The sequence below is a fragment of the Hyperoodon ampullatus genome (assembly GCF_949752795.1).
Source record: "Hyperoodon ampullatus genome assembly, chromosome: 13".
Classification (NCBI taxonomy): Eukaryota; Metazoa; Chordata; class Mammalia; order Artiodactyla; family Ziphiidae; genus Hyperoodon; species Hyperoodon ampullatus.
In genome coordinates this window covers 16,194,002-16,452,518 of record NC_136926.1, presented here as the reverse complement: position 1 = coordinate 16,452,518, position 258,517 = coordinate 16,194,002, and the positions used below count along the sequence as shown (strand labels likewise).

Genomic DNA, 258,517 nt, shown 5'->3' with positions numbered 1-258,517 from the left:
GACACATAGGATGTAGCCTTCAAGGGCAACACAGAGCTTTGGTGCCTTCTCCCTGTGGAGTCAGGGTGAGTCACACTCTGGGTACACAATAGGTTCACCAACCAGGAAGCTCCCACCAGCCTAAGTGCCCACAGGTTTCGTCACCAAAGGCACGATAAATGAAATCACTGGTCACATGACTGAACTCAGTCTCCAGACCTCTACCCTCCCTGGAGGTGGAAAAGGCCAATCCTCTAATCACGTGACTGGTCTTTCTGGTGACCAGCCCACTATTCTGAAGCTATCTAGGGGCTCAATTTGAGTCACCTCATTAGCATAACATAGACACTTCTGTTGCTCAGGAAATTCCAAGGTTTTTCTGTGCCAGGAACCAGGGACAAAAATCAGAGACATTATATTCTTTATTATACCACAGCAGTATCACACTCATTGTCATTACCATTGTGCCTGTCTCCCCGGTAAGCTTCTGGGAAGGCAGGGAGCTTGACCTTTGTTTGCCACATATGGTGCCCTCTTTAAATTTGCTGAGCAAATCAATGAGGCTGGTGCTGATGTAGTTCTGGACTTCAGGTATTGGTTATGCTGTATTCAAAAACAGCACCTTGTAGCCAAATTGTCTATCAACAGGGAACTAGTTGAATAAATCACAGCACATCATACAATGGAATCACTACTAAAAAAGTACAAAGATGCTCTAGATAGATGTGCTAATAATGAATAGATCTCTAAGGCAGAATGTGTAGTACTACAAAAAAAAAGTCAAGGTGTAGAACAATATAGAATGGTATGTTCTCTTTCACATACAATGAAAAGTGTTTAAATCCTAACTGTACAGCCTAGTGACCATTTACTAATTAATACATCCGTGTTTACCACTTTGCAGATCAAATTATAGAACATTTCCAGGACTTGGAAATCTTTCTCAGATTTCCTTGCAGACCATACTCTCCAAATGGGAACCATTATTCTAACTTCTCTCACCTTAGATTAACTTTGCCTGATTTTGAACTTTATATCTTTGGAATCAGAGAATATAGTGCCTGTTTAAACTAAGCATTCTATCCTGTTATAAATAAATAATGCTTTGTGACCTGCTTCTCCTGCTTACCACTATATCATGAATGTCTTGCATTTATAATCTGCAAAAAGATGATGACTTTAAATTGTTGCATTGTAAATAATATGTTCTCTGCTATATTTAACTATCCTTTTTTTTTTTTTTTTAATTCATGAGGGAGGAGTTCAGAGAATCCATACAGGCAGCAAGTGGAGAAACTAGAACCCAGGCCTGAGTGTCAGGCACTCACTTTTCCACTGCAAAAAGCAAAGTGCTCATATATGGGCAGAGTCTTGCAGATGTCTCGCACAAGGGCATTATAACAGCAACAAGAATGACTAATAAGTATTAATGGCTCATGACAAGAGAACAAATGCCATTAGTTATCTTAATATATAAGGCATATTAGTAATGTGTGTACAGAATTATTCATGCAAATATGATTAGCCTGTGTCAGGAGCAGTTGCTGGGCGCAGACCTGGGCTCACAGCTCCGGTCTCTGCCCCTCCTTCCAGATGTGCGTGGGTTGGGACTTCCAGGGACGCGCCCCCGTGGAGCTCTGAGGAGCCAATCGGAGCGTGGAAGGCGGGGCTCTGGGAGCGACAACGGTGCTATCCAATGGGCAGAGAGTCTGGGCCGCCTCTGGCCAATGGGCGCGCTCCTCCAAGACGGTCGGAAGTGGTGAGGCGGCTCCGGGGGCTGTTGTTCAGCGCGGGGGACGACTGAAGAGGCACAGTGTCTTGGCTGGCTGGTCGGTTCGGCGTCCTTCCTCTCGTCCCAGGTGAGAGAAGCGGTGGCCAGCGCCTGGGGAGCCTCCTGCGGCCTCCAGTTCGGGAGGAGGCCGGCATCCCGAGGGCGGGGTGTGTGGGCGAGGGGCTTCTGGGCCCGGGGGTCGCGGGGGTTTCTCGTAAGGAGAAAGATGCCCGCGCCGCGGCGTCTCCTCTGGCCAGTGAGGGAGGCCGTACTTTCTTCTCTGGAAACCGTAGCCTCGACAGCCCCTGGCGGCACCGCCCCTTCCAGGCCTTGGCCGCTGGGGCTGGGAGGCGGCCGTCGTTCCGAGCGCCGCCGTGAGCACCGCGCCCCGGGCGGGGCTGGGCCCGAGCCCCGAGCTGCCAGCCTCAGGGGTCGCGGATGGCCTCGTGCGGACTTTAGGCCGACGGGCCCGTGTTCGAGTCACCACTCGGAACAACTGGAAGTCTCCCTGGACTTCCTCTTTCGCGGTCTCTGAAATGGGGATGATGGCTTTCACCTCGTAGGGTTGTGGTCTGGATTAAAAGATTGTCCATGTAAAGCGTTTAGCAGTCAGTGAACACACAGTAAATGGCAACTATTATTTGTGAAGCTGGTGCTCTCTCCACTCCCCATCTCGGACGCCCCCTGGGAGGGGGCAGTTGGAAACCGCCTCCTCCTGGGTGTGGACCCTGCGGTGGTGTCTCCACCCCCTTGGGCACAGGAAATCCCGGGGGTGCTGGCTTACCCCTAAGAGGAGCGCCTTCTAAGGTTTGAAGGAAACTTATTCTACCAAAGTGCTTCCATGCATTCGCTCATTTACTCCTCCCAGTGACTCTTTAAAATATTGTCAGTTGTCTGCGCGAGGAATCTGAGGCTCAGGGAGGTTAAATCACACATCTGCTGAGTGGCAGAACCAGAATTGGCCTCAGTGGGGCCGACTCCGAGCCCTGCGCGTCACCCCAACTCCCTTGCTGCTAGAAAACCGGGCACTTCCCTCGTCTGAGGCTCTTACCTTGCCTTAGTGGGCTGGAATAATCTAAAGTAAATACAGGTATTAAAGTTGCAAGGGCTTTGCTTTCTGTATTGATATCTTGTTGAGAAAGAAGGAAAAATTTTCAGTGGTGAAACCTGGCAGACACGATCTCAACTAAATGATAAAAGTTAGCATCATCCGTAATAATAAGACTGTTAACATCATGTGCTTTCTGATATAATGCACTGAGATGAGCACAACATCACTTCTATGGTATTTCTGTCCAAAATGTATTAATCATGAGAAAACATCAGATGAACCCAGACTGACGTATATTCTACAGAATAACTAGCCAGCTCATTTAATAAAGTTATGCAAGATGAAAGACTGAAGGAATTCCCTGGTGGTCCAGTGGTTAGGGCTCCATGCTTCCACTACAGAGGGCACAGGTTCGATCCCTAGTCAGGGAACTAAGATACTGCATGCCTCGAGACCAAAAAAAAAAAAAAAAGAAAGAAAGAAAGACTGAAGAAATCTCCCAGATCAAAGAATATTAAGGAGAAATAACAGCTAAATGCAATATGTGACTCTGGATTGCATCCTGAACCAGAGAAAGGGCATTAGGGGCATGATTTGTGAAATTAACTAATTGTAGGTTAGTTATTAGTATTGTATTAGTGTTAGTTTCCTGCACTTGGTCATTTTACTATGGTTATTTATGAAGTACTCGGTGAGAGGTATGTGGGAAGTCTTTGTGCTGTTTTTGCAAGTCAAATTATCTTAAAATGAAAATTAAAAAATCAAAAGGTAAAACCCTAGTGTGTTGGGTATTAAATGAAATGCACTGGTTTTGGTGACATTTTCTGTGCACTGTTTTTTTTTTGTTTGCTTTTGTGTTTTGCATGTCATTCTTAAAGCAGAAATGAAATTGAAAGATCATACTTCTTCCTTTGTTGTTTTCAGGAACAGCTAAAGATGGCTGAATTTCTGGATGGTCAGGACACTCGACTGTGTGACAACTGGTAAGGAATCTAAGAAATGTTCTTGGAATGAGGACAGTTCTTTAAAGAGTTGGTTTATTTACTGGCAGGTTAAAATTGGAGCCATATAATATGTTGTGCAAATATGTGGGACTAAAGCTTTTTAAACAATTTTGGATAAAATTGCCTGTTCTAGAAATTCAACAACATGGTTGGTTTAGGTAGCATAGAGTAGTGACTAGACTGATGGGATGAAGCTGGGATTCAGTGCTCTGGTTCCTACCATTAATTAGTTAATGACTTGGCAAGTCACTTGACTGCTTTGAAACCTCACTTTTCTGACCTATAGGTAAGGGAATTTATTTTTTGTCTTCCTGGAAAAATATTGTACTTTTTAACTTTTTTTTGCTTTTTTAAAAAAATTTTTTATCTATTTGGCTACACTGGGTCTTAGTTGTGGCATGCAGGATCTTTAGTTGTGGCACGTGAGCTCTTAGTTCCGGCACGTGGGATCCAGTTCCCTGACCGGGGATCGAACTCGGGCCCCCCCACATTGGGAGTGCAGAGTCTTAGCCACTGGATCACCAGGAAAGTCCCTGCTTTTTAAAAGATGCTAAAAATATAATGAAATGTTCGGACTAGAGCAGTGTTTTTTAAAGTGTGTTGCAAGGATTTCCCTGAATGGCTACAGTGGCTGTCTTGAGGTTGATTGGGAGCAAGGTTTAGTGTGAACTTGGCTCTATATGTACAACCAGAGCAGCTCAACTTTTTTTTTTTTTTTTTTTTTTTTTTTGGCGGTACGCGGGCCTCTCACTGTTGTGGCCTCTCCCGTTGCGGAGCACAGGCTCCAGACGTGCAGGCTCAGCGGCCATGGCTCACAGGCCCAGCTGCTCTGCGGCATGTGGGATCTTCCCAGACTGGGGCACGAACCTGTATCCCCTGCATCGGCAGGCAGACTCTCAACCACTACGCCACCAGGGAAGCCCTTTTTTATATATATATATATATATATAAATTTATTTATTTATTCTTGGCTGCGTTGGGTCTTCGTTGCTGCGCACTGGCTTTCTCTAGTTGTGGTGAGCAGGTGCTACTCTTTGTTGCAGTGCGCCAGCTTCTCATTGCAGTGGCTTCTCTTGTTGCGGAGCATGGACTCTAGGTGCCGCAGGCTTCAGTAGTTGTGGCACATGGGCTTAGTAGTTGTGTCTCAGGCTCCAGAGCGCAGGCTCAGTAATTGTGGCACACAGACTTAGTTGCGCCACGACATGTGGGATCTTCCCGGACCAGGGCTCGAACCCGTGTCCCCTGCATTGGCAGGCAGATTCTTAATCACTGCGCCACCAGGGAAGCCCCAGCTCAACTGTTTTTATAAAGGATTTTGCTGAAGGAATGTTCCACTGCTTTAAAAAAAAAAAAAAGAAAGTCTAGTCAAAGTCTTCCAACAGTCCAATTTAATCATTATCATTTCATGATTTCAAAACTGTTAGTGGAAAGACTGAATGCAGACTTGAATGTCAAGCTTTCTTATTTTGTTGTTTTTAACCGACAAGAGTGACAAGAAAGAGCAACTCTTTCTTGCTGAAATGAAACTTAAGAGTTCAGCTAGTAATCAGCTGATTCCTGGTTGGGGTTTCTCAAGAACCTGGTATTTCAATGATATACAAGTTCCCTTACTGAAAGCAAAAGAAAAAAGCAAAGCAGAACTATCTGTGCTAGTTTAACTTACCAAACTGTGTTAGAAGGTGAGAGATGTATTTTTTTTGAAAGTCACTCACAGACCTCATTTTTTTTTTAATAAATTTATTTTTAAATTTTATTTATTTATTTATTTGGCTGCATTGGTTCTTTGTTGCTGTGTGCAGGCTTTCTCTAGCTGCGGCAAGCAGGGGCTACTCTTTGTTGCAGTGCACCATCTTCTCATTGCAGTGGCTTCTCTTGTTGTGGAACACGGGCTCTAGGCACACGGGCTTCAGTAGTTGCAACACACGGACTCAGTAGTTGTGGCACATGGGCTTAGTTGTTCCGCGGCATGTGGGATCTTCCTGGACTAGGGCTCGAACCCGTGTCCCCTGCATTGGCGGGCAGATTCTTAACCACTGCGCCACCAGGGAAGTCCAGAGATTTTTTTTTCTGTTTTGAATGGTTATTAATTATTGGTTCAATTTCATTAATAGATACAGGCCTATTCAGATTATCTATTTCTTTTTTTTTAATTAAAAGTTTATTTTATTTTTACAATTTTTAAAGTTACTTTCCATTTACAGTTAATACAAAATATTGCCTATATTCCCTGTGTTGTACAATACATCCTTGAGCCCATCTTACAATACTTTGTACCTCCTGCTCCCCGTCCCCTATATTGTTCCTCCCCACCCCCCACTCATAACCACTAGTTTCCTCAGTGTGTCTGTGAGTCTGCTGCTTTTTTGTTATATACACTAGTTGGTCATATTTTGTTAGATTCCACATATAAATGATATCATACATTTGCAACTATTTTCTCCCATTCAGTGGGTTGTCTTTTTTTAAAATCATTTCTTTATTTTTTTCCCCATGTTCATAGTTATCTGTTTTATACATGTTGGTGTATACATGTCAATCCCAATTCATCCTCCACCCCCACCCCACTTTGCCCTCTTGGTGTCCATGCATTTGTTCTCAGAGATGTTGATAAGGAAAATAGTTTGACCCAGATTGTTGAAAGGTTGAGCCAGATGAAAATTTTTCTTTTTTTTACTGCCTTTTTCTTGCTGCTCAGCTTCTTGGCAGCATTAGGATATAATCAAAACAACTGCTGGTCACAATATTCTTTCCCTGCATGGAATTAAGATTTTATTTCTGTGAGGGTGTCTTGCCTTATAGGGTATTTTTTTCTACTGTGCTACTATCACTTTTGCCATTTTAAAACTATTGTAGCTCTGTTTAGGCTTTATGTGTACTGTTCCTGATGCAAAGTGTAATAATCAATGATACAGATATTCACAGGGAAACGTGATTTTATAAGAAAACAGACAAATTGGCTTTAACATCAGTTAAGATATTCTTATTTTATCAGTCCACTCCAATTTGAAGGAATCTCAAACCTAGGACAGTATATAAATAACTATGCTAAGGGAGTTTAAAAAAAAAGCGGGGTAGGGAGTGGGTAAGTTAATGGAAAGTTAATGAAAACAAGGTTATTAAAGCCAAGGCAATTTATTTAAAGAAAAAAAGCAGATTAACATGGAAAGCTGACTAAGCCAGCACAAACCTCCCGTCTGAGTAGCCCTGTTTAAATTCCAGGTTTTAAAATTTTGTCCCTAGAGCCATATTCCTGTTGTTCCTTAAGAAAAGTTAAGGTACTCATCAAAATATGAGCTGCGATTAAACCTGCTGGGCCAGTAAAAAGAATAGTTTGTTGTGACTGAAGATGTTTTTTGCATGTTATCTCTTTTCTTACTGTATTGTCCGATTGATGGGAGAGTTTGCATCTAGGGAACAGAAACTTCAGTGTTAGAAGGCTTTGACTTTTTATTTTTGCATGGCTCCATGTGTTTAGCATTTGGAAGGCTACCGGGGATTTTTCTGAAAACCTTGGCTTGCCTTTCATTCATTTCTATCTAAAATGAAATTTCATCTCTAACTTGGCTAGTCCTTTCTTGGGGCTTTTAGCAGTTTTATCTAGAATGGAATTGTGTTCTCATTTATCTCACTTAGAATGTCTTGATTTTATCTGTAGGTGGGTAGCAAGTATATTGGTATTTTGTCTGGTTAGTACATTTGGCGGAACTACCTTGGCAGTTAAATTTAAAAAGAAAGCAAAACCATCAGGCAACTGTTTCATGTAATTGTTGCAAATAGCTTTTATCTTTTTCTTTCAAGGTTTCCCAAGAGGTGAAAATGTGTAATAGTAAATGCTCTGTGACCTTACCTAACAGCTGCTTTTGATTCTTGCTTCTTTATGTTATGGTCCTTAATATTTTTTAATTCTAAAATTTTAGTGGCATTATGTATGTAGAATGCTCTATGTGAAAATAGCCCTGTAAAATAAAAACTATAGACATTTATTTTCTTGACTTCAAAAGAAAATTATTGTCAAAATTATGAAAAAAGAATGTAGAATCTCAGCACTGTAAGCAGTAGTTACTGGCTTTAATTTTTTGTGGCATTTGTGCACATAGGATTTGCAATCAGGATACAACTTTGCTTCTTGCACTTTGTTGGTGTACCATATTTAACTAGCTGTTCCCTTAGAGTTTAGATATTTTTAATGGTTTTCAGTTTTTTACCATTTTATGACACTAATGATAATATTCATAATCCCAAGAGTGGAATTACTGGGTCTTTAACATGTAATTACAGGGTCTTTAAATACTCTTTAAGCATATAATTTTATGGTCCTAGAGATGCATTTGTAGACAGTTTATTTAAAATTTTTTTAAATTATTACTATTTTTAAGTTAATTGATTAATTTATTTATTTTCAGCTGCGTTGGGTCTTTTTTGCTGCACGCGGGCTTTCCCTAGTTGCCGGGAGTAGGGGCTACTCTTTGTTGCAGTGCGTGGGTGGCTTCAGTAGTTGTGGCTCACAGGCTTCGTTGCTCCACGGCATGTGGGATCTTCCCGAACCAGGGCTTGAACCCATGTCCCCTGCATTGGCAGGCAGATTCTTAACCACTGCGCCACCAGGGAAGTCCTGTAGACTGTTGAAAAGCAGTGGTTTTATACTACCACTAGCAATGTTTTAGAGTACTAGTTTCATAACATCTTTAATAGTGCGACTAATTTTAATATTTATTAGTTTAATAGAGTTAGATGATAACTTTGATTTATAGCTCCTTCCACTATATATTTTAATATTCCACAGTTTTGAAAAACTTAGGCTGGGTTAATTTAAAACCAGTGGTTTCCTTAGAAAGCTGGGAGTTTTGGAGAAATAGGAGAAGTTAAATGTATTGAAACATTGGTCATTTCCCTCTTTATCCATTTGAGTTTTCTTCCCGTCTCTCACACTTGATTGTTATTCTGTATCACCTTCCAGTTTTGGTATGAGAGATGCCTTGATAGTTCTACCTTTGGATAAAAATGAATTTGCATTTTTTGGTGTCTTGGTCTTTGAGATTGGGAGTATGACTATCGCTGGAGGCACATCATTCATCCTACTTTGAAATGTTTCTTAGACTATGAAGATAAAAACTATAAAAGAAATAATCTATCTACAACTTAACGTGGGAGAAGGTTTCTGTAGTATTCAGCTTCAGAGGCAAAATGGGTTATTAAAGATTTGTTGTGTAACTATCTGTATTTATCCTGTTCAGTATTTTATTTTCTGAAAATTTATTCTAGGTGACATACTTACAGGCACATTCTTTTAATGCATCCTTTAGTTAGACTGTGAAATTGGAGCTTTCTAATGGTCATAACCAAAAATGAGTGAAAGGAAGGCCTTTGAATATTATGTGCCTCTACTTTGAGTGTATATGTACTCTGGGAGAGGGGTTCAGGATTTCACTTTTGTACATTTCTGCAGTGAAGTTTATACCAACCCAGCCACAGAGCTTGGTCCCAATTAGCGTCCAGCCTGCTTTGAAAGGCACGTTGGACATAAAGGAGGCAAGTTCCCCTTCCCCCACTGACGATCCCAAAGCTGGCATCTGCTCCTTTTGGTTTGATTTTTAGTGGAATAAAATCTACTGAGATTAAAGCTACCTGAGACTGAGAGTGAAAATAAATGGTAGGCTGTTTTTTAAATAATCCTGGAGTGGATCATTGTGCTTTGGGGCATGGATGGTTTTGGAAAAGCCTAGCTCAGCTAGCTCTTCCTGGCATCTGACTTCATGCTGTTAGTTGTGATAAGCTCTGACATCTAGAAAGTGAGGCTGAGCTTTTAGAGATAGTGCATAGCACTGACAACTCAGAGTGTTGCACAGAAGACTCAAAACCTTCAGGAGTTAATTCTTGAAAAGCAGGGGTAGTAACAGCCGTAAGAGCTTATACACTAGATACTCACTGAAGAGAGATAATGGAGACTAAAGATTGGACAGGACAGATTTCCGTGTGATACCTCTAGGCGTAGATGTCAGTAATTCTTGCCTTTTTCTTTGATCTATTTCTATAGCAAAAAAGAAATTCCTGTGTTTAACTTTACCATCCATGAGATCCACTGTCAAAGGAACATTGGTATGTGTCCTATCTGCAAGGAACCATTTCCCAAATCTGACATGGAGACTCACATGGCTACAGAACACTGTCAGGTGAACCACCAAGTACTTAGATGTTAATAAATGGATTATACTTGCTATTGTGTAATAGCAAGCGAGCATGTTGTCACAAATAACTTGCTGATTCTTGCTTCTTATCCTAGGTGACCTGCAAATGTAACAAGAAGTTGGAGAAGAGGCAGTTAAAGAAGCATGAGGTTAGTTGCCCTGCACTATGAAGGCAGTGAATTACCATGGGGCCAATTCTATTGAGATTACAGAGCCACATGCAGAGCAGAAAGCCAGTGTTGTTGAGTCTTTGTTCTCCACCAGCTCCATGCACACTGCCTCTCAAAGCCTATTTGAGACTTTGTTTGCTGCCAGATTTGACTGCTTAGCTGCTGTGCTTTATGCTCAAGCCTCAGAGCCTTTTTCCCTTTGGAACCGAGTCATTTCTCCTGGGGTTTGTTTATTGGCAGGCTCACTTGAGTGCTAAACCAAGCCTGGGATTGCCGGTGTGGTACGACCTCTAGCACACAGCCTGCCTTACATCTTGTAATTCCATTTTGACTTCTTGATCACTTGGATGACATGCTGTTTATACCCCAATAAATTCTCAGAGAGCATTTGATGAGAGAATATCATTTGGTCCCTAGTTGAGATAAAATTGGCTGTAGTTGAATGAGTATGTTTGTGTGTGTATATATATACATGTATATACATATATATATATATTTATTTATTATTGTTTTTTTGAATGAGCATATTCACCAGTTAAAAATCCCAACAACTATCTAGTTGGTGGTCATGCAAGAGTGTGTGTATGTATGTAAAAATTCATCAAGGTATGCACTTATGATTTGTGCATTTCATTCTATGTATCTAAAAAAACTATTAATTTATTAATTTATAATTTTAAAAGGTGATTCATATTCAATGTAGAAAACTTGGAAAATATAAAAAGAAAGAAAGAACTACTCATGACCCCACAGCTCAGAGATAAACATCTCATAAATAATTTAGCACTCTTACCGTCATTATTTTTTCTAAGCATTTGACTTAACGTTTTACTAGGCCTCACCAGCAAAAGGGGGGTTATGATTGAGGTCATATTAACAATAATAATAAGTATTTCTTTGGCTCTTAACATCTACTTGCTGCATAAAACAACTCCAATCAATTGTCCCCCTCTTCTCCTTTTTCTCCCAGCTATTTCTGGGAGTCATATGGTGATAACACCAATCATTATAAAGGTACAAGTACAAAGTATTTCCTAACATTCCTGCAAGTCAGGCTGTGACAATTGTAGACCACAGATTAAAGACTTAAAAATAAATTCTCCTTAAAAAAAAAAAAGTTGACACTTTATTTGCTGTTCTTGTGAGTTACTAGCAATTTTTAGGGTTGTTAACAAAGTACTTTATATTATGTGGTGTGTGCCAGCAATTATTTGCTCTTTTGCTTTTGAGTAACTTAAATCAGCGGCATTTATCTGATAAAACTTTTCTTTAAAAAAACATCTTTCTGGGCTTCCCTGGTGATGCAGTGGTTGAGAGTCCGCCTGCCGATGCAGGGGACACGGGTTCGTGCCCCGGTCCGGGAAGATCCCACATGCCACGGAGCGGCTGGGCCCGTGAGCCATGGCCACTGAGCCTGCGCGTCCGGAGCCTGTGCTCCGCAACGGGAGAGGCCACAACAGTGAGAGGCCTGCGTACCGCAGAACAAACAAACAAACAAAAAACCATCTTTCTGAATTGATATTATAGCTACATGGTATATAATTTTAAAGCCACAAAAGCTTATATATAAAAATTATCTCTCTTCCACCCCTATTCCTAAGCACTCTTTGTCAGTTTCTTATGTTTTCTGTAAGAGATATTCCATGCATATACAAACAATGTGAAAAATGTTTGAAGTATCATTTAGAATAAAACTTGGGTTTAATTTGTATGAAAAGAAATTTTGCTCTTTGACACAGTGGTTGTAAAGTGTCTAAACTTTAGAAGTGATGTATGAAAGTTCTGAGTTTAAGTTCCCAAGTTTTGGAACGTCCATATCATAGTAACATATTCTTTCATATCTTTTTAAAGAAATATTAATTATTTAGTGCTTTAGTGACAATTTCAAATTAAGTATAAAAGTTTTGTCCTTCATCTGCTGAATACATTCACATTCTTGGGGTCATCTTCATTGGTGATTCTTGACTTATTTGGTCAATTTAAAGCCAGTGCTGGGCTCCCCTGGTGGCGCAGTGGTTAAGAATTAGCCTGTCAATGCAGGAGACATGGGTTCGGGCCCTGTTCCGGGAAGATCCCACATGTCGTGGAGCAACTAAGCCTGTGCGCCACAGCTACTGAGCCTGCGCTCTAGAGCCCGTGAGCCACAACTACTGAGCCCACGTGCTGTAACTACTGAAGCCTGAGTGCCTAGAGCCCATGCTCCGCAACAAGGGAAGCCACCACAATGAGAGGCCTGCGCACTGCAACAGGGAGTGGCCCCTGGTCGTCGCAGCTAGAGAAAGCCCACGCACAGCAACAAAAACCCAACGCAGCCAAAAATTTAAAAAAAAAAAAAAAAGCCAGTGCTATATACAAATGTGCAGATTTGAAAAATCAATGTCTTTCTAAAGGACAATCCCTTTTCCTCATTGCCAGGTACTTAAATCAGAGTAGTAAGGGGAAATTGGTCTGGGGGAGCTTTGACAAGCATATATGAATTGCTGTGCTTTTGCTGTTTGCTCCTGGGCTTCACTGGCTGATTTTGGGTTACTTTGTAATGTGTGCACAAAATGATGGTAGGGTGGCTGAGTGAGTAGATTCCTTATAAGACTTTCTTTTCCTTTGTAGAACTTGGTGACAGGACAAAGAGGGAAGTGGTGACTCATAAATACATAGAAAAGCCATGGCAGGCAAAGCTAGGGTTGGAAGAGAATATTTTTGTAAATACTTTTTTACTTTCCTTGCCCTATACTTTATAAAACATGGCCTGGGGCTTCCCTGGTGGCTCAGTGGTTGAGAGTCTGCCTGCCGATGCAGGGGACACGGGTTCGTGCCCCGGTCCAGGAAGATCCCACATGCCTCAGAGCGGCTAGGCCTGTGAGCCATGGCCGCTGGGCCTGCGCGTCCGGAGCCTGTGCTCCACAACGGGAGAGGCCACAACAGTGAGAGGCCTGCATACCGCAAAAACAAAACAAAACAAAACAAAGAAACATGGCATGTCTTAGATTCACATATTAACTGCCTCATTATTCTGTTTTGCAGGAGACTGAGTGTCCTCTACGACTTGCCCTTTGCCAGCACTGTGATTTGGAACTTTCTGTTCTCAAACTGAAAGACCATGAAGATTACTGTGGTGCCCGGACAGAGTTATGTGGCAACTGTGGGCGCAATGTCCTGGTGAAAGATCTGAAGACTCACCCTGAAGTTTGTGGGAGAGATGTGGAGGAAAAGAGAGATGAGGTTGCCATGCCGCCTAATGCATATGTTGATTCTTGGGGTCAAGATGGTATCTGGATTGCATCCCAACTCAGACAAATTGGGGCTCTGGACCCACCCATGAGGCTCCCTCGAAGGCCCCTGAGAGCCTTTGAATCAGAACTTTTCCAAAGTAGAACCACCAACCAAAGGAGCATGACAGCCCAGTTTCCAATTCAGAATAATCTATGTGAGTTGTGTTTGGGATTAGAAAACTGGAATGGTATCAGATCTTAGGGCAAGTGGGAACAGGGCTTTGGAGCCAAATAGATCTTAATTATAGAAACCTGATTGTAGCTGGGTAACATAAGGAAGAATACTTAACTTTCCTATAGATTGGAATAACAGAACCTCTTTGCTATTGGATTTTTGTTGGATGACAGTTAGGGTTGATGGATGACAATGCTGTTAATAGCTGACATTTACTGAGTATACCCTATGTGCTTAAAGGCATTTACAAAGTGCTTTAGATGTATTAACTCATTTAGTTCTCACAACAGTTTTATGAGGATGGGTGGGTGGTAGAGCTGGGATTTGAATTCAGGCAATCTGACCCCATGCTTTAAGCCATCCTGCTATAATGCAGAAAATACATATAAAATGCCTAGCACAGTGCCTATCTCATAGTTATAGCTCATTAATATTGTTTATTAATAAAAGTTAGAATAATAATGGAGGCTTTTATCATGGCAGACTTAACATTTGGAGTCCCATGAGCACTGAAGGACTGGGCCTCTTTTGTTCCTGCACAGATTCCTATAAACCTTGAATATTTGCTAGGCATGGACTTGAACTAAGGGATGGCACCATCTTTAACGTCTCTTGAATACTGGCTTCTTTTTTTTCTTCCCCAGTGGAAGAACAAGAAAGGCAGGAAAGGAATAGAAGCCGACAGACCCTCAAAGAGGGTGGTGAAGACAGTGCAAACTTGGATTTCATGTTGGCCCTAAGTCTGCAAAATGAAGGCCAGGCCCCCAGCTTGGCAGAGCAGGACTTCTGGAGGGTCATATGTGAGGCAGACCAGTCCTATGAAGGTCCCGGTGCTCTGAATGACATAAGGGGTATGTTTGTTTACTCTACACTAGCCTCTGTCTCTGCAGTTTTTTAAAGTCTTACACTAAACAATTTATATAAAATTGAAAGTTTTTCATGAGATAGAATTTTTTTTTAATTTTGTTCATTTGCTTTTCCCAACTCTTTTTTATTTATTTATTTATTCATTCATTCATTTATTTATTTATTTATTTATTTATTTATTCATTCATTCTTGCATGCATGCATGCATGCTGCACCAGGTCGTAGTTGTGGCACATGGGATCTTTAGTTGCGGCATGTGGGATCTAGTTCCTTGACCAGGGATTGAACCCAGGCCCCTGCATTGGGAGCACAGAGTCTTAACCACTGGACCACCAGGGAAGTCCCTGTCATATCTTTAAACATGTTAAAAATACTTGTTTTTCTTTTGTGTCTGAAAATATACCTAAAGTCTATTTTTTGCTATTTGCTGTTTCTACTGACTCTCAACGGTGGCCTGCTGCTTCCCTCTGTGTGCGTGCATGCGTGCGTGCGTGTGTTTTAACATTAAGTTTTCTGGTTTGTTCCTCTGAGGGTATTTATATATGCTTCTAGCAGGCTCCTGGGGATACTACTGACTGGAATAATTTTAAATTGAAGTTTTGGCCTGGCTTCTTAAAACCATAAATGTGAGTTTATGTAAAAACATAAATGTAGATTCTCTACTCAAACCCATGTAAAGGCCAAACTCTGGTTACTGTTCCTTAGTAGAGATTTTTCTCTCTTCTATGTAGAGCCAAAACCTAGTTAGGCAAGTTTCCTTACCTCCTCGCATCGTTCACCGTCCCTTGTTCAACAGTCTGACTGAGGCTGTTGTGTTTTGGGATGCCTGGGGTTAAAATTACTCTTATTTATTGGGGTTGGCCAAAAAGTTCTTTTGGGTTTTTGTAACATCTTACGGAAAAACCTGAACGACCTTTTTGGCCAACGCAATATTTTCTCATTTAAGTTATTTTTATTCAGCATCTTTTGTTTATATTTTGTACTGGGAGGGTTTTTCTTCTCAGGATATTTGTCTTCCAGTAATATCCAAGCCTCAGTTTCTTCATCTGTAAAATGAGGGTCATGTGGATCTACTTCATAACATGTTCCCTGAGGATTGAAATAATGCACAGAAGGTTTTTAGATTAGTGACTAGGGTTATGACACATTTAAATTTCTTCCTTAATTGGAGTAGTGGGTAAACTACTTTACTGCTTCTCAGGAAATGGTGACAAGTAAATCTCTTTCTGTAGTGCAAGTTTTTTGCTTAGGGTTTGTCTCTTAAATAGTTTCCCTTCAAGGATTTTCAGCCCCACAAATTGCTATGTCTAAGAAATTGCAAAGGAAATCAGACTTTCCTATCAAACCCCCCAGGGGGGATAAAAGGTAGAATCAAGTTTGTTTTTGTTCAAGTCTGACTGTGTGGCCTGATACCTAGGTGCAGCTGATGAGACCATGTTGCCTTGTGAATTTTGTGAGGAGCTCTACCCAGAGGAACTGCTGATTGACCATCAGGTGTGTTGTGAATTACCTGAGGGCTTTAAGCTTTAGGGAGGAATGTGTGCAGGCCCTATTGGTGTTGCAGGCCACACGAGATCTTGAGCAAACTATTTTAATACAACTCCTGTGATAGGAGTAGCAACTGTGTTTTTAACCCTGGGGTGACTGACATGTGGGCATGAGAACTCAGCCTCATTCCCTCTTGGGCAAAGTAACATTTATACCAGCAGGCCCAGTTGCTGACTGCATTCTGTGGTGTTAGTGTACATCTCTACTGACCATCTTGTAATCTGGTCTCATCTCATGGTACATTTGATTTATTGGAGCCATACTGAAGTCCTTGCAGTTCCCAGGAGGGTCAGGGATCTGTTTTCACTTTACTTTTCTGCCAGCTACCCCGCTTCCTTAACACACCCCTCACTCATAGACTCAGTTCAGACATGACTTTCAGGAAACCATCCTGTGGAACGCTCCGAAGCCTAGGCCAGAGGTCCCACCTGCGTGCTCCCCACAAGTCCTGTGCCCACAGCTCTATTAGCCTGTTACCCGCACCCTGTGGTGTCGTCTTGCTGATCCCCTGTTGGTCTGCACCACTCTGCCGAGTTCCTTGAGAACAGGTTCTGGGTTTCCTTAGTTTCTGGAATCTCTTAACGCCTGGTATATGAAAGGTGTCAGGTATTTTGAATGATTGAAGGTTCTTGCGCTATTTAGGAATGATTAGAGAGTAGCCTTTGTGTTTGACGAGTGGCTCCACTGATGCAGGGAGCCACTTTTCCCCTCAACACTTACTCTCTGATTTGGTTTGGCCTAGTCTCGCACTTCCATAGCTGTTAAGTAGTCCCTGTGCTCTGGGTGGAACATGCATTCCCCCTGTAAGTGGAACAATACAGCATCTGAATACATCTAGTATTTGGTTTGGGAGTAGCATAAGAAAATTAATAGGGATAACAAAGAGTATTAGGGCCTCTCTTACTGTATGACTGTGGGAAGAATCTTGAATCTTTTCAAATTAATTTAAAAAGAATAAACACAGTAAAAAAAAATTAAAACAGTACAGAAAAGTTTAAAATAAAAGCAAAGTGAGTGTTCCATCTGTGTTCCTCTGGCCCTTTTTAGTTCCTCTCCCCAATATTAAGCATTATTAAAATTTTGTGACTTCTGGAAAATATTCTCAGAATTTAGTTTGTTCCTTAACCTCTGCTTTTTTTTTTTTTTTCTTAACCTATGTTTTTTGAGACAGACAAGTTGTAACCCTTCATGTGCCTTACCTCCGATCAGTGTGGGCAATGCTTCTCCCAAAGGGGTGGAGGACCCTGATGTCATCTTCCAGAAGTTGATGCAGCAGGCTGCAAGTAACCAGTTAGACTCTTTGATGGGCCTGAGCAGTTCACCTGTGGAGGACAGCATCATCATCCCATGTGAATTCTGTGGGGTCCAGCTGGAAGAGGAGGTGCTGTTCCATCACCAGGTAAGAACACTTGGAGGACCTGTCCACTTCTTCCATCCTGTTGATCCTCTGAGTGAACCTGAGGCTTTTAGAGCCAAGAATGCCTCTTTGGCCTTTAAGTTGTGTGCATACCTGATCTGGCTACTGGCCATGTCCTGTTTTGTGAGCTGTCTGAGGTATAAAGTACCTCAGGCCTTTGGACTTTCTCTGCCTTCTGGCAGTGGAAACCATCCCATCACTAGCTGTGGCCCAAGGAGCCAGGACTCCATTTAAGCAGGCATGGAGGACTTGCCAGAGGGTTTAGAAGAGCATCTCCCTGAGGTCATCGCCAGTTTCTACTTTTGACCACGTGGGCTCTTCCTGTTGGGGTGGCACTTGCGTCTTGCATTCCAGGAGGCTGGGATCTAATTCTAGCTTTGCCATATGGTTGGCCTAAGATAGGTCCCATTCCCTCGGGGACATCTGTAAATGAAGGAGTTAAACTAGATAATCTGAAGTCCTTTTTCAGCTTTTGCAGCCTAGGATGCCAGCATCTTAGTGGAAGATACGTTTTGTGCCCCATCTTGTTTGTTATGGGAGCTAACACTGAAGGTAGTTCAGGGGCATTTCTGTAATCAATGCCATATAGCTAGCTGTTGCTAGAACACCACACATTGCATTTCTGTAATAAAGACTTTTGCCTTTGGATCAAGTAGTAGATAAGTCACTGCTTGTTGTCTCCTTGGGAGACTACAAAATAAGCAGTGGTGCAAATTCTCTGTGGTCAAAATGTAGACATGCTTTTCTGGGCTCCTAAGACCAGCCCTTCTTTCATCCCTGCACAAATCGGAAAGTGCTTCTGTCAGTGCTAGTTGGAATGATTGCTCTGTTCCAGGTGTGCTTCCTCTTAGTCCCAGGCCCTTCCTCTCAGTGGTTGTCAAAGTCATCCTGTCCCATTGATACCCGCCCTCTCTGCCAGCCTCCCCATAAGGTGTGTTCACCCAACCTGCTGTTCCTTCCTCTCCTCCCACTGCTCCCTCTCCGAGGAATGACTCAGTCCAGAGGTACTAATTATGGTTTTTCTTGTTAGGACCAGTGTGACCAACGCCCAGCTACAGCAAACAACCACATGTCGGAGGGGATTCCTAGTCAGGATCTCCAGCCTCAACAGACCTCACCAGAGCTGCCCAAGAGGCGTGTCAGACACCAGGGTATTAGCCAGGGCTGAGCCAAGGCTGCAGGTCTGCTGCTGCCTTGGGCCTGCTTCCCACTTCTCATCTGCTACTCTAAAATGGGTTTTACCTTCATCCCAAATTAGCAAGCACAGTACGAGCTCACTGGGGACTCCCTTGGGGCTAGCTGTGGTCCTGTGTTAGACTCAGGTGTCTCGGGTATGTAGCTTTATAGGGTAATGGCTTTGGGGACAGCCATGAGGTATGCATATCAGTCAGTGCTTATTCAGCCGCTGGTCCCTGTCGGTACACTTAGTGGATGATTGGAAGATAATTTTCAGCCTTACTGTGGCTGCCGTGGGCCCCTGCTTCTAGTTGAAATATGCTCAACTAGAGTAGGGTAATCAAACTTATTATCAGTATTCTTATTATGTAATAGTCTCACAACTAGGCAAGTAAAACTGCTTTTGAAACCCAGTTGCCATTAGAAGCCTAAAGCCAATTAGAAATGATTCTTCAGAGTTTGCTTGTGCACCACTGTTGACTAGTTAGTGAGGACTTAGGCGGTAAGTGTACAGTGTGGATTAATGTTCCCAACCCTGTCCCGGAGACATGGGTTTCAGCATCCTTTAGGGGCGAGGCAGTCATCTTTTACCCAGCATCTTTTGTTCCTGCCCCGAATCCAGCACTAATAGCAAGAGCAGCCTTTTCCCTAAAGCTGGTGCTCTTTTCTCTTCTCAGGAGACCTGTCTTCTGGTTACATGGATGATATCAAGCAGGAAATGGCCAAAGGGCCCACCTATCCTCTCCCTGCCAGCAGACCCACTAACAATATGACGGCTACTTCTAACCGCCTGTCAACATCCACATCAGGCCCCAGACCTGGGTGCCAGCCCAGCCCTCCTCGCGCCCTGAAGCTCAACAACTTAGACAGTCAGGGCATCCAGGGGCGCAATCGAAACAGCCATAATGGGGCCCTGGCTCCTGGGCACGTTCCAGTGGTTCACTCCGCTCGAAGTCTCTACCCAGAAAACCTTGTGCCCTCTTTCCCCCGTGGGCCTTCAGGGAGATACGGAGCAAGGTGAGAATCAGTAGCCTGGGAGTGGAGCTTGTGGGTGGCTCAGGAGAACGTGGAAGTGTGGACTTCGCTTGTATCGTGGCCTGATTCAAAATGTTCTTTTGCTCTGTGTGGTTTTTTATTCATTAGTTTTATCGGCTACTGGAGAGCTGCTTTTGTCTGGTTCCAGCGGTTCTGTTCTGAGTTTTCTTAGTTTTGCTCGGGGCATCTCGGGAACTAGTTTCCAATCCTTCTCTTTCAGTGGCAGGAGTGACGGTGGCAGGAACCCCCGGGTCACCCCCACGACGGCCAGCTACCGCAGCAGAACTGCAAAGGTGAGCGGGATCCAGCCCAGAATGCTCACTGAGGACTCAGAAGTGGGTGGGCTGGTATGGTTCTTGAAGTCAGAAGCAGCTGGGCATCAGGCCGGTTGTGGCTGAGGACGGTTCTTTTGCTTTTGATGAGGAGGTTTCCATAGAAGCCTGACATTTCTGGCGCTCTTCAGGAGGAGTGCTGCTTTCTTACTTTCTACGTAAATTTCGTTTGTGTTCTATTGTTCAACAGGCAAAACCCCCCAAGCAGCAGGGAGCTGGGGATGCAGAGGAGGAAGAGGAGGAGGAGTAACAGTGTCTGCAGGGAACTTGCGCATCGGTTCCATCTTTCCTGCACAACTTGCCGTGGTGCAGCCCCGCCCCTTGGGCTCTGTGGGTAGGGGCCATCTGACAGATTTAACTTTTTCTAGGCTATGGCCATTTTGTGTCTTTTGAGATTGTGCTGTGGGAGTTTGGGGGTTTGAGGGAGGGTCAGCAGGGAGGCTGTTGAGAATGTTTCAGCTTAGCTGCTGCCTTTTGGCAGCATAAGTTATGGCCTCTCGGCCCACCAGGGCTTCATCTTTTGACATACTGTCACCACTGCTTCATGGTGCTGTGTGGTCTTGGTGGAAAGAGGGAGGGTTCTGGAAACCTGGTCCCCACCAGTGAGGTGACGCTCTTCCTGTGGTGGCCTAAATTGGGGAACTTTTGGATATCCTCTCCTGTGTACTGCCCATCCTCACTCTAGAATTTGGGCCTCTGGTGTGCGTGGAGGAGCTTTGGTAAAGTGTTCAGGCCAGTTGCAATATGTGTTAGGAACGAGGTTTGGAGCTGAGTTGAGCCACAGGTGAGCGGACTATGTACAGGCTTTGTTTTAATCTGCTTCTTTGGCATTTGGCATCACTGCCTTCTGTTTCTGATGGGGAGCATGGCTCCTTTGCCTTCACTGCCTTCTGATGGGAAAGGCCGGGGGTTCCCTGTCCCCTCCAGGGCCATGCTGGGCTCTGTGCTAATCAGGAGTGAGGCCTAAGCTCATGGCTTGCTCTGAAAACCAAGTATCAGAGCCACCTCCCCCTCTTTTTATTTTACTGTTATTATTATAATTATTAACATCCTTGTGATAGAAATAAAGTTTGTACTTGGAGTTCAGCTGAGTCTTGTGGTTCCTTCTCCTGCGTGGTCTTTGGAGACTTTAGGGAGACCAGAGTGGACTGGAATCAGCTCTGAAGAATGGGGAAGGTGAGCAGGGCTAGGTTTTCTCTGTGCTTCTTGGAACCCCAGCAGATTCAGCATCATCCTTCTCAGAGTGCCAGACATTCAAGGTATAGTTTTCTCTTTTACTGGAGTTGGAGGAAACTGACAGGTGGCTGTAGCTCTGGGGATGATTTGGGGTGGGCTGGGGGCCGCCTCCAACTGAAGAGAGGAAGGCAGATTCCTCAGAAGCCTCAGTCCTGAGAGTTGTTGAACCTTAGCAGCATTATTCATTACCCCTCAGCACCTCATACTTTGCCCTGGACCATCTAGTACCTTAGGTCATTTTGAGCTCATTTGTATTTCTCTCAACAACCTAGTGGGGGTGGGAAAAGGTAGGAAGAATTGCCCCAATTTCATATGTGGAAAGGAGTGACTTGCATAGGCTATGCAGCTAATTCATGACAGCTGGGACTTGAATCCGGGTCTGAATTATACTGAGATAAAGAAAAAGGGGGACTTCTCTGGTGGTCCAGGGATTAAGACCCCATGCTTCCACTGCAGGGGGTGTAGGTTCAAAAAAGGGGACGGAACCCAGGCTCATGGCAGTGAAATCGCCAAGTCCCAACCACTGGACCGCCAGGGAATTCCCTATTTATTTCCTCTTCAGTGAATTTTGATGGCTTGTGTCTTTCAAGGAATTTGTCCATTTCAATAAATTGTTTAACTTATTAACATAAGGTATTCATAATATTCCCTTATTATTTTAGAAATATCTGTAAAGTTTGTAGTGATGTCACCTCTTTAATTTCATTTGTTGATAATTTGTGTCTTTTCTCTTTCCCTAATGTGTTTGGCTAGAGCAGGGATCGCCAAACTTTTCTTGGATAAAAGCCAAATAGTAAATATTTAAGGTTTTGCAGGCTATACTGTGTGTATTTCAACTACAGTAAGCCCCCTACATACCAACCTTCAAGTTGCGAACTTTCAAAGATGCGAACGTGAGTTTGCATGTCCAGTCATGTAAGTTAGTTCACGTGTCTGGTGTACATTGTCACGTGCATGCATCCTCTACAAGTGGCTGTGTTTCTGTGTACTGTACAGTACTGTATAGAGTACAGTAGTACAGTATCTTTATTTCAAGCCCAGGATGTCTAGAAGCAAGCGTAAAAGCAGCGGTGATGTAGCTGGTACTGCTAAGAAGCGCCAGGAATTGGAGGCCCAGAGAAAGGACGAAGAGAGACAAGAGGAAGAAGAAGTAAATGAAGAACCGAAGAGATTCACGACGCAGGAAATGGCAAGGGAATTTTCTTTATCTGAGGAAGCACTGTTAGTTTTTGAGGCACAGGAACCGAATGTAGAACGGTACACAAAGGTTACAGCAGCCATTCAAAATGCAATCCAGTGCTACCATGTCACCTATGACGAGAAAAAAAGGAGCTAGACATCACTGGATCGTTTTCTCAGGAGGGTAGATAGAATTGAATCCAGCAAGGAACCGGAACCTGTGCCATCAACGTCAGGCATGAGTGAAATAGCAGCTTGCCCTACGTCTCCTATTGCTGGCAATCCTTCAGCTCTACCATCTCCCACCTCCTTTCCCTCCTCCAGTCAGTAACTTTTCTTGCCTGTTCCCTCGATGCCGGCCTCTGTATGCCAGCTGTTGCACTGTACTACTGTACTTTTCAAGGCACTGTACTGTAAGATTAAAAATGTTTTCTTTATTTCTTGTGGTTTTTTTAATGTATTATTTGAAAAGTATTATAAAGTATTACAGTACAGTACTATATAGCCGATTGTGTTAGTTGGGTACCTAGGCTAACTTTTGTTGCACTTATGAACTCACTTTCGGAATGGAACTCGTTCATTTGTACAGGACTTACTGTACTCAACAACGCTGTTATAGAGTGAACACAGCCATGGACAATACACAAATGAATGGGTGAATAAAACTTTATTTACAAAAACAGGTAGCTGGATTATGGGCCATAGCAGGGCAACTACTGGGTTAGAGATTTATCAATTACATTGATCTCAAAAAATCAACTTTGTTTTTCTGCTTCCATTTCATTGATTTCCTATTCTGATTTTTATCACTTCCTTTCTTTTGCTTACTTTGGCTTAATTTTGTCTTTACCTAGTTTCTTAAGGTCAAAGTTGAGGTTACTGATTTGAGATCTGACTTCTTTTTTAATATAACTGTTAAGTGCTTTACCTGCATCTCACAAACTTTTTTTTTTTTTTTTTTTTTTGCGGTACGCAGGCCTCTCACTGTTGTGGCCTCTCCCGTTGTGGAGCACAGGCTCCGGACGCGCAGGCTCAGCGGCCATGGCTCACGGGCCTAGCCGCTCCGCGGCACGTGGGATCTTCCCGGACCGGGGCACGAACCTGTGTCCCTTGCATCCGCAGGCGGACTCTCAACCACTGCGCCACCAGGGAAGCCCCTCACAAGCTTTTGATGTGTCTTTTCATTTCATTCAGTTTAAAGAACTTTGATTTCTTCTTTGACTTATGGGCTATTTATTAGTGTGTAATCTAGTTTCCAAATACTTGGATATTTTCCAGATTTGTTATTGTTTTTTATTTAATTTCACTGTGGTCAGAGAACATACTCTGTATGACTTGAATCTTTTAAAATTTATCGAGACTTCTTGTGTCCGTAGAATATTCTCCAGGCTATAACTGTTCTGTAAGTACTTGAAAAGAATGTGCATTCTGTTTTGGTTGGATGAATGTTATATAAATGGCAGGTGGGTCAACATTGGTTGATAGTGTTTTTCAAGCCTTTATATCCTTACTGATTTTCTGTTTACTTGTTCTATATATTATTGAGCAGGAAATCTCTTATTATAATTGAGGATTGTCTGTTTTTCCTTATAATTCTATAATTTCTGTTCCATTATTTTCAAGTCCTGTTATTACATGTATAAATACTTAATGATAGTTGTGCCTTTGGTTTAATTGGCCCCTTTATTATTATGAAATGACCTTCTGTATTCTACGTAATATTTGCTGTGAAGTACACTTTGATATTAATATAGCAATCTTAATAATATTAACAGTCCTCAGCTTTCTTAGTGTTAGCACAGTACATCTTTTCCATCCTTTTATTTTTATTCCTATTTGTATCTATATATTTAAAGTGGGTTTCTCAAAGATGGCATATAGTTGGGGTTTTTTGTTGTTTTTTGTCTTGGTTTTGGGTCCATTCAGACAATCTGTCTTTTAATCGAGGTGTATAGGCCATTTACATTTAGTGTGATTATTGATATGATTGGGTTTAAATATATAATTTTCTCTCTTTTTTTTCTTTTTCTGCTTTCTTTTGGCTACTTTTTATAATTCCACTGTACCTCTTTTGTTGACTTATTAGTTATTACTGTTTATTGTATTATTTAAGTAGTTGTTTTAGGGTTTATGGTATACACTTTTTATGGCCATGCCGCATGGCATGTGGGAGTCTCTGTTCCCCAACCAGGGATCAAACCTGTGCCCCCTACAGTGGAGGCCCGGAGTCTTAACCACTGGACCACCAGGGAAGTCCCATAGGGTTTATAATATACAGTTTTAACTTTTCACAGTCTACCTTCAAGTGATATTATGCCATTTCATGTTTGATATTACAACAGCATATTTCATTTCTCTCCTCCCAGGCTTTGAGCTATTGTCATAGTTATTTCTGCCTTTGTTACAAATCCCCAATATACTGTTGTTTTCTTTATAAACAGTCAATTATCTTTTAAAGAGATTTAAATAGGAAAAGTATCTTTGGGAGTTCACTGGCAGTCCAGTGGTTAGGACTCAGTGCTTTCACTGCCATGGCCCCAGGTTCAATCCCTGGTTGGGGAACTAAGATCCTGCAAGCCGTGCAGTGTGGCCAAAATAAATAAATAAATAATAATTTAAACAGAAGGTTATTCCCATATAGATTTTTGGTTTGCAGTTACCATGAGGTTTTGATATAGCAGTCTATATATATACAAGATTGTTTTAAGTTGCTGGTTTTTTAATTTGAAATGCGTTTCCAATATCCTGCATTTGTAATCTCCTCTCGATTGCTGGTTTTGAAATCATATTTGTGTGTGGATGATTTTCTACCTTTACTGTATGTTTGCCTTTACCAGTGAGCTTTCCCATTCGTGATTTTCTATCTTCTAGTTTTGTCCTTTTCTTTTCTGTCTAGATAAGCTCTTTTAGCATTTGTTATAAAGCTGGTTTGGTGGTGCTAAATTCTCTTAGCTTTTGCTTGTCTGTAAAGCTTTTGATTTCTCCATTGAATCTGAATGAGAACCTTGCTGGGTAGAGTATTCTTGGTTGCAGGTTTTTCCCTTTCATCACTTTAAATATATCATGCCACTGCCTTCTGGCCTGCAGAGTTTTTGCTGAGAAATCAGCTGATAACCTTATGGGGATTCCCTTGTATGTTATTTGTTGCTTTTCTTAAAAATTTATTTATTTATTTTTGACTGTGTTGGGTCTTTGTTGCTGTGCATGGGCTTTCTTTAGTTGTGGAGAGCGGGGGCTACCCTTGGTTGCGGTGCATGGGCTTCTCATTGTGGTGGCTTCTCTTGCTGCAGAGCATGGGCTCTAGGCGTGTGGGCTTCAGTAGTTGCAGCACGCAGGCTCAGTAGTTGTGGCGCACGGGCTTAGTTGCTCCGTGTCATGTGGGATCTTCCCGGACCAGGGCTCGAACCTGTGTCCCCTGCATTGGCAGGCGGATTCTCAACCACTGTGCCACCAGGGAAGCCCATCTCTTGTTGCCTTTAAAATTTCTCTTTGTCTTTAATTTCTTAAAAAACTTATTGGAGTATAGTTGATTTGCAATGTAGTGTTAATTTCAAGTGTACAGCATAGTGATTCAGTTATACATATACATATATTCTTTTTTGATTCTTTTCCCATATAGGTTATTATAGAATATTGAGTAGAGTTTCCTGTGCTATACAGTAGGTCCTCGTTTGTTATTTTACATATAGCAGTGTGTGTGTGTTAATCCGAAGCTCCTAATTTATCCCTGACCCCTCCACGTTTCCCCTTCGGTAACCATAAATTTGTTTTTGAAATCTGTCAGTCTGTTTCTGTTTTGTAAATAAGGTCATTTATATCATTTAAAAAGCATTAACTTCCACATATGAGTTCTTTGTCTTTAATTTTTGTTAACTTGATTACTACATGTATTGTTGTGTTCCTCTTTGGGTTTATCCTGTATGGGACTCTGCACTTCCTAGACTTGAGTGTTTCCTTTCCCATGTTAGGGAAGTTTTCAGCTATTATCTCTTCAAATATTTTCTTAGGCCCTTTCTCTCTTCTCCTTCTGGGAGAAGAGAGAGATGTGAATGTTGGTGCATTTAATGTTATACCCGAGGTCTCTTGGACTGTCCTCATTCTTTTCATTCTTTTTTCTTTAGTCTGTTCCACAGCAGTGATTTCCACCAATCTGTCTTCCAGCTCACTTATTCATTCTTCTGCCTCATTATTCTGCTACTGATTCCTTCTAGTGTATTTTACATTTAAATTATTATATTGTTCATCTCTCTTTATTTGTTTTTTAAATCTTCTAGCTCTTTGTTAAACACTTCATGTATTTCTCGGTCTGTGCCTGCATTCTTTTTCCAAGATCTTGGATCATCTTTACTGTCACTACTCTGAATTATTTTTCAGGAAGATTGCCTATCTCCACTTCACTTAGTTTTTCTTCTGGAATTTTATCTTTTTCCTTCATCTGGAAAATATTTCTCTGCAGTCTCATTTTGTCTAACTTTCTGTGTTTGTAGCCTCTGTTCCTCAGGCAACAAGATTGTAGTTCCTCTCGCTTTTGGTGTCTGCCCCCTGGTGGGTGAGGTTGGTCCAGGCTTGTGCAGGCTTCCTGGTGGGAGGGACTGGTGCCTGCCCACTGGTGGGTGGAGCTGGGTCTTGTCCCTCTGGTGGGCAGGGCTGTATCAAGGGTTGCGTTTAGAGATGGCTGTGGGATCAGGACGACTTCAGACAGCCTGTCTGCTGATGGGTGGGGCTGTGTTCCCGCCCTGTTGCTTGTTTGGCCTGAAGTGTCCCAGCACTGGAGCCTGCAGGCTGTTGGGTGGGGCCAGGTCTCAGTGCCAAAATGGTGACCTCTGGGAGAGGTCATGCCGATGAATATTGGCTGGGGCCTCCACCACAGTTGTCCTTGCCCCCACAGTGAGCCACAGCCGACCTCTGCCTCCCCAGGAGACCCTCCAAGATCCACAGGTAGGTCTGGCTTAGACTCCTGTGGAGTCACTGCTTTGCCCTGGGTTCCAGTGCACATGAAACCTTGTGTGCACCTTTCAAGAGTGGAGTTTCTGTTTCTCCCAGTCCTGTGGAGCTCCTCCACTCAAGCCCACCTGGCCTTCAAAGACAAATGCTCTGGGGGCTCCTCCTCCCGATGCCAGACCCTCAGGTTGGGGAGCCTGACATGGGGCTCAGAACTCTCACTCCTGTGGGAGAACCTCTGTGATGTAATTATTTTTCAGTTTGTGGGTCACCCACCTGATGGGTATGAGATTTGATTATATCGTGAAAGTGCCTCTCCTACCATCTCGTTGTGGCTTCTTGTCTTTGGATGTAGAATATATTTTTTGGTAGGTTTGAGTCTTTTTTTGTCGATGGCTATTCAGCAGTTAGTTGTGATTTTTGTTTTTAAGTGAGAGGAGGTGAGCTCAAGTCCTACTCCGCCATCATGCCTCCTCCTCACTTTATCACTGATTTTAAGCAACTTGGTTATAATGTGCTTTTGTACAATTCTGTGGCATTAAGTACATTCACATTGTTCTGCAACCATCACTACTACCTATTTCTTTGCTTCTTTAAGTTCATTAAACATCTTGCATCTTTGAGTTTATAGTTTTCAACCAAATTCAGAAAAATTTCAGCCATTATTTCTTCAGATATTTTTTTGTTTCTCCATTTTCCCTGTCTTTGGGAAATTAAATTTACACATATATTAGGCCACATGAAGTTGCCCCATAGCTTATTTATTGGAACTCTTTTCACTTTTTTGGATTCTTTTGTCTGTGTTCAGATGGATAGTTTCTATATGTCTCCAAGTTCACTAAATCTTCTGTAGTCTGATAGTTGTTAATTCATCCAGGGTAGTTTTCATTTGGGACATTGTAATTTTTCTCTCTGGAAGTTAAATTTGGGTTTTTATATTTCTCAGGTCACTACTTAATATGTAGTTATAATAACTGTTTTAATTCCCCTGGTCACTAATTTATCATTTGTGTACTTTCTGGGTCTTCTTGTGTTGATTTTTTGCATGTTTGGTGGTTTTGATTGGATGCCAGATATTCTGAATTCTACCTATTTTGGTGCTGGGTATTTTTGTATTCCTATAAATATTGAGCTTTGTTTCTCATACTTAGTTACTTGGAAACAGTTTGATCCTTCTAGATCAAACTTTTAAGCTTTATTAAGTGGGACCTGAGCAGTGAGTAGTCTAGGGCTAATTTTGCTCCACTACTGAAGCAAAACTGATGCCCCATAAACTGTGATGTTTTCCACACTGGCTCTTGGGGAAAGGAACTATTTCCTGTTCTCTGACAGCTCTAAGCCTTTTGGCTGGTTCTTTCCCCAGCCTCTGGCAGTTTCCTTACATGCATGGGATTATCAGTACTCAGTGAACACTTGAGTGGGATTCTCAGCAGATCTATAGAGCTCTCTCTCTGTATAACTCTTTCCTTTTTGATACCCTGCCCTGTAAACTAGCTGCTTTGGTCTCCTTGGATGCCTTGGCTTCTCATCTCAGAGAGACTGTTGGGTTCCACCCTCAGTTTCTCCTCCCTTTGCTGCTGACAACTCTGCCCCAACTGTAAGCAGAGGCAGTGGTAGGGCCCCCACCACATTTGTTTCTCTTCTCTCAGGTCTGTCTTTCATGCCTGTTGTCTGATGGTACATTTGTCAGGTTTTTTGTTTTTTTTAGAAGGGAGGGTAAGGTTTGGTTTCTGTTTATCTGTGTTAGCTAGAATTAGAAGTGTCTTGAAAGCATTACTTTCTAGATTGTTATAAAATCTGATGCCATTCCGATTTGCATGTAACTGGTTTCTTCCCTTGAAGCTTTTTAGGGTGTCTATCTGGTGTTTTGAAATTTCCCCATGTTGTATGTTGGTATAGATTCTTTGGAAACTCATGTCCTCTTGAGTTTTTCAGAATTTTCTTGTGTTATTATTTTGGTAATTTCTCTCCTGTGTTCTTTGCAGATTTCCAATTATAGTTGGATGTCGGCCCTCTTAGACCATTTTTTATTTTCCTTCATATTCTCTTTTGGGTTTTTTTGCCCTACTTTATGGGAGATTTCCTCAATTTTATCCTTTCATCATTTCTGATATTAATTTCCAAAGCTTTTGTTTTTTATCTTCTCTCACAGCCTTTTTCTCTCCTTACTTAATGGACACAATATTTACACTTTGTGCCTTAGTTGTTTCTTGGATATCTTGTTCTACTCTCTGTACTATTTCCTGGGAGTTGTTTATTTTTGTTTTGGTTTTTTTTTTTTTTTTTTTTTTTTTTTTTTTTTTTTTTGTGGTACGCGGGCCTCTCACTGTTGTGGCCTCTCCCGTTGCGGAGCACAGGCTCCGGACGCACAGGCTCAGCAGCCATGGCTCACGGGCCCAGCCGCTCCGCGGCATATGGGATCCTCCCAGACCGGGGCACGAACCCGTATCCCCTGCATCGGCAGGCAGACTCTCAGCCACTGCGCCACCAGGGAGGCCCTGTTTTGGTATTTTTATGTTGTATTTTCCACAAACCTCTGATGTTTCTGGGCTAGCTATCTATATATACTTCAGTGTGAGGCACTTGAAGGTGATGAGCTCTCTTCACTGTTCACTTTCACTGAACAGTAGGCTGGCATTTTCACTGGAGAGCCCAGGCTGGCAGGATCTGTAGGTTTTTCCTCTGGGTTAGTTCAGGGCAGGGTCTTCCAGCCTGCTGTAGGAGCCTGGGGTGGGGTGGGGGCAGGGGCTGGAGCCCTGAGCATCTCAGGTAGTTTCTCCAGAATATAACTTCCAGCCTTCTGCAGGGTGGTGGGGACTTGAATTTCTGCTTCATACATGCATTTCCAGTCCTTGTTTTTCTCTGGCACATGAGGCCTCCAATTCCTTCCCTTTACAATGTGTTGTGGTTCTGTGTGTATGTGGCGGGGGTGGGGGGGTATGTGTGGGATGGACACGAGACAGCGAGAAGGGGGCAGGGCACTGATTGTGGATGGTGGTTCTCAGCTAAGCCTTTACTGCTTCCCTGCACTTCCTTTTGCACAAAGTAGTTCTAAATCCACTGCCTGTGCCCAAAGGAGGACACGTGGTCTAAGAGAGGCCCAGACTCTTCCAGTGCAACAGTCCACTTGAGGAGAATCCTCACACTGGCACAAGAGTACAGCCCAGCTCCAGGACCAGGAGTGGGCAGAACCTGCAGGGTTAGGTTTACCTTTGACCTTGGATTTCCATCCCTTTAATCAGACTTTCTGTATGAAAACCACAGACTATAAGGAGTTGAGTGGGGGGCAAGGGGTAGTTTATAAGCGTAATGGAGTAAGAACCACATCAAGTGTAAAGAGATCATAATAATTAGAAATACTTTTAATTCCTAGCTTCTTGGCGACCCTCAAGTATCAGAGCCATCCAAGCGTGTTGGCCTTCGAATCTTCTCAGCAAGAGTGGATGATCACACAACTCTTAAGGTAAATCAAAATTAGATGAAGGTTATTTATTGGTGTGACTTTTCCTGTCATGAGCTTCTTTTACACAGCAATGGTGTAAATAGCATCAAATTGAACGAAAAGTTTGTTAGATGCAACCATAAATAATTATAATAAATATACATCAAGTAACTTTACAGCACACATTTTTTTAGGGCCAAGGTTTGGATCTGTCTGGACCTCAATGTGCTCTCTGGGAGAAGCAGTCGTGTTAGCAGCAGGTATCTTACTCACAGCTGTCATCTAGTCAAGTGATGGGCCAACAGAAGCTTCCCAAACCCCTCTTGGGGAGGTAGCTGACAATTCTGAGTCCATTCAAGGGATGGAAGGATAGGGGCGGGGGGGACGACCAAGATTTAAAAATACAGGGAGGAAAAACCACTTCTAGTAAATCCAAAGGCTCTTTCATTATGCAGAAATGAAATAAGAGGATCCTTGTTGTCAGGACTACATCCTGGCGTGACCCCCCCCAGTCAAGGGGGCTGTGGCCCCCAGGAGGCAACGGCCGGACCGTATTCCTTCCAATTAGGGAAACTGCTTGCAGGCACCTCCAGACATGACTGATCGCATCAAATGTAACTGATGCAACTGGAACAATTCATCCAGGTTTATCCTTTCCTTAGTTCAGGGAATCTTTTCTATAATGGTCCTTAATGCATTTCCTAAGAATAACAGGGAGGAGGTGGATGCTAATGCCTCTAACTCTAAAATCCACACACCTTTCCAACAGGCCAGGGCCACAGCAGAGAAAGGAGGAGCAAATCCTCTCTCTCACCAGCATTCACACTCCAAAGCCTTCTAGACAGCACTCACTCAGAACTTCCAATATTCACAATATTATACAATAAATACAGTGATGTGATTCTGTGAGAACTGGCAAGGCCCAAAATGACAGTGTCCAGCAAGATGGCATATGCTGCTCTCGAACAAAGTACCAGTGGACAAAGACCTACTCAGGGCACAAATGCACTGGGGCAGCAGGTGGGCTGCAGCAGCTCAGCCCTGGCACACACTCACATGGGGTGGGGTGGGGCGGGGGTGCCGGGTGGGCCCGGCCAGAGGGGCAGAAGGACCCTGGCGTCTCCATCTGGACTTGAAGGTCTTAGTCACTGCGGTCGGCCCTGAACTGAGCTGAGCACCTCAGACAGCTCCTTTTAACATGGGGTGTAGCCTTTCCTCTGCCCCTCACATCACAAAGACCGTAGTGAGGAAGGGACGTTGCTGAGTACAAAAGGGGGGTAGGCTTCAATCATGTGCTTTCCTGTTCTGAGCCTCGGAAAAAGGCCCCCAACTTGAGCACTGTCCCTCTAGCTCCAGGGGTCCTCTCAACTCCTGAGCTGGGACGCACCTGGCCTGGCTCTGCATACTAAGGTCAGGGAGGAACCCTTTGGTCTTCTAATCCTGGGCAGCACTCAGTGGGAAACTGTCGGACCGGGGCCCAGAAGAGTCGGACAGCAGAGAGGGCTGTCTGGGTGGGAAGGGACGGGGGAACCACTGTGGGCTTTTCTTCAGGAAAACCCAGACCATCGACAAGGGTCTAAAGCCGGAAGATTAACACGTAAAGCTCCCTGTGTGTGTCTCCCGTGTTTGGGTAACTGGCCCAACCATTTCAAGATGGAAGGAGGCCTGCAGGAGCCACGTCCAGGAGAAACTCCAGCTCAAGGCGGAGGGGCAGGGCTGGCCACACACTTGTCTGTGAAGACGCTCTGCAGAAAGAACAGGATGCTCTGTGTGCCAAGGGCATCTCACTACCAGCTTCCTGCTGGGTGGTTCTATGATGTGGAACCAACTGGGGCCTCACAGCCTCAGAACCTGGTGGCCACGAAGGAACATGTCCAGGAAGATCAAATGAGACAGGAGCTGTCTGGGAACTAAACTATCCTACAAACATACCACAAATAGGTAGCAAAAGAACCAACCCATCACGAAACGTACAAATACATAAGGTTAAGTCTTCCAGGAGGTCCTGGAATGTGGACAAAGGTTCGGAAAAGCAAAATGTTGCCAACTCCTCACGCAGGGCCCCGGAGGGATGTGCTCGCGGTGGCAGGCTTCCTAAGCCAGCAGAGCGGTGCCTTGGTGACAGCCTAACTCGGGCTCCCTCCCCTCAGCCACTCAGGGGGTCTTCGCGATAGTGAATGGCACAACGAAGCTTCTCCAGCATGATTTCCAGAGAGGAGTACTGGGGGAGCTTGATCATGAACATGCAGGTCTCCACGCGGATGTAGCGAGAGTCTGGGGAACCTAGAGGAGAGACATCGGGCCAGCGTTAGAGCGCAGGACTGGATCCCAGGGAGGCCTGGCTGGACCCCCTGCCTCCAGGTCTGCCTCTCTGAGCCGCTCCAAGTCAACCCCAAGGGGGGATGAGGGCCTGGGAGGCTGGATTCTGGAGGAGGAAAGGGCAGATACACAGCTGCTGTACAGCACAGGTACCAAATGGCTGACCCGTGACAGAATCTGACCGCAGGCAGGTTTGTCTGGCCGGCAAAGAGTTTTGATTTTTTAAATTTATTTTGCTGCATTTAAAAGTTGGAAGATTAAAACACTTATGGATTTTAAGCTTTTAAAAATTTCAGAAGACACGTCAGCGTCGGGCCTATACTGCCACTTGGCGAAGGTCAGGTTTGGGAAGCACGTGGCCCCAAGCCCGCCGCACCACCCCCTGGCCTCTCTCTTGTTTACATTTGGGCCTTGGTGTTCGGGGTCCCTGTCCATTGTTCTTCCCCCCTCATGCAGGGCCTAGCAGCCCCAGCTCCAAGTGGGGCCCGTGTGTCCCTACTTGGAACGTGACCAGGGGAGGCCAGTACCTGCTGTGCCATCCGGGGGGGCGATCTTCATGGGGTATGGGGGCACATGGGCTGTGTCGGGGCCCCCGTCTTTGCAGGGGCAGGTGAACGGGATGCGCTCTTGGTTGCAGGCAAACTTGATGAACTTGCACAGCTCCTCCTGGGCAAACATCTCCAGTGCCCCCCAGAAGAACTCGATGTGCTGGTCCGTCTCCATCAGGCCCACCTGGTACATGGTGTGGGCCTGGGGAAGAAAGGCCGCAGACGTGAGCAGGCCTGGGTCTCTAACCCAGTGCCCCCGCGACAAGGCTGGGCCCAATCCCAGGGCAGGGTGCAGCAGGGAATCGATGGCTGTAGGACACAGGGAGGTAACAATGATAAGGACCGCAAAGGCAGTCCTAACAGAGTCTGTGTGACTGTGGCCTACGCACTAGGCCCGGCAGCAGGGGCTCTCCATACATTACCCCACTGACCCCACCGGGCAGGTCTTGTCACTGTTCCCCATTAGAGGTGAAGTCACTTGGGCAAGGTCTCCCAGCTGGCACGGGCAAAAGTGGGCCAGGCTGAACAGTGGAGGGGGCTTCACCTCAGGCTGGTGGCTTAATTCATGGGCTCGGGAGGCAGGTGATCTGCCACTTCCTGGCTGGGTGACCTTGGGTAAGTGACCTGTCTTAGCTTCAGTTTACACAGCAATGAGACGGGGGTGAGCACAGCTCCTCTCACACGTGAGGAGGACAGAGTGCTGGGGCCCAGGAAGTACTAAGACATGACAGGCCATTGCCAACATGCCTGTTAGCCCAGCCGGCCCAGCCACCGACCTTCAGGAACTCGAGGTTGATGTAAGGGAGGCCGCACGTCCGCAGCTCCATCTCCAGCGGGCTGAGCGTGGTGAGCAGCTGCAGGGGGATGATGGCGCCCAGGCCCGCGCGCACGGCTGTCACACACTCGACGTTCTGAAGCTCCCGCAGCCGCAGGCTCCGGATGGCTGCTGCGTAGATGTCCTTGTTCTCCCACCTGCGGGGGTCGTGGGTGAGGGGCGACGCTCAGGAGGCTGCTCCGGGCCTGGGGGCCACACCCGCTCGGGCAGAGGCCCCAGGCCGTTACCCGGATTTCCCAGGCCTGGCAGCTCTGTGAACTCCTCTCCTGCGCTGGGTGTCACCCGCCCAGAGCTGGTGGTTCTGAATAAAGTCCTTCCACTGAAGATACTCCACCACCTTTCCTGGCGCCCACCGTCCTGCCTCACACCCTCCCGCCAGTGGAAGCCGCCGGTCCCCTGACCTAGGCCCCCACGCACTCACGCCACAGGGATATGCCGGCCGCGGCTGCACAGCTCCACCTCCTCGCCCGCCATGGTCAGGTAGGTGAACCGGCAGCAGGGCTTACTGGGCCCGTCGGGGCTCTCGATGGCCAGGTGCTGGGAGGCAATCTCGGCGCACAGGGCCTCCAGCTCGCTCTCGTCGTTGATCTGGAGGGAGGCACGGCAGGGCGGGGCTGACTGCCACCCTGCTCCCCAGGCCCTCAGAAGAGGGAACCCCTTCCCCAGTTGGGCAGATGTCGGTCATTGTTCGGGTGGGGGCTACTGTGGCCTGGCCCGCCAGCCTTGCCATCAGTTCAGGGTTAGGCACGTGACCAAGGCCTGGCTAACGAGACCCCAATTACAGTTGCCCTCTTTCACTGGTGTGGACACGGCTGAAGGCAGTGCACCTCGTGCTGCTGGGGCCATCTTGAGATCACTCACTGACGACATCATTGGAGCACCTGGATTCAACCCTGTCTGAAGCCAATCTATATCTGTACTTTTAGTTTTAAGATCAAATCACTAAAAAAAATTTTTTTCCTAAGCTGGTTTGACCTGGGGTTTCTGTCACTTGTCACCAGAGAGCCCTGACTTAATTCTACCTGTGGAAGGTACACGGGCTACCCCCTCCACCATCTGGCCCACTGATGTGCATGCTGGGCCACTGAGGAGAGGACGGGATCTGACACAGGGGAGAACAAGCCTGTAGCTCTGGGACAGTGAAGGCCGCAGGCAGAAGTTCAGGGCATTTCTTTCTGGTTCATGTGTCTCCCCCGCCTCTCCCGGAGTGGTTCTGTCTCCCAGCACCCTCTGGGGCCTTGCCCATCCCCTCCAGATAGAAGCCTTGGCTGGACGGTCTGCCTGGACGCCGTCTTACATCCTCTGCCTGCCGCAGGCCTTTGCTGCCACCCATGCCCCCGGGAGGACTTCTCAGAGCAGTGCCTGGCTGCTACTCATAAATCCCAGCCCGTGGAGGGCGTCCTGCTTTGACCCTTTAAACAATTCATCGTCGGCCCTCTTTCCACTGAGAAGCCAACTGCTGTCCAGGACCCCGGGTTTGCTGCTCCCGTGCGCTGGCTTCCCTCAAGTGGCAGCTAAGGGGACTACGGAGAGCCTGGCAACAAGGCCCCTCCGAGGACCCTCAAGTCTGGCCAGTGGAGGCTGATTGGCCGACCCCTCCTTCAGCAGATGTCCCCTGGAGAGCAGCCTCGCAAGGCCTCTGACACAAAGTCTGCCCCCCGGTGAGCAAGAGCTGCCGGCCTCGGGGAGGGCTGGATCACGGGCCACCTCCACACTCTGCCAGGATGGTCTCTAACCTGAGGAGCGCGTGTGGGCCAAAAAGCTCAGGCTTTCCAGCTGGCCAGACCCGAGCTCTTGCTAGTGGCTTTGTTCCTGGCCAGCCCACGACTCTGAGCCTCACTTCCCTCCTGGCCTCACTGTGAGGGCTTCTGAACGCAGCCCTCCAGCGTGGGTCTTACATAAATGGAGAGCAGCGGGGCAGCTCCCTGACAACAGACGTGAGCCCAGCCTGGCCTCAGCGACTCTGCCGAACCAGTGGACGGACCTGACCGCAGCCTGAGCAGCGACCATAGGCGGGCTGGTCTGCGTGTGGAGGGGAACGGTCGGACACTGCTGTGATCTCACCATCTCTGTGTGTCCCAAGGCACAGGGGAGGGAGGAAGAGCTTCGTTCCCAGCGCCCTGCCTAGGTGATACCCAAGAGTTGATCTCCTGTGCTCTTCGTGAAACTCTGAAACCAAGCTCTTAAAAGTGAAACTGGCCCTGCTTGGAGCAGTTCCCACCCAACACTTCTACTCCTTTAGCTGCCGGGAACCCTTCACCCCTGTGTCCTCACAAGGCCCAGCAGGCTGGTTAAGTCACCCCTGGGCTGCTGCTGTCCGCAGGGAGGGAAGCCTGAGGCTCCTGTCCCCGAGGCAAGCCTGGCCAGCAGAGATGCCTTATGCAGCCTAATGTTCTTCAAGAGATGGCTGTCAGTCCCCAGGTGGGGACACAGAGGCCATGGGGTGGCAATAAGGGCCCCAGGGGCACTGCTCCAGGCCCCACCGTTCCCCAGAAAACATGGGCCTTTCACTTACACTCTCAAATTTCTTGACATAATTGTAGGTGAGTATGTCTGCTTCCTGCAGGTCTTGGTCAGGGTCCAGGGGCTCGCCCACCAGCGTCTTCCAGAAGGAGGGCAGGAGGTCCAGGGGAAGAGGGACATCTGCTCGAATCGCAATTCCCAGCAACTGGCCCAGGAAGTGCAGCAGCTGCTCCTCCCCGTAGGTGATGGGGCTTGGGGTCAGGATGTACTTGCCCTGGAAGTGGAGGCAGAGGTGAGGTGACTGACGTGGGCCTCTGCTTCCCGCAGGAACGTGGGTCTCAGGCCCACGGGGCCCACGGCAGGCAGGAGCATGTCCAGCCAGAGCAGCGAGAGCACCGCCCAAACCAGGAAGGCTTGTGAAAGGGCGCAGAGCTGATGAGGACGCGCACCCACGAGCCGAGCCCCTGCCCCTCAGGGAGCCGACTGCTGGGCCACCAGCCTTGGCTGCCCAGGCCTCGCGTCTTACCTTGTTCTTGTTGACGGCTGAGCTGGGGCACAGCAGGAGAAGGGAGAGTGAGGAGCTCTGCAGCTCTTTACACACCTGCCACAGGAAGTGGCGGAAGGAGCCGCCTGCGGGACAGATGGGGACCTATCAGCCTACCCTGCCCGCAGGCCCTGCCCCCACCGGGAAGTCAACTCCTCTGCCCGCTGGGCTGCAGCTTCGGCGGGTGGAAACAGAACCCGCCCGAGGGCTGGGAGATCCCGGCTCCAATCTGTGGGGCCACTAACTAGCTGCGTGGCTCCTGGGGAATCACTTCTCTGACGGAGCCAGCCTCCTCCCCTCTACCTAGCAGATGGGGGCAGTCACTGTACCCACCTCCCAGGCTAGTTCCAGGGATTCAACGAGATCAAAGTCAGATCCTACGCGGGTCACTTCTCACAGCTGCAAGCTGACACCGATACAAGGGCTTGTGGGACCTGTGTCCATCCCCTGCGCTGGGCCAAGAGCAGGGCCCCATGTTTTCCTCAGCACTGCCTCCTGCCAAGCCCAGGGCTCTGTGTGTGTCCACTGAGAGCATAAGTAAATGGATGGACACACGGACACACGCAAAGGGCAACGGCAGTGACCAGCTCATGAGGAGCGTAAGGTGTTGAGCAGGGGCCTGACACGTTCTGGTATCTCAATGAACAGAGCTGTTCTCAGAGAGCCTCCGAGGTGTGCCCAGAGGATGCCACAGCGCTGGCCGGCAAGGAGGCTGCTGCGGGAAGTGTCCCATGATCAGGGCGGGAATGGGAAACAGAGCTGCCCCAAGAGCTCTCCCCACCCAGCGCACCCAGTGAAAGAACTGTCTTCTCCCATCCAGTGCATTTCCTGAACGTCTGGGCTAAACGGACTGAAAGGACCACGAAGGAGCATGTTCTGAGCGGCCATTCCTCCTCCCTGCAGCGTGAAATGGCAGGATGTGCCATTCTGATCAAGGGCTCCCCAGACCCCTGTCTCTCATGAGGCACACACAAGCTTTTGGCCCAACCAACCCTCAGCCAAGGGCTCTTCCTGGAAAAGAAGTCCAATCCACACTGAGGGCGTCTCTCCTCAGCAAGAAATGCACTCCTAGCACTGATCAGAAGCCCGGTCCCCAAGCCTGGACAGCGCTGGGCTGAAGTTCCAGGCCAGCGGCAGGTGCCACATCCCCAGGGGACAGGGGCAAGTCCAGGGGGGCTGGGTTTGGAGAGCCTGGACAGATGGTCACTTGGGGGCAGTCCTGGCTTCTGTGCAGAGCAGGGTAATGAGGATGTGGCTTTACTCTAGTTAATGGGTAAGATATTAGGCCATTTAGGCTGAAAATAACCCCAGGAATGTTTACATTCTAAACACAGCCTTCACCCTGAACTGGCTGACGGAGGGCCTGCGGGGTGCCACTTACTGGTGCCGTGGACCTCCTCCCCAGTGAAGCGGATGTTGAAGGCATAGGTGGGGTCACCGCCACTCGCCAGTCTGACGCAAAGCTGGGAGGATGGCACCGAGGCCAGCTGCCTGGCCGCCTGGCAGAAGTAGGAGTTTTCAGAGGCTCTGATCTCCCCTGGAACGAGAGAGGAAGTGCCAAAACCTCCGGGTGGTCATCTCCTGCATCCCAGCACAGGAGAGCCGCATGGCCAGGCCCCGGCCTGCTGGGGGCAGCCACTGCCTCCCTTCTGCTCCTGGAACATCTCCAACCTTTCACATCTGCCACGTGGGTCCCTCGAGGAGCCTGCCCCCCCAACCCCCGCCCCCCCGTTCTCCACGTGGTCAGCCCCTCCCATCCTTGCGCGTGTCTCGGGGGAGGCCCCGCACCTGGGCTCCTCTCACGTGCCCCTCCCGACATCCGTCCGTTCACAGGCTGTGGCGGAGATTCCTGGCTGCCTCCCCAATATCTAGCCTCCCCGCTTTTTCAGTGCTAGAGCCCTGATTTTAGCATGTCCACGGCCAGAACGAAGCCCACCTCCCCTGCACTGAGGCGCGGCCTGTGCCGCTGACACCCCCTCCCTCTGCTGCCTGGATTGGGAGCTTGGGAGGGGCTAGAGGGGGACGTCACAGGCTGGGACGTAGAGCAGGGCAACAGGAGCACCCACACCAACGAGGGATGTCAGAGCAGCCCGGGACTCCCTCTTTTAGTGGCTTCTCTTATGTGCGAGAAATCAACTAGTTCAAGCACTGCTGCCTGCATCCTCTGGTCTGTGTAGCTAATCTCACCTCCCACGATCTCCAGTGGGTCCAGAGTAATCTCCGGTGCTGCGTGGTCAGCTGTCCTCTGCACTGTGGCGTTCAGCACCCGATTCATGACGGTCACCTTCGTGTCATAAAAGATCAGCCCTGGAGGGAGGAATGGCATAGAGAGGCTGGGATGGGGTGGCTTCCCTTCCTCCCCAGTCACCCCGAAGCCTGGCGGGGGCCACGCTGTCCCCTGTGGGTCCGTCCAGTCTCTTCTGGGATGGCCCGCGGGCCCCTAGGGGGATGTGCTGCTGGGGGCATAAGAGGTCCCGCCCCACTGGAGGGTGATTAGTTAGTCTCCACCCAAATGTGAAAGCAGGATTAAACCCTTGGACCCCGTCAGGCCCACAAGACACCTCGCTTGCAGGAATACAAACCCAAATACATAAAGAATAAGGAGGTTTCTGTGGCCACTTCTGAAACAGCAAAAAATAAAAACCACGTAAGTGTCTATCAATAAGGACATGGGCACCTACGCTGTGGACAGCAAGGCAAGGAGGGTGTGTGTGTCGACACGCAGAGATCTGTGAAGCACAGGTGCAGAACAGAATGTATAAGAGGATACCCAGTTTTTTATTAAAAAAAAAGACAAATGTGTGTGTCTATTTGTATGTGAATAGAAAAGTCTGGAAGGACAGACTCATCTGTTAGTGATGGTCGTCTCAGGAATGTTGGGGGCAGCTAGTGAGTCAGAGCTTTACGTTTATGTATTTCTAAATAATCTGAAAACTCTTTTAGTAAATTTAGTTTTTCAGAGCATGTTTGTTTTCTTCAGAGCATAATTAAAGTAACTGCTCTTGGGTGGAACCACTGCTCCAGAAAAGATTCGCGCGTCCAAGGACAGGCTGGGGGTGGGGGGGTGGGGCCCTGGGCAGCCGCAGGAGGCCAGGTGATGCTGGAAACCCCAGCCATCGGGGTCGGCCCGGGAGCCCAGGCACTGACCTTTGGCCTCCTTCAGCAGGGCCGCGATGCTGTGCGTGTACATGGGTGTCAGGCGCAGCTCCACGAGTGGCAGGAAGAAGGTCTCGAGCGTGGTGTTCAGAGACTGCAGCAGGGCAAAGCGCAGGCGCAGGCTCTCGATGGGCACATCTGCAGGGCATGAGGGGCGGTCAGGCGGGGGCTCGGCCCAGCGAGGCCGAGACTCTCCGTCTGTGAACGACGCAGGTGGCCCGGTCGCGGGGAGGGATAGGGAGGCTCCCGCGGTGGGTTTTATCCCTGGAACCCAGAGGCTGTTGGTGAGTGAGAAAGCCTGGCTTCCCTGAGCCTGCGCCAAGCAGCAGCAGAGGGCGAGGCCCGGGCTCGGAGGGGACCCGAGGGTCCGCTCAGCCGGCCTTTGCGGCTGTGCCGGGGCTGCGTACCATTTGATTTTTAACTTTTAACTCTGCAGTAATTACAGGCTCATAGGAAGTTGCAGAACAAAGTAAGAGTCCTTTGTACCTTTCCCCCAGCTCCCCGTGGTGTGACCTCATACATCGAAACCGGGAGACTGTTACATGGCACACTGACTTTTACTTGTCTGCCCTCACGTACTTCTCCTCTCTGACCGTGAGACTGACATCGGGACAGTTCACGGCCACGTTCACTGTCGCAGTATCCGCAAGAGAGCGAGGGCTCGGACTGTGGCTGAGTGAGGGTGAGCAGGCTAAGTGGGGCCTGAGGCACGCACACACCCCAGCACCGGAGCCAGCCCAGGGCCTGTTGTGTGTGACAGGGCTTATTCTCCAGGGGTGGATTTATGGAGAATGTCCGTTTCTGTGTGTGCATTATTTTTGTGTGCATTCCTAGCTTTTGATAGAAACATGCTGCTCTCTTGTAATTAAGGCTAATGTCTCTGACACACGCTACCAGACTGCCCTGACCCCGTTCCACCCCCAACACCAGCCTGGCATCCGAGGTGGCCTCTAGGCAGGGGCCTGGGTGTGACGGCAGGGGTCCCGCCTCCCAGCCACCGCACTTCTGTGTCTGCCGCTTGGCTTGGTTGCGAGAAGCACATAATAAGGCCTCACAAACTTTAATTTGGCCACAATCACAGCTTCTTGTCTTTCCCTCCCTCTTTTTATACCCACCCGTTCACAGCAGGTGTTCCTAAGGATCTTTGTAATGGGCACAGAAAGGGCATCTAGTCCTTCTAAACCACCCCGTGCCGTCATGGGGCAGGCCCCCACAGGGCGGCCCAGGGGGAGGACCCTGAAAGGCATCCCCCTGGGGCCACATACTCAAGAGACAGGCCACTCTGGGGTCGGCGGCGTCTGTGGGGTCCAGATACACCTCGTGGGGATGCAGCCGCGCGGGCGTGATGGCCAGGTGGCGGCACAGCCGGTTGATGTACTGCACGAGCGCCACGTCCATCTCCAGGGTCCACTTCCTGGAGGCCTTGTGTGCGTGCCGGACGTCGATGCAGGCACACCTGGGGGCGGGGAGAGGCAAGGTGGGGCGGCGGCCGCTGGGGGACTGCTGGGTTCCTCCGCAGCCACGTTCCAGCTCCCGGAAGACCTTTATAAGACAGCCTGGGCTCCCAGACATTTCTTGGGGATGTGCCTCCCTGCTGTCTGTAGACAGCAGGGTTTTAGGGTTAAAGACGGGGCATTGGAGTCCTTGGGTGAAATCTAGGCTACAAAGCACACCTACTTCCTGAGCCTCAGTTTCTTCATCTATGAAATGGAGCTGGCGATAGCACAGCCTCACGCTGTCAGGAGGAGTCACTGAGAGGACACCTGTGATGCATACAGCACGGTGCCCCGCCCCTTCCGAGGGCACAGCAAGTGTCAGCTGCTGGTGTTACTGAAGCCATCATCTTTTACCCAGGGATCCCACCCCAGGGTTCCCCTACGCGGCTCCTTGAACAGGCAGGCAAAGGTGTGTTTGTGAGGGTTGCCTTGCTACAGCAACATCAGCCATAAATTACACCACCCCCAATAACGGACCGCTCGGCAGCCATTAAAATCATCTGGTAGAACAGTATCAAATGATGTGGAAAAACGAAAAAAGCACACTGCAGGACACTATGTCCTGTCTGATCCCACGCTACAGTACTGAAAACATCTACTCCTGGAAAAATGTTGGGAGAGGTGTTTACTGAAACCTTTCCAAGTGATTACCCCTGGGCACAGAATCACAGGAAATCTCCTTTGTGTTTGAATATACTGCATGAGGTTTTTATCGAGTGTGTGTGTCCTTATTCTACAAACATTGAGCTATTAACCCAAGAAAGGCCTGCAGGCAGGCAGGTGGGTGGACAGGTGCCTCTCGTTCCAGAACCTGTGGCGCCTCGAGGGGGGTCACATGCTACACAGGGTGCATCGCACAGAGGGACATGTCTCAGGGAGGTGGTGGAGCCTGGTGCCAGGCTCTCATCACTGTAGGCCACCACTGTCCTACCCTAGCGGAGTGCTCCGAGAGAGACCTAGCGCCTTCAGAAGGTGATGCCCTCTTCCAGGCTGGATGTGTCATCACCGTGGCCCCATAACACACGTGAACCAGCCCTTCCAGCTGTTACAAATGTGTCACCTTGGAATTAATTTGCAGTCCAATTTGTTCCCTTTTCACTTGGAATGCAGTTTCTAGTCCAAAATAGGTGATTCTGCTTTTAACGAAAACCCCCAAAGTCATGCCTCTTACTGGTTTCTAAAACCAGTCGAAGAACTTGGCCCTGTCACCATGATCCAAGGCCCATCTAGGCATCGACTCTGAGCTTTCAGTGAAGGTACAAAGTGCTGGTGCCAAGCAGTAAACAATTTCTCAACTCTGAAAATGGGGTTTAAAAAAATCATGCTTCTGGCAGCCATTCCTTCTCTGAGGCCCAGTACATCTTGCTGTGGGAACGGGCGTGTAGGCCTGTGTGTGGCAGAGCCAGAGGGAGAGAGCAGGGAGATTTCTTTTGGTTTGCAGATATCTTGCCTGCTTGGGATTCACGTACAGCTAGAAAGGGGAAACCATATTTAGTTTGGCCCTGGAGACCCGGTGACTCGTGACCTTGCTGTGCTCCTGCCTGGGAGTGATAGAGGGCAATGGAGAGTGGGAGAGAATGTGTGAGTCCAAAGAAAAAAGATTCTTTGGCATAAGAAATCATCCCTGTTAGGGACTGAGATGTCCCCTTCCTGCCAATTCATATGCTGACGCTCTAACCGCCAATGTGACTGTATTTGGAGACAGGGTCTTTAAAGAGGTCATTAGGTTAAATGAGGTCACAGGGTGGGGCCCTAATCCAAAAGGACTGTTGTCCTCATAAGAAGAGGGAGAGACGAGACACCAGGGATGCAGGCACATAGAGGAAGGGCCACCTGAGCACACAGCACAAAGGTGGCCGTCTGTGAGCCAAGGAGAGCCCTCCAGAGAAACTAACCCTGTTGACACCTTGATCTTGGGCTTCCAGCCTCCAGAATTGTGAGATAGTGAATTTCTGTTCAAACGGGTTGGAAAATCCACATTAACAATTAGGAGAAACTGGAAAATAACTCAATAGGCATTAAAAACATGTCAGATGGAATGGCTTCCCGGGGAGTAATTGCTTGGGGAAGCGTCTAGTAGCTGAGAACAATTTTTTTTTTAACATCTTTATTGGAGTATAACTGCTTTACAATGGTGTGTTAGTTTCTGCTTTATAACAAAGTGAATCAGCTATACATATACATATATCCCCATATCCCCTCCCTCTTGCGTCTCCCTCCCACCCTCCCTATCCCCCCCCTAGGTGGTCACAAAGCACCGAGCTGACCTCCCTGTGCTATGTGGCTGCTTCCCACTAGCTATCTATTTTACATTTGGTAGTGTATATATGTCCATGCTACTCTCTCTGAGAACAATTTTTACACAAGGTATCAACTGGGTTGACAGCCTCTTACCTCTCAAAATGAAGATCGTAACCACAGGATAAAATCGCCCTCCAGACACTACGTATGTCTTGCTTGGCTCGGTCAATAACAAACTTGTGAAATCCTTCCAATGTCAGGTACTTTTCCTCAGGGACTGATGGAGAAGTGTTCACAGTGTTAGGAATCGGTGAGAAGTGGGGGTCCCACAGCATGCTCCCACTGCACCCTCTCTTTCGGGGCCCAATTCATCTAGCCCCCCGGTCTCCTGCCATCACTCCAGGGTCTGTTAACAGACTGTCTCCACCCGACTGCTCAAGGACACACATAACCCCCAAGCTGACGGGTCTGAGCTGCAGCCTCACCTCCTTGGGCTGGTGACCAAGTGGTGCAGCGCTTTCCCCCCAGTCTCGTCTTTCTGTATCTCAGAAACATTCCTGACTGACTAAGCAATTTTTGTGACAATAATAGCTTTCTCCAAGTCTGCTTGGGCCTTTAGGAAGATAAGGTTCTAATGTCCCAGGTAAGTGCCCTTCTGGAAGAAAATTTCTGAGCAGATTTTCAATCTTTACTTTCAATCGCAATCATCTATTCTTCCCTTGGGAGTATGGTATTTCTGGAGCTGCTATTCTAACCTCCATCAGTTCAGGTCAGCAGAGATGGAGTCCTGGAGCAATAATCGCAGCTGGCCAGGGATGTCTTCCGTGTCTTGGGCAGGGCTGCCCTGCCTAAACTAAAACCCGAGGGAGCCAGGCGGTCAGGGAAAAGCAAAAAGGCTGGATCCCAGGTTGCGCCGCCATCTCTAGGATGGAAGCAGCCCCAAGCCTGCATCAGGCCCAAGTTGCTTGTTCACCTTCTTGTTTTTTGGTGGGTGACTTTTCTGGGTCCTTTTCGTCCGGCTTGCTCTTTTCCGGTGACTTCGGCTTCACAGTGGGCTTCTTCTCGCTCAAGGCAGTCCTGCTGTAGACCAAAGCACCAGAATCAGAATTCCTCACGCCCACGCCTCCTCCTGGTGGGGGAATGCAGAACCTCACCAGGCATTGGTTCACCCTCCCCCAACTACAGCTGATGGTTCAGACAGGGCTGGGGTCAAGATCAGCTTTGTTCTGACCAAGAAAAGTTTCCTGAGCAAATTATGAGGACAATTTGATGCTTTAAAATGTGGAAAATCTCGAAGAGACACTTTTCAAACATTCTTTCTACATACTTCAGAGCAGGCACTGGCCAGATGTAGCTACTTAAGTTTAAATTAAAATTACAAGTCCAGTTCCTTGGTGGCACTCACTGCATTTCAAGTGCTCAGTAGCCATGTGTGGTTAGTGGCCACTGTGGTGAGTAGCATAGACAAACGCACATTTCCATCGTCACAGAAAGCTCTATGATTTAAAAGCCCCGTTTATGTATAATTAATTAATAAAAATTTAAGACACTTTTTTCTCTGATGACTTAAACAAGTCCTCTAGAGACTCCTGCTCAGTAGTACTTCACTACCTGAATTTCAACTTGAGAGTCATAAACTTGTTTCTAAAGAAAATTCTACTAAATATGTGTACGTATCCACACATGGAATATTATGGAGCTACTTTAAAAGAGGAACGGGGCAAGTTCTTTTTGTGCTGATATGGAATCATCTCCAATATCAGAAGTAAATAGAAACAGCAAGGTACAGGCATTCTGTACAGTTCCCGACCTCTGGGTATGCATACACTGGCTCGTGTACAGCCAGAACAGTTCTGCAAGGCTACGAAAGTGACACTGCAGCCTCAGGGAAGGGAGCTGGGAGGCTTAAGGATGGAGAGGAAGAGGAGTGGCTTTTCACTGCATATGCTTTTGCATATTGTACTATTTTAGCCATTTAAAATGTAACAAGATAATACGTATGCACAAATAAAACATTCTGCACTTAAATGTTAAAAGCAGTTGCTACGTGGGGGGTATTTCAGTGTTTTCCAATATGCACGGGTGCACTTTACAGTCTTTCTACAATAACTGTGCATTATTGTGTGGGTAAAAGAAGTTAGACTTTTTAAACAATTCTGTACACTTTAGATGTTTTATTAATTCAGACTGGTCTGCTTTCCAGCCTGCATGGTCCAGATTTTACTATCCTTGTGGGTAAAATGAAACGTTCTCTTCCAGCTGACGAAGCCAAGGGCGAAAAGGACCCCGGCAGCAGAGCAGAGAAGAGCCAGGATTTCTGGCTCCCCCAAGGTGCCGACAGCCTCCCAGGAAGCCTGCTAGGAGGTGGCCCCGCGTCCCCCTGCCCGGCCCCCCTTCCGAGCTCCTCGGTCACCCACCTGACGCTGTTGAGCACGGCCTTGTCCTTGGCGGGGGGCTTGGTGATGGGCCGCTTGGTGCTCACCACCTTTCCGGGGTGCTGTTCCTTCCCCGCCTTGCTGTACTTGCTCTTGTCGAACTTGGGTTTCGGCACGCCGTACTTCCTCAGGATCTGCGGAGCACCGGAGGGGGGTCCCTCAGACTCAGCCCCAGGGGCACGCGAGGCCCAGCACGGGTGCGGCGGGGATGGGGTGGCTACCTGGGTGAGCTGGTCCTCCAGCACCTTTTTGGGGGGCCGAACGTTGGTGAAGAAGAGGTGGAGGAGGTTGCCTGGCGTCTGGGAGTTGATCTGCTCTTTGCTGAGATAAATGTCAGACACTTTGATGGGCTTTGCTGGTGTCAGGCTCAGCATCTGCTCTGAGTGGGCGCAGCTCTTAAATATCTCCGTCAGCACCTCCCTGGCCCCGGGCACCAGCTTCTCACCTGTTACAGAATGGAGGGAGGGCAAATGATTCTGTCGTGAACACGCTACCTCAGGATAAGCCCTGCAGCATCTGATTTATTTTTCATCAACGATTTATTTTTGAAAGTGGGTAATGGGTGGTTAGTGGTGATGATGAGCTGTCCGCCGAGACCTGGTGTTCCCTTTCTACACGCACACCTCAGTTACACGCCCAGCCTTCTCTGCCGTGAGGTGTGGCCCCATGACGTGGGCCCCTCCTGGGCCAGTCTGCTTCAGACAGGACACAGATGGGCTCCAGGCTAGGCATTTACAACTGGCCTCCTGTTTACATTTCTTGGGGCGAGAAAAAGATGGACTTCAGGCCGAACACTTGCAACTAGTCCCCTGTTTGCATTTCCTGAGACAGGAGATAGGTGGGCTCCAGATTAGCTATTTAGAATCAGCCTCCTGTTTGCACTTCGAAATAGAAATAACAACGGGAATACGGTAAATAGCCAGGCTTTGTTTCCTGTGGACACTTTGAGGTAACAGTTATGGCAGGGACAGAGAGGGGCTAAACCCTGTTCTGAGTAAAGATCAAGAGGTCACATAATATATTTCCCATCCTTGGGGCAAGGGAGACATTGCACATGCACAGAAAGGCTCCTTGGGGGTCACAAAGGAAGGGGCACCACCCCATAATATGTGATGCCAAGGCCCTCCCATAGGCCTCTGGGGTGGAATCCATCTTGGAGAAAAGTTGCACACGCCTGTTGGGGAGGGTCCTAGGGCAGGGCAGGTGTGGAAAAAGAAACCAGGTAATTGGCCAAAGGTAAACAAAGACCCGGAAGAACTGCCCCATATGCATGACTTAACGGCCTCTTTACTGGGCTCCTCCTCATTAGGGAGGACGCCCACACCCTTTCTCCCGAGTGTGCATCTCTGCCTTGCTTCTGTCAACTCAACAAACTGTTTCTCTGTGTGCTCTCCCACTTGTTGTTGTTCTATGTCCCCAGTAATAAACTTTGTACCTGTTTTTACAGTTCTCGCCTCCTTGAGAAACACAGTTTTCAATGGGGGTGAGGGCCAGGGGAACTTTGCCTCTAGCCTCTAGCCCCTGCTGGTCCAGCGGCTAGGATTCCTGGTTTTCATCCAGGCTACCCAGGTTCAATTCCTGGGCAGGGAACTAAGATCTCACTTCACGCCACAGCTCACTGCTGCTTCTCTGAGATCATGTTCTCTTCTGCACCCATCCCGCCACTGGCTGCGTGGAGATAACAAGCCCCCGGATGGCAGACCTCGGGGCTCACCCTGGACTCTTACATGTGCAAGAAATGAACTTCCACTGGGTCTGAGTTACTGTACTCTAGCGTCTCTTTATCATGGAGGTTGAACCTCCCTTAACTTCAACATGTCTGTGATGGACAGTCCCCAGGGAGCAAGAGGATGTAGAGGCTGCAAGTACTTTTAGGGCAAAGTACAAGCTGTTCACCAGTTATTATTCGAGGATGCACTTGAAACCTGGCCCAGCCAGCAGGTGGAAAAGAAAGTTCTCTCAGATACAAGAAAACTGTCCCTGAGCACGAGAAAAAAAAGACTTGTTTTTTTTTTTGGTCCCCAAATAAGCACCCCAGAAGATGCTCTCACCTTTCCTAAGGGGCCAGTCAGGAATGTTCCCAGTGGAACATAGGATGTTCCACTGCATCTGCATGTTCCTCGTGGCCAAGGGCCCCCACCTGCGGGCAGGACTGACTTGCTCATCACACCCTGTCCTCCAGCCCATCCTCCTCATCCCCTCTCTCTGGGGGTCTGACCCTCCAGAGCCACACCCAGCTCAGGCCGGGCTTCAGGAGCCAGGGCACAAAGGTCCCCTGGGCATCTGGGCTGAGGGTGAGGAGACAGGTGTGCGGAAGGCGTGGTCGAGACCTAAGAGCTGATTCAGTAGAACCACAACTTAGAGTCTTGAGCAAAATGCATGTGGCTGTAACGTGGTAAGTGTGTTATCAAAAGACTGAGTATCTTACGTGGAAGGTTTGACCAAAATACAATCAGGAGCTAGAACTAAATTCGGATTAAAGCATGAAAACACTGGCAAAGCATTAATTATGGCAGAAAAAGACCCCAGGGTTGCCACAAATCGTACACTAGCCACCCCCACGTGGGGAGCTGAGAGCCGAGTGGGCACCGTACTCACTAATAAGGGAACAGGGCTGAAACCAGGGTGAGGAGAGAGAGGCAGCCCCTCACGCACAAGAGTCCCCAAAAACTCAGAGATCAAGATACACATTGTAACGTGGTCCTTCAAAAAAATCAAAATTAATACAAAAACCCATGATGAGCAAAATATTAAAAGTACTGTGCTGAGCCATATTAAAGCCTGACACAAAAGGAAAAATCATTAATACTGATCCTGTCTTTATTTAAACTTTTAACAGTTTGTTCACCATGGATATTTTGCATTAATTTTGACTTTCATAAGTATTATATTAAAATAATTATTTATCTAGATTACTGAGTTGTTTTGGAGCCCCACTAAATTCTGTGGCCTCATTTACCTCACTCTGGTCCCAGCCCTGTGGGAGTATTTCAAAATTTCATGACTGGGGGATAATAATTTGAAACAACAACAAAATCCATACTCAATATTACATTTCTGTCCTCAGAAAACATAAAACAGAACGAACTCAACAACTCTATTATGAAATTTCAAACAATATTAAAGAGTTAGAAAAAACAAAAATTTAAAAATTTGAGAGAGACTGATGCAAAATAAAGACAACAACACAAAGAACTACAGTTATAAAAAGAAAGGAGAAAAATTGCTGCTGCTTCTGAAGTGAAGCTGGGGGTGAGCTCTTGGCCTCAGGATCTGGTAGATCCAGCTCTGTGGGGCCTTGATAGAGCCCGGGTCCTGGCTGAACAGAAGAAGTGGGGAAGCCAGACAGGGTAGGGTCCCCCCACATAAGAGCCACCAGAATGACAAAGTGGGACTTTGTGAAAAAGGAACTGGAACCGGTTCTTCCCCAAGAATTCATTTTAAAGGGCGAGGTGTTAGCTGTCCGTGAGCATATTGACTAACTGATTACCAGCAATGTACAGGGTACATTCTAGCTCTAGAGGACAGAACAAAATAAATACACTTGAACTCAAACAAGGGGAAGCCTGACTAGACAAAAGGAAAAAAGCAACTTGAATGCAAGCCCACATTCAAGGCTGTGGCATAGCATTTCCTGGTGGTCCCTCGGCTGGCTGAACATAGCAGGCCTGTGGCAGGGCCTGCCCGCTGGCCTTCAGAGCCCTGACGGCTCTCCTGGGGGAGCAGCAGTGCTCTCTTCACATCGTGTACACAGCGCACCTTCTGTTAACCAAGCAGTGAACCATCTTCCCAACATTCCCTGAATCACTTCTTAAATCTTTGACCCCCAGAGCTCCTCTTTAAGGTAAGATGTTAAAAATAGGGAAAACAGGACATGGAGAGGGGTATGATTTTTTTTTTGTGGCTGCGCTGCGTGGCTTGCGGGATCTTAGTTCCCTGACCAGGGATCGAACCCAGGCTCGTGCCAGTGAAAGCACTGAGTCCTAACCACTGGACCGCCAGGGAAGTCCCAAGAGGGGTATGATTTTTGCTCAGTTTTTTTTCTATAAATTTCTAAAAAAAAGTCTATTAATTAAAAAAAAATCTATAACCTACCTTTAATTGACTTATCATTGAAATAATCTTCTAACCCTGGGCTCCCCTGCGTATCAAACAAACTCTGATTTACTACAGACACAGTGAGGATCTCTTCCGTTGACATTTCCATCAATTCATCTTCACCATCCAAACTTGACAAACCAATCAAGTCATTATTGTTAAATAAACTTGCTCGGATTTTCTCGATTTTGGCTCGGGATCTAATCTGTGTGAACAAGGAAAAGGGTAAGGATTTGAGTGGAGAGACCAGTCACTCAGCTAGCTGTATGAACTTTCTTTCCCTCCCATCTGTCCCTGAAACCCTCTACTGTCTTCAGCATTGGGAGTGCGGCCTGGCTGGGGCGAGCTGGCCTTCCCGGCAAAGTCTCTCTCGTATGTGCTGAAAGTGGTAACCTGCAGGAGAACAGCTCAACTGGACATCTCTGTTGCTAAACCCCGGCCAGGTCTGTGGCTCTACGCAGGTGCCCCGGGGGTTCAAGTCCACGCTTGGCTCCGAGGAAATCCCCAGGGAGAAGGTGGACAGATTCTGGGAGGAAGCCCACCCCTGGATCTTTGAGCTCTCCTGTCAGAGCCCGTGGGGTGGGGAGCAAGGGGGTGCACGTTCTCCTCCTGCTGCCTTCCCCTCCGTATCCAATAAGGGCGAGGATGGTTGTTACTCTGCACCCAACTGCTGTTACACAGTGGGCAGGGAGACACAGGATGCAGGATGTCTAAACAAGGAGGCCCAGGAAGCACATGGGATCTTGAAGTGGAAATGTAATCTGGCAACACGCGCAGCATCTGAAACTCAGAATCACTCAGAACAGAACGGCAAGTCTGTTCTCACCCTGCTCAGTGGGGATCCCTCCTGCCAATGGCAATGGTTAAAACAACCCAAAGTCACTCAGAAAGAGGCCACTGGGGCCTGAGTTGGAAAACACTTGATGATGCCCACCCATCAGGAAAGGTCAGCCCCTGGAGCCCCTCCCACACTCCGCAATGAACTGTATTTACTTCCTGACAGACTTGCTATCACACTCAGAGATGGGACCTCAAATACAGATAATCAACATGACTAATCACTGCTGTTTCCAAGAGCCGCCTCAGGGAGCCCGCTAAGTGCCCCAATGTCACCCACTAGTTAGTCCCTTGGAAATAATATTGGAAGGCTTAAAGAGGCCTGGGGGATTCTAACCGCTCATGATTTAAGTGGTTGCCAAGGTGTGAGGTGCTTACCTCCACGACCGCGAAGCCTTTGATGGGGCGTGCTGCGAGGGGCTGGTTGTCCAGGGATGTGACTGTGTACATGGAGCCCATGTCTGACACTGAGGCCGTTTCTGCGTTGTCCAGTGGCTCCCCCAGGCTCCCAAGGCTGCCCAGGCTGCTGGTGCTGCATAGGGAAACGTCCAGGCTCTCCTGGCTGGACACTACGTGGGGCTCCAATAAGCCCGCAGGGATGGGCAGCTCTAGGCCCGAGGGCAGCGGTTCCGCGGAGATGTCGCTGACCGTCTGCAAGATGCCCTGGGAGCTGCAGATGGAGGCTTGGCTGGTGGATGCAGACGCACTGATGCTCATGGCGGGGGTCGGGCTGCGGGACGTGCTGACCTCCAAGCTGTCTGTGCTGGGGAAGCCAAGGGTCTTATCTGGCTCGGCTTTCCCATCACCGCCCTCGGCCTTGTCTTTTGGTTTCTTGGGGTCTTCATCCTGCAGGGGGATGTAGATCTCGTCTTTGAAGACCCCGCCGTGGGCGTTGCAGGCCTTGCGGATGGCGCCTCTGACGATGCCCTCGTCCAGGTGGGTGGGGATCCCAGAGATCACCAGCAAGCGGCTATGGGCGGTGGGACCCACCAGGGCCTGGCAGGCGTCGGCAATGGCGTCGCTCGTCACACCCAGCCCCTGCGGGTCCTTCCTGGTGAGGTGCCGGAGGATGATGAGCAAGGTCAGGGCGCGATGGAACCACAGCATGTCTTCGGGCTTGCCACCCCCGATGCTCAGCACGGCGGGGTCCGAGTCCACTGAGCGCGAGGACTGGCGCTTCCCAGAGGAGGAGGCCTTTTCTCGCTTCATCTTGACTTTCTTCCTCTTGGACAGGAGGCTGGGGCTCTGCGGCGTCTGTCCTGGGGAGGACGATGAGGAGGATGACGAGTCGCTGAGGCTTGGGGCGGTTGCCGACGTCACCCCGCTGGCAGTGACGCTCATGTTGGTAGGCAGGGTCACCTCGGCCACCGCCAGGCACCCTTCCATGAGTGCGTGGAAATACGTAGAGAACCTGCCCTGGTCGGTGGCCGCCACGGTCCCCGAGCCTCCGCACGTGCTGCCCGAGACCCAGCTCTGAGTCTCCTCGTCGTACAGCTTGTGGAGCTCCGACTGCAGGGCCATCAGCATGGCCAGGCAGGGGTTCAGCTGGAGGGCAATGGACGAGGACAGGCCGGCAGGGTGCTTCCTCTGCTCCAGGCTGTGCACTGTGCGCAGGAGCTCTGCCAGGAGGTGGAAAACCAGCTCTTTCACGCAGGCCGCCATGTCCGTGGTCCACAGGAAGTTTCCTGAGGCGAATGAAAGCCAAAAAAAAAAAAAAATCAACTATACAGAGCTTACTGTGTGCCAGGCGCTGTTCTAAGGCACTTTAATGGAGTCAGCCCTCACAGCGACCGCGTGAAACAAACATTACATCCTCCATCCCCATCTCACAGATGAAGAAACAGAGGCTCAAAGAGCTGAAGGACTCACACGGCTGCCACACGGTCATACAATCTCACAGGGCAGAGCCGGGCAGGCTGGCCCCAGAGCTGGTGGCCTTCACCCCTGTGCCAGGTGACCGCATGGAACCAGCTTCTACAGCTCTGACCCCGAAATCATTGTTTTCTTTCTCATAAAGTTATTAAGCAGGTTGGTGACAAATCACTAGCATAATGTTTCCTGAACCATGGGACGCTTACTACTGGGGGCATACAATCCAATTTTACCAGATAGCTCAGAAATACACGTGGAAAAATGATTCCTTTTAAACTCCTCTTTCAGTCCTGATTTTGTCAACAAGAAAGCCTCACTCTGGGGCTAGAATATTCTTTTTTTTTTTTTTTTTTTTTAAGCGGTACACGGGCCTCTCATGGTTGTGGCCTCTCCCGTTGCGGAGCACAGGCTCTGGACGCGCAGGCTCAGCAGCCATGGCTCACGGGCCCAGCCGCTCAGCGGCATGTGGGATCTTCCCGGACCGGGGCACGAACCCGCATCCCCTGCATCGGCAGGCGGACTCCCAACCACTGCGCCACCAGGGAAGTCCCTAGAACATTCTTAATAGAGGATAGCCCAGAGACCCAGAGCCTTCGACAGGGAACAGTAGTTAGCCAGAATTTCTTAACAGTAACTGCTTAACTTTTTATTTCTATAGTTATCTTCTAGTTATGGCAAGGGATACGAATTTTCTGTTTAAAGTAGCAAGACAAAGTTTCCTTTAAAATTCAGTATAAGTTTAAAAAAAGGAAGGAGTTGATTGCCATAAAAAGAAATCAATAAATGTTGATAGGCATGATTTGTAGACGTGGCAGAGATCACATAAAGGTGGCATGGGAATGACTGAAGTCTAGGAAATACTGTCTAGAACAACCGTGGGCCACACATCTGTGCCAAGGTCCCCTTCATGCCAGATGCGTGTCTTCTATCCTCAGTCACATTGTGGACAGGGAGTCCCAACGGCCAGGTCTGGCTGACTTACCGAGAATCCCAATTAGGCCCAGCACCCATGAAGGAGGGGACTAGGCTGACTACTCTCAGGGGTGATGCTGTTTTGATAATTCTAATTGGTAATGAACTCATGGCTGTCATGGGACATGGTGCTCATGGAGCCACTGACAGGGAATAAAGGCCAATGGGGCCTAAGGCCAGGCCCTCAGGTGCTCCTATTCCCTTCTCTTGCCATTGTCCTTCCTCTGCCATTGGACATTTTTGGAAGACGATGGGCTTGCAGAGAAATCTCCACCAAAATTGCAAATGGTGGCCCGAGAGCTGAGACCGGCCACATACATCTCGTTCCCACAGCCAGTGGTTGGTTCCCTTGCTCACCTCTTCCGACACCCTGCCCAATGTGTTTTAAAGAATGTGAATTAGTTGTCGACATTTAGAAACTGGGAAATTCACATCAATATCTAGATTTCTGGATTTTCTTGAAATAAAAAGTGACAGTATCTGGTAGGACTAGGGCCATGTTCTTATACAGCAAATGAGTAGCAGGGCTCAGTGGCTGCCCCACAGGACACGTGCCCTCCAGTTCCCTGGAGGTCCTGGGTCCACTTTCCTTTTGAATTCCTCTCACATCATCTCCCTGACCCCTGAGGGCACCTGAGTTTGCCAACATGTTTTTCCCTCCAACATTTTATTATGAAAAAATACAAAAATATAAAAAAGTTGAACACCTTATACAGTCAGTATTTGGATGCTCACCACCTAGATTCTACCATTAACATTATTACATGTGTAACAAAGCTGTGTTTGCTTTATTACACATCTATCTATCCCTCTATTCATCCATAGACTCATCTTAGTTTTTGATTGTTTCAAAATAAGTTGCAGATATCAGTATTTTTATCCCTAACCACTTAAGCAGACATATCATTAATTAAAACTCAATATTTAGAAAAAATTTGAGGTAAATTTATATGCTAAGTTCACAACTCTTTTAAGTTTACCATTCCATGAGTTTTGCTACAATGCCATCTCTCTGTAACCTTTCAGGTGCTGTGAGGTCATAATGTTTGAAGGTGAAGGGTGGTATGGAAGTGGACAATGTTACAGAACCAAAGTTACAATAATGTTTGTGTTTTAAAGTAAAGTATGATAAAATTAATCTTATTTTCCTGGTTAGACGCCACCCCTCACAATAATGAAAGCACCCTGCAAGTCATGGACTTCGAAGTCTAGGCTACACTTTCCACTCAACTCCCCAAGCCCAACTGACAGCAAGCTGACGAGAGCTGTCGCCACCCAGGCCACATGGCCACCCCAGGCGCACCGGCCAGCTCCTTCCCCAGGCACCTGGCCAGCTCCACCAGCCTGATCCTGAGCGAAGGAAGGTCTCACCGAGCAGTTCCACCACTTGCAGGAGGACGGACGTCGGGATGGTGTCAGGCTCGTCTTCAGATCTCCCTTCGCCGTCCTCCGACTTCCAGGACAGCAGCTGCTCTGCGAAGGCCATCGCCAGTGGGAACTCAAGGGGCAGAGAGTGTAACACCAGCACGGCTCCGGGAGGGGGAGACACCCCTAGAAGAAGGGTCCAGAAGGAAAGCTCATGACTGGTAGCACCCGATCAAAACAAGCTTGCGATAAAGACCTGCCAGGTGTGCCCAGAGAAACAGGGCCAGAAAGCCTGTCCACTCATGCACTGGGGGCGAGAGGAAATGTCACTCCCCACACTCCAGACGGAGTCAGCCGCAGGCGCAGGAGGAGCGGAGGACATCCTCCAAGGAGTCCACCTGTTGGTGTGAGAATGGGACAAAGGGCAGCAGTGGGGACAGGGAAGGATAAACATCTCCCAGTCAGTCAGATACCAACCAGCCTGATGACCTGGCATGGAAACAGGAAGTCAGACTTTAAAAGATGCTTCACTGGAATGGTCCCAGCCTGGTAAAGAAATAACCAGCCCTTTGGTGCAGCTGCAATCCCATGGGAGCATCAGCTTATTTTAGATTTACAGAGTGGACCAGCAAGGGGGCCCCTAGACTTCAGGAGCTACCAGAATTCTCTTTTACTGCCTTCGGTCATTGTCATGGCCTGAATCTGACCAAAGCTGCCTACGATGAGAGAAGAAAGACCCTGAGGTCTGATCCCTGTCACACCCTGCACCGCACCCCAACCCCCTCCGCAAGCACTGGTCAGACATAAGCTGGGGTACCAGGGGTCTCTGGCTGGCTCAGGAGGAACCATGTTGACTGGCTTGTACTTTGGGGTGAATGTTTATTTGGGGAATGATAGGTAAGACAGAGATCTTCTGTGTTTAACATAAATTTTAAAAACAGTGCAGGCAAAATACAATGAAAAAAGCAGACCCTAATAAAAAGAGATCATAAACTTGTTTAGCATTGACCAAATACCTTAAGAAATGTCCTTTCATTTTATTCCCTAAGGATGCAGTGTCTCCAGGATTGGATCTGTGCAGAAGCCAAGGCCCAATTTTGGCTGAAAGTTCAAATACATCTTTATAATTGCCTCTAACAAACATGTGTCCATCTTCTCCTGTCCAACATGCCAAGGACGTGCAGTGCAAGTCTGACACTAGGTTTCCCTTCCTCTGTGTGTTGACTCAGAAACAGAGTCAGCTGGCCCCAGTATACAAAGCAGACAGTCAGCGAGAGCTTCAGGATTTACAGAGATGGAGACCTCATCTAAATCCAAATCTGCGGAGGCTTAACAAAGGATGCCAGGGAGACAAGACCACTTGGGCTTCCCAGCCTGGCCACCACCAGGCTTTATTTACCATTGACATGGGGAGCAGATGGTCACTGAGGCCCGTGCCCCAGGGAGCCACGTTATACCTGAGAGAGTTCAGGTTTAATGAGAACTTGAAGGGCAGCCAGGATTATTACAGCTAAACGATGGGACTGCTCTGTTTAGATCATTCTGAACAGCACACGCTTGTGAAAGGAAAGGAAATCCCCACTGTAGTCTGGGCAGCATCTGCCAGGTCTTCCCCTGGCAGGAAAGGGAGAACTTTTAATCCACTGTCTCTGAAATACACTGCCCCAAGCAGTCCTTTTCTTTACCCATAGGAAACTGGAACACAGCACGGTAGAAAATCCTTTCAATTTTCACAAAGAAGGAAAGCAGAGAATGACTTCAAAGCTGTGCTTATTACCGTGAGCTAATTCAGAGACTTACCCAGTTTGATGTGGACTTTGTCTGTGGAGAGGATCACAGAAGGGTACTGGTTGGTGGTGGGAGGCGGCGTGAGCCCCGTGTTGGCTGGAGACGCATCCCGCGGGTAACAGATGGCCTCGATGAGGTTTAGCTGGCCATTTCGCTTCACTTTGTGGCCCAGCCCGTACACGAGCACCCGCGCCCACGGTGCCTTGTACAGAGAGGAGCTGAGGAGGAGGGATGAGTGTGAGCAGAGTCCAACCATGTCAACAAACACTTTGTTGTGAGAGGCGGGGTGAGAACTGGGCACACGTAAGTCACCTCCATTACATTTTAGAAGGTCATTCTTTATATAGACTAATTTCCAAAACATGGAAATTAGGGAAGAACTGTAAATCATGTTCAAGTACAGTATGCATTAAAGAATAAAAGCAATGAGTTTTTTTCTTCTGTAAATTGTACCAGAATCTATCTTACTTTTGTCTCCCAATCACCAACTTCTACAGTACGGGCAACTTACTCTTTGCGGAATCCAGACTGACTTTCTTTGCAAGATACGACTACGAAAGCCGCCCCGGGGAAATTGACGTCCATGTTGACCTTGGACTCGGAAATTGGAAACTCTTCGGAGGGGAACTGCTCTGGTGCCGTCTGCAGAGACATTTAACAGGGAAAGCCACGGGTTAAACACAAGAGAGCATTTCCTTTTCCCAGCTCCCAGGCAAAGGAGAGCCAATGCACACACTGTAACAGGATCAGGAGGACAAAAAAGCCCTCTGGGAGGAAGGACACCACGGATGGGACAAGGCAGGGGAGCTGCGAAGAAAAGCAGACTAGTGGGGCTTGGGGAAGAAAGTGTCATTTTCAGCCAGCCCATAAGATTTCCAATTGAAACCTGTAACCTCAGTTTAGGGACATCAGAACTTTGGACTTTTACCTGCAGGAAAGAGCAGATCTGTTTCGTCAGCTCCAACAGGCTCTCCTCACCCTGGTGCAGGGTCCGAGTGATGGCCACGTTGAGCCACTCTCTCACTGTCTGGGAGCTGCCCTGGTAGAAGAGGTCCGTGGCCGAGCAGTTCTGGGAATGGATGCAGTGCTGCAGGGACTGTGCCAGGAGGATGGAGCTGGAGCTGATGGTGCCGTCTGGGGACAGGAAAGAAAACACAAGTCAACAAGAACAGCAGCAGCCAAGGGCTGTGAGACCCTGAGTAAAGAACCAGGAGCATTCTGTCCAGAAAACCAGGATGGGTTAGCTTGGACATACATCTTGGATAATAGACGTTACCAGTCAGATCCTGCAGGGGGTGGGGGATTCAGGAGTTCGGCGGTCTTTAACTTTTTGCTTTCTTTTAAGCTACAAAACTGTTGCCTAAAATAAAAACCTGAGTTGAAGCCCAGGTCTACTAAGCAGGTAGAAGTGGAGCTGCTTGGATTCAGGGGTTCCCAGAGCCTAACCTATCGGCTGCCCTGGCCAACCTGGAGTTTCACCAAGGAACCACTGGAGTAGCTCAGAGTGGAGTTTATAAAGCAAGTGTTAGTCACTGTGGCAAAGCTTCTTCCACAAGCATGTTAAAGCTTTTCAGGTCTGTTTTGGAGCCTCTAATTTCTTGGGGTGGGCCACTGGACCCCACGTGCTGAAGTGGCCTGTGGAGATGTAGTTCACACAGGCACTGGCTGGGACCCCATGGCTGTGAGAGATGTCCTTTATGCTTAGAATGCCACCTGCCCTCTCACTCCTGCTCCCATCTTAGTAGCTAGGAGGTCAAGGGAAGCAGGCTGGAGGCCAAGGTGCCAGAGGAAGACATAAGGAGCCCTTCAGTCTTCAACCGGGTTGAGGGCAGAGTCATCACTTAGTATTCACCAAGGAAGCAAACACACAGCATGAGCCCACACCCCAAGGGCCCCATGTTGAGCAGATGCACACAGGCTGGCCTATTAAAACAGCTCCGCTTGAGGTCACGATGAATCAATTAGGTCTCTTTGGTGGCGTTTGATGGCAGGAACGTTTTCCTGTCTTTACACGTCAAACAGAATGTCTGTGACAACAGTACAGTGACTAGATTTCATAAATAAGACTTCATTTTCTTTGATCCACGATTAGTTTGCTTAATGAATGCTTAATAGGTTAATGACTAAATATGTCATCTAATACACTTAGATTTTTCAAAGAGTGAGAAAGCACTGCAAAGACAGCTGCAGTCTTTCGTGCAGTTTATCTACACTAAGTCTAAAGGTCCTGTGCTGGGATTCCTCCCCCTGCTCATGTGGAGAACAAGGACACTAAGCACAGCTCCTGCTTGGCGCCCGGCTCACCCTCAGGGCTATTCCATCCTGGGCCTAATTTCTGCAGTGACAGCGGCAAAGCCAAGGTTTACCTGGGAGGGGAGGAGCGAGGAGCTGATTGGACAGCAGCTGCAGGTGCTCCAGGGTAATGTCCCGGATGGCAGGGATGTGGAAGAGGCGGGTAAACAGGTGAGGCAGCTTGGGGGCGAAGATGTTGAGCAGGGCCATGCGGCAGTACAGCCTGGCCAGTGCGGCCTCACAGCGCAGCAGCTCCCTGCAAGGGAAGGGCAGGGGACAGACACTGAGCTCTGACGCTCCAGCCTCCACACTGGGCCGGGCCATGGGCTGCTGAAGGGGAAGGACCACATCTCAGGTTTCTCTGGCCTCATGTTCTGTGCTCCAAGTTAGACACTTGTGTTTTAAACAAAAAGCCACATTTAGTTATGTTTGATTTTTCCCAACTCAAAAACCACCATGGAAAAAGAAATGAAAATATATGTTCACATAAAGACTCACATATACATGTGTTCATAGTAGCATACACAGAGTAGCCAAAAAGTGGAAACAGCCCAAATGTCCAACAACTGAGGCACGGTAAATCCATACAATGGAATGTTATTCACAAATAAAAAGGGATGAAGCACTGACACGTGCTACGACATGGATGAACCTGGACAGCCCTGTGCTAAGTGAAAGAAGCCAGACACAAAAGCTCACATATTATGAATCCATTTATATAGAGTGTCCAGAATTAAGCAAATCCATAGAAACAGAAATTAGATTGGCGGGGTTGAGCTAGGGGACGGGAGAAGGGGAACTGACTACTAATGGGTGTGGGGTTTCTTCTTGGGGTGATGAAAATGCTCTAAAACTGAGAGGGATGATGGTTACAAAATTTTGTGAATATACTAAAAATTGTTGGCCTGTATACTTTAAGTGGGTAAATTACATGGTACGTGAATTGTATCTCTGTAAAGCTATTATAAAAATTTCAGTGTGGGCATTTTTTTTTTATGTGATGAATTTATGAAGTGATTGGCATTCACCTCGAATAATAGCTCATTAGTGACTAAGCAGGTCTCATTTAGAAATGCATCTCTTGGTAAAGAATCTAATCTAGCTAATACTAAGCATAGGGGAGGCTCCCTGTATTTTATTAACTAATCACCATAATTAAAAATTCTGCTGGTAGTAAGCACTTAATCAAGAAGGCAAGTTAGAAGTAGCCCTTTTGGAATGTAAATTGGTGCAGCCACTGTGGAAAACAGCATGGAGGTTCCTCAGAAAACTAAAAATAGAGTTACCATATGATCTAGCAATTCCACTCCTGGGCATATATCCAGACAAAACTATAATTCAAAAACATACATGCACCCCTATGTTCAAAGCAGCACTATTCACAATAGCCAAGACATGGAAACAACTTAAATGGCTATTGACAGATGAACGGATAAAGAAGATGTGGTACATATATACAGTGGAATATTACTCAGCAGTAAGAAAGAATGAAATAATGCCATTTGCAGCAACATGGATGCAACTAGAGATTATCATACTAAGTGAAGTCAGAAAGAGAAAGACAAATACCATATGATATCACTTATATGTAGAATCTAAAATATGACACAAATGAACCTATCTATGAAACAGGAACAGGATCATGGACATAGAGAACAGATTGATGGTTGCCAAGGGGGAGGGGGTTGGGGGAGGGATGGATTGGGAGTTTGGGATTAGCAGATGCAAACTGGTATATATAGGATGGATAAACAACAAGATCCTACTGTATAGCACAGGGAACTATATTCAATATCCTATGATAAACCATAATGGAAGAGAATATGAAAAAGAATGTTTTATATATATATATATATATATATATATATATATGTAAAACTGAGTCACTTTGATGTATAGCAGTAGTTAACATAACATTGTAATTCAACTCTACTTCAATAAAAAATAAATTAAAAAAGAAAAAGAAGTAGACCTTTTGTGTCTATAAAGTCTAGGTCTAAACCCACTCGGAGCCAACAGGGGTCACTTGATATTACCTACTGACCCAAATTAAAGGTAATGCTGGGCTTCCCTGGTGGCGCAGTGGTTGAGAGTCCGCCTGCCGATGCAGGGGACACGGGTTCGTGCCCCGGTCCGGGAAGATCCCACATGCCGTGGAGTGGCTGAGGCTGTGAGCCATGGCCGCTGGGCCTGCGCGTCCAGAGCCTGTGCTCCACAACGGGAGAGGCCACAACAGTGAGAGGCCCGCATACGGCAAAAAAAAAAAAAAAAAAAAGGTAATGCTGGTCCATCGTATAAAGTGAAGACAAAAAAGAAACCAGCTACGATGGTGCATGTTAGGTGGGTTCTTTCTCGGCTCCACCAGTTTGTAATATTCTTGCGCCAGAATTTAAAACAAACCAACTCCACCTGCTTCTTCCCTCCTCAGAAGTTTGCCTGTTGACAGTACTAGCACAGCTCACAAGGACCAGGGCAGCAAAACAGATGAGGTCTGACTATGAAAGCTGAAAGCCCTACAGGCTCCCCCCAGCTCTCTCCTCAGATTGAAAAGCCTCAAGTTGCCAGGAGGAAGCTGGAGTGAGATTATTTTCGGTCGACTCTGCAGACTGTTAATGTCTCTGAAGTCTCTGCTGAGGAGTCCCCCACACCACCTCTTCATTCTCTAAAGTCCTCTCTCAAACCCACGTGAGCACTTTAGGCAGAGTACACCTCTGATGAAAACCCATACTATGAGCAGAAATTCCATCATTGTATTGATCAAACAAATCTATGGCATGTTTCATATTTCTCCCAATACCGAGATCACCATATTAATACTGATCGTAAATGTCCTACATCTGTAGCCTGATTGTAACCTTGAGAAACACTTTCTTGCCTTTTCTCTAAGTTGCTAGTCAACAGTCAATAGGTTTCATCTATCAGAGAAATTTGCCAAAAATATGACTGAAAGTCTTATTAAAGAAGTTTTTAAAAACTTTAAGAGTACCATATTGATATTCAAGCATATATGTTTGGGGATCCTTTTCAACAAATATTTGGAGTCTACAGTGTGAGCCAGGGCCCAGATTAAGCACTGGGAGCTCTAGCAAAGAATCAGACAAGGTCTCTGCTTTTAGGAAGCTTATGTTCTAGAGGGAGGAGACACACAATAAACAAATTTTTTAAAAAAGCAAAAATATCAGGTCCTGGAAGGGAAGTATTGATAAAATACAGTGTTATGACAATGTGCTCCTGTGGGCTTACTTTAGATGGTGAGGCAAGGCTTTTTTGGAAAGGTGACATATTCACTGAGATCTGAATGACAAGAATGAGACAGCCGATCCACCAGAGGGCAGACAGCAGAAGCAAGAAGAACTACAATCCTGCAGCCTGTGGAACAAAAACCACATTCACAGAAAGACAGACAAAATGAAAAGGCAGAGGGCTATGTACCAGATGAAGGAACAACATAAAACCCCAGAAAAACAACTAAATGAAGTGGAGATAGGCAACCTTCAGAATAATGATAGTGAAGATGATCCAGGACCTCAGAAAAAGAAAGGAGGCAAAGATCGAGAAGATGCAAGAAATGTTTAACAAAGTCCTAGAAGAATGAAAGAATAAACAAACAAAGACGAACAATACAATAACTGAAATGAAAACTACAGTAGAGGGAATCAATAGCAGAATAACTGAGGCAGAAGAACACATAAGTGACCTGGAAGACAGAATGGTGGAATTCACTGCTGCAGAACAGAATAAAGAAAAAAGAATGAAAAGAAATGAAGACAGCCTAAGAGATCTCTGGGACAACATTAAATGCAACAACATTCGCATTATAGGGGTCCCAGAAGGAGAAGAGAGAGAGAAAGGACCCGAGAAAATATTTGAAGAGATTATAGTCGAAAACTTCCCTAACATGGGAAAGGAAATAGCCACCCAATTCCAGGAAGTGCAGAGAGTCCCATACAGGATAAACCCAAGGAGAAACATGCCGAGACACATAGTAATCAAACTGGCAAAAATTAAAGACAAAGAAAAATTATTGAAAGCAGCAAGGGAAAAACAACAAATAACATACAAGTGAACTCACATAAGGTTAACAGAGTTTCTCAGCAGAAACTCTATAAGCCAGAAGGGAGTGGCATGATATACTTAAAGTGATGAAAGGGAAGAACCTACAACCAAGATTACTCTACCCGGCAAGGATATCATTCAGGTTCGATGGAGAAATCAAAAGCTTTACAGAGCAAAAGCTAAGAGAATTCAGCACCACCAAACCAGCTCTACAACAAACGCTAAAGGAACTTCGCTAAGTGGGAAACACAAGAGAAGAAAAGGACCTACAAAAACAAACCCAAAACAATTAAGAAAATGGTAATAAGAACATACACATCGATATTACCTTAAATGTGAATGGATTAAATGCTCCAACCAAAAGACACAGCCTTGCTGATTGGATACAAAAACAAGACCCATATATATGCTGTCTACAAGAGACCCACTTCAGACCTAGGGACACATTCAGACTGAAAGTGATGGGATGACATTCAGACTGAAAGTGATGGGATGGAAAAGGATATTCCATGCAAATGGAAATCAAAAGAAAGCTGGAGTAGCAATACTCATATCAGATAAAATAGACTTTAAAATAAAGAATGTTACAAGAGACAAGGAAGGACACTACATAATGATCAAGGGATCAATCCAAGAAGAAGATATAACAATTATAAATATATATGCACCAAACACAGGAGCACCTCAATACATAAGGCAACTGCTAACAGCTATAAAAGAGGAAATCGACAGTAACACAATAATAGTGGGGGACTTTAACACCTCACTTACACCAATGGACAGATCATCCAAACAGAAAATTAATAAGGAAACACAAGCTTTAAATGACACAATAGACCAGACAGATTTAATTGATATTTATAGGACATTCCATCCAAAAACAGCATATTACACATTCTTCTCAAGTGCTCACAGAACATTCTCCAGGAGAGTTCACATCTTGGGTCACAAATCAAGCCTCAGTAAATTTAAGAAAATTGAAATCATATCAAGCATCTTTTCTGACCACAACGCTATGAGATTAGAAATCAATTACAGGGAAAAAAACGTAAAAAACACAAACACATGGAGGCTAAACAATACGTTACTAAATAACCAAGAGATCACTGAAGAAATCAAAGAGGAGGGGCTGGGCTTCCCTGGTGGCGCAGTGGTTGAGAGTCTGCCTGCCGATGCAGGAGACACGGGTTCGTGCCCCGGTCTGGGAAGATCCCACGTGCCGCGGAGTGGCTGGGCCCATGAGCCATGGCCGCTGAGCCTGCGCGTCTGGAGCCTGTGCTCCGCAATGGGAGAGGCCGCAGCAGTGAGAGGCCCACGTACTGAGAAAAAAAAAGAAAAAAAAAGAGGAGGGGCTTCCCTGGTGGTGCAGTGGTTGAGAGTCCACCTGCCGATGCAGGGGACACGGGTTCGTGCCCCGGTCCGGGAAGATCCCACATGCTGCGGAGCAGCTGGGCCCGTGAGCCATGGCCGCTGAGCCTGCACGTCCGGAGCCTGTGCTCCGCAACAGGAGAGGCCATAACAGTGAGAGGCCCATGTACCGCAAAAAAAAAAAAAAAAAAAAAAAAAACCAATCTAAGAGGAAATCAAAAAATACCTAGAGACAAATGACAATGAAAACACGATGATCCAAAACCTATGGGATGCAGCAAAAGCAGCTCTAAGACGGAAGTTTATAGCTATTCAAACCTACCTCAAGAAACAAGAAAAATCTCAAATAAACAATCTAACCTTACACCTAAAGGAACTAGAGAAAGAAGAACAAACAAAACCCAAAGTTAGCAGAAGAAAGAAATCATGAAGATCAGAGCAGAAATAAATGAAATAGAAACAAAGAAAACAATAGCAAAGATCAATAAAACTAAAAGCTGGTTCTTTGAGAACATAAACAAAACTGATAAACCATTAGCCAGACTCATCAAGAAAAGGAGGGAGAGGACTCAAATCAATAAAATTAGAAATGAAAAAGGAGAAGTTAAAACAGACACCGCAGAAATACAAAGCATCCTGAGACTACTACAAGCAACTCTGTGCCAATAAAATGGACAACCTGGAAGACATGGACAAATTCTTAGAAAGGTATAACCTTCCAAGACTGAACCAGGAAGAAATAGAAAATATGAACAGACCAATCACAAGTAATGAAATTGAAACTGTGATTAAAAATCTTCCAAGAAACAAAAGCCCAGGACCAGATCGCTTCACAGGTGAATTCTATCAAACATTTAGAGAAGAGATAACACCTATCCTTCTCAAACTCTTCCAAAAAATTGCAGAGGAAGGAACACTCCCAAACTCATTCTATGAGGCCACCATCACCCTGATACCAAAACCAGACAAAGATAATACAAAAAAAGAAAATTACAGACCAATATCACTCATGAATATAGATGCAAAAATCCTCAACAAAATACTAGCAAACAGAATCCAACAACACATTAAAAGGATCATGCACCATGATCAAGTGGGATTTATCCCAGGGATGCAAGGATTCTTCAATATACGCAAATCAATCAATGTGATACACCACTTTAACAAATAGAAGAGAAGCCATATTATCATCTCAATAGATGCAGAAAAAGCTTTTGACAAAATTCAACACCCATTTATGATAAAAACTCTCCAGAAAGTGGGCACAGAGGGAACCTACCTCAACATAATAAAGGCCATATACAACAAACCCACAGCAAACATCATTCTCAATGGTGAAAAACTGAAAGCATTTCCTCTAAGATCAGGAACGAAACAAGGATGTCCACTCTCACCACTATTATTCAACATAGTTTTGGAAGTCCTAGCCACGGCAATCAGAGAAGAAAAAGAAATAAAAGCAATACAAATTGGAAAAGAAGAAGTAAAACTGTCACTGTGTGCAGATGACATGATACTATACATAGAGAATCCTAAAGATGTCACCAGAAAACTACTAGAGCTAACCAATGAATCTGGTAAAGTTGCAGGATACAAAATTAATGCACAGAAATCTCTTGCATTCCTATACACTAATGATGAAAAATCTGAAAGAGAAATTAAGGAAACAATCCCATTTACCATTGCAACAAAAAGAATAAAATACCTAGGAATAAACCTACCTAGGGAGACAAAAGACCTGTATGCAGAAAACTATAAGACACTGTTGAATGAAATTAAAGATGATACCAACGGATGGAGAGATATACCATGTTCTTGGATTGGAAGAATCAACACTGTGAAAATGACTATACTACCTAAAGCAATCTACAGATTCAATGTAATCCCTATCAAATTACCAATGGCATTTTTTACAGAACTAGAACAAAAAATCTTAAAATTTGTATGGAGACACAAAAGACCCCGAATAGCCAAAGCTATTGGCAAAGACACCTACAGTCCTGAGGGAAAAAAACAGAGCTGGAGGAATCTGGCTACCTGACTTCAGACTATACTACAAAGCTACAGTAATCAAGACAATATGGTACTGACACAAAGACAGAAATACAGATCAATGGAACAGGATAGAAAGCCCAGAGATAAACCCACGCACCTATGGTCAACTAATCTATGACAAAGGAGGCAAAGATATACAATGGAGAAAAGACAGTCTCTTCAATAAGTGGTGCTGGGAAAACTGGACAGCTACATGTAAAAGAATGAAATTAGAACACTGCCTAACACCATACACAAGAATAAACTCAAAATGGATTAGAGACCTAAATGTAAGACTGGATACATAAAACTCTTAGAGGAAAACACAGGAAGAACACTTGTTGACATAAATCACAGCAAGATCTTTTTTGGTCCACTTCCTAGAGTAATGGAAATAAAAACAAAAATAAACAAATGGGACCTAATGAAACTTAAAAGCTTTTGCAAAGCAAAGGAAACCACAAACAAGATGAAAAGACAACCCTCAGAATGGGAGAAAATATTTGCAAATGAATCAACGGACAAAGGATTAATCCCCAAAATATATAAACAGCTCATGCAGCTCAGTACTAAAAAAACAAACAACCCAATCCAAAAATGGGCAGAAGACCTAAATAGACATTTCTCCAAAGAAGACATACACATGGCCAAGAAGCACATGAAAAGCTGCTCAACATCACTAATTATTAGAGAAATGCAAATCAAAACTACAATGAGGTTATCACCTCACACCAGTTAGAATGGGCATCATCAGAAAATCTACAAACTACAAATGCTGGAGAGGGTGTGGAGAAAATGGAACCCTCTTACACTGTTGGTGGGAATATAAACTGATACAGCCACTATGGAGAACAGTATGGAGGTTCCTTAAAAAACTAAAAATAGAATTACCATATGACCCGGCAATCCCACTACTGGGCATATACCCAGAGAAAACCATCATTCAAAAAGACACATGCAGGGGCTTCCCTGGTGGTGCAGTGGTTGAGAGTCTGCCTGCTGATGCAGGGGACACGGGTTCGTGCCCCAGTCCGGGAAGATCCCACATGCTGTGGAGCAGCTGGGCCCGTGAGCCATGGCTGCTGAGCCTGCACGTCCAGAGACTGTGCTCCACAACAGGAGAGGCCACAACAGTGAGAGGCCCCCATACCGAAAAAAAAAAAAAAAAAAGACACACGTACCCCAATGTTCATTGCCACACTATTTACAATAGCCAGGTCATGGAAGCAACCTAAACACCCATTGACAGACGAATGGATAAAGAAGTTGTGGTACATATATACAATGGAATATTACTCAGCCATAAAAAGGAATGAAATTGGGTCATTTGTAGAGACGTGGATGAATCTAGAGACTGTCAAACAGAGTGCAGTAAGTCAGAAAGAGAAAAACAAGTATCGCATATTAACGCATATATGTGGAACCTAGAAAAATGGTACAGATGAACCAGTTTGCAGGGCAGAAATTGAGACACAGATGTAGAGAACAAACATATGGACACCAAGGGGGGAAAGCAGCGGGGGGTGCAGGTGGTGGCGTGATGAACTGGGCAATTGGGATTGAGATGCATACACTGATGTGTATAAAATGGATGACTAATAAGAACCTACTGTATAAAAAATAAATAAAATATAATTTAAAAAAAAAGAATGAGACAGCCATGCAAAGTTCTGGGCAAAGCACTGCAGGCAGAGGGAACAGCATATACAGAGACATTGAGGAGGAAACAAGCTTGGTGTGTGAGAGAAACTGCAGAAGGAGAGTATGCTGGGAGAAGCAGACAGACTCTGAGGCTCGGGGAGGGTTTGGTGAGCCAGGTTAAGGGTTTGAATTCTACTCCATGGGAAGTGGAATGCCATGGGAACGTCTGAATTAGAGGAGAGAGATGAATGATCTGATCTGTGTTTCTAAAAGATCACTCGGCTGCTGTGCAGAGAAGGGAGAGCTGAGGCCTAGACCAGTGTGGTGGAGGTGGAGATGGAGAGAAGCAGCCTGGGATGTACTTTGGAGGAAGAGTCAATGGGACCTGCCGATTGGTTACGTGAGGCAGTGAGGACAAAGGGTGACTTGGGCACCCCTCACAGATGTGGAAAGACCGGTGGAGGAGAAGGCCCGAATTCCACCTCACATGCGACATTTTAGGCACCTATTAGATTAGCCTTGTCCATGTAAGAGCTGACTTCGGTTAACTTGTTTTCAGCTCAGTTCTAAAAACCTGACAAAAGTAGTATTGTGTGTGTGTGTGTGTGTGTGTGTGTGTGTGTGTGTGTGTGTATTTTTTGGCCGCACTGTGTCGCTTACGGGATCTCAATTCCCTGACCAGGGACTGAACCTGGGCCATGGCAGTGAAAGCCGGGAATCCTAACCACTAGGCCACCAGGGAACTCCGGAATATCAGCAATATTACCAGGCATGTTGCTTATGGTCAAAACAACCCCCAGTTGGTAAGGTGCACTGGGAGGACTGAAAAAAGAGTGCTCTTGGTGGGAAGTTACAGTTTCGGGCTTTCCAGAAAATGGTGGCTCTTACTAACTGGGCCTGACTCTTGCCAAAATCCCTAGAAGCTATGCCTGTGGAGTTGTTACAAAAGATACCGGCTTCTATTTGGGACGTGGGGCTGCTCAGCCATCACGTGAACACAGCGACGTTAAGTCTAGCCCTCACACCTGGGTTGTCACTGGGTGGGTGGGTGGGGTCAAAGTATAGCCTTTGAACTTCTGTGTGGATGACTATGACTCCTGCTGAAATGTATGCACGACACTTCCCTGTGGCACGCCACGCTTCCCATCCTGGATCTTTCTAGGTGAAGCTAGTGCCAAGTATAGCCTATTTGGGTCTTGTGAATTTGATTGTCAAGTTGAACTTAAGACCACCCAAATGGGGCGATGAAACATCTGAGTGGAGATGGCAAGGAGGCAGTTGGATACATCCATCTGGTGCTCCAGAGAGAGGTCTAAGCTGGAGATACACTCAAGTTGCTTCAAAACTGACAATATAATGAGAAGTTACAATGCTATTGGATGAACAGCATGAAAAATAGTTTATGGGAAGTTTTATCAGAGAGCTCCATTTATCATTATATTTTCTTCTGAATTGTTGCAAGAATTTTTATGACTGAAAGAAGGAATTTACAGGTGCATGTGAGGGAATTTTGCCAGATCTTTAGGATTTAACCCACAGAGGGCAGGCACAGGTCCCCTCAGAGACCCCCGCAAAGTGCTGGGCACAAAGGAGCACACAAGGAATACCTTGTTAGTTTAACAGAAATGAGCTGGCTGCTCACACAGTGCCTGGACTCCTCTTAGTTGTGTCTTCTTGACTCGGTTTACACTTTAGAACTTTTCCACGTTCTTCAAATCTCCAAACACCCCTCAACACCCCCAACTTACAGCAGAGTACCCACGGCATAGGCCAGGTGATACTGGGTCCTGCAACTTTTCTTCCTAACTCTTGCAATTCGCTGTTATCTTTACTAGCTGCCTCTGTCTCTCTCTTAGCTTTGAAAGAAAAGCCTTCTTTGTCAACGATGAATGGCACATGTGATAAAACAGAGTAAGTGGATTTCTGTGACCCACTAGAAAGAAGGGCTCAATTTTACCTGTGAATTTATATTTTATTTATTTTTTAAAAATTTCTGGCCATGCCACGTGGCCTGTGGGATTTTAGTTCCCCAACCAGGGACTGAACCCAGGCCCTTGGCAGCGAGAACTCGGAGTCCTAACCACTGGACTCCCAGGGCATTCCCTTACCTGTGAATTTGAAGGTTGGTATTGTCCAGGGTGACCAGCCCATTGGTGGCAGTCCTTCGGTAGCCTGCTGGGGGCCTTTCCAACATATCAATAGGATACCAGTATCGGACCAGCACACCTTCGCTTCGGAGGTACGTTTCTACCTGCACCAATTCATTTACCTACAATAGAAAAAGGAAATGTCTATTTGTTTTTTGTTTTTTTTATTTTTATTTATTTATTTTATTTATTTGTTTTTTGAGCACTGACTTTTTCCCCCAAGTTTTAAAATACATATGTATACATATAAGACCAAACTTTTATAGCAGTAAATACTAGTTTCATGTCACTGATTGAGGCTAAAAGTTCAAAGATATCTGGATAGTGTATTTAGTTTTTTCATAGCAGTTGGGAAATTTTAATTGGTACAATAAATTAAAGAACTTCAATGTAATATGAGTTAGAAATTTAAAGAGAAGAGTGGTATATTTCAGTAACAGTTCAACATGCATTGTTGCCAGGTAAAATTTATGTTCATTGTTTTTATGTTAATAATTTTGTAAAAGCAGAGAATCTGTCTGATCGCTCTATTTTATTGCTAGGAAAATAAAAATGTAAGCTTATGAATACACATTCTGGATTCAAATAGCAATGTAATCTTGATTTAGGGACTACTATTAAAACAAAGGGAATCAAACCACTTGAGACATAACAGATTATTACTTTAACAAAATTTCTATTTTTCTAATTTTCCTTTCACACGTTTCCATTGCTGAAAAATACTGTCAGTTACGTACTTTCTGATAACCAGAATCAGAGCTTGTCTCAGCAGGCAGTGGGAGATTAACAGTATTACTAATGGAATTTTCTACTTGAAAGTTCACCTTAGTAAATCACCAGCCAACAGCCTCTCTTAAAAATGTAATGATTTAAATTATACTCTGGGGCTTCCCTGGTGGCACAGTGGTTGAGAGTCCGCCTGCCGATGCAGGGGACACAGGTTCGTGCCCCGGTCCGGGAAGATCCCACATGCCGCGGAGCGGCTGGGCCCGTGAGCCATGGCCGCTGAGCCTGCGCATCCGGAGCCTGTGCTCCGCAATGGGAGAGGCCACAACAGTGAGAGGCCCGCGTACCGCAAAAAAAAAATAATAATAATAATAAAAAAATAATAAATTATACTCTGGTAAAATGGAGTCAGTTGAAGATGTAAAATTTTCAATTTCAAAGCATTAGTGATACCTAACATTATCTGTATCCGTAGACAGACAGATACCAAAGCTTATCTATGTGGTGATAGATACTTCTATATCTGAGACTCTTAGGCTTGATCTGTGTATTATTTCATCAGTTTTTCCTGCATGGGAAACAGAAATGCAAGCATGTGCATGTAACCTAAGGATTATGTAGTCACAGCCTTCAAACAGCCTTCAAGGCCTCTGTTTTCAAAAGAAAGCTTCGGCTTGGCCCTTACTCTCTTCTATTCCTTCCCCCCTGCCACCCCACCCCACCTTAAACCTTGTTGAGCCCCATGAGAGGGCTCTGCAAAGCTGAGAAGAAAACAACTGATCTAGCTTAATACACTCATTTTACAGACGGGAAAACTGAGGCTGCGAGAACCAGTAAGATGACATGATCAAAATCACAAAACTATTTCTTTGAGTCTGTATAACAATCATGACAATGACAGATCATCCATTCATCAAGGCCAACAGGAGAATTTTCCCTTGGAACTTGGTAGATATAAGGTAGGGGCAGTCTGAACATGGTTCATGGAAAAAAACAGCAGCAGCAGCATGGTCTGAAGGCGATGACAGCACTGAGAGTTAACAGCTTACGTTCTACAGTCAGCGCTGATCTGGGCCCATGAGAAAATCTCAGGCAAGTCATCTGGCATGACAGCACTCAGCCTGGTTTCTTTATCCCTAATTTGAAGAATAATCTATCTGTATAATCACTTTTTAAGGTATTTGGAGTCTGGGCATGAAAGTCTCAGTGTATATAAAAGGCTGTTCACTCACTGAATCAACATCTAAGACAACTCCATGAAGCCCAAAGGTTTTCAGCATCCCTCGGATGGCAAATTTTGGCAGGGCAGTTCCAACAGTACTGCTGGCTACGTTATTGCTGTCTGGAGAGCGGGTTACTACCGTGAGACCTGAGGAGGGTAGAGGGAAAAGTTTTTTCAGGAGCAAGTACCATTATTATTTTGGGACCCTATATTTTAGGGTCTAAAATAACTCTACAGCATTTACCAATACCCTCAGTTTAGTTATAACCCAAAAGGAACACAGCTCAGTCCGGAAGATAATAAAACAAAGTGTGGTAAGAACTCGGGCAATTTAACAATAAAAAGACAAGCCAATTAAAAAATGGGCAGAAAATGTGAATAAACATTTTTCTAAAGAGAAAAGATATGCATGAAAAGATGTTCAACATCATTAGTTATTAGAGAAATGCAAGTCAAAGCCACAATGAGATACCACTTCACATCCATTAGGATGGCTATAATCAAAAAAACAGGCAATAGTAAGTGTTGGCCAGGATGTAGAGAAATTGGAACCCTCATATGTGCTGATGGGAATGTAAAATGGGGCAATCACTTTGGAAAACCATCTGGCAGTTCCTCAAAAAGTTAGACATAAAGTTACCATATGACCCAGCAATTCCACCCCTACATATATACCCAGGAGGAATGAAAACATGTCCACACAAAAACCTGTACACAAATGTTCATAGCAGCATGATTCATAATAGCCAAAAGGTAGAAGGAACCCAAGTGTCCATCAATTGACGAATAGATAAACAAAATGGGGTACTATCCATACAATGGAATATTATTTTTGCCATAAAAAGGAAGTAACAACATGAGCTACAACAGGGATGAATCTTGAAAAATTATGCCATGTGAAGGAGGCCAGACACAAAAGGCTGCATGCTGCCTGAGTCCATTTTTACGAAACATCCAGACTAAGCAAATCTATAGAGGCAGAAAGTAGATCAGTGGTTGTCAGGGGCTAGTAGGAAGGAGGAATGGGGAGTGGGGAGGGTACGGAATTCCTTCTGGGGGATGAAAATGTTCTGGAATTAGAGGCAATGGTTTGGTGGTTGCACAACTTTGTGAATATACGAAAACTGTTGAAATGTATACTTTAAAGGGTGAATTTTATGGTATGTGAATTCTCTCTCTCAAAAAGAGAGGAATTAAAAAAGAAAAGTAAATATATAGGCCTGCCCCTGCCCATGATGTTTGTGAAGGTCTAATAATGAGTTGTTTTATTTCCTTTTTGTGCTTTTCTGTATTTTCATTTCCTCAAGATATGCAACAGATTTTTAATCAAATGAATAAATACATTGTATAAAATTCTAAAAAGCACAGTACAACCACATATTCATGGTTTATTAGCTGGACAGCCAGGACTAAGCCTGAGAGGCCTATCTGCAATCCTCCACCCACGCCCCACTTCTCTCTCAAGTGCCCTATCTCACCCTGCTCATGTGAGTGGTTCTGGGAGTGTGGAAGAGGCCCCCAGAGGCCAGACAGCTTCTACTTGTGCCCCACCAGGAAGCCTAGGGCCTCACATGGGAGAGCCTGGAAGAGCTCACATCACCCAGAGTAAGGAGAGTCACCCTAGAAGAGCCAGCAGCTGACTGGCTCAAACTCATGCTTGGGAAAATGCAACTTCTCATTTCAGAGGAAGTTTCATAGGTGAAGGAAGCGGGGGAAAGCAAAACCTTTTCGAACTTTATCAATTGTGAACTTGTTTGCTTCATCCTTAATGTCTTCAATGGTGGGAAGATAAAGGTCTCTTGGGATGCCACCATTCTCCTCGTAGAGGAATTCAACCGTCTGCCGGGCAATATCCACCATGCCTAAAAAATATAACAGAACTGGTAACTCTCCGAAGAGCACACAATCTTCAGTCCAATCATGACACTGACCCATACCTAAAATGAAGAGATAGGGGAATTTGTGGGAGTATGTAGCCTTTTGGGAATGGTAATTATGCAGTGTCAGTCAAGTTTAAAATACTCAGTGCCCTACTTCTAGGCATCTCTCAAATCTCTCCCACAGAAATACAAGCACAAGTGTGTAAAGGTATAAGAACAGTCCCTGCAGCACTGCTGGGAAATACAACAGCAACAAAAAAAGGAAATAATGAAAGTATTCATCGATAGAGAATGGTTAAAAACGATGGTACGTTATTATGTAGTCATTTCATTTCAGTTAAGTCAAGAGAACAAACTATAGGACAAATGGAGAGGAAGAAGAAAGTGAGGGTAGTGTTTTTTTCTTAGTTTATGTATTTTTGTACTGTGTTTGATTATTGTTACAACGAACACATGTTGCTTATTTAAGAGAGACAGAGAGCTTCATCAACTTCTTCTATCCAGTACTGGAATTTGCTCTGTCCTTCCTTCTCAGAGGGAGAAGACATCATTATATTCAATAGCAACAGCCACAATTAATTAATAAACCAAGTAAATAAATGTCCAAGGCATGAAGAAAACAGCACTGTGGGGAGGACAGAGGGGTGGCTGCCACTGCTGCCCCTCCCCCCACCACTTGAGAAGCTGTGGGTAAAAAACACCCGTTGACAGCATCTGCTTTTAAACAAGGCTTATGTCTATCACACTCATCTACTGCTCCTTTCTTTGCTGGCCTTGTTGTAATGAAAAGGCACAGCAATTTTCTGAGCACAGTTAAGAAGGGGGCTGCCCTTAGAGGAGCATGCATAGAGAAAGAAGTGTCAGAGAGAATAACAAGAAATGTGGCCTGATGGCAAAATGTGGTTCATGCATACGAAGCAACACTACTTCATAATAGATAGGAACGGAGAGTTCCCTGGCTGTCCAAGGGTTAGGACTCGGCGCTTTCACTGCTGGGGCCTCGGTTTGATCCCTGGTTAGGGAACTAAGATCCCATAAGCTGCGCAGTTCGGCCAAGTAATAATAACAATAATAGATAGGAACAGAATATTGGTACATAATACAGCATTAGTGAAATATATGCTAAGTAAAAGGAGACAGACATAAAAGACTACATATCATAGGACAATTTATATGAATTATCCAGAAAAAGCACGGGGACTGGGGGTAAGAGCAGGTATTGACATCAAACTGACACTGGAGAAGCTTGCTGGGTTGATGAACATGCTCAGAAACTGTACTGTGATGATGCATGACTTGTTAATTTACTATAACTCATTGAACTCCACACTTAAAATGAGTGAATTTTATAGGATACAAATTGTATCTAAATAAAGTTGTAAAAAATAATCAGCAAAAGGTAGAGGGTATGAGGTGCAGTAAAATGAATTTGGCAATATGGTGAAAACTGCCTGAAGTCGGGTGATGGGTAATGCAGATTCATTATATAATTTCTTCTACTTTTTTTTTTTTTTTTTTTTTTTTTTTGCGGTACGTGGGCCTCTCACTGTTGTGGCCTCTCCCGTTGCGGAGCACAGGCTCTGGACATGCAAGCTCAGTGGCCATGGCTCACAGGCCTAGCCACTCCACGGCATGTGGGATCTTCCCAGACCAGGGCATGAACCCATGTACCCTGTATCGGCAGGCGGACTCTCAACCACTGCGCCACCAGGGAAGTCCTCTTCTACTTTTGTGTATATTTTAAATAGAAAATATAAACAGACCAATCACAAGCACTGAAATTGAAACTGTGATTAAAAATCTTCCAACAGGGCTTCCCTGGTGGCGCAGTGGTTGGGAGTCTGCCTGCCGATGCAGGGGACGCGGGTTCGTGCCCCGCTCCGGGGGGATCCCGCATGCCATGGAGTGGCTGGGCCCATGGGCCGTGGCCGCTGAGCCTGCGCGTCCGGAGCCTGTGCTCCACAACGGGAGAGGCCACAACAGTGAGAGGCCCACATACTGCTAAAAAAAAAAAAAAATCTTCCACCAAACAAAAGCCCAGGACCAGATGGCTTCACAGGCAAATTCTATCAAACATTTAGAGAAGAGCTAACACCTATCCTTCTCAAACTCTTCCAAAATATAGTAGAGGGAGGAACACTCCCAAACTCATTCACAGGGCCACCATCACCTTGATACCAAAACCAGACAAAGGTGTCACAAAGAAAGAAAACTACAGGTCAATATCACTGATGAACACAGATGCAAAAATCCTCAACAAAATACTAGCAAACAGAATCCAACAGCACATTAAAAGGATCATACACCATGATCAAGTGGGGTTTATCTCAGGAATGCAAGGATTCTTCAATATACGCAAATCAATCAATGTGATAAACCATATTAACAAACTGAAGGAGAAAAACCATATGATCATCTCAATAGATGCAGAGAAAGCTTTCGACAAAATTCAACACCCATTTATGATAAAAACCCTCCAGAAAGTAGGCAGAGGGGGAACTTACCTCAACATAATAAAGGCCATATACGACAAACCCACAGCCAACATTGTTCTCAATGGTGAAAAACTGAAACCATTTCCTCTAAGATCAGGAACAAGACAAGGTTGTCCACTCTCACCACTATTATTCAACATAGTTTTGGAAGTTTTAGCCACAGCAATCAGAGAAGAAACAGAAATAAAAGGAATACAAATCGGAAAAGAAGAAGTAAAACTGTCACTGTTTGCAGATGACATGATACTATACATAGAAAATCCTAAAGATGCCACCAGAAAACTACTAGAACTAATCAATGAAATTAGTAAAGTAGCAGGATACAAAATTAAGGCACAGAAATCTCTTGCATCCTTATACACTAATGATGAAAAATCTGAAAGAGAAATTAAGGAAACACTCACATTTACCACTGCAACAAAAAGAATAAAATACCTAGGAATAAACCTACCTAAGGAGACAAAAGACCTGTAGGCAGAAAACTATAAGACATTGATGAAAGAAATTAAAGATGATACAAACAGATGGAGAGATATACCATGTTCTTGGAGTGGAAGAATCAACATTGTGAAAATGACTATACTACCTAAAGCAATCTACAGATTCAATGCAATCCCTATCAAACTACCAATGGCATTTTTCACAGAAATAGAGCAAAAAATTTCACAATTTGTATGGAAACACAAAAGACTCTGAATAGCCAAAGCAATCTCGAGAAAGAAAAACAGAGCTGGAGGAATAAGACTCCCTGACTTCAGACTATACTACAAAGCTACAGTAATCAAGACAGTATGGTACTGGCACAAAAACAGAAATATAGATCAATGGAACAGGACAGAAAGCCCAGAGATAAACCCACGCACATATGGTCACGTTATTTTTGATAAAGGAGGCAAGAATATACAACGGAGAAAAGACAGCCTCTTCAATAAGTGGTGCTGACAAAACTGGACAGCTACATGTAAAAGAATGAAATTAGGGCTTCCCTGGTGGCGCAGTGGTTGAGAGTCTGCCTGCCGATGCAGGGGACATGGGTTCGTGCCCTGGTCCGGGAAGATCCCACATGCTGCGGAGCGGCTGGGCCCGTGAGGCATGGCCGTTGAGCCTGCACGTCCAGAGCCTGTGCTCCGCGACGGGAGAGGCCACAACAGTGAGAGGGCCCGCGTACCGCAAAAACAAAAACAAAACAAAACAAAAAAGAATGAAATTAGAACACTCCCTAACACTGTATACAACGATAAACTCAAAATGGATTAAAGACATAAATTTAAGGCCAGACACCATCAAACTCTTAGAGGAAAACATAGGCAAAACACTCTATGACATAAATCCCAGCAAGATCCTTTTTGACTCACCTCCTAGAGAAATGGAAATAAAAACAAAAATAAATGAATGGGACCTAATGAAACTTAAAAGCTTTTGCACAGCAAAGGAAACCATAAGCAAGACTAAAAGACAACCCTCAGAATGGGAGAAAATATTTGCAAATGAAGCAACTGACAAAGGATTAATCTCCAAAATTTACAAGCAGCTCATGCAACTCCATATCAAAAAAAAACAAACAACCCAATCCAAAAATGGGCAGAAGACCTAAATAGACATTTCTCCAAAGAAGATGTATAGATTGCCAACAAACACATGAAAGGATGCTCAACATCACTAATCATTAGAGAAATGCAAATCAAAACTACAATGAGGTATCACCTTACACCAGTCAGAATGGCCATCATCAAAAAATCTATGAACAGGGCTTCCCTGGTGGCACAGTGGTTGAGAGTCCGCCTGCGTATGCAGGGGACACGGGTTCGTGCCCGGGTCTGGGAGGATCCCACATGCCGCGGAGCGGCTGGGCCCATGAGCCATGGCCGCTAAGCCTGCACGTCCGGAGCCTATGCTCCGCAATGGGAGAGGCCACAACAATGGGAGGTCCACGTACCACAAAAAAAAAAAAAAAAAAAATCTATAAACAATAAATGCTGGAGAGGGTGTGGAGAAAAGGGAACCCTCTTGTGCTGTTGGTGGGAATGTAAATTGATACAGCCACTATGGAGGACAGTATGGAGGTTCCTTAAAAAACTAAAAATAGAACTACCATATGACCCAGCAATCCCACTACTGGGCATATACCCTGAGAAAACCATAATTCAAAAAGAGTCATGGGGCTTCCCTGGTGGCGCAGTGGTTGGGAGTCCGCCTGCCGATGCAGGGGACGCGGGTTCGTGCCCCGGTCCGGGAGGATCCCACGTGCCGCGGAGCGGCTGGGCCCATGAGCCATGGCCGCTGAGCCTGCGCGTCTGGAGCCTGTGCTCCACAGCGGGAGAGGCCACAGCAGTGAGAGGCCCGTGTGCCGCAAAAAAAAAAAAAAAAAAAAAAGAGTCATGTACCACAATTGTTCACTGCAGCTCTATTTACAACAGCCAGGACATGGAAGCAACCTAAGTGTCCACTGACAGATGAATGGATAAAGAAAATGTGGCACATATACACAATGGAATATTACTCAGCCATAAAAAGAAACGAAATTGAGTCCATCATACAGAGTGAAGTAAGTCAGAAAGAGAAAAACATATACCATATGCTAACACACATATATATGGAATCTAAAAAAAAAAAAAAAAAAAGGTTCTGAAGAAGCTAGCGGCAAGACAGGAATAAAGACACAGACATAGAGAATGGACTGGAGGAAACGGGGAGGGGGAAAGGTAAGCTGGGACTGACAGAGTGGCATGGGCATATATATACTACCAAATAAAGTAGATAGCTAGTGGGAAGCAGCCGCATAGCGCAGGGAGATCAGCTCGGTGCTTTGTGACCACCTAGAGGGGTGGGATAGGGAGGGTGGGAGGGAGACGCAAGAGGGAGGAGATATGGGGATATATGTATATGTATAGCTGATTCACTTTGTTATACAGCAGAAACTAACACACCATTGTAAAGCAATTATACTCCAATAAAGATGTTAAAAAAATTTTAATAAAAATATTGAGCAATCAAAAAAATTTTCACATAATAAAAAGTTTTCAAAAGATTGAAAAAAAAGAACTGTGGCCTGATATCAGAAGATTATGGAAAAAATAGTGTTTTGCAACATTTTCCAGAGGAATGGGGATAGGAGAAAAAAATACTCTGCTGTCTACTAAGCAGGAATCTGGGGATATGGGGAGAATGTGAAATTAAAGCGCGCACAGCACCGAGATGGTTTCATTGCCCTTCTTGGGGTCCTGACAACAGGAGGCTGACCCACCCTCACAGAGGTCATCCTTTGAGCACTAGAGCCATCTCCCTGTTCTCCTTTCAGCCTTTGCCCCAGTTATATTGAAGGAGACTGTGTTTGAAAGGTAAGTGTTTTATGTTTAAATTAACATAGTTCAGATGATCTGCCATGGCCACGTGGATGGGTCCCGAGAAGACGCCTTGGCAACTGTGTCAGGGGCCTGAGGTATTTCTGGGTGACTCAGGAGGCCAGGAGTCATCGGTTTGGCTCTGGTCTGGCAGCCACCTTTGGATAATCAAATTTCCTGCTGTGCTGTCCACCTTTTCCCTCCTCCAAACTGGGAGCAGAGAAGGAGAAGGCACACTTGGCCACAGACATTCAGGATGGCTCTGGGACCAAATGGTAAAAGAAAGAGACATCCTGAGTTAAGCAGAAGTTATGTGAAAATAAAGGCACAGTAACCCATGATCATATACAAGAGCTTTCCACCCTTATACTGTAAAGACTCTTGCCCCCCTTCCTACTCTCCCAGAGCAGTAAGAAGCACCAGTCTCCCTCAACAGCTAGTGCCTCCTGTTTCTAAACGCAGCACTGCTTTTGCTGAATTAGCCCCAGGTCTCGGCTTCAATACTATGTTGTGAGAGGGGCCAAGCTAGACTGGGCACCCCAGTTATACCCACAGCGGTCTCCTGATCAACCGCACAGCCCTTCCCACAACGTAGTGCATCATTTCATTACCTATTTCCCACTAGGATGTGAACTCTGGGAGAAGGAAGCATCTGTGTCTTGCTCACAGGACAGTCCTTAATCCCTAGCAAAGGGCCTGACCCTGGGAGGCACATGTTGTATGTGTGAACAAGTAAGTGGATGAACTGCTGACTGAATAAATACAACTGAAACAAAGCCTCTTAACTCTGAAAGCCACTGACCTGCACTGGTTCTTCAAGGCATCACACTGATTAAGGAAAGTCATCTGAAAACAAGATGAGGTCTATTCTGCTGTCTGAAAGGGCATTTTCTTTCAGATGTTGAGCGTGAACGGAGAGGAACGAATTCTCTATCTGTAGGATCTACTACAGCAGATCACGTTGCTCCTTTGTTTAAAACCTCCCAAAGGCTCCCCATTTTACACAGAATAAAATCCAAAGTCCTTGCCGAGGCTGCCACTTCTCCCTGCTTCCCCTCATCTCTTTCCTGCTGCTCCCCCTCCCCCTCTCCTCTTCAGAGACACTGGCTTGGCCTCGCTGCCGTTCCCTCAACCACACAAGTTGACTCCCACCCGAGGATCTTCCCAATGTTGCTCCCGCTGCCTGAAACCCTTAGGACAGAAGAAAAAAGAATATTAATTATCTGTCCTGGTTTGGGTTGGCAGCTAAAAGAGGGCTCTGGTAAGAGCAGAAAGCAATCACACCATGTCATAGGATGTGTGGCTATTCCCACAGGTTAAGTATAAACACGATCATTCCACTGTCATAGGTCTTAGCTTTGGGGACAGAAAGCATAAAAGAAAAAAAATACATATATATATATATACACATGCACACACACAGAGACACACACACACACAGATTAGTCCTGACACCAATCTGAGAAAAAGGAATTACTCAGCTATCACTGGAATCAGGGATTCGGCATATCAGTTGGTCAAGAAATAAAGGTCTTTTGGTGGTTCTTCTCCTTATTTGTTCCTAGTCTCAGTCAGGACAAAAGTTTAAGAGGAGAAAGAGCAAATACTATCTCCTTACACCACCTCTGACTGCCACAATGATGAAAGAAAACCCAACTGATGCTCCACTGGAAGGGCAGCCGTGCCTCTTGGCAAAAGGCATCTCTGCATCTCCAAAAGCAGGTGTTTCACAGATGAGGAGAAGCCTGAAAACAGAAATCAGCTATCTACACTTAAGACTCCCTAACAATCTACTGTCTGCAGTCAAACTTTGCATTATTCTATGTGCCCAGTGGGAGAAAAATCTCACCATCATCGTTACTGTGACATCTAGAACTACATTAACTGAATGCTGACCATATGCCAGACGCTGTTCTTAAAAGCTTTATCTGTATTAACTTGTTAATTTTTCATATACATATGAGGTGGTTACCATTATTGATTCCATTTTAAAGGTGAGGGAAGTCTAGAAAGGTTAAGTAACTCTCCCAAGGTCACAAAGCTGGTAAACGGCATAGGTGTGACTTCAGAGCCCAAGCTATTAACCATCAGGCCATCCAGCTTCCTAGTATAACCGTGCCAGCTTCATTCTAGCAGCCCATCAACCCAAAATACTGAGTCAAACTGACAAGCAAAGAAAAGCCTAGCAAAGAAAGCAAAAGACCATAGAGTTCAGTAAAGGCCCAGGTAGAAGACATTGTTAAGTCTGGCCCAACTTTAGATGAGCCCCTCTTTTCTGATTTATATCCTGAGTTTCATCTAAACACATCTCTTCAAGTCATGAAATAAGTTCCCTAGGAAAACATAAAGCACCAGACCTAGTTGTAAAGCACCCTTTATCTGGTCCAGGCCCGATTTCCGCTCTGCTTCATTGCGGAAGCGTCTTCGAATAGTAGGAAAAACCTTGGTCTCCCACGCTTTCACCAGCAGAGCGTAGTGGTCCTCCTGGAAAGAGAAGGCAAACGTGAACAGGGAAGGAACGCCTTGTGCAAGAATCAGTCCTTCCCTGACTTACAGCTCCCACCCTGAGGTCTTCACCCCTGTCAAATGCCAGTGACAGAAACACACCGTGCAGGCCACCAAACTAACTACATCCTCAGAAGCCAGGGGAGGCAACAGATGGCCTGGGGCAAGCTCTTCCTTTCCCTCTAAAGCCATATAAAACACTTCACATGATCTGCAACTTTACTGCTAAATTACTATCAAAGTACTTCATTTCTCCAACATCCGGATCGCTACTGGGCAATGGAACCAAACAGATATGGCTACTGATATGTGGTTTAGAAAAATGAATACCCCAGAGCCACTGTTCCAACACAATGACATAACTGAAAGCGTAACAACTCTAGCCTTGCACGCTCAGATCAAAATATTCCTCGTGGCTTGTCCTGGTCACCAGGGAGCTAAGCAAATGCTCTTAAGTGGGGCTCTTACCTGCGGGATGTCATCGTCATCATCGTCATCACTTTCGTCATCTGCAATGGGGGGCGGATGGGGGTCTGGGCCAGAGGTGATGAAATTCTCATAGCTGAGCTCTACTTTATAATGACAGGAAGTGTCACTATCATATTCTGTAACAAAGCACAATGACAGTGAATTCTAGGCAAGAGCACATGAACTTACCCTTGGACAGACCAGATTCTCCTAATTTGTGTGATAGAAAGACTCTTAGTTCTTGGAGAAATTTTAAAGCTCAGTATCAAGGAATAACTAATCACCTATCATTTCCTATTTGGGAATCCTAAAATAGTTTCTATGGGCATAATTCATTCAACTCAGAGAAGACTTTGGAAGGTTCTTCATCATGATAAAGAATTAGACAGACTCTTAAAATGATTTTCAAACCAGTATCTCAAAGGCCAAATATGGCTGCAGACATCTCATTTCAGGAAGCTCACTTTTATTCAATCTTATTATAAAATTTTCAAATTATCAGGAATGTTTTTTAGTGCACACCTATACACCCATCACCTAGATTCCACAATTAACATTTTATTACTCTTTGATGGCTTCAGTTTTTAAAAAGTTTAAAAAACGATTAACATTTAAAATTAGGAGATTTTATGTAAAATTCTGGGGCTCTTAGCTGTCTTATAAAAGTAGACAATCTTTCAGACTTGAATTTCCATGTGGCAATATTCTGCTGGCCCTGAGTCGCAGGCAGGCTTCCTGTATGTGGGGGACGCGCTTTCTAGCCTGCCACGCTTCCTCCTGCTCCCCATTTTGTTTCACCGGGCCTGTTACCTCATTACCAGTGGGCACTGGGGTATGTCCAAGTTAAATGGATTTATGGAATTAACAGCATTCGCATTCCCAGAAAGCAGTGGGGCCTTGGGAGGAGGTGGCTTACGTTGCTGAGCAGTGGCCACGGCAGCAATCCGGCACGGTGGCCCGTGAGTGCCCGGGTCTGACGCAATACTGGTGCCAGCATCATTGTCACTGTCAGATGCCATGGCAAAGGGCAGGGCCTCGAAGTTAGCACTGATCTCCTCTGCCAGGTCGGTGCACAGGTCGGCAGCGTTGCGGTGGGCCTGCCCTTCAGCATAGGCAAATGGGCGGGAGCCAAAGTTAGCTCGCGTCTTGGTGTTCTGGAAAGGAGACCAAAGAAAGGATTTGAAAGGACTTAGGTTTATTTATGCATTCATTTCTAACCCCTCGAGGTGAACTTCACGGAGAGTCTGTGAACCCAGGCAGAGGGGCTGGTGCATCTGTGGGCACCGGTGCTTCGAGCTCTGCACGGCCCCCACTGCCCCTCGCCTGGCACTCATGCTCTTTGCTGCTCAAACGCAGTGACCTTTCTTGTTTCCAGCACTGTTCCTTTCTACCTGATACCACTGCTCATGCTGTTCCCTTCACCTGGAACATTCTTCCCTCCAATTTTCTCCATTTAAACTGGTTAATATTCCAGACCTGGCTCAAACATCACTTCTTCAGGGTAATGGGGATGTGATCAGATTTCCTTGGTACTTGCTTCCATAAAATCTACGATTTTCAATCATATTGTGATGATTAATTTTATGAGTCCGCTTGACTGGCCACGGGGTGCTAGATTAAACATTATTATTGCTGGGTGTGTCTGTGAGATTAGCATTTGAATCGGTGGACACAGTAGATGGCCCTCCCCAGTGTAAGTGGGTACCATCCAATCCGTTGAGGGTCTGAATAAAACAAGAGGCAGAGGAAGGAGGAATTAAACCCTTTTTCCCTGTACCACTGCTTGAGCTAGGATATCTCATCCCATCTTCTCTTGTCCTCCTTGGACACAGACTGAATCACACCACTGGCTCTCCTGGGTCCCTGGCCTACAAACAGCAGGTCATAAGACTTCTCAGTCTCCATACTAACAGGAGTCAATTCCTTAAAATAAATCTCCCCTCCCACCTCTGTCTACACACACACAGACACACACACACTCTGTGTGTGTCTGTGTGTGTGTGTATATATATATATATATATATATAGCTCCTATTGTGGGGTGTTATTTTGTTTTGTTTTGTTTTGTTTTTTGCCACACCACGTGGCATGTGGAATCTTAGTTCCCCCGACCAGGAATGGAACCCGTGCTCCCTGCAGTGGAAGCATGGAGTCTTAACCACTGGACTGCCAGGGAAGTCCCCCTGTCCTATTGGTTCTGTTTCTCTGGAGAACCTTGACTGATACACAGTGTTTATTAGTTTGTGATTATATACATACACATATATATTTATGCAAATGTTTGACTAATGTCTGACTCCTCCAACTGGCTTTAACTTCATGAAAACAAAGACCATATCTGTTTTGCTCATTGTTATTATATATGTCCAGAGCTTAGCACACTACTTAATATATAGTAGGTACTCAATAAATATTTGCTGAATGAATGAATATAACAGGCTGCCTTAAATTACTGACATCTTTAATTCACTGAACAAAGTGAGAAGAGATGCTACTATCAGAGGCATGGTACAGGGCCAGATTCTACAAGGTCTTCTAAGTCATTATAAAGACTTGGGCTTTTACAAGATAGACATGGGAAGCCACTGACTTGTTGAGAGTAGAGGAGTGACACGATCTAACCAACATTTTTAAAGAATCACTGTGGCTGCTGTGCTGAAAAGATGTGTAAAAGGGCAAGAACTAAGAGGCTGGTAGGGAAGGGAGATAGAGAAATATTGTAATATGCTACCCAGAAGATAAGGGTGGCTGGGCCATGACTTAAGTGGTCAGATTCCAGATACATTTTGAAGGTAGGGTCAACAAGGTTTGCTGACAGACTGGGTGTGGAGCAGGAGGAAAAGAGGAGTCGAGAAGGATGCCAAGGTTTTTGGCCTTAGCAACTGTAGGGATGGAGGTGCCACTTCCCAAGACAAGGAAGGCTAGGGAAGAAGCAGGTTAGGGTATGGGGCAGAGTTAGGCTCAGTTTTAGACATGTTAACTTTGACATGCCAATGGAACATCTATTTCTAAATGTTGCCTAGACTGCTGAATATTTGTGTCTGGAATTTAGGGAGAGATCTGGGCTGGAGATAAGGATTTGGGAGCTACCGCCGTGTAGTAAGTAGTAATATTTCACAGAACAACTGTTAATAGGTGCTCCTTTAAAAACAAGAGTTCCGGGCTTCCCTGGTGGCGCAGTGGTTGAGAGTCCGCCTGCCGATGCAGGGGACACGGGTTCATGCCCCGGTCCGGGAAGATCCCACATGCCGCAGAGCAGCTGGGCCCGTGAGCCATGGCCGCTGAGCCTGCGCGTCCGGAGCCTGTGCTCCGCAACGGGAGAGGCCACAACAGTGAGAGGCCCGCGTACCGCAAAAAGAAAACAAAAAAAACGAAAGAGTTCCATGATTAAGTATATGTGCAGGGATGCTGGGTTAAATAAAGTTGAAGTTTTGAATCTTTACCGAAGGATTCCTCTAAGCTTCTGACATACTAAAGTGACCCAAGAGGGTCACGTTCAAAACTTATTTAACGGGACTCATTTTACTGCCATTGGAAAGAACACTAGTGTCCCTTGCATTGTAGTTTTGGAAAGACTGCCAAAAGGAAGTCAGAGCAGTTAAGCACTCAGGTTCAATGCAAAGGAAGGACCTACTTCTTCAGGTTTGTTTGTGGTTCCTTCTGTTATCAGGTACCACATGTTATGTCAACAAGGCCACGTTTGGTATCTTTAATTTTTCCGTTCTTGATGGAATAAATTACTGAGGAGAATTTTGTTTCCTTTCCCAAAAAGATAACCTGCCTTTTTCTGAATGTGAACCACAGGCCACATCCCACCCGAGACATCTTCAAGATATGGTGAGAGGCGCTGCCCGCAGTATGTGAAGTACACTCGGCCTTTGGCTGGCTGCCCTGGAGGGGGAGGCGTTCCCTCGGTTCTCTCCCAGCCAATTCCTGCCACGTCACCTAGGGCAGAGAACAGGACAGAAACAACACTTTTTTTTTCCTTTTATTGACTATTAACTAAACTTTCAATTTGCAACTGGCATGAGACTACATATCATTGACTATCTTGGCTTTTATTTATTCATGCCATCAGTTACAGCTGAAAAAGACATGGAGTACCTTGTATTTATATATAGAGAAAGTAACACAATAGAAATAAACAATTTTAAAAAGAGAAGTCAGAAACTGTTTAGAAGAACAAAAAATACCTAGTGTCTGAGGCAACTTATTTACCACAATTACACATTAAATTTAGCTTTTATTTTCCAGGCAGCCAAGACAAAAAGGGAAAACACTGGGCATGATTTTTTAATAGAGGAATACAAGTTTTTCTCTTTTGACACGTACCAGATTACTTATGCATAAAGGTAAAAAGGTATTATTTTCTCAGTAAGTTTGCAGAAGACTTAGAAAGGATCTAAAAAAATATAACTTTGAACTCAACCTACTATGTAAGCTAAACATACACCGTTAAATCACATTCTGTCCCCTTACTTACATGTATTTAAGGCATTTTTGCAGGAAGCAAAGATCATATAAGCCAAGCTACTTTCTGATGAAGTGACTAGATATTGGAATAGAACTTAAAGAACTAAGGGGACCATATCCACCACATAAGCACTATTAGAGGCTGTCTCAGGCAAGCTGCTAGCACATGTAGATTTAAAATTAACCTGTTGTAAACTCTCCAATAAGCGCATGAAGTTCTTTGATTCTGTTTTTGATCAGAGTCTCATATGATTTTGAAACCACTAGGCTGGGCTTCCCAGTGGCTGGGGACTTGTCACTGTTCACTATGGCACCCGAAGGGCCCAGAAGAGGGCCCAGCACGTAGGAGATGCTCAAAGAGTATCTGTTGATCAACAGACACTGAAAGTGTTGGTACAGAGATTGGGATCCTGTTGTAATAAGTGGGTTCTTGATTCCTATTCCCACACAGACACATTTCTCTAAGAAAGGGGTAGCATGTTTGCTTGAGGTCTGGTCCAAAATATTCTCAAAAACTAAAGTATGATCAAACAAAATAACAATCAACTATAACAAACGAATAGAACGCCCACTACGGATCCCCTGCTGTCTCTACTACCCCTCACTTTGTGCTTAAAGCACTTAAGTACTCAGCTGAGATTACAGAGTTCTCTCCATAAAGTAAGAGAGAAACAACTTGCCAGGAAGTAATTTCCAAGGCATAACTTGACCATAACTGAAAATACCATGCTCACTGGAAAAGTGCAATTTAATAACAGCTCTCTCAAGGATAAGCAAAATTACCCCCCAGACCGCTACAAGAAGTTATCTATTGGGTTCAGTGACTTAGTAACTTAGTAACCCCTACGCAAGCATCCAAGCATCTATTATATTTAATAATTTCAGTTTTATCAGAGATGATGCTAAGATGTACTGTCTGAAAATAAGTAGCCAACATGTTTGGCTGCTTCTAATGTCAAGAGGACAGTGCCTATATTTTGCTACTTCTGGAGCAGGTATGACTGATCCCAATTCCTCTACTATTACAGATGAAGTTAGTTATATGGAGGCTTAAAAAGAAGAGGGGAAAGATTTTCTTTTTATTGAATTGACTATGTGACTGAAACATCTGGGCAGAAGATGTGCTGAAGCTGGACCAGATGTTTAGGCTACCAAGAGCAAAGTCTATAGCATGTATCTTTACTTATTGATAATGAATTTCTTGAGTGCCTCAAGGCGACCGGTAGAGGGTTTTTTTTGAAGCTATTCATCAATGAAAAGCTGATGAAAGACCAAATTTTGGAGAAAAGCAAAATCTCAGATTCTTCTAATGAGGGAGGAACGAAAGTCAATGTGACTCCTAAGTTACCAGATGGAGACTTTAATGATAACAGTGCCTCATAAAATGAAAGGTTTTGTGTAAACTAGGGGACAAGTATTTCATTTTCACTGGAAGACAGTGTCCATTTTCAGTTGCTAAGTTTCATTAATTTTAACCTATTTTGACCCAGACCTGGGAACAACAGAAATACACAGGGTTAAAAAAAAAAACAAAACTCCCACCGCACTCACCAGGAGAGAGAGTCACGTCTAAGCGAACGCTCTTCCACTGTAATAAACTGGAGCCGTTGTAGTGCACGGCTCGGCCATTGCTGTGAAAAAAACAAAGAGAAGTCAAAGACAAGGCTAATCAGTCAACACAGAGGAAGGTAAGTAGTGAACAGTAGCATGAGAGTAATCAGAAGAGAAATCCTAAGAGCTATTCTCATTCACTAAATATGAGTATATTTCCAGCTGGTATTTTCTACATTTTTTAGAGTAGAGATTAAAATGATATTACTTTAGTTTTAAAACACCCACATCAAAAAAAAAAAACACCCACATCCACTACTTTTTTTTTTTTTTTTAATATCAGCGTTAGTAGCCACTTACTTATGGAAAAGACAAGTGCCCACTGGATTAGTCCAAGCCCCGTCTCTTTTCTCTGCTTCTGTAGCAAAGCCAAAGGAAACTATTGGTCCAGTGTCATCATCACTATCTCCATAGGAAACAATTTCAATTTCCCAGTAGAAAGATGGGGCCTGAAGAAACACGAGAAATGCGCAGACAATCAGAGGGCTCACTGTGGGCCCTTGAACTTCCTCTTTCTCTCACATTTGAAGGAAAGAGGCAGAAGACAGTATGTCATGTGATTTCTCACCTGAATGGGCAGTGGTGAGGTGGCATAGATAAATGTGCCCCGGGGCAGACCGCCCCCAGCGCTGGGGTCAGCAAGGAAGGTGACGGAAGTGAGGTGCGATGAGAACATGCAGGCTCGGACAGGTGGAAACACTCGTGAGGGGCTCCACGTAATCTCTTTGGGCTGCATTGGGGAAAGACGCCCTCATTCAATAAAATTGCAAACACAAAATGGAGATGTTGAGATTTCAAGTGACATTTCTTCTTTTACAGATTTTTAACTTTCTTATCTTGAAATAATTTCAAAGCTACAGAAAAATTGCAAGAATACAGCAACTTTTGTATACTCTTACCTAGATGCACTGATTTTTTTGTGATAAAATTTACATAATGTACAATTCACCCAGTTAAAGTGTACAATTTAATGGTTTTCAGTATATTCACGGAGTTGTGCAACCATCACCACAATCTAATTTTAGAACATTTCTGTCCCCCTTAAAAGAAATGGTACCCATTAGAAGTCAATTCCCATCCTTCTCTCCTTCCCAGTCCCTGGCAACTACTTATCTGTTTTCTGTCTCTATGGATTTGCCTGCTCTGGACATTACAAGAAATGGAATCATACAATAGGTGGTCTTTTGTGACTGGCTTCTTTCACTTAGCATAATTCAAGGTTTATCCATATTGTAGCATGTGTTACCACTTCATTAATTTTAAAGGCTGAATAATATTCCATTGTATGAATATACCCATTTTACACATTCATTCATCAGTTGATGGACATTTATGTTGTTTCTACTTTTCAGCTATTATGAATAATGCTGCTAAGAACATTCACAGAATGCCAATATTGAACATTTTTGCCTCTTTTGCTTTCTTTTTTTCCCCAGTGAAACTTGTTTTTCCCTGTGAGTCTGCTTTTTCTTTTGTTTTATTCACTAGTTTGTTGTGTATTTTAGATTGCACATATAAATGATATCACACAGTACTGACTTTCTCTGTGCCACTTTGGCTTTTTAGTCACTCTTTCTCTCTATGTATACTTATTATTACGAGATGAACTACAGATCTACAATTTCGAAAACGTTTTCTTTTTCTGTTATTGATAACATAGAAATTATTTACAAATCATTGAGTTCTGCCTCCCTGCTATAATCTTTCGATATTCAGAATGACAAATCAACGTGCTTTGACATTCAAGGATGAGAGCATGTCACTGCAGAGCATACACCTCCAAATGGCTTTGCAAACACCCATTCTCAGTGCCATTAACATGCTGCTTGGCATTCTGTAATTCTTAAGGCACGTGCTGCAGACAGGCAGCAGGTGTGGGACACTGCAGAGGGCTCACCTGTCTCCGGTCAGCCTGCAGTGGAGGTGGCGGGGGCCGAGCACAGTCCCGGTAGAGCATCCTCAGCCGTTCACACTGCACTTCCACAACTGCCAGTCGCTCTCCTGGAGGGGGAGACATTGAATATGTGAAAATAAGTCCTACAACTCCTGAGAGGGCTCCAACTCTTTTGGAGTAGGGTCAGAGCAATAACATGCTTACAAAAGAAGATTATTCAAATTCTTACAAAAGAGCAAATACCCTGAGACATCTTTGTCTACTACGTGTAGCTCAGCAGCAAAGCAATGGGGTCGAGTGCATGGGCTCTGGCGTTAGGCTGCCTGGATTCAGAATCTGGCTCCATTACTTGATATTTACCATCTCACTTCCAATATAGGGGTAATAATAGTACCTGTGCCTCACAGGGTGGTTGTGAAGATGAGCTAAAATAACACAAGTAGAGCCTTTAGCCAAGTCCCTGGCACAGGGCAAACACTCAATAAATGAAAGCTCTTATTATCATCTACTAAGTGAAAACTACTATTCTTTTTTTTTTTATTTTAGATTTATTTTTGGCTGCATTGGGTCTTCGTTGCTGTGTGCAGGCTTTCTCTAGTTTCAGCGAGTGGGGTCTACTCTTCGTTGAGGTGCACGGGCTTCTCATTGCGGTGGTTTCTCTTGTTGCAGAGCACGGGCTCTAGGCGCGCAGGCTCAGTAGTTGTGGCACACGGGCTTAGTTGCTCCGCGGCATTAGGGATCTTCCCGGACCACAGCTTGAACCCATGTCCCCTGCCTTGGCAGGCGGATTCTTAACCACTGCGCTACCAGTGAAGCCCTGTTGTTGTTTTTTTTTTTAATACAGGTAAATGACTCAGGAATCAGCAAACTTGGATTTAACCTCAGAGTTCTTTCTGGTAATCTAATAAGTGAGTTATTAAGGACTGTTACACTTGACAAAGGACAGTATTTTAGAATATAAATCACTATGTATAAGCTCATAGTCTTCTCTTTTGTAAAAATTAATAAGAACCTCCCCCCCGTTTCCTTCCAACTCTTTCTTACCACAGGGTTCTTTTCCACAGAAAAAAATGGGTTAGTGGGTTATTATTAAAACCATTTGCTCTAAATTATTATGATTCCTGACTTGTACATTAAGTACCAAAGTTAATTTCACAGAGTAAGACCCCTTTATTCCATAAAACATATAAAAGATACCCAGAAAGAGTCCTATAGAATAGTAAGTGATTCATTCAGCAAGTTATATGCTTGCTAAAATCAGTCATGTAAGTCTTAGGATGCAACCTAAGCCAAGAATATTGAAAGCAGAGGCAGGGAACTACATACCATAAGTACAAAAGTAAATTATAAGCAAGTATTTAGCATAAGTAATTTCACCCAAGAAAGCAAGCTCCTTTTCTTTTGTTCTTTTTCCCTTTTCTTGGGGTCTCTCTGAGGTTTTTTTAAAAAAAAATATTTTATTTATTTATTTATTTGGTTGCACCAGGCCTTAGTTGTGGCAGGCAGCCTCCTTAGTTGTGGCACATGTGTTCATTAGTTGCGGCTCACTGGCTCTTTAGTTGTGGCAGGACAACTCTTAGTTGTGGCATGCATGTGGGATCTAGTTCCCTGACCAGGGATCGAACCCAGGCCCCCTGCACTGGGAGCATGGAGTCTTAACCACTGCGCCACCAGGGAAGTCCCTCTCTGAGGTGTTTTTAACAGTTGCTGGCTCCACAGAACCATGCTTATTAAGGGAAGGAGATTTGAGAAGTAAAACAGATACAGAATGAAGACAAATTAAAAAGTGAAAACAAACCAACAGAAATCACTGCCACATGAAAAAGGACAAAAATTTAAGGACAGAAAAGAGATTAGAGAGTTACTGAAAAAAAGCAAACAGCATGAGAGACAGTAAATAATATAGATAACAAAAATGACAAAAAAAAAAGATAAAACTAAAACCATTAGGGAAGGGGAGGATATCCACTTCTTCCTTACAGTTTATGAAAATGCTAGTACTAGAGCACTGGAGAAATGCTAATCTAATTGTGAACAATTACATTTAGAGTCCCACTATGTCCTTGGGGATAAAGGGTAAATTTTCACTTAAAAAACACCCAGGTCAGCTATCAATTTACAGGAAATTTGAGGACAAAAGGACACATTAAATGACACCACAGGATATAATCAGCAAAATCCAGACTGTGGGAAACTCTTCAACAAATAAGTTGCAAGGGAAGAAAAGATACTGAGGGGAATTTTTTTTAAAAAGAGATTTAAAAGACAGCAATGAATTATAATAGATGAACTTTATTTGGATCCTGATTCAAATAAACGAATGTAAAAACAAGTATTACTTTATGGGAACGTTAGAAAGCTGAACACTGACTAGATATTTAATAATATTAAAGAATTATTGTAAATTTTTTAGATGTGATACTGATATTGTGGTTATTTTAAGAGTCCTTATTTTTGATACACATACTAAAATATTTATGGATAAAATAAAGGAATATCTAAAAATCTGCTTAAAAATAATCCAGGAAGGTGCAGCGTAGATGAAACAGGATTGGCAATGAGTTGATAACTGTTGAAACTAGACGATGGAAACGTGAGGGTTCATTATACGAAAAAAGTCTCTCTATTCTTGTATTTGTTTGAACTTTTCCATAAACACACACACACACAGACACAGAGGAACACACACACACACAAAGATGGATGTTAGTGCAAATTCTTGATTCTGAATTCAAATGTGGCCAATGACAATAGTCAGAAAGTATCTGCAGCTCTAAGGACAGCTTATACATAATTCTAATTGAGAAATAAAGGCAACTAATTAATATGAATGGGGAAAAGAAAACACTCTGACATAGTGGTCCTAAAGTTAAATTGAAAAATGCTGATTTCCTAGTTGGCATATACTGAAGGTTTTTATTTACATTTCTAGATCTGAAATGAAAGTAAATTGTGGTAAGTGTTGTGTTTAGAGTTCAGCTGTTGGATGTGTACATGAAAACAGTTAACATTCCATTATCAAATTATAAATGTGCTGACAAAACTTAACACAATAGGGTAGAAAGGAAAGTAACAGGTACTTACCAGCACTGCATTCCTGGGCTACTAGGTTGAGAACTTCAACAGCTGCTGGACACTGCTGTATGAATTCTTCACAAAATAAGCTGTCTTCTAAAAGCTGGGCCATGACCAGGCATGCTCTTAATGTTAAAAGATTTACAATATTTCAAAGTCATCAATGGTCATTCTCTAAAAAGTCAACTGTGAAAAACATTTCAATCAATTTTATCCTCTAATTTAAACAAGGTTCAAATTCCCCATTCCTCTTTGCTTTTTTTCTGAGCTGGACTGGCTGGGAAGTATATAACTTCTCTTTTCCCCGCATAGTAACTGCTGACACTGCGTGGACAATCGGGAAAGGGAAAAATGGCTGCCATCTCCCTAAATGAAGTCACCAAGTGCCAGGTGAGAAATCAGCACCATCTCTTAACAGCTCTTCCTAACCAGCGCTCCATGGGCAATATTAATGTTCTGGGAACAAGAGAGGTCCAAATGCTTGGGAAATCTGTATGCTGATCTCTCTCACCTAACTCAAAACACATATTAGAGCTTTCTGACAAGTTTCATTGTCAAAAGAAACTTGCTGTTGTTTCATTGTAAATAAACGTATTTTCTTTCCAACTCCAACACTTGAGAGCATTCCCTAATTTTCTCCTCAGCAGTTTGGAAAGCAGATGGACCAGACAGGTACTAATGTGGTCTGAACCACTTTAAAAAAGGCAAAGCTGCAGAAGAATTCCTGTGACAGGATCAAGTTCTTTAACCAAAGCAAATCACTGGAGCCTTATGTATGTGCTCTATATATCAATCATATTTTGTTTATTTACTTTCTTAGGGAAACAGCTAAACTTTATTCCAAAGTGCAGAAACTGGGGAATGAAACAAAAACTGTAGTAAACATAGCACAAGAGGATGGTTTCTGTTACTCAGTTTGGCATGAAGTTCACACTGCGGACCCACTAAGCCTGGTGCAGAGGGGTCCATGGAGGACCCCTGTCTCTGTGCCTGCACCACCTCAGCACATTAGGGGATCTTTGGAGGGTGCTCACCTTGTTCTTATTTCAGCCAGGAGCCGAACGACTGCCATCACAGGAGCTGACCCATCTCCTGTTGCAGGAAGTGAGGTATGAATAGAGAGACTTCCCTCCTGAGGAAGCAACATGGACTGGACTGCCTGTACTACCTTCTCAGTAATGGACAGTTTATGAAGAGGCAATGCCTGATGGCGGTGGGGGGAGGGGCATGGCAAAAAGTTAAATTCAAGTAGTTAGTTTATAAGAAATGAGGGTGTTATTATCATCTGGAGTTAATTCTCAAAATTTCAGTTAAAAAGAATCAAATCACCATACAGAATTGCAAGCTAGACCCAAACAATTAAACATACAATACACTGTGGAATATTCCAAACCAAAGAAATGAATTTTGTCATCTAGGTAAAAATTTCCACACAAGTGTTACTATTAAATGATTATGCCCAATAGGTAAATACACATTACAAGTAAAGTTTAAGAAAACCAAGTATTTGTGCTTCTGTACTGTGTATTACTCACATTACTCATTACAGTACATATGCATATTACTCATTACAGTACGGTTACCATCTGCAGTAACATTTTAAGATGCATTTAAAAATCACCTTACCTCTGATCTTGGAACACAAAGTCTAGACAATGGAATAGTCAGTGTGTCTGATGCTTGCGACGTCTTTCTACAGTCTATGGGTGGGAATTTGACTGTAGCTATACCTTCCTGTTCATTGATAGAAGCCACTACTCCGACGCTTCCTGATATTCCTCTACCTAAAACCTAGAGACACAGAGGGATTAGCACTACCTACCAGCTCTGATGGTGTGAGCAATTATCTGATGTGACAAGTGGGAAGAGGAAACTTACAGCTGTCATTACCAGCATTACAGTAATAGTTTCTTATAACGCAGATACCAAGCCCTGAACATGAGTTAAAATAATAGGTCCTAAAACCTTACACCAAGGTGGTCACAATATGACACATATTCAAACTTTCAATTCTAAAATATTGCCAATATTAACACCACCACAGGACACAAGTACTGTAGTTAACATTACATGGTATTGTACTAATATCTGACTAATCTGCAGCATAGCGTGGATTAGAAGTCACGAGTTTCTTAGCTTAAAGGAACAAGGATTTTTGTCCAACTGGGTAGATGATACTTGTCTTACAGATGAGCAGTTAATCAATGGACTTATATACAGGGGAAAGCGATGACTTGGGAAAATGGTGGCTGGTTACCTGAACCTCAGACCCTATCTTGATTGTCTCTTTGAAGCCTCCAAGTGCACACAGTGCAGCGACAGCCTGGCGGGCGATTCTCTGAAGTTTGGCGAGTTTTCTGCCACTACTGCTGCCATTTTCCAGAATGCTTTCTGCATATTTCCCCAATTGTGGAATGTACATCAGCGCACGAGACAGAACCTAAATGTAAGAAGCAGCCCATGCAGTGGGAGATAAAGCTCTGGTTGTTTTGATACTAAGCATGATGCAGTGTCTACAACAGTGCATGGGTCCCATGTGCTAAAGGAACTCTGGATATGGGAGGGATGAAATAATTATCAGGGATTACCACTGACATTCTTGGCATATTTGCCTTATGTGATTGGACAGAACTGGAAATACACAACCTCAAAATATGGGAGAATCAAACACTGTTAATAAAACCCCTTAACTAAAGCAAAAATTTATCTGCAGGAAAACCATAACAGCATACTGCCTACATCTCAACACCCAAGTATCTTTAGGACACGTTATAAGGTGTTCACATCACGAATGACTGGGAAAAGGGAAATTGATTACCAAACCCTAGTTCTCAGGAAACTGAACTATTGTCTGTAAAGATGAATTACTGACAGAGCATTCAGGGAGTGTAAATCACACAGAGGCCTCCTTAGGACTTAGTAAGTACACTTAACAAATCCAATAAACCAAGGCTGCATGATTTCCTAATGTTAGTACCAATCGAATACAAGCAAGAAGGAGAAACAGGGAGTGCCATTCTTTTCCTGAGAACACTAGCCTGCCTTCTGTGAAATCAGAACTGGCAGTGAAAGGAGATGTGGGTTAACAGAGTTGAAGCTACTGAATCAAAGCAAATTTCAGGGGAAACACAGTTAACAAGTATATCTGGCCAGTTTGGGAACTCTCTCTTTGTTAGCATGTCCTTTGCTAGAACAGAACATTAACTTCTGTCTTGCTTCCTCTTTTAAGCAGCAACAGCGTACTAGCCTTCTCTGCTGTCGTGGTCCATATCTGAGCAGCATTTGACTCAGGCGCCATCAGCAAGCTGTGAAGCAAGGCGATCACTTCTGCGGCCATGCTGTTTGCCACATGCCCACTGATGAAAGGTCGGACAGGGTCGGTCCTGCAAGTGTCAACAGGGAAAAGTGTCAGTGCCCAGTGATGGTGAATAAGGCAGACGAGTGGCTTCAGGCTTGGCACCAGATGCGAACATTTTCTAGTTATAAATTCTGGAAAAAGTGGGTTTCGGTGACTCCCATTCTTTCTGGTAACTGAAGAAGCCTTGGAAACAATGGATCTCAAACCTTTAACTGTATAAACCATCGTGATCAAGGAGAGGACCTACACTACATCTGCCTCTGGCTGGCAAGCACAGAACCTCACACAAACTTCCCAGGGGCAACACGCATTTATCCTTCCTCCAACTAGAAAGAAGCTTCTGTGTACAGTTGGGATGGTGACAAGTATTGTTTGGATGAAGTAAAGGCAGCAGGGACAGAGTTTACTATTTCTACTACTCATAAAAACTATAGCTGGTGTTCCTGGTGGTGGCCTTTCTCAGAAAAACAATCCTCCAGCCACAGACGTCTACTCAGCCCGGGGGGCCTCCCTATTCGACCCTCACAACCTCGGATCCACCTGGATGGTCACCACTTTCTGACTGGACTTTGAGAACAACTGCTACAACGGATGGGTATTTTAAGCCCTCAGTCCTCATTTCCAGCAGGTCAAGGGGAGGATATAAAATTAAAACCCTCAAAACAAATCCTTTACAAAGTAAGTCTGAGAAGAGTGCAGACAGCTGCCACCCTGTGAAAGGTTTTACCTGGCAAGTTCAGAGTTCCTCTCTCGGCAAATGGAAGTTTGGGCGGTTTTCTTCTTGTCCCCTGTGGACAGTCCACTCACCGTCTCTGGGTTGAGCGATTCCACGGGTGGCCCGACGCTGACGATGAGGCCTGACTGTGCCCACTTGGTTGCTTTTCTCAGAGCAGCTGCCGCCTCTTCTGTAATCACCTCACAACAGCCACCCTGGGGATCAGATTGAGACATTTATGATATTCTTTTTGCTCTTCTCAGCACTATACTTTAAAAAATCGGTTTCCCCTAATCCAGGCTCATTTTTATAAATTCAAATATTAAAATATTATATGTAGAAAGTTAAATCTCCACAAACATCCTTTGTCCTCACCCAGAGATCACTGTTAGTCCTCTAGAATTTTTTCCATGCAGATTCTGACATACATAATCATAGGCCACGCTACACAGTTTTGATTTCTTTTTTATCAGTTATCAAAACATCATGAATTGTGATCGATATGAACCTGATACCATAAAATATCATGAATATCCATGTCTATATATTTAGACCTACCTGATTATTTTTATAGTTGTACAGTATTTCATTATATGAATGTAATAACTTCTTTAACAAATCCCCTATTTATGGGCACACAGATTCTATTTTGTTTTTTACAAACAGAACTGCCAAGGACAGGCTTGTCTCTGGATACTTGAAAATGCCTATTTACACTCACCTTGGCAATAATGGGTACCATCAATCTTAACATTATCAGTGCGACAGGTAAAAATGATACACTACTATTGTGTTATTACTTCCCTTTAATTATTTATCGTGTAATCTGTGAGCCTGAGCATATTTTTATATTTTCATGGGCTTTTTTGTCTTTATTTCTTATTATCTACTATTATTACTCTTTTAACCTTTCACCCTATGGTCACATTTTTTTTTTGATCACTTTTAAAGTATTTTTAGGCTGTAGAACTTTCTTAACAGAGCTAAGAAAATTTCTAGGTCAAAACCAAGAGTTCTCCTCTACATTTTAATGTTAATGATACATTGATTTTGACTAGTTCTCTTGAAAATGGCCTCAGTTAAGCCACTGTCTTCAATTTCTCACCCTGTGGTAACTTGAAATTTTTAAAAAATTTCTCCTGAAAACCTGAAGCCTGGCATATGTTCTTCGACTGCAGGTCTTGGCGGAGCAGGCTCCTTCCTATTGGGGTTACCTTTGTCATGTCTCGGTCCATTTTCACGACTTTCTCCATGTTGGCACCAGTACCAAGTCGGAAGGGCCGTCCTTCTGAGCTACTAAAATGGGAAGGCAGAGACAGGCAATGATTTTACAGGCATGGTCACAGGTGAGGGAGGCCTCAATGAGTGATCTAAATCCCAAAGTGAGGGGATTTTAACAACAGCCTTGATTGCTGCCTTTGTGTGAATGACTGGATCTTCCTTTCTAATAATTCAGCTCCCCCTACCTCCTAAACCTGGCTCTCAAAAAGATCTTTCACCAAATTTGTACTATGACGTTTCACAGTGCCCAGGAATGTTCCTTGGAAGTTTCTTCATCTATGTGCTGACTTGCCCTGACCCCCGCTTAGTCTATGCCAACAGCCTAGTAGTGCTTTCGGTTGCCATGATGGCAGACAAAGGATCCAATTATGAGGATGACACCATCATTCAATCATTTATTTGAAGAGAGGACTCTTCCATCTGAGACATAAACACGTCTCCTAAATTCCCTTGTGCTCTGTGGGACCTTCTCGTTGTCCTGGATTCCACTGACAGGGCACTGTAGATTTGTAATCTTTGGACAGTAATTATATATTTTTACTTCCTTGTTGAGCAATCATACCATTCATCCTTCGATTAAATAAAGCTATAAAAAAGTTTCTTATTTCTTCACCTCACAGTCAATGGTATCCCTAAATTTACTGATGGCTGAAGGATGCCAATAACTGAAAACCAAGCTGCATTATTCCTTCTCAAAGCCCACGTCACACTATAGACTCCTCGTAGGACACAAATGATACATTCTCAACAGGATTTTCACTCTGTTGGGTCTGAAGAGACAGTACCGAGTTGGGGTTAAAAGTTTGGGTTCTCCACCTCCTAGAGAAATGGAAATAGGGACGGAAATGAACACATGGGACCTAATGAAACTTGGAAGCTTTTGCACAGCAAAGGAAACCATAAACAAGACCAAAAGACAACCCTCAGAATGGGAGAAAATATTTGCAGATGAAGCAACTGACAAAGGATTGGTCTCCAGAATTTATAGGCAGCTCATGCAGCTCAGTGGCAAAGGAACGAACAGCCCAATCCAAAAATGGGCAGAAGACCTAAATAGACACTTCTCCACGGAAGATATACAGACTGCCAACAAACACATGAAGGGATGCTCAACATCTTTACTCATTAGAGAAATGCAAATCAAAACTACAATGAGATATCATCTCACACCAGTCAGAATGGCCATCATCAAAAAATCTAGAAACAATAAATGCTGGAGAGGGTGTGGAAAAAAGGGAACACTCTTGCACTGCTGGTGGGAATGTGAATTGGTACAGCCCCTATGGAGAACAGTATGGAGGTTCCTTAAAAAACTACAAATAGAACTACCATATGACCCAGCAATCCCACTACTGGGCATATACCCTGAGAAAACCATAATTCAAAAAGAGACATGTACCAAAATGTTCATAGCAGCCCTATTTACAATAGCCCGGAGATGGAAACAACCTAAGTGTCCATCATCGGATGAATGGATAAAGAAGATGTGGCACATGTATACAATGGAATATTACTCAGCCATAAAAAGAAATGAAATTGAGCTATTTGTAATGAGGTGGATGGACCTAGAGTCTGTCATACAGAGTGAAGTAAGTCAGAAAGAGAAGGACAAATACTGTATGCTGACACATATATATGGAATTTAAGAAAAAAAGAATGTCATGAAGATCATAGGGGTAAGACAGGAATAAAGACACAGACCTACTGGAGAATGGACTTGAGGATATGGGGAGGGGGAAGGGTAAGCTGGGACAAAGTGAAAGAGCAGCATGGACATATATACACTACCAAACATAAGGTAGATAGCTAGTGGGAAGCAGCCGCATAGCACAGGGAGATCAGCTCGGTGCTTTGTGACCGCCTGGAGGGGTGGGATGGGGAGGGTGGGAGGGAGACGCAAAGGGGAGGGGATATGGGAACATATGTATATGTATAACTGATTAAATTTGTTATAAAGCAAAATAAATAAATAAATAAATAAATAAATAAAAATAATACTGCATTGGGTATTTGAAAATTATTAAGAGTTAGGTCTTAAAAGCTCTCATCCCAAGGGAAAAAAAAAAGCCATCTGTACTATGTGTGGTAACATATGTTAACTAGACGTACTGTGGTGATCATTTTGAAATATATACAAATATATCATTATGTTGTACACCTGAAACTAATATAATATTGTATGTCAATTATACCTCATTTTTTCAAACAGTAAAAAAAAAAATCAAAAGGAATAAATGATTATAATCTAAAAAAAAAAAAAAAGTTTGGGTTCTGCGTCAGAGGGACCTGCATTTATATTTCAGCTCCGCCTCAGTTTCTCCATATGTAATGACAGGGATGATAGTAATATTGATTACCTCTTAGGGGTGTTACGAGGGCTGAGACAGTTGATACCTGTAAGGGGCTTACTCAGCACAGTGCCTGCGACATGGCTAGTGCTTGATGGCATGTAGCTATTACAATCATCACCTTAGTAATGGTTGGAGAACTTCATGGGATGACTGGTCTTCCCGCTTGTGGATAAAGATAGAGAGCTTGCCATCCACTGCTTCACTCTCTTCTCCAGGGTCTTTATCTCCTTTTAAGGAACTCTTGGGGCTCGTTTTTGTCAACGTGGTGTCAGGTTCGGAAGCGGTTGGAGAAAGGACTGTCTGACATCCTTTAAGCAAACAGAAAAATTGCCAAGTTGTTTGTGCGGCTCCCCTGTATAAGGAAAGCACTGGCTCTGGAATCTCTCTTCCTCCCTCTCTCCCGCTCTGTCCCTTCTCCGCTCTCTCTCCCTTTTATCACAGGAAGCACAGCTGCAGTTGTGGACAAGGGAAAGCTCCGTCTGACCGTCCACAGGAAGTGAGCGCCTCAGTGCCATTCTTCCGCCCAGGAGGCTACTCACCTGGGACCACGTAATCTGCTAGCTTTGCTAAGAGCAACGAGGCGATCTTGGATGCTGGGTCGCTGGGATCCTCTTGCTCGCTGTTTAGGGAGGGGACAGAGTAGCTCCAGGGTGGGAGCTCCACATTCCCGCAGTCTTCTACGCTCATCAGCGGGAGTGCTGCCCGGCACAGCTGAAGAATGATAAGAACCAGCTTTGGGGACGGGCGTTGGTCAAGCAGCAGGGAGAGGAGTTTGGACACACAAGCTGGCTGGCTCAGGATGGCTTTACCTATGTGACTCCTGCAAAAGGAGGAAGAAAAGGTCCACAATGCTGAGAATGTTATGTACAGAAATTCAGAAGCAAAAGTTGCCTAAATGAGGTTAAACAAACTGATGACCGTATTTAATGAGGAAGACACAGATTTGGCAATATGTTTTTATGAAGGAGAATTAAGGCTTTTTGTAAACATCTGATGAAAGCTCATAATTGACCAACAATACTTTAAAAGATTTTTGAACATTTTCTGATACCTGATGTTCATTTAATTGAGATCCTATAGTTCAGCACGATTCACAGAACACCAAGACTTAGAAACCCAAGCTAGGAGGCTTTTAGTTTAGTCTTTTATTCCTTTTTAAGAAGTGCTTCAAGACCAAAGAGATCATACAGTGTTGTACTGCCCTCAGGAGTGTGGGATCTGCCACAGCTGAACCTGTTATATTTCAGCAGAAACCAAAGAATAAGCAGCCTTATGTGGACAAGCTTTTGTGGGCCTCACAGCTCACACATGATTAAACCTCCACAGAATATCTTCTTTTAAAGACACAGCATGAGAAGGCGAATTAATTACAGGTCCTGTCTGATTATTCTTTAATCTTGCTATAATGAAGGTAAAGATGTTTGGTTACTGAATGTAATTGTATTGACTCAAAAGGTTAGCAGCTGTTGCCAGTAAAGTATTGAAGCAAATGATAATGTTATTTTATGATGTAGATATTCACCTAAATAATTTTCTTATTTTGGAACTAAATGCTATTTTTCAATGACTTCATCCTCTGCTATTTTTCTTGAGGCAGGAGCATATCAGGATGGCCTAGTAAGTTAGATGTTTCTAAAGACAACCACCCGCAAAGGAAGCCAAATCACTCAGAGGAAAAGCCACCTCCTCCCACAGCTCCAGCAGGGCCTTCCTTACCTCGAGAGGTCATTGAGAAGACTCAGGACGTCCTGGAGGGCATCGTTCCCGGCAGCCTGGTTGCCGCAGCTCTCTGTCGCTCGGGCGAGGTGGTTAGTGAGAAGGCTGGACACCTGACGGGCCAGACCTGAGTGCACAGCCTCTGTGGAGCCGCCTTCAGAGTGCAAGAAAGGAGAAGCGCGGTGAAAGCTCCAGGAAGGCATGGAGAGTCTGCAGGTGTGGCGAGCCTGAATTAAAGCCCTCCCTTCGCCCAACTTTTCTTTAACCTGCTCAGTATTTCATTAGCCATCCAATTAGTGTCTCCTCATTAGATAACAACTGAATATAAACAAGGTAACGGTAACTTGAAAAATGATTCAGTGTTGGGGAAAGACATTCCTCTTAATTAAAACTGAATATAATTAATCCACACAAAACCCAGGAACATACTTTGATTGACAGGCAAGAATCACCATTTTACTGTGATGAAAACACCTTGATTTTTTTTTTTTTTTAGTGAGGTACAGTTGATGTACAATATAAGTTACAGGTGTATAACACAGTGACTTGTAATTTTTAAAGGTTGTACTCCATTTATAGTTATTATATAATATTGGCTATATTCCCTATGTTGTACAATATACCCTTGTAGCTTATTTTTTACACAATAGTTTGTACTGCTTAGTCCCCTACCCCTATAGTGCCCCTCCCCGCCCCTCTCCCCACTGGTAACCACTAGCTTGCCCTCTATATCTGCGAGTCTGTTTCTTTTTTGGAAAACATCTTGATGTTTAACTCACACCCTACCTCTCCTCAAACACAATAAAAGACATTTTTGGGTCTTTCCATTTTCACTGTAGTTCCAGAGCCTTCCCCAAACATCTCTCGTAAAGGCCACAAAAATTATTTGCCATTTACTGTTCATTCTGCCTAGAAGTCTTCTTTATCCTTCAAGAAGAACTCATATGCCACCTTCTTTGGAGAGCTTTGCCTGATCCCTAGCACAGCTGGTCTGTAGGGACCTCTATGCTCCCATAGCACTTTGTGTGCACCTTGATCATGGCATTGATTGCACGGTAATTATTTGTTCATTGGTCTATTTCCCCCACTGGACCATATGTTTTAAGGTGAGGAACAATGCCTTATTCATCTTATGCCTGGCTCTCAGGACAATAAAACACAGAGTGAATGAATAAATAAACAAGCTATATATCTGGGATACTATGGAGAAGTTATCCTTCAAGTTTACTTTTTAAATTGGATTGGTGACTGAAAATATAATCTGGAAATAGCACCTCAAAAGTGCAACTGAAAAATCATTGCATAAAAATATTTATTCGGACACCATTAGCAGTGTTGACAAAAAGGAAATGAAAGATGTCTTCAATTTCCTGGGGTTACTGTACTCCTTCAGCTGGTTATCGTTCCTCCCCACCCCCTCAGCTTTACTGAGGTATGATTAGCAAATAAAAATTGCATATATTCAGATTGTAGAACGTGAATTTTTTAAAAGGTGTACAACGTGATGATTTAATATGCATATACATTGTGAAATGATTACCACAATCAAGTTAGTGAATACATCCATCACCTCCCATAGTTACCTTTCTGTGTGTGTGGGAGGGGATAAGAACACAAGATTAATTCTCTCAGCAACTTTAAAGTATAAATAAAGTATTATTAATTCTAATCACAATGCTGTACATTAGATCTCCAGCACTTATTCATCTTATAACTGAAAGTTTGTCCCTTTGAACAACATCTCCCCATTTCCCCCCTGCCCCCTAACCATGGCAACCACTGTTCTACTGTTTCTATGAGTTTGGCTTTTTTAGATTCCACATATAAGTGAGATGGCTGCAGTATTTGTCTTTCTGTGTCTGGCTTATTTTACTTAGCATAATGTCCTCCAGGTTAGGATACTGTTTACTGTCATAGAGTAGTGATAAATTTTCACAGAAGCATGCCGATGAAGAGGCTCCCATGATATCATAACTGATTCAACCAATCTACTTATGTAATTTAATATAGCTTTTCTTTCCCCCATCCAGCACAAATACTTAATACATAAACACATCAATAGAAGAAATCAATGAGTTCTAGAAAGGAATCCTGCTTCTCACCTTCTTCTTTTTCCCATTCAACACAGCGGTTGGCAAGCACCTGGAAGGCTGCCCAGGCCATGGTGGCCACCTTCTGCTTCTTGGTTTGTTTCTCACTGGAGCTGGACTCAGTCTGACTGCTCAAGCTACACAGTCGATCCATGAGCTGAACAAGGCCACTGCGCACCAGGCACTTCTCTTCACTCCTGGGCCAGGCAGAAAGGGTTGAATGAAAGAAATATAACTGACTAGCCCTTAGGAACTTCTCACTTAAGATTCAGGTTATCAAAGGGTCATAAAACATGTCAGTATAGTTTCTTGTCCACAACTTAGGATACCAATGTATAATTCAACATAGAAATTTTTTAGAATGAGTATTTTCCTTCATAAATAATGAACTTCAAGTTCTGGTTAGTTCGTATAGAACAGCAAAGTAAAAATCGATGGAATCAACACAAGGTTACCATAAAAGAAAAAACTACATATTTTATCATAAGGGGATTCAAAGAATGAATTCTTGACATCTTCAAACTATTAATCAAGTAACTAAGGGAGGAAATAAATGTGCAAAGGCAAAAAATTTTGCTCAATATATAAGTAATTTCCTAGGGACCTATTTCTTTCCTTCAAACTTCTCCATTTTGACAATGTAATATAATCCCTAATGGGGATCCACATTTGATCATGCAGGAACTCAACAATAAGGAATTTACATAGTAACTTTAAGTGTCTGTCAGGAGACAAGCTCATTTAATTAGAGTGATAGTGTCACTGGATAATCAAAACCAAAAAATCCAATTTTTTTAATTAAAAAATATTTCCATTTAATCAACTACATTGTGGTGTACCTTACTAACAATAAAAAGCATTTCCTTGCTTACCTGGTGTAAGGTATAGTACATAAGAGTCCGATGCTATTTGCACAAGCAATAGGGTAACGGGCGCACAAAGACACAACAGAGGTCATGGTCTCGCCGAAGGCTTCCTGGACCTGCTCGACCATCCCACCACAGGTTAGTTCTTCAATTCTAGGGAACAGAACCAAAGCTCAGACTTCCTCAACCATGTCAAGAACGGCGATAGTGAACACAAGAGCAAGAGAGTTCTTCTGAGAAACCCAAGAGTGTCTAGATGAATCCAGAAGTGAAGGAATCTTGGAGATCAGTGTTTCCCAAACTGCAGGATCACAGAAGGCTGTTGGGCAGGATTTCTAAGTGTGCCTCAAAGACAATGCCTACACTCAAGAAAAGTCTAGGAGGGCTTCGCTGGTGGCGCAGTGGTTAAGAATCCGCCTGCCAATGCAGGGGACACGGGTTCGACCCCTGGCCCGGGAAGATCCCACACGCCACGGAGCAGCTAAGCCCGTGCACCACAACTACTGAGCGTGAGCTCTAGAGCCTGTGTGCCACAACTTCTGAAGCCCACGCGCCTAGAGCCCATGCTCCACAACAAGAGAAGACACTGCAATGAGAAGCCCGCACACTGCAAGGAAGAGTAGCCCCTGCCCGCCACAACTACAGAAAGCCCGTGTGCAGCAACGAAGACCCAACACAGCCAAAAAAACGAGAAAAGTCTGGGAAATCCCACGTTAGGTAAAGGTAAGCAGGGTTCGTCACTGCAGGACTACTCAGAACCTTTTAAGGTTAAAGTCTGTCATATCTTTAGGAGCAAGAGAATGGCACCCAACATTTCCCAAACTTATTTAATAATGAAACCATTAATTTGAGGCATGGCTACAACATTCCATGCAGCACTGAATACTGTAAATGCAATTGCACTAATGAGAAAACCAAGACACAAATAGATTAGCGAAGCATCCTTTGCAAGTTCGTACTCTGATTATGAGCAGAATATGAGAATCCTGTTGGGAAATAAGACTTTCCCAATGTAAAAACACAACCTGGGATAGATTCTATGGCAATTAATGTTAGCTGAAAACTGGAACTATCAGATTTATCTACAAAGATATACAACATAATATTGTTTATAATAGTAAAAATAAATAAAAACTAAGGTTTAAAAATAGGAAATTGGCTTAGAAAAGGTCCAGGGATATGATGCAGTGCTATCCGAGCACTAAAAACATTATAGGAGATCACTACGGTTAGACTAAAGACTGAACAAATACACTAAAACATTAATAGGTTTTATTTTAAGATGCTGGATTTACAGGTCATTTTTATTTTATACTTTGGGATTTTCTGCATTTTTCTTTAGATGTCTGACACATGGCATTAATAATGTCATGAGGGAAATGTAATGAGGGGAAAAAGGAATAATGCTGCCAGTGTTACAGAGAAACTACTCTGGAAGTAAGCTGTGGCAGTCACTAGTGTTACTCACTACGCCTTCTGGGCACCGCTGCGGTTGGGTGGGCATGTGACTAGTCTGGCCAACGAGCCAGAGCTCTGACAAAGGCCCTGAAAGCTTTCGAGATGGTGGTCTCCTCCTCTGTCCTGAGCTCTCTGTGATTACCATGAGCCAAGACAGACCTGCAATGGACGTGAGCAAGAACTAAAATTTTGTTTTTTTCCGCAGCGAAGAGCAGCCTCCACTCCATGAAACTAGAGAAAGCCTGCGCGCAGCAATGAAGACCCAACGCAGCCAAAAATAAATAAATAAATTCAAAAAAAATAAATTTGATCTAGTAAAAATAAGCACCAAAAATATAGGGATATAAGGTTGTTGACTGCAGCACTATTGTTAATGCAAAAGGAAACCAAAACGGAAAGAAGGAAGAAAGGAAGGGTGGAAGAAAGGAAGGAGAGGGAAAGTGAAAGAGAGAAAGAAACAATAAATGAACCTATGTGTCCATCAGTAGCGGATGAGTTAAATATACAACGGAGGTCCATGAAGTTCTTAAAAGCTATAATGCAGAACTATACATATTAACCTGAAAAGACACAGATATCCAAGATATATTGAGGAAAACAACTGATTACAGTAAGATCTGTGTAATATAATCTGAATTGAGTTTTTAAAAAATCATACACATACACACTTAAGCATACAAAGAGAATGAAATAGCTATTACGTATGCATAGTTGATACAACAAGCTCTTAATGAACAGAGTGGAATTTAGGAAGGGAAGGGAAGGAGACTTTTACTTTCTGTTATATGTGCTGAATTTTAAAAACTAAATCCTGTACCAGTTTTGTTAAAGTATATTATTTTATGGGAAAACATTAAAATCTAAGATCTTGCTCCAAGAGTAATCTCTGGAATGGCTTTCGCCCATTCCAGACAGGACAGTATAAACTAACAGAAACAACTGACCTGGGTCCTCCTTGAAGGACCATCGTCACCGGACCCACAAGATGTGTCACTCCCCCGACTCGCACGGCGGCCGTCAGCAATTCCCGCATGTGCACCAGCGCCTGCTTGCGAGTGTTTCCCCGCCGCCACCTTGTCTGCGCAGCCAAAAGAAAGCTGCTGCTGGACACCTGAAACGCATGAAAAGGAAGTACACCTGACTCCTGCTGTCACACGACCCCTCGTGCTATCCACCTGTGGCCGGCAAAACGTGACGTACAGCTTGGTCAGGGTTGGTGCCGATGAAAGCAAACAGCTGCCCCAGCAGGACGCTGTAGGTGGGCTTGTCCCTGCTGTCCTCGATGGCCAATGACTGCAGGAGCGTGAAGGAGCTGCTGCGGTGGCTGGTCACGTGGCGCCGCCTACAGCCAAACAAGAAAGTCGCTCAGGGAGTGTGTTGCGATGACAGCGTTCAGCCGCAGGTGGGAATCCGACCTTGGCCATTAGTTATTTACCTCTGATTTGCTCTAGTAAATTCCAAATCTTCGTTACCAATCATTTCCAGGTCAGAAGGAGCCGACATGCTGCGAAGAAAAACAGGCTGCCGCACAGCATGAGATATCACCTTTGTTTCAGAGGCTGATTTACAAGCTGGAACGGAAAGGAAGAAGAACGTTGACATATCTGCTATCCTATTTGTAAGGATGGCAGCAACAGCGAAAAATAACAAGGAACCACCAAACTGTCTAAGAGTATCTTTGCTTTCCAGTTCAGCCACCAAACCAGCTAGCACAGCACAAAGATGATTTTTAGGCCAATATTTTTTTTTTTGGTGCGGGGGGGGCGCCGTGCCGCACAGCTTGTGGGATCTTAGTTCTCCAACCAGGGACTGAACCCGGGCCTTCAGCAATGAAAGTGCGGATTCCTAACTACTGGACTGCCAGGGAATTCCCTAGGCCAATTTTTTAAAACCTTGAATACTGAGGTTTAAAACCTCGAATATCAAGGTTAAAAATTACTTTATCTTGAAAACTAAACTCTTTTTATCAAATTGGGTTTCCAAAGAAAGGCTGAAAAATTCATTTAATTTCGTAAACCATCAGTGTTAACTTTAATATTAAGCATTCCAAAAAGCAAGAGAGGACAGAGAAAGTAATTTCTGGAAGCAAAATATCTTAATTCAAATAAATCCAGATCCATTTTTTTTTTTAAGAGATGGTCTTTGTTCCCCCTTTAATCCTGGATTTTTTAGCTGACTTACTGCCATTTGGTGATACCTCTGCTTTGATCATAATTGATGTGAGTAAATATCACACTTTAGCTAGAATCTGACCAGCCCTTCCTATAAGATAGATACTCCTATCAAGGAAATAGTTGTTTTGTAAAAGAACACTCTAATGGAAGCAGACAAAACTGCATGTGAAGATAGGCTAAGAAAAAAAGATGTTAAGAAAAGTTGAGGTCATTTTGAATCTGTCTTAAAAATGGTTAGATAGGGGCTTCCCTGGTGGCGCAGTGGTTGAGAGTCCGCCTGCTGATGCAGGGGACACTGGTTCGTGCCCCGGTCTGGGAAGATCCCACATGCCGCAGAGCAGCTGGGCCCGTGAGCTATGGCCACTGAGCCTGTGCGTCCGGAGCCTGTGCTCCACAACGGGAGAGGCCACAACGGGAGAGGCCACAGCAGTGAGAGGCCCGCGTACCACAAAAAAAAAAAAAAAAAAAAAAAAGGTTAGATAGCTTCAATCTAAAAAATTTATAATTTTTGAAGACATTATCTCTTAGGAAACTACTGGTTCATCATCTCTAATGCCAAAAACCTCTTGGAGAGCACCACCAGGCTTACTGAGTGGGTAAGTCTTCTATGGGACCTTTAATGAACACGGGCTAATGTGGCCAGGGACATGGTGTAGCTGACCATCTCAGCATGTGATCATACTGCACACCTGGCATGCTTCCCCTGCTGCAGGGGGACCCTATTACTGGGGTCAGAAACCTGGGAGTCATCCTAGACTTCTCTCCCTAGTGAGAGGAGCCCTGGGCAATCAGATGGGATGAAAACAAGTTCACTTGCTCCACAGTGTCCATCGGGCAATGGGTCTAGACAACATGGAGTCTTTCATTTAAGAACATGTTTATGGGCTTCCCTGGTGGCGCAGTGGTTAAGAATCTGCCTGCCAATGCAGGGGACATGGGTTCGAGCCCTGGCCCGGGCAGATCCCACATGCCGTGGAGCAACTAAGCCCGTGAACCACAACTACTGAAGCCCACGCGCCGTGCTCCGCAATAAGAGAAGCCACTGCGATGAGAAGCCCACGCACCACAATGAAGACCCAATGCAGCCAAAAATAAAAATAAATAAAATAAATTTTAAAAAAAGAAAAGAAAAGAAAAGAACATGTTTATGACTTCTTCTCTCAGGGTAAGAATTAACACTTGCTATTATGGGCTGTGCCCAGTGTTGTGGATCTGGCTTAAGTAAGAAGACTCGTTGATTTCCCTGAGAAATGCATTTTCAAGCTAGCATTTAAAATGTGACCAGGAGGGGCTTCCCTGGTGGCGCAGTGGTTGAGAGTCCGCCTGCCGATGCAGGGGACGCGGGTTCGTGCCCCGGTCCGGGAAGATCCCACATGCCGCAGAGCAGCTAGGCCCGTGAGCCATGGCCGCTGAGCCTGTGCGTCCGGAGCCTGTGCTCTGCAATGGGAGAGGCCACAACACTGAGAGGCCCGCGTACCGCAAAAAAAAAAAAATAAAAAAAAATAAAAAAATAAAAAAAAATAAAATGTGACCAGGAGGGCTTTCCTGGTGGTGCAGTGGTTAAGAATCTGCCTGCCAATGCAGGGGACACGGGTTCGAGCCCTGGTCCAGGAAGATCCCACATGCCATGGAGCAACTAAGTCCATGCGCCACAACTACTGAGCCTGCACTCCAGAGCCCGTGAGCCGCAACTACTGAAGCCTGCATGCCTAGAGCCCGTGCTCCGCAACAAGAGAAGCCACCACAATGAGAAGCCCGCACACCACAATGAAGAGTAGCCCTTGCTCGCCGCAACTAGAGAAAGCCCACGCGCAGCAACGAAGACCCAACGCAGCCAAAAATAAATAAATAAAATAAATTAATTAAAAAAAATGTGACTAGGAAAAAAATTAATAGTGGAAATTCATGCTAGAAGGTTCCACATAATTACTAAAGAGGAAATGCAAACTCAGCTTCAAGTAAAGAGAAAAATATGATGCATTCCAGGATTCACAATGTTGACTAATTATATGTTACTATGAAAATGACAACCCATAATCTAAAAATGAGGGGCACTGGGATTATAAAAATACATGTCATTGGGCTCCTTAGATGCTCCCCCTCAGAACTAAACAAGGCAGATGACTAGGCACCCCTGATGCTCAGATGACTCACAAAACACCACATGAATTCAATGAAAAGTACTTCTTGGCTGGAAAAAGTAAAAGGCAAAACAGAAAAGTTGAAATTTCCTTTTTTTCCTTTCTACGAGTACACAAGAGTGATTTTCTTTTCTTTTTCTTTTTTTTTTTTAAAGCAGCTGATGTATGTTTTATGAACAGACTAGCGCAGACAGCCTTGCAGGGCTGGCTGTCAGCAGTACCCGGTGTTTCTGCAGGGGTCCCTGAGATGCTTCTTGTGAGGCCGGACTGGGCCGCAATGGTGACGTGCAGCAACAGCTCAGCTCGGTTCATTAGACTCTTCACTAACGTCTTCGTTTTAGCCAGTGGGTGCGAGGGTTTCTGAATAAGAGAATTCACTTCTTGTAGGAACTTCTCCCTATAAAGAAAGACTGATGTGCATTTAGTTGTCCTCTGGTTTACCAAAACTAAAGTGTTTCATTACAAAGGGTATGAGAAGACAGAGGGGAACCTAAGCAAAAGTAACCTGATAGATATTGCTCGCCTTCCCCCTTCCCCATCCGAGGAGAGCAGTGCTATAAACTGGCCAGTTTTAGTTCCTTTTGCCCAGTTTAAAGTGCCTATATGCTAACTTCTGAAGGCTAAAATCAAAATTTCCAAATACCAAATAAGTTCCAACTCTAAAATATTTAGTTGAATGCACAATATTTTTAAAAATATCTGTTAAGAGATGAGATCTTTGCATTTTGTTTTGAGCATCAAGGTGATAAATTAGCTTTACACAGTTACTAACATCACTAACCTCAGAGATAGGACCATGTTTTCAAGATCATTTCCATCAAAGGAGACTTCCTTCATTGAACACAAAAGTTCTAGTTCTTTCATTTTGTTCTAAAGAAGGAAAAATCAAGAAAAGATGGTATACAGAATCTGCAAAAACCGAGTTTTACTGTACGTGTTAAAAGGAACAGAAAATTTCAGGGAAAAAACCCACCTTTGGTCCATATTTCTACACCAGAAGCACATTTGTAAGTTACTATTTGATATTTTAATGATTAAAAATGGCAATGACTACTTTCTGGGGATTTCTTCAGTGCTTATAACTCTTTTATTTTTTTTTTAAAGGCTTGAAAGCAGAATTTGATAATGATGATAACTGCTTTATAAAACTATTAATCAATTAAATAACAAGTAACTTATTCTTTGTATCACTGACATGCTAATCTAATCAACCTTATTTAACCCTTTTTAAACAATGGGTATGTTTCGAGGTATGCAACATTTTAAAAATGATGTTATCTCTACGCACACAGTATATACCATTGTACTACAAATAGCAATGCCCCAGTGATGAGTCATACAGCTTGCTCACCTCGTTAAAATGGTAATCATAGAAGAAAGGCATGTTGTTCTCCAGTTTCCCCTGTGTGGCATCATCAACCTCACTTTGCCATTTCTGTTCCAATTCTGCAACACTCTGACACATTAAAATATAAAACAACGTGAAACCAGATGCAAAATAAAAACAAATGCAATCTGTAAATTCAGAAATTTTAGTCGCAATAATCTTTTTAAAATTCAGATCACTTTTTAAACTTCATTAAATTTCTAGGAAGGAAGTCACTTCCCACAGTTATAAGAGACATCTAAATATTTTAACTTTCACTTACCTGCAGCTGTCTCTCCATGGCATTGAGTTTCTTAAATGTCTCTCCCATGATTTTACACAATAAATCATATTCCTCAGCATGTTCTTCTTGATACTGGAAATTTATTAGGGACTGCAGTGCATCAACCAAGTTCAAGTGCTTAATGACACATGATACCACCATTTCCTCCATCACGTCTGGCTGGATTACTTCTCTGCGATCACAAGGGAAACTAGTCAGCTATATGACTAGAATTGGTAAGCTCTCAACTTACCAATACTGTATTTTATACATGGAAGAATGTACACTTTGATTTAAGTGTGTTAAATATTCACCACACTTTCTTTATTACAAGTTGGCAATAATTTGATATATTTAACTGATAAAACTGACATTGGCCGATGAAGCTGAAGATCAAAATTAAACAGACTTCATTTTCTATGATTTGTATATTTTGAGCTGGCGTTATATTAGAGCTGGAATAGGTCTGAGGTTAACAAAAGATCTTTGGCACGATTTATCTGCCAATTAATTTTATGCAGAATTATGGCTGGTAGTATTTTGGGCGTATGGATGTTGGGTTGAAAACAATGGTGCTTTTGTATTTTTTCATGTTAAATTTCATCTATTCTTTAAATTCTTCTCTCTGAAATGGCCAATCTTGCCTCAGGAGGCAGAGCAGAGGCCTGCAAAACAGACTTAACTTTAAGCTAGAATACCACAAAGACATTGGTAACTGCAAGACCTCACATTCTAGATTAAAGACTACCATCTCTCCAGGCGTTGAAAATAAAGAAATGTCTCTAGACCCTATGGAAACCAAAGTTGATGACTACCTTCAAGTAGAAGGTCAAACCACCTGAGAAAAACCTAGAACCTGTCAAATGTTAGCATGCATCAGAATCATATGGAAAATCTGTGAAGACACAGATTACTACTGGGCCCCATCCTCAGAGGTTCTGATTCAGCAAGGTGTGAAATGGGGCCCAAGAACTTACAAGTTCTCAGGCGATACTAACATTGCTGACTGACAGCCCACGCTTTGAACCCACCGACCTGGAACACCACCTGGGGGTACTCTCCAGAGCAACTGGTTAACATTCATCAAGTACATGTAAAATGAAAGGTTCATCTGCTAGACTACAAGAAGAAACACACCCCCTTTGCTTGTTTAAACATTTTTTCATTGGGAAAATAAAGTGCTGTATAGCAACATACTTTATACTTGGTCTAAATTGAGGTCTGGCACGCCCAGAAATTTCCCTGAGCTTTATCATGATTCCTGGAGGCAGCCTGATCCGGGGCAGGTCAAAGTAGTTTCCAACAGGAGGCACGAGGATGTCAGAGGGGTAAGTGAATTCTCTGTCTTCTTCAATGGTCAGAGGCAGTGGAGACGGGCTTGGAGTAAGGGCAGGGGAGATCACACCATTGGCCTCCACCTGCCACTGGCACCTGAACATAAAGAAGAAGAGATTCTTCACTTCCTCTTCTAGCTGGAAAGCTACCTGAAGTTTGCAGATATATCGATATTCAACATTTGAAGGATCACATTATGTATTAAGTATTTATTCATCAAACCTCCTCCAGAGGCTAAAGAAAAATGAGCATTATATGAAACCCCATCTTTGGGACTCTACCCCAACATTTTATTATGAAAACTTTTAAATATACAGAAAAGTTGGAAGAATTACACAGTTAACACTCATATACCCACAGCCAAGATTCTAGAAGGAACACTTTGCTATGTTTGCTTTATTGTCCATCTTCCCATCCTTTTGGGGATCCTTTAATTTAATTATACAGTATTTGGGTTGGAGAAAAGCTTACACAGTTCAAGGGTGTAATTTCAAACTTAGTAAAGTAAGGGCCACAAGGCACTTTGATGTAATTTTCATCTTATTTCTTAGACACAGTGATACCTATGGGATTGGCAGGCAGTAGGCACAATCAGCTGGGAAATGTACTAAAAGTAGTTTTCCACATAAAGTCCTTTTTCCTTTGTGAGCAAAACTAGTCCAATCTGAGCCTTTTCTTACCTTTGTAAAAGTTTGGACCGCAGCAGCTCCTGACAGGCTTCTTCTTCTTTGGTAATTTCTGGTCCGTTGTATAGGATTCTTAACATAGAACAAGCTAACACAGACAGACCTAAAGCCAGGTCTACCAGAAAAGGTAAGCCTCCCGACACATCCTCTGAAGACTCCTACAATGCAGACAGGGCAAACCAGACTGGTCAGTTACACGGAGGAGCGCTTCACCTGCGCTGCACCACACTGCACTGTCCCCAACCACAGGGGTTCATGGAGCAGTATCAAGTATCATTGCTACGGGACACAGAGACAGCACCCAACACCATGAGTAGATAGATGGCGGCACTGGAATGACCACAGAGTGAAGTCTCAACACAGTTCTGGAGAGAGAAGAGTCAGTAAGACTCCATATTAGAAACAGCATAAATCACATGCAAGATTTTTTGGATAGCTTCCTCTCTGCTGTACCTATCCAGGTATAAATCACTATTTCATTTTTTCACCTCCATTCTGTGCTTGAACGAAGATGCTGTCAATGATTACACTGAATTCGTTCAATAAATATTTATTGAGTGCCTACTGTGTACCAGCCATTGTTCTAGGTGCCTGAGATAAAGCAGAGAACAAAACGAAGATGCCTGCCCTCATGGAGCTTACATTCTAGCAGATAATCCCACTCCAGAGAGCCCTGGCTTGGTTAAACTTAAGCAACCGCCAAGTCTGAAATACGTTTTAATTTCTTTAAATAGATTTAATTTATTTAAATAGATTCCTGGGAGGAAAGTAACTGGTACTGTTAAAAGGAGTAGATTAAACCTATATACAGAGTGTAACATGAGTAACTAAGCAGAGACAGATCTAGACTAGCAAGAAGAGCCTTTGGGAATAGAATAAAAATAATCCAATTCTACTACTCTTAAAACCCAGAATCCAAGGGCTCACTTCTACCAGGTGTTCGAGTCTTCCTCACCTTCTGGAAAGATACTGGAGGCAGACCACCTCTCCAGGAAGACGGAGCCCCTAGCAAGGGATTCTTTCTGTGGTGCTGTATTGATTTTAGGTCCCAGCTAGTTTTATTCCATAAAACTACTACTTCTATTAGTGGTCTACTACTGCCAAATGGAAGAGATGGATGAAACAGCAGCTCATATTTTGCCTTGTTTCCAAGGCAAATATGATGTATGTAACCAAGGCACACAGGAAAAAGTACACTATGCCCACAGCAGTGGTTAGATTCAAGTACCTGAGCGCGAACTGTGCAAGCAAAGCCCCACATAGCTTTATCGGGAGTGTTGTGTTCACGGCCACTTCTCATTTCAAAGGAGAAGGTGACTGTATCTCCTTCCACCTTAAAATTTAAGGGGGGAAAATGCACTTTAAAAACAAGACACAAGTTTCAAGAGAGCAATGAATTTCAGAGATTTACTTTCAGAAGGACCACAGCAACATTTCACTTCTTTTCTCATTCGCTTTTTTTTTTTTTTTTGCGGTACGCGGGCCTCTCACTGCCACGGCCTCTCTCATTGTGGAGCACAGGCTCCGCACGCGCAGGCTCAGCGGCCATGGCTCATGGGCCCAGCCCCTCCACGGCATGTGGGATCCTCCCGGACCGGGGCACGAACCCGTGTCCCCTGCATCGGCAGGTGGACTCTCAACCACTGTGCCACCAGGGAAGCCCTCTCACTCGCTTTTTGATTCAAATTCCATCCCCTCTCATCTAGACACCAACCTTTCAGCTGTCTCTCCTGACCAGGTAGTTTTGGGAATGAGGCATCTGTGAAATGGCCACGATTGCCCAATAGCAGGATCAGAGTAAAGATCAAATCTTGAACATAATTTCAATAAATTCCTCAGATTTCTACACTTTCTGCCCTCCCCCTCCTCCATTTCACCACCTCACTTGTGCCAATAAGGTGGGCAAATAGCCATTAGCTTGAAGAACGCAGAGAGAGTGATGAAAGACCTTGCTCTGTATTGCTGAATCAATACCATGAGTAAGAAACAAAATGCAGGAAATCAGAGAACAATGAAAAGTATTGGGCTGATCCAGATTTGGATGCATCTGGACTATACCTCTGGAGGTAACTTGCTGCCTATGGCTGAATTAAAGAGGGTACATAATATCTGTGAGATAAAGGCTCTGGGAGCAGACTCTGGAGAGGTTTTCAGGTTTTAGTGGGCATTTCAGTTCATATTCATATTCTAGGTAGATATGTTATAGTTCAAGGGCCCACATTACAAAGCATGGCTCCAATCTCATCAGTCTGAGAATGGATAGTTATTTTTGCTCCAAAGGCCCCAATTCATTTGAAAACACTGATTCCACATTTTAAAACGGCAATGGCCCTATGGTTCTAGGACACCCATCGTAAGGGAGTCTAGAGAATAAGTGAGCGGGAAGAACTAGCAGTCCTTTCAATGGACAGGGAAAGAAATGCTGTGACAACCTCAGCCCATGGAGTAACCTATGGAACAGATAGATACAAGTTCTGGAGCGGATAGGGGTCTGATGCCTTACGAGTGAAAGGAGGGTCATTCTGAACAAAGTAGTGAGTTTACAGGCCTACCGAGGTAGCCCCACCTCAACAAAAGCCCCCGTGGCAAATGTCTTCTAGAAATAGAGTTAATACTTGGGCCCACAGGGAATGAAAGTTCAGTTTCTTTTCTAGGAAGCAAATGTGCCTGGATACCATACCTTCACCAAGTCTTTCGGCCAACCAGTTCCTAAGACACTACGGCTGCCATATCCCAGTGTGTTGCCTCCATACTCAGCAACCTTCCTACTGTTTGTGTTAGGCCCCGCGTATATCACCAACTTCAAAACAGAAAATATACTGTTAGACTGTAAAAGAAAAACAAAAACAACATCTACAAATAAAAAGGCTGCAAAAAAATATTTGTTTAAAAATACATTTATAACCAGGCACTGGTGTCAGCATAACTAATATTTCCTGATTTTTTTTTTTTTTAGGTATAACTGATACCTGTTTAGATGCAACCAGCCATTGGTATTTACAGGGCAGCCAGAGAGTAGTATCAAATATTACTGCAATTTAATTGGCTTGGGGAACTCGCATTAAAATAGTTATACTCAGCTATTATATGTATTTTTCTTTCTTTTTTTTTTTTTTTTTTGCAGTACGCGGGCCTCTCACTGTTGTGGCCTCTCCCGTTGCGGAGCACAGGCTCCGGATGCGCAGGCTCAGCAGCTATGGCTCACGGGCCCAGCCGCTCCGCGGCATATGGGATCCTCCCGGAGCGGGGCACGAACCCGTATCCCCTGCATCGGCAGGCGGACTCTCAACCACTGCGCCACCAGGGAGGCCCTATATGTATTTTTAAAAGTAGCTATTTTAATCCTAAGTAATGACATATAGCCCATTAATAACAGGTATAGTTTGCCCCCTTAAATCCTCCCCAAAATTAATAAAGTGAACAAATACAGATGGCAAGATGGTTATATCTAACATAAAAAATGAAAGTAAAAAGAAAAAATTCAATGAATAAGGATTTTTAAAAATGCAACAAATTGAAAATAAGCCATATATTCTTAGAATGTTGCTTAATGGTATAAAAAGAAATGACACAAATTTGGGCCAGAAAGGGGGCTGCTTCTTCTTGGGTCAGTTTTCATGTATCAATATTTTTCTTCAATAAAAGCTATTCATTTATATACAATTAACCAACTCTCTAATATGGAGGAAAAAACATTTAGACATCATTTGGCACTCAAATACTTTCATAGGAAGAATAAGGCTCTGGCTTCTGTAAATACCAGATTCTATCTTGTAATGCACACTCTGACCACCTCTGAGCTCAGTTTGGATCTAAAAGCTGCACTTTTAGCCAATGCTTAATCATTTTGTGATTTCTTACCCTTCTGAACCTTTGGGGGACACCAGCCAGGGACCACTGGAAAAGTAAGAGTTACTTTTATCCATGTAGTAAGCCTCCACATTTAACACTAATGTCTACTGCAGGTGGAGGTTAGCTTACATCAGAAGATGCAAGTTACTGTTTTTTAAAGGAGAAACAAAATGACACCCTCTAAAATGGCAACCTCCTCCATTTCCATTTTAAACAGTCATATTATTTGAATGTAGGAAATGGGGGTAGCTACTGCCAGGAGCTGTGAAGTGGGATAGACTGAAGCCAGGAGATATATTTTTTGAAAGGCCCACTAAAGAATTTTCTAAATTCTCTTGCTTCCAGCTAAGGTGAGAGTTTGAGGGGCAAGTCTTAAACCCCTCCAGACATCTGGGAATCTTCAGTACCCTAAAAGATAAGGGGAAAGAGGATTCTATAACTTGCCCAATAATGTGTTTCACCATCTCAGTATATACAGTTAAGAAGTTCCCTATTTTTACCCTAAAACTCTCCCTTGGTGGGATTTAAGACCATTTGCCCTTACAGTTCAGAGAGAAAGACAAGATAGCTAACAATCTACAAAAAAAAAAATCCTGTGTACATAAAACACTATCAGACAATCCTTCAGTTGTTCTTATACGTTACACATCACAATTTCATTAGCCTTTCCTCGTAAGTTCAACACGATGGTTTACAATGCAACAATTAGAGACAGAAGAAAATACTTCAACCCCTAAAATGCTTCCTTTTACTTATAATCGTTCAGCCACTAGGTTGGAAACTATACTTCCTCAAAATCTATGTGGGCCCTGAGGTAATGGCAAAGAAGAACAAATAATTTAAATAAATATAAACCAGATCCTAGGCACATCCGAGACCCTTCTAAAAAGCCACCTTCTCCCAAAAGATACATGAGAAGCCCCAAGAATTGGGCAGTAAGACCTTTTTAGATGAATGGACACCCACATCTACAGAAATTCCAAGCACAGAGGGAAGACAAGAGTGAAACAGCATGGAAAAGAAAATTTCCTTTGACTTGGATCTACATCTTTGAAAGCTTACAAAAGTCCACTTTCAACACGTCATTAAAACACTGTTCTTAGACTGCAGAGGTGCTGGCTCTGACTCCCCCAGTCACTACCCCTCAAGGCATTATCTTAGGAAGCTCTCCTAAGAGATATCTGCAGACAGAAATAAGTCAAGAATGGTGACCAGCAGCAAAGAAAAATAGGAAGCATCTAAGAAATCAGCTTATTAGAGGTGAAACCACTACTAAATCAGTTCTTGCTTACCTTGTCATAGTCATATTGTGAAGAGCATCTGCTATCAAATCTAAGGTATAGGCAGCGAGCTCCGGGGATATGGACAGTTTCTTTAAATTTATAGTTGTCTCTGACAGGATGGACTGTTTCCACAGTCTTCCCAGCAGCCCATGGAGCAGGAATCTTTAAACCAGTGAGAAACCCTGGCTCTTCCTTCTCTTCCAGCATTCTAAAACCAGACAAAGAGAAAGTGATTGAGCTTAACAGCAAGGAAAGGAAAAATGTATACACAATAAAATACAAAAGGTTAAGAAATTTTGCTTTAATTTTCCACAACATACAGTATGACAACACTGTAACCAGAAACATTTTTAACATTCCTATATCTAAGGTTCTTTTTTCTTTGTTAGACAACATATTTGCATTTTCCCCCATTTTTTCAAGGGGGAATCCCAATTCATATCCAGGAGAAGATCTTGCCAACTCTCATTTAAAATTCCTCGGGGCGGGGGGCTGGGGGGGAAAGATACTGTAAAGGACCTTTAAGATTGGCCACTTTCCAAATCCCACAGGAAGTGTCCTGTAAAGTTTCCTTTTGTTTATATCTAAATGTCAATTGTTGAAAAACCCATGAGTCTGCATGACTACTTTTACTATAATTTTTCCTAAAGTGCCTTCAAAGGTCCTCTTCTCTACTGTATTTGAACTCTCAAGGACTTCACAGCCCAAGGCTGTGGAATACAAACTCCTGTATCCTAAACTTAGCTCTTGTGGAATTCTCTTACTCCCTTTCAGCTCTGCGCTATCCAATGTGGGGGCTACTTTGTCAAATGTGGCCATTTAAGTTGAATCTAAATGAAACACAGTGTAAAATTCAGTTTCTTGTTCACATTGGCCACACAGCAAGTGCTCAGTAACAGCATGTGGCCGTGGCCAACAGCACCGAACAACAAAGATACAAATTTTCATCACCACACAAAGCTCAACTGGACACCACGCTGCTCTAGAGAAACCCGAAGTCCTTCTTTTCTGATCAATGTTTTTAAAGACAGCTTTAGCGAGATATAATTGACATATAATAAATGGCATATATTTAAAGTGTAAAATTTGGTAAGTTTGGCCATATGTATACACCTGTGAAGTTTCCTCCATCCTCTCGGTAATCCAGATGATCACTTCTTTGTTTTATTTCACTAGAAATTACTTTGTATTTTCTAAAGTTTTATATAAATGGAATCATACAGTTTGTAATTCTTAGGTGGCTCTGGCTTCTTTCACTCAGCATAAGTATTCTAAGACTCATCTGTGTTGTTGAAAGTGTCAGGAGTTCATTCCTTTCTATTGCTGAGTAGGATTCCATTATATGGATACACCACAGTGTGTTACCCCTTTACTTGTTGATGGACATTTGAGTTGTTTCTTGTTTTGGCCTATTCTAACTAAAGCTGTTAATGAACCTTCACAAAGAATCTGTGCTTTCTTTTCTTTTGTGTACATACCTAGAAGTGGAATAGCTGGGTCACATGATAGATGTATGTTTACTTTTTAAAAAACTGTCAAACTGTTTGCCAAAGTCAAACATCTCCATTATTTGTATATGAGAACTTTTCAATTTTGAACTAATCTCTTGATCTGTGGGGAAATTTGTTCTAACCTGTTCCTATAACCTCCAAAGCAATTCTATAATTATCTGTAAAATTTTGCCCCTGAAGTCTCCTTCTTTTCCCAGTTAGAAAAATCATTGTTGTAAAAGGAGTACTAGGCTTTCACCAGAAGAAAACGTGGCAGAGGTTCCTGCAAGGAAGCAGCATCCCTTACCTCTCATCAGGGAACAGCCTGCCCTTCTGGTCTGATGCACCACATGGGGAACAGCCCACCTCAGCAAAAACCGGACACTGGGTTTTGAGCAGCAAAGCCGTCTGAAACACAAAATCATCATGTCCTATAGTGCTTACTTGTCAGTTATTGGGATGGTACTACAGCCAAACTTAGAATTCTCACTTAAATCATCTTTTTACAATCCTAGCCTGCTCTCTTTCACTAAGAAATGCTTTGCTACTTAGACCACTTAATATTGTTTGATTTAACACTGGAATGGAATATATCATTTATATTAGTTACCAATATCCAGCAAGGGCTCAGGAGACTAAATATAATGATAGGATCTCAGTTGCATCGTAGACAGCATTTTTACAGCTGACCGGCAATTAACATTTGTTAAAAGATTGCAGTAAGTAATTCAGTCAAACAAATTAAATGTTCTCCTTTAATATTTCAGCTCATTTTTATGACACAATGTTTTTCTTCATTCCACCTTTATTTCGCTTTATTTCCTGCTCCTGAAGAGCAGTTCACTTTGGCACACCTAGGATCATACCTGACTGGTATAAAGTACCAGCTGCACTAGCTGAGGCATCAGGGCATCGGCCATGGTCAGAGTCTGTAAATTTGGATGCATCAGGGAGGTCAGTAACACAGGAAGAAGGTGACCAAGCATAGTAGCCTTAGTAACTTGTTCCAAGCCTTTTAACCTACGAAAGTTCAAGAAAACACACAGCTTAAGCAGTTCCCAAGCATGCAAAGAAGCTATTATCATTCTTATCTGAGAAATTCTCTTAAATTGCACCTCCTTAAACTAGCTAAGCACTTACTATTACAGCAATTCAGTCTACAAATTTCCCACCTACCATGAGGGAGAGGGAGAGAACAGAAATCTAGTAATAGATTTCACCTCCGACCTGTGATTTTGCCCCCCAAAAAGTTTACATGGTGCATTTCACAGCACCTTCGAAGCACTTTATAAATGGGTTCTAAAATGCAAACAGCTACTCTAGTTACCACCTGCCAAGTCTCCTTGCCTCTGGGGCTGCAGGTCACAGTGCTGCACTGAGTCCCTGATAAGGAGCCAGTGAATGGCTACAACACTGACTCAGCTGCCCAGAGCAGCGATACCCATTTCTGGCCTAGAGAAACTGGTTCATGTGGGGGACAGAGGCAGGCAGATTTTTAATCTGCCTTTAAAATCACATTCTTTTTACCCCCCTGGTTTTACTGATATATAACTGACATCACTGTATAAATTTAAGATGTACAATTAATGATTTGATATATGTGTATATTATGAAATGATCACCTAAAATCACACTTTTAATATCCCAATCTTCTGCTAGAAGAATTAAGGTATATGACTCACCCGAAGAAACATGTGCGTTATGTAAATTCTCTAAAACTGCTTAGGGTACTGGGGCTGGAACCGGAAACAACCCCCACGTCTCCCCGGCTCTCAGACTGTACTTCCTCCCCAGGGCAGATCTGCACCACGTGCCAGCAGTGAACCTTATACGTCCTAACAAGCCCCAGTGCAACACCTCTCTGGATTATATTGTTCTCAGTTCCAACCTGCCCACCTACTCTCTGGGAGTAGGCGAGAAACAGGGACATGGGACAGACAGGGTTACTGGAGGAAAGACACACTGCATGATTGTTTCAGATCAGCATCTCAACACTGAAATCATCAATGAACATAGGATGTAACTCATCTTTGACAACAAACCACAGCAGAAATTTTAATGGGGAGTATGGAGAAAGAGCTTTAGTACTATGAAAGAGAAGTTTACCCTCTACATAGATTACTCCTGTATCTGGAGAAATAAAGTTACAGTAAAATCTTGAGATATCATGTCAGTGTCATCTTTGGCATAGCAGTTAATTATCTGCATCACTAAGTCACTTCTACCTCCCTAAAGTACTTACCATAAGGGAACTAAGTGCACATAGTGCTGAGTTAGATAATTAAAGGAAAGGCCAATTTGGGAGTGTTGATGGTAGAAGACCCAAGTGACAGAGACGATGGTGTCCACCACACCTTGCTACCCTTAGATCATGGCTGTCAGCCCAGTCCCACCTAAAAGCACCATTAATTGAAAGTTCAACTGTGTTTGGCTTTGAAACACTTGACATTTCAACCTATTCTCACAAAGATCCCTCTATATTAAATGAACATTTGATGTTCTCTTCTAAAAGATTTCCCTTTCATAAGCAAATTCTTCTTCCTGAATGGCAGCAGGTCACAGTTCACAACCCATTTCCTCACCTCTGCTCCCGGTCAGCTATGTCACTATTTATGAGGGCAGTTGTGACCTGCTGTAGCATTTCCAACACTTCATCACATCCAGTCAGGATTTGGGTGGCAAGAGCCAAAATACTGACCTTTAGCTCCTAGGTAGAAAATATCATAAAATTATTTTTAAGCTTTGTGATGAATATACACTTACAATGACAACATGAAATGATGTATTTAATGATGCATTTCCAAATTAAATAATGAGGTAGCCAGAATAAGCCCAAAGCAGTAAGTTCCGCTAGGATGGCAAGTAACAATTTGAGTTGGGAGGCTAAGGTCTGGAGTGCTGACAGAAATACGCAGTATTTCACGGGGAGCACACCGAGTCCCCAGGAGAAAAGGCATTTCTCCCATCCCCTCCAGCACAAGAGAGCTCCCGGTGGCCAGCCCAGAAAATGTCCAGGTGGAAGATTGCCTTGGGTGGTATGAGGATAGCTAAAGAGAAAAACAGAACAGTAAAAGGCGCATGTATAGGCGGTGAATAAAATGAGACAAAAACACAACATTCTGAAACAGTACAAGTGACCTTTTTACTTAATGATTTAAACCATTACACTTGAAAAGAGGCAAGTTAAAAAATTCAACTAAAGTAGCAGGCAGTTACAGGCTATTAAACATTAAAAATAACTATTGGAGAGTTCATGGGAGTACAAATACTAAATAATGTGTTAAGAAACACTAGCTAAGATCATAGAAATGTTTAGTTTACAGTTATTTTCTATTAGGGGAAAAAAGATACAACCAAACTAACCCTTTAGGTGAAAGTTATATCTTTTATTTTTCCCAGAATTCCTAGACAAGCCAGCCTACTCTGCCTTTACCAAGAGTATTTCCTTCCATGGGGTAATTAAGAATTTATAACATTTAACCTTTCAAATAAAAATCATTGGTTTCCATTGTTGGAATTTTCTGGAGTCTTTTGGGGGGTATTATTTAGATATTTTTATCATTAAGAGAAAAGGAATTCTGAACTGACTAGACGAGAAAAATCATGGCTTAAGTCATACTAATCCTATCAGCCTTCACCTACTGACTACATGCCAGCAGCAGCACATCCAGCTACTGCACAGGCCTCAGCTCTAATCCTCATGGCAGCCTCACAAGGGAGATGTTATGGCCCCTTTTTACTGAGTAGGAAACTAAGGCAAGATAAGTTAATAAATAGTGTCAGCAATTTAAATGATTAATTCAGGTATTTCTGCCTGTTTAAAAATTGATTACATAATGAGATAAACCCATAAATATGAACTAGCAGATATGTAAAATCTCTTATTTATATAGTATATATGCATAAAAGAGGTAACAAAAGGGCAAACTATAGTGGCTTTTATCTTTAACTATGGCTTCCTTAGTTAATTTTTCAGTGTGTTTTAGTCAACATTTTAAGGAAGAATCAAGTTATTGATTTCTCTAATTCTCCCACAAAGATAAAATTCTGAAGAACAATGCAAACAACAGCCTCAAGCATCTGTCAAAATTATAAAAACCACAGCTATAAAAAAAAATCTGTGGATTGCTATAAATTGCCATGTGGGAACAAATTGAGTTTACACAGAAGCTAACTTAAAAATAATTACCGAAAATGGAATGAACTATAGGTTCAGAAATTATTCAACATAAGGATTGTGAGAAAATTATCACCTTTTTAAATTATTTGAATCAAGAGAGCATAATAAACCAGCCAAAATGTCAAAACTGTTTAAAATGTTATGCTCCCTGATTTATTTATCTATATCTATATACATATACATACAGATATATATATATATTTATATATAAAACTTTCAGGTGCATATGAGATCACTTGTAAGTGCTGTATTTTATAGTTCTTAAAAAGAGATGAAAATAAACAAGGCACAAAAAGACTGACAGGAGCACGTGGATAGCACATTATGAGAGTGTCACAAATATGGTAACCACTGTGCAATGACATAAAAATCTATGAAATGAGCGATCTAATACTACCTCGCACAAAAATATAAGCCACATGGTGAAATCTGACGTCATAATACACAGAAATTTAGCCATTTAAGCTGTGCTTTACACACTGGGTAGAAAGCATCATTAGAATAAAGCTTGGTGTTTACCTGTACCTTCAATGTCTCTCCCTGCAAGGAGTTGTCACTGTCATCATTCTCATCAGGTTTAATCAAAACAGTGTTACTGAGAAGGTGGTTCTGAACTGCCATCAGATAGCGCAGGCAGGAGGATGCAGCCTTTAATACAAATAAGGGCATTTAAATGACCTAAACCCTACTGAAAGAAGGGCTCATGTAATCCTCATGTTTTTTAAAGATTTCGACAAGGGAAGCAAAAGAGAAAGTACAGAAAACAGACCAAGTTAGTTTCTCAGGTGACTTATTTCCACATGGCTTTTGATAATAATTTGACACATTTACCATAACTTTCTGCCTTATGCTACATATTTCTCACTAATCACTCCAATACTTGAATTTTTGCCTCCACTCTTCCCCTCACATGCATCTCCATGAGAGAAGACTCTACCCAAACCCTTAAAAGAATCTTTTATTTCTTATCAGTCTCTGTAAAACACTGATGGTTTAGAAAACAATGCTACATTAAAAATTAATAGCAGGGAGATCCCCAGTATTTTAAACACAATGAAAACATCCAAATTCAGTCTAACAATTTATTGCATCAAGACATTTAAGCAGGAGGAATAAAGTCTTTGGAAAAAGTACTTGAAGTGGATTTGTCTAGTTCTACATTTCTAAGACAAGCACAGTCATTCATTGACTTTCATCAATTAAGTCTGTCCTTGCAAAGTATAAGTATGTGTGTACACACACACTTCAATACAGTAAAATGAAAACAGGGAAACGATATAATTTTGCTTTCATTAAACACATTTTTACTTACAGGCACAGTTGAAAGGAGTTTTTGAAAATCATCTTTAGAGACAGTTTGGCACTTGGTGATTAAGATACAGGATTCTCGTACAACAATCTTCAGAATGTAGTGTAAAAGTTCGTCATTTAGTCTTTAAAATGCAGGAAAAATGTAACAATAAGATACTAATGGTTTAATAATAAAAGGATAAAATTTATACAATGGGTACAAGATGACAAATAGAAGATACAAAATTCACTGGTTCTCTAAGTAAACCATCTTATTCAGTAATGATTCTAACAACTAGGTATATTATCTAAATCAAATGTATGGAAACACAATGGTACTTAAGCACCTAGTTCAAGTATTTTATAACTAGCTTAAGAGATACCTTCTTCCCCTCACCAGCTCGAACCACACCTTCACCCTCTCTCACAGACCAGCAATTTGATGACACCCTCCACCAAGATTTCTTAAATAAGCTCCACCTGTTATTTCTGCTGAGTACCCTTCTTTCAGGCTCAAGTTATTTTACTCATTAAACTGAAATGTGCTATTATCATTTCTTAGGGCAACTGTGGGATTTATTATCTTTCAACTGATCCACAGTTTAGACTTAACACGCCAATTATCATATAAGATATTATAGGAGACTAAAGTTGATCAAACACATTTAACTGTAAATTAATTACTGAGAAAAACACATAGAAAAGGCTAGCAGTGAATAACATAACATCACCTGTAATGATCATCCTCCTCACTGCCAAATCGGTTGTTTTGAAGCTGTTCAGCTAAATTGGTTAGGATCACATCCCGCAGCTGGGAGAGGCCGCTATTTCTCTCTCCTAACACAGAACAAAGCTCCATAAACTACCTTGATAATTACACTTAGAAAACTGATGTTATTTAAAAAAAGTTTTTAAACGAGCAGACTGTTGACAACCTAGGGGCACCAGGCATATGTACTTACACAAACAACAGCAGCAAAAACTGTATCACAACCAGTCAGACTTTCTTTAACCAGTACATCCTGATTTAAGTGTAGTTACTGTCTTGACATTTCAGGAAGTGTGATTTCTAATTCCTCAAACTAATGTTGCTTATAAATGCAGGGTGTCTTTAACATGGTGAATTTTGTCATTGTCATCGAGTCTAACTTTAAAAGTTGGATTTTAATGTGTGGGGAAAAAACTGGCTTAGAAATCCCAAGAAATCATTATCTTTAATGTTCATTAAACATCTGCAGTGAGGTACATTATGCTACACAGTGGGGATAGAAAGAGGTTTATAAAGCTTGACAACACATAGAACATGGTTTCTGCTTTCCATCTAGTTTAAGTGTTGGCATATGTGCATTTTAAAAATAACACTGAGATCAAGCCTCGGTAAATTTAAGAAAACTGAAATCATATCAAGCATCTTTTCCAGCCACAACACTCTAAGATTAGAAATCAATTACAGGAAAAAAAACTGTAGAAAACACAAACACACGAGGCTAAACAATCTGCTATTAAATAACCAAGAGATCACTGAAGAAATCAAGGAGGAAATCAAAAAATACATAGAAACAAATGACAACAAAAACATGACAACCCAAAACTTATGCGATGCAGCAAAAGCAGTCCTAAGAGGGAAGTTTATAAAATAACGTTGACTAACAGATATGAAAAAAAAAAATTAAAATTCAGTCATTTCCTTAGGGACAAAAAAGGATGTTTTTTCAAGGGTAATTAAAGGATAATTCTCACCTTCTGTTAAGACCAGCTTAAGTAAGTTATTGATTTCAGTTTCACCTGGGTACAAGATATTTAAACCAGAGCTGAAATGACAGAAAAGTCGAAAAGCTTTTAAACACGTTCTAGAAAATCCAAACTCTAAATATTTAAATTTTTATTAAAAGATGCCAGTTTGAGTACAGTTTCACCACTAAGAAAGCAACTGAAACTAAATTCACTGTTGTGATGTAGTCCAATGACCTCCCTGAGGTCAGTATCCCTCTCCTTCTCATATTTGTGAATTACCAAAATGATAACTTATCTGAGGCTAGATGCAGAACTGGTTAAAGAGAATTGAGCTATAAAAAGTCAATGTATGGAAATCCAAAAAAGAGGGGAGATATGTATACGTATAGCTGATTCACTTTGCTGTATGGTAGAAACTAACAACATTGTAAAGCAACTATACCCCAATAAAAATTAATTAAAAAAGAAAAAGTCAATGTAGTCAAACCAGCTGTATGCAGAATGTGCCAAAAAATCATTTGAGAAGTCAGTGGCAGAGCAAAGACTAGAATCCAGGTCTACCTGCTGTCAAAGCCTGTTTCTTAACCACCTTGCCACACTTTGACCCAAATGAGAAGAACATCCAGTTGCAAACCACCAAAATATCTATTTAAAGGGATTTTTTTCTGGTCCTGTTTTAAGATCCGAAAGTGAGATGAGGAGTGTATGTACATGGACAGCTTGAGTCCTCTGGGAGTGGGGCCACAAACTTCTCTCCAGTTAAATTATCCTCTACACGTGAGGTGCTGACTGTGGGATGGGGTAAGAGACATCCAGGCAACCAGTCTGAAGGGAAAGTTACAATGAAGTGCAGGAGAAGCCCTCTGCAGAGAGCACTGAGAAAATCAGGTGCTGATTACCTGATGGCAAGGCAGACTTCCTTCTGAATTTCAGGGCAAATTTGATCTTTTGGTGCCATCAACAACTGCCAAAGAAGCAACCCCGACCGTCGAATGATGTCTCGATTCCTTTCAGTTTGTGGGCTGAAGAAAAATTTAAACACTACCTACAGAAACATAAGGGGTATATCTGAAAATGCTAATTCTACTGGGGATAAAATTATCCCTATGAAGAAAGAACACACTAGTTTTTTTTTTTCCACGCTAGTTATTCTTATGAATAAATACCCAGGTGGATTTTTAACCACAATCGCTTCTATTGTGTAATGGTATAATTATAGTAAATATTTTACATATGTTAATTGCAATGAGCTATCAATATATATAGCAATACTCCATTAACTGCAGTGCTATGAATATGATGATAATTCTAATTACAGGATTAGAATGTGGTAAGATGCAAAACAGGAATGTTATTACATTTTTCTTCTGGTAGAAATTAGCTGACTGAAGCCAAGGTTTGTGTTTCTTTTTCTCTATTTTATTTATCTCAAAACAGTGTATTTACCTGAAAGACAACAAGAATGCAGCGTATGATACAGGTGTCTCCATTAACCATGGCCTTCTCCATAATGTCACAAATACTGCTAAGATGGTGTGCTTCAATTGGATGCTGCTTGCCCAAGACACTTGTGATTGGAAGATTGGGGTTGGTAGCAAGAAGATTGAGTTGGTGTATGCACATCGCACCAACGTGGTGCAATAATTGGTTTATAACCTCATTCGTGGTTATAGCCTCTTCTAGAAGATGAAAAGGAAAGTCAGTGAGGAAAGACATCTCTGGGTGGCCACCAAGGAACATACCTCTGACTTTCAAAAGGTGCACGAACACCGGAAGAGACTATCTTGGCTCCAATCTCTCCCACTATTGCTGGAGAACCCTTTTCCCTGCCACAGAATGCTGGGGTGAAAACACTTGGGAATTTCCATTTTTTTAAAGAGCATAAGTAGCTACCACTTCTTTTTTTTGTGTGTGTGGTACGCGGGCCTCTCACTGTTGTGGCCTCTCCCGTTGTGGAGCACAGGCTCTGGACGTGCAGGCTCAGCGGCCATGGCTCACGGGCCCAGCCGCTCCGCAGCATGTGGGATCTTCCCGGACCGGGGCACGAACCCGTGTCCCCTGCATCGGCAGGCGGACTCTCAACCACTGCGCCACCAGGGAAGCCCAGCTACCACTTCTTGAGTCCTTTCTATATGCTAGACAATGGGCTGAATGCTTTACATGCTTTACCTTACAATATCATTATCAACTTAGACTATTTTAGCCCTGTTTTGTAGAGGAGTGACTCAAGAATTAGAGAGGTTCAGTAACTCACCCTAGGTCACACAGCTACTAAATGGTAGAGCTGGGATTTGAATTCAGGCCATCTCAGCTCAGATCCCATGGTGGTAACTATTCTAGAAAGATCTCTTCATCTTCTATGCCTCCTCTCTGGTAAAACCCACCACCCTCCCCAGCCGAGAAATATCTCCTCCCACGGTACCTCAAACATTTTGCACATTTTGATCTCATTTAGTCACCAGAGCCTAGACAGACATCAGTTCAACCTTGGTTAAAGAGAATTGACAAGCATCCTCTTATATAATAATAAATGCCTCATGATAGTTATAGACATTCAGGGAATGGAGGTGAAAATAATCTAAACAGGCAAAGTACAGGAAAAAAAGATTGCTTTTTTCCTTAAACCAGCTGAAATGAACTGCATAAAAGAAACAAGAAAGTAGGTAATCTTGGAGAGTCAGGCTTGGGTGGGGTAACCTTAGAGCTGCAAAAGGACTGTGGGCACCGTGAGCTATGAGGAAAGGACTCAAGGAAAACCTATTGGAAGGTAAACCTTGCCAAAACTAAACTTTTCAATTGCATATTAACCCTAAGGCCTGGCTGGGTCCTCCTCTCTTCTGTGCCTTTATGAGTCCTTGATCTTATAACAACAGAATTCAGGTTAGTATTGTTTGTCTTCACCAAACACTTTTTGAAAGGTAGCTTTGGGATCTACCCAAATAACTGAGGTCCTTAAATTTCATTCTGAGTTAGATGGGAAGGCAGTGGAGGTGTCTGAGCAGAAGAGTGACAGATCTGACTATGTAGATTGTAAAAGACTCTGGCTGCTGTGTGGAGATAAGCCTAAGCAGGGTGGAGGAGGGCAACTACAGGGGAAATAGGAAGGCCAGTGAGGGGGCTACTATGATAATCTGAGTGAAGATGATGGCCTAGACTAGAGTTGTAGCAGCAGAGATAGAGGGAAATGGGTAGACTTGGAATACATCTTGAAGATGGGAGCTGACAGGATTTGCTGATGTCCATTTGGATGTGGGGTATTAGAGAAAGAAAGTCAAAGATAACTAATTTTTTGGTCTGAGCATATGAAAGAATAGTGATCCACATACTGGAATATGGAGGACTCGGTAGGTGTAGATTTGTAGGGGGGAGATACAGGGAGTTGGTTTTTGACATGTTAAGTTGAAGATGTTAGATATCCAAGTGGAGACGAATACATAGACTGGAGTTGAGGCAAGAGGCTTGGAGATAATAATTAGGGAGTCACAATATATAAATTTCTTCTTTTTTGCTGTTTTACAAGATACAATTTACACATACCATGAAGTTCACCCATTCTAAGTGCACAAAACAATGTTTTTTAGTAAATTTATACAAATACCAAAATCAAGAGTGAAAGCAGAGAAATTATTACTGACCCTATAAAAATTAAACTAATTATAATAATAGGAGCAACTTTATGCCAACAAATAAGAAAACTTAGATAAAATGCACAAATTTCTAGAAAGACACAACTACCAAGATGAACACAAGAAGAAACAGAAAATCTAATAGATAATTCCAAAGTCTCAAAGTATCACCTCCTCCTTTAATTAATAGTAATTAATTAAAATATTAATTACTGTGGTAATTAACATGTCTCTGATGTTTTTCCTTCCAGGAGGTGGAGCTTAATTCCCCTTCCCATGAGTGTGGGCTTAATGTCTTGCTTCTAACAAATTGAATATGGAAGGGGAAGAAGCTTTCTTCACTCTGCAGTGAAGAAAGCTGGCATTTAAACCAAGTGATCAATTTTAATATCACTAGTAATAAGTCATGTTGCTATCATGTACCCTGTGATATGATGTAATGAGAAAAGCACTTCACCTCTGTGGTATTCTTCCCCCAAATCTATAACTTCAGTTTTAAAGGAGAAAACAACAGATGACCCCTAACTGAGGGAAATTCTACAAAATATCTGACTAGTGTTCCTTAAAAGTGTCTTCTTCTATTCTTCAGATAGGATAACTCTATCCATCTATATCCAAGTTTGCTGATTATTTCTCCCACCATCTCAAATCTGCTATAGAGTTACTCCAGTGATTCTTTCTCTTCAGTCATTGAACTTTTCAAATCCAGAATTTCCAACTGGTTCTTTGTCTTTTTTTTTTTTTTTTTAATAAATTCTGTGTTGAAATTCTGTTTTATCATGGTCATCATACTTTTCTTTAATCTTTTAAACATGGTTTCTTTTTTTTTTTTTTTTTTTTTTTGCGGTATGCGGGCCTCTCACTGTTGTGGCCTCTCCCGTTGCGGAGCACAGGCTCCGGACGCGCAGGCTCAGCGGCCATGGCTCACGGGCCCAGCCGCTCCGCGGCATGTGGGATCTTCCCGGACCGGGGCACGAACCCGTGTCCCCTGCACCGGCAGGCGGACTCTCAACCACTGCGCCACCAGGGAAGCCCCCTAAACATGGTTTCTTTTAGTTCTTTGAATTTATTTCTAAAGGCTGCTTTGAAGTCTTCATCTGCTAAGTCTAATATCTGAGTTTTGCCTGCAGTGTTTAGCTACTGATTTCTCCACTCACTTTGTCTTCTTAAATTCTTATTTCTATTTTCGTCTTTACTTTCTTTCATTTGTTTAGTTTTATTATTCTCATTTTTATTTTTAAGCCTGCCTTCCTAGTGGTTACCTCGTCTGAGTCAGAGGTGTGCTCAAACACCCTGAGCCAGTAATACTTCCACCCTGGATGGAGGCACGTTTTCTGGCGGAAGCACATCAAAGTTTAGGCAGTTTTAAACTATTCCATGGTTTCCACCTTCTGTGGGCCCTCTCAAATCTCTGCATGTGTATGCAGGCTCATTTTCAGCCAGGCTTGTGTGAACAGCTTGGGCCTTCTCTGGCTTCTTCTATGCAGATGTTTGGGGAGCTTACGAAGGCCCTTTGTAGCTTTCTCACTACCCACATCTCACGAGTAAAGTTCTGGCTAGTTTGCTGGTTCGATGCTTGCCCTAACCAGGACCGCAACCTCAGGCTAGCTAAGCCACTGGTTGTCTCTGTTTGTCTGCCACCAAGACCACTACTGTTACTGACATTGCTGCTGTGTGTGAGTTTTTTTCCACGCTCTGCTCCAAATCAGTCAGCCCCTTCTGGCAGCCAAGCCGCTGGCTTCCATGATCTGCCCCACCCTGATGGAATTACTGCACTGACCGAGCTTAAGGTAGGGGACAGGAGTGTCCACAGCTAAGGACATCACAGACTTCTACTGTTCTTAGCCAAAGTTCAGTGAGTTTTTTTTTTTTTTATGAATACCGCATCTCAATTTGGTATATGCCTTTGGTCAACTTCCAGAGCCTAGAAATAGTTAATTTTTTTTTAGTTGGCATTTTAATTTTATAGAAATAGTTAGTTTTGGTAATTCAGTCCATTTTATCGTTGCTTTATCAGGAGAGGATTTGCTGAGCTACTCACTACACCATATATACCACTATAGTTGACTTTGAAGTCAAAAGATTTTACGTTAATATTAACTTATATTAAGAATCTTAATATTAAGAAATATAAAGGTCCTTTACCAGATAGTCTATCAAAATTGTAAGTTTGTGTACAAGTAAGTTGTTATTAATGCAAAACATTATAACAGCATATATAATCCCATGCCAAGTATAAATAAAGAACGAACTTCTGTCCCAAAGTTCTGACAATTTCAGAAGGGACATAACAATTTTCCTTTAAAAAAGTCTGTGAACCACCTCAAAAGTTCTATTTATTTACACACTTATTTACTCAATCATAAACCAATCAGATAATAAGAATTCTAGGTTTCTAAATTCAAAGAGGGAAGGCTGTTGACACATTTTGCTGCTTGGGCTATGTTCCCACTTACTAATGCTGCTGTACTCTCTCCTATTTCATGGGGGGAAAATCTCTTCCTGTAGGATTATGAGTGCACCTCACCTTTGGGCTCAGTGATGATATGGCTGACTCCAAGTCTCTGACAGACATAATGGAAGGCCTGATTCCCAGGATTACACCATTGATCGATATAGTCATTCGAGCATGTCCATAGCATGTTGTTCACTGTATCGTAACAGGCACCTGCAAAAAGAACACCCTTTATTCAACTATCATACCATTGACTACTTGATACATACTTCTCATAAGCAGTGCTAAAGAATGAAAGGGCAAGGATTGTCCCCAGTGCTGGCAAGCCACATCCCACATCCCTCCAATGCTGGCAAAGCATTAGATTGGGGCTCAGTAGGAAGGCAGGATTCAATGTCTACTCGGCTTAACTCATATGTGAGAATGGAATAAGCCTCATGGAATAGAAAGTTTTTAGTAACTGACTTACATGTGACCTTTTTAATTCCAAAAAGGATTTAAGTGGCTTACAGTAAAACCCAGGTATAACAGGACTAATTAACATTAACGCACAGTAAAAGCCTTAGTAACTGAGCCCAAAACTTAGATATGAGCTCCCTAGGTGCCAAGGCAAAGAGAAAATCCAATGCGCTAACATAATGCTCATTTTCTAACAATAAGAAGTATACTAATCCCTCAAGGGAAAGAAACCTTTTTATGGCAATGAACTTTAAGAAGAATTTTTATAGACAACATTACACAACCTAATGGACAGTATCTTCAGTAGTAATTTATGCAGAGGAATTTCACATATGACAATTTCTTATATTAATCCTCAGAATTAAAGAGTAGCATAAAAAAATTCTTTCAAGGAAACTAGAATACCATAGAGAATTAGCAAGATTTTTTAAGAGAAATTGCTTAAATTTTGAATTTTCCAAGGAAAATAAATGTGGGCATTTATTTCTTACCCAATCCAGGTACAAGAGCACCACGCCCCAATGAGCTTCCAGCAGCATCTATGAGATCGGCACGACTTGTGAATTGACCATCCGAAATATTATACACCAAGCTAGAAGCTAGGACTTCAGAAACAAATATTAAGCTGTTTAATAAGCCTTAAGATGATGGTTAGCTTAAACTTTAGACTCTTAACGAGACTTTATAAAAATCACATCTTTTTGGTTGTCTATTGGTGGTAACAATGAGGAGACAAAAGACACACATTAAGACCACAAAAAGAAAACTGTCATAAAGCCTTTTCCAATACAGTGAACCATATTTTTGAAAGTGTTTTTAAAATGGCAACTTTCACATACAGGTTTTTTTCAAGACAGATTGTCAAAAGGGTAATTGCAAGAGGGGTTATGATTATTAACATCACAAGGTAACAATATTTACAAGAAATACTTTACATATATTTGGTGCTCAAAACAGATTAGTGGATGTTTAGTTGCTATCCTTCCAAGCCCTGGCTCTAAAACTTGGAAACACTTCGGCCTTTTCCCTTAACACAGGGAAGTGTAGTGATGACAAGCATAAGCTTTAAGATTCTAAATTTGAATTCCAGCTCTACCACTTCTGTGTGACCCTGGGAAATTTACTGAACCTCTCAGTTTCCCCATGTGTAAAGTGGAGATAATAAAAGTTACCTACTTCATACAGTTATTGTGAAGATTAAATGAGTTAAAATATATCAAGGATCTGCTTTTTTTTTTTTTTTTTTTTCCTGAGAAGGTTTTATCGTGGCTGCTGCTTTCCTCATGGCGGCCAGGACACTCCTCAGCTCCTCTTGCTTCCTCGTGGCACAGATGTATGTCCCCACCCTTTTCTGGATGAACTTGAGGGCCTGCTTGTTCTTGGAGACCCTGGCATGCCGCTCCATGGCATGCAGCTCCTACGGGGCAAAGCCACACACCTTTTGGATCACATCTTGCAGGGCTGTGCCTCAGCTTGCTCATGTTCTTGGTCACCTGGTGGCCCTTGTTGAGGCCCACGGCCATGGGGCAGCAAGGAGCCATGGCGGCTGCTCTTCAATGGCTGCCATGGCAGAAGGGCCTAGCTGCTATTATTGATATAACTTACTTCCCCACTTTCCAACAGAAAATTCTAGCACTGTCTCTCAAGCTCCTTTTTCTTATTCCCATCACCCTAGTAATCCAGATTCTCACCACGCCTGACTTGAGCTATAATCTAAACTGTACTCTTTGTTTCTTTTCTATTTTCTATTGTTCTGTCCTGCACACCAACAAAATGGTCTTCTCCAAGTCTCTTTTTCACTGTATTTACCATGCATATGCCTTTCCCCTATGTGGCCACTTATATGAATAATAGCCATTTTTCATGACAAACTCAAAACTTCATGAAGTCTCTCCCCTCTACCCCACTCAACAATGACCCTTTCTTCCTCTGATTCTGCAGCACTTACATCTGCTCCCCATGGTTCAGGCAGTGATACAGCATTGTATATCATTTTCTAGTTGTTTCACACACCTGCATCGTTTCTCCCAACCAGACTATGAGCTCCTCAAAGCAAGCACCACTTTTCCCACTCACTGAGTAGCCACCACAGTGACCAAAGTGGAACAGGACATAGAAGAAATTTAAGCATTTATTTATTTGTTGGTCTAAAATAGAATCACTGGGTAAGCTATATCCTCATGAAAAAAACGGCACCATGAAGGCCTGTTTTATTCAAATGGGGCTAATTTCAGTTGAGTGGAAAAAACCATGCCAAGAAGACTAAAAAAGAGTTTCAGATGATTAATGGTCAACAAAAAGACAAATAACCTAATTTTAAAATGGACAAAGGATTTGAATAGATATTTCTCCAAAGAACATATACAAATGGCCAATCAGCACAAGAAAGGATGTTCAACATTATTAGTTGTTAGGGAAATGCAAATCAAAACCACAATGAGACACCACTTCATACCCACTATGGAGTACAGCTATTAAAAAAAAAAAGAAAAGAAAAATAACAAATGTCAGAGAGGATGTGGAAAAATTGGAGCCATTGTTAATGAGACTTTAAAATGGTACAGCCATTCTGCAAAACAGGTTAGCAGTCCCTCCGTAGCTTAAACATACAGGTACCATATGACCCAGAATTCTACTCCTACACATACACCCAAGAGAAATGACAACATGTCTACGCAAAAACTTGTACATGAATGTTCACAGCAGCATTATTCAAAACAGTCAAAAAGCAGAAACAACTCAAATGTCAATGGATTATATTCATACAATCAAGTATGATTTGGCCATAAAAAGAAATGAAGTAATGATTTGTGCTACAACATGGGTGAACCTTGGAAACATTATGCTTAAAAAAAAAAAAAAGCCAGTCACAAAAGCACATATATTGTATAATTCCATATATTTGAAAAGTCCAGAATAGGTAAATCCATAGAGTCAGAAAGTAGATTGGTGGATGCCAGGGGCTGGGGAAAGTGGGGGATAAAGGGAGTGATTGCTAATGGGTATGGGGTATCTTTTTGGAGTGATGGAAATGTTCTAGAATTAGATTGTGGTGATGGTTGGACAACTCTGAATATATTAAAAACCACTGAACTGTATACTTTAAAGGGGTAAATTTTATGGTATGTACGTTATAACTCAATAAAGCTGTTATTATTATTTTTTTTAAAGAGAGTAGTAAATTTACATCATTTCCCCGAGGGCTAAAGGGTGCATCCTGGTCACATGTTAGAGAAAACAGGCTGTTGAGAAAAATTCTCACCCATTTGATTCTAAAAGCAAAAGACAAGACTTCCCTAGTGGCGCAGTGGTTAAGACTCCGCACTCCCAATGCAGGGGGCCCAGGTTCGATCCCTGGTCAGGGAACTAGATGCTGTATGCATGTCGCAACTAAGAATTCCATGCCACAACTAAGGAGCTGGTGAGCTGCAACTCAGAAGCCTGCAAGCCACAACTAAGGAGCCCGCCTGCTGCAACTAAGGACCCCACGTGCCACAACTAAGAAGCCGGCGAGCCGCAACTAAGGAGCCCACTGGCCACAACTAAGGATCCTGTTGGCCGCAACTAAGGAGCCAGCCAGCGGCAACTAAGGAGCCTGCAAGCTGCAACTAAGGGGCATGCCTGCTGCAATCAAGACCTGGTGCAACCAAATAAAGAAAATAAATATTTAAATAAATTAATTTTAAAAAAGTAAAGACAAGAGTTTTGGAGTTGTTATGAGTATCTAAATCCCAAACACGTGCAACTACTTGAAATGGCCTAAAAGTTAAGTTGATACTAGATAAATGGTTTTATTTAAGCTGCTGAGGTTAAATTTATATCTGCAGGTTAAAGTTTGGGTAAGAAATGCTTTTTTAAACATCTAAATGTGAAATATAACCCTTCAATGGAATTACTGTAAGCAAATTATTTTTAAAAGACAGAATATGAAATTTTGGGAAATGAAAATAAGTAAACTGATTTTAAAACATTTTAATTTTATGTGCCTAAACAAATTTTAAGGAAGTAAAGGAAGTTAAAAAAAAAAGGTGTTACCATATATAAAAGGAATATTTTGGGTTTGTTTTTGTTTTTTAGAAATACTCTAACATACTTTATTGCATATGATCATCAAACAATGGTGTGAGATACTATTAGCCTTTTATTTTTTACAGATGGGAAAACTGAGGCTCAGAGGGGTTAAATGATGTCCCTAAGGTAAGAAAGACAGAAAATGGCAATGTAAAAGGAACATTTTTTTATTCTATATTATTTTCTCTTTTTTTTAATTGATTTATTTTTATTTTGTTTATTTTTTGGCTGAGTTGGGTCTTTGCTACTGCCCAAGGGCTTTTCTCTGGTTGCAGAGAGCAGGGGCTACTCTTCGTTGCAGTGCGAAGGCTTCTCATTGTGGTGGCTTCTCTTGTTATAAAGCATGGGCTCTAGGCACATGGGCTTCAGTAGTTGTGGCACACAGGCTCAGTAGTTGTGGCTTGCAGGCTCTAGAGCGCAGGCTCAGTAGTTGTGGCGCACGGGCTTAGGTGCTCCGTGGCATGTGGGATCTTCTCGGACCAGGGCTTGAACCTGTGTCCCCTACATTGGCAGGCGGATTCTTAACCACTGCACCACTAGGGAAGCCCTATATTATTTTCAATTTAACTATTTGTCCACTCTGAAGCCAAAATCACATTGCTTTAATTACTATAATATGCCTCCCTCTTTTATAAAAATATATGTACACTTATATCCCCATATCCCCTCCCTCTTGCGTCTCCCTCCCACCCTCCCTATCCTACCCCTCTAGGTGGTCACAAAGCACCGAGCTGATCTCCCTGTGCTATGTGGTGGCATATGTATAGCTGATTCACTTTGTTATATGGCAGAAACTAACACCATATTGTAAAGCAATTATACTCCAATAAAGATGTTAAAAAAAAAGAAATACATAAAAAATATGTACATGTACATTTAACATTAATGAATTTTTGCATATATTATTTTGTGTCATATACATTTTTATGTGTCCTAAAATGGAGGTATTTCACAAACTTATTTTCATAGCTCTCCAGTGGGTAGAGTTCTTGCAGTGTCAGTAAATAAAGTGGCAACAGATTATTTTCTTTCCTAAAATCTTCCTGACTTCATGGTTATTTCTAGTAATTTTACAGGACAATAGTTTTCAGAAGTGTACTATTATACCACCTTCAAAAATTCTATTTTTAATTCCTCCTAGCCTATAACTATACTGATAAGGTTTTTTGTTATTATCAAAGAGCATCTGTAAACAGAGCAAGTATAAAATCACTATTAGGAAATACCTTAAATTTCAAAGCTAGGGACAAATTGGGAAAAGAGCCACAAATAAAGTTCACTTACTTTTTAAAGACGACAAACCACTTGTTCCACCAAAAAGAGACCGGGTAGCAGAGCTGCCTGACCCCCCTGGAGGTGGGACCAGCATCACCAAGTATGTACCACAGGTGTAAATGGGCGTCTTCCGAAGCATTTTTAGAGGAAGCCCACAGCTAGTATTTGCTGGTAAAAAGGAATGAAAATGGTGAGCAGAAATAGTTGACACACAGATTAATTTGATTACCAAACCAAATTAGAGTATAACGAAGGGGCCCCCAATTCTAACAAGAATATACTCAGACTCAAAAAATAGAGCAAGAAATAATAAGCTAAGGGAAAAATAATGATCTTCTGTCTCCACAGCCTGGTCCCAAGCCTCCTGGTTACATGATCTGAACATTTCTGAAAGGTGTTCCCAGTATTCAATATGTCCTTATGTCTTTTAAAAATCTTTCAATGGACTTGAGGACATGGGGAGGGGGAAGGGTAAGCTGGGACAAAGTGTGAGAGTGGCATGGACATATATACACCACCAAATGTAAAATCGATAGCTAGTGGGAAGCAGCACATAGCACAGGGAGACCAGCTCGGTGCTTTGTGACCACCTAGAGGGGTGGGAGGGAGACGCAAGAGGGAAGAGATATGGGGATATATGTATATGTATGGCTGATTCACTTTGTTATAACGCAGAAACTAACACACCATTGTAGAGCAATTATACTCCAATAAAGATGTTAAAATAAATGAATAAAATAAATAAATAAATAAAACAAAAATCTTTCAAAAGAATGAACCCTCACATGGACTAAATCTCAAAATAAAAGAAGAATCCTACTGTTTATGTTTCCCCCTAGGAAACTGTGCTCCTGTAGAGATATTTTCATTTTATACAGAACAAACTGTTAACAGGTTTGTGATATTACATTCATTATAAACAGCTCTGAACATGGAATCTACCAGAAATTTCAACCCATAACTAGTTAATAAAAGCTTTCACAATGTCTATCACAAAATAATTTTATGTCTGCGGAATTTATAACCCATGATGTATTTTCTTTTTTTTAGGGTCAGTGACATAAACTATCATTAGGAAAATAATTATTGTATCTAATCAAGAGGTATAAAATGTACTTTAATTTCCCTTACTCACTGGCAGATCTGAAAATGCAGGGTGAATTTAACGATTTTCTATATATTAGTCCAGTGAAGATTGACGATGGCAACAGAAAGCCAGAGTGCTTTACCTAGGAAGCTGTCAAGATACAAAATATGACTGCCTACATAGACATAAAATTATCTTTAGATGGTTTAGATTAGAAAAATTAGACAAGTGAAACCTAATCTGTCATTTGCTTTGAATGCCTGTGGTTCTAAAAAGCTCCATTTTTTAAAAATTTCGAGCCGCCAACAAGTATATTCTTCATTTAGGACATAAATCCAGTAGCATAAATTTCCATAAGTAAGAAACCCAAAAGGGGCAACGACTGAAAAACTAGCAACTTTGTGAGCATAACCACACAAAGAGCATAGCCACACAATCATGGTTTTCACCGAGATGTTTTTAATATACATACTTTATTAACATGGTAATAACTATTAGTTTATCACAGAATAAAAAATCCTAGACCCTCTGAATGTTGAATTAATTGTCAAAAGTTCACTTAGCCTATAACTGGTGAATTTTTATGTAGCAACCTCAGGTTAAATGAATACATAGAGAATGTGCATAAAAGTATGAGTGAAATCACAAGTTTAGAGTACAGATACCAGTTTTCACAGGATTCTAAATATACCCTTGCCTTCTGAGTCCACTTTCTGATATCACCCATGTTTTCTTACGTAACAAACATTCTTTTAGTATTTCTATTGTGCAGGCTAGTATTCAATTTTCTCCCAAGGGACAAACCCAGATCAAGCCTTCAGCTTGTCAGGAAAATGTTTATTTAGGTAATAGGACTGTCCTCTACAAACTATTTCCTATAATTCAAATTATCCACATACCCAAGTTATAACAACTATTAATAAATTCCCTACTTACATTTGATACAATAGAGACCTGTGGAAGTAAAATACTATCCTTAAATTCTAATATGGACTAATAAGTATTTAAAATTTGATAGTCTTATAATGAATTAATCACAAATATTTTCTCTTCCTAATATTTCAATATATAAAAGGATTAAAGCATAAACCTGCATTAAATTCATTAAACATATATTAATTCAGATTCATTTTTCTATACATGGCTCCTTTTCTAGCCTGATCTTTTACTACAGGTCATGATTTGTTATAACTTCATATAGTTGGTATGTAATATGAAAACTCCTCAAGAATAATGGTTCTTGACTTTGGGGGGGTCATAAATGACCTTGAAAATCTGATAAAAATTATGATGATACATATGTTATTTAAAACTTTGGGAGAGCATGTTTGTGAACCTCTGAAAGGCTTATCCCTGTTAAGAATTCCTGCTTTAAAAGTACAGAACGGTGTGTTTAGAAGTCTACCTTTTATTGAGAAAAGAAGGACCATAAAAATACAAAAATTTGTCTTTCTAAATTAATTTAATTTCTCTTTGCATAAAAAAACTCTGCGAGGATAAACAAAAACTAATAAATAGAGCTACCTATAGGGGGTAGGGTGGGGCAAATACTGAATATACCAGGATGTGAGAGTAAGATTTCTCTGCATATACCTTTTATATTGTTTTCACTTTCAAACTCTGTAAACATACTATCTATTTTCAAATATTAAAGTGCAAACACTAAATGCCAAATTCCAGAAAAAGCAACCTCTGTTGTGGAAGGTTTGCCTCTCATTTTCTTGGTCAAGAATGTATTTAGAAAAACTAAAAATAGAACTACCATATGACCCAGCAATCCCACTACTGGGCATATACCCTGAGAAAACCATAATTCAAAAAGAGTCATGTACCACAATATTCATTGCAGCACTATTTACAATAGCCAGGACGTGGAAGCAACCTAAGTGTCCAACAACAGATGAATGGATAAAGAAGATGTGGCACATATATACAATGGAATATTACTCGGCCATAAAAAGAAATAAAATTGAACTATTTGTAGTGAGGTGGGTGGACCTAGAGTCTGTCATACAGAGTGAAGTAAGTCAGAAAGAGAAAAACAAATACCGTATGCTAACACATATATATGGAGTCAAAACAAATGGTTCTGATGAACCTAGGGGCAGGACAGGAATAAAGACGCAGACATAGAGAATGGACTTAAGGACACGGGGGAGGGGGGAAGGGTAAGCTGGGACGAAGTGTGAGAGTGGCAAGGACATATATACACTACCAAGTGTAAAACAGATAGCTAGTGGGAAGCAGCTGCATAGCACAGGGAGATCAGTTCCGTGCTTTGTGACCACCTAGAGGGGTGGGATAGGGAGGGTGGGAGGGAGATGCAAGAGGGAGGGGATATGGGGATATATGAATACATATAGCTGATTCACTTTGTCACACAGCAGAAACTAACACAACATTGTAAAACAATTATATTCCAATAAAGATGTTAAAAAAAAAGAATGTATTTAGTGAAGATGATGCTAAATGTGAGTTTTTTACATTCATGAAGCAGATGCTAAACGTGAAAACAGTTTATACTAACAGTAATGATAAGGTATTTACACACTAAACAGAGCTGCTTTGAATTATTACAGATTCATGCTAATTCATGTCCACAGCCAACAGTATGCATTAGCTTGGAATAAAAAAAAATGAAAAATGACTGGAAGGACATTAAAAACGGTGAACTATGTAAAGCAAAGTGCTTTGTATGGCACACTGTAAGTGCTCAATAACAAGTATTGCCTGAATTCCACAGGCAGCATGCACTAATCACAAGCTGAATGTATCAAGCCATGAAAAGGCATGGAGGAATCTTAAAGGCATATTACTAAGTGAAAGAAGCCAATATGAAAAGGCTACATTCTGTATAAATCCAATTACATGACATTCTGGAAAAGGCAAAACTATGAAGACAATAAAAAGATCAGTGGTGGCCAGGGCTTGGGGGGGTGGGGAGGGAGGAACAGGTGGAGCACAGAGGATTTTTAAGGCAATAAAAGCACTGTATATGATGCCATAATAATGCACACATGTCATCATGCATTTGTCCAAACCCACAGAGTGTACAAGACCAAGAGTGAACCCTAAGGTGAACTATGGACTCTGGGTGATTATGATGTGTCAGGGTGGGTTCATCAGTTGTAACAAACGGACCACTCTGGTGGGGATGTTGATAAGAAGGGAGGCTGTGCATGTGTGGGGGCAGGAGGTAGACGAGAAATCTGCACCTTCCTTTACTTTTGCTACGAACCTAAAACTGTTCTAAAAAATAAAGTCTTAAAAATATATATAGCTGAATGGAGCTGTACAAGATAAACATAGGAAAGGCGAAGGGCGGCCTACCTGCCTGGTCCTCTTTCAGGGTGTTGGAGATGGTGGAGCCGGTAAGGGCGGCCAGCGTTGCGGATGGCGATGCTCGGTAGCGTGAAAGTCTGCTCAGAAGCATCTCGTTAATGCTTTTTGCAGACTCGCCCTCTTTTCTCATGAGAATTGTGCGTTCCTGGAGCGGGTTGGCTACAAATACACCATTTTCAACCTAATATTTAAAGAAAAAGAGGTCCTTAAATGATATCTGTTTCCATTCATTTAGCAAATTTCTACTTGAGAAGTGTATTATTGTCATGTGGTTACTCAAAAACATTTCCCAAAATTGTACCTGAGTAGGTGTATACCTCAAAACCTAACTGCTCTACAGAAACTGAGAACAAAAGGAAGGCTACGAGAAGTTTGAGAGCTTTCATTTTTCATAATAGCCCAGATTTTAAAAGTAATGAGCTAAGTTTAATAAGTTCTATGAAAGGCTGTTGATTAAAATTCCTTCTATTGAATTCCACAGGCAGCTCTCACTAATTACAAACTTCTGACAGGTACAAGTAAGATGAGAGGAAAACAAATCAATCAGATCTTGATTTACCATTAAGTACAACTATGAGGATAATGTCTTCTTGAAATATAATTAGTGGCTAAAATCCAAACTCTGTATTAACAGCAGTCAACACTAGCTCCAGCTGCTCGGGTATTGGCAGAGCAATCGTGGAGAAAGGCAGACTTTGTCTGCTAAAAATATATGCCAGCTTCAACTGGATCCTTGCTGGTACTTGGCAGTTCTTCCTTCATCACTTGATTATTCCCCAGCAAAATCTCTGGAGTGGTGATTCCAAAATTCCTTCACCAAATTTTGAGCTTGGCTTTAAGCAGACCACCTGGCTTTCCTTATTGCTAAAAAGATCCAGACCACTTACTGTAAGCTGCTCACACTCATCTCTCTTCCCACTCACGAATCTCTGTATCCAGCCTCATTTATTCCTTTCCTCTTTTTTTTTTTTTTTTGCGGTACCCAGGCCTCTCACTGCCGTGGCCTCTCCCGTTGCGGAGCACAGGCTCCGGACGCGCAGGCTCAGCGGCCGTGGCTCACGGGCCCAGCCGCTCCGCGGCATGTGGGATCTTCCCGGACCAGGGCATGAACCCATGTCCCCGGCATCGGCAGGCGGACTCTCAACCACTGCGCCACCAGGGAAGCCCTATTCTTTTCCTCTTAATCCAGAGGAAGAAGCACTTCACCTCACGTTATTTAAGGAAGAAGCACTCTGCCTCCTCTCTAACTGCTCCCTCAGTTATCTCCCATCTGCCCCTTCACGCTCAAGGTCTCCCTCTCTGATTTCCTGGTGTCAGATACTCACAGGCCTCCGAGATCTTAAACAAAACCTTGGTGGCCCATTGCAATACCATCCCTCTTCTCCACTCCCACTCACTGTCAAATGTCTCAAATATATCTCATGCAGCCTCTGTACCCACTGCCCCCTCCAGACCCAGGCTTCTGGATCTGGCTGCAGTCTCAGAAACAGATGCCACTAGCGAAGGTGGGCAGGACTAGAGATAAGAGAGAACAGGAGTAAAAAGTGGCAAGGCTTCCAGAAGCAAATAAAAAAGCATAAAAGAAGTGCAAAGTGAAAGGGTGGTAGCAGAGAAGAGGCAAGAGAAAGAGAGCAAATTGAGGAGCACAGCCAGGCGAGGTTCCCGGAAGGGCTGGACCTGGTGGGGGGAGGCTTTTACAAGACATTCACAAATGGTAAGGGAATGAGTTTCTTAGAGAGTTCAAAATGCTGTTTCTATTTCCTCCCCTCTGCTTTTTAACACTTTGCAGCTACTTAACTCAGCTCCCTCTAACAAGTGGACATTCTTGATGGGCCGAGAGTAAGCTAAAACCAAAATCAACCATTTTCTTGACTTCCGTGTAGGTTGTGCCACGGTTGCCAGAACTCTTAAGGTAGTCCTTCCTCAGTCTCGGTGGTAGAACACAATCCCAGTTTGTTTCTTTTTAACATGAACACTTACCTATGTGTAAGGGACTCTTCTAATGAGCAAAGCCAAGATAGTTCCTGCCCTCCTTGCTCTCCTCTTATTTGCTGGTTCCCATCTCCACTTACCTAAATGGGAGTTTGCTTAGAGTTAGACCCAGCCTCTGGTGTCTAAGACCTCTGCCTGGAACACTCTGTCCCTAGATCCTCCTATGTGTGGCTGGTTCCTTCCCATCATTCGGGTCTCAGGTAATATGTCACCGCCTCCAAGAGGCCTTCTATGATCACCAATTTAAAGAGGAATCTCCTCCACCCACCCACCCACCCCCCACAAGCCAGAGCACATCACCCAGTTTTATCTGCACAGCATTTACCATTCTCTGAAATTATTTTACTCATTAATTCATTGATTGTTTGACCTTCTACCTTCCCCACCCCAACTGAATATTGGCTCCCCGAGAGCCGGGATCCTGCCTGCCTTGTTCACCATAACATTTCTAGCACTCAGAGGCACGCAGTAAATACTTGAAGCTTTGCTGAGTAAACAAATCGGTGTCCTGGCCCAAATCCAATCCCAGCTCTCCGAGGTGGCTCCCACGTTTCTATATACAGACCCAGCCTTGCTACTGAGATCTAGTGCCACTTCTCCAACTGCCTCCCACTCCCAAGCATTTCGACTGGAGCAGCCTGCTGTCGCCTAAAATTTAACGTCCACATCTTACCACGTCATTTTTTTTTTTTTTTTTTTTTTTTTTGCGGTACGCGGGCCTCTCACTGTTGTGGCCTCTCCCGTTGCAGAGCACAGGCTCCGGACACGCAGGCTCAGCGGCCATGGCTCACGGGCCCAGCCGCTCCGCAGCATGTGGGATCTTCCCGGACTGGGGCACGAACCCGCGTCCCCTGCATCGGCAGGCGGACTCTCAACCACTGCGCCACCAGGGAAGCCCTTACTATGTCATTTTACCCCACCTCCCCCCCCAGCTAGATTACCCTTTACCAAGTATAGCTCTAGTTATCTTGCACAACTCTAAATATGACCCTTCAAAGGCATCCAGATAAAAATCAATCACTTGGCATTCAAAAGCATTACCCAGACTAGCCCTATGAGAAAAACAACAGATAACTTAAGAAAAAAAAACTATATCATTGTGTTCAAGTACTTTGAAAATACTGAAAAGAAAACCTGATAAAGCGCCTGTGAAAAGCAAGGAGGACTGGGCTTTGGTGCCCAAGTGGTAAATCTGGGAACCTCTGTACTTAGCTAAGAAGCTCTTTGGGATGAAAAAGCTACTACTGATTTAGAAAGGAGGGGAAGAGCCTGGAAGGAGTAAGAAGCAGCACAGAGTTAGTAACGATGAGAAGCTTCCCTCTGGCTCCCTTCCTGGCCCAAGCCACCACCTCAAGCCCGATGACCATCCAGCCTCTCAACTGGTCTCCCCGTTTCCACTTTGACCACATATGCTTTACTCTCCACACACCAGCCAATGATTTATTTACAAATGTAAATAAAACTGTCTCCTTCCCTGCTTGAAACCCTGCAGCAGCTTCCCAACACACTTATAATAAAATCCAACCTACTGGTAAGGTCCACGGGGTCCAACATCCACTGACCTCCCCGGCTGGCCTGCCTCTGCTCCCCCTTTCTCACCACACTTTCAGCAGCACCGCCTTCTGTCGCCCCTCCAAAATGCCTGTACGCTAGGCCTGTACTTGCTGATCCCTCTTCCTGGACTGGACTACCTCTGGTTTGCCTGAGACTGTCCTGGTTTTAGCACTGAAAGTCCCATGTCCCAAGAAATCTCTCAGGCCCAGGCCAACGGGGATGGTTGGTTGCCCTCTCTGGCAGGATGGGTGGCTGCTTCTCATCATTCTCGTCTCAGTTCAAGTGTCCGGCCTCAGAACGGCCCTATCTGCCAGGCAAACTGGAGCGGCTCCCCACCTCCACGCTCCCTCACTCTCTGTCGCATTATCCTGTTTTATTTTCTCCCCAGCATTTATCACTTGCTGAAATTATTTCGTTCTTGTTGTTTCCTTTCTTACTCATTCCCCACACTCTAACGTAAGCACCCTGAAAACAAAGGCTTATTACCCTCCTACCCAGACAAGGCACTGGATTAACACAGGATGAATGAAGGGCATCTCAGTCAGCCAGACCATAATTTAAAGGAAATAATAAACCCATCAGGTGAAGGGGGAGAGGGACCTCATGTGTCCGTTACTACACTGACTACATGTTTAGGAAGAGACATAAACAAGACAAAATAGGAGTCAAATTGTCACTGAATCTATCTAAAGAACAGCAGTTTATACAAAGCACATGGGGGCGGGAAGAACTCTCAGAGCAAAATAGAAGTGAAGATGTAAAACATGTGCCCTGAAAAGGTAAAAGAGAGTCATAGAAGATTCTCAAGCAGGGATGTGTCCAGTGTAGAGGTAACCAAATCAGGCAGGAAGATTCCATGCCTCAGTTATTCTATAATCTTAAAGGCCAGAATTCTAAGTGTCTTAGAGCTTCAAAAGGCCTGTGACTGTAAGTGGTAGACTATCACATTGGTGGCCCTGGTGAATGATGTGTCCTAATATTCATGCCCTTCTTTAGTCCCCTCCTACATAGAGTCTGGGCTTGGCCATTAGAAAGCATGATGCAAGCAGAAGCTTGATAAGCACTTGTCACCTTGAAAAGCTCCCATCTGAAAGACAGCCTCTATGCTGTCAAGAGGCTCAACCTAGATTATTGACATCAAGCAGAGAGAGACTCTGGAAGAAGCCAACTTAAATGTTACAGGCCCAGTCAAGCTCCAAGTTGAGTGAAGCTGTGGGTGTGACCTCAGCTTCACCATGTGGCAAAGAATCACCCAGCTGAGTCCAGTGAACCTTTAATTCATTGTTGCTTGAAGTCACTTAGTTTTGGGGGCGGTTTGTTGAGCAGCAGCAGATACCCCAAGTCAGAGAAATTCTATGACCCAAATGTTAGCGGTTGTTTTATATTAATAATAGTTTCAGTATTACTTACAGCTTAAGACCATATTTCTACAGTTTACCTTATATAATGATCAATTATCTAATTTCATTCTGAGTTAATAAGAAATCATTTTGAGAGACAAGTATAGCTTGTTGGATCCTACTCTGACCTATTCAGTTTAGGTAATCCTTCGATCCTTTAGTGCTCCCTCAGTCCGAGGTAGTGTGTAGATCAAATTCAGCTGATTCTCATGAAAAATGACACAATGGAAGAACACTGGTGGTGTTCAAGCTTCCAAAAATATGCTTTTAATATTTTTTCTGATTATAAAATATATGGCCCCTTCTATAGCTGTTTAGTCTCTTTAAGAATCTTTAAATCTTAAAAAAAAAAAAAAAAAAAAAAAAAAAAAAAAAAAAAAAAAAAAGAATCTTTAAATCTTGCTTTAGTCTATTCTTGACCCAAAAGCTACAATGAACTTTTAAAACCACATCCTGCTCAAAACTCTCCAAGAGCTTCCCATGTCACTTGAGATAAAAATCCAAATACCTTGCAAGGCCCTGGTGTTTGCAAGAAGTGGCCCTGGCTACCTCTCCAACTCCACCACTCATCACTCAACCCTCTCATCACTCCACTGGAGCAAGGTGCAGAAGAATGTGAATAACAAATCACCATTCATGTAAAAACAGAAAAACAAAAACATACGTGTATATTTGTTCCTATGTGTTCGCATTATCTCTGGAAGGATACAGAAGAAAATGTTAACATTACTTGCCTCTGGGGAAGGAAATTGGACTTGAGGCAGGGTAGGTGAGAGACTTTTGTACCATTTGAGTTTTGTAACTATATTATCTTTTTTTTTTTTTTAAGCGGCACATTGGCTCACCACACAATTTCTTTAGTAAATTTTATTCCCAACAAATTAAACCTTTTTTTTGTTTGCTTCTCTGTTGTTTTGTTTTTTGGGTTTTTTTTAAAAACATCTTTATTGGAGTATAATTGCTTTACAATGGTGTGTTAGTTTGTGCTTCATAACAAAGTGAATTAGAAACCAAAATTTTTCATGAATCTGCAAAGTAAAGAAGTAGAGTCACAGATGTAGAATACAAACTTAAGGTTAGCAGGGGATAAGGGGAGGGAGGGATAAACTGGGAGATTGGGATTGACATATACACACTACTATACATAAAATAGATAACTAATAACTTATTGTATAGCACAGGGAACTCTACTCAATACTCTGTAAAGGCCTATATGGGAAAAGAATCTAAAAAAAGAGTGGATACATGTATATATATAACTGAATCACTTTGCTGTACACCTGAAACTAACACAACACTGTAAATCAACTATACTCCAATAAAAATTGAAAAAAACCCCAAACTTGAGGGCATTATGCTAAGTGAAATAAGACACACAGAGAAAGACAAATACTGTACGATCTCATTTATATGTGGAAGATAAAAAGCTGAACTCACTTAAACAGTAGTTTCAATGGTAGTTGCCAGGGTGGGGGGCGATGGGGAGATGTTGGTCAAAGGGTACGAACTTTCAGTTAGAAGATAAATAAGTTCTGGGGATCTAATATACATACAGCATGGTGACTATAGTTAATAATACAGTATTGTACACTTGAAATCTGCCAAAAGAGTAGATGTTAAATGTTCTTAGCACAAGCACACACAAAAATATGTCAACTATGTGAGGTGATGGATATGTTCACTAAATCGATTGTGGTAATCATTTCACAATATATGCATGTGTCAAATAATCACACTGTAAATCTTAAAAATATACAGTTTTGTCATTTATACCTCAATAAAGCTGGGGAAAAAATCTCAGGTCTCGAACCCTTGGAATCATCCAATCTGAAGCCCTCATTTTATAGATAATTTTTTGTGGAGGAGGGGGTTCTGGTTTGGCCCAGGCAGTTCACTAGAGAGCTATGGCTAGGCCCTGTAATTTGTGATTTCTGAAGCAGATTATTTTATTATCTATTCAATAATTTAAGGTTTAAAAAGCAAAGTTAAAAATACGTCCATGTCCCCACAGTCTACTCCACTACCTCCCCACTGATTTCTCTACTTTTTTCATTGCAAACATCTGGAGAGAATTATCTATTCTTCACCACCATCTTTTCCACCTCACTCCTCAGCCAGCTCCATCTGGCTTCCACCCTTTACCCTCCCCAACAGCTCTTGCTAAGGCTACCACCAATAGCCTCCATATTCTCCATTCAAAAGACCTCTTTCAGGCTCAATCTTGACTTCTGAACAGGATTCAATGCTGTTAACCAAGTTCTCCTTCTTATAAAAATTTATAAAACTTTAATTTTTTTAAAGTCTTTATTGAATTTGTTACAATATTGCTTCTGTTTTATGTTTTGGTTTTTTGGTCACGAAGGCACGTAGGATCTGACCAGGGATCAAACCCGCACCCCCTGCATTGGAAGCAGAAGCCTTAACCACTGGACTGCCAGGGAAGTCCCCAAAATTTAATTTTTTATAGCCCATTTTTAAACTTTTAAAACACATAGAAAGATGGATGGTGGAAAGCAATGCCTTCCCCACTACGTTCCCTCCCCAGATGCAACCAATGTTGCCAGTTGCTTGTGATGCTTCCACTCATTCAACAAGTATCTAGTAATCACCTACTGTGTGCCAGGCACATTGTGCTAGGTGCTGGGGACACAGCAGTCAACAAAAGAGAACAAAATCTCTGCCCTAGAGCTGACATTCCAGGCAAGGGAGACAGTCAATAAATAAGCAAATAAACTGGCAGTAATAAGAGCCACAAAGAAAAAGCAATACAGGGATAAGGAGGGACAGGATTATATTTTACATAAAATAATTTATAAAGCATGGCCAGAAGGGTCTTTCTGATAAGGTGATATTTGAGCAGAGACCTAAACTAAGTGAGAACAAGCCATCTGGTTATCTGTGCGATGACAGCCCAGCACAAAGGTCCAGAGGGGGGAGCACGTTCAGTGTATTTGTATGTCAGCAAGGAGGCCAGGTGTGGCTAGAGTGGGGTGAGAGGGGGCCCAAATCACGCAGTACCTTTACAGAGGTGAACGGGATTTGGGAGACACTCCGAAGGGAAAGCAGACAACATATGACGACTGGACATGGAATTCGGGAAGGAAAGAAAAAGGAATAGAGAGGGACACCCAGGTCTTTGGCCAGCACTGAAAGGACACGGATGCCAGGAACTGAAATGGGAAAGCCTGCAGGAGAAGCAGGTCTGGAGTAAAATCAGGAGTTTGGTAGAGGGCATGTTTAGCGTGAGGGAACTATCAGACTTCCAACCAGAAAAGTCTCATACTCTGTGCATATACAAACACCCACCCACATCAATACGCATCTAGAGCTTCAGGGACAGGTTTTGGCTGAGAAGCAAATTTGAGCATTATCTGTATAGAGATGTGTTTCAAGCTACAAGATACGATGAGATCAACAAGGGAGTAAGAGCAGGTAGAGTAGAGAGAAAGGGTCCTGGAAATAGGTCCTGGTGCCCGTGACTGTTGAGAGGTAGGGAAGACAGGCTGGGCAGGAACAACCAGTGACAGAAGTCCTATGGGTGTCCCAAAGTCCAAGTGAAAACCTTTTCAAGAATGGCGGAGGGGGTGAAGCCATGTTAAATACTGCTAAAAGGTCAAGTAAAAAGAAAACTGAGTTGCCCTTGAATTGACTATTGTGGAAGTCCCTGATGAACTCGGGAAGAGCTGTTTTGGGGGTGTGATGAGGATATAAGACTGATTGGAGCAGGTTCAAGAGAGAATGGGAGGAAAGAACACAGAACAGTAAAAATAAACTCTTTTAAGCATATTGCTGTAAATGGGAGCCAAAGATAGGGGAGTGGAGGCGGGTGTGGGTCAAGGGAGTTGGTTTTGATTTTTCAAGGCTGGATATCCTCTCATGTATTTGTACACTGTGATGAGTGATCCACTGAGAGAAGAAAGCTGTTATCATAGGAGAAGGACAATTCCAGAGAGAATCTGTGCCTCCTCGCCAGCCACAACTTTTATCACACAGCAGGTAGTGATTACACACAGTGCTCTGAACCTAGCTTTTTGTACTAAACAATATAACTTGGAAATTAATCTACTTCAATTGATGCAGATCTGCCCCATGCTTTTTTTTTTTTTTTTTTTTTTTTTTTTTTGCTATACGCGGGCCTCTCACTGCTGTAGCTTCTCCCATTGCGGAGCCCAGGCTCCGACGCGCAGGCTCAGCGGCCATGGCTCACGGGCCCAGCCGCTCCACGGCATGTGGGATCTTCCCGGACCGGGGCACGAACCCGTGTCCCCTGCATCGGCAGGCGGACTCTCAACCACTGCGCCACCAGGGAAGCCCTGCCCCATGCTTTTTAATGGCTACACAGTGTTCCCTTCTGTGAAAGTACCATAGGCAGAAAGCCAGATAGATATCTATGTTTACCTTCCCAAGTCAGCATTTTATTTTATTTTTTAAATATATTTTTTGATGTGGACCATTTTTTTAGTCTTTATGGAATTTGTTACAACACTTCTTCTGTTTTATGTTTTTGGTTTTGTGGCCGCAAGGCATGTGGGATCTTAGTTCCCCGACCAGGGATTGAACCCGCACACACGCACTGAAAGGCTAAGTCTTAACCACTGGACCACCAAGTCCCCCAAGTCAGCATTTTAGAAGCTGCTAAACTAGTGGCCGTTCATGCTTAAGAATTTTTTATCTTATGATGAAAAATTTCAAAAATGCAAAAATAGTGAATAGTATAGTGAACCTCCATATATCCATCATCCAGATTCAACTATTAACCAGATACAGCCAAATCTGTTTAACCCACCCATCTCTTTTTGCTCAAGCATTTTAAAGCATATCCATCCCAGACTTGGGACTGACATATACACACTACTATATATAAAATAGATAACTAATAAGGACCTACTGTATAGCACAGGGAACTCTACTCAATACTCTAATGGCCTATATGGGAAAAGAATCTAAAAAAGAGTGGATATACGTATATGTATAACTAATTCACTTTGCTGTACACCTGAAACTAACACAACACTGTAAATCAACTATACTCCAGTAAAAATTTTTAAAAATAAATAAAGCATGTCCTAGACATCATGTAATTCCACTTCTGAATACTTCACTACACATCTCTAAAAATATGGACATTTTCTTATATAATCACAATGCCATTATCATACTTTAAAAAGAAGAATAAAGCCCTTGGTTTCCTCTAATACTCATTTTATATTCAAATTCCAAATTGTCACCAAATTTTTTTTCTACAATTGGTTTGATTGATTCAGACTCCAAAAGTGACTCAAAAGTTGTTCTTTTAATCTAGAGCAGGCTCCTTCCCCCCCAACTTTTTATTCCATGCCACTGGCAGAGGCTTTTAGTTGTTCTATTTCCTCCAGGTCAGGGATGGGCTTTTGATTGTATAACTATATGTCTAAAAATATTTTTATGTTGTCTTTACAACTGATTGATACTTTGGTTGACTACTGACTTCTGGGTTAGAAATTGATTTCCCTTAGAATTTTGAAAGTACTGCCCCATTTTCACATCCAGTAATGCTACTGAACAGCCTGGTGCTTTTCTTATTCTTCATTATTTGTACATGATTTTATTTTATTTCTAGAAGCTTTAGAATCCTCTTTGTTCCTGATAATCTGAAATTTCAAGATGATGTGCCACAGTATGTACATTTTTCATTCACTGTGCCGGATACCTTTTAATCTGGACACGAGTGTCCTTCAATCTGACATTTTTCTTCTATTATTTCTTTGATCATATCTTCCTCTTTATTTTCTGTTCTCTTTTTGGAACTCCTGTTACCAAGACTTTAGATGGATTACTCCTTTATGTCTTTTATCATCTCATATTTACTGTTATTTGTCCTACTCTCTAGGAGATTTCTTATCTTTAATCCTTTTATTAATTTTCAAACTTTGACAATCACAGTTTTAAATTCCCAGGAGCTCTTTCTCATTCTGATAGTTCTTTTTTCATGACATCCTGTTCTGCTTTATGAATACAATACCTTCTCATATCTCACAGAGTAGTAAGTGCTTATGAAGTTTTACTTTACTCTATTAGCTGTTTTTCTGATTTCTTTTTCTTATTTTTAGTTTCCAAACTGGAGACTTTCCTTATTTGTCTAGAGATTCTCAATGGTCTGCTTTAAATTTTTTTTAAAGAACTTTTCATTTGGGCAATTTTTTTTTTTTTTTGGCCGTACGCGGGCCTCTCACTGTTGTGGCCTCTCCCGTTGTGGAGCACAGGCTCCGGACGCGCAGGCTCAGCGGCCATGGCTCACGGCCCCAGCCGCTTCGCGGCATGTGGGATCCTCCCGGACCGGGGCACGAACCCGCGTCCCCTGCATCGGCAGGCAGACCCTCAACCACTGCGCCACCAGGGAAGCCCTATTTGGGCAATTTTTAAATGTACGCAAAAGAAGAAAGAATAGTACAATGAGCTCCCCATGTACCCATCACCTAGCTTAAATAATTATCATTATTTTGCCAAACTTTTTTAATCTATTCCTCTCCCCTCCACACTCATACCTCACCAAAGTTTGGGGTTTTGTTTGTTTGGGGGTTTTTTGTGCCTGTCTTTAACAGTTCAGCACTAGTCAGGAATACTATGCACATGGTTGAGGCTTGCTTACTGGAAGGCATCACTTGTGGGCGATTCACCGGGGCAGCAAGTCTTTTCCTTAGATGAACCACAATGTCAGTATATTGGGATCTTTTTTTTCCAGGTTTGGTTTGGTTTCTTCAGACAATAAACATCTAGACTTTTGCCGGGGCAGCCGGCATCTGAGCAAAAATGTTGTGCACACCAGGAAGGGGGATGACAGTTCCTTTTGCAAACTTCAGTCTATACCCCTGCCTCACAATGGCTCTGTATCACACCTTATGCTGCCAATTCTTAAGACTCTCTAAGGTTGGGGGCAGGTGAATCATCTCTTTCTCTTGGGATTCCCCTGACCATATACTTTTAGTTTTGGCTTTGCCCACACTGAAGGACAGGAAGGGACACTACTATCTCCATCTTCTAAGGTTGGGGGACAAGAGATACTACCTAGAGCTGAGGAACAAGTAATAAAAGTTTAACTATAAGTTACAAAGATACTCTCCTCCTAAGAGGAATTAAAATTAATGAAATAAATACATTAGGAAGAAGGAGGAAAGAAAGGGGATGAACTGAGCCAAATGCTCATCTATCACAGCAAAAAACAAAAAAACCAAAACACACACAAACACACACAATATAAATAGGGTTAGTAAACCAAGAAACAGCAATGTAAGCCTTTTACTTAGAAATACAAGAGTAGCCACCAGAAGAAGGAAAAGCTGACACCATTAAAGTAACTGTCTATAAGGAACATGCTAGGGATGGGGCAAGAGACTCTCACTTTTCATTATGAGCCCAGATGTGCTACCTCAAGTTTTAATCCATGTACATGTTTTTCTTTGATATAGATATTTTTTAATTTAACAAAAGCATATAAGGGAAAGGGGAATTCTTTGATGTTTTCCCATTATTCTTAGGATGAAGACCTAAATCTTCTAACTAGCTCGTTAGGTCTGTTTAAAAACAACTTTTTTTAAAAAGGCATTTCTAACAATTTAATTATGAACACATCTTCTAGTAGTACAATCTCTAGCAGATCAATTCAAAGACTCACTCTGGCTAAGACATTTTATAAGAAAAGATAATGATTTGAGGATACTGAGAAACTAGATAGAAAAAAAAAGAATGTACAGTTAAATGTTACTAGACTGACAGTTAACTGGCAGGATGGATGACTTCTTTCCCAGAACAAGTTTTAACCCCATTAAAGTTTATCAGAAATTGCTTCAGTGCTTTTTTTTTTCCTTCAGGAATGCTAATTTCTTCCCAGAAGGAGGCTATAAATTACATTATGTAAAAAGGTTTTGTCACAGACCTGGCTTGGGGCAATTTTTTCTTTACAAGTCTCTACAAATATTATCTAGACCAGTGCTGTCCAATAGAACTTTCTTCAATGATGGAAATGTTCTCTATCTTTGATGTTCAACATGGTAGCCACTAGCCAGGCACATGTGGCTACTGAGGACTTGAAACGTAGCTAATACAACTGAGCAACTAAAGTTTTAATTGTATTTAATTCTGATTAATTTAAATAGCCACATGTGGCTACTGGCTATTATATTAGACAGTGCAGATCTGGACCATCATGGTTTCCAGTCTCTCCTTGCCCCAAGCTCTTCTCTCTGCACTCAACCACTCTGGCCCACTGTCATTTCCAATAAAACACATGCTCGCTCCCTCCACAGAGCTTTTCCATTTGTGGTCTCCCTTTCCTACCATGTTCTTTCCTCCCTATTCCCCAATTTCTTCATCTGGTTAGCTACTATTTTTCCTTCACTACCTCAAATTATGTTGTCCATGTATCTGTTCACTTGTTTATGGTTAATGTTTTGTCTCTCTACCACCACCACCATCACAACTCAACCCACCCACTAGCCAGAATACAAGCTCCATTTGAGCAAGGGTCCTGTCCCCCTTGCCTATCACTGTATTCCCACCACCTAGATACCACCATGTCTGGTTCTCAGTAGATACTTAGCCGATATCTAATGAATGAATGAATGGCTGCCTTCTCACAATATCAACTGTCATATCTCTTGGGGATTCCCAATATCCATCTGTAGACCCAATCTTGCTACTGCAATTTACTTTCAAATTTCCAGCAAGCTTATGAGCATTTCTACTTAAAAGCCCCACTGTCTACACATTAACTATCCTTACCTCCACTCTGTTGCTAGATTAACCTTCAAAAACCTTGCCTTTATTTGTGTCATACAACTCCAAACAAAGAAATCTTCAAAGACATCCAAGAGAGAAGTCAATTTTGAGGCAAGAGTGAATACACTGTACAAGTACTCCAAGTTTCTTAGGTCCTTTGTAAACCAATTATAAAAAGCAAGCAAGTAAAAAATGTCTCTGCAAAGACATAAAATGAGAAAGTGAAACTTACCACAAGTTCAAAAATGTCCATGAAGACAGAATGTCCCTTAGGTGTTTTCTCATTCAGACTGGCAGGAGACCAGATCCAATAGAAGTAAGTACCATCTGAAGAAAGGTGCACGGTGCTCATAGTGCTGCCCACAGGGAGGTGATTGGCTGGCATTGGCACCATCTGGCACACCTGGACATGAAAGGGAGGAAAACTTCATTACTGTGACATGTAAATTCTGATTCTATCCGTTCATCATTAATGCCATTAAGTCCAAGAAGAGAATTCAATAGGTCTCCTGGTCAAAATAAAACTGACATTTATCTCTAAGAATAATATATGAAAATTATATGACAGAAATATAAGAGTTCATACAATGGGCCATGCAATAGATTAAAAGATTCCTGAGATTAATTCAAATTACATTTTAATAGGAAAAAGTATTACTAAACACTTTGAATCTGCTATGCATGTGTGTTTTACCAAATATTTATTAAAAACAAAGTTTTTTAGGGGATATGGGGATATATGTATACATATATAGCTGATTCACTTTGTTATACATCAAAAACTAACACAACATTGTAAAGCAATTATACTCCAATAAAGATGTTAAAAAAAGAAAAAACCGAAGTTTTAGAGAAACAGTACTTTCTGAAATTCCCTTAGCATATAAATTTAAGGCTTAAGTATATTTAAAGGACAGGAACTATATCTTATTAATCTTTATATTCCCAGCACCTAATTCAGAGTCTAACTCAGAAATTAATAATTATGGAAGGAAGGAAAAAAGCAAAGGTGAGAAAAAAACAAGAGAGAAAGCAAAGAAGAGGGAGAAGGAGTAAAAAGATGAAGGTGCACACAGATCCTGACTTAGCACAGGAGGGCCGGCCGGAGGAAAAAGACAAACACCCATTCTCTGTATCAGACATGAGGCATGTGTTTCTAATACTAAACATCTTTCAGTTTCAATGTAATGAATAAGTTCTGCACATTTCATATTAAATGTGCAGTTACATACTAATTTTGACTGCTAGAGAAAAGCACTTAAAATAAGAGAAAATGAGAATCAAGAGAACTGCTGACTAGGTTTTAAAAAAAAAATCCAAGAATAGAAACAGAACTGAAAATCCCCAAATAAAAATAATTAGAGAAGGTTGGGTGCCTTCAGGAGACAGTAAGAATGACCTTCAGTTACTCCATCTCTTTGGGTGAGTCACTAGTTTTCCTAAGGTTACTTTTGACCCCTGAACTCATTTCATATGAACTTTTTTCCAGACTTGTTTTTGCTACCTCAAAAGTTAAAAAAGTCATTTAGTTGCTATAACCACACTTTGAAATTTGTAATGCCAAGAAATCTAGAAAGTTGACAGCTACTGAATGGCTTAAGCTACCCACAAATTGTTCCAATGCACCTATCTAGTTAGTGAGAACACTGCTTTCTTGGGCAACAAAGTTTTTGCAAAAACACAGAGGATACTGACATTACTTCAAATGTAAACCACGTTCCAAGATTTAACATCTGTTTAAGTCCCCAGGCTATTTCAAATAAATACAGGCAATGTTCTCATCTATCTGCATTACTGATAAGAAATGAAGTTAATTTGGCATCTATTTGTTCATTTTATTCATCCAACAATTTTTGAGGGCTTCCATTGTGGTGCAGTGGTTAAGAATCGCCTGCCAGTGCAGGGGACACGGGTTCGAGCCCTGATCCAGGAAGATCCCACATACCGTGAAGCAACTAAGCCCATGAGCCACAACTACTGAGCCTGCGCTCTAGAGCCCGTGAGCCACAACTATCAAGCTCGCGTGCTGCAACTACTGAAGCCTGCGCATCTAGAGCCCGTGCTCCGCAACAAGAGAAGCCACCGCAATGAGAAGCCCGCGCTCCGCAACGAAGAGTAGTCCCCCTTTGCCACAGCTAGAGAAAGCCTGTGTGCAGCAACAAAAACCCAATGCAACCAAAAATAAAATAAATAAAATTTAAAAGAAAACAATTTTTGAGCACCTCCTATGTGCTCTGCAGATGCAAAGGTGAGCAAGACTCAGTTCCTATTCTCCAGGAAAGGCACAGTTGAGTGACAGACAAGAAAAGATGTAACATCCCATTTAAGTCCTGGATGTGACTACTCTCAGGGCACTCACTCCACAGATGGTAACTCTAACCGTTCAGTTTGACTTTGGTTGAAAGGCAGAAAGTTGTAGCATAAAGAGCTCAAACTCTAGAGTGGATGGGTTCAAGTTCTCATGCTGCCATTATTGTGTGGCAAGATACTTAACCTCTCTAAGCTCACTCCTTCATTGAAGGACAAACACTTACTGAGCGCTTACAACCTGCCTAGCCTCAGGTGCCTTAACTGTAAGATGAAACTGCCATAGTCACACCTCACAGACAAGGAGAGGAAGTGTATGTAAATTGCCAAACCCACGGCCTGGCAAAGAGAGACACTGTTATTATCAATTATCAATCAAATGTTGTGCTACATTCTAAGGACACAAAGATGAGTAAGACAGGGTCCAGACCTAAAGGTGTGTGTGGTCTTGGGGAGGAGTTTGACACAACAGCAGGCGTTATTTCAGTATAATATAGCAAGTGCCATAACAGAGAGCTTTAAGAGCACCAAGGATGAGCTCAATCCCAAGTGCACAATCATTTTATCTAAACTCATTTCAAAGCTCCCATTCCCACAGAAAGGCTGTTTAGAACAAATTGAATAGGGAAATGATGCCTTCCCAAAATAGATCTAGTTAAAATAAAAAAAAAAAAGCTGGGATTTATACCATCTTTGACTCTCTAAAATTTTTTTAATCCTAAAAAAAGTTTGTCGGCCTTAGTAACTCTTAGAGAGCACATTCACTCAGATCATGTGGGAAAACTTAAGACATTAGAGAAAAAAACAGAATGCCCAAACGATGACAGTTAAAAGGATGTCACTCCGGCAGGAAACTATATCAACTGTGTTATTATTCCTCCTGATGATGTCACAAACTTCCCTTACTGTCTCCAAAATATAAAACACAAAGCCTTGGCGCTCTGTTTACCTGAAGGGTATTCTGGTCAATGACCTGGAAAAGAGAGTGAGGTTTATTGTCAAAAGATACAGGCCGGTGGAGAAGACTGCCACTGCCAAAAGCAATCCATCCTGGTTCCAGCTCCTCATTCCGGCAGTACACAAAACCTCTGTGGGGAAAAACGGTATACAGGCTAAGTCACCAGGTCACGTCTGAAACCCTGCAATGAGCTACAACAGACAAAACAACATTTCCCTCCTAATTTCTTTTCAGTGACTAAGTATGCAAAACGTCTGAAGGAGAATAAACATATTAACTTTGAGAATGACAAACTATGGCAAATATTCATTTCCCACAACAAATTGGAGAGGAAAAAAGTTGGGGAAACGGTCTAATTAAATATACATAAGGATCTCAAACTGTGGTTTCTTTTGGCAGCAATTCATAGATCTTATATCCCAACTGAAAAAAAACAAAAATCACCACTGATCCAATGTCAAATCCAAGAACAAAAAGACTTAACTCGAAAAATACACATTTATCAACACGGAGAAGTCACTAATATAAAAATTCTGATCACAGAGGAATTTCTGGCTAGAAGCTAGAAACAATGATTTTAGGGCTACCAAACTCTTTATAGAGTCAAAACAAAGCTGAAATGCATTAACAGAACCAAAGAGAGAAAGTGACAATAAGAGAAAACCAGTCATTCAGACTTGTTTAGTCACTCGTCAGTCTATGGGGAGTTAGCACGCACTCCCAGGTGTCTTCATCACAGATTTAGGTAATGAGGAAAACGTTCCAGCCAAATCATTCAGCAAGTTCCATGCAACTGACCTGAGAGTACCATGTAATCCAGACCCCAATTTGCTTACTCCTCTTCCAACTGAGTTAGTAGTATACAGGTAAAGACCATCTGCCGTGACACAGCGTCCCAAGTCAGCATCTGAAATCGTTTTTTCACAAGTAAATTATATACATGCTTTTTCTAATGAAATTATAAACGTGCTTTTTCTAATGAAAAAGCCATTAGGAGGCTGAATGAAAGATAATCTCCCATTTCTTAAATAAGTGCTTCTTGGGAATTCCCTGGCAGTCCAGTGGGTTAGGACTCAGCACTCTTACTGCCAGGCCCCAGGTTCGATCCCTGGTCGGGGAACTAAGATCCCTGCAAGCTGCACAGTACTGCCAGAAATAAAAATAATAAAATAAGTGCTTCAATGTGACTTCCAGGGAAGATGGCTTGAACGCCTAAAACAAAACTTCAAAATGCATATAGGATTAGAGACCAAGATCAGGGAAAGAGGTCGGATAGTTATTAGCAGGAGAACCTGGTTCAGTCTGCCAAAGATTTTTTTTCTTTCTTTCTTTTTTTTTTTTTGAATAGCAAAAATACATTCCTAACTCTAATCTGAAATGACTAAGCATACAATACTTTCCCTAAGGATTGTGTAATAAAAAATGTGTGAGATTTAAGAGTTTGGGACACTTATTAGTTGACCCTGGGCCTCTTTGAACTTCAGTTTCTTCATCTGTAAGATGAAGATAATATGTACCTCAAGAGTTACTGTGATGGTTAAATGAGACAACATAGGTAAACACCCACACTGCTCTCTGGTACAAAGCCAGGGCCCCATGAATGGCAAATGATTTTATGTTGATAGACTGATGATATACACTGAACTAAAATCTACTCCTTGTGGATTTTCCATCTAGAGATCCTAATTTTAAATTTCTGGAGTGACACAGCACAAAAGTATAATATCACTTCTATTTAAAAAGAGCAATTATGTTTACCCTTAGGTATATCTTCCCCAAGCTTAAAACAAATAATATCTCTCTGAACGATAGTAAATGGTTTACTAACATATTCTAGAGAATTTACCTTAATAAGAGAGCTTACAAATAAAACTTTGTTTTTATTTTCAAAATCAATCCACTTACTATGTTTAAGTGGAGTTTCTCTACTATTTGCCATATTATAAGAAATCCAGTGTAGTAGCACTCAAATTAGTACTAAGTATGTGGTTATCTTAAAAATTCAGTCTACTAATCCAAGACAACCGAGACTTGTTCCTATTAGTTCTTCAAAAAACAGTTAAAAGTAGGTAAATCATTTTCAAAATATTAATTTCATTCCTTAAACATTTTATTTTAACTTAAAGCTTATAAATATACATTTATTCATCACTCTTTAGATTAAGGCCAAGGCCTTTTGAGTATGGATCTGACAAGGGGTGAGAGTGAAGGTGACAGAGTAAAACAAGATTGGCCAGAGTTGACACTTGTTGAAGCTGAGTGATGGGTACACAGGGTTTACTGTAGTATGCTTTCAACATCTGGGTATGTTGAATGTTTCCACATATTAAAAATTAAATAAGACTGCTTTTTAAATTTTTATAAGAAAAACATCCTCTAGCCAGGAGCAAAACCAAAGGTACAAGAGAGTGAAATGCATACAGATCAGCTTAATACCATCATCCTCAGTAAGAAATTACTCCAAAGGAGATACTAAAAGGAGTAAAAGGAGAGAGTAAAGAAAGGGGTTTTGGTTTTGTATGAATTTATAAATTTCCACATATAATGTTTAAGAACTTCTTGGGCATTGCAGGCTTTTTGCTTCTCCTATTGGCTCTAGTTGAGTCAGTGAAGATAGTAACCCACATCCGGAAGCCTTGCCTCTGTTCCTCTCACCACTTTCACATGACTGTCTGGAAGAAACAGTGGACCATGAAGAGGCACAGGCACTGGATGAGAGGTGTGGGGATGGCCCACTGCTTAGATTGAACCCCGTTTCCTTACAGTTACCTAGGAAAGCTGTCCCCATCAAAAGTGTGAGAAGAAGGGGTGGGCAGAATAGACTCTGAATCCCACTCTAGTTTCTTAGAGAAGACCAATTTCTTAGAGATTGGCTTTGTTGAATCATTCTAAAGCATTCCATTTTTTAAAAAAATAAATTTATTTAAAATTTTTTTGGCTGCATTGGGTCTTCATTGCTGCATGTGGGCTTTCTCTAGTTGCGGTGAGCAGGGGCTACTCTTCATTGCGGTGTGTGGGCTTCTTATTGTGGTGGTTTCTCTTGTTACGGAGCACGGGCTCTGGGCGCACGGGCTTCAGTAGTTGGTGGCGCACGGGCTTAGTTGCTCCGTGGCATGTGGGATCTTCCCAGACCAGGGCTCAAACCCATGTCCCCTGCATTGGCAGGCGGATTCTTAACCACTGCACCATCAGAGAAGCCCTAAAAGCATTCCATTTCTAAATGTAAATAATTTCCTAGGGTTTTTTAAATTCCTGCTTTATCACTTATGTAATATTTAATGATATAATCACAAGTACCAATTACAATAACAAACAGGTTAGGAAGCAAGGCAGATTCTTGGCAAGCCTGCAACTCTGTAGGTGGGAGCAGCAATGCACAGACTCTAAGAAGAGCCTACTGGCCTCATGGGTTTTGTGTGCCACGGCACCGGTCAGTACATCTACCAAGCGAATAGAGGCCTAATTCACCTGGTAAGTCAGTTAACTGCAGGTCATTTCAGAGACCTTCTGCCATTTTCACTGAGATCACAGAATAAACAGATATGTAATACCTGTGAAACTGTAAAAACATTTTAATCTAGTTCCCTTTATTTAAAGGGGATACTTAACAATTCATGCTCCTTTGAACCATCTCTTTTTTTTTTTTTTTTTTTTTTTTTGCTTTTAGGACAGGAGGTTCACCAACACACACACAATAAATTACTAAAAGAAACAGTATCAGGCAACAAGACCTGATACTCTATTCGTGGACTTAAGGCTCCCATGCCCAAATTATTCAAATACTCAGGAATTTAAGTAATTCATGCCTCCCTGGCAGGAGTGTACGGATGATCCTTTTCCCTTGCGATAGTAAAACCTATCCATTTTCTTACCTCACTGAGTATCAGCTTTTACACTTTTACTGATAAAGCAGACAATGATTACCCTGTATAGGAACCTTGAGCTCTTAATTAAAAGGAATACAGAGTTATATCTAAATTGGTTGCCACAATTATCTAAAACCACTCTTTTCATATCTTAATTTCAATCACAGGACCAAAACCCTTGTATTACCTTTATTTTCAGAACTGGAGCCAGTGTTGCTATCTGGTGCAGGCAACATGTCTTCATACCCCCATGATACTATGTGTTTGCCACCAAGCAAACAGGAGGGGGATCCAGGTCCCCCTTCCAAAAGCAACAGCCTAAATAGGGGAGATAGAGAATCATAAAGACACCGAGACTATCCATTTCAGCAAGAAGATAAAAGTCTACTTAACATCTCAAAGAGCAGAAAACTAAAATAGTTCTACACAAATACTATACATCTGAAAAGACATTAATACATATATTTTTAAATTAGAAAATTACGAAGTAGTGCTTACGGAAATGTTACAATAAAATTGTAGCTGTGTGTAAAATGTATATATTTTACATGTATACGTATCTGAGAGAGAGAGATAGAGAGAAGGGGAGGGATGGAGAGAAAGGGGTATGAACTAGGAAACACATATAACACATACAACATTAGGAGTGGTTATCTTTGAGTAGTGAGATTATGAATGACTTTCACTTTTTTCTTTATACCTTAACATCTTATTATCTTGAAACCTACAATAAGAATTCATGACAAGCTATTGCATTTTTTTACCACAAAAATTAAAAAATGAAAAATACACGCTCTAGGAACACCTTCCAAGAAGGAAAGAAACAAAATTCTTACTTAAGATGAAAAGAATAACAAACTTATTTTAAAATATGAGTCATTAATTGATTTAAAAAAAAAGAGTTTAGCAATTTACTTATTAAAAGAGCTTTTATGCACAAGGCTCCCTTGTGTAGAAGGAGGGTGAGGATCCAAAGTGACAACTTACCTATACAGCACATCGGCTACAGGCAGGGACCCTAGATCTGTCTGTTTCTGTAATAGATGGACTGTATGAACAAAAGTTTTCAATGATCCCCTAAAAAAAAAAGGAAGGAACAGAAAATCATCAAAACTGAAATGTCAAATAAGGATGTTAATGTCCATTTTATTAACCACACGGAGAGCTTCCAAATTGACTCTGCTTCTGCCAATCAGTAGATGTGTTGTACAAAATGTCAAAATAGATGTGATTCTTAACATGCCAGTTATGATATTCTTCTTGTATTTGCAAAGGTAAATAATGTTCCCCTAACATAAAAGTTCAAAACATAAAGCTCAAGCATAAAGAATGTGTGGCTATTATGCCTGATACTGTTTCATCAACAAGTTGATCTCTAGCTGAAGGAGATATTTCATAGGAAAAGGTTATATTTAAAGTGTAGCAGTATTTCTAGGCTTAATTTCTTAATCTCTTTGTTAAGTTCATCCATTTTACATAAACATCTCACACATTAAATATGATTGAAGAGGAAAACATTCAAATAATTAATACTTTGTGCTGAGAGGTGTTCCTTCTGCTTCCCCCTGCTGTGCAGTATGTGACTGTAATGCTTGCAGAGCTCACTAAGACCCAATTTCCTTTTGGTTCCCAAAGCTTGAGGCTCTGGGAAGTCTATAGTTTGGTCAGCAGGATCTAAAAGAAGGTGATTTTAGATGCACGAGACTTACCTGGCCAGATCCCAAGTATAAATCACCACAAGAACATTTCCTGAGCTAAATGATCGCCAGTATCAGATGGGCTGACTTCAGATTGCTACCTTATTCTCTTAGCCAAGGCTTTAATTGCTAGGTATCATGTGCCTAAACTCCAAAAAGAAAGGGAATACCTAACACAGGACCAAGAGGGCCTAGAGTCCTCCTCTTTTTTTTTTTTTTTAATTTTATTTATTTTTTATTTTTGGCTGCATTGGGTCTTCGTTGCTGCACGTGGGCTTTTCTCTGGTTGCAGCAAGCGGGGGCTACTCTTCGTTGTGGTGTGCAGGCTTCTCATTGTGGTGGGTTCTCTTGTTGGAGCATGGGCTCTAGGCACGTGGGCTTCAGTAGTTGTGGTGCACGGGCTTAGTTGTTCCGCAGCATGTGGGATCTTCCCAGACCAGGGCTCGAACCTGTGTCTCCTGCATTGGCAGGCGGATTCTTAACCACTGCACCACCAGGGAAGCCCGAGTCCTCCTCTTAATTGCCCCTTTCACTGTCTCTGGTGTTCAAAGAATCAAAACCAAAGAACCATATAAGGCAGGGAGGCAGCAGACACAGTATAAAAGCACAAGTTGGGAGTCAGGACCCACAGGCTCTGAAACCCGTCTCTGCCACTCACCAGCGGCACCATCTCAGTCCTGTTACCAAATTCCTATGGGTTTTTACTTCTTCATCTGCCCAACAGGGATACCTCCCTGGGGTACAACGAGGTTAAAAGAAAGGGGCAAAGGCACAATGGAACATTTAAAACATTAAACCAACTATAAGATATTATTAGCTGCCAGATTCAGATTTTAAGAGTAAAATTTAGGGACGTCACTGGTGGTCCAGTGGGTAAGACTCCATGCTCCCAATGCAGGGGGCCCGGCTTCAATCCCTAGTCAAGGAACTAGATCCCACATGCTGCAACTACGTCTGCATGCTGCAACTAAAAACGTCCTTCATTCTGCAACTAAGACCTGGCACAGCCTAAATAAATAAATAAATAAATAATAAAATTTAAACTCCTTCCATGGCTCCTAAGCCCCTACATGGTCTGGACTCTCATCTCCTGCCCCTCTCCTTCTACCATTGCATTCCAGCCACCCTGCTCACTTTGCTGTCCTACCCCAAGCACATAAAGAGGATCAGATTTGTGCCACTTGCTGCTCCTCTTGCCTGGAACTCCATGTCACTGGCTTTTTTGCATGGCTGGCTCTTTCATCATCTAGGCCTCAGCTCAAATGTCTCCTATTCAGTAAGGCCGTCCCTGGTATCTCTAGCTAATGCTGGCCCCCACCTCCACTTAAGTCATTCTCTATTATTAAAATATCCTGGTTTGTCTTCTTACAGTGAACATCCCTCTCAGAAATTATCTTATATATGCATTTGTTGCTAGTTGTCTGACTCTCTGGGTCTCATGTAAACCTTGCAATTTTAGGGACCATTTACCTTGCTCACTGCTGTATCCACACTGCCTAGTAGAGTCTCTTGCACGTGGTAAATGAGCAATAATGACTGACAAAATGAAATCCACTCAACTGTAAGATTAGAGACCATGAGTCACCATGAGTCATTATTTCCCTAAGACCTAGCAAGGTTCCTGGCACATAGAGATGTTCGATAAATGTTAGTTGGTTGAAATGAATGAACATCTTCAAAATATTTTTTTGGAAACGCTGTTCTGTCTTTGAGAGCATCAATCTCAAAAGTTCAATAATATGCTCCTAAATAACTTCATTAAAGGAGGTGATCTAACACTGAAAAGCATGTGACTGAGGTAAATAAAGTCCAGAACAAGGTGATAATATTAGCAATAATGTAGGCACCAACTAAAACAAAAACAAAAATACACACCCAAGAAGAAGAAAATAAAAAACACTCATTTCAACGTTTCTGCTGAACGGAATTTGGAATCTCAAGCACATGAAGCGATTTCAATAACTCTCTCTTGGTTCAGACTAAATTAGGGTACATAATAAAAAAGTGAGTTTTATGGGGCTTCCCTAGTGGCGCAGTGGTTGAGAGTCCGCCTGCCGATGCAGGGGACACGGCTTCGTGCCCCGGTCCGAGAAGATCCCACATGCCGTGGGGCGGCTGGGCCCGTGAGCCATGGCCGCTGAACCTGCGCGTCCGGAGCCTGTGCTCCGCAACGGGAGAGGCCACGACAGTGAGAGGCCCGGGTACCGCAAAAAAAAAAAAGTGAGTTTTATGATCCCATGTTCATTAAAAACATTTGAAACTAAAGAGTTGATAATTATTCCAAACATCCTAAATCTGTCTAAAGATAGGACTATCTAAAAGGAAAATTTCCCAAAGTAGGACTTTTGCATTAATAACAAATCTATTTAGGGCTCAAAACTGTCTTCTGCATATCCAAAAAAGATAAATCAGTCCAATATAAAGCCTTTACAGGGAAACTTATTTCAGTACCACCCAATAATGTCTCCAGAATTAAGCTCATGTCAGGATTTCCATAATCAACCACAGTCTTCAAGGATCTAAAACTAGGCTATGACAGTTTGCTCAGGGCAAAGAAACTGACAATAAATGCTGGTGCCATTGTGTCTTAAAAATAGCTTCAGATTCAATCATTGAAGGTCAACTTTGAAACCATAAAAATAGAGAAAGGAGTCTTATAGCTAGGAACTTCATAATCCTCCAAGAAGAACTTTTCCACATTCGCTTTGCTAACAAAAGGAATAACTCAATCAAAGAAAAAACTACGAAGGGAGAGAGATTAGTGACACTAATCTATCAGACCGTGGTCCTAATTGGTCCCTAGACAATTAGGTTAGACGAAAGCAAAGGTAGTGAAACTTTTTCTCACAAATATGTGACAGTGATCATACAGTTTACTGGGCAGGAGAATGTATGAAATCCTCTCCTGGAAAAGTAACTCCAAGCACATTTCCTATTGACAGTACATCAGTAACATCAACTTACAAACGAAGGACAGTACACTATTAAATCTTGCTACACACAGAGAGATCTTTCAGTTAAAATGATGGAGCCAAGCATCAAGGTCCAGAAATATAATTTGTGACCAAGTCTGTGTGACTGAGTCCAGGTGAGTAATAACCCATTCACTCTCTGACATACTCCTTACAGACATGCAGGAAAAAAAATTAAAAGCTCTACATATTTTTTGACTGTCCTTCCAGGAGAAATACAGATACAACATCCTCTACTAACTACCTGATGTAAAACAGTAACCATCTAAGGGTGAGTAGACAATGGCAAGTGTTGATTCTCCATTTTAAACTGTTTAAGCTGTTATCATGGTATAACAGAAAGCAAAAACTTGAACTTGGGTTTCAACTCTAGCTCCTGCTACCAAGTTTTGGTGGAAGCATCTTATGCATTGTCAAGGCTGCGAAATTCAATACTGAAAACGAAGGACTTCTGAATGTTAAGACTTCCAACAAATACGCTTGCCCTCTTATTCACTCACCCAAACCAGGAAGCAGCCATCACAAGGTCACCAGTTGGTACCTTTGATTTTCCTTACCTGGCACATGCCAAAGCCACCAGGGCAGCAGCAGCATTTTCTTTTTGCTTATGTGGGATGTGTCGGCCTGTGTCAGAAGTCTCCTCTAGCCAAGAGCACAGCAAAGTTTCGATTCCATTCAGACAGTCAGCAGGCTCCTTGGTCAAGCTCAAAGGCTGGCAGTCGCGAAGGCAGTTCAATAGCACCTCAGCAGTTATGTTACAGAGAGAGGGGTCTGTTCTACTCTGGGACTGAATAAGGGGGAAGACCAGCAGGAGCCCCATCCTCGACGTGAAGGGAGCTTGCTCGGGTTGCTGCAACAAGCCCTGGCGTTTGAGCAGGGCCAAAGTTTCTTCGTCACCCGAACTTTCCCTTTCATGCTGTTCTTCCAAGGCCAGCTGGCGCTGGGCATTCCACAGTCCTCGCAAGGCATTCAGGCGGTATTCCAGCAGGCGGGCATACGCATTGCTCTGATTCCCACAAACAGAGCGCAAACGTTCTGCTAATTCCGTCGGATTCTTGGTCTCAAATGTTAAAATCTAAGGAAAGAACCAATAGAGAAGTTGGTATGTATCGCTTTCACCACTGCTCTCATCTATGGAAGCAAATCTATCCAATGGTATCTAAAAATGGTCCACATCAAAAAATCTTTTAATTGTGGCCAAAGCCAGGTTGCTGATAGAGATTTTTTTCCTTGGCACTTCTGCTAATGCTATTAAAAGTGAGATTAGAACCCAAATCATGAAAATAATTAAGTGTGGAGGTCAAAAGTTAATTTGAGTAGCTTATTTTAGAAAGTTGAGGTATAAATATTTATTCAAGGCTCAGGTTATAAATCTATGTCTCTAACTTCTATTACCAGGTAGGTTGTCAGTGAAAACAGAACAAGTTTCATCTTCAAGATCTAATATACCAACTAATAAATGATTGTTTATTATTCTTTGATTTTGAAGAACACTCCATTCTTACTACTGTTAATCCATTCTTTCAATTGGTGACATGGTATAGATTTATCCAGTTCACACTGATAATGGATCCACCCCTATTTTCTCACCAAAAACATACAATTATCAGGAGACCTCCTTGAGATTTTTCAGCAGCTGGGGAAATGATAAAACCATTAAATCCTCAATCAACTAGGAAAGGAAACAGCTATGAAGATAAAGAATCAAACTAAATTTATGACGCAAATAATTTACACATATAAGTGTGACTAAGTTAAAATGAACAGACTGTTGTAACCAACAAATAAGAGGCCACTCTTGGACCAAGCACATTAAAACAGATTATCAGGTGCCAGAGGTGTCTGGTTCTCAGTAGACCAGAAAGTCAGGGTGGGGAGAGGCTCGGAATAAAAGCAAAGAAAATTCTGTCAAGTCATTGGCACTGAAATTTTAAAGGGTCATGGGTCACTTTATTTCTCTCATAAACCTGCAAAATATATTTTTTTAATCTCAAATTTTGCTCTTAAAACTGTTAGCCCAATAAAACCACAAGAACTTCCAGAGAAATGTAAACCCTGTAACTGCCTAGCTTAGCTATACATGCAAGTCGCTAAACTGAACTGAAAAAATGTTCAGTTTGAAAACAAATTCCAATTCAAAAAATTAACTACGTATGTATCTCATTTAACTGATTTGAAAAAATACTCAGTTTTAAAAAGTAACCAATTCAAACTTCAGTTCTAGTGTGTCAGATCAGAAATAATATCCAAATGCCATAAAATTTCAACCAACAACGTAGCAATAAAAAGAAATGAACTAGTGATATCTACAACCTCAGTGAATCTCAATGGCATTTTGTTGAGTGAAAGAAGTCAATTTCAAAAGGTTCCATCTGAATTATTCTATTTATATGACTTTCTGGAAAAAAAAATCTATAGTGATAGAGAACACATCAGTGGTTGCCAGAGGTTGGGGTACAGGCAGGGTGTGACTATATAGTGATAGTATGAGGGAGTTTGGGGAGGCAAACAAACTGTTCTATATCCTGATTGTGCTGCTGGTTACATGAATCTATACATGTGTTAAGATTCATGGAACTGCACACCCCCCCCAAAAAAGGTCAATTCTACAATATGATAATTTTAAAATAAAATTTGAAACAGTTCTAATCAGGCTATGGTTGTATTCAATTAGGTATCATTGGGTAAAGCAATATTGCAAATCATATTATTAAAAATAAGAACTAGGGACATTTTTATTTAGTTTTTAATACAACAGTATCAAATAATGATTGATTAAATGTCCTTTATCATCAGGTCATACAAATTGTATTTCCCTACCCTTTTGTCTCGATTCATCAAACACAAATTACCCTTTTGATTATTTTTCGCATGACAGCAGATAAAATAACTCCAAAGTCCTTTAAAAACGATCGCATTTCAAGGGCAACCATCTACCCTTAAGTAATCGTATCGAAGGAAGCTAGATTACCTTTTTTTTTTTAAGATCGCTCCCCAAAAAAGTCAGTAACCAGCTTCCACCATTATGATCAACAACCAAAGACTGAGATACTTTTAATGTTGTGAAAAATGAAAAAATTTTAAATTTGATCATCTCAAGGTATGAAAATCTAAACAAATAAATTTTGTTGCATTTGTTAAAATGCTTTTCAATATTGATTTTGTGATCTCTACCCAATACAACTCTTTGATATAAAATACATATGTGGACTTCCCTGGTGGCACAGTGGTTAAGAATCCACCTGCCAATGCAGGGGGCACAGGGTCGAGCCCTGGTCCGGGAAGATCTCACATGCCACAGAGCAACTAAGCCCATGTGCCACAACTACTGAGCCTACTGAGCTCTAGAGCCCGCGTGTCACAACTACTGAAGCCCTTGCACCTAGAGCCTGTGCTCTGAAACAAGAGAAGCCACCGCAATGAGAAGTCCGCGCACCAAAACAAAGAGTAGCCTCCGCTCACCACAACTAGGGAAAGCCCACGTGCAGCAACGAAGACCCAACGCAGCCAAAGATAAATCAATTAATTTTTAAAAATTATTTTTAAATTAATTAATTAATTAATTACATATGTGCTCCAAATACATTTTTACTTATGCTACACTGAGCGGCGACTTATGTTATATGAAGCAACTACTAAAAAATTCAATACAGGCTTTTATTGGACACAAGAATCAAAGAACAATTCAGTAACATTAAACCCAGATATTTAGTTTTATTACCAATCTCAAACATAAGTGCTTCTGAAATACGATAGTTCATGGTTCATAAAATGATGTATATGACAGAATCTGTAACTAACTCCAAATATTAAGATTATCTGAAAAAATATATACTATACTTCTGTATTTTTCTGATGGTTCTATTTTTACAAGCACTTCAGTTATATTTTTGGCATTCCACTTGAAAGAAATATTCTGAAAGGATTTGAGTTATAATATAACTAACCAAATATTATATAATATACATGCTTAAGTGACTGTTATGTTTATTGATTTAACAGTACCTAAAGCACACTATGCTTTCAGAAACCCATTAGATTACTCAGCATTATCCATTTCAATGGCCTTATGAAAACTAAGAACTGTCTGATATGCTGCTGTTTTTAAGAATTCTAAAGTTTGAAGGTCATGGCCTAAAATCATTTTATAAAGATATCATACCTTTGGGTTTTAGTAAGTCAGCTATGGAGGATCTATTCTGGTACTTATGAATATTAAATGATTTGTCTCAGATCCTCATATAAAACCACTGCTCTTAGTAATGGCTCTTGACCAAGATAAAAGACTGTCATGTCATTATAAAATTAATACTTTTTCTTTAAAAAGGAAAAAGGCTATTTAAGGAAAAGGGAAGATGCCCGTCACCCTTAATCAGAAGACAGGTTTGCTAACTGTACTTTGGTGATAATGCTGAAGTCATCCCAATTAAGGGAACAACACTCAAAGCAATTCGTAGCCTTAATATAATTTTATCATACATGACATACATGTTTTTAAGCTAAACAACAATCATTCTGGAAAGCTAAGAGAAAGTAGGCAAAATATTCTTTGCCAGCCAAATCTGGCTTTGAACAAGACTCCAATATTTGACATAAGAAGTACAGAGGATCAGGACTTCCCCTGTGGTGCAGTGGTTAAGACTCTGTGCTCCTAATGCAGGGGGCCCCGGTTTGATCCCTGGTCAGCGAACTAGATCCCACATGCATGCCACAACTAAGAGTTCACATGCCACAACTAAGGAGCCCACATGCTGCAACTAAGGAGCCAGCGAGCCGCAACTAAGAAGCTTGCAAGCTGCAACTAAGGAGCCCATGTGCCACAACTAAGGAACCCGCCTGCCGCAACTAAGACCTGGTGCAACCAAATAAATAATAAATAAATATTTTAAAAAAAAAGAAGTATAGAGGATCATCTTTTAGCCAATTTTTTTTCCTTTGGGAAAACACAGAACATATATACCTGTCAGCCATGATGAGAAATGTAAAACGCCAACATGCATTTCAAGTAAATATGGTAGGGAGAATAAGAATATAGAGGCTTTTCAAGTAATAGAGAATACTGTATAAACACATAAGGAAATTAACTAGACTAATAATTAGTAGAAAAATCAAGACTAGGGAATGAACTATCATATTCCCCTAAATGTTAATCTCAGTTTCCATCTACTTTGCTCTTCAGAATAGCAGAGATGTAATTCTCTAAAAGGGTCAAGATAGACACTAAAAGATATATTATCTCCTACCTCTGAAAGAAATAGAAAGTAACACCATTTTTAAGAATTTATCCTAAAGAAACATTCCAGAAATAAAAATGCACAGAGATTTTCACTGCAGTCTTATTATAGTGGAAAAAGTGGAAGCAATCTCAATATTCAGAAGTGTTCAATTAAATTATAACATATCACAATGGGATATTATGCAATAAATAAAAATAATTAAAACTACACAATAAAAAGGAGTATAAAAACTGTATACACCCCATAAAAAGGACTATGTAAAACATGCTTATTCAATTTTGAAATGTCATTGGTATTTGTGGTAATAGAAACATGAGGGGTTTTTTTCCTCTGTTTAAAAAAAAGAAATAGGGCCTCCCTGGTGGCGCAGTGGTTGAGAGTCCGCCTGCTGATGCAGGGGATACGGGTTCGTGCCCCGGTCTGGGAGGATCCCATATGCCGCGGAGCGGCTGGGCCCGTGAGCCATGGCCGCTGAGCCTGCGCATCCAGAGCCTGTGCTCCGCAACGGGAGAGGCCACAACAGTGAGAGGCCCGCGTACCGCCAAAAAAAAAAAAAAAAAAAAAGAAATAGTAATGACAAGTTGAATAGTTTATATTGAAGAAAAGCAGTCTTAACTAGAGCTGGTATTTTACAGAAGCAAACACTACCTTTAAATAACTGCTAGTCAAACAAATAGTGACACAATTGATATAATCAACATTTGGGGGACATATCTGACAAAGAACAATCACAAGTACCATAGGAAGTACTTTCCTTAAATCAATTCACTAGTCCCATCTACTGAACTTTGGCAGCAGTTCTCTCACTGTAGGACTGGTGGTGGAATGGGAGAGACCACCACAGATGCTGGGAACTATCAGTGAACAATAAAACATTTCACTCTCCAAAAAGAAATGATATTTAAAACTCAGGTCACTCAAGCTCCAAATAAATTACTATACTCCCTAGTATGGTACATCAACTGATTCAATTCATTATATGAACCTGTCAGCATAAAAGGAATTTATACCTGGATTATTCCAAAGCAGATCAACTGGCCAGACTCACAGCCCAGGACAAAACTTTTCAGTAGAGTCTATAGAATACCGAAACCCTCTCAAATGTTAGAGTGAGTTTTTAAACCCTTCACAGATTTTCCTACCATTTTTACATTATGAAGATGGCAATCATGGCCAAATTGAATTGCATATGGCAACTCAAAGATCAGAAAGATTTCATGTGAACCAAGTAAATGAATCACGAAAAGAAGGATGGAATTCTATCTCTAAAATGAAAACCTAAATCAAGAGTGGATCCCTTATCAACTAAATTAGACCCTGAAGCTGCATGACCTTATCCAATCTTGGAAATACATGTTCAAACTCTCAACATCACCTATTTTTTTAAAAGGGTCTTGGACTTCCCTGGTGGCACAATGGTTAAGAATCCACCTGCCAATGCCGGGGACATGGGTTTGAGCCCTGGTCAGGGAAGATCCCACATGCTGGGGAGCAACTATGCATGGGCACCACAACTGTTGAGAGTGCGCTCTAGAGCCCGTGAGCCACAACTACTGAAGCCCACGTGCCTAGAGCCCGTGCCCCGCAACAAGAGAAGCCACCGCAATGAGAAGCCCGCGCACCACAACGAAGAGTAGCCCCCACTCGCCACAACTGGAGAAAGCCCGCGCGCAGCAACAAAGACCCAATGCAGCCAAAAATAAATAAAAATTTTTTAAATGTTTAAAAAAATAAAATAAAATAAAAGGGACTTTAAGGGTCTTAACTGATAACCACAATTAAATTTCACACTTTATTTTAACTCACGAGTCTTAGCCCCTAGCTTGGTGCCAAAACTAGGAATGGACCCTGACTTGTTACCAGACTAATTAGCTTTGGCTCAGCCCTATAAAGCTTTCTCCAGCACATGGTGATTTTTCCTAGATCTCTGTCCAACTGCTTTTGAGAGCAGGATTGTTAGGACTCTGAGGACTCCCACATATAAGAAATCACTGTTCAGATTCTTTTTCATAGAAGTTCCATCTTGTCCTGTCCCTGCCCAGTTTTCATCTTTTGTCATGTTCCATGATCAGGGTCCCATTTTTCCATCTCCCTGCTGATGTGGCCTGAATGTCCATACCACTCAGTCTAAATCCCACCTATCATTCAGAACCCAGCTCTGCTCTACCGCCAACTTTGAAAAACTCTGATTTCCTCCCTCTTTTCTTCCTCCCTCTTCCCCTCATCCCTCTTCCCCTCCCCAGAATAACTTTTTGGTGTTCCCGTATTGTCCAGGATATACCTCTATCTGAGGGTCAGATACCTCTATCAGAGGATCAGATACAAACTCTAAGGATAAATGTGTCTGGTATTTCAATAGGAAATGTATCAATGATTTGTTTTTAATAAATGATGTCCATAAAAGAAATGTAGTGAGTGGTATATAGAGTGACTCTTCAAAGCTGATCTGAGGCATAGAGTCCAAATCTAAAAATTTCTGTTACAAAATCATTTTTTTCACCAACACAAAATCTTGACAAAGCCAATACAGATCATCTTCCTATGCTTAGTAATCAACAAAATAAAATTCGGAGAAAGATGTAGAAACGAACTCTCAAAATGGTTTCAACACTATAAATTTTATTATTAGGAGTATTTAAAGAAAAAAGATACCTATGCAAGGACTAACTTTACCTGTTATTGCTTGAATTACATACTTAATGTAAAGACCATCATTGTGACATATTCACCAAATGCTTAGCGTAAATATATCTTAGTAAGAAAATCACTGTTGACAATTTACAAATACAAAAATATAACAAAGAAGGAAATTATAGAGCTCCCAATATGTGTAACACATACCGCACTCTACTATAATGTTATTTAAATCTGTCCCCCCTTTCAACTGTGAGCTCTGAAAGGGGGAGACCATGTCTTATTCATATTTGTACCCCCAGAGCTTAGCACAGTGTCTGGCACATAAAAGTTTGATAAATTAATGAATAAGAAAATACATAAATTCCAAAAATAATTCTCTATAGTGTACATCTGGTTCCCACTGTACATCTGAGTAACCTTCTCTCACTTGGATTAATTGTGATTCTGCCTTCTGGAGCAATGGAAAATAATTCTTCCTCTTCCACGTAAGACTATTTCAATTAGATGAAGAAAATATATGTGACAGGGAAGGAACATGAGGATATGAGTTAGGGCAGTTGCTCAACCCTGGCTAAACATTAGAACTGCCTTGAGAGCTTTTAAATAATACCGAATAGGTCCCACCCCAGCCCGATTAACTCAAAATATCTAGGGATGGAACCTAGTTTTTGTTTTTTAACTCCACAGGTGAATGCGATGTGCAGCCAAGATTACAAACCACTGAGTTAAGGAAACTAGGTTCTAGCCCAGCCTCTGCAAATAACTCTCCCCTTAAGCATTTTACTTAAATTCTCTCAGTCTGTGTTTCTACATCTTAACAGTTTACACTGTTAAGATCAAAGGAAATAATGTATAGGAGTGCTCTGAAAAACGTGAAACTGCTAAATAATTGTTAGGACATTAAAGATGCTTCCTTATTTTGGACCAGGTCACCACCAAGAAAGGGAACTTTTCCAGGTAACCCTATAAGGAAGACCCGACTAGATAAAACCTGGGAGTGTTGAGGGTGGGGTAAAGGAGGTTTGAATTAAACACATGCTTCATTTGAGCCACCACCATTTTTAAAAATGTTAATATAACCTTAATACATTAGTAGAATTTCAGTGTCAGAAGCAAGGGAGGTAATAATCCCATTTATATTCTGCAATGGTCAAACTATAACTGGAATATCCTGTTCAAAGTACCTCATTTTAAAAGGTCTTTAACAGACTGTGTGTCCAGAATAGGTGATTTGACTAATCTGGCAATCACGTCACATGAGAAGTGGTAAGGAACTAGGGATGCGTGGCCTACAAAGGTGGGTTGGAGGGGGAGCTGCCTTCATAAGTTTCAAGGGCTGTCATGTGAAAGAGAAAGACTTACTCTCCTCCCTTATTGCTCCAGGAGAGGCAGAAACAGGAAGTTACTGGGATGCACAGCCTAACAAACAACTTGATAATAATTCAAACAGAATTCCTGGATGTATTTACTCTTTAAAAAAGATTCTTGGGATCCAATTATAAACATTGTTTCAAAAAGGTCTAGGATTACCCTGGAATCTGCATCTAAAGCAGGCTCTCTGGATGACTGAGTACTCCTTTTTTTTTTTTTTAATATAATGATCTTTATAAAAAGGCTTATTTTAATGTAATTCACACACCATAAAATTCATCCACTTAAAGTATACAATCCAATGGCTTTTAGCATATTGACAGTTGTGCATTCATTACAATTTTAGAACATTTGCATCACCTCCAAAAGAAACTCTGTACCCATTAGCAGTCACTCCCCATGTCCCCCCAAATCTTTCAGCCCTAGGCAATCACTAATCTACTGTTGCTATAGATTTACCTATTTTCTTTACATTTAATAGAAATGGAATCGTATTCTGAGGGGTATTTTGTGACTGCCCTCTTTCACTTAGCATACTGTTTAAAATTCGTCCTTGTTGTAGTATGTATCAGTACTTCACTCCTTTTTATTGCTGAATAATATTCCATTTAATGGATATACCATATCTTATTTATCCATTCATCAGTTGATGGACACAAGTTCTTTCCATTTTTTGGCAATTATGAATAATGTTGCTATGAATATTCAGTTACAAGTTTTTGTATGGACATAGCTTTATAACCAAGAGGGAAGAAAACATAAGAGTGAAACTGCCAAATCATATGGTAACTCTGTTTACCTTTTGGAGGAACTGTTAAACTGTTTTCCAAATTGTCTGCACCATGTTACATTCCCACCAGTAACGTATAAAGATTTCAATTTCTCCCCATTATTGCTAACACTTGTTATTATCTGTCTTTTGATTAGAGTCATCCAAGGGGGCTTGAAGTGGTAACTCATGTGGTTTTGATTTGCATTTCCCTGAAGGCTAATAATGTTGAGCATCTTTTCATAAGCTTTTCATCTTTTCATGAGGTCATTCATACATCTTCTTTGGAAAAAGGATAGTCCATTTTAAGAAACAATAATTTTGCCAAGCCAGTAAGGACAGTAAGTTCCATGGACAGAAACACATCAAATACATTTAAATCCACAAATTTATAATATTTTTTTAAAAACCCACCATTGGAGGATGTTGGCAAACCAACTGTATTTTTGGTAAACTGGTTAATATAGGGAAAGAGTCAATCATTTACCCTACCTTTCTTATATAACCTCTCCACCTAGGTAAGCAAACAGTTGATAAAAGAAAACTTTTCTGTATAGAATTCCAGCTAATAAATGAAGGAATGACAAGCTATCACCATTTTGCAATCTCAGTGTACTAGATCTAGGCATTGAGCTTTAGCAGCTGCAAACATCACACAAAAATAAGCTGACATTATGTGCCTAATGATGAAAATATATACCACCACCCGTAAAGCAATCTTGCCAAAAAATAAAGGAAAAACAAAATCAAACTTAAACCTGATGGAACCATGGTCTAGAAGTGAGATCCAAATGTGAATTTACAGGAAATAGAGAGGACAAAAAAAAAAGATGTTAAACTATACCAAGGGGATGCAATAAGCATAATCTAGACCATAGGAAACTCAACAGGACAAAGAACCAACTTTCTTCAACAAATAAATTGCAAGGCAGAGGGAAAAAAAAAGAGAGAAGAAGCAGTAATATGTAGTTTAAAAAACATTATATCCTTATTTATATCCTCATCCAAACAACCTTTTAAAAAGATTAGCACAATCACAATTGGAAATGTGAATGCTGACTGCGTTATTTAATTATATTAAAGAAATACTGTTAATTTTTAAAGATATGAAATATTATGATTATTTTTTTAAAGGAGTCCTCATCTTTTAGATACATATTGAAATACTTACGGATAAAGTGATAAGATGTCATGGATTTACTTTAAAATAATATGGGAAAGAGAAATAGGTGGCAGCATAGGTGAAACAAGATCAGCCATGAGTTGAAAATTGTCGAAGTTGGTGATGGGTACATAAGGGTTCATTATGCAATTCTGTCTACTTTAATATCTTGGGGCAATTTTCCAAATTTTTATAAGAAAAGTGTTTTTTTAAAAAAAAGCTTGTCAAAACCAAAAGCTTAAGAGGTTCTAAGGGCCCCTCCACTGGTCACAATCAAGAAGAAACTGGATGGCTCTTTATTACAGTTCTTGTAATGTAAATGACACACAAGGATTTCTTCTTCAAATGCTAGGATTCTATTAAAGTGAGCAGTCTTTAAAAAGACTAGCTAAATCACCTCAATTTGCCACTTAATTTTGCTAATAGAAACTTTAATAAAAACTTAATTTTGCTAATAGACTCTCAAAATTGTGTAAAAACAACTATGATTAATCTAGTTTCCTAAGTAAATATATTTGTTTAATGCTTACCCTTAAGGAACATAACAAAAGAACAAACAAATTAATCAAATGAGGATATACATTTAAAAATTACTTTTTAAAGTGCCAAATGCAATTCATCCCTAAGGTACAATTATCGTTAGTATGTGCTATATGTTTATCATCAAACAATATATTTCATGAGACAAGGGCATGATAACATTTTCTGGAATTGATGACTAAACATCTGTTCCCTCAAAATACATGCACAAATATACTATCTTCCTGAGCAGCTAGGTTATAGTTACTGCCTCCCCCCACAAAATACTATTTTACCAACTTATGTTTAGCCAAAAAGATTTAACATGGGATAGAGTAAAAACAGAAACAAACCAAACAGAAACCTAAAAAGCATGCCAATTCATGTAATGAGTACCAAAGAATCACTGGATTATTTTCACGAGAAGAAAGAATGTGTGCAGAAAATATTAAGTTTAGTGGTTAGGAGACGAGGCAAGAGAAATAATACGTATAACACAGTATCTGTAGCATATGTATTAATTTAACCAAACCCCTTCTCTACATTACTACAGTATTCAATATCAATATTTTTACCTTCTTATTAGTGTAGTTTTTTGTTTGTTTTTGCATTCTGAACTAAATTTTTTAAAGTTTGTACTAAATTTTATAAAATTGCTTAGAAAAATCTCCTGGTAAAATGCAAAAGTATCAAACTACTGAGAAGAATGTGAAACAACAGTAATTCTTAGACACTTCTGGTGGAAACATAAATTAGTACAGACACCTTAGAAAACAATTGGTATTGTCCAGTTAAAATGAAAATGAAAAAAATAAAAAATAAAGAATTGTTTTAGCTCCTGGTGGCTGCTATAACAAATCACCATACTTAGTGGCTTAAAACAACAGATACTTATTTTCTTCCAGTTCTGGAGGCCAGAAGTCCAAAATCAGTATCACTGGGCCAAATTCCAGGTGTTGCTGGCAGGGCTGCACTCCCTCCAGAGGCTCTAGGAAAGAGTTCGTTTCTCGGCTCTTCCACCTTTTGGTGGCTGCTGGCACCCTGGGCTGTGGCTACATCACTTCAATCTCTGCCTCTGTGATCACAGGGCCTTCTCCTCTTATACTCGGTGTAATTTCCGTTGGCCTCTCCTCTATTAAGGACACTTGTGACTGCATTTAGAGCCCACCTGATAATCTAGGATCATCTCCCCAGCTCAAAATCCTTAACTTAATCACACCTGCAAAGATCCTCTTTCCACATAAGGTAACATTTATAGGTTCCAGGTATTAGGACCTGTTATCTTTAGGGGCCATCCTTCAGCCTGCTCCATGCATATAGCCTACAATACAGCAATCCACTCCTGGGTAATTCCCTACAGAAACTCTTGCACATTAACACCAGATGACAAGTACAAGAATATTTACAGCAACATTGTTTACAATAACAAAAAAACCAACTGGAAACAACTCAAATATTCATCAACAAAATGGATACACTGTGATGTATTCATATAATTACACAGCAGTGAGAACAGAAGTACAGCTACACACATCAGCATGGAAGAATCATATAACACATGTGGAGCAGAAAATAAAGCAAGTCACAAAAATTACATACGGCATACTACATTTATATAAAAAGGTCTTAAAACACACAAAACTGGGGGATTCCCTGGTGGCGCAGTGGTTGGGAGTCCGCCTGCCGATGCAGGGGGCACGGGTTCGTGCCCCGGTCTGGGAAGATCCCACATGCCGCGGAGCGGCTGAGCCCGTGAGCCATGACCGCTGAGCCTGTGCGTCCGGAGCCTGTGCTCCGCAACGGGAGAGGCCACAACAGTGAGAGGCCGCAACAGTGAGAGGCCCGCGTACTGCAAAAAAAAAAAAAAAAAAAGGAACCACACAAAACTGAGCTCTGTAATGTTTAGAGTTGTGTGCATACTATAAAACAATACAGAAAAGCAAAAGAAAAACAAACACAAAATTCAAGATAGTGGTATCCTACGTGGGAGAGAGGGAGGGCTGAATGGTGGAGCATGCAGGGGTCTTTAAAGGGATTGGTATGGACCCATTTCTTAACTGGGTGGTGGAATAACAGAATATATTTTTTTAATTTAGTTTAATTTATATATTCAAAAGTTCTACCCCAAAATACATACCTTCCATATATACATTCATGATATATTTAATAATGAAAATGTTGTAATTCCCATTGTTTATTCTAGCTCTGCAAAGCAGACCAAGATCATTATCCTCACTGCTGATAAGCACTTAGTGGTTTCTCTAGAAACACGGTCACAGTCTAACGAGAGTATTCCCAGTATCAGGTGTGAATAGCCCAAGCACTTCCCATCTGTAGGAAGAGTGTGAGCGGGTGGCACAAGCTAAGCTTTGGGTGATGCTGCAGTTGGCTCTGCCTCCTGGAGGAGGTGCTGACTGTCTAGGGAGACAGAGAATCTTGATGCCTCCCAGGGGATGTGTGGCAATGCCAAGAAATATTTTGGGTCGTTACAAGTACAGAGGTGTTACTGGCATCTAGTGGGTAGAGGCCAGGGATGGACATCCTGCAATGTACAGGGAAGCCCCTGCAGCAGAGAATCATCCAGCTGAGGGTGAAAAAATACTGCTCTATAGTAACCATTTGATTGAATGCATGCAATAAGCCTAACTAACTACTGCCACCTGACATTGAGTGCGACGAACAACCTCCCATTACGGACATAGGAAGTCCCGGTTTGCAAAATTTGTCAATCCTCAGAATTGTGCACAGGAGGGATTCTAATCATAGGCTCAATTAAAATACAAGTTCTAAAAAAAAAAAAAAATACAAGTTCTACAGATAATTATTGTTACCAGAGGGACTCTGATAGATTGTAAACTTCTCAAGGGTGCACACTTATATTCATTCATCTCTTTATCTTCTGCACTAAAATCTCAGCATGTTTTGAATTCTTTCTCCTGAAATAAGGCACAGAGCACAGCACCTGGCATGTAGTAAGCACTCAATAACATTAGTTAATATTAGTTGAAAAATATCTTTTTCAAATTTATTTCAAACTCTCTCATTATGGCTTAAAACTTTGTCTATTTTATTCCCTAGTGTATCCCAAACCCCAGAGAACCTGGTACATGACAGATGCTCAATAAATATTTACTGAATGAGCAAATGACTAAACATGCTACCTGACAGTGCACACACATGCCCAACAAAACAAAACAAAACAAACAACAGAAAGCAATAGACACAATAAGGCACCGTTAGCAAACACACTCCTAGATCAGTACTTCCAATGACTTCTTTAGTCAACATGAACAAAGAAGCTGAAATCAGTGTCGTCCATACTTTGATTATAAGATCAGATACATTAATTTTAAACCTGTAGTCTGTAATTGTTTGGCTGGGGTAGGCAAGAACATGAATAGGCACCAAACGACTACTCAGTAAAAATTACCGATAACCATGGCTGACCCCTAAATACCTCTAAGAAACATGAGAAATGCTGCATCTTTTATGCCACGAAATCTTGCCCTTCTCATCAATTCCTGCTCACAGCTGCGCCTGACTAATTAAAACTGCCTGGAAACCTCGTCTATCACTTTACTGGTTATTTCTTCTACTAAATCAAGACTCCACTTTAGAATTCAAATCCATCTGTCTCCCTCAGTCTGCAAAGAACAAATGTTCAGTAAAACTAACCAGCTAGCTAAAATTAACTGTACCTTTTGTAGCTAAGACTTAATATGCTGTTGGGGGCAGGGAGCAAGGAGTATAAGGGTAAACCACTTAAAAATAAGGTAACAGGGCTTCCTTGGTGGTGCAGTGGCTGAGAATCCGCCTGCCGATGCAGGGGACACGGGTTCCAGCCCTGATCGGGGAAGATCCCACATGCCACGGAGCAACTAAGCCCGTGCGCCACAACTACTGAGCCTGCGCTCTAGAGCCCGTGAACCACAACTACTGAAGCCCGTGCGCCTAGAGCCCGTGCTCCACAACAAGAGAAGCCACCAAAATGAGAAGCCCGCACACCGCAACGAAGAGTAGCTCCCGCCCGCTGCAACTAGAGAAAGCCCACGCACAGCAACAGACCCAACACAGCCAAAAATAAATAAAAAATTTAAAAAATCATTATTAAAAAAAAAGGTAACACAAAGCTTAACTATATTAGATACTTAACCATATTAGATTACATATTAGATATGCAACTCCTATCTTAGCAAATCAGGGACAAATCCAGAAACTCGTGGCTAAAAAAGAGTTACGTCTAAAGGCAACTTTCTGGAGAATTTAACACATGTCAAACATTGCTCTTCCAAAATAATTACATAGGGCTATCAACCCCAAAGTTTTGCTCGTCCATTTTCCTTTCATCTGAACATTAGAAAACCTAAATTGGCTCAAAATCTATAGCTTCACTTTTGATATCTAAAATACAGATGATTCATTGCTGAGCTATTGGTCCTGTCCCATGATCAGAAAAACATAAGGAAAAAATCAACTTTTTATGGCCTTTATCTTGAACCTACAACTTCAAATTTCTAAGAGTTTTATAAATTATGACAGCAAAATACATAAAATTCCCCTTCTTAATGCAACTTTTATTATCACTTCTGAGTTATTAAGTCCTTGCCTAGATATGATAAAGGAGGAACAAATGAAAAAGACCTATCACTTTATGGATTTTAACAGCCAGAAGTTGCTTCTGTAAGGTTTTGGATTGATTAATTTTTGCTGCCAAAACCACATATACCAAGTTATACGATGTTATACTTATGTCCTGAAACATCAAAAAATATCTAAAGTTCAATTTTTCTTTCCAACATGATTTTTTACCACAGAAATCCTTTCTCTAGTAAGCAATGAAATAGACAACAAAATGAAGCATTAAAATTTTTACATCTTGGGGGCTTCCCTGGTGGCGCAGTAGTTGAGAGTCCGCCTGCCGATGCAGGGGACACGGGTTCGTGCCCCGGTCTGGGAAGATCCCACATGCCGCGGAGCGGCTGGGCCCGTGAGCCATGGCCGCTGAGCCTGCGCGTCCGGAGCCTGTGCTCCGCAACGGGAGAGGCCACAACAGTGAGAGGCCTGTGTACCGCAAAAAAAAAAAAAATTTACATCTTGGAATTTATTTCAAAAACACTACAATTTACCACATCAATGCAATGTGTATTTAACTTACAACATTCTATGCTACCCAGGGGTTACTGATAAAATGAAAAATGAGGTTCCTTCTTTTTCTTCAAAATCATATAACTGCAATTTTCGAATTTCACTAAAACTCTTAAAACTATAGACAAAATCACTTCCAAAGACATTCAATTTTCTTTTTTTTATTGCACGGAAAATGTGCTGGACCAAATTTAACAGAAAATAAATTACCACAAACTAGGTTTAAAAATATTTTTGTTGGGCTTCCCTGGTGGCGCAGTGGTTAAGAATCCGCCTGCCAATGCAGGGGACACTGGTTCGAGCCCTGGTCTGGGAAGATCTCACATGCCGTGGAGCAATTAAGCCCGTGTCCCACAACTACTGAGCCTGTGCTCTAGAGCCCGTGAGCCACAACTACTGAGCCCGTGTGCCACAACTACTGAAGCCCATGTGCCTAGGGTCTGTGCTCTGCAACAAGAGAAGCCACCACAATGAAAAGCCCGTGCACCACAACGAAGAGTAGCCCCTGCTCGCCCCAACTAGAGAAAAGCCCTCGTGCAGCAATGAAGACCCAATGCAGCCAAAAATAAATAAATAAATAAAAATTTAAATATATATATATATATAGATTTGTTACATAGATTTGTTGTAAATGGGTTCAACTAGCATGATGTCCTAGAGCATATAGGTAGCTAGTGATACTGACATTCTCTCAAAACTATACTTCAAATTTTTGATAATACTGCTACTTTGACAAATACTACTGAATTCTATATATAAATAAATAAATAAATCCACATTCTTCAAATTCAATTCAACAAACTTTATTTCTGATGTGGTTTCTGATGTACAAAGTACTGATAAGCACTGTGAGGATTCAGAAACATTTGGAGGTACAAAGACATTGAACATTATACTGGAGAAAAATTGGAATCAACCTAAAATGTCTATCAACAGGAGAAAGGCTAAATAATCTGTGAGGAAGTTTGAAAGAATGAAGCTGAGCAATTCATATAAATAAATAAATAAGCAATTTGTATATATAAAACAATTATATATAATTAATAATGAATTACATAAAATATAATTATATATAATCCATATATTTATATATACACCATTCATATACAATTATATATAACTCAATATAGTTCACATTCACATATATAATTCATACACACACATACATGAATTAAGCTCTAAGATCACAGAGTAGAAAAAAAGTTGCAAAAACATGCATATATGGACATATGTATGCTACCAAATGTAAAATAGATAGCTAGTAGGAAGCAGCCGCATAGCACAGGGAGATCAGCTCGCTGCTTTGTGACCACCTAGAGGGGTGAGATAGGGAGGGTGGGAGGGAGACGCAAGAGGGTGGAGATATGGGGATATATGTGTATGTATAGCTATTGTAAAGCAATTATACTCCAATAAAGATGTTAAAAAAAAACATGCATATAACAACATTGATTTAAAAAAAAATACTACACATCTTCTAAAGGTAGCATCTTCAGGCTCCGTGAGCAAACAAGCTAAGAGCTGAGATGAACATGCCTGGAGGAGGCCAATTATGGCAGGGGGACAATGGAATGGGATTTGAATAGGGCTGAATGTGAATCCTAAGTATCTCTCCAAAGAATTCCTGAGGCAATTTCAGATCACTTAAATTTCTGTAATAAGTTGTGATTTCCATTTATGTAGAACTTTCACTCTTGGGAAAACTTAAAATTTTAACTCCAAAGCATTTCCAACTCTTAATGGCTTCATGGAGAAAAATCAACAGTCACAGAAGTATCCTACAATGTCCTGCTTTAGTGAAACAACTAAAGCTGTAAACCAAAAACTGCAGGGGGTTATAACTGGTCCTGTGATTTCTAAAACAACTTGGATGAGTGTTCAGCATAAAGAACACGGCCTGGTAAACAGCCACACTGTAAGAAACTAAGCAAAGCAGCAATATCTCTGTTCAAAATACAAATTCCAAGACTAGCTTAACTCAGAGTTCATAAAAAGCTTAACACAGCAGAGGCACATAGGTAATAACAGAAAAGAAAGGAGGCTGGAAACAAAAATGGCTGTAGGTCTCCGGACTATCTCGAGTTTTTCCTATTGCATACAAAATTTTTGGATTAAGAAAAAATCATAAACAATCAAACAATACAAAAAACAATAAACAAGACTCTAAATGCTATCTATAAGAACAAACAAAAACTAACCAGTCAAAACCTTAATGATATAAGAAACACAAAGGTAAATAGCAAAATAAGCAATTCAAGGGCAATTAAGTACTTTACAAAAGAAAATTACTAGTTATATATTAATCACATTATAACATTTGTCTACAAAGACTGGAAGTAAATTCATGAAATTATGGAGTACGAGTAATTTATATTTTTCTTCCTTTTGCTTTTTCAAATTTTCTCCAGAGGACATGTATTACTTCTGTAAGAAGTTTTTTTTAAGCTTTCTTCATTTAAAAAAATCCAAGTATAGTTGATTTACAATGTTGTTAGCTTCTGTTGTACAGCAAAGTGATTCAGTTATACATATACGTACATTCTTATTTTATTTATTTATTTTTGGCTGCATTGGGTCTTCGTTGCTGTGTGCGGGCTTTCTCTAGTTGTGGCGAGTGGGGGCTACTCTTCGTTGAGGTGTGCAGGCTTCTCACTGTGGTGGCTTCTCTTGTTGCAGAGCATGGGCTCTAGGCGCACGAGCTTCAGTAGTTGTGGCACATGGGTTCAGTAGTTGTGGCTCGTGGGCTCTAGAGCGCAGGCTCTGTAGTTGTGGCACATGGGCTTAGTTGCTCCGCAGCATGTGGGATCTTCCTGGACTAGGGCTCGAACCTGTGTCCCCTGCATTGGTAGGCAGATTCTTAACCACTGTGCCACCAGGAAAGCCCCATACATTCTTTTTTAATATTCTTTTCCATTATAGTTTATCATAGCATATTGAATATAGTTCTCTGTAAGAAGTTATTTTAGAAAGAGTAGAAAGCAAATGCCTTTCCTAAAGGCGCTAGAAAGCTGTAGTTCAGGAGCTCACAGAAGAGAACTGTTTGGTAGTGAGGGAACTACACTTACAAAATTTATCAAATGTTTACGTGCCAGAAGCTGTGCCAAGAAGTTTCCATTCACTGTGGTCCTTAATCTGGAAAATCATAGCATGAGGTAGGTAAGTAGTAGTGCTGTCCCCATGAGATAAGGAAATGGCTGGTTTAGGGGGGTTGGGATAAACTGGGAATTTGGGATTAACAGATACACAATACTATATAGAAAACAGATTAAAAAAACAAGGACCTACTGTATGGCACAGGAAACTATATTCAATATCTTGTGACAAACTAAAAAGGAAAAGAATCTGAAAAAGAATATATATATGTGTGTGTGTGTGTGTATATATATGTGTGTGTGTGTGTATATATATATATATATATATAAAACTGAAACACTTGCTGTACATATGAAATAGTGTAGATCAACTATACTTCAATAAATAAATGAATGAATGAATGAATGGAAAATGGCTGGTTTAGAAGGTTAAACCAATGACCAAATCACTTCACTAGTAAATGGTGAACTGGGATTAAAAGGCAGTCTGTAAACTTAGAGCCCACATTCTGAACCACAACACCAGTGTTTCCAACACATCTTAAGAAGCATCTTGGGCTTCCCTGGTGGCGCAGTGGTTAAGAATCTGCCTGCCGGGACTTCCCTGGTGGTGCAGTGGTTAAGAATATGCCTGCCAATGCCGGGGACACAGGTTCGAGCCCTGGTCCGGGAAGATCCCACAGGCCGCGGAGCAACTAAGCCTGTGTGCCACAACTATTGAGCCTCTGCTCTAGGGCCTGTGAGCCACAACTGCTGAGCCCACGTGCCACAACTACTGAAGCCCACGTGCTTGGGACCCGTGCTCTACAACAAGAGAAGCCACCACAGTGAGAAGCCTGCGCACTGCAATGAAGAGTAGCTGCCGCTCACCACAACTAGAGAAAGCCCGCACGCAGCACCGAAGACCCAACTCAACCAAAAATAAATAAATAATTGATTTTAAAAAAAAGAATCTGCCTGCCATTCTTCAATATACGCAAATCAATCAATGTGATACACCATATTAACAAATTGAAGGAGAAAAACCATATGATCATCTCAACAGATGCAGAAAAAACTTCTGACAAAATTGAACACCCATTTATGATAAAAACCCTCCAGCAAGTAGGTATAGAGGGAACTTACCTCAACATAATAAAGGCCATATATGACAAACCCACAGCCAGCATCGTTCTCAATGGTGAAAAACTGGAAACCATTTCCACTAAGATCAGGAACAACACAAGGTTGCCCACTCTAACCACTATTATTCAACATAGTTTTGGAAGTTTTAGCCACAGCAATCAGAGAAGAAAAAGAAATGAAAGGAATCCAAATTGGAAAAGAAGAAGTAAAACTGTCACTGTTTGCAGATGACATCATACTATACATAGAGAATCCTAAAGATGTTACCAGAAAAATACTAGAGCTAATCAGTGAATCTGGTAAAGTAGCAGGATACAAAATTAATGCACAGAAATCTCTTGCATTCCTATATACTAATGATGAAAAATCTGAAAGAGAAATTAAGGAAACACTTCCATTTACCATTGCAACAAAAAGAATAAAATACCTAGGAATAAACCTACCTAAGGAGACAAAAGACCTGTATGCAGAAAACTATAAGACACTGAGGAAAGAAATTAAAGATGATACAAACAAATGGAGAGATATACCATGTTCTTGATTGGAGAATCAACATTGTGAAAATAACTATACTACCCAAAGTAATCTACAGATTCAGTGCAATCCTTATCAAACTACCAATGGCATTTTTCACAGAACTAGAACAAAAAATTTCACAATTTGTATAGAAACACAAAAGACCCCAAATAGCCAAAGCAATCTTGAGAAAGAAAAATGGAGCTGGAGGAATCAGGCTCCCTGACATCAGATCATATTACAAAGCTACAGTAGCCAAGACAGTATGGTACTGGCAGAAAAACAGAAATACAGATCAGTGGAACAGGATAGAAAGCCCAGAGATAAACCCACACCCATATAGTCACCTTATTTTTGATAAAGGAGGCAAGAATATACAATGGAGAAGAGACAGTCTCTTCAATAAGTGGTGCTGGGAAAACTGGACAGCTACATGTAAAAGAATGCAATTAGAACACTCCCTAACACTGTATACAACGATAAACTCAAAATGGATTAAAGACATAAATGTAAGGCCAGACACCATCAAACTCTTAGAGGAAAACATAGGCAGAACACTCTATGACATAAATCCCAGCAAGATCCTTTTTGACCCACCTCCTAGAGAAATGGAAATAAAAACAAAAATAAACAAATGGGACCTAATGAAGCTTAAAAGCTTTTGCACAGCAAAGGAAACCATAAACGAGACTAAAAGACAACCCTCAGAATGGGAGAAAATATTTTCAAACGAAGCAACTGACAAAGGATTAATCTCCAAAATACACAAGCAGCTCATGCAGCTCCATATCAAAAAAACAAACAACCCAAACCAAAAATGGGCAGAAGACCTAAATAGACATTTCTCCAAAGAAGATATACAGGTGACCAACAAACACATGAAAGGATGCTTAATATCACCAATCATTAGAGAAATGCAAATCAAAACTACAATGAGATATCATCTCACACTAGTCAGAATGGGCATCATCAAAAACTCTACAAACAATAAGTGCTGCAGAGGGTATGGAGAAAAGGGAACCCTCTTGCACTGTTGGTGGGAATGTAAATTGATACAGCCACTATGGAGAACAGTATGGAGGTTCCTTAAAAAACTAAAAATAGAACTACCATACAACCCAGCAATCCCACTACTGGGCATATACCCTGAGAAAACCATAATTCAAAAAGAGTCATGTACCAGATGTTCATTGCAGCTCTATTTACAATAGCCAGGACATGGAAGCAACCTAAGTGTCCATCAACAGATGAATGGATAAAGATGTGGCACATATATACAATGGAATATTACTCACCCTAAAAAGAAACAAAATTGAGTTATCTGCAGTGAGGTGGATGGACCTAGAGACTCATACAGAGTGAAGTAAGTCAGAAAGAGAAAAACAAATACCGTATACTAACACATGTATATGGAATCTAAAAAAAAATGGTTCTGGGGCTTCCCTGGTGGCACAGTGGTTGAGAGTCGGCCTGCCGATGCAGGGGACACGGCTTCGTGCCCTGGTCCGGGAAGATCCCACATGCTGCGGAGCGGCTGGGCCTGTGAGCCATGGCCGCTGAGCCTGCACGTCCGGAGCCTGTACTCCGCAGCGGGAGAGGCCACAACAGTGAGAGGCCCGCGTACCGCAAAAAAAATTATATTAAAAAAAAAAGGTTCTGAAGAAGCTAGGGGCAGGACAGGAATAAAGACACAGACGTAGAGAATGAACTTGAGGACACGGGGAGGGGCAAGGGTAAGCTGGGACGAAGTAAGAGAGTAGCATTGACATATATACACTACCAAATGTAAAACAGATAGCTAGTGGGAAGCAGCTGCATAGCATAGGGAGATCAGCTCGGTGTTTTGTGTCCCCCTAGAGGGTGGGATAGGGAGGGTAGGAGGGAGACACAAGAGGGAGGGGATATGGGGATATATGTATACATATAGCTGATTCACTTTGTTATACAGTAGAAACTAACACACCATTGTAAAGCAATTATACTCCAAAAAAGATGTTAAAAAAAAAAAAAGAATCTGCCTGCCAATGCAAAGGACACAGTTTCAAGCCCTGGTCAAGGAAGATCCCACATGCCACGAAGCAACTAAGCCCGTGCGTCACAACTATTGAGGCTGCATGCACCCTAGAGCCCGTGAGCCACAACTACTGAGCCCACATGCCACAACTACTGAAGCCTGCGCGCCTAGAGCCCATGCTCCACAACAAGAGAAGCCACCACAGTGAAAAGCCTGTGCACCACAATGAAGAGTAGCCCCCGCTCACCGCAACTAAAGAAAGCCCATGTGCAACAAAGACCCAATGCAGCCAAAACTAAAAAAAAAAAAAAATGTTATAAAAAGAAAAAAAGAATAATTTTGAGCACTAGTTAGAAAAACATACCCCCCTACACCTTCTATCAGAGGACCTGGAAATCTTATATTTAATAGGTGTCCCAGTAATTCTTACCAGCTATAACTTGGAAAACCCGTCCACCCTCTACTACCACTCAAACTTTTTGTTTAGGATGAAGCTTATTGCAGCATACAAATTGGCCCTAATATCTATGAACTGTTTAAATGCCAGATACTACATTCTCCAAAACACAAAACAAAAGAAAACCAAGACAGTCTATTGATTGAAGCCACTCTTGGATTTCCAAACAGAGAAAATTACTACTTTATAACATGAAGCAGGAGGTAAAGCTTTTGTGTTGAGGCTGCCATAGTTTCTGAATTTCTACAGCCTCTGCAATTGTTCTGATGAGAGTCACCGGTGGCTTGTTTTCCCCAACCACAAACTGGGGAAACCATGGCTGAGGAAAGGAGGAAGGAGCAGGAGAATGAGTTCAGTGACCTCCCTACTCTGTTGCTCTCATTTTTGAAACTAGGAGAAAATGAAATATGGATATGGAATTTCATATTCCTAAATAAGAGCCTTCCTAGTAGAAACAGGTTATCAATTATTTGAATTATTATTTCATATATACAGGCAATGGTGAGGTCCACCAGAAACTGGAAAATGCGAGTTCCTCCTAAGGGCATTCAAACATTTTGTAAAACTCTGAATGCCAAACAAAACCTATTTGTAGTTGAATCTGACCTTCTGACTACAGTTTGCAATCCCAAATTCTTGTTACCTCAGTTTCTTTTTCCAAAAATATATATCATTTATTATATAAAATATATATTTATATTTCATGCAGGGGACAAATGTTGAATTTAAATATCTCTTGTTTGTCAATCATACTTCAATAAAGCTGAAAAAAACCTCTGATGATAAATGAGTTGACATCTGTCAAGTAGGCTCTTTGAAAAATGAAACCCAGGACTGGGAATAACCTAGTGACTGAAATACTAAGCCAGGTAAAATGAGGAATTTACTTGCACTTCACTTACCTACCACTAATCATCAATACACACATTGATATTAGGAATAATATCAGACACCTAGTGGATAGAACTTGGAGCTATGATTCACAACCTTCCTTCTATTCCAACAGAGCTAAGAGATACATCACAGTCCCCCCAGCCACCGTGGTTTCCTAACACGGTGATGCTCGGGGCAGAAGGAGAGGGGGCCCCACGGCAGGTGTTGAGAATCGCTGATGTAGAACAGAAGGACAGTATGTTGGCCCAAGCTGTGTTTGCTCTCATGCCAATTGCTTGCCATATGAACTATAAACACATTCCATTTATATGGATGACGTGTACAATACACAGAATTCCCTGCTTGAGCTTTTTCAGGCTGTCACTTCATTGGCTCTGCCAAGTCCTTGCCCCAGGCTTGAGCAGAAACAGCTCACTTCTTAATTTGGACAAACCACAGAGATAAAACAGTGGAGCACAGTGAACATAAAGGTTGAATGTTTTTAAAGACCAAGCATTCTAATTGAAGTAGAAAAACTTTATCTTTTATTTACTCAGATCACTGCAGCACAAAGTTATGATTGCTTTGATATGAAGAAATAAACTAGATTGGGTTTCCCTGGTAGTGCAATGGTTAAGAATCCGCCTGCCAATGCAGGGGACACAGGCTCGAGCCCTGATGCGGGAAGATCCCACATGCTGCAGAGCAACTAAGTCCGTGCGCCACAACTATTGAGCCTGCACTCTAGAGCTCTGGAGCTACAACTACTGAGCCCATGTGCCACAACTACTAAAGCCTGCGCGCCTCGAGCCCATGCCCTGCAACAAGAGAAGCCACCGCAATGAGAAGCCCATGCACCGCAACGAAGAGTAGCCCCCGCTTGCCGCAACTAGAGAAAGCCTGTGCGCAGCAACAAAGACCCAACGCAGCCAAAAAGTTTTTAAATTTTTTTTTTTTAATTTGTTGGGACCTCCCTGGCAGTCCAGTGGCTATGACTCCGTGCTCCCAATGCAGGGGACATGGGTTCGATCCCTGGTCAGGGAATTAAGATCCCACATGCCACATGGCGCGGCCAAAATAAAAAAATAAAAATAAATTTTAAAAAATTTGCTGCACATATATATAGAATCTAAGGAAAAAAATGTCATGAAGTACCTAGGGGTAAGACAAGAATAAAGACACAGACCTACTAGAGAATGGACTTGAGGATATGGGGAGGGGGAAGGGTAAGCTGGGACAAAGTGAGAGAGTGGCATGGACATATATACACTACCAAACGTAAGGTAGATAGCTAGTGGGAAGCAGCCGCATAGCACAGGGAGATCAGCTCAGTGCTTTGTGACCACCTAGAGGGGTGGGATAGGGAGGGTGGGAGGGAGACACAAGAGGGAAGAGATATGGGAACATATGTATATGTATAACTGATTCACTTTGTTATAAAGCAGAAACTAACACACCATTGTAAAGCAATTATACTCCAATAAAGATGTAAAAAAAATTTTTGTTGCATGATATTTCCATGTCAAGTTATTCTCCAGTGAAGACTCTAACTGGCAAAGATAAGGCATGCTTCTTGGGGACAAGTCAGATAAAACATTTAGTTTTGCTTCTCTCTCTCACTGAATGAATCTCAACTTATCCATGCTGAGAACAGATGGCAAAAGAAATTGGCGCAGACTTCAGCTGAGGCAGTACCAACATGGTGGTCAGCAGGAAATACATTATTCTTAATTTCAACCTTTTCCTAGAAACAGTGCCTGGAATGTTATGGAGTAAAACTGGATGAGCAAGTGTAGGAAGATTTTATTTTTGGTAAGGTCTGAGTGCAAAGGAGAAAAATGAATTGACTAAAGAAACCTACTTAATTCTAGAAAAGCAATAATGTTGAGAATACCTCAAATTATTTTATATTTCAAATTTTTTCTATTTGGGGGGAAAGGCTATTGGTAATAAATATACAGCACTTTTAATTTTAGTATCAAATGTCTTTTTAGACTCAAAACCCAAAATAAACATGCCATTCTTACAACATACTGAAAGGAGGAAGGTAATGATCATTTCTGAGGAAACAGCATATGTTATTAGAAAAAATTATTATTTTGTGTAACTTTCCTTGTTTTGATTTCACTGACTTAGGAAGCAATACATATCCTCCTAAGCTTCTAAGCAGTCTAATGCAAATTCCAGACTTTGCTTCTTAGAGGTTTAAAGTGTCTATTTTGTTTTTCTTTATTAAGGAAATGAAGCCAATGAAGAGGCCCTCCCCAATCTCTCAGTATATTTTTATCTAATAAACTTTATGTTTTAGTGTTCTTGGATGGATTCATGTTTCTAGGCTTCAAAAGAACCAAACATCTTTACAGCATCCCTCAAGTGAATATGACTTTATTTCATCATAAAAAAATAATCCAATTTTAAAAGTTTAAGGCTGTCAGCAAGACACACCCTCAGTTTTTACATCCACATGCAATCAGCTCTGATTTATGATGCCAATACTTTGGCCACACATCACACCACCCTTTGCTCTCCTGGTTATTAGACCTTTCAGTGAGAGGGCTGGATCAACTCTTCGGGCTAACATGACTAGCTCAGTCAGTTGGAACCAAATACTAAGTTGTGGTTCAATCTACTGGGTTGGCCCAAAAGGTCATTCAGGTTTTTCCAGAAAAACCCGAACGACCTTTTGGGCCAACCCAATACATTAAGGGCCTGTCAGTCTCCTAAAAGCTCCATCCTGTGTCAGAAATCCAACAGAGTGTGAATGGCAGCATAAATCATCACCTTCATTTATCAGCCACCTCGTTTCCTATTCTAGCCATCAGTTCAATTCAGGTAAGGGTTTATTTTCTATACCTTGCAGATCTAAATGATCTGAACCCAGCTTTCTGTGTAGGTGCATCAAGTAGCCAGCCCTTGCACAGCCCTCCTGCCTCACTTTATCAGTGTTTACAAAGAACTCAAATCTCTTTGCTTCCAAAGTAAATCAAACTTCCTGTGAGAACAGAGGTCCCCAGTGCAAGGAGAGGCCAGAGGTCATCATCAGCTCTGACACACTATCACTTCTCACCAAATACGCCAGGGTGGAGTTTGTTTAGTGTCTGCCAGGACACAGATAAGGGTGTACAGCTGGCCCTCCTTCTGCTATCTCAGAATATGGCTCACAATGCCATGGAGCTCTCCTCTAGGTAACCAATTTATAGAATCTTTTAATAGTAAAAACAACAACAACAACAACAAAAAACAACAGGTGAGGGGTTTAGGAAAGAGGACTAGTTAAGCAGGTACCCCAACAAAGACAACTCTGGAGACTTTTAGATCTATCAACTATTCATGGTGACAAACTGATAGATACAAATGAATCTCATGCTTCAATACCTAGAAATTTCTAGAGAAAGGGGTAAAAGTGAAAGTTTTTTGTTTTGCTGCATCGCACAGCATGCGGAATCTTAGTTCCCTAACCAGAGATGGAAGCATGGAGTCTTAACCACTGGACCACCAGGGAAGCCCAAAAAGTGTAAGTTTTTAATTCAGCAGGTTTAGTTGGTTTTTTCCCTGTTAAAGCTACAGATAGGGGCTTCCCTGGTGGCGCAGTGGTTAAGAATCCGCCAGCCAATGCAGGGGACATGGGTTCGAACCCTGGTCTGGGAAGATCCCACGTGCCGCGGAGCAACTAAGGCCGTGTGCCACAACTACTGAGCCTGTGCTCTAGAGCCTGCTATTAAGCCCGTGCGTCACAACTACTGAAGCCTGCGTGCCTAGAGCCCGTGCTCCGCAACGAGAGACGCCACCACAATGAGAAGACAGTGTACCACAACGAAGGGTAGACCCCGCTCACCGCACCTAGAGAAAGCCTGTGCGCAGCAACGAAAGACCCAATGCAGCCAAAAATAAATAAATAAAATAAATAAATTTATTTTTTAAAAAGCTATGGTAAATCATGAAAGATCATAACAGAATATTTTTACATATTTTTATGCTACATTGCCTGACTTAAATTGTGCCAATGCACAAGAAGGATTTCATTACCAAGGCCATCATATATCCTTACTCAGTAACACAGCTTAACAGAGAAGACACACTTACTGTGTTTAAGAGGCAAAAAGTCTAATCCAAGGTATGTCAGTCACTCATCTTCCCGTTCCTCAGTTTCCTAGTCTTTAAAACAAAGACAGAATGACCCATAGCTGGCTACCTTTCAGAAATGTGATTAAATAAGGTACATGTCTAATATGCCCATTCTCTATCATATATTGGTGTTTTAGTTCAATTTAACAAATATTCAGCAAACATACCACACTGTGGATAGTAAGTAGGCTGAGGGGCTCTCATTCACAAATGTACATGCAGTTATGAGGAAACTGAGAAATTTCCCACTAAGTAGGTTTTTGTTTTTTTATTTTACAGAATGCCTAGCTCTTAAAATATACCAGGAGACTTAAAATATGTCATAGTTTCAATATGACTTAGAAATAAGAAAATCACCAATAAACATAAGACATCTGTTTAGTTTGGGCCACATGAGGTCCCTTAAAAAGAAAAAGAAAAAGAATAATCCGAAATAAGATCACTAGGTACAACCCTTGCTGGCCTAGGAATAGGAGGCTAGCAAGCCTATGGAAAAGCCTAAAAATAGGAGGGCTGGAACAGAAACATCCAACGAGAAAACTTACTATGTTAGATGAATGAATTACCGTCACTGAATATTAGATTACATAAAATAGGAAAAGCTTGTAAACAAGCTTTTGAGAGTAGATTTTACTTTGTAAAGTTGATGAGGACGCTATTTTTGTTTTTTTGATGGTATAGAAGTATATAATTTCTATATGCACAGAAACTACACCTTATGATAAGGCTATATTCAAGCTGGTCTTTCACTTCTTGATTTCTTTCTACTATTTACTTGCAACCATTCAAATAAATACGATAGGATAACAATGAGAAATTCTGATGAAAGGATAAGAGGAAATGGTAAAGATCATCCGACATCTCTGAGCTGCCAAACTATGATTTAAAGCAAGAATCCCCATCTATTCCCCATTATCTCAAGGTAGGTTTATAAAATTCTCAAAACAAAATTCATTTAGATTCACTTTAATGGTAAGAAATACATTCAAAGTTCCAAAGCTTTTGGACTATGTTGTGAAATTTAAACAGGATGGGTTATGATCTATAAGAAAGGGGGAGAAAAACTCACTCTTTCAGGACATTTAACATCTTGAAATCAAGACCCGAAAATTCTTTGACAGTTCCTTGCTTGAGAAACATAAACTACTAGCCAAAGTCTTTCCTTAATATCCAAGAACATAATTCGATAAATAAGAATCTAGGGATTTCCCTGGTGGTCCAGTGGTTAAGAATCTGCCTTCCAATGCAGGGGGCGCAGGTTCGATCCCTGGTCAGGCAACTAAGATCCCACATGCCATGGAGCAACTAAACCCACGTGCTGCAACTACTGAGCTCACGCGCTCTAGAGCCCACGTGCCGCAACTACTGAGCCCACACACTGCAATGAAGAGCCTGCATGCCACACCGAAAGACCCCGCGTGCTGCAACAAAGATCCCACGTGCTGCAACTAAGACCCGATGCAGCCAAATAAATAAATAAATATTAAAAGAAAAAAAAACGGAGGGACTTCCCTGGTGGCGCAGTGGTTAAGAATCCACCTGCCAAGGCAGGGGACACGTGTTCAAGCCCTGGTCCGGGAAGATCCCACATGCCGCGGAGCAACTAAGCCCATGCACCACAACTACTGAGCCTGCACTCTAGAGCCCGTGAGCCACAACTACTGAGCCCGCGTGCCACAACTACTGAAGCCCGTGTGCCTAGAATCCGTGCTCCACAACAAGAGAAGCCACTGCAATGAGAAGCCCGCACACCGCAATGAAGAGTAGCCTATTATATATATTAGTCTATATTATAGACTATTTCGTGTTTATCAGCTCTCTCACAGAAGAACATATACCACTAAAAGAGTTCTAGTTTCTTATTTGTCTTTTGTATTTTCCAAAACGTGGCTCTTCCTTGAGTTTCAACATGACTGCTGAACAGAGATAAATTTAGTTATTTTAAGAAACTACAACCAGATCCTTTCATGTGTCAAAGCAAAATGCCAAAATAAATTCTAAACCTTGACTTTGAAAAGTTAGGCTAAAAGAACATTCATTTCCTGTCCCCCTAAGATCTACCTGCTTGCTAATGACATTATAGAACTATAACCTTTAAAATGTGAAGGGTAGGGCTTCCATGGTGGCTCAGTGGTTGAGAGTCCGCCTGCCGATGCAGGGGACGCGGGTTCGTGCCCCGGTCTGGGAAGATCCCACATGCCACGGAGCGGCTGGGCCCGTGAGCCATGGCCGATGGGCCTGCGCATCCAGAGCCTGTGCTCCGCAACGGGAGAGGCCACAACAGTGAGAGGCCCACGTACCACAAAAAAAAAAAAAAAAAAAAAGTGAAGGGTAATTTTAATCTCATCAGCCAAATTTGCCAAAATGTAATATGTGCTCGACAGGATTAATAATACCGGTTCTTCTTCTGAAGTTCTTCAGCCTGACTCCTAAAAGAAACAGAAAGAGAGGAAAACCTGGATGTGTTACTCAAATGCTCCTACTAAAACCAGGGAGTGACACTTCAAATCTCACATTGTTTTAAGTCACCACTTCAAAACTACTCTCAAACATGGTATATGCTGGTTATTTCAAATCCTAGCTCAGTCTCAAACACCACTGATGTTAAGAATTTGAGGGACTTCCCTGGTGGTCCAGTGGTTAAGAACCCACCTTCCAATGCAGGGTTCAATCCCTGGTCAGGGCAACTAAGCCCACGTACCGCAACTAGAAAGAAGCCCGTGCACCACAACAAAGAGCCCACTTGCCACAACGAAAGATCCCACGTGCCACAACTAAGACCCGAGGCAGCCCAATAAATAAATTAATTAATTAATTAAATAAATAAATAAAATAAATTTTTTAAAAAATAAATCTTTAAAAAAAAAGAATTTGATTTAAAAAAGTAATGAAATTTTGCCATTTGCAGCAACATGGATGGACTTGGAGGGTATTATGCTAAGTGAAATAAGTCCGACAGAGAAAGACAAATACTGTATGATATCACTTATATGTGGAATCTAAAAAAATATAACAAACTAATGAATATAACGAAACAGAAGCAGACACACAGATATAGAGGACAAACTGTGGTTCCCAGTGGGGAAGGAAAGGGGAAGGGGCAAAATAGGGGTAGGGGATTAGTAGGTACAAACTATTATGTATAAAATAAGCTACAAGGATATACTGTACAATATGGGGAATATAGCCAAAATTTTGTAAATATAAATAGACTATAACCTTTAAAAATTGTGAATCACTATACTGTTCACCTGTATAAAATATTGTACATCAACTATACTTCAATTTAAAAAATTAAAAATTAATTTTTTAAAGACATGAAATAACCAAAAAAAAAAAAAGTGAGCCTTGTCCAAATAAAAATGAGGCTCAAAACAAAAATATGTGATATGCCCAACAGACCAAATATTTATTCTACATTTAAATCAGCATAAGATTAAGGATGTTCCAAATAGGATTTTTTTAACGTGTCATTCCATTTCATTATATGGATAAAGATTTATCCTATTACATTACGTGTATGGTATCATATGGAGGTGGATGGTATTGCCAAGCAAAAAGCAATCCTTTCAGGTTTCTTAACATTCAAATAATTTTTTAAATTTGCCAAAATGAAATTGCATAAATCAAAGGGATTCATTTCTAAGGATTATTGGTTATAAACAGAATTTTTAAAGGGGTGACATTTGAGGAGAGTCACTTGGCTCAGTCACTGACCTTTCTTTATCCTTAAAGGGAGTGGCAGTTTCACGATCTTGAGTAATACGAAAAATGTCCCTCAAACCTGTAAACCATAGTAAGCTAAGAGCCTTTGATAGTCTATATTTACTGTGTCATATGTAAGTTTAACTACAATTTAATTCAATTAAAAAAATCAGGACAAGACTAATTTCAAAAAATAGCCAAGGATTGCTAAAAATATAAGGACTATTATATGTGGCATTAAATTGCTTCAAAATGGGAATGCCAAAAAATATTACAACTATGTACTTTCCAAAAGCTGAATGACATGAGAAAACTGACAGAAGCCCCAGCGCTTCTCACTAGATCTTTTCCTTCCCTTATCCAAGGAGATAATATTGATATATGCATACTGCATAATGATGTACTCAAATATTTATGGATATGACTAGCTACCAAAGAGTTTAAGTTCCTTCACCCTTGCTGAGCTAAGGGTTTAGTAGCACATTAAATGTTATAAAGTATCTCCAAGAATCAGTGCAAATATATATTACAGTTCTACTGTGTATAAATCTCTCTTCAAAGCATAGGCTAAGTTTAAAAAGGAAAAAACCGAGTGGCCTGTATTTGAAAACAAGCAGTGTCGATTTTAATCACCCCATTTCTATAATGTTTCATTTATCTACTACTCAGATCTCTAGCTTCCTCACCCAAAAGAAATGCAAACTTTTAAGAAACAAGGAAGCTATTGGTTTTTGAGAGCCTACTATGTGCCAAACATTGTGTTAGATATTCTATATCAGTGCTTCTTAAACTATCTTGGGTGGAGGATTGGTTTTTCCCAATCCATTGTAGAACAAAAGTTTTGTAAAATACAATAAAATCAATTAGCACCTCCAAAAAAGTGAAAAAAGACACAAAATTCAAGTCCCAAGTTTTATTATGTTCAACAGATATAAAACTAGTCTAGCAATCTGTTATGAAGTTTCTAAGTGCTTACTCTCAATTTCTTACCTTTACTCTCAAGCGCTTACCTTTCTGTTATGGATAAAAGTTCATGGTATGTGGCCTACACTTAGAGTAGCATTGCTCTATATGCAACCTATTTAATTTTCCGAAGTCTCCAAACTCTTAGTAAATGACCACAATAGGCTAAAGGAACTCAGTGTCTTCTGAAAAAAAAAGATGTATTAAATAATCTTAAGATCCTTTTCAGCTCCACAAATTCTATGATTCTGAATGCTGAAGATGTGATGTGACCAGCAAATAAACGGCCTAATGACAGCCACTTCTGTCACCTCAGTGGAGTGACTAAAAGAGGACAGGCAATAAGAAGAGGGAAGAATAAACTCAGAGAAAAGGAATAAGAATTTAACTGGGAGGCAGATACCGAAAGTGAGGAGATGTAGCCGAGTAAGAGGGATAAACAGCAACTACCACGGCTTTTATTTGGGAGCATTCAGGGTGGGGTGCAACTCTCCTACAAACAAATCAGCTTCTAAAAACTGGACTTAGTAATAATTAAATCTAAGTCATGGGCTTCCCTGGTGGCGCAGTGGTTGACAGTCCGCCTGCCGATGCAGGGGACACGGGTTCGTGCCCCGGTCCGGGAAGATCCCACTTGCTGCGGAGCGGCTGGGCCTATGAGCCATGGTCGCTGAGCCTGCACGTCCGGAGCCTGTGCTCCGCAACGGAAGAAGCCACAACAGTGAGAGGCCCGCGTACAGAAAAAAAAAAAAAATCTAAGTCATGAAAAAAAAAGATTAAAATATAACCAAGAAATGGAGTTTTGACAGGTGATCAAAAGTTGGCTAGATATGTGTGTCAATGCCGAAGCCTAAAGGCTTAACCACTGGGCTCGCCCTCTGTGTCAACGCATGCCCTAAGGACTCCTGCATTTAGAAGTCCCAGATCTGTCACTGACTCAATATACTACCCTTCTTTAAATCCGATATTCTGTACGGCCCCACATATTAACATTCACTCTAAAAGCAACAGGCAGGGCCTCCCTGGTGGCGCAGTGGTTGAGAGTCCGCCTGCCGATGCAGGGGACACGGGTTCGTGCCCCAGTCCGGGAAGATCCCACGTGCCGTGGAGCGGCTGGGCCCGTGAGCCATGGCCGCTGAGCCTGCGCGTCCGGAGCCTGTGCTCCGCAACGGGAGAGGCCACAGCCGTGAGAGGCCTGCGTACTGCAAAAAAAAAAAAAAAAGCAACAGGCAAAGAAAGAGCCATAAAATATAGTACTTTATACACCTTTAAAAACCAGTCCCGTGCAAGATAAATATATAGTTGCTTATCATGTAAGTGCCTGTTTGACTCCAGTAGCAGGACGGGTGACATTTTAGCACCAAACAGAACTACTTAGAGAAAGGTGAATCTGTAGATCAGAATTTGGGGAGAACCATTCTAGTTCTGGGTAACACTGTATGTCCCAATTATGTGGAATTACCACACAGTCTTGCAACCAGAGAACCTTTGAACTAAAGGGCGGTATTCCTCTGCCATGGGTGGTATTCAAAGTATGGTTTCTATCTGTACGCTCTGGAACTGTGCTACACATATAACTGTATGTATCTGTTTGAAAAGATTCATTGTTTCAGTTGTTTCAAAGTTTTCCCACTGGTCTGCTATCAGAGTTAAAGCTGCCCTTGGTAATATGGCTATTTTTGTTTTCTAATATGTTAAGTTTCTAAGTTTTTCATACTCTAATATTCTCAGAAGTACTACCTCTATCACCTTTGTGGATTGTTGCCCTATGGAAGCTAATTTCGTCCAAAGGGAAGAACAATGGCCCTGAAGAAGGGAGCCCTTGGGACCCACCAGCCTGACCTATGATGAACACCAGGAGGCCAAGACGGCTGCAGTGGAGTGAAGGGAAGGAGGGTGGGTGTAGTGGGAGCTGAAGTCCAGAGATATCCGCTATGCATCAGCTCGTATGTGCGTTAAATACCTCTGAGGGCAACCGCTCTCTCCTGCAGAAGGAGAGTTTTCCCTGAACTCCCTTTTGAACCTTAAGAATTTTGAACCATGTGTTGCTTCCCTAAAATTTTTAATAAAGCACCTAATGAATCCACAGACTTCACATGTAATTTATGTATTACTTACATGATCAGAAATATGAACTTGATTATGCATATAAAAATGTACAATTAAACAGTGAAACAATCCTATCAATTTATACAGTTACGGCACAGTTCTGAAGCTTCTCATTCTAACTTATGGTAAATAAACCTAGATGGTCGTATAGGTGTGTCATAGCATACTTAAAGAGAAGAGTCTCACTATTTATAAAACCACTTCCCTAATTTTAAAAACTTTTCAACAGAATTGACTAAATATCCAACAATAGAGGAACGGGTAAATAAATCATTGAACATCCATATAATGAAATACCATGCAGACTTTTAACATCTATGCAGGTATTTAAAATTATATTCTCAACCATACTGAAAGTTTTGGAGAAATGCCCCCCAAATACCATTAACGTTAAGTGACAAAGGCAAGACACAAAATGTATAATGATCCTGATTTCTTAAAATATCTCTGGTACATGAGATAGAAGTATAAGTGTAAGTGTACATGCATAGAAAAAAGTCTGAAGGGAAACACATTAAAATATAAACTAAACTCATCTCTAAGTGGTAACATTATTTTCTTCTTTATACTTTTTTTACATCTTGCAAATTTTCTAAAATTCTAACATTTTAATTTTTAAAATTTTAAGCATTTTGTAATGTTTTAAATTATGACTACAAGCCTTCTTATGCTAATCAGTAACTAGATTATGCTAAATCCTATAATATAACTTTTGTGACAGTTCAGTCCTCAAGGCACTGCCACTCAATAAAAGCTGGTAAATGGACACAGTTGACTGAAAACCCTGAAAAAAAAAATCTCTACATGGAAATGTTCAAAATAAACACAACAGTGCTCAAGTTCACTACCTAACCATAGAACAACTAAGTTAAACAAAAATTCATTCAAATTCATTAAGATTTTTCGAATGATGAGCAAAGCCAGGTATTTTCAATTGACTCCCTCTAATCTAGCTGTTTTCAGAAATCTCTTGGGAATCCACCATTCTCTACGCAAAATTCATTATGCTCTACACAAAATCAAAGGTCTTAACCCCATATTATCCACATTCGAGCATTAACATTTATGACAACTGTTGAGATGTGTTCTCTCTTCGTATCCAAAATGCAAAGCATAACTGCGATTATTAAAATTCTTAAAGTGTCACTTGAACTACTTTTAGTTCACCAAAAATAACTATCTATTCTTATTCTCTATTAATGAATTTTTCCTCACCTATGTCCTCAACTCATGATATTATTCATTAAATCACATTCTTTCACACATTTTAAATGCCCCTTTTAACATTCAGTTCAATCAATATCCAAAGTTGGAGCTCCTACTATATTAGTAGGTACTCAACATACAATATGAAATGGCTGTTCTCAGCTTATAATATAGTAAGGGTGATGAAGATGCAAATAAATAACTTTAATATACATAAGGCAGTGCTATGGAGATACAGAAGAGAGTACGGCTGCTTCTAACTGTAGGCATCATGAAAATTTCATTGAGGAGTGGCATTTGATCTGCCACTTGAAGGATAAAGAGTAGTGTTCCAAAGGTGGAGGTGGGGTACCCCAGGGCAATGGAACCCCTTAAACCAAGGTTGTAGGAGTAAATGTGGTGAGTTTGTAAAATATGGGGAAAGTGGGGGGGCAAGGATTAATGATATAAGACTAACTAGAAAGGTAGATGGAGCCAAAGCATAGCTACGTTGAATTATTATTTTATTTTGCAGGAAATGGGAAGCCACTGAAGATTCGAGCAAGAAAGTAACATAACTGCTTTAGGAAGATTACTCTCGCAGCCATGTGTAGGCTGGGCTGCATAGTTCTTATTTAAAATAGCTGCCATTAACTACTGTCTCAGAGACAATAGGTTATTAAGATCAAGTGCAACCTAAAGCAGAGGTATAGTGGAAAATCACTCAAGAAATGAAAGTCCTAATTATATGACCTTGTACAAATAATTTTGCTTCTCTAAGCCTTTTTTTCTAAAATAATAAATATCTCCTCTACTGCCTCATGGAGCCACTGAAAAGATGAAATGAAAATAGTATATATGGAAGCCCCTGGAAGGCTTGCTGGTCATAAGGTCTCTGTCACAAATACTCAATTCTGCTTTGTAGCATGAAGGCAGATAATATGTAAATGAATGTACTGGTTATGTTCCAATTAAACTTTATTTATAAAAACAGACAGCTGGATATGACCATGAGGACCATAGCTTGCTGCCCTCTGTATACAGAAGCACTGGCCAATAGAAATAGGTGAAACACATATGGAATTTAATATTTTCCAGTAGCCACATTTAAAAAGGTAAAAAGAAATAGATGAAATTAATTTTAGTATATTTTAATTTAAATAACATATTTAACCCATCATATCTAAAATATTACCATTTCAACATTTAATCCATTTAAATATTATTAGGGAGATATTTTACATCCTTTTTGTGTGAAGTCTTCAAAATCTGATGTGTCTTTTACACTTTCAGCACTCTTCACTTCTGACTAGCCACATTTCGAGTGCTCAATAGCCACATGTGGGTAGTAGCTACCCACTGGACAGCACAGTTCTGGAGGCTACTTAAGTAAAACTGCTAAACTTTGACAATTCAAGCATAAAATAACAATTTGAACAATAAATGAAACCAAAATCACATAACTGTACTCTATGGAGAAGATGAAAGCAAAATGAATTTCGAACTTAAAAAATAATGTTCTCCTGGGATACCAACTGTTACTGCTTGAGGCCACCTGTTTAAAACGGTTCATTATTAGCAGTATAAGATACCAATATAAAGTATGTTGATGAATTTTTATTCCCATAGTTTCAGTTGACCAGACAAGGGGGAAAAAACCAAAATATTTGGTGAACAAAAAATTGTTATATTTCAAAAGAACTGTTTGTCACTTTTTAGCAAGTATTTAATTTTCTTAAAAAAAATAGTTTCCTGGTTAATGATACCACATTTAGCAAATGGGCAAAGATCAGATTACCCAAGAAAATTATTATGCACTAAAAGCTTACAGTTAGTAGATAATGGGAAAAACTGTAGAAGAATAACATATTCTACCACAGAAGGGATTTTCCAAAATGTGGTTCACTTTTCTTTCAAACAATTGCAAACTATGCTAGTCGTCAGCAAACTTCGAGCAAAAAAGGGAGAGATGCTGGCAGACAGTCTATCTCAGGGGCCTCTAACCTTCACAAGTTTGGTGATGCTTACCAACCCTTCTCCAGTTACATTTTTAAATGCATAAAACAAAATACACAGAATTATAAGAAACCAATTACAGTATATTAAAATACAGGTACCAAAATACTTTAAGAAACAAATTTGTGATATCAACATAGGAGCTTCATTATTAGTACATTGAATAACAAGATCTAATACTTGCCATAATTTCTAAGTGGTGGTGAGATGAGCATAAACAACATTTCAAGATATGTTCAACAAATGTAATATGATATGAAAATATCTATGATTTCTACTGGTTACAAGGTCACAGGTACTGCCAATACTACTAGAGTTTGTTGACTACATTCATAATAGAAGGAAATGCTGAGTTCTAGCTAAAGGTATGAGTAAATAAACATATAATTTTTCCCATCCAAGTTCACAGAACGCCCTGAATTCTATTCAGGTTCGGAACCCCTGAGGGAAAGCAAACTTTTATTATAAGCTCATCCAAAAAAATTCTCCCTCCAAAGTTCCCCAAATGTATTTTTACCTTTCCACCACCCATTTTGCTCCTTTCTAGATTAAACAAACCAGTAAGTTGTCTTTCAGCCACACCACAACTGGATGATCAGGAAGGAATCAGTATCAAGAAATAAAGAAGGTAATTATTCTATTATAGGCCACTGTTTTGATGAAAATATGTTGATAGATTCTCCTTTAACATTCTTAATGATTCTATTTCAGGAGTAAGAAAAGCAAATATATCAATAGAAATAGTAGGTCCAGATTTTCTAGTCTGTCCTGTAAATAGCTGTATCTTTTTTTTTTATATAGCTGTATCTTTTATATGAGACTTTGTTCATTTGAAATCAGTAAAGCAAACCACAGAGCTCAAAGAAAATACAGTAAACACAGAAAAGATCCATTACAAATACAAGCTAATGTTAATATTTTGTTTGGTATAAAACCAGTACTTGAACCACATATCTGTAGTTATTACTGTTGCTAAACCTACAATTTGCATAAAATAGTTTGCAAATTATGTATCTCTTTGTTGTTAATCTAAAATTGCTACACATTGTGCTCTGACCTGGTAATTCAGCCGACTGCAGGTTTCAGTAGAAACACCAGGGATTCAAGTTGTGTCCACTTCAAAGTGTCCCATCATGGAACATTAATTAACTATTCTACAACTGTGCTTAATAGCACTTCATAAACTCAAAGCTCCACACAAATATTCAACATTATTGGGAGGGGAATTATAACAGCACTATAAAAATCCTTTTCAATTATAAACTGCCAATAATAACAGGTTGCAGGAACACACTTTTTTGTTGTTATTGTTGTTGTTGTTGCTTTTAAATTAAAAAAAAAATTTTTATTGAAGTATAGTTGATTGAAACACACTTTAATCATTACCACAAATTTGTAATTTACCAAACTTTATCAAGAAAATAACACTGCAAAAAAAAAGAAAAAGAAAAAGAAGAAAATGACACTCCAAACACTAAAAATCTTTTGGATTTATTTATAATAATATATATAAATTGTGAATTTAAGAAGGAAATAGTAAAAAAAATTAGTTAATATGGCTATTTCTGGATAGTGCAATCAAAGGATATTTCTTTTCTCTCTTACACCTTTAGTGCTTTCTCCATTTTCTACAACATCCATGTGTTACTTCTTTATAATCAAAAAAGTTTTGACAGCATAAAAATATAATGAACTTACTATCAATTATTTTCTATATAGGTCAGAAAACCATAGAATTACTCCTTATATTGGCATATAAGAGAGAAAATTTTAAGACAATCTGAGTCCAGATAGTCTGCCTAACAACTGCTATGCACTCTGAACACACTTCAGGGGCCAATGCATCTCTTCCCAGGGTGGGCAGCTCCCTGGCTCTGCTGGCCTCTGGCAGCATCCCCAGACCATCAGAATACAAAGTTGTTGCTCTCTCCTGCCTATATATGGACATAGTCTGTACTAACTGGATTACTGACTAACATGAGTACACGCCAGGAGGCGAAGGCGATCAAGCCACAAGAGGAGTCCTCTGAAGTGAAGTGATAACAGCTAGGCAGCACTAACAGAAAACCCTGGCTTCTTTCAGCTGAGCATGATTTGGCATGCAGGTCCAGGTACCCAATTGTACCTATTAGACTCATCTTTTGGAGTGAAAGCCATTGACTTAAGCAAATGATAAATTTAAGCAAATCCATAAGTTCTAAAATGGTCTCTATGAGGGTGTGAGGAAAAGAGGTCCTATCAAGCACTGTTACTTGGGAGTATGAATTGGTATAAGCCACTGTGGAGAGCAATTTGGCAGTGTCTCTTCAAATGTAAAATGGTCACCTATGACTCAGCAATTCTACTTCTCAGGAACTGCTCTAGAGAAATACTCCCACATATGCACAAACAGGCATGCAAGGATGTGCACTGAAGGACCATTTTTAATAGTGAAAAACTGAATTTCAAACAACCAAAATACCCATTGTGGTAGGCTGAATAATGACCACCACCACCCCCAAGATGTCCACATCCTAATCCCTGGAACCTGTGAATGTGACCTTAGATGGCAAAAGGGACTTTGCAGATGTGATGAAATTAAGGATCCTGAGATGTGGAGATTACCCTGGATTATCCGGGTGGGCTCTAAATGTAACCACAAGTGTCCTTGTAAAAGGGATGCAAGAGGAGTCAGTGAGAGGAGAAAATGACATGATGACAGATCAGAGACGAGGGCGATATACTTTAAAGGTTCGAGGAAGGAGCCACAAGCCAAGGAATACAGGTGGCCACTAGAAGCTGTGAAAGAGGCAAGGGAATGCATTCTCCCCTAGAGCCTCTGGAAGGAACCAGATCTGCCAACACCTGACTTTAACCCAATGTGACTCATTTAGGACTTCTGATCTCCAGAAATGTAAGAGAATAAGTTTGTGTTGTCTTGAGCCACTAAGTTTGTAATAGTGTGTTAGCATTGCAACAGGAAACTAACACACTCATCAGTAGGAGAACAGCTAAATAAGCTATGGCATTTCTGGAGTCTTGTGCAGCACTTAAAAAATTGCAATAGATCTATATGTGGAGACACAGAAAAATCAAAACATATCATTGAATTTAAGAAGCAAGTTATAGAATGATATGTCTAGCATCAAATCTTTTTTTTTTTTTGACGTGGACCATTTTTAAAGTCTTAATTGAATCTGTTACAATATGGCTTCTGTTTTATGTTTTGATTTTTTGGCCACAAGGCATGTGGGATCCTAGCTCCCCAACCAGGGATTGAACCCAAACCCCCTGCATTGGAAGGCGAAGTCTCAACCACTGTACCGCCAGGGAAGTCCCTAGAATCAAATCTATTACGCAAAAAAGAAAAAATAATAAAAAGTGTTATGTACACACACACACACACACACCACACACACATAAACATACACATTCAACAATGGTCTTGAAGAATATACCAAAAAAATTTATCATTGATTTAACCAGGGTGGGGAGTAGATGGAAACAGGACTAGTGATGGTAGTCAAAAGGAACTTCAGTTTAACCTGCATTTTTTTATAAGAATATATTTATGTATTCGTTTTTAAAGAATTTAATGAATACATTAAAATGTTAACAATGCAGCATCAAAGTAATAGTGATACAATTTCTGCAGTCTTCTCTCCTTCTGAAGTAATTATGCATTTGTCCCATAGTTGATCACCTGCTGTTATTTACATTTGTCTACAACTATTGACTAAACATCTTGCAAAGCAGACTACACTCCTGTGTTCACCCCACCATCACCACTGTAAAACAAGCCAGAAAGAGGGGTGGAGGGAGGAGAAAGCATGGGGCACTTTCAAGAATTGACAGTCCTTTCATAATTATCACCACAGGTACCTTATATGACTTAGGAAAGAACAGGTGCATGACAATCCCCCCAGTAGCCCTGGCCAACAGGTGGTATTTTATGGCAGCCAATATGGAAGCCAAGAAGACAGATAATAATCAAAACTGATTTATTTAGCAAGACCCTAGGCATACAATTGGAGGAAAACTGAAATGAAGACTATTATCTCATCTGCCAGCCAGATTCCAAACAAACTGGGAAGGAAGAAAATTCCAAAGGGATCACAAACACACCAAAAAAAGCACTATCTCCACTATTCACTACTAGGAAAAAAAATTTGTTGATGGGATAGTTTTGCTTTCATATACACTGGGCAGCTAACTGAATATACATAAAATAACTTCTCAGCAACATAGCACCTTCCAAAGAGAGTTCATACACTGTAAGTACATAATCACATCCATCCTTAACTAATCCTTACGTTAACCCTATTATTATCCCCCTCTTACAGATGACTAGGCAGTCTAACAATGGTTTTGAAGCCTCAACCCTGGGCTGGAATCAGACAGATCTATTTCAGCCTCAGCTTTACTAGTAACTGTATGACCTTCGTCAAGTTACTTCACTTCTGTGCCATGGCTTCCTTATTTGTAAAATAAAGATAACAATAGTACCAACCTCATAAAGTTGCAGTGAGGATTAAATGAGATAACGGGTGGGAAGTGCTTAGCACAGAGCCTGGCATGCAATATGCTGACACTGTTGTCCTCGTGGTGGTAGAGGTGGTGACAATGATGACAAAGAAGTTGCAGTGGAAGAAACCAGGGATTATTAAAGGTAATTGAACTTGCCCAAGGTCACGGGCAGAGCTAGAGTTTCACTCCCAGTCTGACTCTTTAAGCCTGACTTTAACCTCTAGGCAATACTGCCTCCCACAGTCCTCAAATACTTCGTCCTAACTTTACAGCTAGCCAGTCATACCTGAGAACTTTTTTTTTCTTTTAATTGAAGAATAGTTGATTTACAATGTCGTGCTAATTTCTGCTGGACAGCAAAGTGACTCAGTTATAAACATATATACATTATTTTTTTATATTCTTTCACCTGAGAAATTTTGAGCCATTTGCTGAAGTCACAGAACACTGTACCAAGATTCAGTGACTCTTATTCTAGTGCTCATTAATTACCTGATAATTAATTCTGTTGGTGAACAAAGGCAGTTTATTCATTTATTCATTAACTCTTCCAAATCTAGAATTTGGAATTCTCTAAAAGTACATAAACACTTTCCAAAGAATTCTGACCGAAGGATAAACAGGTGGTAGTATCCTCCTAGGAGAACAGATCGACATTTATGAATTTAAATATCACCTCAAAGCTTTCACTTGAGTGTAACATAAGTATTCAAAGCCTTGACTATTTAAGCTGATCACCTCCAAACCCAAAGGTTCCTTCCCTTACATGATTAAAAACAGAAAACAAACCCAAAGACCTATTGAGCCTTTTTCACTTCCTAAATAACATCAGTAAAGCATTCTGGGCTTCTGCGGGTTTTGCTTGTTTTACTGAAGTATAATTGGCATACAATAAACTACACATATTTAAAGTGTACAATTTCAGGAGTTTCGACATATGTATACATACCACATGAAACCATCACCACAATCAAAATAGGGAACATTGCCATCACCCCAAAAGTTTCCTCATGCACCTTTGTAATCCTTTCTCCCAATCCTTCCTGCCTGCCTTCATCCCCAGGCAGCCACTGATCTGCTTTCCATGACTATAGATTAGTTTACACTTCCTAGAACATCATATAAATGGAATCTTACAGTATGCACTCTTGTATGACTCACTGGGTTCTTCCACTCAGCATAAGTCCAAGTTGTCAGTATCAACAACTCATTCATTTCTATTGCTTAGTATTCCATTATACGGATGTACCACACCTGTTTATCCATTCACTTGTTGATGGACATTTTGATTATTTCCAGTTTTTGGCAAACACAAATAAAGCTGCCATGAACATACATGTTCAAGTCTCTGAATGGGGCGGGCGGGGGGGGCGGGTGGTCCTTATAAACAAACACAATGAAAGATGAGAAACACTAACCAAAATGCTTGGGTTCAAACTTAATCTAAACTACGGAGTAAAAGATATCTTGGCCACCTTGAGCAAGTCAATTAGCTTCTCTGTCAACATCCAGATGTATGACGCCTGTCCCCACCTGGAATTTGTAAAGAAAAATGAGACAGGAAGCTGAATTCTTTTGGAACTTCCACAAAGAAACTAATGCTTTTTTCTTGTAAATTCCCTTAATTTAAAAAAGACTAATAGGGCTTCCCTGGTGGCGCAGTGGTTGAGAGTCCGCCTGCCGATGCAGGGGACACGGGTTCGTGCCCTGGTCCGGGAAGATCCCACATGCCGCGGAGCGGCTGGGCCCGTGAGCCATGGCCGCTGAGCCTGCGCGTCCGGAGCTTGTGCTCCGCAACGGGAGAGGCCACAACAGTGAGAGGCCCGCGTACCGCAAAAAAAAAAAAAGACTAATAGTCTATGAAATGTAATGCAAAATTCAATAATATTTGTCATTTTTGAGATATTGCTTTTTTATTTCTCTTGAATTAATATTTATTTCAACACTTAAAAACTAATTTCCTGCATGCTTTCACTTTTTGCCAAAAACATAAAATTAAATACAGATAGCTATTTCAAAGGACAAGAAAGAGCTTCACTCTGCATCTTTAATCCGCTCAAGTAGATTCAAAGTCCTTACCTACAAGGCCCTACTTGATCTGCAGACCTGGCCTCCATCTCCTATCACTCACTCTCCTTTCCCCCTTTGTTTACTGGGCTCAGAGCTCCACACTAAGGATGCTAAGGATGCTTCCCTCTCAGGGACTTGGCTCTTGCTGTCCTCTGTCTGGGATGTGCTCCCCCCAGTAGCCATATGGTACACTCTCATTTCTTTCAGGTCTCAAATGCCATCCTGGTCTTTCCTTTCCGGTCCACTGTATGTAAAACAGAGCCCTTCCCCACACCATTACTCTCCATCCCTCTTACCCAGCTATACTTTTCTCCATAGCACTTATCATTTGACATATTATTCATATGTCCTATATTTGACAATTTGTTATCGTCTATATCCCCCACTAAAATAAAAGATTTTTTAAGAACAAAGATTTTATTTTATCCCCTGCTATGTCCCCAACACCCATGACAGTGGGCTCGGCTCACCTCTGAATTCCACAAACACTTGTTAATGAATTTGCTGATTAAACACTATAGACTGAAAGACAAACAAAAAAACCTTCCCTTTGAAATTCACCGAGAAGAAAATTTTTAATTCAAATTCTCTGCTATTGCTTAAATTAAAATGCTAAGTTAACGCTGATCTACTTCTTAGGATGGGTTCTTTTTTCGGATTGACATTTAACTTTGAGCAGCACTTACTTACATAGTGAAAAGAACACTGGAATTCAAAGCCAGGAAAGCCAGGGTCTAGTCACTTGCCCTGCCATAACTAGCTATGCTACCAAGCCAAAACCTCTCCTGATCTCAGATAACTTCTCTCTAAAATGAGGGAAACAAGTATCTCTAAGGTTCCTCCTTGCTCTAAAATTCTGAGACTCTATTGCAGATAGTGCAGTCTTACGCGTTAAGGTTGCCAATTATAAATTAGTCACCTCAGTTTGAGTCTCATCTTTCTTAATCCAAAATTGTTAACTGCTTCTATATAACTATAAAATCCAGTAAAAATTGGTCATTTTTCACCCAGATGTCCAGTGGAAGGAGAGGCTTGGAAGAGCCTCATAGGGGTAGTAGCATTTCAAAAGTTAGTTTTTAAAAAGTTGATGACCCTCTAATCTTCCTCAAATGTAAAAAGAGTAAGTCACTAGAAAGGAAATAAAGATACCTGTTTATTACCCTATCTTTACGCAGTTATTAAACTTAAAACAATTACAAATATGAGTATCAGACATGCATAAAGGTAGTGGAATATTATGATTAGGAGCAGATATGTTTGAGACCAAACAGACCTGGGTTAAAGTCCAGGATCTCTTCTCCAACTATGTGTGATCTTGAGCAAGTTGCATACCTGCTCTGTACCTTACTTGCCTTACCTGTACATGGGTACAATATTTACAATTGTTACAACAGGTAACAATATTTAGCTACCAGAATCCCTCCCCACTTTTTTTTAAACCAGGATCCCTTGGAGAATTTAGTAAGACAATGCCTGACACATAGGATACACTTACTCAATATTATTATCATTAAATACGCAAAACACAAACCTAACAGCCACAAAAACATTCTTAGCTATTTCTCCTGATACTATGTTGCCTGTATAACATATGGAAAGAAATGAAAAAAGTTCTGACTACATTCAGAAATGTTTATCACCCATATACATATTGGTTTCTGAGAGGTCAGACCATAAAAATTTTTTTTAAGTTTTTAAAAAATCTTCCAGGCCAGAGAGATTCTTTCTATTAAATCATTCTTCTGTGGAAATACCTGACAAATACTCAGTACATTTGTACAGTAAACATCTTAGGAAAGCCAGCTTAACACCTCAGGTATTTTTAACTAACCTTACACTTTTTAATAATAAATAAATTACATACATATAGAAATTTTGGATCTGTGAACTTTGTCTCTAAGGAACAAAGAGCATCTGCTTTCCTCATTTCACATACAAGAGAACCAATTAAATCAAAAGATTCCACCATCATAGCATAATGCCCCTTGAGTTTTTAAGCGTATAAGACACGCAGACACACCTTGCTTTTTATAGAAAAGGCCCAAATGAGACATAATAAAACTATGATTCCATGTTAGGAATTCCCTACCAATTTGCACACGCCTTATTTTTTGGTGGCCAGACTGTAAAATAAGTCATTAAGAGTTCACAATGGGAATGCCGCAACCTCAACCTCAAATCCAGACACAAAAATATAGAGGAACGTATTCGCATCTCAGACACGTCGTCCAAATGTCTCCGCCAACGGGATCCCATCACTGCCGTTCCAGAAACACAGAGTAATGGGTTTTAATCCATTTCTATAAATGTTCGTTGTGCTGAAAGCCAAAGGGCCTGCAAAACCGCATAACACAAAAGATTCCTCGCATTCCGTTTATAGCCAGAAGACAAGCCATCCTCTCTGCGCCCTACCCCAGAGAGTCCTCCTTGCGACAAAAATTTCGTGACACCCCATGCTAGCTACACATCAAAATGTCACCCCACAAAGTGGAGGGGGAGCAGTGCCTCGATGAACCGATCCTGCCAGTACTGCCACCCCTGGGCAAACACGAAACCAAGAGAAGTCGGTGGAAAGTTCCCATCCACACAGCATATTTGGTTTCCTTCTGCCCCCAAACCCAGCGGCACAATTGCTGAGATTTGCTTTTGCACCTGCCACGGCTCCTAAGCCTGGGCTTCTCCGCGACCCCCGAGCTCATAAAAAGGCCTTGCGGCCTAAAACGCCCGTGACCCTTGCGGATAGCGCACCGAGGGCCGCTGTAGCATCCCCCTCGCTGTCCACACTGCCCGCTTCCCTGACAAAGGCCCCGTGTCAATTCGAGGCACGACACGGAGTAGTTTCTGGATTGCCCATCGCGGACAGGCAGCTGCCACTACCTTCTCCCGAGAAAAACAAACAAAACACACACGCACACATACACACACACACACGCACAGCACTAGGGAATGACGGGGTGGGGGGGAGGTGTAGAGCGTTAAAATTAAAATGTCCCCAAAGCTAAGCAGCCTGGGTGTGCCCTGGAAGTGCGTCCAAGGGGTCCGTGGGGGAAGGGAGACCGGGCCCGGGAGGCGGCGGCGGCTCCTCCGGGGCTTCAAGGCCGTGCCGGGTGATGGTCTAATAAAATGCTGGGAGTCGGAACGTTCAAAATGAATCCACAAATGAAATCCCCGGCGGGCTTGAGGCCCCGAGGAGGGAGGGAGGCGGGTGGTCTGCAGACTCGCGGCGCGGCCCGCACCTGCCTGCCCGGCGCCCACACACACCTGCTGGGGCAGCCTTCGTGGGCCTCGGGGTCGGGGCGAAGTGGAGATGAGAGGGCCCGACCCCGGGAATGGGGCGCGGGTGGGCTAATCTGATGGCGGAGGCGGGGGGCAGCCTCGCTCACCTCCAAGTCGGTGTCGGCGGCCTCCGGGGCCCCGAGAATCTCGCTGGGCAGCTCGGCCAGGTCGGTGACCCGGATCAGCCCGTCGTGCAGGAAGATGGTCTCCTCCTTCACCGAGAGCCACTGCGCCGAGTCCGTGGCCGCCGCCGCTGCAGCCGCCGCGGCCGCCGACGAGCCCATGGCCCCGGCTGAGGGGTTGGCGGTGAGGAACAGCCACCCGGCCAGGGGAGACGCGAGCAGCAGCCGCCGCGATCACCAGTCCATGGCAGCAACCGCCGCGCCCGCCTGCAGCGCCCCGCTCGCCGCCTCGCCCGTGGAGCTCCGCCCTAGGAGGTCCGAGCCGCCATCCTCCCACCCCTAGCCCCGGAGACCCTGGCCCCGCCGCCACCGCCACCGCCACCGCCACCGCCGCCGCCCTGAGGAGCAAGATCCGCCTCTGCCTCTCGGCAGCCAACTGTCAGTGAGACGCCATGTTGGGGGCGGAGCTCCCGGCATGCCCCGCGGAGCGGACAATACCGGCCCCGCCCACCCGTTTGGCCCCGCCCGCCTCCCCGCGGACCGGGGGCAGCCGGGTCAGTAGGACCGCTTCCGCCTCGCCTGCCACTGCATCTTCCCCTTAGAGTGACCTCCCACGCCCCTTGCTATTCGAGGGCGCCCTGGGTCTGCAGTGCACCAAGAGAAGAGGGCACCGCCTCCCCTCCTCCCACCTGCTCAGGTGTGCACTCCTCTCTCTGCGGCCGGAGTCCCCACCCTGGGCCCCTGGGCAGAGCCTGGAGGTTCACTTTCACTCCCACGTTTAAATGAGATACGTGCAAAAATCTGGCGCAGAGTAAGCGCTGCACATTTGTTCATAAGCACTTGGTAGAAGCGCACGGTAGGTGCTTCATATTTACTACAAATTCTAGTACCCAATAAGCACTCAAAATCTGGTGAAAATAAAGCATGGGTCACAGTGTTTGATGTCCAGTGTCTGGCACTTAATAAACGCTCCGAGAGGGAGTTAAAACTATTGTTATATTCCATCAGTATTCAACACTGATTGACATACACCTTAAAAATATGCCCGCCATCCCACTTTTACTAAAACAAGAAAGGAAAGAACTATGTGTGTAGAGAAAAATGTGCGGGAGAATAAGTACCAAATTGTTAATGTGAATTGCCATGCAAAGTAGGACCAGCCTGGAATGGTTGAGGTGAGATTATCTTTGTACTGCTTTTATACTTAAAAATAAATAAATAAATAAAGCGCTCTTTGGTATCAAAGGACTTGAATACATATGTCCACAAAAAAACCTGCATAGGGCACTTTATAACAGCTTTATTCATAATTGCCAAAACTTGGAAGTAACCAAGATGCCCTTCAGTAAGTGAATGGATAAATAAACTGTGGTACATCCAGGAGCTTCCCTGGTGGCACAGTGGTTAAAAATCCTCCTGCCAATGCAGGGGACACAGGTTCCATCACTGGTCCGGGAAGATCCCACATGCCACGGAGCAACTAAGCCCATGCGCCACAACTACTGAGCCTCAGTGCCACAACTACTGAAGCCCACGTGCCTAGAGGCCATGCTCCACAACAAGAGAAGCCACCGCAGTGAGAAGCCCGCACACCGCAACTAAGAGCAGCCCCTGCTCATCGCAACTAGAGAAACCCGTATGCAGCAAGGAAGACCCAACACAGCCAAAAGTAAATAAATAAATTAATTTATTTTTAAAACAAACAAATAAATAAATAAATAAACTGTGGTACATCCAGACAATGGAATATTATTCAGCACTAAAAAGAAATGACTACCTGGGACTTCTCTGGTGGCCCAGCAGGTAAGACTCCGAGCTCCCAGTTCAGGGGGCCTGGGTTCAATCCCTGGTCGGGGAACTAGATCCCGCACGCATGCCGCAACTAAGAAGCCCATGTGCCACACCAAAGATCCTGCATGCTGCAACTAAGATCCAGAGCAGCCAAAATAAATAAATAAATAAATATCTAAATAAATAAAAATAAAAAGAAGTGACTATCAAGCCATGAGAAGACATGGAAGAAACTTTAAGGCACATTACTAAGTTAGAGAAGCCAATCTGAAAATGCTATACACTGTATGATTCCAACTATGTCATATTCTGGAAAAGGCAAAACTATGGAGACAATAAAAAGATCAGTGGTGGCTAGTGGATGTGGGAAGAGAGGGATGGGTAGGCAGAGCACAGAGGATTTTTCGGGCAGTGAAAATACTATGTATAATACCATAATGGTGGATACATGAAATTATACATTTGTCCAAACCCATAGAATATACAACACCAAGAGGGAGCCACAGTATAAGCTGTGGACTTTAGGGATTATGATGTGTCAGTTAGGTTCATAAGCTGCAACAAATGTACCACTCTGGCAGGGGATGTTGAAAATGGGGGAGACTATGCGTGCATGGGAGCAGGGAGTATGTGGGAAATCTCTGCACCTTCTCGATTTTTCTGCGAACCTAAAACTGCTCTAAAAAATAAAGTTTTAATAAAGAATGAATGAATGAATGAATACATTGGAACATTAAAGTGCATACCCTTTGATCCAGCAATTCAACTTTGAAGAAGTTGTCCAAAGGAAATAATCAGACCCATAGTCAAGGATGTACATACAAGGATGTGCAGCTCAGTATTGTTTGTAAGAGGAAAAATTATAATCAGTTTAAATATCCAACAGTGTGGGACTGGTTAACTATAATAATGGTATATCCATAACATGGAATATTATGGAGCCATTCAGAATAATGTTTATGAAGAATATTAATACAAGTGAACATTCATGATATATTGGTGAATGGAAAAAATCAGGCTAAAGTAGTAAGGAAATTTTGAAATTTAATTGTATTTACTGTATGATTGCATTTTTAAAATTACATGGATGTATGACTATAGGTGTAGAAGGAAAGACAGGGAAGGTAGCATGTCTGATAACATTCGGATGAATCTCAGCAGTGCATTTACAGGTAGGTGACTGGGGGGTTTGTGGTTTGGGCTTTGCAATGTTTTCCAAGTTTTCTCCTAGAGCATGCACTACTTTTTAAAAAAGCAAAAAAAAAAAAATCTATTGAACACCTAGGAATCAAAGTGTCTCCACTCATATAACCACCATACTACCCTTCCAAGTATTCATTAATAGCCCCATTTTATAAGGAACTGAGGCTCAGAATTAAGTGACTTGCACCTGCCTAGGAATTGGCAGAACTGAGATTTGAACACATAGCTGGCTCCATCCTGTACTGCCTCCCTCCCAAATAAGTAATTCACATACATTGCACAGTTACAACAATCTCATGTGTCTTAAAATGACTGTTAATTTCATTTTCATGATATTTATCCCACACGCATTTACTAAGCTCCTAGCAGGTGTCAAATCCTGGGAGGTGTACAGAATGGAGATATTATTACTCCCACTTTCAGCTAGGAAACTGAGGCTCAGTTGGATACTTTACTCAATATCTCACAGACAGTAAACATCAAATCTCAGATGTGAACCCAGGTCTGTCTGATTCTATAATCCCAGCTTCCTTATTTTGTCTCACAACTTCCAAATCCAATGGCAACCATCAGTTTTTGAATGCTCAGGTTTCGGAATCTAAATAACCTTCTTGTGTGGCTCAAAATAAATTCTCCTTCTCATATTGTTTATATTTCAAGATCAGGAGTTTAAATGCCGAAGAAGTACAGATCTTTCTTGACCTATGATGGGATTATGCCCTGATAAACCCATCATAAACTGAAAATATCAAAAGTAGAAAGTCTCACTGAACATCATAGCTTAGCTCAACCTACCTTAAACGGGCTCAGAACACTTACATTAGCCTACAATTGAGCAAAATCATCTAACACAAAACCTCTTTTATAATGAAGCATTGAATATCTTGTGTAATTTATTGAATACTATACTGAAAGTGAAAAACAGAATGGTTGCATAGATACTGAATGGTTGTAAGTATATAGGTTGTTCATCTATAGTGGAAGCTTGCTGCCACTTCCTTGGCATCACGAGAGAGGATCTTACCGCGTATCACTAGCCCAGAAAAAGATCAAAATTCAAAATCTGAGATTCAGTTTCTACTGCATGTATATCGCTTTCACACCACTGTCAAGTCAAAAAATCTGTAAGTCCAACCATCCTAGGTCAGGGGCAGTCTGTATTGTCCTTCACTTCAATTAATGAAAGCAGCACATATCCAAGGCTGAAAGTCTTTAGACTGCATACTGAATAGCTATTTATTTATTTATTTTTTTGTTCCATAGCATTTTCTTTTTAAACATCTTTATTGGAGTATAATTACTTTACAATGCTGTGTTAGTTTCTGCTTTATAACGAAGTGAATCAGCTATACATATACATATATCCCCATATCTCCTCCCTCTTGCCTCTCCCTCCCACGCTCCATATCCCACCCCTCTAGGTGGACACAAAGCACCGAGCTAATCTCCCTGTGCTATGCAGCTGCTTCCCACTAGCTGACTATTTTACATTTGGTGGTGTATATATGTCCATGCAACTCTCTCACTTCATCCCAGCTTACCATTCCCCCTCCCCATGTTCTCAAGTCCATTCTCTACATCTGTGTCCTTACTGAATAGCTATTTAAATCTGAAGTTTTAAAAAGCCACTTTAGTCTTGATATACTTACTGTTTTCATGGTATATATTGTCCCACAATTTACTTTCAACCTGTGTTCATATTTAATATGTATGTCTCATCGTATGTAGTAGGGTCTTATTTTTATTCACTCAGTCATCCCCTGCCTATTAATTTTAGTGTCTCAGTCATTAACATTTTATACAATTATTGATATGCTTGGATTTACGTCTACCATTTTGCTGTTTTCTATTTGTCCCTTTGTGTTTTGTTTCTATGGTCCTCTTTTGATGCCTTCTTTTTGGTTATTTGAAAAACTTTTATTATTCCGTTTTAATATATCTATTAGCCTTTCTGCAGTATCTCTTTGTATTATATTTAGGGGTTACTCTAGGGATTATAATATATGTATCTAAACTTTCACAGTCTACAGAGTTAATATTTACCATTTTCTGTAAAATGGAAAAACCTTAAAATAATACCGTCTTTTTATCACCTCTCCAAAAAAAATAGTTATTTAATATTTTAGCAACAGTAATTAATTAGTCATAGGACTGCATGGCTGCCACTGTACCACAATGAGGCAGCTGATGAATTAATATTTATAGAACCCCCTCTGGAAAAAGACCATTTACTGGGAATTTCTAGAACAGATCAGCAAGACAAAGAAAGTCCCTGCTCAGAAGAACTCTATGCTGGAAGCCTGGAGGCAGAGAATCCAAATTTAGTCAAGATCTCTCTCACACACACACACACACACACACACACACACACACACAGAGGAAACATCCATTCATGGAATCATAGAAAGGAAAGGTTTATGGTTTATGACTTATTTTCTTCGGAATTGTCCTTTCCACTCTTCCATTTGAGAATGGGGGCTCGGGATGGGAAAAGGATCAAGGGAAGGTGTTGGCTAGGCAACCCTCTGGAGGAAGCATGAGAAAGCAGCAAGAAGAGCTATGAGTAGATTGGACTTCAGTTTCCCCTTGGAGGCATCTCCCCAGGAGAGAGCAAGCTTGTTGATGGAGACTGTCTCTCCGCTGCCCCAGCTGCTGACGCAGTGTTCACTGGCCTTGGCTCAAGTTGGGGCCCCTCTGGGATTTTGCAATATCTCTCCCTTCTGCTGGCTTTTCTGCACCAGCTGACTGTCTAAAATGAGTCTGTAATCCTTACCAGGCCCACAGAAATGCAAGTGTAGCCTGGAGATAAGTGGTCCTTGATAAGCCTTAATAGAGCTTGAAATAGCTTTAAACAAAACAGCCATGTTAATTTTTAAAGCCTTTCAAAACACCAAGGAAAAAAACACATGCCTACATCTGCTAAATAAATACATGCACACACATTGACAGAACCTGTGGGGGAGATTGAGTATTTCCATCTCACTAATCACAGTCTCAAAGAGGAAGCACACACACCTACTCAAAATCTTTTTTTCCAAGTGATCTGGTCAGCCCTGCTTTCTTCTTTTTTTTTTTTTTAATTTTTTTCAAGGAAGATTCTGTCAGCTCATAGGTGAGTCTATGAGGCAGCAGAGAAAGGAAATAGGATGAAAAAGATATTTGAAAATGAAGAGGGAGAAATTCTCCTTAGAGCTCCCTTGATTACGGTAACTTAAGGGACAAGCCTCCACGTTGATGAAAAGCTCAACGATGAAAAGCCCAATGATGAAGCAGCATGACGTGCAACTGTCATTGGAGGAATCGGCACCTTGGAGCTCCGAAACATGCCACGTCCTCTCTCGCCCCCTTGTGGACATCAGAGGCCGTACCGCACTGGAATTTCCAATTCTTACTTAACAAATTTGCAAGCACTTCCCTGATGCAAACAAAAACTTACATTAAAAAACGGTAGCCTTCACAAAGGAAAAGTGGGCAAAAGACACAATCTTAGAGTTTGCACAAGAGGAAAAGCAAACACTCTATGTTTTCATTCATTCAGTATTCACCGAGTGCCTACTTTGTGCCGACAAAATGTTAGGTTTGGCACTCCTCTCTAGGAAAAAGGCAGCTTCCCTCCCTCCAGAAGCTTAGGATGGGGAAGTGACTTGGAACAAGTAATTCCAAAGGGGATGAGAAGTCCAGGGACCTGAGCTGAGAAATGAGGAAGGTTCCCTGAGGATGTCCTGGGGGGTTTTGTTGTTGATCTTTCAGTTTTTTTGAGATATAACTGACATAGAGTACTGTGTAAGTTTAAGGTGTACAGCATAATGATTTGACTTACATACATCATGAAGTGATTATCACAATGAGTTTAGCGAATATCCATCATCCCATATACAAACAAAAGAAAAGAAAAACTGTTTTTTCCTTGTGATGAGAACTCTGAGGATTCACTCTCTTGACAACCTTCATATATAACATACAGCAGTGTTGATTATATTAATCAGGTTGTACATTACATCCCTGGTACTTATTTATCTTATAACTGGAAGTTTGTACAGGAGGAAACTGTTATGTGAGGAGAAGAATCTGCAGGTGGATATTTTCTTTTTAATATCCTTATCACGAAGGAATTCAATCTAAAGCAGCACTAGGACTCCAGGATCACACTTGTGGGGTTTCTTCCCCCCACAATTTTAGGATTATTTTAGGCTGTGCCCTATTTCCTTTCCTACTTATTTTTATATCAGAGCTTGTTTCTTTTTCATAAAAATTTGCATTGACTGTTCTAATTAGTAAAAAAAAAAAAAAATCAATAAGTTGATCAGATTCCTGCCACTGTTCACATTGCTAGGGTATTTTAGTTGTTCCTTGTTCTCCTTAAACCAGTCCTCATTTAGAGTGATCTTTCTAAAATGCAAGTGTGGGGACTTCCCTGGTGGTCCAGTGGCTAAGACTCCACGATCCCAGTGCAGGGGGCCTGGGTCCGATCCCTGATCAGGGAACTAGATCCCACATGCCGCACCTAAGATCCTGCATGCTGCAACTAAGACCTGGCACAGCCAAAAAAACAAAATTCTTTTTTTAATGAATTTTTTAAAAATAAAAATAAAATGCAAGCGTGATTATCAAGTCACTTCCTGGCTTTAAAATCCTGTAGTGGAGGGACTTCCCTGGTGGTGCAGTGGTTAAGAATCCACCTGCCAATGCAGGGGACACAGGTTCCCACATGCCGCGGAGTAACTAAGCCCGTGTGCCACAACTACTGAGCCTGCCCACATAGAGCCCATGCTCCCCAACAAGAGAAGCCACCGCAATAAGGAAGCCCGCACACCGCAATGAAGAGTAGCCCCCGCTCGCCGCAACTGGAGAAAGCCCACACGCAGCAACAAAGACCCAATGCAGAAAAAAATTAATTAATTAATTAATACTTTAAAAATCCTGTAGTGATCTCTCTTGATTTCCTCTGGGGCCCCACAAAATCTTCAGGATCAGGCTCTTATTGGGCAAAAGTGTCACTTCTCACAGTCCTCAGCCCCTTTCCACCCACTGAACGTGCTAAAATACTTAGAGTTCACATATATCATCCCTTTTTCTGGGCTTTCCCTTTTTTTTTTTTTTTTTTTTTGTGGTATGCGGGCCTCTCACTGTTGTGGCCTCTCCCGTTGCGGAGCACAGGCTCCGGACGCGCAGGCTCAGCAGCCATGGCTCACGGGCCCAGCCGCTCCGCGGCATATGGGATCCTCCCAGACCGGGGCACGAACCCGTATCCCCTGCATCGGCAGGCGGACTCTCAACCACTGCGCCACCAGGGAGGCCCTGGGCTTTCCCTTTTCTGGGCCTTTGCTGTAACTTTGTGGTAGATTGGAAAGTGTTCTCAATTCTTTACTTTCTCCGTTTATTAAAGTCATACATCCATACCCTTTATTATGTGACTGTACTGGAGGTTGAATAGTGTCTCCCAACTTCATGTCCACCCAGAACTTGTGAATGTGACCTTATTTGAAAACAGGGCCTTTGCAGATGTAATCAAGTTAAGATGATGTTATACTGGATTAGGGTGGACCTTAATCCAAAGATTCATGTCCTTCTAAGAAGAGGAAAAAAAAAACCTTTTCTTGGCCACACCACGCGGCATGCAGGACCTTAGTTCCCTGACCAGGGATCGAACCCACGCCCCCTGCACTGGAAGTGCAGAGTCTTAACCACTGGACCGCCAGGGAAGTCCTGAAATTTTTTTTTATGGTAATTTTTTTTTAATTTTTATTTTTATGGAAGTATAGTTAATTTACAATGCTATGTTAGTTTTTGGTGTACAGCAAGGTGATTCAGTTATGCATATATATATTCTTTTTCATATCCTTTTCCATTATAGGTTATTACAAGATATGGAATATAGTTCCCCGTGCTATACAGTAGGACCTTGTTGTTTATCTATTTTATATATAGGAGTTTGTATCTGCTAATCCCAAACTCCTAATTTATCCCTCCCCCACCTTTTCCGTTTGGTAACCATAAGTTTGTTTTCTGTGTCTGTGAGTCTGTTTCTGTTTTGTAAATAAGTTTACTTGGATCACATTTTAGATTCCACACATACATGATATCATATGATACTTGTCTAAGAAGAGGGAAATTTGGACACAGAGATACAGAGGAGCCATAGAGGGAAGACCACGTGATGACAGAGGCAGAGATTGGAGTGATACTTCTACAAGACAAGAAACACTGAGGTTGGTGGGCAACTACCAGAAGCTAGGAGAGAAGGATAGAATACATTCTCATTCGGAGCCTCTGGAAGGAATCAACCCTGCTGACACCCTAAAGTTGGACTTCCAGTCTCCTGAACTGTGAGACAATGGATTTCTGTTGTTTTAAGCCACCCAGTTTGTCGTACTTTGTTACTGCAGCCTTAGGAATCAAATACAAGGTCTTTCCCAAACGTCCCATCAGAGCAGGTGGAGTAAATTTCCCTGCCCCATAAAGCTGGGCTTGGCCTTGTGACGTGCTTTGGTCAATGACATTTTAGCAGACGTGATGTGAGCAGAGGTCAAATATTCTTGTTCAGTTTGGCATCTGTCAAAAAAAGCACACACTCCAGGAGCTGCTGGTCCCAGAATTGGACATGTGGGGAGACCTGAGCCACCAGCCTAGAGCCAAGACCTGCAGATCTCATCCTTGAAGAAGAGCCAACCCACAGACCCTGGAGCGGTCCACTACATGCTTGTTATTATCAGCCACTGAGTTTTTAACCCTAAGTCCCTAGTGCCTGGCATGGTGCTTAAAGTAGTTGCTTTGTAAAGGCTTCTTAGTGCTAAATGACTTTGAAGATGCCTTACAAAAAAAGTTCACACGTGAATTCACAATGTTGTATCACCTTTTGCAGCCACTGCAGGCCCCCTCTGCTCCCACCCTTCATCTGCTTCTTTACCTCACCTCAAGCCAATGTCAATCTTGATTGAAGAAACTCACCCTGGCTTCTTTCCAGTTCTTTACCACTTGTACAACTGTTCCTACTCCAGGCCTTTGCACATGCTGTTCCCTGGCCTAGATTGCACTTCCCACCTGTTTCACTTGGCAAACTCCTATTCATCCTTCAGGTCTCAGCTACCTCATAGGGAAATTCCTTGGCTCCCCCAAACATGACAAATGCTCCTGTTTCTCAATCTCTTTGCCCACTATACTTTTTCTTAGTTGTACCTATCTTAACTGCAATTAAATAATTATTAATAAAAATTTAGATGCCTGTCTCTTTTGTTAGACTGTATACATTAAATGTATTTTAAATATATTAAATATTTATATATTTAATCAAATATATATTAATGCTTATATATTTAAATACATATATATTAAATATTGCATATTAAACTTTTTTTACATTTTTTAATGACTTTCTCATATTTTTTATTTATTTGTTTTTTGGCCACACCGTGGGCACCATGCAGCATGTGGGATCCTAGTACCCCGACCAGGGATCGAACCTGCAGCCCCTGCAGTGGGAGTTCAGAGTCTTAACCACTGTACCACCGGGGAAGTCCTTATATTAAATTCTTAATGCCACTGAACTATATACTTAAAATGTTTAAAATGGTACATTTTGTTATATATAATTTACCACAATAAAACAATTCTTAAAAAAAAGTATATACTTTGCTTAGCAAATACGACCACATCATTTGCCATTATTAGCATATTGATTATCTGAAAGGTAAGTGAATAAGCAGCAAAATTAGGATTCAAATCCAAGTCCATTGGATCCCCAAAGCTATAACTTTAACCTCTACACCATTTTCAATTGACCTGCACTCAATGAATATTTTTTGAATGAATTATTCCACACCCTCTTTTCCCAAAGAAATTCCCATTTTATACTTGTACAATCTATGGGGAAATTCAGAATATGGTTGCCTTTCCTTACATGTATTTTCCACTTTGACACTGTTTTTATTTTGAATTATATACATGGAGGGTAGCACTGGGGTCTGTTCAACACTTAAGAGCTTCTAGGGGACTTCCCTGGCTTCTAAGGGACTTCCCTGGTGGTTCAATGCCGGGGGGCGTGGGTTGGATCCCTCGTCTGGGAACTAAGATCCCACAAGCCTCAAGGTGTGGCCAAAAAGCAAACAAACCAACCACTTAGAGCTTCTAAAGGTGAGAATCGGGCCTTGGAATGGAGCAGGAACCCTCCCCAAACCCCAAACCCTTGTAACCAGAGCTTGGCAGGTGGTGTAGGCTAAATAATAGTCCCAAAGTATGTCCCTGTCCTAATCCCTCAAATTTGTGGATATTATCAATACTTTATATGGCAAAACGTACTTAGCAGATGTGATTAAGACCTGATAAAAATATATTTGGTCTTTGTCCTGGGTTCCTGACACAGAGCTCCTAAAGCCCATGAAATTTTCCTGAGTGATGGGAGCGTCTTTTGTTATTCATAAGGAGCTCTTTTTAAAAATTTATTTATTTATTCATTTTTGGCTGCATTGGGTCTGTTGCCGCAAGCGGGCTTTCTCTAGTTGCGGTGAGCGGGGGCTTCTCTTTGTTGTGCTGCTTGGGCTTCTCATTGCAGTGGCTTCTCGTGGAGTATGGGTCTAGGCACGTGGGCTCAGTAGTTGTGGCTCTCGGGCTCTAGAGCGCAGACTCAGTAGTTGTGACGCATGGGCTTAGTTGCTCCGCGGCATGTGGGATCTTCCCAGACCAAGGCTCGAACCCGTGTCCCCTACACTGGCAGGCGGATTCTTAACCACTGCACCACAGGGAAGCCCCAGGAGCTCTTTTTGATCACACCTGAGTTTATGTTAGTGAGGTGACTTAGGGTTGGGACCCCTAGCTGGCCACCAGAAAGACCAAGGGATTAGAAGCTTGGAAATTTCAGCCCTACCCAGACTTAAGGAAAAGTGGGTAAGGGGTGGTAGTGCTGGTGATTAAGCTCCATAAATACTTGAACAAGATTTGATGAGCTTCTTGGCTGGTGAACACATCAAGAGGTGCTGGCAGGGTAGTGCACCCAGAGAGGGTATGGTGCTCCAGACATCACCCTTACCTTGCCCTATTTCTCTATTCCATTTGGCTGTTCCTGAGTTGTATCCTTTATAGCAAACTGGTGAATGAATATAAGTAAAGTGTTTCTCTGAGTCCTGTGAGCCATCATTATAGCCAATTATCAAACCTGAGGAGGGAGTCGTGGGAACCCTCCATTTGTAGCCAAGTCAGACAGAAGTGTGGGTAACCTGGGGACCCAGTACTTGTGACTGGCATCTGATGTGAGAGGCAGTCTTGTGGGACTGAGCCCTTAACTTGTGGGGTCCATGCTAACTCCGGGTAGGTAGCATCGGAATTGAATTGTAGGACATTCAGTTGGTATCTGCAGAGAACTGGAGAAGTGCTTGGTGTGGAAAACCCATACATTTTGGTCTCAGAAGTATTTGAGTGGAGAAACTGATCTTCACAGTAAGATACCCTGAATTATCCAGTTGGGATGTAATCACAATGGTCTTTGTAAGAGAGATCTAGGATCAGAGGAAGGTGATGTGAAGACAAGTATTTGCACTGGTGTACCTAGGAGGAAGGGATCGCAAGTCAACGGGTATGGGTGGCCACTCACTACCAACAGCTTGACATTAGCCCACTGAAACTGATTTCTGACCTCCAGAACTGTAAGAGAATATATCTGTGATGCTTTAAGCCATAGACTTTGTGGTAATTTGTTACAGCAGCAACAGGAAAACTAAACAAGAGGTATTTGAATGCTAAGGAGGTAGGATCTCAGGCACGAGGTTCCCAGCCTTGTCCGCGACAAGCAGTCCTGCCCTAAGCATTGCACAGATGCACCAGAGCTGTAGGAAGCAGGTGGACTGGAAAGGAGGACATCTCAAAAGTAGAGATACGGATTCCACCTCTGGAACCTTGCTAAGGGACTAGTGCAGTGGTTCTAAGTATGATCTGGGAATCCTTAGCATCCCTGAGATTCTTAAAATGAACCCATGAAGTGAAATCCATTTATCATGCTGCTACTAAGACACTGTCTTTTCACTTGCATTCTCTCATGAGTGTAGAATAGTTTCCAGAGGCTGCAGGACATAATATGTGATAATGTAACAGACTGAACATAGAAGCACATATGAGAAGCCAGCTGTCTTCTATTAAGCCAGACATTAAGCAATTTGCAAAAATGTAAAACAATGCCATTCTTCTCATTTTTGTTTTGGAAAATGTTTTTCACAAAAATATTGCATTAACATGGAATGGTTTGTTGTCATTTAAAAACAAATCTTTTAATAATTATTTGGTCTTGATATGGTAAGTATCAATAGACATAACCCACATAAATAAAAACCTTTCATATCTTTAATAATTTAAGACTGTAAAGGGCTCCTGAGACCAAAAAATTGAGAACCACTGCTTAATGTACAGATTTCTTGTGGCCATTTTTACAATCTACCACATATATATAATTTTTTTATCAAAATGAGATACTATGTACTTTTTTTACATGACTTTTGTATATTTGTGATTATTTATTCAAGGTTCCTAGAAGTGGAGTCTTGTTACATATTATGAAGTTGCTGTCTTGAATATTCTGCCCATCTGTATTCCACAAGCAGTGCATGAATGTTCATTTCAACAAATCTTCAACAACATGTAGTGTTAAAATATATTTTGCTAATCTTAATAGGTAAAAACAGTATCTCATTTTAAATGTACATTTCTTTACTAGGGAGACTAGATCTTTTTTCGTAAATACTAGTAATATATGTCTTCTTTCGTGAATTGCCTTTTTGTCTATCAAGATTTTAGTCTTTTTCTTACCAATCTGAATTTTTAACAGTTTATATTTTGTGGGTATCAATCTTGTCGTTTTCTTTTTTTGTGGGGAGGGGCCGCGCCACACAGCTTGTGGGATCTTAGTTTCCTGACCAGGGATCGAACCTGTGCCCCTTGCAGTGGAAGTTCGGCGTCTTAACAGCTGGACCCCAGAGAAGTCCCTTCACAACAGTTCTTATGCAGCTACTTCACTCTTTGTAACACTACATCATACTCCAACGTATGGATGTAAACTACTGATCCCCTACAGATGGAACCTTTGGTGCTGCAGTAAACATGCTTGCATATACCTAAGAACTGGTGTGATCTGCAGGAAAAACAGAAACCTTATTTTTCAACACCCTGAAGGTAGCTCTAGCCCTAAGCTCACAGACACTGATAAATCACAATACCTTTTCTTTATCATAACAAATACATCTGTCAAGCGGACCAGATGCTTGCATTGGCCTGAGCAATGTTTCCTTGCTCCTGGATAACCTACTTGACCAGTCAAATTATCATTACGGGGCTTCCCTGGTGGCACAGCAGTTGAGAGTCCGCCTGCCGATGCAGGGGACACAGCTTCGTGTCCCGGTCTGGGAAGATCCCACATGCCGTGGAGCGGCTGGGCCCGTGAGCCATGGCCGCTGGGCCTGCGCGCCTGGAGCCTGTGCTCCGCAACGGGAGAGGCCACAGCAGTGAGAGGCCCGCGTACCGCAAAATAAAATATATATATTATCATTACTATTTAGTAGGGGCCAGTCACATGGTGGGAAGGGCAGTTCAACATCAGGGTGTGCCAAAGCTCTGAAGCAGGCAAAACAGCCCAATTTGAGGAACTAAAAGAAACTTAGTATGTTGAGGGGCAGAGTAAAAATGAGTCGACTGGAGAAATGGGCCAATCAGAGGACTCGTGGCCATAATTTTGGAGCCAAACCTTAGAGTGATAAGGAGCCACTTAAAGGGCTTTAGTCAGAAGTGATGTTGGAATTTGTTTCAAAAAATGCATCAGAACTTATCACTGTATACCTATCAGTACAAACTTACTGGAACCGTTAGAATTAACAAAGACAATCATGGGAATGTCATATACAGCACGATGACTATTGTTAATAACACTTTATTGTATATTTAAAAGTCATTAAGAATACATCTTAAAAGTTCTAAAAGTTCTCATCACAAGAAAAAAAATTTTATACCTACATATGGTGATGGGTGTCAACTAGACTTATTGTGATCATTTTGCTATACAAATAACAAATTATGCTGTACACCTGAAACTAATTTGTCAGTTATACTTCAATTAAAAAAAAACCACCTGAAAATAGCCAGTGCTGAGAAGGAAGTGGAATAATTGGAACTGTTACACATTGCTGGTGAGATACAAAATGGGTTTGAAACTTTCTTACAAAGTTAAACTACACAACCCAGCCAATCCTACTTCTAATTATTCTAACCCAAGAGAAATGAAAACATATGTCCACACAAAACCCTGTATGTGAATGTTAATAGTGGCTTTATTCATAATCTCCAATAATTATAAACAAGCCAAGTATCTTTCAATGGGTATTATTTTAGAATAAACAGTGACACACTGATACAATAGAATGCTGACTGACAAAAGAACTACTGAACCATTAATGTGAACAAATGTCACAGATATTATGCCACAAAACATATTACATGATGTTCTGGAAAAGACAAAACTAGAAAAACAAAAATTTTATCAGTGGTTACTAGAGTGGAAACTGACTTTTGGAAGGAACTTTGGTGGTGCTTCCCAAACTGCATAGATGCCACAGCACTGCACACACAAAAAATCAATTTTACCAAATGTAAATTATCAATAAAACCAACTTTAAAAGCCCATCAGTGATTTTTCACCTATCTATTGCCAAAAACCCATGTCTAATGAAACATCATTTTAGGGAGCCTGTAGGGTAACGGGCACTCTTATACATGAGTATAAATTGGTACAACCTCCATGGAGGGCAGTTTGGCACCACCTACCAAAACTGCCTAAATCCTGACTCAGCAAAAAGCTACTTCTTACCTGATGCTTGCTCATCTGTATGCACACCGCAAATTACTCACTACATCACACTCCATTACCCAGCACTTTCTGAAAGTTCGCTTTAACCGAGAAAGAACTTCGTGTCTTTGTTAACTGGAAAAAAAATCAAGATTTTCACTTTTATGAAAAAAGGCAAAGGGGGAAAACAGCGGTTTTGTTTTGCAGAGAGCCACTAGAGACAGCAGCATGTCTGGGCAGTGGGAGTGGCACCGCCAAGCTCCTTCCCTGGAACTACACTCTGGCATCTCAGCATCCAGAGCCATCACTTTGAATTGTGAGCATCTGTGTTTTATCCCATTTTATGCCTGTTAGCAAGATGTGTCATAAGGTAATTTCTTCACTTTATGCCATTTTGGCTTACAAAAGGTTTCAGAAGCATACTCTACTTTTGGATAGCAGGGGAAACCTGTATAATTACAAAGGATGGAAACCCTAATATCCATAGAATGCAATACTACACTATGCAGCAGTAAAGATGAACACTTCCTATGGAATAATCGAATTCATTTGTTATCTATATAACAGCATGTACTGCACATGGGGTTTTTGGTTAAAAACGCGGAAAGGTAAATAATTATACTAATTTGTTGTGTATGCTTTAAGAAACTAGATACACAAGAAACTAATAATAATGTCTATGGAGAGGGGCTGAATTGGGCAGAAATGGTTGTTAAGTCATGGAAAGGGAGGAAAGTTTGTGGCCTGAGAGCCCACAGTTGTTTCTTACCTATGTACAGTTAGTACTGTTCATAGTGATGGCTGGGGAAATGCCACTACTTTGTATTGGTAGGTGCCGGGTGAAAAAGCTGAGAAGACACTTAGGAAGCTAAGGATGTTGATCCAAAGAGGGGATTCCACTGCAGCTGATAGCACTCCCCTCCAATCCCACTCCTCTTAGTAGAGGCTAACATCCCATCAAGTTGGCTGAGTCATACCACACCTTCAGGCAGATTAAAAAAAGAAAAAAGACACAAAGGAAATGGACCCAATTATTTAATTAGGTTCTTTGTAAGAAGTTTAGAACACTACTTTGTGAGGATAAATTCCGTTTGTAAGAGCGAACACAGAGCGGAGGTAGCCCTGGAGCTGAGGAACAGCTTTGATTCTTCGCAGAATTTGTGAGTCCACAGCTTTCTGATCAACCTTCCGCTGCTCTGTAATCTCATATTTCTAAAGAAAAAGAAAAATCATTTAAAAAAAAATGGGTACAAGTACCAAACTCCACATTAACTAAGAAATCCTACGTCACAAGTACTTAATCCCAGGAATATTTAGAAGGCAATTTTTAAAAATTACTAATTTATTTTTATTTTTGGTTGTGTTAGGTCTTCGTTGCTGCGCACAGGCCTTCTCTAGTTGTGGCGAGCGGGGGCTACTCTTTGTTGTGGTGCGCGGGCTTCTTATTGTGGTGGCTTCTCTTGTTGCAGAACACGGGCTTAGCTGCTCCGTGGCATGTGGGATCTTCCTGGACCAGGGCTCAAATCCGTGTCCCTTGCATTGGCAGGTGGATTCTTAACCACTGCGCCACAAGGGAAGTCCCTAGAAGTCCATTTTGATAGTTCCTTCCTTGGAGGGCTGTGAAATACAACCTATTTTTTATTTTATTTTTTTTTTACAAACTATTTTTAATATAATAATAGCAACTCTTGGGCTTCCCTGGTGGCGCAGTGGTTAAGAATCCACCTGCCAATGCAGGGGACATGGATTCGAGCCCTGGTCAGGGAAGATCCCACATGCCGTGGAGCAACTAAGGCCATGCGCCACAACTACTGAGCCGGCGCTCCAGAGCCCATGCTCCGCAACAAGAGAAGCCACCACAATGAGAATCCCGCGCACCACAACAAAGAGTAGCCCCTGCTCGGCACAACCAGAGAAAAGCCCATGCACAGCAACGACGACCCAATGCAGCCAAAAATAAAATAATTTAAAAAATACTAATAATAGCAACTCTTATCCTTTTGTCTACTTTAATACCCAAAGGATAAATGATCATAAATTCCCAACAGAACAGTAGTTCATGGAGTTTCACTAAAACCTCAAGATTCTGAGTTGAGCTCCTAGCTGCCATTAAGAACTACTGAATTTAGCAGAATCTGGAAAAATATTATTTCCCAGATAGTCCTCATTATTTACAGCTTTTCTTCTTCCAACAATTGTTAACCTTGTTTATTTTCACTCCCAAGTAGGAGAGCCAGAGCTATTAGAGGCAAAGACAGAAACAGCTTACCTCTCTCTCTGTGTCGAAGATCTCACCTTCCTGGTGCCTGGGCTTACGCAGTTTCTTCTTCTTGAAGTAAGCATCCGTGAGATGTTCTGGGATTTTCACCCCACTGATATCAATTTTGGTGGAAGTGGCAATGACAAATTTCTGGTGTGTTCTCCGCAGAGGAACTCGATTGAGGGACAGAGGCCCTAAGAGGGGAAAATACAGTGAGTGGAAAGGGGATGCAAAGATTCAAGAACTGACTGGATTTGAAGAAACTTGTTGAAGTTCTAACTTTTCTCTGGATCCAAAGAAATTCCAAACTGCTTTCTACAGTCAGCATCAAGGCTTTTTTCAAGATCTCAGTTTGTCCAAGGTTCCCCCCACCCTCAAATTTTAAAGTTACCCAGATTAGGAGACAGCATAGTCACTTATACAGGTTGGTCAAAAATCACTGGTCCTTGAGGACAAATTTAAACTGAGCACTGTTTTTTGGAGTAAACAGTTCACTTTCCCCCTATCCAGGAACTCCATCCTGGTGCCAAGTGGCAGGCCAATTACAAGTCTTATGAAGGATGCATTCCTAGGAGTTAGTAGCCAACCATTCTGCATTTTAGGTGGCAGTTATACCTGGTGATATGTTGCCACGCAAACTTTAAATACCTGCTTCCTCAGAACTCCCATGTACATAAAGCAATGAAATAGGGCAAAGAATCTCATGACACTGAAACTTCTATTTAGGTGGGAGCAAAATGTATACTTCAAGCATTTAAAAACACACGCTTCAGGGCTTCCCTGGTGGTCCAGTGGGTAAGACTGTGCTCCCAATGCAGGAGGCCCAGGTTCGTTCCCTGGTCGGGGAACTAGATCCCACAAGCATGCCACAACTAATGATCCCACATGCCACAATGAAGATCCCACATGCCACAACTAAGACCAGGCACACCCAAAATAAATATTGAAAAAAAAAATTTTTTTAATAAAAACACAACCTTCAAAAGAGTAAATCCTAAGAGTTTTCATCACAAGGAAAAAAGTTTTTTCTTTTATCTAAATGCGAAGATGGATATTGAACCTATTGTGGTAATTATTTCACAATATATGTAAATCAAACCATCACATTGTACACCTTAAACTTGCAAGAGTGATGCATATAAATTATTTCTCAGTAAAACTGAAGGTGGGGAGACCTGCAAATTTCAGAGTATATTAAATCCAAGGATTTTCTTACCAGTCACAAGTAGCAAGCCACTGCTCAGCTGCTTCAGGAAAATGACCCTCTGCAGATTAAAAAGAAATGCTAGATGGTTCCACAAATTAGAAACTGACTTCTGAAATAATCAAATCACAGGCTCCTAAATTTGGTAAAAAAGGAAATTTCTACATATGCATATGTGCAGCAGTTCTGGAAGTAACTTACCAAACTAATAACAGGGGTGACTCTAGGATACGAGCAGTACTTTTGTGTGCTTGATTTTTAATGAGCAGCCACTACTTTTAACATTTAAAAAAAAACTAATACCCTTTAACTCAGTAATTCTATCCCTGCAAATACATCCTAAGAAGTTAACTCAAATACATAAACATTTTCAGGTACAGGGACATCTGAATCACTTGTAACAAGTAGTATTACCAACGACAGGAACTGGTAATAAGTTATCGTCTATTATTGACTAAACACGTTATGATAGTGACTCGGTTGTTGGTTTTGTCATAGATCACTCTCACCTCTCCCATAGACCCTCTTGCTACTAACTGCAGTTAACACAGGTAAACAAATCCTATCCAGAGCGCAAACTTATTAGGATCAAGTACTTCAGGTACCTCAAGTGTCATGCTCTGCTCACCTTGCCTCTGTGGCGCCCAGTGAGGATAATCAGAACGGTTCCAGGAGTGATGCTAGCGCGCAGTTTTCTCACATGCTTACTGAAGGGTTTTTTGCCGTGACTCAACAGCTTTCGAGGCACATCTTCAGTAGGATAATACCTAGGCTAGAGAGAGCCCATAGGTCCAACTTATTTAAATAAACTAATCAAGTCAGTAGAGCTGGTTGTGAGGTCAGTGAAACCTTCACTACAATCCTGTAGTTACTTGAAACACTTTATTCACACTACTGTATTTTCACTTCTAATATTTTAAAGGTAGAAAAGATCAACGCTGCTTCAATAGCTTTACATGCAAAACATAGGGTGGAATCCATTTAACTGAAGGAGCTGAATTCAAGCAAAGAGGGAAAGCATCAAGCAAGTTACCTTTGTAAATTTGGAATAAACCAAACTTTAGAGATTACATGGCAAGCTATCATTATACACTGTTGTGTAGCAGTGATTCTCAAGCTTTTCTGGGGTCCCTGACCCTCTGGGGTCCCTACTTCTCCAGAAACACACTCCTGGCACAGTTTTGTATGTTATGAAAAAAGGCATGGCTTGTTTTCCAGCTCAAATTAAGTGTGTTCATATGCTTCACATTAACATGCATCACTTCCATCTTATCCACAAAGAATAAACTATATAAAATCATAGACATTAGTTTAGATCAAGACTGCCAGTTCATTTATTGTAAAAATAAGACCCCACACAGGGCTTCCCTGGTGGCACAGTGGTTAAGAAGAATCCGCCTGCCAATGCAGGGGACACGGGTTCGAGCCCTGGTCTGGGAAGATCCCACATGCCGCGGAGCAACTAAGCCCGAGCACCCCAACTATTGAGTATGCACTCTAGAGCCCGCGAGCCACAACTACTGAAGCCCCCGCACCTCGAGCCTGTGCTCCAGAGAAGCCCCCGTACTGAGAAGCCCGTGCACCGCAACGAAGAGTAGCCCCCTCTCTCTGCCACTAGAGAAAGCCCGCGCGCAGCAACGAAGACCCAATGCAGCCAAAAATAAATAAATTTTAAGAAAAGACCCCACACAAAGACTCTTTCGCTTATGACAAGTAACTCAAGATAATCTATTTCTAACTGTATCATTTTAGTGGATCGTCTTCCTTTTACCACAAACATTAATACCTAATAGAAAAATCAGCTCACAAAACCAGTGACAAGAAGAAATCAAAGCGCCATTTTCCCTCTGGTGCAGTAATATTCAACTGTGAAGACTGTAATAAATCTGGAATAGTCCCATAATGGAAATCACAGAGCAAACCTTTATTTTTCACAGAGAAAACGCGGGGTCTTGTGCATGGTAAAGAGAGGTCAAGAAACACCCACTCTAGTGGACCAATGTTCTACAGGCCTGGCCGCATCCTAGGCTCTACGCATGGTAAGTCTCACAACAACCGTGTGAGTCAAAACTTTATTCACATTTTACAAGAAACAAAAGCACAGAAAGGTAACTCTACTTAAGAACAGTAAATAATAAGGCGAAGTTGCAAACCCAGAACTATCCTCCATTAATAATCCTCTGGTAAACATACACTTCTAAAACCTAAGCACACACACAAAAATCCTCACAGGAGGGCTTCCCTGGTGGCACAGGGGTTAAGAATCGCCTGCTAATGCAGGGTTTGAGCCCTGGCCGGGGAAGATCCCACATGCCACGGAGCAACTAAGCCCGTGCGGCACAACTACTGAGCCTGCGCTCTACAGCTCACGAGCCACAACTACTGAAGCCCGTGTGCCTAGAGCCCGTGCTCCACACCTAGAGAAGCCACCGCAATGAGAAGCCCGCACATCGCAACGAAGAGCAGCCCCCACTCACCGCAACTAGAGAAAGCCTGAGCGCAGCAACCAAGACCGAACGCAGCCAAAAAAAAAAAAAAAATCCTCACAGGATTCAAGCCTCAACTGAACACCCAAATTACAATCTCTGCCAAATCTTACCATTTTGCGAAGTTTAACCACCCGGGTACCACCATTCTTGTCACCACCAACTGGTTTTGTGACAGTAGCAAGAACCTTCACCTTCTTTTTCTTTTCAACCTAGTAGGACACAAATGCGTCAAAAAGTCAGAGGCAGACAAACATTTTAATGTTAAGACATAATGCTCAGGGCTTCCCCTCATCCCTTACCTTGGATTTAGCTGCTGAATACTTCCTCTTGTACAAGGCCTTTCTGGAATACATAGCCGATCGGGAATATCTGCCAATTCCTCTGACCAGGACAGGGTTTCGGCTGCAGTGGGGCTTCCCCTTCTTAACCTGCTTCACCTTTTTAACCTTGACACCAGCATCAGCCTTCTTGGCTTCAGGTTTTTTCTCCTTAGTATCTGGCTTCTCAGCCTTTTCACCCGCCATCTACCAATACATATATTTTTAAAAAGGCATTTCACCAATTATCTCATAGCTATACATCGACAGGCCTCCCAGACTGCAAGTCCTCATCCTCCTCCTCCATCCTTTTTACATCCCTCCCACTATAAGATACAGGCCTTCCTCCAAATCGCCACACATCTGCAACAACATCCATAAATGGTTAACTTTTGGGCTGTCTCCCCAATACAGTATAACCTTCTTGACGATCTGAATATATCTCACAACTATTATTTGTTTGCTACATATATTTAGAGGTCAAAAGTCCCTATTCCATTATTTCTATTTTACGAATTAGAAATCCTAGACTTAGCTTTAACAATCTCCACAGCCAGGAAGCAGCGAGGCTGTAACTTGAAACCGTTTGCTTTCAGGACTTTTGCTCTTATCAGACTGTCTCACTCAAGAAATTCCGTTTAGGAGGCGAAGACACACACACACAAATGGCCCAAACTCAGGCCAAACTGAAAAAAGCGAAGCCCAGCAGGCGACTTCCGGCCGCGGACGTGGGGAGCCGGGAAAAGTTGCATTTGTCCTCAGTCTCAATCCACAACGTGGCGGAGACAAGTTCGGCGTCGTCTTTTGGAACCCAGGTCCGGACTTCAGAGCGCGCGCCGCCGCCCTTGTCCCTGCTGCCCCGCTGGCCCACTACGGATCCCTGGAGGGGCCCTGTTTCCCCAGCCCGGGAGGGTGGCGAGCAACCGGAGACCCGGAGCCTCTGCAGCATTCCACCTTACACTGTTCGTGCCCCACAGCACCCTCTTCGTGCCCCACCGTAAACCCAAGCGAGAGAAATGAAGCGTCTGGGAGGCCTCTCAAATGGCCCTGAGCGTGTCCGACCCCTGCAGGTGTCGACTTGATACCCTCCTGGTTAGGATGGCGAAAGATTGGGATCCTGAAATCGAGTCTTGCAGAGAGGCCACACCATTCTTACCTTGCAAGATGGGGAAAAGAACTAAGGCCTCCGCTTCCGGTCTATAAGCAATCACGGGAGGTGTCGAGTCTCACTTCCTTCCGGGTCAGGGGCATCATGGGAAATGTAGTTTTTCCTCGTTCGTACTGTATACAGAGCGAATTTTCTCAATAGGAGGCGAAAGCGGAGAACTTTTTTCTGAAAATGCTTCATTTTATAGACCAATAGAATTCTCAAAGTACTTTTGGGAACCGGCATAAAGTTGAAACTTTTTATATTTGCTTATCTGTGCTATAAAACAGGAAAAAAGCTAGAATTTAAAATGAATAAAATATATTCCTGGGCTTCCCTGGTGGCGCAGTGGTTGAGAGTCCGCCTGCCGATGCAGGAGACACGGGTTCGTGCCCCGGTCCGGGAAGATCCCACGCCGCGGAGCGGATAGGCCCGTGAGCCATGGCCGCTGAGCCTGCGCGTCCGGAGCCTGTGCTCCGCAACGGGAGAGGCCACAACAGTGAGAGGCCTGCGTACCGCAAAAAAAAAAAAAAAAAATCCTGTTCTGAAGAACACACATTCAAGGGAAAAGCAAACAGGTAAATTAATAATTGTAAGTTATTTCTTCTAGGAGATTTAGGAAAGTTTTGCACCAGAGTTTGTTTTTGTGTTGGATTTGGAAGGATACAAATTTGGCAGATGAAAGTGGCAATTGGAACAATAAATGCAAGAGGCATGGAGGCATCAAAGAGCATGGTTGTTCATTCCCCCTACAAGCATTTCTGGCCACTTTGTACTCTGTTTCTTCATTTCTAAAATGGAGATAACCATATATACCTCACAGGGTTTTTGGGAAGATTAAATAAGTTAATGTACATAAAATCACTAAGAATGGTATTTGATGCATGGTAACGGCTAAATAAATGTTAGTTCTTGTTGTCACCACCACCAGCATCACCATCTACATCACGGTTGTGGATGATGTAATGGAGCAGGACCCTATGGGATCTTACTATGTGCCAAGTATTCTGCTAAAAGTTATACACCTGGGATAAATAAGAGCAATGCTATATGCTATGTGCCTAGAACTGTTCTTTGAGCCTTGCTTTATTTTATTTAATCCTCCCAAAAATTCTATAGAGGATACTATTATGAGGAAACTGGGACTCAAAGAGGTGCAGTAACTTGCCCATAGCATGGATCTGATCCATAGAGTGCACTCTTAATCAATAGTCTGTAAAGATTAAAGAGCTGACTAATGAATGGAAATAAGAGAGTTCTTTGTTCATATTAGAATTAAAAATAAGAATAGTTATTGTCTTTTGCAAAACAAACGGCACAGTATATCTTATAGTTTTTGTTTGTTTGTTTTTTAACTGCATCAAAGCCCTTAAGGTAACATGTACACAATGTGACATCTTTTGGCTTGAATTTTCCATTCTCTTCCATTTGCTTGTTGCTGGTGGCTAGAGCTTTTCACCTTGATGTATCCAAACCATCGCTTCCTGGGTGTGTCCCCTGGAATCATGTAGCCTTTTTCTGGTTCTGGTTGACTGAGGATACAAACACAGTGATCAGATGCTTCTGAAAGCCTCAGAGATTTCAGTGGGATCCTTCAGACTACAGTAAAGGCAGAATTGCCACGTTTGCTGAAACATGTGACTTCTAAACATGTCTGCCTCCCATACAGATTAAGGATGAGTGTGATCTTAATAGGCTGCATGTTATACCTGTAACCAGAAGTGGGTCCAGCTGCTCCCCACTCAGAAGCCATTAAAGAGGAAAGGTTAGTGAAAAGGAAAGCTTGCTTTATTTTGGATGCCGACAACGGGGCGGGGGGAGGGGGAGGGGGAACTCCTATCCAAAGGGCCGACCTCGCCCCTACCCACCCCTGACAATCAAGGGCAAGAGTTTTTATAGGCTGAGGGAGGGGGCTACATATAGAAACAGCACAATCAGCTCTGACAGTCATCTTCAAATGGGTTTTCGGTGCTCTGAACAGTGTCATCTTGATTGTTTAAGTACACTTAATCCTCAGTTCCAGGGTTGGTTTGTTCCCATTTTCTTGAGGCCAATTCTTGGAATTATGGCAGCTTATGTCATGGCTACAGTCTGGTCATCATGTAGTTAACTTCTTCCACCTGGTGGGGGTTTTAGTCTCTATAAGACACAGGATATGGCTCAGAATATCATCTGTAGTCTTTGAGAAGAAACTAAAGGTCCTTGACTTTGCTTACGGACTACCTACTATTGTTTTGTCCCGTTTGACTGATTTTCTTTGCTTCTGCATTTTCTCACTTCTCTGACTAAACTTATTCTTTGTCTAAAGTTTTTCCACAGACAAAAGGCAGGCTGAGGACAAGGGGGGTAAGGACCATAGGGTCCTGCTCCGTTTCATACCCATTTAGGATTATTCACTGTCCAGGCATGTAATATTCTCAAGGAAAAGCTTAGGCACAGCTCTTTTTTGAGACTGGGAATGTCAGCACCTTTATTTGTCCAGCTTCCTGAACAAAGCACCTCTTAGAAACTGCGACTTTAGAAAACGTATCACAGTGAATAAAGTGCAGAATTATTTACTTGAGCCCCTCAAAAATTCTGACAATCTCAGAGACTTTCACATAGTCAGTGGCCCAAAATGTTTGTTAAATGACTTGCCATTGAAATCAAAACATAATGAACACCCTCTTGTGTTTTTTTGCAGTATTGCAAAATTTAGCATACGTTAGTTGGGAAAAATATCATCACTCTGTTATAAACGGTATGATTAAGCACCGGGTTTTGCCACTATAAAGTGCTCATAAATTTGTTCAGTGCTTTATTAATTACAAAGTAAACATTTTTGCAGGCACTAAATCATTTTAAGCCTCAACACAACTTCCCTATGAGGTAGGACTTTAAGATGAAAAAACTGAGGCTTGTTTACAATAAATGTCTTAGCCGAGGTCACACATACATTTACATTGAATAGTATCTCTGTGCTACAGAAAGACAGAAAACCAGTAGGCAGTTGTGCTGCAGAAAGGGTATTATCCTTCTAGCCAGGGATCACTTGCTATCTGATCTTGTGATAAATCTCTGCACGTGAGTTTTCTTATTTATAAAATGGGGATGATATTGACAATATTAATAATAACTCCCTAAATTTTTTGAAGAAACTACAATTATTTTTATTGAAAAATGTGAAAGTGAAATATTATATTTATTGCATTATTTTTCAAACATCTTTATTGGAGTATAATTGCTTTACAATGTTGTGTTAGTTTCTGATGTATAACAAAGTGAATCAGTTATATTTATACATATATCCCCATATCCCTATTCTCTTGCGTCTCCCTCCTACCCTCCCTATCCCACCGCCCTAGGTGGTCACAAAGCACCCAGCTAATCTCCCTGTGCTATTCGGCTGCTTCCCACTAGCTATCTATTTTACATTTGGTAGTGTATACATGTCAATGCTACTCTCACTTCGTCCCAGCTTACCCTTCCCCCTCCCCGTGTCTTCAAGTCCATTCTCTATGTCTGCATCTTTATTCCTGTCCTGCCCCTAGGTTCATCAGAACCATTATTTTTTTTTTTTTAGATTCCATATATATGTATGAGCATACAGTATTTGTTTTTCTCTTTCTGACTTACTTCACTCTGTATGACAGACTCTAGGTCCATCCACCTCACTACAAATAACTCAGTTTCGTTTCTTTTTATGGCTGAGTAACATTCCATTGTATATATGTGCCACATCTTCTTTATCCATTCATCTGTCGCTGGACACTTAGGTTGCTTCCATGTCCTGGGTACTGTAAATAGTGCTGCAATGAATATTGTGGTACCTGACTCATTTTGAATTATGGTTTTCTCAGGGTATATGCTCAGTAGTGGGATTACTGGGTCATATGGTAGTTCTATTTTTAGCTTTTTAAGGAACCTCCGTACTGTTCTCCATAGTGGCTGTATCAGTTTACATTCCCACCAACAGTTCAAGAGGGTTCCCTTTTCTCCACACCCTCTCCAGCATTTATTGTTTGTAGGTTTTTTGATGATGGCCATTCTGACCGTGTGAGGTGATACCTCACTGTAGTTTTGATTTGCATTTCTCTAATGATCAGTGATGTTGAGCATTATTCCATGTGTTTGTTGGCAGTCTGTATATCTTCTTTGACGAAATGTCTATTTAGGTCTTCTGCCCATTTTTGGATTGGGTAGTTTGTTTTTTTGATATGGAGCTACATGAGCTGCTTCTATATTTTGGAGATTAATCCTTTGTCAGTTGCTTCATTTGCAAATATTTTCTCCCATCCTGAGGGTTGTCTTTTAGTCTTGTTTATGGTTTGCTTTGCTGGGCAAAAGCTTTTAAGTTTCATTAGGTCCCATTTGTTTATTTTTGTTTTTATTTCCATTTCTCTAGGAGGTGAGTCAAAAAGGATCTTGCTGTGATTTATGTCATAGGGTGTTCCACCTATATTTTCCTCTAAGAGTTTGATAGTGTCTGGCCTTACATTTAGGTCTTTAACCCATTTTGAGTTTATTTTTGTGTATGGTGTTAGGGAGTGTTCTAATTTCATTCTTTTACATGTAGCTGTCCAGCTTTCCCAGCATCACTTATTGAAGAGGCTGTCTTTTCTCCATTTTATATTCTTGCCTCCTTTATCAAAAATAAGGTTACCATATGTGCGTGGGTTTATCTCTGGGCTTTCTATCCTGTTCCATTGATCTATATTTCTGTTTTTGTGCCTGTACCATACTGTCTTGATTACTGTAGCTTTGTAGTATAGCCTGAAGTCAGGGAGACTGATTCCTCCAGCTCTGTTTTTCTTTCTCAAGATTGCTTTGGCTATTTGGGGTCTTTTGTGTTTCCATACAAATTGTACTAGTTCTGTGAAAAATACCATTGATAGTTTGATAAGGATTGCATTGAATCTGTAGATTACTTTGGGTAGTATAGTATTTTCACAATATTGATTCTTCCAATCCGAGAACATGGTATATCTCTCCATCTCTTTGTGTCGTCTTTAATTTCTTTCATCAGTGTCTTTTTTTTTTTTTTTTTTTTTGTGGTATGCGGGCCTCTCCCCTCTGTGGCCTCTCCTGCTGCGGAGCACAGGCTCCGGACGCGCAGGCCCAGCGGCCATGGCTCACGGGCCCAGCTGCTCTGCGGCACGTGGGATCCTCCCGGACCGGGGCACGAACCCCTGTCCCCTGCATCGGCAGGCGGACTCTGAACCACTGCGCCACCAGGGAAGCCCTCATCAGTGTCTTATAGTTTTCTGCATACAGGTCTTTTGTCTCCTTAGGTAGGTTTATTCATACATATTTTATTCTTTTTGTTGCAATGGTAAAGGAGAGTGTTTCCTTAATTTCTCTTTCAGATTTTTCATCTTTAGTGTATATGAATGCAAGAGATTTCTGTGCATTAATTTTGTATCCTGCTACTTTATCAAATTCATTATTTCTAGTAGTTTTCTGGTAGCATCTTTAGAATTCTCTACATAAAGTATCATGTCATCTGCAAACAGTGACAGTTTTACTTCTTCTTTTCCAATGTGCATTCCTTTTATTCTTTTTTTTCTCTGATTGCTGTGGCTAAAACTTCCAAAACTATGTTGAATAATAGTGGTGATAGTGGGCAACCTTGTCTTGTTCCTGATCTTAGAGGAAATGGTTTCAATTTTTCACCATTGAGAACAATGTTGGCTGTGGGTTTGTCATATATGGCCTTTATTATGTTGAGGTAGGTTCCCTCTGTGCCTACTTTCTGGAGAGTTTTTATCATAAATGCGTGTTGAATTTTGTAGAAAACTTTTTCTGCATCTATTGAGATTATCATCTGGTTTTTATCCTTCAATTTGTTAATATGGTATATCATATTGACTGAATCGTTGTGTTCCTGGGATAAACTCACCTTCATCATGGTGTATGGTCCTTTTAATGTGCCGTTGGATTCTGTTTGCTAGTATTTTGTTGAGGATTTTTGCATCTATGTTCATCAGTGATATTGGCCTGTAGTTTTCTATTTTTGTGACATCTTTGTCTGGTTTTGGTATCAGGGTGATGAGAATGAGTAGAATGATTTTGGGAATGTCCCTCCCTCTGCTATATTTTAGAAGAGTTTGAGAAGGATAAGTGTTAGCACTTCTCTAAATGTTTGATAGAATTCGCCTGTGAAGGCATCTGGTCCTGGGCTTTTGTTTGTTGGAAGATTTTTTTAAATTAATTAATTTAATTTATTTATTTTTGGCTGCATTGGGTCTTCGTTGCTGTGTGCGGGCTTTCTCTAGTTGCAGTGGGCGGGGGCTACTCTTCGCTTTGGTGTGCGGGCTTCTCATTTCATTGGCTTCTCTTGTTGTGGAGCATGGGCTCTAGGTGCACGGGCTTCAGTACTTGTGGCACGTGGGCTCAGTAGTTGTGGCTCACGGGCTCTAGAGTGCAGCCTCAGTAGTTGTGGCATATGGGCTTAGTTGCTCCACAGCATGTGGGATCTTCCCAGACCAGGGCTCGAACCCGTGTCGCCTGCATTGGCAGCCAGATTCTTAACCACTGTGCCACCAGGGAAGCCCTGTTGGAGGATTTTTAATCACAGTTCTAATTTTAGTGCTTGTGATTGGTCTGTTTATATTTTCTATTTCTTCCTGGTTCAGTCTCTGAAGGTTGTGCTTTTCTAAGAATTTGTCCGTTTCTAACAGGTGGTCTATTTTATTGTCATATAGTTGCTTGTAGTAATCTTTCATGAACCTTGGTATTTCTGCAGTGTCAGTTGTTACTTCTCCTTTTTCAGTTCTAATTCTGTTGATTTGAGTCTTCTCCCTTTTTTTCTTGGTGAGTCTGGCTAATGGTTTATCAATTTTTTTTTTTTTTTGCAGTATGCAGGCCTCTCACTGTTGTGGCCTCTCCCCTTGCAGAGCACAGGCTCTGGACGCGCAGGCTCAGTGGCCATGGCTCACGGGCCCAGCTGCTCTGTGGCATGTGGGATCTTCCCGGATCGGGGCACGAACCCGTGTCTCCTGCATCGGCAGGCGGACTCTCAACCACTGCGCCACCAGGGAAGCCCCGTCAATTTTGTTTATCTTCTCAAAGAACTAGCTTTTAGCTTTATTGATCTTTGCTACTGTTTCCTTCATTTCTTTTTCATTTATTTCTGATCTGATCTTTATGATTTCTTTCCTTCTGCTAACTTTGGGGTTTTTTTGTTCTTCTTTCTCTAATCGCTTTAGGTTTAAGGTTAGATTGTTTATTTGAGATTTTTCTTGTTTCTTGAGGTAGGATTGTATTGCTATAAACTTCCCTCTTAGAACTGCTTTTGCTGCATCCCATAGGTTTTGGGTCGTCATGTTTTCATTTTCATTTGTTTCTAGGTATTTTTTGATTTCTTCTTTGATTTCTTCAGTGATCTCTTGGTTATTTAGTAGCGTATTGTTTAGTCTCCATGTGTTTGTATTTTTTACAGTTTTTTTCCATCAATTGATATGTAGTTTCATATTGTTGTGGTTGGAAAAGATACTTGATACGATTTCACTTTTCTTAAATTTACCAAGGCTTGATTTGTGACCCAAGATATGATCTACCCTGAAGAATGTTCCATGAGCACTTGAGAAGAGGGTGTATTCTGTTGTTTTTGGATGGCATGTCCTATAAATATCAATTAAGTCCATCTTGTTTAATGTGTCATTTAAAGCCTGTGTTTCCTTATTTATTTTCATTGTGGATGATCTGTCCATTGGTGAAAGTGGGGTGTTAAAGTCCCCTAATATTATTGTGTTACTGTCAATTTCCCCTTTTATGGCTGTTAACATTTGCCTTATATATTGAAGTGCTCCTCAATTGTTATATCTTCTTGGATTGATCCCTTGATCATTATATAGTGTCCTTCTTTGTCTCTTGTAAAAGCCTTTATTTTAAAGTCTATTTTGTCTGATATGAAATTTGCTACTCCAGCTCTTTTGATTTCCATTTGCATGGAATATCTTTTTCTATCCCCTCACTTTCAGTCTGGATGTGTCCCTAGGTCTGAAGTGGGTCTCTTGTAGACAGCATATATACAGGTCTTGTTTTTGTATCCATTTGGCCAGTCTATGTCTTCTGACTGGAGCATTTAATCCATTTTCATTTAAGGTGATTATTGATATGTATGTTCTATTACCATTTTCTTAATTGTTTTGGGTTTGTTTTTGTAGGTCTTTTCTTTCTCTTGTGCTTCCTGAGGAGAGAAGTTCCTTTAGCATTTGCTGTAAAGCTGGTTTGGTGGCACTGAATTCTCTTAACTTTTGTTTGTCTGTAAAGGCTTTAATTTCTCCCTCAAATCTGAATGAGATCCTTGCTGGGTAGAGTAATCTTGGTTGTAGGTTTTTCCCTTTCATCACTTTAAATATGTCCTTCCACTCCCTTCTGGCTTGCAGAGTTTCTGCTGAAAGATCAGCTGTTAACCTTATGGGGATTCTCTTGTATGTTATTTGTTGCTTTTCCCTTGCTGCTTTTAATATTTTTTCTTGTATTTAATTTTTGATGGTTTGAATAATATGTATCATGGCGTGTTTCTCCTTGGATTCATCCTGTATGGGACTCTCTGTGCTTCCTGGACTTGACTGACTATTTCCTTTCCCATATTAGGGAAGTTTTCAACTCTAATCTCTTCAAATATTTTCTCAGACCCTTTCTTTTTCTCGTCCTCTTCTCAGACCCCTATAACTCAAATGTTGGTGCATTTAATATTGTCCCAGAGGTCTCTGAGACTGTCCTCAGTTCTTTTCATTCTTTTTTCTTTATTCTGCTCTGTGGTAGTTATTTCCACTATTTTATCTTCCAGGTCACTTATCTGTTCTTCTGCCTCAGTTATTCTGCTATTGATTCCCTCTAGAGAATTTTTAATTTCATTTAGCATGTTCATCATTGTTTGTTTGCTCTTTAGTTCTTCTAGGTCCTTGTTAAACATTTTTTGTATTTTCTCCATTCTATTTCCAAAATTTTGGATCATCTTTACTATCTTTACTTTGAATTCTTTTTCAGGTAGACTGCCTATTTCCTTTTCAGTTGTTTGGTCTGGTGGGTTTTTACCTTGCTCCTTCATCTAGTGCATATTTCTCTGTCTTCTCATTTTGTTTAACTCACTGTGTTTGGAGTCTCCTTTTCTCAGGCTGTAGGTTCATAGTTCCCGTTGTTTTTGGTGTCTGTGCCCAGTGGGTGAGGTTGGTTCAGTGGGTTGTGTAGGTTTTCTGGTGGAGGGGACTGGTGCCTGTGTTCTGGTGAGGGGGGCTGGATCTTGTCTTTCTGGTGGGCAGGGCCATGTCCGGTGGTGTGTTTTGCAGTGTCTGTGAACTTATTATGATTTTAGGCAGCTTCTCTGCTAATGGGTGGGGTCGTGTTCCTGTCTTGCTAGTTGTTTGGTATGAGGTGTCCAGCACTGGAGCTTTCTGGCCATTGAGTGGAGCTGGGTCTTAGCGTTGAGACAGAGATCTCTGGGAGAGCTTTTGCCATTTGATATTACGTGGGGCCAGGAGGTCTCTGGTGGTACAGTGTCCTGAACTCAGCTCTCCCACATCAGAGGCTCAGGCCTGACACCCGGCAGGAGCACCAAGGCCCTGTCAGCCACACGGCTGTGAATGTGGCAGTCTCCATTCTGAAGTCAGATTATGAGGGTCTACAGTAGCTGTTCAGCTATAAGAGGATGACTTGGGAGCCCTTTGTCTACGAGGCTGTCTCCAGCAGCCGGTGGCTAAAAGAGTAGGTCTCCTCATGTGATACCAGAATCTTAAATGTTTATACAGAGGTCTTCACTGGGTTCAGTCACGGATTTGGTACAAATGGCCTCAGGAACACCTTACTCTCTCAAGGCTGTGTGCTTGAAACAGCTCCTAAGCCTGAGGGTCTACAAGCTGCAGGAAGATGAGACCGCCCAGGGCGGCCTGCAAGCTGTGATTCTTGCCATGAACCCTCCTCCCTAAATGTTAATATTAAGGTCAACATAGTGGTTCACTCCCTCACTCAATTTTCTCATAAGGAAGTTCATGCAAACACCATCAAGAAAAACCAAAACCAAAACCAAAACAACAACAACAACAAAAACACCCTGCAAATAACTTGGATATCTAATAGCCCAGGAATTGACTAAATAGTGAACATCCATACTATGGAATATTATGCAGATATGGAAAAGACTGGGTTACATCTCAGTGTTCTGTCCAGAATGGGTGCATCGGCCGAATGTGGTTATTAAGAACTGGAAATGTAGCCAGTTCACACTGAGATTTTACACATTGGCTGTAAGTGTAAAATACACACTGGACTTCAAAGGTTTAACAAGAAAAAAAGAAGGTAAAATAACTCAATTTTTTATATTTATTAGTTATATGTAGAACGATATTATTTTGATATATTGGGTTAAATAAACATATTTTTCAAATTAATTTCACTTGTTTCTTTTTACTTTTTAAAAGTGTGAATACTGGATGTCTCTTGTGGCGCAGTGGTTAAGAATCCGCCTGCCAATGCAGGGGACACGGGTTCGAGCTCTGGTCCGGGAAGATCCCACATGCTGCGGAGCAACGAAGCCCGTGCGCCACAACTACTGAGCCTGCGCTCTAGAGCCCACAAGCCACAACTACTGAGCCCGTGTGCCACAACTACTGAAGCCCGTGCGCCTAAAGCCCGTGCTCCACAACAAGAGAACCCACCGCAATGAGAAGCCTGCACACCACAAGGGTAGTCCCCACTCGCCGCAACTAGAGAAAACCCCATGCACAGCAACGAGGACCCCGTGCAGCCAAAAATAAATAAATAAATTTATTTTAAAAAGAGAGTGAATACTAGAAGCTTTAAAATTACATGTATGACTCACATTATATTTGTATTGGAAAATCAGTGCTGGTCTAGAGGGATGTTCATTATATTTTAAGAGAAAAAACTAAATCACAGAGTTTTATTTTTATACATATATACACACATATGTACATATATACACATATGTATGTGTATGTATAATATATACATATTATGAACCCATAAATATATACACATATTATAACTGCATTAAAAATGTCCCTATATAAGTTATGTGTTTGAGTGAGCGTGGGTGTGGGATATGTGTGTGTGTTCATGTAAGTATAGAGAAAAGTGTGGAAGGATACACACCAAACCATTAACCCTGGTGGGGGTTGGAGAAGGGAGGTTATATACATTGTAAAGCAGGGAAAATTACTATTTTTATTTGACCCGTTTCAAGGAGCTCGTGTTGTTTTTGTAGCTGAGAGAGAAATTAAAATAAAGTTTATCTAAATAAATATTTCTTAAGCTTGTTATATGCCAAGCCCTGTGCTAGACTCTGGGCATATAAAGATGAAGACCTCCAGGGAATTCCCAGGGACAGGGTTTCTATTTTATTCTCAGGAAGTAGTCAAATGGTGTGCACAGTGAATGTTTCCTAGACGAGCTAGTTGAGTTGGAGCTGGATCTTGCATGACCCTTAGTTTTCCAGATGGAGACGAGTTTAAAGGGTATTCCAGACAGAAGGAATTAAACTTTGGAAGACAGGTATACAAGAAACAGCCAGAGGCCTTTGGAAACTGCCAGATTATGTGAGGAAGTAGAGGTAAAGGAAACTGAACAGGTAGGCATAGTTCACGTTTAGAAGGGCCTGATGTGTTAACGGAAGGATCTTCATTCAGTGCTAAAGGCTTTGAACTTCCTTCCTAGAACAGGACATGACTAGATTAGTATTGTAGAAAGATCATTCTAGCTGCGGAGTGTACAGAACACTGGAGAAACTGGGGAAGCAATGGTTTCTGCACTCAAAAATCTTATAGTTTGGGAATTCCCTGGCAGTCCAGTGGTTAGGACTCAGTGCTTTCACTGCCGTGGCCTGGGTTCAATCCCTGGTCAGGGAACTAAGATCCTGCAAGCCTCACAGCAAGGGGTGGAGGCTGGGGGAAGCTTACAGTTTACTTTGGAAAAGAGACAAATGATAACCAGCATTTATCACATGCTTACTTTGCCAGGTACTGTTCTAAGTACTTCACAAACATTAACTCTTTTATTCTTCACAACCTACCCTATGGTGGGTAGCATTTTGATCCCTCCATTTTATAGAGAAGTAAACTGAGACACAGAGGACTCCAGTGACTTACCCAAGGACATCCAGGCAGGCAGGCAGGCTGACCTTTGGAGATTAAGAACTTAATCCTCATATGATATTGTGTCTTAGATTTATAATGGAGTGTGTTCAGTTGTAAGCTAGGATAGCTGTCTTGGGGACCATCTAAGATGGACTGGGAGAATCAGATGATTCTATTCCAGAGGGGATGACTTCTAGCCTGAGATCAGAGGCATGGACTAGAGTTCATGGGGAGGGGGGTCAGAATTCTCCAGGGAAACAGAGTAGATTGTTTAAAGGCCCTGAGCTGGGAGAGAACATGGCTATTGAGAGGAACTGAAAGTTATTCAGCATGGCTGGGTCATAGAGTGGTGGGGAGAGAAGGGACTAGTAAAGTGAGCTGGGACAAGACCAGGTGGTTGTTAAAAATTTTTTTTGACTGCATCCTAAAAGCAATGAAAAGCCATTGAAGGGCTTCCCTGGTGGTGCAGTGGTTAAGAATCCGCCTGCCAGTGCAGGGGACACGGGTTCGAGCCCTGGTCTGGGAAGATCCCACATGCTGCAGAGCAATTAAGCCTGTGTGCCACAACTACTGAAGCCTGCACGCCTAGAGTCCATGCTCTGCAACAAGAGAAGCCACTGCAATGAGAAGCCTGCTCACCACAGCAAGAGTAGCCCCCACTTGCTGCAGCTAGAGAAAGCCCGCACGCAGCAACGAAGACCCAATGCAACCAAAAATAAATAAATAAATTTATATATAAAAAAAGAAAAGCCATTGAAGTGTTCAATTTAAGGAGCAACTTGCTTTGCATTTTAGATTACTGTGGCTATTATGTGGTGAATGGATTGGAGAGGGCAAGCCTGCAGGCCTAAGGTCAGTCAGGATGTTGTTTGGGTCATCTGGGGGGCCAGGCTTCAGGGGAATGGAGAGAAACAGGCCGGACAACTGCTTGTTGAATACCTATTACCTAAATTAAGCTGGCATATATTAAATACATTTTTTGTAAGGATTTTTGGGTAACATCAATGCTGAAGCAGTTAGCATACTGTATGAGAATTCTTTGTATAGGAATGAGATGGGGAGCATTGGGAGGAAAAAATGAGGATTTTGGAGCTCTATATTATTATTTTTTTTGTAGTACGCGGGCCTCTCACTGTTGTGGCCTCTCCCACTGCGGAGCACAGGCTCCGGACGCGCAGGCCCAGCGGCCATGGCTCACGGGCCCAGCCGCTCAGCGGCACGTGGGATCCTCCCGGACCGGGGCACGAACCCGTGTCCCCTGCATCGGTAGGCGGACTCCCAACCACTGCGCCACCAGGGAAGCCCGATTTTGGAGCTCTATAGATGTGGGTTTGAATTCTGGCTCTGCCATTTACTAGATCTGTGGCCCTTAATGAGTCACAGGAGCATTCATTAGGTAAAAAAGCTCTACCTTCTCACTCTGGTCTGAGCTACCTCATCTCCATCATCTCCAATATTACAGTATTCTACTATTCTGTACTGGTCTCTGTTTCCAGCCTTGCCCTCTTGATCCAATAACTCAAAGTACCCAAAGTAATACTTTTAAAGCATAGATTATATTCCTTTCCTGCTGAAAATCTTACAGTGGCTCTCCATTTTACTGTTCATTTAAATAGCCTCTACAACCCCATACCATCTCTACCCCTTTCTCACCTTCTTTCTACTATTCTCTTTACATCTCCTATACCCCTCCCACCTCCTACTGTGCTCCAGCCCGAGACTTCTTCATTTTTCTTCAAATACAGGAGGCAGCCTCCTGCCTCAGGGCCTTTGCACTGGACTC

The 258,517-nt window shown here is 42.0% G+C and overlaps 3 protein-coding genes and 1 long non-coding RNA gene across 5 annotated transcripts; 2 read left to right on the top strand and 2 right to left on the bottom strand.

The window, feature by feature from the left end:
* Nucleotides 1-1,792: 1,792 nt before the first annotated feature.
* Nucleotides 1,793-20,284, top strand: TRAFD1 (TRAF-type zinc finger domain containing 1). Its single transcript, XM_079717528.1, has 12 exons — nt 1,793-1,838; nt 3,726-3,784; nt 9,840-9,975; nt 10,086-10,139; nt 13,182-13,584; nt 14,249-14,455; nt 15,889-15,965; nt 17,191-17,418; nt 18,467-18,587; nt 19,290-19,629; nt 19,868-19,940; nt 20,170-20,284. Exons 2-12 carry the CDS (start codon nt 3,738-3,740, stop codon nt 20,227-20,229), a joined length of 1,746 nt encoding a protein of 581 aa, XP_079573654.1. The 5' UTR covers nt 1,793-1,838; nt 3,726-3,737; the 3' UTR covers nt 20,230-20,284.
* Nucleotides 20,285-22,070: 1,786 nt separating this feature from the next.
* Nucleotides 22,071-22,831, top strand: LOC307062393. The gene is made up of 2 exons (XR_013811218.1): nt 22,071-22,130; nt 22,252-22,831. It is a non-coding gene; the product is annotated as an uncharacterized lncRNA (long non-coding RNA).
* Nucleotides 22,832-32,923: 10,092 nt separating this feature from the next.
* On the bottom strand, nt 32,924-221,594 carry HECTD4 (HECT domain E3 ubiquitin protein ligase 4; the record flags this gene model as incomplete). Its single annotated transcript, XM_079717670.1, has 76 exons — nt 32,924-33,060; nt 33,624-33,846; nt 34,421-34,616; nt 34,901-35,067; nt 36,995-37,216; nt 37,469-37,572; nt 38,868-39,023; nt 39,674-39,793; nt 40,634-40,780; nt 41,908-42,098; nt 44,533-44,656; nt 45,353-45,459; nt 46,797-46,948; nt 47,036-47,259; nt 50,910-51,117; nt 52,128-53,434; nt 55,965-56,144; nt 57,759-57,964; nt 58,258-58,388; nt 58,675-58,880; nt 60,113-60,294; nt 71,246-71,406; nt 73,243-73,379; nt 74,957-75,094; nt 83,306-83,432; nt 83,922-84,058; nt 84,838-85,075; nt 87,703-87,866; nt 89,946-90,025; nt 90,306-90,454; nt 90,574-90,735; nt 91,903-92,006; nt 94,984-95,099; nt 96,009-96,178; nt 96,601-96,765; nt 97,232-97,414; nt 98,222-98,357; nt 99,060-99,262; nt 100,262-100,343; nt 102,798-102,987; nt 103,219-103,499; nt 104,396-104,549; nt 106,498-106,682; nt 107,358-107,504; nt 109,754-109,920; nt 110,010-110,151; nt 110,245-110,380; nt 113,346-113,521; nt 113,906-113,994; nt 114,476-114,580; nt 114,774-114,966; nt 115,971-116,204; nt 116,789-116,952; nt 118,023-118,127; nt 119,475-119,594; nt 121,939-122,137; nt 123,727-123,827; nt 124,286-124,439; nt 126,002-126,126; nt 128,119-128,247; nt 128,912-129,032; nt 129,621-129,726; nt 130,630-130,700; nt 131,523-131,668; nt 132,070-132,302; nt 136,777-136,917; nt 137,655-137,768; nt 142,519-142,677; nt 146,927-147,119; nt 160,871-161,041; nt 163,895-164,033; nt 164,702-164,810; nt 167,957-168,087; nt 168,757-168,846; nt 172,996-173,513; nt 221,418-221,594. The coding sequence occupies 76 exons, from the start codon at nt 221,592-221,594 to the stop codon at nt 32,924-32,926; spliced, it is 13,257 nt and encodes a 4,418-aa protein (XP_079573796.1).
* A 16,664-nt stretch (nt 221,595-238,258) lies between these two features.
* Nucleotides 238,259-243,992, bottom strand: RPL6 (ribosomal protein L6). 2 transcript variants are annotated; one of them, XM_079717526.1, is made up of 6 exons: nt 243,493-243,992; nt 243,304-243,402; nt 241,333-241,476; nt 240,717-240,765; nt 239,510-239,694; nt 238,259-238,452 (listed from the first exon to the last, which is right to left on the bottom strand). In XM_079717526.1, exons 1-6 carry the CDS (start codon nt 243,715-243,717, stop codon nt 238,300-238,302), a joined length of 855 nt encoding a protein of 284 aa, XP_079573652.1. In that variant the 5' UTR covers nt 243,718-243,992; the 3' UTR covers nt 238,259-238,299. The 2 variants fall into 2 exon arrangements, with proteins under 2 accessions (XP_079573652.1, XP_079573653.1); XM_079717527.1 differs by lacking the exon at nt 241,333-241,476 and having other exon boundaries at nt 243,493-243,990.
* Nucleotides 243,993-258,517: the final 14,525 nt, after the last annotated feature.

What these genes read in the sequence shown, in the direction of transcription:
- TRAFD1 (XM_079717528.1), top strand. Translation starts at nt 3,738, where the DNA reads ATGGCTGAATTTCTGGATGGTCAGGACACTCGACTGTGTGACAACTG. An exon ending in AGGTGCTGTTCCATCACCAG is followed by an intron (nt 17,419 to 18,466) that starts GTAAGAACACTT and finishes TTTTCTTGTTAG; the next exon opens with GACCAGTGTGACCAACGCCC. An exon ending in ACCGCAGCAGAACTGCAAAG is followed by an intron (nt 19,941 to 20,169) that starts GTGAGCGGGATC and finishes ATTGTTCAACAG; the next exon opens with GCAAAACCCCCCAAGCAGCA.
- RPL6 (XM_079717526.1), bottom strand. Translation starts at nt 243,717, where the DNA reads ATGGCGGGTGAAAAGGCTGAGAAGCCAGATACTAAGGAGAAAAAACCT. An exon ending in ATTCAGCAGCTAAATCCAAG is followed by an intron (nt 243,403 to 243,492) that starts GTAAGGGATGAG and finishes GTGTCCTACTAG; the next exon opens with GTTGAAAAGAAAAAGAAGGT. An exon ending in TCTTCGACACAGAGAGAGAG is followed by an intron (nt 238,453 to 239,509) that starts GTAAGCTGTTTC and finishes CTTTTTCTTTAG; the next exon opens with AAATATGAGATTACAGAGCA.